General features: G+C 39.1%; 24 protein-coding genes across 39 annotated transcripts; 12 read left to right on the top strand and 12 right to left on the bottom strand.

Annotated features, from left to right (window-relative positions):
* The first annotated feature begins 49,417 nt into the window (after nt 1-49,417).
* On the top strand, nt 49,418-97,310 carry xylt1 (xylosyltransferase I). Its single transcript, XM_079455728.1, has 11 exons — nt 49,418-49,838; nt 71,091-71,607; nt 75,571-75,743; nt 76,892-77,094; nt 82,602-82,682; nt 82,779-82,995; nt 83,467-83,643; nt 86,725-86,990; nt 90,526-90,721; nt 92,983-93,316; nt 95,490-97,310. Exons 1-11 carry the CDS (start codon nt 49,572-49,574, stop codon nt 95,810-95,812), a joined length of 2,754 nt encoding a protein of 917 aa, XP_079311854.1. The 5' UTR covers nt 49,418-49,571; the 3' UTR covers nt 95,813-97,310.
* Nucleotides 97,311-117,641: 20,331 nt separating this feature from the next.
* Nucleotides 117,642-121,412, bottom strand: rps15a (ribosomal protein S15a). Its single transcript, XM_079455564.1, has 5 exons — nt 121,254-121,412; nt 120,502-120,639; nt 120,262-120,341; nt 119,835-119,920; nt 117,642-117,774 (listed from the first exon to the last, which is right to left on the bottom strand). The coding sequence occupies exons 2-5, from the start codon at nt 120,632-120,634 to the stop codon at nt 117,681-117,683; spliced, it is 393 nt and encodes a 130-aa protein (XP_079311690.1). The 5' UTR covers nt 120,635-120,639; nt 121,254-121,412; the 3' UTR covers nt 117,642-117,680.
* Nucleotides 121,413-122,728: 1,316 nt separating this feature from the next.
* cUnh17orf75 (chromosome Un C17orf75 homolog) lies at nt 122,729-126,762 on the top strand. 2 transcript variants are annotated; one of them, XM_079456650.1, is made up of 10 exons: nt 122,748-123,083; nt 123,677-123,751; nt 124,043-124,168; nt 124,276-124,406; nt 124,572-124,627; nt 124,739-124,858; nt 125,045-125,109; nt 125,188-125,327; nt 125,417-125,520; nt 125,650-126,762. In XM_079456650.1, exons 1-10 carry the CDS (start codon nt 122,935-122,937, stop codon nt 125,866-125,868), a joined length of 1,185 nt encoding a protein of 394 aa, XP_079312776.1. In that variant the 5' UTR covers nt 122,748-122,934; the 3' UTR covers nt 125,869-126,762. The 2 variants fall into 2 exon arrangements, with proteins under 2 accessions (XP_079312777.1, XP_079312776.1); XM_079456651.1 differs by lacking the exon at nt 123,677-123,751 and having other exon boundaries at nt 122,729-123,083; nt 124,276-124,404; nt 124,570-124,627.
* LOC306894258 (sterile alpha motif domain-containing protein 9-like) lies at nt 126,633-132,213 on the bottom strand. Its single transcript, XM_079456649.1, has 3 exons — nt 132,096-132,213; nt 131,939-131,993; nt 126,633-131,775 (listed from the first exon to the last, which is right to left on the bottom strand). Exons 2-3 carry the CDS (start codon nt 131,940-131,942, stop codon nt 127,235-127,237), a joined length of 4,545 nt encoding a protein of 1,514 aa, XP_079312775.1. The 5' UTR covers nt 131,943-131,993; nt 132,096-132,213; the 3' UTR covers nt 126,633-127,234.
* Nucleotides 132,214-144,939: 12,726 nt separating this feature from the next.
* Nucleotides 144,940-148,128, bottom strand: LOC306894786 (uncharacterized protein). Its single transcript, XM_079457579.1, has 11 exons — nt 148,042-148,128; nt 147,816-147,869; nt 147,527-147,604; nt 147,100-147,132; nt 146,889-146,975; nt 146,302-146,399; nt 146,118-146,206; nt 145,676-145,774; nt 145,530-145,586; nt 145,354-145,419; nt 144,940-145,155 (listed from the first exon to the last, which is right to left on the bottom strand). The coding sequence occupies exons 1-11, from the start codon at nt 148,105-148,107 to the stop codon at nt 145,049-145,051; spliced, it is 834 nt and encodes a 277-aa protein (XP_079313705.1). The 5' UTR covers nt 148,108-148,128; the 3' UTR covers nt 144,940-145,048.
* On the bottom strand, nt 147,906-160,610 carry rhot1a (ras homolog family member T1a). Of its 3 annotated transcripts, none has more exons than XM_079457576.1 (20): nt 160,136-160,610; nt 159,398-159,456; nt 159,225-159,306; nt 159,069-159,112; nt 158,933-158,986; nt 158,792-158,844; nt 158,493-158,601; nt 157,894-157,995; nt 157,711-157,809; nt 157,503-157,611; nt 157,256-157,376; nt 157,042-157,126; nt 156,335-156,480; nt 156,154-156,254; nt 155,946-156,076; nt 155,683-155,766; nt 155,072-155,194; nt 154,720-154,922; nt 153,645-153,767; nt 148,338-149,349 (listed from the first exon to the last, which is right to left on the bottom strand). In XM_079457576.1, the coding sequence occupies exons 1-20, from the start codon at nt 160,170-160,172 to the stop codon at nt 149,232-149,234; spliced, it is 1,983 nt and encodes a 660-aa protein (XP_079313702.1). In that variant the 5' UTR covers nt 160,173-160,610; the 3' UTR covers nt 148,338-149,231. The 3 variants fall into 3 exon arrangements, with proteins under 3 accessions (XP_079313704.1, XP_079313702.1, XP_079313703.1); XM_079457577.1 differs by lacking the exon at nt 148,338-149,349 and adding an exon at nt 151,176-151,386 and having other exon boundaries at nt 160,136-160,484; XM_079457578.1 differs by lacking the exon at nt 153,645-153,767 and having other exon boundaries at nt 147,906-149,349; nt 160,136-160,523.
* Nucleotides 160,611-160,886: 276 nt separating this feature from the next.
* Nucleotides 160,887-168,125, bottom strand: adap2 (ArfGAP with dual PH domains 2). Of its 2 annotated transcripts, none has more exons than XM_079455548.1 (11): nt 167,695-168,125; nt 166,316-166,446; nt 166,123-166,214; nt 164,880-164,962; nt 164,567-164,676; nt 164,293-164,442; nt 164,101-164,184; nt 163,549-163,611; nt 163,213-163,290; nt 162,899-163,127; nt 160,887-162,800 (listed from the first exon to the last, which is right to left on the bottom strand). In XM_079455548.1, the coding sequence occupies exons 1-11, from the start codon at nt 167,780-167,782 to the stop codon at nt 162,772-162,774; spliced, it is 1,137 nt and encodes a 378-aa protein (XP_079311674.1). In that variant the 5' UTR covers nt 167,783-168,125; the 3' UTR covers nt 160,887-162,771. The 2 variants fall into 2 exon arrangements, with proteins under 2 accessions (XP_079311674.1, XP_079311675.1); XM_079455549.1 differs by having other exon boundaries at nt 161,901-162,800; nt 166,316-166,392; nt 167,695-167,923.
* A 463-nt stretch (nt 168,126-168,588) lies between these two features.
* atad5a (ATPase family AAA domain containing 5a) lies at nt 168,589-178,793 on the bottom strand. Of its 3 annotated transcripts, none has more exons than XM_079455474.1 (24): nt 178,614-178,793; nt 178,411-178,495; nt 178,109-178,177; nt 176,254-178,004; nt 176,097-176,175; nt 175,838-175,993; nt 175,632-175,737; nt 175,415-175,493; nt 175,113-175,306; nt 174,877-175,025; nt 174,610-174,775; nt 174,161-174,484; nt 173,925-174,021; nt 173,769-173,845; nt 173,560-173,690; nt 173,294-173,465; nt 172,888-173,064; nt 172,533-172,760; nt 172,387-172,451; nt 172,140-172,314; nt 171,678-171,811; nt 170,351-171,210; nt 169,772-169,930; nt 168,589-168,913 (listed from the first exon to the last, which is right to left on the bottom strand). In XM_079455474.1, exons 3-24 carry the CDS (start codon nt 178,157-178,159, stop codon nt 168,835-168,837), a joined length of 5,409 nt encoding a protein of 1,802 aa, XP_079311600.1. In that variant the 5' UTR covers nt 178,160-178,177; nt 178,411-178,495; nt 178,614-178,793; the 3' UTR covers nt 168,589-168,834. The 3 variants fall into 3 exon arrangements, with proteins under 3 accessions (XP_079311600.1, XP_079311598.1, XP_079311599.1); XM_079455472.1 differs by having other exon boundaries at nt 168,628-168,913; nt 175,596-175,737; XM_079455473.1 differs by having other exon boundaries at nt 168,628-168,913; nt 175,125-175,306; nt 175,596-175,737; nt 178,411-178,760.
* Nucleotides 178,794-179,229: 436 nt separating this feature from the next.
* On the top strand, nt 179,230-183,620 carry ppp4ca (protein phosphatase 4, catalytic subunit a). Of its 2 annotated transcripts, XM_079456511.1 has the most exons (10): nt 179,504-179,629; nt 180,061-180,103; nt 180,300-180,371; nt 180,510-180,561; nt 180,664-180,714; nt 180,813-180,914; nt 181,050-181,223; nt 181,305-181,431; nt 181,521-181,710; nt 181,839-182,509. In XM_079456511.1, the coding sequence occupies exons 6-10, from the start codon at nt 180,849-180,851 to the stop codon at nt 181,966-181,968; spliced, it is 687 nt and encodes a 228-aa protein (XP_079312637.1). In that variant the 5' UTR covers nt 179,504-179,629; nt 180,061-180,103; nt 180,300-180,371; nt 180,510-180,561; nt 180,664-180,714; nt 180,813-180,848; the 3' UTR covers nt 181,969-182,509. The 2 variants fall into 2 exon arrangements, with proteins under 2 accessions (XP_079312636.1, XP_079312637.1); XM_079456510.1 differs by having other exon boundaries at nt 179,230-179,629; nt 180,061-180,371; nt 181,839-183,620.
* Nucleotides 183,498-186,390, bottom strand: nudt9 (nudix (nucleoside diphosphate linked moiety X)-type motif 9). 2 transcript variants are annotated; one of them, XM_079456507.1, is made up of 9 exons: nt 186,195-186,390; nt 185,785-186,049; nt 185,304-185,537; nt 185,040-185,123; nt 184,859-184,945; nt 184,577-184,688; nt 184,245-184,391; nt 184,072-184,156; nt 183,498-183,980 (listed from the first exon to the last, which is right to left on the bottom strand). In XM_079456507.1, the coding sequence occupies exons 2-9, from the start codon at nt 185,874-185,876 to the stop codon at nt 183,835-183,837; spliced, it is 987 nt and encodes a 328-aa protein (XP_079312633.1). In that variant the 5' UTR covers nt 185,877-186,049; nt 186,195-186,390; the 3' UTR covers nt 183,498-183,834. The 2 variants fall into 2 exon arrangements, with proteins under 2 accessions (XP_079312633.1, XP_079312634.1); XM_079456508.1 differs by lacking the exon at nt 186,195-186,390 and having other exon boundaries at nt 185,304-185,492; nt 185,785-185,860.
* Nucleotides 185,969-194,046, top strand: mapk3 (mitogen-activated protein kinase 3). Its single transcript, XM_079456506.1, has 9 exons — nt 185,969-187,162; nt 188,311-188,493; nt 188,812-189,001; nt 189,311-189,427; nt 189,508-189,622; nt 190,485-190,616; nt 190,979-191,088; nt 191,186-191,314; nt 191,476-194,046. Exons 1-8 carry the CDS (start codon nt 186,951-186,953, stop codon nt 191,303-191,305), a joined length of 1,179 nt encoding a protein of 392 aa, XP_079312632.1. The 5' UTR covers nt 185,969-186,950; the 3' UTR covers nt 191,306-191,314; nt 191,476-194,046.
* A 1,194-nt stretch (nt 194,047-195,240) lies between these two features.
* On the top strand, nt 195,241-200,010 carry gdpd3a (glycerophosphodiester phosphodiesterase domain containing 3a). The gene is made up of 12 exons (XM_079456265.1): nt 195,241-195,334; nt 195,464-195,656; nt 196,032-196,182; nt 196,434-196,476; nt 196,577-196,712; nt 197,119-197,164; nt 197,244-197,362; nt 197,435-197,524; nt 197,632-197,765; nt 199,374-199,433; nt 199,540-199,591; nt 199,709-200,010. The coding sequence occupies exons 2-12, from the start codon at nt 195,651-195,653 to the stop codon at nt 199,835-199,837; spliced, it is 966 nt and encodes a 321-aa protein (XP_079312391.1). The 5' UTR covers nt 195,241-195,334; nt 195,464-195,650; the 3' UTR covers nt 199,838-200,010.
* Nucleotides 200,011-200,450: 440 nt separating this feature from the next.
* ypel3 (yippee-like 3) lies at nt 200,451-203,375 on the top strand. 2 transcript variants are annotated; one of them, XM_079456263.1, is made up of 5 exons: nt 200,451-201,023; nt 201,775-201,893; nt 201,989-202,032; nt 202,126-202,234; nt 202,316-203,375. In XM_079456263.1, the coding sequence occupies exons 2-5, from the start codon at nt 201,777-201,779 to the stop codon at nt 202,403-202,405; spliced, it is 360 nt and encodes a 119-aa protein (XP_079312389.1). In that variant the 5' UTR covers nt 200,451-201,023; nt 201,775-201,776; the 3' UTR covers nt 202,406-203,375. The 2 variants fall into 2 exon arrangements, with proteins under 2 accessions (XP_079312389.1, XP_079312390.1); XM_079456264.1 differs by lacking the exon at nt 200,451-201,023 and adding an exon at nt 201,416-201,597.
* Nucleotides 203,376-203,828: 453 nt separating this feature from the next.
* On the top strand, nt 203,829-208,189 carry LOC306894723 (uncharacterized protein). Of its 3 annotated transcripts, none has more exons than XM_079457456.1 (13): nt 203,829-203,930; nt 204,025-204,158; nt 204,505-204,616; nt 204,768-204,861; nt 204,948-205,002; nt 205,081-205,221; nt 205,579-205,739; nt 205,834-205,932; nt 206,008-206,153; nt 206,356-206,527; nt 206,609-206,721; nt 206,846-206,930; nt 207,011-208,189. In XM_079457456.1, the coding sequence occupies exons 2-13, from the start codon at nt 204,041-204,043 to the stop codon at nt 207,065-207,067; spliced, it is 1,353 nt and encodes a 450-aa protein (XP_079313582.1). In that variant the 5' UTR covers nt 203,829-203,930; nt 204,025-204,040; the 3' UTR covers nt 207,068-208,189. The 3 variants fall into 3 exon arrangements, with proteins under 3 accessions (XP_079313582.1, XP_079313584.1, XP_079313583.1); XM_079457458.1 differs by having other exon boundaries at nt 203,862-203,913; nt 207,011-208,069; XM_079457457.1 differs by having other exon boundaries at nt 203,862-204,158; nt 207,011-208,073.
* Nucleotides 208,190-208,259: 70 nt separating this feature from the next.
* rabep2 (rabaptin, RAB GTPase binding effector protein 2) lies at nt 208,260-213,834 on the top strand. Of its 2 annotated transcripts, none has more exons than XR_013786664.1 (12): nt 208,260-208,785; nt 209,316-209,477; nt 209,677-209,762; nt 209,895-210,263; nt 210,338-210,433; nt 210,562-210,660; nt 210,766-210,876; nt 210,961-211,043; nt 211,442-211,497; nt 211,832-211,930; nt 212,003-212,119; nt 212,200-213,833. XR_013786664.1 is itself a non-coding variant. In XM_079456505.1 (12 exons), the coding sequence occupies exons 1-12, from the start codon at nt 208,740-208,742 to the stop codon at nt 212,302-212,304; spliced, it is 1,425 nt and encodes a 474-aa protein (XP_079312631.1). In that variant the 5' UTR covers nt 208,553-208,739; the 3' UTR covers nt 212,305-213,834. The 2 variants fall into 2 exon arrangements, 1 of the variants encoding a protein (XP_079312631.1); XM_079456505.1 differs by having other exon boundaries at nt 208,553-208,785; nt 210,961-211,039; nt 212,200-213,834.
* On the bottom strand, nt 212,919-223,553 carry atp2a1 (ATPase sarcoplasmic/endoplasmic reticulum Ca2+ transporting 1). Of its 2 annotated transcripts, XM_079456504.1 has the most exons (25): nt 223,425-223,538; nt 223,157-223,296; nt 222,479-222,496; nt 222,201-222,283; nt 221,129-221,233; nt 220,129-220,267; nt 218,944-219,024; nt 218,724-218,809; nt 218,358-218,655; nt 218,082-218,248; nt 217,865-217,953; nt 217,637-217,739; nt 217,396-217,527; nt 217,051-217,176; nt 216,748-216,966; nt 216,499-216,610; nt 215,858-216,081; nt 215,538-215,758; nt 215,226-215,428; nt 215,016-215,101; nt 214,778-214,911; nt 214,577-214,694; nt 214,328-214,445; nt 213,972-214,011; nt 213,031-213,305 (listed from the first exon to the last, which is right to left on the bottom strand). In XM_079456504.1, exons 2-24 carry the CDS (start codon nt 223,272-223,274, stop codon nt 214,007-214,009), a joined length of 2,985 nt encoding a protein of 994 aa, XP_079312630.1. In that variant the 5' UTR covers nt 223,275-223,296; nt 223,425-223,538; the 3' UTR covers nt 213,031-213,305; nt 213,972-214,006. The 2 variants fall into 2 exon arrangements, with proteins under 2 accessions (XP_079312629.1, XP_079312630.1); XM_079456503.1 differs by lacking the exon at nt 213,972-214,011 and having other exon boundaries at nt 212,919-213,305; nt 223,425-223,553.
* An 8,257-nt stretch (nt 223,554-231,810) lies between these two features.
* Nucleotides 231,811-234,736, bottom strand: LOC306894248 (heat shock 70 kDa protein-like). Its single transcript, XM_079456629.1, has 2 exons — nt 234,570-234,736; nt 231,811-234,268 (listed from the first exon to the last, which is right to left on the bottom strand). Exon 2 carries the CDS (start codon nt 234,243-234,245, stop codon nt 232,317-232,319), a length of 1,929 nt encoding a protein of 642 aa, XP_079312755.1. The 5' UTR covers nt 234,246-234,268; nt 234,570-234,736; the 3' UTR covers nt 231,811-232,316.
* Nucleotides 234,737-235,871: 1,135 nt separating this feature from the next.
* Nucleotides 235,872-238,841, top strand: LOC306894665 (heat shock 70 kDa protein-like). Its single transcript, XM_079457381.1, has 2 exons — nt 235,872-236,071; nt 236,480-238,841. The coding sequence occupies exon 2, from the start codon at nt 236,496-236,498 to the stop codon at nt 238,425-238,427; it is 1,932 nt and encodes a 643-aa protein (XP_079313507.1). The 5' UTR covers nt 235,872-236,071; nt 236,480-236,495; the 3' UTR covers nt 238,428-238,841.
* Nucleotides 238,842-243,319: 4,478 nt separating this feature from the next.
* On the bottom strand, nt 243,320-246,366 carry LOC306893928 (heat shock 70 kDa protein-like). The gene is made up of 2 exons (XM_079456099.1): nt 246,129-246,366; nt 243,320-245,720 (listed from the first exon to the last, which is right to left on the bottom strand). Exon 2 carries the CDS (start codon nt 245,702-245,704, stop codon nt 243,773-243,775), a length of 1,932 nt encoding a protein of 643 aa, XP_079312225.1. The 5' UTR covers nt 245,705-245,720; nt 246,129-246,366; the 3' UTR covers nt 243,320-243,772.
* Nucleotides 246,367-247,501: 1,135 nt separating this feature from the next.
* LOC306893599 (heat shock 70 kDa protein) lies at nt 247,502-250,219 on the top strand. Its single transcript, XM_079455533.1, has 2 exons — nt 247,502-247,628; nt 247,939-250,219. The coding sequence occupies exon 2, from the start codon at nt 247,962-247,964 to the stop codon at nt 249,888-249,890; it is 1,929 nt and encodes a 642-aa protein (XP_079311659.1). The 5' UTR covers nt 247,502-247,628; nt 247,939-247,961; the 3' UTR covers nt 249,891-250,219.
* Nucleotides 250,220-251,079: 860 nt separating this feature from the next.
* hsd17b1 (hydroxysteroid (17-beta) dehydrogenase 1) lies at nt 251,080-253,282 on the top strand. The gene is made up of 6 exons (XM_079456267.1): nt 251,080-251,255; nt 251,392-251,553; nt 251,712-251,891; nt 252,058-252,151; nt 252,248-252,428; nt 252,979-253,282. The coding sequence occupies exons 1-6, from the start codon at nt 251,159-251,161 to the stop codon at nt 253,150-253,152; spliced, it is 888 nt and encodes a 295-aa protein (XP_079312393.1). The 5' UTR covers nt 251,080-251,158; the 3' UTR covers nt 253,153-253,282.
* Nucleotides 253,283-254,206: 924 nt separating this feature from the next.
* Nucleotides 254,207-256,879, top strand: LOC306893747 (coenzyme Q-binding protein COQ10 homolog, mitochondrial). The gene is made up of 5 exons (XM_079455770.1): nt 254,207-254,433; nt 255,110-255,262; nt 255,353-255,545; nt 255,678-255,779; nt 256,370-256,879. Exons 1-5 carry the CDS (start codon nt 254,339-254,341, stop codon nt 256,526-256,528), a joined length of 702 nt encoding a protein of 233 aa, XP_079311896.1. The 5' UTR covers nt 254,207-254,338; the 3' UTR covers nt 256,529-256,879.
* Nucleotides 256,880-259,033: 2,154 nt separating this feature from the next.
* Nucleotides 259,034-275,237, bottom strand: aclya (ATP citrate lyase a). Of its 2 annotated transcripts, XM_079456044.1 has the most exons (29): nt 275,056-275,208; nt 271,555-271,734; nt 270,588-270,710; nt 269,762-269,824; nt 269,341-269,531; nt 267,702-267,781; nt 266,309-266,439; nt 265,703-265,821; nt 264,867-265,003; nt 264,723-264,784; nt 264,502-264,619; nt 264,267-264,421; nt 264,080-264,112; nt 263,850-263,943; nt 263,527-263,665; nt 263,247-263,415; nt 263,028-263,132; nt 262,741-262,937; nt 262,488-262,569; nt 262,259-262,369; nt 261,853-261,980; nt 261,666-261,759; nt 261,417-261,571; nt 260,915-261,065; nt 260,679-260,822; nt 260,444-260,557; nt 260,272-260,354; nt 260,091-260,167; nt 259,034-260,012 (listed from the first exon to the last, which is right to left on the bottom strand). In XM_079456044.1, exons 2-29 carry the CDS (start codon nt 271,711-271,713, stop codon nt 259,918-259,920), a joined length of 3,309 nt encoding a protein of 1,102 aa, XP_079312170.1. In that variant the 5' UTR covers nt 271,714-271,734; nt 275,056-275,208; the 3' UTR covers nt 259,034-259,917. The 2 variants fall into 2 exon arrangements, with proteins under 2 accessions (XP_079312170.1, XP_079312171.1); XM_079456045.1 differs by lacking the exon at nt 264,080-264,112 and having other exon boundaries at nt 275,056-275,237.
* A 2,069-nt stretch (nt 275,238-277,306) lies between these two features.
* On the bottom strand, nt 277,307-282,340 carry cnp (2'',3''-cyclic nucleotide 3'' phosphodiesterase). 2 transcript variants are annotated; one of them, XM_079457069.1, is made up of 4 exons: nt 282,032-282,340; nt 279,296-279,976; nt 279,093-279,220; nt 277,307-278,936 (listed from the first exon to the last, which is right to left on the bottom strand). In XM_079457069.1, the coding sequence occupies exons 2-4, from the start codon at nt 279,954-279,956 to the stop codon at nt 278,469-278,471; spliced, it is 1,257 nt and encodes a 418-aa protein (XP_079313195.1). In that variant the 5' UTR covers nt 279,957-279,976; nt 282,032-282,340; the 3' UTR covers nt 277,307-278,468. The 2 variants fall into 2 exon arrangements, with proteins under 2 accessions (XP_079313195.1, XP_079313196.1); XM_079457070.1 differs by having other exon boundaries at nt 279,296-280,008; nt 281,959-282,160.
* Between the last annotated feature and the right edge of the window lie 521 nt (nt 282,341-282,861).

Raw genomic sequence — 282,861 nt, 5'->3', positions numbered from 1 at the left:
GCGTTTACTCGGCTACGGTCAGAGGCTAGGGGGATTATTGGAGACGTTGGTGTCACAGGTCTTTGCTGATCTTCAGTCAATGTAAATAGAAGTCCTTTGAGTATCACCACAATCCCTGTTTTCCGTCGACATCAGCACTTTCTAATGGGCGGGATGAGGGTTAATTGAATCCGGTTTATTTATACCGCGCAGATGGTACCTCGCGAACCCGCGTTGAGAATTTTACGGCTAATTTGTATCCCCCGCGAAACAAATAGAGGTGGTGTGGATGTTCCGTGGGGTTGCTAGCTCATTTAGCAGGCAGATTTGATCTTCTCAGCAGTGGGGATGCAGGAGGGGTTCCTCCAGGGAAGGGGTGAAGAGGAAAAGGAGCCAAAAACGCTTCACTTAATTGAGGCTTAAACTTGGCCGCCTCTGTTGCCCTGCTCATACAGTAAAGGCACCTCTGAGCATTGCTGGCGATTGCGTACACTATTTGTTTGGGGGTATTAGGATTCTTCCAGACCATTAATCTAATTTCTTTTTCAATCCAGATCCCTATTAACGATAACCTTCCTGGCGCAAGGCGGAATCAAATTTGCACATCATTTGCAAAATTTGAAGATTAAATAAAGCAGAAGGCGGCTGACACGCACACACGCTTTTCTTACGCATTTTGGTTGCTGGTCAGCTGCCTGTGTGATATTGGCTGAATTTATGAATTATTCATTGATCTAATTATAAAGATACGCATATCTGAATCTGTCTTTTTTATGCCTTCTGGCATCTGGACAAATATTGTTGATGTATGTAGGCTGTAATATTTAAAGAAGCTCTTTCCTTGCCTGCAGCTACTATCAGGTCTCTCGACAGATTACAGGGTGCTAAAGAAGAGTGGGAGGGTCTGTGGATTTGGGGACTTTTATATATGTGAAGGATGACAGGCCTGTTTGAGCCAGTCAGTCATGTTTTTGGGATACAAAATGATGTCAAGGGAAAATTATTTTGTTATTAACATCCTGTTGTGACAACACATTTCCTACTATTTGTTAGAACTTAAAATCCCGGTCAAAAGTGATGTGCACTTTTGGACACTACTGTATGATTAATATGGATCATGGATTTTGTTTTGCATCTCTTTCACGTTTGGATTTCTCCTAAAAAAGTTTGATACCTTTTTTCTGTCCTCTCGCAGGAAACAACTTCTGCTCTACAGCTAAACCCCTGCTGTGCTCTTTTATTTGTGACTGAACGTGCACGTTGTAATGGATGATAAACTCCATGCTAGCTGCTGCTAATGTGGGTGCCACTCTCATTGTTCACCATTATGTGAACAGCAGTGTAGGAGTTTGCTCGGCACTTCACAAAATGCCACATTGTGCACGCATCAAATTAAGCCTACCTGATCCCCGGCAGCACCGAGCGCTGAACTCGGTTAATATGAGCAGCACAAATTTTGAAATTTGTCAATACTCACATGCTCGATCTGTCTCCATTTCCCATTGGTGGGAAATATTTGCTTCAATGAGTGTAATGTCTGCTGATTTATCCCTATCAGAAGGGTAATGGAATGTTTTCTTTTAGCTAAAAGGAAACTTAAAAATCATCCATTTGAGTTTAAATAAATACACAAATATGTATGAAAATCAAACAGAATTTTTCTCTGTTAACAGTTATTTGAAAAAGCTGAAATGGTGTGACCTTATTTAAGTGCAGGAATCCTTGTCTGTCAGGTTTTGCTTGACCAAATGACCTCAATATATAGTAAGCAGGGGCGGATTAAGGTGGCCAGGGGTGGGTTTCAGGTGCCTTTCATGCTTGAAGAATAGTTCGGAATTGGCAGTGTTTGCATGAAAAATCGCTAATGTAAAAGCTGTCAAGCAAACTCAGGTGCGCACCAGCGTACCGAACCCTGCACATGCGCTTTAGCGGTTTACAATGTATTTACTTAAATAAAACACATGTAAGAGATGATAGTGTTAGTAAATTACCTTGGATTTGAGCAAGAGTGAGCCTGCATTGTTAATGGTAAGATGTTAATATATTTCCAGATTTTACAATAGTGCTGATAAATAGTCTTTTTGCAAGCAGCAGAAAGCACTTTAAGCAAACATACAGTAAGACCAAGTCTTGTTTACTCTGGGCTGCGCATAATAGCATCAAGTGAATAAAAAACACAATATATTGACCTGTGTTCTGTTTACTATCCTGTGTCATGCATGTTCGTGATGACATAAGATGAATGCAAACGCACCAGTCTTCGATAGAATATACAAACCAACACTGCGAGGGGCATCGGGAACAATCCCACTCGGATACACACACGTATAACAGCCTGCCTAGAAGGCATCTCAGCTTGGATGAAAGAGCATCACCTCCAGCTGAACCCGACCAAGACAGAACTACTCGTGTTTCTGGCACACCTCACGGTGCAACACGATCTCACCATCCAACTTGGCAATACCATAATCACTCATTCCAAAACAGCCAGGAACCTCAGAGTCTGATATTTGATGAACAGCTGTCCTTCAATGTACACATTGCGAAGACAACACGGTCATGCCGATATGCCTTATTCAATATTAGAAAGGTTGGACCCTATCTCACTGAGCATGCAGCACAACTCCTTGTCCAGGCCCTGGTAATCTCAAGGTTGCTCAAGGACTACTGCAATGCTCTCCTTGCTGGTCTTTCTGCAAAACCACTTCAGCTGGTTCAAAACGCAGCAGCACACCACGTTTTCTGGTAGCCCAAATGGGCTCATGTGACACTCCTTTTCATCTCACTCCACTGGCTACCGGTTGAAGCCTGTATCACTGATGTCTGCCTACACTGGACTATCACTGGATAGCGAGCGGCGCCTTGTAATCCCTTCGCATAAGGGCACTAAATTGCTTTCCTGCTCATTCTCCTTCACAACTCCTTCCTGGTGGAACATTCTTCCTAACTCGGTCCGTGCAACCACATCCCTTACAACCTTCCAAAAACTTCTTAAAACCCATCTCTTCTGTGAATACTTGACAGACAAATGAAAAAAGAAACTCTAACCCTGTACACTAACCCTCTCTTTTTCTCTCAACAGGTAGTGGTCTAGCTTTTGTTGAAACTAGTAACTTTGTACTAGCACCTATTGTATTATTGCTCCTCTATGACACATCGCTTATTGCTCCCTAAACTCTAAAGTCACTTTGGATAAAAGCGTCGGCTAAATGACTAAATGTAAATGCATAGGGTTAGAAAATATCATTAGCTTAATATTAGCCAGTGGAAAGTCCTTGTAATGTATAAAGTCCTGACAGAAAAGTGATGTGTGTTTGAATCTCTTTACATATGCCTATTTATGTTAATGTTCCTATGTAGGTATTAGTACGTGTTTAATGCGAGCTGTTCTCAGGTCTATGCAGGTGGCACAGCAGGACTTGCTGTCAGGACTATCTGACAGCTGTTCAATACGACCTGATGTGCTGGGCTTCCAGTGCCACATTTATCTTCTGCCCACATCTTATCTGCAGTGTCTCAGCACTGAGAAAGTGTCAGCCATTCATCAGTTTCATCAGTAGTTAATGCTGGCCCCCACACCACACACACTCACGCTGCTCACCTTGGCTTGTGTTCTACCAGCATCTGGCAGAAAGTTTCATTAGCTCCTTGTCAAGGTTTAGTCTAATCTAGGCGTCTGGTCTAAAACTGCAGTGCAGGCTTTACTGTCAATCAAAGCAGTTGTAAAATCTTTGGGTAGAAATGTTTTAGTTTTGGAATTATAAAAAGCACATTTCTTGTGATTGATCATGCAGTCTGATGTGCTGGGTGATGTCCCAGATATACCACGTTTCACTATCAAGGCACTTCAGTTTTAAAAATAAAAAAATGTTATCAATAATGCATTGATGTATCATACCTTTCTCTTTTTTTTCACTCATGCAGTAAATTATTAATTAAATGGAGGACAAACTGGTGTAGTCTCACGAATGTTTTAGAATTTTATTTTCCATTGTTGCTTATAGAGATTTGCAGACAAAAGCATTACAAGGCAGTTTTGGACTAATATTACCGATTCCCCACATTCGGTTACCGTGAGTATGTTTTAATTCCATTCTTAGCTTGATTTTAATCACATATACAATTTTACTGTACCATTTTTATCTCATCTGCTGCATGTTTTTGACAGAGATTGAAAGCTCCAGATCCTTTAAATAGGCTGGAATGCCCCCAGCGCACTACAGATTAATGTTGCCACCTGGCTATGAAAAGTGTTTGCTTGAATAATTCATTCATCTTCCTTCCTTTTTCCCCATCCTTCATTATTCTCTCGTTTTATTTTGGAGCAATTACCGCAGCCCATGTTCTGTTCATCAGTCCAGAGCTTATTATTAAAATCCCCATCTCGCCTCTTCCTTTCTCCTTTTTTTTAATGCAGGTACATAGCAGACCGGAGGTTGCGCCCACTTGCTTGATTTAAGACTCATTCTGTCCCTTCTGAACAATTAATGACCGTGCCACAGCCTGGCAGGCAGGGACAACAGAAGCTGGAGGATGTGTTGAATGTTTTTGCAGCATGTGAAAATGGGCACCGCAGAATAAATTAGCTCGATATTGACTTGGATTATATAGTATTTCCCGTCACATGCTGGATCACATAAAATCTCACCGGCAGCTAAACAGGTACACATATCCAGAGAGGGAAAGCAGCATTTGGTTGTTTTGGCTGATGAATCACTCGTCTGTTAGTTTTTGCATTTACTAACTTACCTCATTTTTTAAGCCTGTCATTTAAATAATTTTGCATAATGTTTGCCGTTTACATTAATGTCCGTTGTCAAATCCTAAACATTGGTCCTAAAGCAAAAAGCCCTTGAGATCCCCTGCACTGTATGTTGATTTATAATCTTTGTGTTTGCTCTCTTGGATATTCCAAGCTCTTCCGCTTTTTTTGAAGTGCTAGGCAAGCGAAGCATTTCCGAGATTTAATCCTCTATGAGTTTAAACCTACATGCTGTTTTATCTTCATAAACGGAGCTTTTCACCTGTGCTCTTGCTACACCTCTTGCCTTTCTGTCTCAATTTTCATACATGAGAGATTTATCTTGAGCTCAGGAACAACAATTGACAAGAATTGTAACTAGTGTTGGCCTTTGTTTGTGGTGATTTTACTCATCAAATAAAGGTTATTTGCTTATTTCTCGGTCCGATCACCTGTATCCATTAGAGCAGTGTACTGTGATACAGAGAATAATATCGGGTGGGTGGTCTGTTTCATTCAAAACTCGCATCACAGTAACAAGATTTGTACATTTTCTGAGTAAAGGTGAGCCGTGTTGCTGCCACGATGCAATGGCTATGAATTCTGAGGTGTTCTGAGTCATTGTAAACTCAATGGTATGCAGTTGCTGAGATGTTATGTATGGTTGCTAGGTGGTTACTATGGGTTTTCAGGGAGTTGCTACACTCTTGAAAATAAAGTTGCTTCAAAGGTTCTTTACAGCGATGCCATAGAAGAACCATTTTAGGTTCCACAAAGAACCATTCAGCTAATCTGAAGAACTTTTTTTGCAAAAAGGTTCTTGGTTCTTGAGATGTTAAAAGTTCTTTATGGAACCAAAATGTTCTTCTATGGCATCAAAGAACCTTTTGAAGCACATTTTTTAAGAGTGGCTTGTGCAATTAGATTTATGTAAAGTATATGGCTTGAATTCCTGTTCTTATTTTAGAAAAGTAATAGCATGTCTGTCAATCACAAGCATTCACTATCATTTATTATTATATGTCATTATAAATAGCTCTTTATTTGAGTAATTTCTGAATATTTGCTGTCTTGTTGTTCCTTGCATTACATAGTCAAACCGAAAATCTTTCAGACACCAGATATAATTGTTTATATTTGTGACTAGTGGGAGCAGGAACCTGTAGCTTATTTTTGTAAGTGAGGATAGCAAAATAAAGCAAACTATGACAGATTATACCGAAAGATTCTTCATACAGTGGACTACCTGTAAAATGTATAAAAAATGCTTTAGTGTTTTTTTCTTTAATAGCTCATTTGACCTTTTTACACCATAGACTTATTGATTGGTAATTGGTTTTCCTAAATGGGTATTCTATAATTGTGTAGTTAAATTAAACAGCTGACAGCTATTCAACCTAATCCATTACTTTCTATCAAAGTTATCAGACATTATCAAGATGAATTGGACACAGTTTAACACTGGGTTCTTGTCATATTTTATTACCACTTTCTAAACGATAGCAAATAAGCTGTGATAATGTGAGAAAGGTTGAAAGTGTCTGAATACATTTAGGTTAGATAGACTGTGAAATTCATTGACATCATACAGTATGCAGTTTCATTAGGGAACATTTTGTGCTTGAACGTGCAGAAATGACTAAATCGATTTGCTAATGATATTTAAAGATGGCAGAATAGAGTGGGAGTTTTGTTTGTCGTGTTATAAATATATTGCTCTGAAATGCAAATAATACTGTAATGAAAAGCACCTCGTGACTTATGATTTGATGTTATGAAACTTTAATATACTCGTTACTGTTTGCATTCTGAATGAAGCATTAAAAAGACGATTTTGTGTCCATCATTGCATTTTCTGTCTGGAAAAAGCTGCAGTGGGTATTAAAGGTAATGTAATGAGTAAGATAATAACTGTTCATAGAAAATAATCCACAAGATCATCTCCATTACAATCCGCCACAGTAATTATCTATTACTTTAAAGTTACTGCCCAAACACTGACTTCAAATAACAGCGTACATAATTTTGCCCCAATTTACTGAGTTATATTTTAAGACATGAAACTCTCTAGATAGAACCGCCTCACCTGCATCACAGCAGTATTTTAGCAGCACTCTCAAAAAACACTCGAACATCGCTTTTTACTGACATCTGACACATTTTTCCACCTTACGGTGTGAGAAAGTGTGTTGGGAACATGTGCCTCCATCTGGCTGCGCTTTCTCTCACTCAGTTTTGTTAAAGAGCAGCAGGCCCTATTATCCTCTTATTTGTCTGACATTGTTGTTCATGTTGGCTTAATGATTGGAAACAGCATGGCTCTTCATTGGCAGCCTTGTCATCGTGTCACAATTGATGAGCTTCTGTAATTAACACTGTGGAATCAGACAAGCTCGGTGGAACAGGCTCCCCAGAGGTTAAAACCGCAACGCTAGGCTCACGAAAATCCCAATCCGTGAGTGGGGTGGGTCTGTCTCAGCTCGCTGACTCCAATACGTGTTATGATTCAGATTGCCAATGTTTTAATGAAATCGCTTTGAATGATTTTCTTGCGCGATGTAGCTGCAGCCCTTGCGGCGCCCATTTATAGTTGCCAATTTTTGCTGTGTGATTAACCATGTTGTCAGAATCAATGAACGTTTTATCTCTGCTTAAATTTAGACCTCTATTATAGCAATTTCAAAGAAGACCGAAGAAATGACTGGGCGTAAACTTGATGGTGTTGAAGCCGAAACCAGGCAAACAAGGACGGGAAATGATGAGGCTCTTATTAGTCAATGAGACGGTGCAGAATCATATTTGGTTTTGACGCTAAAGAAGAATGCAGTCGAGCGGGCCGTTATTGTTTTGTCTGGATGAGGCATGATTTGTTCATTTCCCTTTAGGAATTCTGCCCGTGCCTGGAGAGCCTCCCGCTGGGGATCTCAGACAATCCACAGTAAGGTCATTTCCTCTGGCCTCTGGTCTGGCTGGCGCCGCTCTCTTGTGATAGGCTCGGAGTCCAAAGAGCTCTGCCTGTTAGCAAAACTGTTTATCAATTTGTCATTCGTCACTCGTATAGTCGTCTCATGTTCGTAGCCACAAAACCAAACCTTTTCCCATCCCCCTCTGGTTAAAATTCACAGCGCTCTGTTAATTGGCTATATTAACTGTGTCTGATTGAAGCACATTTGCTGAGGCAGAGAGAGAAAACACACAAATGGCTAACTCGGGGGACTATTATCTCTAAAAGTGAGAGAACATCTCAATTACCAGCGAGAGCTTTTGTCGTTTAAATGCATCAGTATGATGCAGGGCTCTGTGGTGTATTTTTTTATTAGCATTTTATTTAAATTACGCAATGAATTCTGCTATGCGCTCCACTGAGGTCCAGCCGGACACGGCCCCCCTCCCTTCATTAGAAATACAGCGATACTTTTGAACTAAACAAAGCTTCTGACTCTTGTGTTTGACTTTGGCACTTATCATCTGGAACGTAAAAAAAAGTGTATATATAGGTGTATTTCATGTATCATTGGCTGGTTTTGCACTTCAGAATGTGAACGCTTGCTGTGTATGAAGGGTGAATCGTTCTCACTGTTAGATTAAACTTCTCACTTTAAATAAAGGCATGCATTATTTAGATTTAGCAGTTAGCAGTGCATTAATGTTAATGTTGCACATGTACTTCGCGTGTTTATCGTCACACATTGTTTGTGATACGCGAATTATACTTAGAAAAGTAACAGCACAGCTCTTATGATTCAAAGCAATCAGACATTTGATTTGTCACACTGCGAACAATAATACATGCTTAAAAATAGCAAAAGGGGAACCACAATATTTCAGTACCAGAATATCATAGAAACTGGCTTTCCGATGACACAGAAGCACAAATATTTAACAAATATAAGCTTTCTGAGAATATGTTATTCTTCTCATATGCTCCTTTTTCATACGTTATGTGTTTGTGCATGGGATCATCCGTTGGGATCTTAGGGTGTGGTATACATTCAAGATTTCCCAAGTGTTGTCGTTCCCAAGTGTTGTCGTGTGAGTTCTGTTGCGTTTGGGGCTTTTAGCCCCGCTGCTTCAAGCGTGCGGGCGATGACACTTGTCGCTGTTTAATTGCCTGCAACTCTGTGGTGCCAACTCCAGCAAAGTTTTCTTAATTAGGACCACTGTCAGCTTTGATGAGCACACAGGCGCTGGAGACGGAAGACAGGATGAGCAGCGATATTCCGGCAATTAAGAAACAATATAGATGATTTAATTCTATGGGAAAACAACGCTGTTTAAACTGTCTCTAAAAGACTCTGCATTAACCTGGGTTTTCCCTTTGCGTATGTCTATCGAAAAACATAACAGTGCCAAGTGATGTGTGGAGGATCAGCAGACAATGAAAGCAGTCTGGTTATAATGATTAATGAATTTAATTATCTGGTTAATTGGTGAAGAACGGACAAACAAAGGATTAGATATATCATAAATGCTATAATCTGTGTCATCAGCAAAAGTAGCTAAATCAGGTGTGGACGGTAATTATTTCTACATGATGTGATCATCCTATGAGAAAAATTAATGAACACACCCTTAATACTTGCAAGATCTATTTTTTGCAGAATATGAGCACGCTATATCTATTAAACATCTTGCTTATGTTCTGAAATCATTGCTTTGAGAATTGTTCTATCCACGTTTGTATAGATATGCAGTAAAGTGATTTTGTGTTTGCTCGCCATAGCTAACGCATTCTGAGAGAAACCAAGGATACAAGAGTGAGGTTGTCTCATTTAACAGCCTCCAGTAGTGTGAGGAGAGCTGTAAACATAATACAAAGCTGTTGTCATGACAGCGAATTCTGTAAAAAGCACTTGATTTGAGTCGGAATGGGTTTGTGCTTTCCTGCATCGAGTCACTTGCAGGCATTTGTAACATGGGAAAAGAATGAAGGTCAAAGTCACAAAGATGGTTGGAGGCGAACCATCAAGGAACATTTTTTATACATCTGTAAATTTATAAATTTGACCTTTGACTGAATGGTTCTTTGTGGAACCAAAAATGGCTCTTCGATGGGATCGCTGTGAAGAACCTTTCAAGCACCTTTATTTTTAAGAGCGCGTAAGCAACAAATACACAAAAATGATAGACATTATCTACATGTATGATATTTATAAAGAAAATCTTATTTTAAATGAATAGAAAAAATAAGAGACTACATAGGTATGTCAGACCAACTGGTTTAGGCGTGGGTATAGAGAATAATTGTCGTTTTCTTACAGTAGAAACGTTTGAAACCTTTCCAGATCAGGCTCCAGCACCCCGTCGGTGAAAAAAACAGGCCACATGTGTTTGGCATCATTATCATCTTTGATGAGGAAGATGCAATGACTCAAATTATGAATCGCACAGTATGCACAGGAGCAGCCACAATCTCTTACTGTATGTGCTCGCATCTGTCAATCCCACCTCTCAGCACCTCATCAGACCTGCAGTGTTGCTGCTTTCTCACTGGATATGTGTCTGTATGCAGATGGTTGGGGTGAGGTGGAGGAGAGAATCTTATGTTTTTTGGCTAAGTCCCAGAAGGCAAAAGGGTGATTGGGGGGCTGCTAGCAGATGCCCGGCTCTCCGAGAGTGGGTGGGTGTATCGGGTAATTGGATTTGTCAGACATGAGCCGTGCAGTGTGGAAGGAGACAGAATGAAATCTTTGATTAAGCTTGTCTCTTTCTCTTCCCTATAATGCTTAGGGACAGAACAGATAGCTCGAGTGCCATCACACAGAAAGCTAGTCTTCCTGCTCCATTTTCAAAAGGGTCATTTTATACTCCTGTTCTGCCAACATGAAGACACACACATATACTGTAAAGAGGTTGTGTTAGTGAAGTCCTATCATAGTTGTAATGGTTTCATAATTAGTTACGTAAGGGATAATGTACAACCAGATGGTTGCTGTCTCAAAATAAAAAAACCAGAGGGCGTTCCACACCCTAAAAGGGTTTGCTTTCTGATAACAAAAGATGTACAGTACACAAGATGTATGACCATCTGTATGTTACTGTACTTTAAAACTCATTCGTTTAAAATATTAAAGTTCTGCTTAGTTAGTTAAGGGCATGGCCACTTGAGTGACAGGTGTAAAGCCGTATGTTGTACCCTTTAGATGTGCTTTTATTTATAAATATCAGGAAAATTTTCACATTACACCCCTCCAGGATGATAAAGTATCAGCAATGGCCACATAGTATCCCTTATACCCACATTGAGAAAAAGAGCCACATCCTGTTTTAGCAGTTTGTTTAAAGTTTGGCAAAGGAATATCTAAGCTGTGAGAGCTCTATTCCCTTTTAAAATATGCATTATGTGTGCCAATATTCACATTCAAACAAATGCTGAGTAATTAACATCTGCTCGTGGATTGGCAGTGACTGAATGAAGATATGCCGTGGTGTGGACCACAGAGCTAAAGCTAAGCAGGCCAGGTGGGGAACTGTCCCAAACAATTAGACCACATTGCCCCTTTAATGCTTTGCTCTTAAAATCGCCCTTGATCTCACAACCTTTTTTTAAAGTGACGTTATGGACACTGACTGCAAGCCGTGCAGGGTTAATGCAGCCCATCTGTTCGAATCTGCGAAAGGCAGGCGAGTGTAAAGGCAGGGGACGTATACAATTGGCTAATGCCCTGACTTAATTGTCTTCGATAAAGATCTCTGTGCCACACCTTGATGGGAGTATTTCTCTCTCTCTCTCCCTCAAAGTTAAATGCTTTGTGTGTGTGTAGAGGACAGAATCATCCATGAACCCATCTGTAGAGGTAAACTCCAGGATACACGGGACGTGTTTGAAAAACAGCACAGGAGCTTTTCGAAATGCCTGAAGGCATTAGCATAAAGATTGAAATCAATAAGTTCGTGCATTGCTCTGGCTAGACTAGACTACACACAATTAAACATAGCTCTCGCTTGCTTATAAATCAGACCGTTTTTGGCTCTAGTAAATTATAGAATGTACAATAATGAAGTAAAAACCTGAGCCATGTATAGCGTTTATTCAAGTCTAGGAGAGCCAGCAGAGAGATACAATTGCACACAATGGCCTTTTGGGAAGCCGGTGGATGGAGAAGATTTGAAATAGAGGTCATTCGTGGCATGTCCAGGGAAGTCGATGCCAGAAAACCAAACTCGATTAAACTGCTGTGGTGCATGATGGATCTATACATGCAAAGCAAACCAGACTAGCTAAAGCATATTTTTCTAATGTTGTCAAGTTTATGTTATCCAGCTGTTCACTATTCACTATTCACTATTCACTATTCACTATGTATGTTGTATTTTAAAACCAGCATTTCACTGCAAGATGCTTAACTATCATATTAAACTAAAACGATTAGCAAAACCTGCTGACCGCCTCAGTTGCACCAACAGCAACCAGTAAGATATAACCAAAAGTTACACATTTTTGGCTATAGAGCAAGTTATTATTCACACCTCTATCTCTGGCCAGCGTTGAGCTCACCTCAGGATTCTGTCATTGATATTGATGCTTCTCTGTGTGTCTTCCTCCCTGAGCTGTTTGCTTCCACACACGTGATGTCTGCTAGTTTGACAGTCCTGTAGATACATACCACTCAACACAGTGTTTGTCTGGGGTGTACAAATGTCATGTCTGAATGTCCTGCTGCGTAGAAGATAAATTATAAACTGTAGGTTAATCATTTCGTTAAACACTAAGTGTATATGCAGATATTAATGCTGTGAAATGTTGACTGTGAAAATTCACTATTTACCATACCCTTCAGTCATTCTTAATCTTTATGCAGATTTTTTTACTCAGCCTGCGCATTCTGCAAGAAGTCGAACGTGTTCTTACGTCCGTGTGCCTTCTGTTAACATACCGCTGGTTGACAGTACAGTAAATCAATGGAAGAGATTTTGAGTGACAGTCAAACTGGCCAATCAAATCATCTTTCTAAATGGGCGCCTCAATTAATTCTGGATGAATTTGTTATTTTGACTGTGGTCAGTCTTAAATTTAACATATTGTTCATATTTGCTGTTATTCTGTGGCAAGCCAATGGTGTCACAATTTTTGCGCTGATGTCTTGCTATATGATGTTTTGGTTGGACAGAGTTTAGCTTTTTATATAATGAGTGCTCACCCAATCCCTGATGAACTGAGCCAGACCAGATCAATTTACCATATAGGAATTTACAGGATATTATTATGTGCGCAGTTTTATCTCTGCTAACATCAAACATATCATAGCTTGCTTTCTAAAGCAACAACTTTTTATTTGTGGAAATGTAAAGTTACACAATATGGTCAGCAATTATAGCATTCCAATCCCATTGTATGTATCCATGCTTATTACATATAGTGCTCAGTTAATTGCTTACGTGAAATATTTTATTAGCTAATTTCCAATGCCCGACACCATCCCCGCCAACAGCCTTTAAATAATTTATCATATAGTATTACACCTTGACGCACATCACATGCGCACTTATATTTCATTAGCATTACCTACAGGGCATATTCACACCAATTCCTCCATATCACAACATAACAGCCCAAGTCAATGCCAAATCCCTAAATGAGGGACTGTGGTAGCACAATAAGGTGCTATTGCCATTAGAAAATGCATTTATTGGGTCCCCGGTCTGACCACTCGCTTGTTTTGTCTGTCTCGTTTCTGTGTTTAGGTTTTGTCGAGCACATGGCATTGGTTTGACAGCTTGCCATGTACTCGGAGTCTGCATGTGTGTGCCCCGCTCCCTTGTTATCCTCTCGCACCGGTTTCCTCTCTTGCTCATCACCGCACACCGGGTTCCACTCTCGCTATCATCTGTATCTCTACTTAACCCCCTGGGTCTTTCTGTCCTGTATCAGACCGTGAGTTTCTCTTAGTTGTCTTGACTATTTAGTCTTGTTTATTGTAGTCTTGTTTTAATATTTAACTTCTTGTTTTGTGTAGAGCTGTCTTGCCCTCTGCACGGTGTTCTACCCTTTCTGTGCCCTCAGCTGGTGCTCTGACGACCTTGGCTATCTCATAGAGTGTCGCACCATTCATCCTCCCTTGTCGGGTTCCCTGGTCCGGCTGTGGATTTCAAGTCTTCTGGAGTTAAGCTCCGACAGCGGCTCTCCACCCTCTTCGCTGCAACCACTCTGCCAGTTACGAGAGAGTTCTTCCCGTCCCGAGCGGATCCAGTCTCCCTTCACGGTTGGCGCTCTCGCCAGGTGGAATTCTTCCAAGTCAACTTCTAATAATAATAATGACACACAAGTGTGATCCGCTGAATAAGGAAAGGCGAGAGACGAGTCTTTTTATTAAGCTAAAAATAATTTTGCCCAAATCTTTTTAAAATTCACAAAATGATCACATCAACAGTTTCAGTCAAAACATAAATCAGGAAATGAAAGGGAAGGAGTCTGGGGCTTCGTACACAAGGAGCGGGCTTGTAAAATGATACCAATTATACAAAGGAACACCACCCCAAATCAAGGTCACGCAAAGTGCACGGCAAGTAACAGCACAGCAAATGTGACACAACCCCTTCTGACGCACCCTGCACCTATAGCGAAACCTTAACAAACACAAAGAAAGAAAAGTTAGTAAATGAAATGAACAGTAAACACAAACATATAAATATAAATGTCACCGAATCGTACTGATCAGAAATCATATGGATGCAAAATTACTACAGGGACTGCGTAGCAATAATCGCTATAATACGCTCAGAACGATGTTCCTCACGCTCATACAATAACTTCTGTGGCCTTTACACCGGTCACAGCCACTGCTGCGACCCTACCACACTGCAAAGCTGGCCAATTGGGAGCCTTGACTGCACAACGCACTGAGGACAGTAACACTACTTCCAGTAGGCAACGTTTCAACCCACCAGCACACATCGTACTGCGATGAGCCTTACAGGTACCAAACTTTGAGGAACGTTGGTACATTCGTGCTACACATTAATCGGGCCGCATATCCACTAAACCATAAAACAACAACATTTCCTAAAAGAAAGCCACTACAATGACATGGCTAAGTTACATTTCTACAAACGCCTACCTGCATTGCTCGTAGCGACCCAAGGAAGGGGCGGGTTCTCGACCATGTGACTAAAGGCTTCTGGGAAGCCGCGTCCCCAACCTGTTTATACACCCAACCAGGCAGATGCTGATTGGTTACGTTGTCAATACCTGTGATACGTTCCAACGTGCGACCAGCACTGCTACTACTCGTATGGACTTTATCTCATGGACTGTGCTGTAGTGGACGTCTCTCAATCAGCTTGTGGTTTCATCTCTCACTCGTGGTTTTCATTTTCCCCTGCGGCTGCCTTTTGTCGTTCATAACAGCATTAACTGACAATGATCAATTAAGATCTTCAGCATTTATTAATCATTATTAAAATTAGTTTGTCAAAACAGTTATTCATGTTAGTTCAATGTAGGCTACATTACCTCATTACAATTAAATGTTGTCACTGTTAACATTACTTATTGTAAATGCTGAAACGAACATGAATTAATATGCATTTAATAACTGTTAACAAATAGCACCTTATTGTAAAGTATTACCAAGACGGTATGAACGATCCTCAGTTTTGTTTGCCTGCACCTTTACGGACTAGCACATTCAGTATCTTCAGTTAATTAACCGTGTTCGATGTTTCAACAGTAACCTTGTGGTCTGAACCCGATCTGATCTTGTAAGCCCATCAGACATGTAGTTGTCAGCAGCAAAGTGTATGAGCGAAGGTGAAGATATAATTGGATGAAAAGGTTCTCCCGTCGTGCCTCTCCATGGCGAGCCCTCATAAAGGTGAGGTGCATTATGAATTAAGACATTAACCTGAGGGGCCTTGAAATGTCTTGGACTGCATGCATGAGGACACATTTGTTATATAAAACAGTGATGTGTATATGTGTGTGTGTGTGTGTGTGTGTGTGTGTGTGTTTTGGGGGTTGTACAACAATGATATCATATGACAGTGAAGAAAAGACTAAACTTAACACTTATTTTCAGATACACAACCATTTTCTAAAGTTTTGGCTGTTCACCTGCTAGAACTTTGAGGTCACTGTATGACAGTTAGGTTCAGAAAATTTGACCAATTATACAGCACACTCCCATTAGTTTATTTGGTCACTCGCACGTATAGTTTATGTTGGTTTTACCTTCGGTTTTGTTTTACTCCTCAAGACCTTTACATAACCTGAATCAGCAGTAAGACATATGGATAAATTAAATTACACAGGACAGCAACACACCCCTTCAACAGGATCTGACTACTGAAATTAAATTGTATCCATTCATCTAATTATAATAAGATCACTGCCTGCGATTCACTGTCTAATCTTTCAGTGACGGGCTCTTGTGAGTTTGTGAATGCAGTGCACGTTTCATCCAGATCTCTTAAAACTGATGTATGTAGACACAAGTTAACAGTAGAAACCCACAGCGTCCAAAAGCCTCTGAAATTATGTTATGATTCCCCCAATGAGGATCTATAAAATCTTAAAGACATTCCTGCCCAGATTCATTTTACTTCAAGTAGTGAGGTCCCTCCTTGGTGAATTTATTTTCTTTTAAAGACTCTTTATGGTCCAGATGTGATTAAAGAAAGCTAGAAATCCAAAGCAGTCACAGTTCAGAACAAAGCTGCTAGCATTAAAGACTGGGGGGGGGGTGTAAGATAAATTTGACGTGGGGTGGGGAAAGAAAATCTCTCCCACATATTTTTACGTTTCCTGCATGCCTTTTATTTTTAAGGCAATAATACACTATTTATATATACAATATTCATTTGAATTGATTGTTTTATGTTGTAGGTGTATGTCTATTAGTCACAGAATGTTTGATAAAACTATCAATCACAATATCCTAGCTAGCTAACACTAGCTTTTGACAGTATAAAAGTTTTATGAATTCATCTTTTCGTCCTTGACTGAAGCACAGACCTCTTTGTCACATCCAATGATTACCTCTACGTTTTCACTTTCCTCCGAGCAGTGACAAGCATGCAGCGATGCTTTCATCCTGGGCCGGCGATAAACTGTTATATTTTTGCAGACATCATTTCTCTTGCAGGAGGGTATATGCCTGGGAAGAAGAACACAGGCTGCTGAATCTAGAGGAACACAGAGAAAGTGCTTCAAAGCTGCGCAGCCTGTTATTATGCCAGGCTTTTTCTGTAGCGTAGAGTTCTGGAGATGTTAATTGATCTCTAGGATGAAACTGGCAAATTGAAAAGCGGCAAAAGTTGAGAATGTTCACGTCTATTCTCAGACATCTTAACTCTCAACCTTGTACGTTTAAACGCGTACAAGATTGAACTGGGTTTCTTCTCCCCATCCTTTAACATTTAGCCTGTAACGTGAGAACATTTCACCAGCTGTCATGGAAACAGGAGGAGCATTTAATCTGTAACAAACAGTTTTAAATGAGATGTATTCCAATGCTTGCTATATGGTCTCTTAATGCTGCGATCTTTCTTATTGCCTTGTAGCTTTTCAATAACACATACAGTACGTACCATCTCCGTTTAGTCTAAGGATAAACAAAAAGCAAAAACATTCAGAGTATTTAATAGTAATTAGATGCAATGCATAATTACTAAGAAACACTTTAGCTGTCATTTACAGTTTTGCTTGGTTTATTAAAAAAAGTTGTGAAACTCACAATTTAATTCAATTACGATGATAGTGTCATCGATTCGATATCAAGAAAAAAGAATCCTTAATTTTCAGTATTACTGCACAAGTAGGCATGTCTCCCACACACTTTCACGCTCCAGATACACTTGTGAGTAGATCAAGCTCTCAAAGTCTCAAAGATGTATGTGCGTGCGTGCATACGTTTTCAGTCTAAAGCAACGTTTTCAAATAAAATAATAGAAAATATTTATATTTTATTAACTGTAACCATTGTCACATATGATGTAAAGTTGCATTTTAAAATTAAATGTTTTTTTTATGCATCAATGCGGAATCGTTCACATCAGCATTGCGTTCAAATCTGCAAGATTATATAAAACTGCCCTGAAAACTATAGTGGACTATCATCATGGCATACATTTTAAATCAACAATTGCTGAAAATCTTTCTCTAATCTCTCAAGTCAGCCACTAAGAAAGCTATTGCTGCTTAAAAACAGAGCAGCATGATACCCCTACATGATATCACCATTGAATTTCAACCCTGTACCATGGCACCGACAGTTGGGTTGTGCCACTAATCCTGCAGATGACTGCATTTTAATGTTCTCTTTTCCAGTCTGGCACTGACAGCCCTGCACAGAAACAATTTAATTCTGCTCACTGACTTCTCTAATTATGCTTTTTGTTCTCCTTCAGGCCGTTACAGTTTAAAGCACTTTGCGATGCTGTGCCATGAATCCACTCCCGATTCTCACCCATTTTGGTGCCATGTGTATCTTCGGTGCAGCAGGTTCCCACCAACAACACAAATAACATGACCCAAAAATTATCCTAGCATGCAATTACCATAATGGCATCAACCGGTGGAACGAGGCTGAAAGTGCTGTGTTTTTCCTGATTGCAGACTCTTTGAAGAGCGACAGCCTCCCACACAGGTCTTTGTTTTTGCAGCAGCGCAGCAGGTGGAGGGGCTGATGGATGCTGACAGGTCACTAGAGCTCAGGTGATTGTTGAGTCTTGAGGCCTTTTATCGATGGTCGGTAGCGAACAAAACGAGAGCCGTGTGGCTTTGACTGGTATAGAAATTATAAACCTGGCTTATACTCTTTTTGGCAAAAGGAAACAGTCCCACACACCACATGAAGCACATACACTGATCTGTGGATTATTTGACGCAAAAGCCCAAATCTCCTGGCTGCATTTAGTTTTTCAAGCCACATGGAATATAATTTAAAGTGATAGATCACCCAAAAATAAAATGTCTGTCATTTACTCACCCTCTTGTCATTTCAAACCTGGATGACATTCTTCCACAGAACACAAAAGATGATATTTTAAAGAATGTTGTTAAGTGGCCCCCATTGACTTGCATTTTGTGTCCATAAAATTGAAGTGGATGGGGGCCTGTGCTGTTCAGTTATCAAAATATCTTTTGTGTTGTGTTTCAAGAAAGAAACATAGTTTTTGCACAAACAAAAAACTTTTGAACACAAAAAACACGATTTTTGACAATTACTTTTTTTAAACTCTTCATTTTTAGCTTCAATCTTTGTCTAGAATTTGAAAAAGTACTCTTGCCATTTTATCAACCAGCTTAAAGTCTGACTTTTAAAAAGTACTAAAGTTCCCATATGCTGGGCTGTTATTGACTGCTATTTCTTTAATGTTTGGTCCAAGATTTAAAATAACATTTCATTCTTACACCATGAAAACCTTTTAAGGTTTTAGGCCTTTTTGAAAGCGCAATAACCCCAAAAAGGCAAATGACATGCTGCCTCCCTCTGAAACTTTATCTGCTGATATTGGTTTTACTTCCATGAGTGCTTTACACACTATTTGATTTGTTATAGTGTAATATTTCCCATTAAAATTTTCCACTGTGGATTTATTTTCTCATCACACTTTTTTTTTGAGCACTCCTGATATACTCACTTTTTTAAATTGAGCAGTGTCTGATCTTTGCATAACCGAGGCAACAGCCTTCAATCAGCATCTTAGAAATGACACGGCTTGCGCGGTCATAATGAAGGTGGTGGTGATTTCTATGAATAATGTCTAATTCAGACAGCGGTGTGGAGGCTTGTCTTTACCGTGTGGATTTAAATAGCTTCGTGTTAATTAGACCGGATAAGCTTGGTATAGGCAGAGGAGGAATACGTTTTGTTATGCACTGTGATTGCTGGGTGGCTTGATTGTGGATGCTTTTCCAGATTTAGTGCAGCGTTTTATCTTTAAACTGTAACATACAAAATTAGCATAGCCTCCTACACACTTTCACAAATTGAAGCTGAAGTAATCGGTTCCAAGTAGAAGTTTCTATCGGTAGCATTGACAGAATTTAATGTCTTTTAATACATGTTTTAAACAATTGTAAGTGCACTTAAAAAAGGCAATATTGAACTGAACTGTAAACTGTGCTAAAATACCTTGTGTAATAAAAACAACAGGACAGAGGCAATGTATTATAGGTGTCAGATTAACTGCACTAAAATTCTTGCACTCTCGCAATTACACACAAAAAACTAAATCAAATAAATGTAGAAAAAAATTGTGTTGGCTAGAAGAAAAAAGATTGTTTTGTAACAGCAAACCCGTATTACGTGGAAGTCCCCTGCATTGTTTTAAGCAACATGATTCACGCCGATGGATAAAGTAGCCGTGTGTTTTACCATTTGAAAGCGATTGCAATTGACTCAATTAAATTAAGATGTGACAGAAATTCAAGAATTGTGTTGCATTAGCTCACTTTAATTAAGTAAATTGAGCAGGCAGGAAAAAAATCCATTTTTTGAGTGAACGGTCATTTAGCCCACAGTGTTTTCATCCGTTTGCATTCTGCTAGTTCCGAGTCCGATCGTCCCATAGGTCCTCTTCGGAAGTAAGCGACTGGTCTGTTAACATAAAGGTCATTCGTACAGACACCCAGAGGTCACTAAAGACTAGGTTTTCTGGCAGCGATTGAGTCAGTGCTGGGACTCTCTCCAGCTCCCTAACAGCTCGCAGACACTTCAGGCTGCGGGCTCCCCTCATTTATGATGGATGAATGTTTATGGGCTGGTTTGCCTCTGATTTCTTAATGGATGTGCTTCTCCTGGGGTAGCATAGAAATGCTTTCTGTTGGACAAGCGGTGGATTTATCATCTGGAAAGACGGCAGCGTATACTGCACCGTGGTCTGCTCTAACCTACTGTGATGTCATAGATAGAAAGCAAGTACTATACCCTTTCAGAAATAGAGCTGGAGCTGCGGGATCTGCAAATGTCTTTCAGACCTGGCCTGCGTTGCCACCGTCTCGAGAGCCAAAAAAGAACTGATTATGTTGCTATATTACTTGGCAACAATAAAACAGCACATCATGGTCCTTTTTGGGAACACATTAAATAAAATTAGTTTCAGGATCTTTGTGCCATCACAAAGTGCTTTTAATGCAATGGTCTGAACGGATTATTTACATAAATATAATGTTTTATACAACAATTATATTTATGTTTATTATACATATTTAATATATATTATATATGTTACATTAAGCATTTTCAAAGTAGATAAATAAAGGGATAGTTTTTTTAGATATTATAAATGATCACACCATTTACCTCCTGTCATTTATAACCTGTATGACTTTCAAAAGAGAAGACAAAAGAACTGTTGGCCCCCATTGTCTTCCATTGTATAGATGCAAAAACATTTCTCAAAATATCACTTTTGTGTTTCACACAAAAAAAGAGTCATAAACAAGTTTTTAACAAATGACAGAATTAGTATTTTGGGTGAACCATCCATTAATGGGAGCAATATGCATGCCTACAAGTAGTGTTCATTTTAAGTTTAAATGTATGCATCAGCTTTTTGGGTGTTACAGAGTTATTGCAGACATCAAAAATGTGTGCCACTATAACTGTCAAACATGCATTAGTTGTTGCCAAAGCAGTTGCTTTAATCTCCTATATGAACCGTTGAAAGTTCAATAGGTGCTGTGACAGAGATGGTGCGTGTTTAACTTGTTTTTATGGCCGACTCCCTTCAGGAGTACAATTATGCTAGTTGTCACATGCGTTATATGCTTTGTGTCCTCAGTTGCTCGCGTGCAGAGACATCTGTTCCACTGATGCGTCAAGGTGCCTCCGACATTCCCCAAAGGCCTGAAATGGAGAACAAATGAGTTCTTGGATCCATGTTGTCCCCTTTGCCCCCCTGTCGTAACGTGCCCGAGAGAGACAGTAGCGCTCACACAAGACGCAGTTAATGTATGGTATTGATGGTATTTATTGCAAATCAGAATTAACTTACAGCGAGGTGTCATAGTGACATCATTGAAGCACTGGAATTTTGAAGTGTGAATTAAACACCGACTTGAGGTTTGCAAGCGGGGCCGTATGCTTGGTTCTCGACTGTCCGCTGACACTCGTGTAGCTACAATGATTTTTTCTGCACGATATCGATGTGCTGAGATATGGATTTCTCCCAAAATAAAGAGTCTTGTATTTCACACACGGTCTCACTGCATCAATTAAAAATGTCTTGCTCGAGGTGAGACTGGATATGAGCAAGCACTTATTAATACTAGCCGCATAAAGCTTGCACTCGCTGTAATTATGGTTGACCCTGGCTGCCATGTTCCAGCTCTTTTCCTTCACTCAAGAAGTTGCTGTTTTGTGCAAAAGCTCGGTGATGAAAATCTGCTGTAAATGTAGTTGTGAATTTAAGGTGGAAAAGAGAACCCAGAGCTGTTTGCATGCTGAGTGAATGTTATGTGCAAACGGGCCGCTTGTGGGTTTGGGTTAACATGTGAATGATCATTTTGAGGAGAGAACGGTATGGTTTGGTGCTCTGTGTGATTTATTATACAGTATGTTCATGAGCCTCTCAGCAGCTGTTAGTCTGGCATTCGTAATGATGCCATTCATATCAGCAATGCGTTGAGTAAAGCGAATATGGTACTGAAAAGCTCTTTGGCGGTTTTATCTCGAGAGACATTTGAAGTCATTTATTGTACATTTGTCTGATACATATTCACAACAACACACACGAAAGATGACAATTATGCTTGTGACCTTTTTGTATCTTTGTAAGTCTAATTTTAGTTCACATTAAAATATAAATTATTTCTGTCATTTACTCGTGGTCATGTCATTCCACACTGGAATGACTTTCTTTCTTATGCAGAACACAAAAGAAGATATTTTGTGAAATGTGTCAGTGGTTTTGTTTTTGCACAATGGAAGTCTATGGGAGCCAATGTTGTTTAAAATATATTTTGTATTCTGCAGAAGTAACAATACATACAGGTTTGAAATGACAAGAGGGCGAGGAAACGATTAAAGAAGTTTTGTTTTTGTGTGAACAATTCCTTTAATACCTGTGCTTTCTTAACAGTATCCCTCTATATTCCAGACGGACCTTCAGCATGCAAGGTGGGGAAGATGTACAAGAAGAGCAAAATCTTTACTTGGCTCTTGAGGTCCCTGAAGAGTCATCACCTTCACAGCTGCTCTTTCGTGTTAAACCTGTGCTTTTCTCCAACTCAGTTTTCTTCAGTAATAGACAGATGATGATGATGAAGGCCTCGCTTGTTGTGTCTTAAGATCAGCAAAGCTGTAACAGATTGATACCCAAGGCAGAATTCCAAGCGCGGGTGAGTTATTTTACACACACCTACTCAAGCTCACCCAAACACACACTAAGATATCCACACAGAGCAATGATCAACTGCCTTGACATCTGGGTACGTGTATACACGCCCACAGGCTCTAATAGTGACATAACTGTACAGCAAGCATTATTGGCTATTATGTTCTTCTGGTTACGTTATGTGTCGGGCTACATCACTAACAGACTGAGGAAGTTCAGGATAGGTAAATACGTATGCGCGGAATTCATTATTTTTGTGGAAGATGTGTGAACAAGAAAATATGGGGGATGAGAGAGTGCGTAAAGGAATAGTTGACCTTCAAAATTAAAATTCTGTGATTATTTACAAGCCGTCTTGTCATTTCAAACATGTATGACTTAATTTTTTCTCCAGAATGCAAATGAAGATATTTTGTGTTTTGCAGAAGAAAGAAAACTACACAGGTTTAAAATGACGATGGGGTGAGTAAATGATGACAGCATTTTGAAGATGACCTATTCCCTTAACATGATTTTGTTTTGGAGCAACAGTCCTATCAACAAATCAGATTTTTGCAAAAGGGGGAGACCAACTTAACCTCGAATCCTTCATGCTGGTTTGGTGCTGGTCTAAACTTTGATGTGGCATAACATTGTTTTGAAATATGGTGGGGACAAAAACAAATAATACTTTAATAAATTGTTTCTGTATTAACTCGTTGGGAATATTTATTATATATAGTGGGCTGTCCGTCAAGTGCCTACTCTGCTTTTTGACTCCAGCTGTCATTTGTGGAAGGTCACTTGGCCGTTGCGATGCATTACACTTAAAAACAGTTCATTCATATGACTAAAACACGTTTACGTGATTGGACAACAGGAGAAAGCTATAGGCGATAGACCATGTGTAGTATGATGGTGAAAGACAGGGGGAGTTTAAACAGGGGGAACAAATTTGAAAATAGAAAAGTAAAAATAGAGGATCTTTTATACACCCACAACTGTGACTTAAGTCACATTTTAAAAATTTCACCTGCAACCTTCTGTTTGGAGCCACATACACCCTCACATTTCTGTATCCTGAGGGCTCCAATGGCCCGCTAATTAAACCAGCATTGGCTCGAACCTTTTCCCCACGGGCCGTCATGCCAGCTGATAAGGGCATTATGAGGGAGGCGTATTGCGATATGTTGTGGCTGTGTTTCTCCTGGCAGCATCAGACAGTAGAGATCAGACTGTGAGCTTCTGCTACGCCTGTTCCAGGCGCATAAGCTCTGCTGCCCCAGCAGTATCGCGATAATGCCGGTACAGGTGCACCCGAATGTGCCTGACACTGTCGATAATGAACGCACACCCACAAACACACACCAACCGGCTTCCAGCAACAAACAGCTTAGTCTGTCTGCACTATATTGCGAAACAATGATGCTTAAAGGTCCAGTGTGTAATTTTTCAGATGATCTATCGATAGAAAGACAATAATATACATAGCTTTGCCTTTAGAGGTTCATAAAGAGCGTACATATGGAAGCGTTATGTTTTTATTACTTTAGAATTACCTATTTCTATCTACATACAGCGCGTGTCCCCTTGCATAATTCGCCATGTTCTGTCAGCCGTTGTATAGTTTTTCGAAAGGGAGGGATGGAGTGAGTGATTGGTTGCAATTCGTAAACCTTACCGCTAGTTATTACTGACTGGACCTTTAAAAAGGGTGAATTCTGTTTGCATACTGTACTGTTCTGTTTGCATGATTTTTATGTTATTAATCTTGGGGGGACCATAGTAGGAAAAATTACAATGCTAGTCAAAATGACCCCAGAACGGTTTGCTTTCCTATACATTCTTCAAAATATTATCTTCTTTTGTGTTCAACAGAACAAAGAAATTTATAAAGCAATTTTTTCTTCTATGGTAGTCATTGGTGGCAAGGAACTGTTTGGTTACAAGCAGACAGCCAAGATTGTTAAACTATGCTGCTGTGTTAGCTAATGCATTTACTATGTTAACAAATACAACCATGTTCTAAAGTGTTCCTGTGATTTTTACGTGGCCAGGGTTTGCTTGTCATGTTCAGTTTGTACAAAAACTCATTCAGATGCATTTTACACGGAATAGATGTTAGCACGTTACAACATGGCGAAAGAAACAACTCCCATATCCATCTATGCAAACATTTCACACACAGTGAGATCAAAACCACACTGATGTTCTAAAAAAGCAGATTGCGTGCGGTGTAGGCGCACACACACATACACACCCGCGTTCAGTCAGCATCAAACCAGCCAGACAAGGCTAGGAGGAAGCGACTGGTGAGAGAACACCCGCTGTCTTCTGTTCTCGTGTGCGAAAACTGTCAGGTTGCGTTCGTAAGATGTCAATTAAAACAGACTCCATGAATATCAGCCACCGCTGTTGTTGTTCTAGCACTTCGGCCTCCATGGAAAAGGACTAGCCAAATGTTTTCCCACTGCCAATCAATAGATCCCCCTTAAAAGCAGTAAAGGTCACCACGGGATGATGAAATGATAAATCGCTGCTCTCTTATTCTGCTTGTGTTTACCGTTGGCTGTAAGTTTGATGTGCACTGTTAACAAAACATTAACAAATCCCTGACTACACGATGAAAGAGTGCCAGTTAGAACCATGGTTTTTGAACCATTGTGGTTTTTTTGGGGGAACCTAGGAGTAAAAGGACTGTGAACCTTAAATTACAATATACCAGAACAATTTGGGATAATACCAAAATATTCAGAAAGAATGTATTTTTCGAGTTAAAGTAAAACAAATCAGCCACAAAATCAGCAGTCTCCCAGTGAGTAAGCCAGTGGCAAGGACTCAAAACTCCACCATAGATGCATACTGTAGGTGGAAAAGAGTGGAGAAAAACCTTGGGAGAGGCCAGACTCAACCGGGAGAGCCAGTTCTCCTCTGGCATATTAAAATAGCACTGCTGCAACAGAGAGAATATTAACTGTAAACTGTAAGATGTATGATGATGCATTCAGTTTACTGCCATGGTAAAAACTGAACTGAATAATGTTTTCCTTTATTGTCATTGCATAGCTCTGTATACAACGAAATCTGTGGTGACGATCAGATTTTTACCACTCAAATTAATTTTGCATTGTTGTAAAGCAGCTTTACATTACATTCATATAAATACAGACGTGTTTAAAATATCTAGCTTAGAGTGCTACATGCACACACTATAAATTCTAGCTATAAAAATCTTTTTTTGCGATTATTGTACATTGAAGAAACAACTTATTTAACCATACAAATTTGAAATCTTTTTGTAATCTGACTATTATATTCATAGTGCGTGTTCATTTGTCATAGAATATGTATTGGTGAAGTTTATTAGCGAACTGTAAGGACATTTTAGTATGGAAGTTTATCAGACCATTAAAACCATTACACAATTCCATTATGTATCGTGTTTAGGATCTTGTCCCAGTAGAATGTAATGTTGATCTGTTGGTTCCCATCTACCAGATAACATCAAACCAACAGAATTCAACACATCACCACAGTCCTTTTTCGCAAGGGTCTTCTAGAACCGGGGCTGAAAACATTCTTAGAAAATCTATTCTCCTTCCTTCCCCTAATGCATGAAAGATGAGGTGAGAGTTGATCTATTAATTTACTCATAGGCCTACGTGTGTCTGGTAGCAGGCTAGGTGGAGGACATCAGGACGCTGGCTTTTGTTGTTTCTCCCAGATGGGACGCGGTAATTTTACGCCGTGTACCCATTGATGATATGCCACGCGAAAGACAGAAGTCAAATTCAGTAAGATGATACCAAGTTGTCAACATGAGAGTTTGACTGCTGCCTAAGGCAATCTGATCCCTGACTGACCTCCTCCTGTTTACTTTGCAAGGCCAGGGAGTGTGTGTGTGTGTGTGTGTATCCTTTAAAATGTGAGGCTTCACATACAGCCTTTAAACTCAATTCTGACTTGAATTTATAATTTTGAACCTTCAGGTGAAAATGCTAAGATGAGTAGAATTGGCATTCTGGTATTGCACGGCTCATAAACGTATACAGTACATCAACGGCTATCCTTATCCAATATGACTTTTAATGCATCAAGGACTGCCTTGGTCCCTAAATTCATTACACTGATAGCCTGAAGTCATTTGTGCCCTTCAGGAGTTACATGCTTTAGGAACTGTGTGATCTCAAAAAAGCCCAAACATTTCGTAAAGTTCCCCTGTGTGAAAGGCCTCACTCAATAGAGCTAATTCATACATATAAAATCACAGATAAAATGACAAGTAATTTCAGAGTTTTTTTCACTCAATTCCAATCTCATTGAGATGCTCTTGAGCCCACACTGTTCCTCTCTGTGGGGTGGGAGATGTTGAATAGAAGCTGGTGGAGGCAAAAGGCACCACGTCCCACTGCATTGCTACTATATGAGTGTAATAAAAAGACTTCACCCCACTGTAACGTCAAAATGCCTTGCGCTTCTGTGGGAAATGACTTTCAATTCTTTGCTTCTGAATTTGAGGATTTATATTGTCATAGATAATATATAGATGAACCACACATGGTGCTAAGACTTTTGGATTTTGAAATCATTGTGCATTCCTGTTATGTGTTCAAATTTCATTACATTATTTCTTGTTTTATTAAAAATACTTTTTATACAATTAATTTTATATCTGTGCATTTTACCCAAAGCAAATTGAAGAGTTTATTTCTGGAAGTCGTGCTACTTGGCGGCCATGTTTGCAACGCATCTAGCTATTTACGTCATAGCAAAAATAAATGTAAAAAATCTCCTTAAATGGTGGAAGGCAGATGTTTCTAAAATCAGTGGCAAAAATCACAATTAAATAGCATATTTCAGATCAATGATTAAACCTTATATGGACTGTACAATAACTTTGGTTTGCCAAGCTTAAATTACGCTAAAACTCACCTTTTAGAAGTCGCTTCAGTTACTGCACAGGCAGAAAAGCGCCTCGTGAGAGCCCTGCCCCAGAGAATCGTCAGTCTTTATCGATTTTTACTTGTAGGCGGGACTTTCTTTGCTGCAGTGGCCATATTGAGCGATGCATTGCTCCCCATTCAATGTAATGGCAGTGGCGCATCTTTTTGATATATATTATCTTTGATTCCAATTAATTTTTTGATTAAGTAATAATAACTCAAACAAATACAAATTGTAGACCCACAATGTTTGCCCTACAGATGCAACGCTGTGCCAGTTAAGCGACATTTGCTTTGTTTGGTGAATTGACAAAAATGTGTTAAAACCAGTTTGTAGATTAAACTCATAGATAATGGAAGCATCTCAGATTGATGTTGTGATGGTGTTCTCAGTTTTACTTCACAGTTTTTGCCTTGCTATTCCTTACTTCAGGCTGTAACCAAGAGCTCTTGCTAAATCGCTTTTAATCAGATATTTAAAACAACAGCTGATTAAATGAAATTGTAAATCAATTTAAGTTACTGATGAGGCAATAAAATCCATCTGCTTTAATCAAACCGAATTACACCGCAGAAGGGATTGAAACGCTGATAAGCGTCTTAATTCATTCTGGGGTTCTTTATAGCGCTCATGGCTTTGCTAGCATAACCGCTTCACCCACAAATAGTAACTCTAAAAAATCTTTCCACTAAATATCTTTATGTATAGTTCAATGCAAAGCATAATTATGATGTAGGCCTACTGTAAGCATCAACAAATAATTATCTTCAATAAAGCATCGATTGTCTCTCCGATCCCATTTTCGAATGAATCCCTGCTTTTAAAGCCTGCAGCATTACATATAGGGATCTGGGCTGTCAGCTCACTCGGGCTGGTGTGCTCTGTGAGAGATGTGTGTTCAGGTGAAGGTGATGAAGTGAGGCGCTTTCAACCCGCGCAATCACCTCAGATGTGGACGGCTTTCGAAGTGAGGAGTCTTTCCATCCGTCAATTGGACTCCACACCAGCGTTCACGTCGCTCTCCATGATGGTGGATTAGGCTGCTCAGTGGAAAGCGCTAGTTCTTATCTACCAGGTGTGTGTTGAGTTCCCTCCCCGTGCTCGAATCATCACTGGCTGTGTCTCGCCTCCTGACAGGTAGACAGGTGTGATCAGTGAACAGCGAACAGTTGACGAACTGTATGAGTCTTCAGCAGTATATCTGGTTCACGCACATTCTCCTAGAGGTGAGGAATAGGATTTCAGTGTGACTTTAAAGATTTATTTTAGAGAATGTTTACTCAAAAATTAATCTTTTGTCATGGTTTACTCAGCATTATGTCATTTCAGATCTGTGATAGTTTCTTTCACAAAATAAGAAATAGCCACTTGAAATATATTAAAGAAGCTGTGTGTAATATTTAGGAGGATCAATTGACAAAAATGTAATATAATAAACATAACTAAGTGTTCAGAGGTGTATAAAGACCTTACATAATACAGTGTTATTGCTTTTGTTAATTTAGAATGAGCTATTTTTATTAACATACACCGCGGGTCCCCTTGCAAGGAATTCGCCATGTTGTTTCTACAGTAGCCCTAAATGGACAAATTCTACAGAGCGCGTTTCGTAAATATGTTATCTGCTTCGCAAAGAAGCGAAAACGTTACTACATCTTAGTTCTGTGTCAGCTGCCGTAGAGCTTTGAAAGGGAGGGGGGAGGGGTTTGAGTGAGCCATTGGTTGCAATTTGTAACCTCACCACTAGATGCGGCTAAAATCTCCACATTGCTCCTTTAATATATAAATGTAAGTCAGGTCTGATGTCAAGTGTCTGTGAGGGGCCTCCAAAATAAATTTTGCCTAGGGCCTCCAAATATGTAGAACCGGCCCTGATCCCCACCAACACCGATTACACAAACATCGCTTTTTAAACCGCATAAAGATGGGAGTAATTTCACCCCAAAGCTCTTACTCTCATTTTGTTGAGTCAAATTGATCGCTCTCAACTGGCTGAAATCTTTGCATTCTTTGTGTATTTCTCCCTCTTTCTGTGTTTGTACAGGATAAAATGAGATTGCTTTGCTAGGGTGATGAGACGCCAAATGGCTTTCATTTCTGCTGGAATCAGATGAAAGTGGGGGTGTTGCCTGCGGAGGAGCTCAGGGCAGCGATCAGCACTCACAATTTTACTCTTGTCCTCTCTGCCATTATTGTATGGCTCTCTGGAGGGCCTCTCATCTTATCTGTAGCTCCGACCGCAGGGCCGAGCAGGGAGGCAGAGTCTCATCTCCTGTAACTTCTCTTCTGGGATGAGTGATGGAGCTCGGGTTGGTAGGGGGTCAGCACAGATTCTGCAGTTGATCACCACCTAGACCCTTCCAACAACCTGGTCAATACATCAGCATGGTGATGCGTGTGTGTGGGTGATGTGTATAATTTCAAAGACATGTGTTGTGGTATACTGTATGTATGTACTCAGTCACAATTTACGTCTTTTGCGTTCTGAGAATCTAATTTGCCTCCATCTCCATTTTGCTTTTCTAGAAAATCTCATCCCTGCATTCCTGTAATCTCTCCCGCTGTCTCCTATGAAACATACCGTGGTAACCATGGTAACGCTTCACCTGAGCGTGAAATAGTTACTCTGAAACAAACTGAAAGCAAATTCTAGCCGTCTGGTCATATACTGATGATTTTAACTATTTACAACACAGTGTTGCATTCTTTTATTACCAATATTTTATAAGTACTATTTTAAGTCTTTAAATGGATTTATTAGAAAAATGAAAGGGATTCAGCATTTATTCACCTAAAATGTCTATGACACTTTTCTGGAACACAAAAGAAGACGTTTTGAGAAATGTTTCCATGGTTTAATGTCCATAGTGGAAGTCACTGGGGTGTTGTTTGTTTGCCAATAATCTTCCAAATATCTTATTTCAGGCTTGCAATGACATGAGAATGAGTAAATGATGAAAGCGAACTTTGCCTTTAAGATTGGCCGACAAAGCAATTTTCATTACATTATGTGTTGAATATACAGCATCATTTAGCTATTATGTTAGTATTTGGCCATTTACGATTTATGAAACTATCAACCTCATATAAACCTAAACCTACAGTATAGATAGAAATAGGTTGCTTTGGTCTCTACATCAGTTATACACGTCTTTGAATTATCCGTCTGCTCTCTTTGCAATTGTTAGCCGACATTCCATTAAACTGCTTATACTGCATTTAATATCATAAAATGCTTAATCAATTAATGGTCACAGTAATTATAGGAAACCCGCTATGGCAACATCTGATCCCACCCACCTTCATGGCACAGATATCAGGGGCATTATTAGCGGTGTGTGCCAGCCAGGCTGGAGCTTCAGCAGTGGGTAAATGGCTCTGTGGGGACTCGACGGACTCCCGATGCGGCTGCAGATGGCCTGAAGTTTGTTTTTTCTCTGCCGCCTCATGTCGGGGCTGAGTCAGAGCACCGATGGCAGCACACGAATAGTGGAACGGCGCCAGAAGGAAAGTCTGTGACGGGGGAGTTCTCTGCATGCTAAGACACAAATGAATGCCCACACATTCACAAAATGTTTTTTATCTCACATCTCCTCATATTCTGACCTGGAATGTCAAGAGGAGCTTTAAGATCATCCGATGATACTGGAGTCTGTCTGGAGGTTTATGGTGTGTTGATTGCAGGTGTACAGTATGTGGATTATGATAACTATTATGGATATTGGTGCATTATTGCTGTTATAGTGTATAGAAGGTTTTTGCATACTGATATGTTCGAATGTTTTTTAAATAAGTTTTATTTTAGGCATTGAAACTACAGTATTTATGCATTTTGTATTTTTAAATTGTATGTATTAACATATTTAATTGTTTACATATACTGCATTTATGACCACGGAAGGATTCATTACATGAAAAATATAAAGTTAGTTACCCACTGCTTGTAGCTTACACTGTAAAAAACATTTTTTCCAAATGTACATATTGTGGCTTTAATTCACCTCCATGTTCAATGTATTGTCAAAGAATTTTTTTATACAGCATATTAAAAACTAACAGTTGTCAGATGACTTTATCTCAAATGGCATTCAAGCGCACATTTGTATTTCCTCAGACTTAAACTCATGACCTTGATGTTGCTAGAGTATACCATGCTCACCAGTTGATGGGTTTATGAAAATGTACTGCATAACAGGAATGACCTGGGTGGTTTGATTCAGAGAGCCACTGGATCATAATTCTGATCTTAATCAATGCGGTGTACCAGCAGTTAGTCTGTGCATGAAAGTCGCAGCCTTTTAATCACACATCCGAGTCATTTTTATGTGACCCTCTGCCTGCAGCTTTTATTGGCCTGTTTCTCAAATTTACCTCTGTAGAGCTTCATGGGAAGGACATCAGGCGCCACCCAAACCTCCTGCCATAAAACTACACCTGTAAATCACCAAAAGGCTCCACTTTGTGGACCGAATGCTGATACCCACTGGCAAGATAAGGTAAGCTAAAAATCTACATGTATGCTTTTGGCATTTGGATGGTCAGTGAGCTCATACTGTAGATATTTTAAAGTTATTGTGGGGATGGACATGTTATTGTTACATACTGTAATCTTGACTGACAGCCAATATGTCTGTCTTTTCACATTCATGTACATGAGCTTGGCTGCACGTAAAATACTTCCCTAGTGGCATTACCGAGATCACCACCGACTGCACTTGTCTGCCTCAGGGACATTGGTGATGTTTCTATATCTCTATACTCCCCCCGTTCTACCTATTCTTCTGACATTCCTAGCATGACTGGTTGTACAAACAGCCTCGTACCACAGGGAATGTGTTGTCAGAGAGCATTAATATGACCTCTAACCTCAGAGGCCGACGCTGCTGTGCAGCAGACTGCCGCTCTGGTCTATAGCATCTCCACCCATCTCAGTCTCTGCTCTCCTGCACTCTGGGCGATGACTCTATTCGTTTATTTGACTTTCCCCTGCAGTTATTTGTGCCGCGTCAGTGCCCTGGCAGCTGGTGTGCAACGTGCCACCTTCACCTCTTATTAGGCACATATTTCACATCTCTTGCTCGTTCAGTGTGCTCTCTATAGAGTGTTTTGGCCCCTTAAAACGCTGTCTCCTATTCTTTTAGAATGCCAGGGGAGGCAATTCCAATAGTAGTGCCAATGATTTTTGCTATTTCACAGAGTTTAATTTTTGGTAAGGGTAAAGAGGTTAAAAGTCTAGTTCACCTAAAGTAATAAAATGGTGTTATTTACTTGCCTACATGTACATGTTTTGGGGTTAAATTTGGGCTTTAAGTCATTATTTACTCAGAAATCATTATGTGGAATTTGCATCTACCTCGGACTAGCTAGCAACACTTGCGATTATCAATAATGATTTGAGTTTGGATTTAATGTTGTAAACTTTTCATGTAAAGTCATTGTTTATATCAGAGTTTGTTTTTTATAGGAGACCTTACATGACAATGTAAACCCAATAGAAACCATCACAGAAATTCTAAACAATAGAATCCACCACATACCAGTAGACTCCCTTACAGTTTCCATTAAAACCAAAACAATTCCCATCATAACCATTAAATCCATATTTTTTGGGAGGTTTTTTCAACAGGAAATTTTTTTTAATTGTTTTTAAGACAGCTCTCTTATGAAAAAAATATATAGAAATATAGTTGAAAATGTAATGTAATATATTCAATTATGTATACACATTTCGATATGTTTAAACCAAATATTTATATTTTTAATGTAGTGTAACCCCAACATCTCAGAGATGAAGAGGATTAAACATCAAGCACCAATCAGTCAGTCTCTCTGCACATAACATTTATTTAACAATATTCAGGGTTGGAAGTGGAATTGGCAAATAAATTGAATAAACCACAAAAATGAAAAACATAATAGTACATCTACAGACCACAGGGTCCCCCAGTTACATAACACAGCGAATACTCTGCCAATAAGTGCAGACTCACACTGCATCACAAGGAAAAGAACTCAGAATTCACTTCAAATTCCAAACAACAAAACACCAAAATCAAACCAATACACTTCTATCCCCTCACCTTAGCAGAATAATTCATATGGCATATACAAATGAGATCCCCAGTTCGTGGGTCGCAATGGACAAAAAAAACTAACAAAAAGCAAAAAAAAGTCAAACAATAACTTCAATCACATTGCCATACAGACCCAGTTTAACAGTTGGATCATACCAGAATATCCATTAAGCTACTATTGTTTCTAGTAGAAAAGTAAACTGCAATCATGCATTCTCTGGAAAAAAGAACATTTTAAATCGCCATATAAAAGATTACCTATAGTTAAAAGCATTTACAATGAAGTATAAAACAAATCAAAACATAACAAAACTCCATTCAAAGCTTTAATTAGGATTGAAACATGTATTTAAATGGTTAATTCTCTGAAGCACCAAACACGTGTTTCTTCACACGGGCACTAAAACACAAGGTAGATAAATATTAAAAACTAAGCAACCTTGCTATAGCAAAAAGATTTAACTGAAATCACCAACTGTGCTTTTAAATAGGTTCTCTTAAATCTCTGAAGCAACAAACATCATCATCATCTGAAGGGGCACTCACCAATCCTGTTCCATTCATCACTGGTCTTTTCGTTAGCTCTTACACAGCCTTAAGTTCGCACACCACATGGTGCTTTAAAAGGGGAAGCCCCTGAAATTGGACTTCCTTTTATACCAGTCTGACCTGTGGGATTTGTAGTCCATCTCATTTGAAGTCCCTATGTTTTCTACCCCATCACAGTAGGAAAATGTCTTATGTGTAATTCAATATGTTGTAATACTGTAGTGTATTAACATGTCATATATTTCAAATTGTATATACTTATTTTTTGCAAGGGATCATGATTACAGTAGCTGTGGTCATCAGAAATTGTGTACATGATATATTTGTATTATTTCTTGTAGGAAGATATAATAAGCGGTGAAAAAATCTAGTAGGATTGGTGCGGTTGTGTTTATTGCATAGAAAGAAAATTATCCGTGTAGTGTAGTCCATTTACTGAGTCAGTTATAAAACAGATGTTACATATGTTTGGGTTACAATATACAAAAAATAATTGAAGTCGTAAAATCATCTGTAGACAGTAGTAGTTACATTAATGCCACACAGTAGCACTATAAGGATGGCATGTTTTATATGTGCAGTCTGAGCTTCAGTATTGATGAAAGGCTATAAATGCCCGGGGTTAGTTCTGCACATCATAAAAAAGAGAAAGAAAAGCCTATTCCTCACGATAGCACAGCAAAACAGTCTGCTTCTGGTCTAGATATTTTTCAAAGGGATAGAGAAATGTTGTCCTTTGGACTGTTATGATTTATTATTTTCCTGGTCTACATATTAGACAGTGTGTTGGTCACTTTAGTAGAGGCAAATCGAAAGCGCCTTGGATTGCTAGTCTGCAATTTCCACGATAGTCTGTATATCTCCTGTAGCTAGACCTATGTTGTGGTTTGAAACCCAATCTTTTTTAATCTATAGCCTTTTATTGGTCCCAGAAAGGTTTTTGATCACAATGTTTATTTTGCCTTTCATCTTTTTAATGCTCTTCTCTTAGCGCTGGTAAAGGAGGAGGACATCGGGCCTGTTTTCTCTGAAGTCATTATCAGAAGATTCTCTTCTGTGGTTTCTTCTCTCTTGATCTCCCTCCTTTCCTTTCTGTTTGTATGATTTTATAATGCTCTAAAATCTGGCCCCAGAGACCATATTGAAAGAATGGGTTTCAATTCAATCTGGATGAACTAAATTCAGTCTTACCAGGACAGTCAACCTTGACTGTAAACCAGCTAGCGGTGAGTGTAAATTAGAATCTCTAGAACCGATCACAAACAATTATGTGAGACTTTACAGTAGTTTCAACAATTTTCTCCTACAATGACCTGGTAAAACTGAATTGAATTCATCCAGATTGAATTGAAACCAATTTTAACCAAATGACATATATTGCGATGAAAAATTAATTTTATTAGCAAATGCAAAAATGCTAGTATTTCTAGCACCGTACTGTGCTCTACCAACCCCTAACCTCAACCATATCAACAGCAAAAACTGTTTTGCATAGATATGCCATGTAGATGCCACCATGTTAGTCTCGTGGAGTTTTTGCTTAGCTTAGGCCTTTCGTTGAAAGATAACAAGCTCCAGGTGTTTCTGATTATTCTTCCCTGCCGTGTTTGTTAGGATATGGATGCCTAGGGGGATGCTGACACGTGCACAGGGGGACTCAACCTCATATCTGAAGTTCTTAAGTGCTAAAATTCACACAACATGTGCAGTAAACTCAGACGTTCATCCCAGTGAAAGCTATTCTGCCTGATTTACTATATTAATAGAGATCAAAGGGTTCTCATGCAATAAAGGTCAAATATTTAATGAATTAACAAAGGCATGTGTAAATGTCACTGATTTGAGCTTTCTTAGATTATTTTAAAGTTTCTCCCTCCGGTTGCCCATCAAAGCCCAAATTGGTATCGACCCTGTTGATTGATAGGAGGGTTTTTTTGAGAAAGGTCTCAAGGGTTCCTACTTTGAACCACCAGACTAGATTTCTTTCTGGTCGGTAAAGTTAAAGCAGAGGAAGGACCCAAACAGAAATGGTTCTTAAGTTTATTTAAAGATTTTTCTTAGACTTTTTTTATCATATAAACCAAGAGTCAAGAGTGTTAACTTTATTGTAATGATTATAGGGAACAACCGGATGGGAAATGAAGGAAAGAGTAAGAACTCAAAAGTGTCATAGACAGAGAGAGAAAGTTAATTTCACACGAGCGCTGTTCAATTGCTGTGTAGGTTGGTAGACCAATTGTCATTTGAGGTGTTTAATCCAGACTGCTTCCCCAACTCCATCTCACCTTCAAGATAGCCAGTTGGATAAGACTTTGAAGAAGTATCTTATTTTGTCTTTTGTCTTTAATCTGTTTATAACCTTCCAACCCAGGGGGCGTAGGATCTGCAAAGTGGGGGTGGGGTTATACCAAAAACCCTATCAGCATGGCTCTGGAATATGAAATCAATATAATAATGGCCCAGAAGTATCTTATTAGCTTAAAGTGCGGTGTGGTAACCTGCGTGTGAGTGTGTAAATACTCCCACACCCAAACCCAACTTTGCTTTTCTCTGTTTCTCGTTTAAATTTGGCAAAAACAAACAGGAAAAGCAGTGGTCCGTAGACTGCACAAATAGACCTCTGGAAAACAAAGGCGTAGAGAAAAGTTTAGAGTGTGAGGATGGTAACATTGGTTTGTTTTTCTGCTCTAATGCTCTGCCCTGCTTAGGTGCCTCAGTTATTTTGAATCTCTGGGACATAAACACCCCGTCTCATAAATACCATGTGCCTCTTGGCCACCTGCAGGTCTGGGGTCATGTAGGTGAAGGAGGGTCGAGGAATATTTGAAGAATTGTCTATTTCTTTATTTCCCATCTAAAATTTAAACCACTGTTTATTCTGATACCGTATTTTGAGTACAAATTCCCAAGTCTCAGTAGGACAACATGTACTCGCTGTTGTAGCCCAATGTCTTTGTGGGCTCAAGGGAGGCTTCCCTTAAATGTCTGCCTCCAGCTGCCTTAATATCAGACAAGTGCACATAAAACACAGGCACAAATAGTCAGGGGTTTGATTAAACATTCTTGAGGTGTTAGCTGGTAATCTGTCACTGAACTTCTTAGGAGCCATTTAAATTTGGCCTCGGTGTGGCAGCGGGCACAGCAGTGATACATCGTTCTTCACAATCACAATTCGTTCCCGTCTTAATGTGGCTGGAGAATCTACAGCGATATGAAGACCTTTAAGACAGCTTGCCGTGCTTATTAAATCTGTATGAATGCTTCGCTTTTGTTGTCAAAACTCGCAGAAAAAGGATGAGAGCTTTCATTAAGATATTGCCATACAGTATACAGCTCTGGAAAAAAATATTTTGTGAATTCACTATACTTTATAGTTATGTATATAAGTAAAATAGAAGTTTTTGTTTTATTCTGTGCACTACTGACTTTTTCTCTTGAATTCCAATTCAAAACATTTTTTTATGTAAAGCATTTATATGCAAGAAATTAAAACTGGACAAATCGGTCACTCTAATGTTTTTATGTTGTTAGGAAGAGAAAAATGAATATAATGTTTGTCTGTGCGTGGATGTACACCAAAAATATTACCTTTGTTTCTCCTAAAATTATTTTGAAAAAAAGCGAAAGTAGACAGTTGTTGATATAGAAGCATTTAAATAAAAACTATTAAATGAATGCAGTTATAGCATATCATTTGATCTTGGATGAAGGAGACACAGAAGATTGCTAGGGTTATTTCCCCCGGCAAAATTGTAAGATGCAAGAACAATAATTTAGAAAAAAATCAATTATGAAATCGTCGCTGTCCTTGTACTGTATGTCCAAATTTGCTGTTTTTCAGTAAATCGAAAAACACTGTAGTTTTCAAAATGATTGAATTGAGTTGTCAAGCACTTTTAAATAATTTTTATGGGTCAGATATTTGCGAATCCCAGTGACAACAATAAAGGGTGACCAATTATTATGATTTATGGCAAAAATGACAAATTGTGGACATAATAAGGACTGCAACGATACAAAACAATGATAATTTTTTTTAATTACAATGGCTCTTCGTATGGGTGCATTTTGGTCACATTCTTTCACATCACATAAAATCATCTCTCCGTGAGCGTCATGTTAGGTAAAGGTAGCGATATTGGCTGAACAGCATCTCAGGAGGCCATTCTCAATTCAATTAAGCATCTGAAAGGCTGAAGGCCTTCAGTTTGTTCAAATGAATTTGAGGCTTGTGTGCCTCTGTACAGTACTGTCAGCAGTCAGTTGCCATGACAGCCAATCGCAAATCTGCTGTTACGCAGCCACAGGTTAATGAAACCATGACAGACTCGGAGACCATCAGGACCTCAGTTTGCCACACTATGTGTGATCAATGGCTATAATTATTGCCATTGTTTCTCCCGTAATCAGTTTTTTTCTGTGGGTAGGAGAATCGCTTGCAGCTTTCCACAACTCTGTAAAATACAGCAAATTATGTCAATGCCACAGAATTTGGAATAGATTTCAATGTTCTCTGTTTATTGTAACCTTGGCACTATACGTGAATAGTCATAGCATTTTCTCTACCATGGGAGGCATTCGAGGTTTTTTCGTCTGAATGCGTTTGGATGGCTCCCATGGTTGATCATTGTTCCACTTCTCTTCGGTGCAGTATCTATAAAAGGTCCCTGCCTGTGGTCATTTAGACCACAAACTAATGACATTTTGCCACCTGACTAGTCCTGCATTTCCCCGAAATGATTCGAGATGTTCTCCTATACTATAACAACAAGTCTATCCAGCATGAATTGGTTTGAATCTCTTGCCGTTTGTGTAATCAATACTGTTGTTAAAGAATGAATCATGAATGACCAAACAATGACCGTATTATGTGTCTGATTATGTGTGTTTAGTCTAAATGGTCCCCAGTTTTCCTGGACGTCCAGTGGATCGGCTCACATTTGAGGTGATTTAAAGCGAAACCGTCCTCTGAGCCCCTTCGGAAAAGAGCATCGGGACAGCAGGACACGTTCACTGGAGACAGCAGCGAAACTTTCTTTATTAAACATTAATTCCAGAACAATAGTGGCATATTGCTTTGTGAGAGCTCCAGATGATTGTAGCATCTCCATTGTTGTGATCGTGCCTGCTGGGCTGTTGAGTCCTTCAGCTTTATATACTGTAATTCAATGATCTGATCAGCACAATAACAATGATGCTATGTATTATTGCTGCTGCCTCTGCTGGTCTGTGGAGACGCATTCAAAGTCTCTGTTCACTTTCTCATTCACACTGTCTTTCTGTGACTCTCCTCCAGAGAAACATCACAAAAGCATTAACATCTGTTAAGCTGGTTGAGCATGATGATGGAGAAATGGGATGTGTGTGCTTGAATGAGTGAGAAATGCCTGGTTTAGGAAGACATGTTAAGATTTAGAGAACTGATATCCTCAATCTCTATTGTGTGGAAGGAAGAGTTGTGTCAGAATTCTTAATCTTTGCATTATACGCTTCTCCTCACCAACTGTGACTGATTCCCCAAAGAAAACAGCCTCATGTTTTATTAGGACAATGGCATGATACCTCGGATCCAAACAGCGTTTTAGATTGTAGAACCTTCCATAGCAAGAGGCGCCTTACAGTTTGAACTTTTCTGCTGTAAATGGTGAGCAATCATGAACAAGCTGGAGGAAATCTGTACAGATAACAATATTAATCTGTTCAGACAGCTGGGCTGGAGGATATCTAGTGGCATTAGACTGAGGACACGGGGACCTTGGTAGACCTAAATATATATCAGGATCGGAATGAATTTTATCTTAGTTGAGCTCACTGGATCCCTGCCACATACCTTGTGCTCTAATGGTTGTAGTGACAGTCAAATGAGTTCATAAGCTGTGCTGAGGGCAAGAACATCCGACTCTTTGAAAAACAGGATACATAGAAATATTTGATCCAGAAACACATCCGCTTGATGAAAAATCTTGATTGGTGTGCATTGCATTGGACAATATATCTAGAAGTTATTCATTTTTTTAATCATGGAAAAAAACAAGCGAAATGGAAAATACGCTTTTATACCAAGGATCGATTCAAGATAACTAATCCAAAATGGTTGTTATGTCAAACGAATGTTGGGAAAATGGACAACACCAACAGCTTGGTTTTAATTAGACTATGCTGGCTTGTTTCATCCCAAAATTGCAACAACCCAGGATAGGTTATTCAAAACCCCCAATGTTGTTTTTGTGCATACTTTAGATTACTATGTTTATTTTTGTATTTCTTAATAATCGTCTGATCCTTAAAAAAGAAAGCAATTTATTTGTCATGTAAATATTTAGTAAATTAGGCCTTCAAGATTGTTCCAACTTATTAAAATATTTATTTTCTCCATTTATTGAACTTTTAGAAACAAAATTTAAGTAGCACTGAAAATCTCTAGCTTTTGATGTCACATGCAGGCATTTACCTGTGGCCATTTACTATTGTTACATTTTACAAAAGGAACAATCATGTTGATTCAAAGCGAAGGCAGTGCTTTCATGGATGAGTAAAGGAGAGATTTTATGAACCATAGAAATAAGCTTCATAAATGGGAAACAATATTTAGTTAAAGCTGATTTGTGGAAGTATTTTCAGAATAGTCACTTTCACCACACATTTACAAATCATTTCCCTTCCAGTTCTGCTCTCTGATGAACCATAATAAAGAAAATGGCATACTGACCCAATGCATAAATGGCATTAATCTTACATTGACTTCTTCTCCGCCAGCTACGGATTTAAGTATATTAGGAATAGTCGAACATTGATCAGCCTCTTTGCGAATTGAAGCAGTTTGGGACAAAGCTGGACTTTCTCTGATGGCAGATTGTTGTTGTGACTGTTCATTCGATGTAGTTCTCCATAAACTGCATAAAAGTCAAATTAGGCAGTTCTACGGGGCAGAGAAGTGTTTGCCTTTTGCGAATAAGCGCACAAACAGTGTGAATGAAAAATGCGTTGCAACAGACATGCCTCGGCCCCATGGCGCAGATCCCACAGGGCCGTTCTGCATCACACTGACAGAGAGAGAAGAAAAGTGCTTAACCCAGCTAACTGCTGGAATATTTATACATCTGAAGCAAAAAACTCGGTACCAATTTACATGTTTAGATGGGGTTTCTAAATGTGGAGTTCTCAGTGTAAAGCAATGGTGTATTTAAATAGAAAATATATATGCATATAGAAAATGAAGAACTGCAAAAGAGTTGGGAGAAACTTAAGATCCTACATATACCGGTCACACTAAAGGACGTTAAAGGGGAACTCCGGCCAAAAATGAAAATTCTGCCATTAATTACTCACCTTCAAGTAGTTCAACAGCTGTATGACCTCCGGTTTTCCCCAAAACGCAAATTAAGGTAGTTTTGGAAGCTTTCTGACTACTCCTTAGATTGCAACACAACCAAACACCCAAGCCACCTGACAGTGCATCTGGTGTCAGCATCGCTCGATGCATGCACGTTCTGACCACACAGACTCTACATCAGAACGTGCATGCATTGAGCGATGCTGACACCGTATGCACAGTGGTGTAGCTCTCGGGCATGCGCACTGGAAACTAACACTTACATCAGGAAGTTTTTGAATATAGTCGTTCATTTTGTTTGTTTGCGCACAAAAGGTATCCTTGTCGCATTATGTTAATTTTTACTGAATCACCAGAGCTGCATGGACAATTTTACGATGTCTTTACACACTTTCAGCTTTTCCGAAAGCTTGATTTGCGTTTTTGGAAAAAAAAAAGGGATTTTACACTCTGCATCCGTTACTTCCTGTAACTCAGCTCTCTAACTGCCCAGAACTTCTTCTCTTGTTTCACTTCTCAGAAAGAGAGAGTGAGAGAGAGAGAGAGACGTTTACATATTTCAGCCTAACCACATAATGGAACAGGCAATTCCCCACACTCTCCTCTGATGTGTTAGATTTAAAATGGAATAAAAGATTTTGCGTTCTTTGTCTTCTGACGCTTTGAACTGCGGGAGATCTGTGATTCAGCTCTCAATTGTCTGCCTGGCACAGAATTAGAAGAGTTGAACAATTATCTGTTGTTAACCTACTTGGTAACTAACCAAATGTAGTCTGAATTAATACTGCATTTAATAGCCTACATGAGGCAGTGGTACTGTTTTTTGGGATTCATCTAATGTGTTTAGATTATATTTTATTCCTAACCCTAAATCTTACATTTAAAGAATATATAAATAATGTTATTGAATTATAGTCACAATATTTTTAAATGTAAGTCACAAATACTATTCAAATGCTAATATATAGGTTGCCATTCAATGTATAATTATTTATCTATCATTATTTCTTTGATTATCTTAGAAAATGTTCATTCAATATAATTAAGTAAAATGCAAGTATATTTGAATAATACTCTATAAACTAATATCAATGTATTAGTAGTGTATACTTGTTCTATGCTAGGGACAAATTGGCCTACTTTTTAGATCATAACAGTAAACATTAAGTCAATCTTGAGTACACAACTAGTTTACAACTATATTTTCGTTTGCACTTCAAATACATGTAACCTTCCACTGTTTATTAGTTCAAGAGCAGTTTTTTTTAGTTCATGAAAGCACACTTTGAAGTGTACTTGTTTGGTAGTTTTATATTTACTTAACATCATGAACTTATAAATTTACTTTATGTATATTATTTTGTTTATATATTATTAATAATATATGAAATATTTATGTATAATTTTGGACTTTTAGTATACTACAATGTGTTCATATTTAGGTATTACATTTTATTTTTGAAATATGTGATAAACTTACAATATTTTGTGGGAATTCACAAATATTTTATTTAGTTGTTCTGTGAAACAATGTGGTTTCATTGTCATCCAAAATATAATTACCTCTTTCTTTCTTTTGATTAGGGGTGAAAACATCCAAAAAATGTCCATGGAATTTTCTTAACAAGTTTCATGAGATCGTCCTCCCATACAGAAGACACACAAAGGAAACACATACCTGCTTAACACCTAATCTCTTTTTCCTCTTTTAAACAGCAGATGCTCCCCACGTGAAACAGGCGAGCCATCTCCCTTTCACAATCACCTCTGTCAAGCATGTCCTGTAAATCTGGACCCTAAATCCCGCACATACCGCAATTGACTATAGTCTCGAAATGGACCCAACACGCAGTCTCCCCTGGCATTTACCAAGCCCATCGATCTGTGCAGCCCAAAAACTCACGTTTAGACAAGAAAGGTAATGACCTCTGCCTAGGGAGAATTAGACGGCCGAGTGCTTGGAAGACAACAGAGCTATGAAAGCGACAAAAACAACATCTTATCAGTATGTGAAGCATCGTCTGGCTGTCGAAGGTGTAATCTCACAGATGAATGTGAGCAGGGATGTCCAACCATAATTAAACTTTGTGCAACTAGCCATAACATGCCACATAATACACACTCTTCATTTCACAAGCCCTCCTTGGCCGCTTTGCATAACTGGCTCATGTTATAGTTCATGTTTGAGGCTATAGTGAGAGGAACATTTCATTTGCTCAAAGCTTGCTCTCTCATTGCCCAGAGACTAAATGAAAACTGGATCTTTTGTTACCAAGTATGAGCGTCTTAAAGCTGTCTTGGATAATTTAAGAGAAATAAAATCAATGATATATTAATGAGACATATAATAGAGATATAATTTATGCGGATGGCATAATTACTCAAATAATTGGTTTGAGTTGGTTTTCTAAGAATTTGAACTGAAATTGACTACAATACTTTTGAGATATTTTCTTAAACTCTCGAGGGGATAACTGGGGTCTTTTCTCTGGTGAAAAATCTATGAAACCGAAGGCCTAAACAAGTCTCCATTTATTTAATCTCATTGCTGTTTAGGAGAAATATGTGAAATATTAACAAGATCTGATGTGTAATTTTCCTTTCCTTTGGGTTAAGTTTCGTGTGAAACATGTTCCATGTGAATTCATCTTTCTCTCTTTCTCAGTGTGAGGTGTGAATGCTAATCAGAGAAAGCAGCTGACGCTTGTTTAATTGGTCTAACCTGCTTTGCTGAACTGCGTCGTTCCTGTGAGAATATCTTGGCCAGCACTGTAGGTTTTTGTCCCTCTCCAATTCACCATCCCTTCTGTTTCATGCTACTATTTTTATTGCTCTAACAAGGTTTCGGGCAAGGCACGCAACAGCCATGGAGCTGCAGGTGCATCGTGGGAAATGGATGGCTTCATCGTTCGCCCCTGTAGAGATGGAGGGGTGTGGCCCTAAGGAGCTGTGGCAGCTGTGCAAGGTCAAAAAAACACAAGGAGACACAGGTGGCTCCGTGCTTGTGGAAACAGAACGGACGCAGAGTGACAAGCGGACTCCTCTGAAGGACCCGAGTCTGACCTCTACAGTAGCAACTCGGTCCTTCCGAAACCGAGGCATGCAATTTAATACAAAAGGATCTCTCTCAGGTGTTGAGAGCCTCTGCCGCCTCATAACCCACAATGTCAGCGCCAGCACAAACAAAAACAAAATTAACTCAGGCCGAGTCAGTTTAATGTCACTGGAAATGTGAGAAAGAGAGGAAACAATTTGTCAGGGAAAATTAACGATGATAAATTATTCAGTGGATCAATAAATCGGGGTAAAAATAGAGTTTGGAACCGCCCTGCGTATAAGCAGCCGGGACACTGACAGATGTGTGTGGTGACAGATGAGAGCCCTGCGGCGTCCGAGGTCAAGGTCAAATGCAGGGTTGTGATGGGATGTGCTCCGTGACTTCAATCTTCAACTTTCAATGAAAGATGCCATAAATCAAGACTTCAGAGGATGCCTGAGAGAAGAGCCACGGCTGAATTACAACACCATCTTCTACGGGTACTCCAAATAGGAAAGCAAGATGCCGATCAGAGCTGCCGCAGTCCTTCGAACTTAGTTGGATGGCAAACAGGTTGGGATGGGCCTTTTTCCCATGAGACTCTTAATTTCCCCCTCACATCTGTGTCTTTGAATCGCTGCGCAATACAGTAATTTAACTCTGTGCCAGTCTGAGTAAACTGCGTGCCTGGGAACACTTGAGTGTGATTTACTTCCATGTTTCATGGTTGGTTGTGCTGAGTGTGTCACTGTTTGTCTCCTGGGATTGTGCGTTCTTAGGTCAGAGGTTCAACTTGATAATGCTTCATTTCTCTTGCTTCGGCCTGATGTGGCTTGGTGGTGGATCTGATGTATGGAATTACTGTGCATGAGTCTGTCGAGGCTAAACCACAGTGGAAGATTTGAGGACTATTTCAACGGAAAGAGAGAAAGAATGACAGAAATTAAAAAAGATTTTTCTTTTCTAGATTTGTGTTATCTGACCACACTTAATCTCACCACTCGAGTGTCACGAGCTCTCCAATCATTTGCTCTTTTGTCCCGTTTCTGATGATGAAGGTAAAAATTGTTATTGATTTTGCATGCATAACTATCGATGTCCTTTTCAGTAAGACAGTCACTGATCAGCAGATTTATTCACAATGCTTTTCTATCAGCGTGACCAGTTTGAATGCTATTTACAAAGAGAATGGCATAAAGAAGAGGGCTAAGCTTGAAGAATGAAAGAGATGCTTCAATAACCGCTGGTGAAACTGAAGCAGATGTGCTTCACGATCCAGCCAGCCCTGTTGATCAGCCTGTCAATGCGAAGGAGGGCTTGTTTGTCACTATCACCGGAAGGGCGGACAGACAGAAGTAAATAGAGGCACGAGTGTAACAAACATTTTGCAGGGAAGGCACCAAAAACATAGAACACACAGTCAGAGAGCAATGAATGAATGTTTAGGCCTGTAATGGTGTTAATCCACATTAATATGCAAACATTTGGAATTTGTGCACAGGCTATGTTACAGTGTTGTAAAGTAAAAATACTTACATTACTTAAGTATTTTTTGGAAGTATCTGTACTCTATATTTCTGCTGACTTTTACATTTACCCCACCACATTTCCTGAACAAAATACTTTCACTCTGATACATTTCCCCTAAGTATGTTCGTTACTATAAATTAAAAGCATAGAAACTGAAATGAAATAGACAAGTCGGCGATCCGGTCACCATGACAGTGCTGAACCAATCATTGGTTAAAGCTCAATGTACAAGTGCAAAAGGTGCCCTCTGCGGTTCATTTTAACACAAGGTTTTAATGTGCTGCTTCTTGTAAAGATAAACAGCAGATTTTTCAGTTTCAATGAATTATCAAATAGATAAGGCCAATGCAAGGAAAGAAAGAAGTAAGGGCCAGATAGATTTGTTTTCCGATTTTGTTCCAAGTTGTTTTCTTAGAGGTATAATATTGGGGGTGGGAGGAAACAATCCTTTTATAAAGTTAAAATGTATAAAGTAAAGCAATAAAGATGTGGTTTCTGAACTTGTATTTTAAAAGTTTGGCAACATGTTGTTCCAGATAAAGCTTTTTCAAAGTTTTAAATAGTTAGCACCATTTTTTTATCTTTATGCTAAAAGAAACATTTTTATTAACAACGTTTGGTTGAACGTTACTTTAAATACTTAAGAATATTTAATAAAAAAAGTACTTTTGATACTTAAGAATAATATTTATCAGTTTCTTTAAGACTTTTACTCAAGTCATATTCTAAAAGGTTACTTTCACTTCCACCAAAGTAATTTTCTGGCATGATATTTGTATTTTTACTCAAGTATTGCCATCACTGCTAGTATGTCATAATTTAGTCTATGTTGTGTATAGTAAAAACATGACAGCTCATGTATCTCATTTGGTAGCGCATTGGACAAGCTGGTCAGGGATTTAAATAAAATAATAATAATAATTATACCTTTAATGCACCAGAGAGACTATGGAAGAAATCTTCTGCCAAATGCAATATATGTCAATTTCTTTAGGACACAAGGTAAAACTGACATGTAACAGGTAATAATCCCAAAATTGTGTATATCTACAACAGTCTCAGTAAATCTCATTATTTTATATCACATTGATAAGATTTTTACCACTAATGGCATTTATTCTATTTCTTGTTTTAGTTTTTTAGTTCATGTAAAATCATGACAATTAATAAAAGGGAAAGTATAGTGTAAATTCTGGTAGACGACTGCAAATAATCAATAACTGTTGAGTAGTTTTAATTTCATTTAATACAATTATTATACAATGCAATATTAGTATAAATTAATATTAATAGATATTAAACGTAAAATAACTTGTTATATTATAAGCAAAAACAGATTGGATGGAGCCCATTTATAACATTATCAACTCGTCAATTAATCTAGGCCATGTCCCAGGACACTTTAAACTGGCCATCACTAAGCCTCTTCAAGAAACCAAACTTAGACCCCAATGAACAAAGAAACTTAAGACCGATTTCAAGTCTCCCTTACCTGTCAAAAATATTAGAAAAAGTATTGTGCACTCAGTTGTGTTCTTTCTTACTAAATAATGACATGAAAAATTTCAGTCAGGCTTTAGACCCCCATGGTGCGGCGCCCCTATGCGCCGCATATAGCGCATACCCACTTTTTGCGCCACTGATTATTTCCATAATAATCATGCTTGTTCCATAAACACCATGCACTGTGCAGTGTTTGACCTTTTTGGTGTTTTTCAGTTTTTCTTATTTTCTCCTGTAAAGCTGCTTTGGAACAATGCACATTGTGAAACTGATGAAACGGTTTAATTTATTTTATATGTTTAATATAAGCTAATAAAAGTGAAGTAATTGTGTTTTCATGCAGGCTATACGTTTCATTTTAGTTGATTGTTAATTTGGTACGTTTGTGGTTGCTTTTCTTGTACAGCAAGTAGGCTATAAGCATTGATAATTCTCTAGATCTTTATAAACCCTAAAGCAAATCGTTTGGGTAAAACCTGTAAGTTCTCCTGACAGACGAATGTGCAGAAAATCTACCCAAGGGCACATGTCCCATTGTTTTTTTGCTCTCGTCCCCCTCTTCTGCTAGATCTTACGACCCCCATGTGCACATAGGCCAAGCGATGGCGAATGTCGACATGCGAATTCCCGCGTAACTGTACACCTCCTCGTATGTTGCCTGGGGGACTTTCTGTCTGTTCTGCAACATTGTGAGACGCAAGAAGTGTGTGACTGTGCCTCGTCCTTTTCTCTAATTCATCAAAGCATCGTGATCTCGACGCGAGACTCGTGAATTATACAGAAGCAGCATCGGGGTGGCTGATTCAATTTTAATGATGTCAAGAATGCTGTGAACAAACAGCGGTGCTCACCACGCTCTGATGTGCGCGATGGAAATCGCATTGTGTCTCTTTATTTCCCAGTCTTCTTAACTGTTGGAGGAAAGAAAAGAACACGGGGGTATTCCCATGGAAACCACGTCTTCGTGTACTGTCTGCCGCGCTATGCGGGGATGAGAGATGGACTCAGTCTTGATTAAGAAAACGGCATGCTTCACCTGGGTTTATTGTTGAGGGAGTCAAGTTGGCTCTCAGGGTTATCTCCATTTTTTTTAAATCTGACGGGTTAACACTATCAATAAGCAGCCATTGATCGGTTAAACCATGGGTTAAACAATAATAAAGGAAGGATGAAATAGGATGCGGCTATTCACACGCACACGCGCACGCGCACACACACACACACACACACACACACATATATAGGCTTATATATATATATATATATATATAGGCTACAATTTGCGAACTCATTGAAAAAATATATAATTCCCATTTTGCTGATTCCTGGCGTAAGCATTTGCACTTGTTTGTGGTTTGTTTCTTGCATCAATTATTACGTAAAATATACACAAATATGTATTTCTGATCAAACCAGGTTTTTCTGTTCCCTTTAAAAACCGCTCTATGTCATTTCTAAGCGCCTCCACGCGGGGGCGCGTCGTCTCATTTCATCCGCGCTCTCTCCTCCAGCGGAACGTTTGCCAGCCGCCCCCTCTCTCCTTTTCCACGCTGCTTTAGCGACGCGAAGCCACAAAGCTGTCGGCGCTGGGCAGTGGCACCTCGCCGCTTCAGGGTGAAGATGTTCGGCAGTTTGTGCGCTCGTAAGTTGGCTCGCCGTTCACGGTCAGCGTTAATAGCCGCTCTGACAGTGCTGCTGGTCCAAACGCTCATCGTGTGGAACTTCAGCAATCTGGACACGGGTGAAGACAGAAAAGACAACGCCAGAGAGAAGAGGGACCGAATCGGCATCAACAAAGCCTACAGCGACTACCCGAAGAGCGGCATCCAGAGGAGGCATCACCAGCCGCCGCTGGGCAAAGCGTCTATTCGACATAAACAGCAACCGGTAAGGCTGAAATTTTCCATCGCTCTTATGAAAGACCTCAACCTCACAGCGCTCCATTCATTCCGCGGGTCCGCCTTCTGTTGAGTCCGTCATAACGGGCCCGTTCCCATTCGGAAAGGTTGTCTGGTCCCCAGAACTAGTGTTTCGGGGTGTTTTTCCCACAGGCATCGCGAACGGAGGGAGAATGTTTTTTTTTAAGCGGGTTTCTTGTCTAAATGCATAAGCAGACCTGAGAGTGTCACGGCGCGTAAGATGCCGTTTTGTTTGGTACTTTGTAGCATTTATCTGACTGATCGCTGCCCACCACAACTCTGGCATTAAGTTGTTGCTGTAGTAATAGTAGATGCGCGTAACACCTCCGAGTCTTATGAATTGTTTTAATAGCATGATCATGTTGCTCGTGATTTGTCATGGCCTTTATGAAAACTGAAAGGATGTGCGATATAATCCTGTTCTAGGTTAATGAACGTCGTATCCCGTAATGACAGGAATATCCATATTCCTCGGTTTTAGATGAAAACGGTGTAATTATTTGGGTAGATAATGTAGAAACATCATTTAACAAAACTAGTGTTAAATACAGAACTATCCTAAATACTTCAGCGAATTTCATTTCAGCTGTCAGAAGATGTAAATGTTGCCTTATCTGTTTAAAAGCAAAATTTGCGTAATTGAATTTCTAGTTAGTCTTGACTATTTTTGCATACTTTTCTTAACCACGTTAAATAATGTTAAATGTTAAGTGACACAATTTATTGAATGTTTCCATTCCCGTGACTGTGAGGTGTTTACCTAGATAGCAGTTTAGTTGTTGTATTGTATCATTTATGTTGCTTGATTTTGTTATGTCAAGAATGCCATCTGTCTAGGCAGCTGAATGGGTTTTGAGAGACCGCCAAAAAGTATAAAATATTAAACGGTTCCTGTCTTTAATTCACACTGAATACCTTAAAGGCGTCATGTCAGTGATGTGCTGAATGCTCAAAGCATCACAGTTTTTAAATGTAATTGTATCATGTAATATTTCATTAATATAATGCTTATTGGTTTTTCTAAAAACTGTTAGAAACCTTTACATTATCAGTAGCTTTGGCATGTTTTACCCTCGTTCAATCGCCATGTCATCTTGTGTCCATGTTGAGGATGTAAATCTGTATTAATGTAAAATCTGAGGGCTGGAGCAGATTTTCACTGCAGGCTAATGTAATCACCATTTGGTTACCATGTGGTACTTTCCTTTTAATTGCAAAGGCGTTCATTTAGTTTTTTAATCCAGGTGTAATGTAAACTACAGTAAGCCCGCAGCGATGTTCCATCTCATTTAGTCTCTCGCTGATATACCCGACTTGTTGCTCCATCTGTGTCTAATGTGATAACTCTATTCTTCCGTGGTCGAATTTAAGCCTGAAGTCTAAAGTGCGCGCCTTGATCCCTCCAGCACTAACCGTTGGTGCCTTTGCACTCTGAATTCTCTGCAGGACTGGCTTCTCAGTTTTGCCTTCGTTGTCGCAGTTTGGCACCAGCATTAATGTCCGGTAAATGTGAGCATGTCAGCAGAGGGGCTTGCTACCATCATGCTTTGGTGGTGTGAAGTGTGTGTATCTTTGGTCTCGTCTGTTCTGAAATTCTCCCTGTCGAGAAATCACCCTCAGTCCAACTCTGCTGTGGGAAGCTTGCTGTGCCACTCAATGTCTTCAAACAAAGCTGATAATGATATTCGAGTGCGGTGTGACCCAAGCATCAGTGACCCTTTTGTCAGTGCTGGATTGATGAAGTGTTCTTGTGCACACACTCTCCTCTTCTGTATCTTCTGGATTTCTTGCTATGTCTCTTTTCGCATTTGTTTGCAGCTGCGTTGTGCTATTTATTCTTGCAAACAGGATTGGCCGAGGAATAAAGTGGGTGCTCGCAGCCGTGCGATTGTTTTAGCTGGTTATCGCGATCCTCGCTGTGGAGTCGGTAAGGTGGGCGAGCGGAGAGATAGGTGGACAGTACTAGAAACCTGAGAGTGTTTCAGAAGATGCATGAGAAAGCTTTGAGACCACTAGACAGTAAATAGACCCCATGTCGGTCTGTTTTTGTCTGTTGGCTTTATTCTTAATATAAGTTAAATGTTGGAGTTGAATATGACTAATTTGTCAGCTGTGATATGTTTTTAATGCAGTGTACTGATGCTGTTTATTATATTAATGAAAATGGCTTTTGAAAGTAGAGTGTGTTTGCATGTAAAACCGAGCTTTTGTTGTAGTGCTGTTTCACTACTGGCCTCTCTTAACTCAAAAGAGAGCCAAATTAATTTAGGTGTGATTCATTTCTTTTTGTCCTGCAGTTTGTGTAGCTGCTGACTTTAATATCAGTGACACGTTTGCTGGCACAAATTGTCCAGAGTTCAGCCTTTTTGAAATATTATCTCTCGCCTCTCAGGGCCCATGTAGACGCTTTGCTAAACACTGCATTAACCTTGTCGTTTGCATGTTATTTGAATATTTTGTGATTTTTTTGGGTTCTGTGCTGTGTTGGTTTCTTCCAACCTAAAAGTGGAAGTTACATTTTGTGAGGAAATGGAGATGTCAGCAGAAATAATGAGAAGTGGATTAGGCCCCAGATAAATGTGGAATTTTTCTGTAAATCACAAAATGTAATAATTTTTGAGCTTGGAGGATATTTTACTACGTTTTTTGTAAGTTTGGAATTTCCAAAGAAACCGAAAAAGCCATACTTGGGTGTTAGACACTAGAAATTAAACATTAAAGGGGTCATTTTGACACGGCTAAATCAAATATTATAATTTGTTTTAAATGTGATGCAATGTGTTTACACGATTTAAGGTTAAAAAAGCTGTATTACACATACAGTGCATGTTTGATCTTCTTTTTTCCCCGCCTCTTTGAAACACGCTGATTTTTTACGAAGCTCATCGCTCTGAAAAGCGAGGTGTGCTACCATGGCCAGTTAACCAGCGCGTTTTTGTCCAATATTGCAAGTGTGTGATGGAAATGTAACACCTTTACCATATTTATAATATCAGGTTCCAAAGCAATTGTACTGACAGGTATGTCCACCTTACTTGCTTAAACATTTGGGCGGTCTTAGTCAAATCTGATCATAAACTGACGTAGATTTTTGGGGGTGTGGTTACACGAGGCGTTTAAGGCAGGTCTGGGTGAGGATTCACTTTTAGATAGAATCTTTTGTTTCCGACACTTACAATTTAGCAATTTTAGGTGTCGAATACATGTATGGGCAACTTGTAACACACCAAAGACCCTGAAAAACACATATTTGTGCCATATGACCCCTTTAAAGTAAATGTGGAAAATGTGTTGTATGAAATATCACTTGAATGTCTTGCCAAAGCTATATGATGTTTTATTAACAAAGTTCGGGAGGAGCATGTGTGGATAACTAACCCGGCTGGCTTCCCATGACTCACCTCACCCACCAGATAATTAACCCGGCTGGCTTTCCATGACTAACCTAACCAATCAGATCATCAACCCTAATGGCTTTCTATAAACTAACCTCACCAGTCATCCTACCAGCTCGGGAGAAAACCCTTAAAAATAGACAAGATGCCTTACCTGCCTTCTCCCTACATTTTCGCAGCATCCATCCTCCACCAAGACTCCTAACCATCAGCCTGTTTTTACCGCATCTTAACGGGGGGAATGACCACCATACTGTGGGTAATGTCTAAAATGCTTCTACATACAATGAAAGTGGATCCGGACCCACGGATGGAGCTCTAAAAGTCTCAGACTAATAAATCTACAGTAGACTACACATCAATTTAATCGCATGGGATGCAAGTAATTGTTAATCTCTTTTAAATGTTAGTTTAAAAATACTACTATTTATGTAAGCTCTGGTTAATTAAAACTGACAAATACAACTTTGATTTTAAATAGTAGGCCTAAATGTTTTAATACAATTAACATTAGATTAACAATAATAAATAATAAAATAATATTACTCATGGTCTAGTCTTGTTCAAATTCACTTTAGATAAAAATATAGTGCCTTAATGTTATGGCAGTTTTGTCCCTATGGTATCGAAAAACGTATCAAATATCTATATTTTTTTAGCTATCGAATCGAGGGTAGATTTCCTCTACAGCAGACAGATGTGTTGCAGGGTCATTCCATATGTTTTGCTTGTTTGGGGTCGGAGTTAACGTGGCAATAAACGACACTTCCTTTGCTGGTTTAAACACGCTCTCATTAGCCAGATGCCGCTGCGCACCAGGTGATCGGAACGGCACGTTTATCTCGTTACCTCACATTCTGATTCTCTGTAGGTCAGCCGGTCCCACATGATCCAACATCACCTGGCTCCTGTCGCCACAGGACGTTCCTGATGCGAGGGCAGCCTGGTACGATGGTGATCAATCTTGTATGTTGTGCTCAGCGTGTATGTGCACTCAATGTGCTTGTTATCCGCCGACTAGTCGGCCCCTGAATGAGCGGTGGGATCCCAGAAGGGAGGACTCTGGGGACCGTCACATAGGTGACCGCATACACACAGCTTACTCACTTATGGAAACACAGTAGCATGTTGTCCAGGAATGGTCGGTGAGGTGTGGGTACATTGTCTTTTCTTGTTATTGAGTTGTTGAGCTGTTTTGTCCTCGCCGTGCAGTGCTGACTCACACTCTGTCAGAACGCCTGAATGCTTACAGACGATCTCTCTGTCTCTGGTGCTTTCTCTTTCCCTCTCTTCCCTCATCGCTCTGCCTCTCTCTCCACCAATATTTGATCTAGGCTGGTCGTTATTTTGCTGGATCATCAGAAACCGCCCCAGGGTGCTCATATGGTCCAACTTCAGTTGGACAGCTGCCCTGTTAGCATTTCCTCGCCCGCATTAGCGCTTAAACAGGGAGGGAAGTATATCTCAGACCTTGTAAAGATTAATGACGACGAATTGCGAAAGTTAAACCCGGTTGTTTTTATACGGGCTTGGAAGTCCCAAGGCAAAGTCCAATTTTTATAAGGCTGCTTATTTTTCTTTTCCAGAAGACCTGGAAAGATAGAAGAGAGTGGTTTGACTTTTACGTAATGAACCGAGCCAACACCTATTGATTTGTTTCTCTCAGTTAAGCTGATGGTTATCAGAAACAATTCCATGATGTGCTCCCCTAATGAACGGGGCGCGGGCCCATTGCTTCGGCAACGACTTCATCTAGTAAAGAGAAAGAAAGTGCTTGGGTTGGTTTTTCGCACCAGGCCCTGTGATAAATACTTTTTGTCTTGGCGCGGACACAGAGGTGAAAATTGTTTCAAGTGTCTGAATGTCTTTTGTGTTGGGCTTGAATATTTTACTTTAGGTTCTTTGTAAACATGTCCATAAAAAGTGAGGTAATTGTTATGTTGTTGTGTAAGCTTGACAGCACAATGGTGGCTTGTCATAGATATTGGAAAAACAGCAAATTGGTGCACTGTAATGCTACAATTAACATAACTGTGGAAGTTTGCTATTCATGAACGGCTTAGTGTACTGTAACTGGCCCTTAATTCAGTCTCAGTCCTGTCATTGCTGGCTCCTGTTTGTTATCACTCACTGTGTGGACATGGGGGGAGGCGGGGCTTGTGGAAGTTAAGCTAGGGTGGGCGGGTTGATGTGGTGTCATTGTGTTGAAGTCTTTATTGACTGTTTCATTGTATGTTTGCGGTTGTGTTTTTGACTAGAATAAGGATCAAAGCAATCGGCACTTTCACGCAGGGTGATGACATCACAACAAACACAAGCGCAGCTCTTAAAGGAATAGCTCACACCCAAAATTCAAACTTTACATCTTGTGTCACACATTACTTTTGTCTTTAGAGGTTTTTTCTACAGAGTTTCACTGATATTAGATTTTTGGGGAGGTCTGATGGAACTCAACATGTGCATGTAACTGTTAAACATGTTTGTATTCAATGGTTGATTGGAAAAGATTATATAAACGTGTGGTTGAGCAAGAGTCATCACAGCGAACGGGTTGGCGCTGCACATGAAGAGAGGGATTGTACATTTATGTGAATGCGCTCAGTGTGAGGGATGGAAAGCACTGGTCAGTGTGTGTGACGGAGACTGTCAAGGTGTGCTAGTATGACTGTACAGCAGTGTGCTAGTCATATTTGGATCATGAATGAGGCTTATGTTACAGCTCACTCAGTTGATGGCCAAAGAAAAATAAACTCATTCACCGGCTTCCTCGTTTAGCTTCCATTCAGACAGGTAACGCAACCCACCCCTACCCCATCTGTCTGCCCTTCACAATGTCTCTTTCTGTCGGTCTCATTTTCCATAGCTCATCTTCTCTCCTCCTGTCTGTTTCTCTCTCAGTCTGTACCTGTCTCATTTTGTACACCTTCCACGCATTCAACCGTATGACATTCTAATATACATCATGGAATCGCACACACCCGAATGTGCTTTAGCCAAACAGATTGAATGGTGTCCAGTTCATGTAGTTCTGTCTGCTTCTCTCTTCCTGTCTCTCGTTCCGTGTGTCTCTCTCCACTGTGTATATCTGCATTCCTGCGCTGAACAACGGCCAAACCAGCTCATCCATGTGTTCCTCGCCAGCGAGCAACGGACATAATCCCCCCAACATCAGATAATCACACTACTGCACAACAACCTCATTACGCACCGCCTAATATCAGCCACGGCTTTTAGCAGATGCAATAACAAATGCTTTAAATCCCTAATCCCAAGAGTAGTCAAAAATCCCATTGGTAAGCATCTTAAACCAGTTTTTGTTTGTTTGTTTTGTCTTACGCAGATAGCGAAACCCATCCGGGAATCTAGTCTAGTGTTGTTATATGATTGCGTGTGAAATTCAAAGAATTTAAATCACGCGGGTAATTTTCAAGGCTTTTTCTTCTGTTTTCCATGACCTCCAATGTCTCGTTTTTTGGTGTCATGGATGCCTTAAATATAACAATATTCATTTCTGTATTGGAAAGGACAAATGTTTGTGGATATCTGTAAACGTAGACAATACATTTTACACAGTGAAGAGAATCTTAAAATATTCTAAACGCACATAGCTTTGTCTACGAGTCTTTACTTTTTTTTTACCCGCAAATGCCATTTCACCCATTCCATTATACAATGTGCGTCCAGCGACGGAGACCTAATTAAAGTGTGCTCGAAGGGCATAATTCTAGGCAATGCCTGCTGGGGCTTGTGAATCATGTCGGCTACATGTGACCAAGACTCAGGCTCTTTCACAGCCCCGGTCACGTGATGCTCTCGCTCTCGCTCTCTTTTTAGCGATGTGTGAGAGAATGTGAGTGTATCGCACAGTGGTGTGAAGTCCCACCGTGCCTCTGAATGTCCTTTAGTCCGCAAGCGAGGTTATGCTAATACACTCCCTCTGCCTCCTGCTGTAAGTTTCCTCCACCCAGACGGGGTAGAGGGTCCCCCCCACGAGACCTTATAAACAGCTTGCTCATAAGTCTCTGATCACAAACGTTTTAGCAAACATAGAATGCAAACGAAAAGCCTGCAGTTGATTTCTGAGCTCTGATTTCCTTTGTCAAAGAGAAACCTGGGGGTCTTAAAAAAGCATGCAAAAAGACCCCCACACCAGTTATTGAATCATCTGAGCATCCGGGCTGAGACACGGTCTCTAGTAGCGATTAAGTGCAGGCTGGTGTTCAAGGAGGAAACTGTGCAATTTATATGTATTTTCTCAATTTATAAAAAAATCCCTTAATCCAGTTTCTACTCAAATCCGTGGCCTAATCCTCTGCAATCCCAGGGGGTTTGAGAATACTTTGTGTTGCCAGTGTGACTTTTTAAACTCTTTGTTAGCCCAGACTACTGAATCTGGTTGGTAGACCACTTGCTGGTAAAGTGGCCGTGGAGGTATTCGAGGGACAGGTGAATCATCCGCGCATGAATCAGCCTCCCACACGCTCTGCGGTTCTTCATTTTAAACTGTGGAGAAAGAATTGCTTGATGTCAAGGGCTTGCCATGCGGGGACGATAGACCTGTGCCGGGCGGCTGAAGTTCAGCTCTCAGTTTGACTTTATCCACTTTGTTTTGCCCTTTTAGAAACTACTGAAAAGAGAAATGTGGATTCCATTTAAGGCCAAATTCACCACCTGAAAAGGTTGAATAGCCGAATGAAATGAATACTAATGAACACGGAGGGAATTTACTTTTTTTGACTTTCCCTTGCCCTCACTTTCTCCGTAGATGAGAGCAGATTGATGGTGACTGTGAACTAGTAACTTAAAGAGTCATTATTTCATATAAAATATGATTTTTACTATAAACTAGAGTGACAATTGTTCATGTGAAATTCTGCATCATGGTGCTGTGGGTTGCTAAGGCTACTTATATGATCGGTTGATATGGCTTTATTCTATTCTATTCTTGTTTGTATTCTTGTCAATTATTTTTGCATAATTCTCACACCACAGTAGTTTCATGATTTTCCTTTTGAGTTTTAGCACAGATCTCATGTCCCCTTTTGCTCAGATATGCTCAAAAATAGAAATGTCTGACTTCATTGCAGTCTTCTGCAAGATCTGTATGACCAAATTATCTGAGATATGATATCCATATTAACAATGTAGCTCTTTTCTCTTGTATGTTTTATAATTGATTTTTAATATAACAATAATATTTGTGGCTATTTTCATACATTTTAAGTGAAACAATCAAGAACGTAAAGTCTATAGGCCTAGTTGTTTTTTTCCCACAGAAATCCTCAATCAATCACTAAATCAATAAAAAGCATGCAGATGCTTATACACATGTGCAGTGATGATTTTGAGACTCCAAGAGCCTTCCAGATGAACTTGAGCTCGCAATTGAGACACACCGGTGAGTAATGGAGACTGAAAGCCTGCCAGAGCTCTGCCTCTGAGACTTGAGCGTTGCTTCTGTAATCCACCCTTGAGCCAATAGAAGGGGGCAAATAAATGACCGTAATTATCCCGAAAGCTGTTATTTGCATATCTTTGCCTCCTTTTTCTCCGACATTAGTTTTCAGTCGCATTGCCATTTAAGTTTCTATTTAGGTTGATTTAGCGTAAGTGTTGGTTACAGCCTCCATGACATTAAAGCAGCACAGCTCATAAAAGACATGCAGAGTACGAGGCTCATCTCTAATCTTCTTCTCCCCACCACGGCTTGCTGTTATTGCTCTTCGACACAGAGGCAACGTGGAAGGATCATGCCAATCCAACAGCGGGTGAGTGGTCTGGTGCCTTACTGTGTCACAACTGCCCGCGACGCGTTTCAGGGCATTTTTGGCGGTATTAAAACGTTTCCCCTCCAAACCACCATAGTTAGTGTAATTAAAGTCTGGTGTTGCCTCAAAGTTCCCTAATCATTCTTTTCCCCCTGGTGTGCTTTCTCTCTCTCACTCTAATTCTGTCTCTCTCTATATCTCTTGCCCTTTTCTTCTCTCTTTCTAATGGGAGGGATTTAGTTGTCTGATGAATAGCGCCGAGCTTGCTAACTGATCCCACAGGATCTAAAGGGTTGCTGATTCTGGCCAAGAGGAAAGGCCACAGCGGTAGAGATCTTATGGTGATGGAGGTTGTACACTCCTCTGTACTGCCCATCTCTAAATCCATAGTCAACATGCTCCATATTGAAAAAAAAGTGGTACATGTCAATTAGGCCCATGGTGGAAATCCCTCATGCGTGCCAAAAAGTTTATTGAGGGATTGCTTCTGTACTCTCCACGCTCAACGTTCATCCATAAACTGTGGTGTGTTTTTTTTCTTTTCCCTCAACACCACATTGATGTATAATGGAAGCATATCTAGCACACATCCCAGACCACAGTCACATACTGTAAAGGAAATCAATACTTCATAACAGCCCACAGGAAAGAAGGAAGTCCTACATCTGTGTGTACAAGGGTTAGCATTAGCCATAGAGACCACAATCTTGAATCACATCTTCAGGTGCTGTAAGGATCGAGGATGGAAACAATTACATTTAGTCATTTAGCAGACACTTTTATCATTGTCATTGGTGACCAACAGTTTGCGGAAGTGCTGTCAGAGGAGCTCAGGAATGGCCTTATTTGAGGACTAAAGGGTTAGGCTGACCCTCAATCCGAGAATCCATTTTCTGCTCGAATTCTTCAGTCATTCATCACCTCTGTAGTCACAGCTCTCTCTCTCTCCTTCTCCAAAAACCCCAAGTAAATGTGGCTTTTTTTCCATGACCTGGCAGTCCCTCATACTGTGTCATGTTAAGAGTTGCTCTAATCTCTTCTCCTAAATTTTGTGAGGCCTTTCCTTCCTTTTATGAGAGCCTCTTCAAGTTTTAATAGGCGCATGGGCACATTGAGTCTTTGATGTGGGGTTCTCCATTTCATGTCTCATCATTGTTTCAAATTATGGGCTTGAAGATAGCACGTTCCCTGCATCTTAGAATTTTCTCTCAGACTCTCATTTTTCTGCCTTCTTTTTGTACAGTCAAACTAAAGTGCTCTGTGTAAACAGTTCGGAAGAAAAAACAAAACACTTATCTTCATAAGAAGACCTTCATCGAAGAATTTGTATCCTTTATCTAGCTTTTGATCTTGTCGTAAGCGACTTGTCATGTAGCCGTATTTGTGGCAGCTGTGCAAGAGACTTGGTAACTCCATCTTGAAGGCGGTAGCGGAAGTAACGATACACTGCTTCTCGGCAGAACGGAAGATGCGTGACGTCATGTGAAAAGGGCCTATTGGGTTGCTGTGAGTTGTTTTTTCTGTAGGTTAGTTGTGAAGGAATTTTGGTATTCAACTGTCAATTTTTATTTTATTTCATTTATTAAAGTTAAATTCTGTTAACTATAATAATCTAAGGATTTAATTTGACAAATTTTAATAGGCAAATTCTAATTAGCCATTGTATATGCAGATCTGGCAACCCCGGCAAGACTATCTATGAATACTCAACAGCAAGCCCGCATTAGATATGCTAAACTAAAACAATACAACATGATGAAAATGTATGCCATTTTTTCAGGAATTTAAAAGCTCTGGCTCGCAGGATTGTGGCACTTTGGCAACCTGTGAGTGAGGTCAGTGGACTGTTCCTAAATGGTGGACACGTGTTATATGTGGTATCTAAACTACTTGTATCTATATTTAATTATTGGAATAATGTTGTGACAAAAAATCCCAAATTACAAGATGTGTTATATTACCATCTTTTGCTCAGAATTTGCAAAAATGATCTCTGCACATTTTGTCAACCTGCTTGAGGTAAACAGTATTGAAGTTGTTATATTCTCAAAGCATAATTCTGTCTACACATTTCATTTTTAACATTTAGGCGTACACCTAAGGATAAAATAGTTAAGATCTTGAGCAACATTTCAGTCAAATTATTCTACACTTTTGACTGGTAGTCTTTATAGCTAAGAAAATGATGTTGGTTGGACTAGTTAGATGGTAAGTAGTTGGCCTCATGAGGGAATGCTGAGAATTAAACTGTTGAGACCACAAAGAAATGAAGCAAATGTGAATCCAAGCTTGGATTAAATGCAAAACTGAGAAATAAGGTTTGGATAATATTGTTATTTGGATTCCAATCAGAAGGTCGCATTAATGCAGCATATTGTCGAATTGGACATGGGCAAAATGGAATTGTGCCACGCAAGAGCTAGATAGATATTTTTGTGAATAAAAAAAACTAACATACCAAACAACAATGCAGTTATTTAGAAAAGGTGAGAATTTCAGTTTGAGACAAACAGCACTGGTTGAGGAGGTGTTATGTGGTCTGTGTGGAGAAGCGGTGCGTTAATATTCCAACAGCTTGTTTTGTATCGCAGCTGCAGTGGAGCATAGAGAACAACAAATGTACTGAGTCATTAACAGAAGGCAAACGTTTCGACTATTGGCGTAGAATTGAGTTGCGGTGGTCTGCTGCCTGTAAAAGGGGGTCCCACTACCATCACAGCCTTATTTCCTTGTGAACATGGCTGTTGCGTCACTGTTTACAACATTGATTTCTTCTATCGACAAACACCCTGCAACACACATCGATCATAAATGATGTAGTGTGTGTGCTGCCAGTGTGAGTCTAAACTGCTTCCCACCTCACACATCTAGTCTGTAATTGTCATTTAAATGTTTTCAGATTGGGCGTACAGGGACATTTTGCATAAAATAAATATGTTGACCTTTTTTGCGTAAATGTAATTATAATGTGGCTTTTATTGGCCGTTGGCTTTCCTCTTTTAAGTACATCTTAATAGAGGGATAATTAGGAAATTGTTTGTTTGTACTGATCGTACGGAAACAAGCATTTATGTAATCAAATGGCTATTGTTGAGTAATTCGATTTCACAAGGTAGTTTCCCACTCACTGTTTATCTCTAAACATATCAGTAACTATTAAAAGAAAAATGCTGTTCTGCGATTATCGACTGCATATATTTTATTCATTTGCTAACTATGTAAATTAATGCAGTATGACCGCTGTATTCAGAAAGGCACTCTTTCAGTGCGGTTTCTCGTGCGAATGCATCAAGAAAAATCTAATTGAGACCTGCTGAGTAGTGCCGTTGGCCAGAGTCTTTGAAATAGAGATGGCAAAGATGGAATGGTATGCCAATACATGGTCCAGTGCTTCTTGGGTTACCTATTACTATTGATACTGAACTTGTGGGGACATTTTTCTCATAAGGACAACCACTTATAAATTGAACTTGATGTTTATTTGACAATGTGAAAGTGCAGAAAGCTTTGTGTGAGGGTTAGGTTTAGGGGTACATTGAGACATGCATGTATATAAACTCCAGATGGGCTCTACCAGTCCGGTTGGTGGCTTGATTCAATCCTGCTCCACAGAGTCTTTTTGATGTTCTCCATCCTCCACATGGACCACAGACAGCCTTCAGGTTTTAGCTTACTGTACAGTATGTTCTATCTTGGTTGATGCCTCCTCTGCTACTCTCAAATAACAGGCTTGGAAAACCGCCGGGCCTTCTTATTCCTGGACCTTCCTGGTGTCATTATGTCCAAATCGGGCTGTTCCATGCATATACCTTGCTATTAGCAATTAAAGAAGAGATTAGCCCAAAATACATCTACGCCTCAGCGCTGCTGGTGGAGCGTGCGGCTGAGAGAACCGAAGAACCCAGCCAGGGTGGGGTTGTTCGAGTCACAGTTTGCAGAAAGGTATTTCAGAACGTGCTAGGTTTCTGCATGCTTACACAAGCAGAATGAACGCGCGGATGTCCTATACAGATATGCTTTTTACACCCGGTGGTTCACATGCCCACACAAAGTGGCAGTTCTCCTATTTTTCCTGAGTGAAAGGGGCGGTTATGTAAAGGCAGTGGGGCCCTCGTCCAAGACCACTTCGTATGCGAGGGGGCCGACGGAGCCGCAACATGTCAAACAATCCGTTTCACAAGAAGCACCTTGAGCATTTATTTAAAAAAAATCTTTAGCTGAGTGTGGCTGCACCCAATATGGATCTCTAATTGCTGCTCGGCCTCATTTGTATGCCTCTTTAGACACTGCCTACAAGGTTTTACCTCATTAAAGATGCCAGAGAAAGGTGGTTGTTTGTTTATTTTGACATAACCGTTTTAACTGACGAACAACAAGAACCGCCGTAGACACATACAGTCAAACGAAACATGAGAAATTGATTACAGGCTGGGCTGGTAACAGGAAACCTTCTTAAACGGGCCAACTCTCACTAGTTAGTACCTCACAAATCTCCCCAAATCTAGAGTGTTTTGCCAGAAAGCCCTACTATAATGGATTAGTGTTGACCACTTGATACAAAAGCCGAGGTCTTAAACCTTAAAGCAGCAGGATAAGCCAGGCTTAATGTCTGCTCATTCGCACCCGAGAGAGACGTGGGCCCATCGCGTCACGGGGAGGAGGAGGATGCCAATCAGGCCCTGTGCCAACAGGTGCTCGGAGAGCCAAGGGCTGCGTTCAATAGGAAAACAGCACAAAGCGCCTCTAGCAGGGGCTTACGAGAAGCTCTGCGCTCCTCACAGAGAATCCAGAGTTGATGATTGTGAGCTTAGTCCACCGGCTGTGAAAAGCAGCAAATCACAAACTAGATGTGAATCTTTTCGCTTGAGGCACTTGCTGTTAATGCCCCAACAATTAAAGCTTGTGCCCTCCTGTTAGCTAGAATTGTCTGTTAATGGTGAAGGCTGTGAGAACGTACCACAGCCAAACGTGGATGTAAAGCTTTTACATACAATTAAAGGGATTGTTCATCAAAAAATGTATTAACATAGTCAATTAGATCAGTTGATAACAAGCATAGTGGGAAGTAGGTCAGTGTGGACCTCTTTGCTTTATCTAGTATATCATCTGCGTATCTGCAAATGGTCGAGCGTGTTGTGGCAGTCAGTGATCAAAGATTGATGATTGCCTCCATCTGTCTAGGTGTTTTTACCTATGCATGCTTTCATATAGGGAATCATCAGAAACATTGAAGTTGTCATACAGAAAAGACGTTGTTTGAAGTTCGTGTTCGTACTTCGTAGCTACTACTATCAAAAGCGCTCAAGCTGGATACATTCCCCAACCATCAGAAAGATGAAAGTGTGTAAGGTGTTTGGATGGATTGAACTGAGAGTTTTTGGTTATGTTTAGTGCAAAAAAACCTGAATTGACTTCTAATTACTGCCTGTTGAGAAACACTGGAAACTGCAGAGGGATTTAAAATGCAATGCTTTGATTAGCCTTCACATGCTGCCGTGACCCTTAAAGGGACAGTTCACCCCAATAATAAAAATTATTTATTTTCCTCGCCCTCGAGTTGTTGCAAATCGATATAAATTTGTTTTTTCGGGTGAACACAGAGAAAGATATTTGGAAGAATGCCTGTCACCAAACAATCTTTGTTGTGTTGAACGCATTGGAATGAAAAATATAGAATGCAATTAACGCTGCATCTGTTTGATTTGTCATCCTTTGTCTAGCTTACATTATAAAATTACGCTCATATGTAAAGGCATTTAAACCATTTAAGTGCGATTTGAAACTTTTAGTGTAGATAGACAGATTCTAGCTGTGGGACTTTGTGCAACATGACAGCGGTCCAGTCTGGTGTATACAGTCACGGACTAAAGCCTGCGTCATTGAATCTCTGTCAGACAGTGCACCCGTATTAAGCTCTCTTTCGAGCTTGAATGTACAAAAAAGATTATTCCAGAAGCCTGTGTTGTCTAGCATTTTCATAAGCGCAGACTTCAACATATTAAATAAAATGTTAAATGAATGCAAAAGTTTTGAAAATGAGAGAGACGACATATCTGCCTTGAGCGTCAGCTTTTAAAGGGGCCCGCATTCTTAAACCTGATACTGTGACTGCTGTCATTAATGTTTATCAAAGAACAAAAGGAAAGAAGAAATTCAATGTTTTGTGGCTTTAATCAGAATTCTTCTGTATTTAATTCAGAAATTAGCATTAAAGACTGTAAAGTGTTCTAGAACTTCATTTTTCCTTCCATGATAGGTCTCAATCCATGATAGGTCTCAATTATACTATTGAATGGCTATAATTAAGGTTAAAATAAATACAAAATATAATCAATTTAATGGAGACATTAGTTGCAGTACTAATATCAGAATGTTTGCGTTCATTCATAAAATGATGAATGATAAAATAAATCTGTTTATACATTCATTTGGAGATGAAATGTAACATTTATTTAAGGTAAAATTATACAAATATGTGTGATTAATCAGATTATTCTTTTTTAATAGATTGAAAGCACCTACATTGTCTTTGTAAGGGCTTTTTAAGGGACTGATGGTGGGTTCGGTTTGTCATTTTGAAGCAGTTTATGTGCAGGGTTAGAGGATACCCTTCTTAATAGGCATTCACATAGGTTGTCATTTTATTTGTCCACTAGTTGACTGTCCTAACTCAACCAAAGTAGAACATTCTTTCTCATCTCTTTCCACCTCCTTTGTCTTTCCCATTCTCTTGTATTTGTCTCTCTTGTCCTCTTTTTTACCCTCTCTGCTAAAACCATCTTCTCTAATGCATCATTCTTTTTCCAGTGCACCCGCAGCTCCATTGACTCACGCTGCCCGTGTAGAAGGTGTTGTAGCTCTTATAGTCTGCTGAGTTTCTCATGCGTGCCTGTTCTTCCCTGCCCGGGGGGGACAGAGCTGGGCTTATTTGTCACCTCCAGTGGAAGCACTTTTCACAATTTTCCAAGCAGCCCACTCAGAGCCGCAAGGAGAACGGCTTCCAGACCATCCCCTTCATAAGACTGGATCACACGTTAGTGAAACACCGAGTAAATATAGTCAAGTAGCTGTGGATCTTGTTTGATAACAGTGAATTACTTATTTTGTGGTTGTGCTGTTTTAAAAGGCAGCCATGTTATGCGACATGCTCTCTTTTCTGTTCTTTGTCTGTCAGCCTTTAGTATTTGATTTATTGTGAAGAGCAGCTGTTCCATTTTAGAGGTGATCAAAGCCCGGAGGAAATTTTCACTCAATCTGTCTAATATCCAGATCAATTTTAATTCAGTGCAGTTCAGCATGGCCTCCACCTCCAGCAGGAGATTACAAGGTGACAATAGCATATTGAAAAAAATCCCCCTAGGAGTAAGGAGAAAATCCTGGGACACACCATGGCTAAAAGGTTTTTGGGCCAAGTGTACAGTTGCCCTGTGATCCTGAGGATCCACACAGCTTGGGGATGTTTGGAATGGTACTACTACTATTAAACTACTTTAAATATATATTTTAAAAGTAATGCAGTTTTCCCTCAAAATATCCATCAATTTCTCCAGACCCGCTTCTGCCCCTCATAATAAAAGTTTTCAGTATTTGTAAGATTATTATTGTATTTTTACTAGTAGGCGTATACAATTAGCTGCAATCCATTTTAATTATTTTTTTCCTCCAATTATATTGTTCATTTAAATAATAATAATGGATGCATTATTTAAAGTGTATTTACCATTTTGTATTTGTATTTATTTTTTAATCTTAATTATTATTATTATTACCATTTGATTGTGGTAATGTTTTTGTGTATGTTTACGTTGACGGAAACGGTTACTATGGGGAACATTTATAACTTTAATTGCATGAAGTCTATTGTTAATGCTCTTATTTGTTTAAATAAACAAAACAACCATAAACCAAGTACATAAACAATCAGTGTTAACATTAGCCCATTGCATTCGCCAGATTTACAATGGTAAGGTTATTATGATGATTTACAACTTAAGCTGTAAGTTCGGATTTCATGGAAAATGTTATTTTGACGTTAACACGTGTAACACAAGTACCTAACCTGCAATTTTATGTTTCGAACAGAGATGGCCATGGAGAGGCAAAAGATATGAATTGCAGCTTCAAGCAAAAGGTCTAGTACTTTGGGTCTCTGAGAGTTAGATCTCTATTCAACGGTCAACTCTGTGCTTTTATTAAGATTCACACACAGTCTGTGTGAACGTGTTTCGGATGCGGATCACTGGTGTCGGTTCACTTTGATTGAGTAGCCTGTTGAGAGTCCCAGTGATTGATGGCGCTCCTCTCTGTGGTAGGAAAGGTCACAGTTGAGTTTCAGTGCCCATTCTGCATAGCATAATCAGTTACAAGCTCATCTTCTGTGTGTAGTCTGTATGTGACCATCACTCCAACCCCATCCCGTAGAAGATTTACATGAGTCATCCAGCAGTGACCCTGTTCAGCCACCCAGGGAGAGAGGTCAGGCAGAGGGTAGCCTTTAGGAAGGTGACCCCTGCAACCCTGGTGATGCAACCTTATGCTAGGAGAAACAAACAGAAATGATATAAATAGGGCTCTAGACTAACATTTGAGAGAAGTGGCACTGGTGCTACCACGTTATTCAGTTGGTGGCACCAGACCTTAAAGGCAGAGTAGATCATTTGTAAAATTGGTTTGGCCGCTAGCAGTGCAATAACACGATCCTATTTATCAGAAAAATCTAATTATGTTTGGTCAGATGTTTGTGTTTCCATCCCGTCGTCGTGAGTTTAACCACTGAACATACAAGCATTTTCTACATCTATATTCATACGTGCACCTGCCCACACGTACATTTCTCATCTGACCCACACTGTTCCTCCTCTACAAACCTTGTGCTTCTCCAGACCCAATCAAGTAATATTCCCTAATGTCTGTATCTTCAGATCAGCAGCCATGACACATCCAAAGCTGAAGTATTTATGACTTCCCTAATAGTTGACGAACAGTACTCCATTCCCTCCTAGTGTTATTTGGTTCACACACACTCATGTCCTGAGCTCCCGTCTCTACCACTGCATGATACATGTCGGCTTGGATCCAGACATTTTTTGAACATCTTATTATTTCTATGTAGTAGTCAATGTATTCTAGACTGTGCAGACAGAGGAAAAATTAGGGCAGATTAAGGGAGTGTTTTTTGGTTTTATGTTTCATGTGGGCACTCCCCACCCAAACGCTTATTCATTTGAACCATTAAGGTGTACGGTTACATATAACTATAGTTGTCAAACAGTCTCTGATGTGACGCTTCGGGAGAACGAGCAAAGCGGCATTCCAGTGTTGCACTGTTCCTCACTGCTCTTTCACTGAGTCTTCGCTTACATCTCTGCATGTCTGACTGAAACATGTAGAACATGTGATATCCAGAACATGGTTTATGGGGATGGACAAGGAATTTAGTCATATATGTTTTGGTAGCATGAGGTGGAGAATTTGTTTATAAATTCATCCAGCATGACCTCTGCAACCACGCAAATCCAGACTGATGTTTTTGGCTATTGCACCACATTTTGGGTCAGATTTTCTAGACCCAATTCTGTGTTTACATTTAATCATTTAACGGACACTGTTTTTATTGAAAGCGACTTACAAGTAAGGAAAACAATATAAGCATCCAGTGAACAAAAAGAGCGACAATGTTCAAAGGTCCATTTATGAAATTTAGCGGCATCTAGCAGTGCAGTTGCGAATTGCAACCAACAGCTCACTCCACTGCTCTCCCTTTCGAAGCACTAGGGTGGCTGACACAGACCTAAGATGTCATCTTGTTTATTTGCCGAAGGAAAGAATGTTTTTACGAAAACATGCTCTGTAGACCAGTTTGTCCATATAAGGCTACTGTAGATATGGCGAATTCCATGTAAGGGGACCCACGGTGTATGAAGATAGAAATAGCTCATTCTAAAAACATAACGCTTCATTATGGAAGTCTGAAGACATAGTAATTGTATATTATATTGCATTTCTTTCAATAGATCCTCCAAAAAATACACATTGGACATTTAAGTGCTGTGTAACTGGTCCCAGTTTGTTTAACACAGTACCAGTGCTTTTTAATAAAGAAAACTAAATCCACCAGAATAGAATAAGGACCTGAAATAAGTGCAATTTCTTGAAAATGGCTAAAGATTCATCTGCTTTGGTAGAGATAGGCAGGTCACACTGTTCTGCTCAGTCTGTTGTGCTCTTTCTGGCTGTATTTTATTAGCAGCTCATATAAATGAAGAAACGCATCTGATAAGGGCCAGTTGAACCATAACCAGCTAAATTATATTATTATATTAAATAATAAAAACATTATATTTATGTTAAATGTTATTAGTTTGGCAGCCATTCATTTAGGCGACTCACCTTTTATTTGCTTATAAATTATTTACTAAGAAATTAAATTCTTGAATTTTTTTAAGTCCCCCCTGTGGTTGATAATTTGATCCCTTAAAACTAATGTTTTTCTTGTAAGAATTATGTCTTAAAATAGCTTGAATGTAACTCTATACTTCAGATGTGCAGATACACGAATAGGCAAACTAGGCCCGCCTCCATTCAATCGCACTCGGCAGTTCAGACACTGCTAAAATGCAAGTGAAACTGAGAGCTGACACAGCAGTGCACTGCCATCTTTGCATATTTATAATTCAAACTGCTGATCCAAAGGGGTCAAATTAGTTGATGACGGGACTGGTTTATGACGTAATTAACTGGGGCAGATTCAAACCACATTTTTTAAACTGTCTTTGGTGAACTGCAGTTTTATGGAGAAAAAAGTCAGCAATGGTTTAAACTTATAAATGTGCAGATGGTTTGTGTTAAAAGCACAACATAAACATATTAAACAACATTAAAGACATTTTCACCCCAAGGGGGGCTTTAAATAAATTTCCACTTCATGAACAGCAATACACACTGCAATGTAAAATTTTAACAGATATACATGAGCCTAGTATAAAAGCAATGCACAATAAAATAAAAAAAACATCCTGATGTAATTGATATTAAATTGTCTATAAACCAACAGTCTTTATGGTATAGTACTTTATTTTAGTATTCCTTGACTGTATCATTGTGTGTGTGTGGCCCCCGATGTTCTATCCCATCTGAGGGGCGGAAAAAGCAGCAGATAAAAGTGTGCTTGATAAATGAGCGAGTGACTCCCACCCTTCCAGTGATGGATGATGCAAGAGCGAGGGAGCCTCCCCCCCTCGAGATGGAGGAGAGAAGGTCTGTGTCTGCCGGGGTGCTCAGCGGTGCAGAGCAGGACTACTAGCACACCTTGGGAAATGACAGATTTTTGCAAGCGATCGATAGTCTTCTCCCCAGCATCCTAACTTACCTCCTGTGGTCGCCTAGGCTATTAATCCGGGGCCCTGTAATTTCCTCCTGAAAGCTCCTGGAGGAGGCGCAGCAGACTGGAGTGGAGTCAGCTCTAAACGGGTGCCTTCAGAGGTCCAAAGTGCCAGTGACGTGAGAGGGATTTGTCTCCTAAAGTTTTCCCCGGCAAATAATACACTCAGCCGTCTCGCGAGCGAGCTACAATAAATGCGCTGTAGACAAATTGCACCGTAATGGTGAGGAAATGAGAATTGCATCAGTGCCTCTTTTTACTTCCTCGCTGTGATTTTATTTTTTCTCTGTTTGTTTGTGTCTGTTTCCCTCTCTATTACTGTTTTTTTTGCTATTTCGCACTCCCTCTTTCTTCTGCTGTTTTGTGTCCTTTCAAGACTGGTACTGTAATTGGGGAACAGAATGAGATGGGGAAAATAGAAGGTCTTTTGGTGTGGCTGCATTAGATAAGGGCTCACGGCCACGATCTATTGCATGCTGTGGTCAGGAGTGTATTTTTTCAGAATTGACATGTGATAAATGCATAAAGTAATACAAATTTGTATTTGCAATATAAAGACTAGCAGACAAGGCTAGGCAGGATACTCAGAAAAAGATGACCGTTTACACATTTTGTTATCTGAACAGGTGTGACATTGTTTCAGCAGCAGCGTCTAATGTTTTGTCTTCATCTTCTAGGACGGCTATTACTCTCACCGGCCCAAGGAGAAAGTCCGCGTGGACAGCAACAACGAGAATTCCGTTCCTAAAGACTTTGAAAATATAGACAACAGCAACTTTGGGGCTCGTTCCCAGACGCAGAGACATGTGCCCGGCAAGCACAAACAAGGCATGCTTCCGAAAGCCCATGTCCCGCAAAGAAAGCACTCCAATGAGGTCATTCAGTATTCCCAAAACAAGGGTATTTACAATCAGACACGGTCAGATCGTCATCAGAAAGCCAATCCCACCCTCCGGCCGGAACAATCCCAGCAGCACCGACACCACCTGCAACAGACTAAGAGATCAGCCACGCCCACCGTTGACATCAAGTACGACCAGCCACCCAAATGCGAGATCAGCGGCAAGGAGGCAATCTCCGCCCTTTCCCGTGCTAAGACCAAGGAGTGCCGGCAGAAGATAGCTGAGGTTTATTGCCGCCACAAAGAACGGCAACTCATGCCTGAGAAGGTCACCCGTTATTGCCCCTTAGAGGGTGAGTTAGACTCTTTTTACACTGCACGCTTGATGTTAACTCAATGTTATGAAACCTCAACAGTGCAGTTTCTATTAGAATAAATCTGATTGTGGTAGGAGTTAGTGGTATGAGATGTGTCCTTGTATAAATAATGTTATGTCATGTCACTCGAAATGTTATATATTACCTGACACAAGCTGGCGATGTTTATTTTTTTATTGTTTTATTTTGGGCCAGTTTGCCACCTTTTGCTCTTTTGATTGGAGTGTAACTATGCACGATTTGATATAACGCTACACAATACTACAAAATTACTATGATATTTTGAACAAAAAGTAACTAAAATTATATTTATAATTGTTTTATAATTTATAAATATACAAATATTTTTTATAATTATAATTCTATAGATTTGACCACAATTCAAGGTTCAACTGAACCCTTTGTATATAAATGAATGAACAATGGGTCTGTAAGTAGTTCAGTCGCTGAAATTTAACTTTAGCATAAATTTACGATTTTAAAGCATCCAAACAGGTCACATGTTGGAAACTCAGCCAGTAAGATTAAACAGGTGTGATATATTTAATAAAAACTTTTTTTAAATAATAAAATATAGTTTAATATTGAAAGATATAAGTAAGCAAATTATTTGGATAACAAGGATTGCGATAGAAAATGTATTTGCATTTATCTTGCATCAAAAATGAGCACTATAATTCAATGTGTCGTCGCAATTAGTAATTTTCTCACCTAAATAAAAAGAAAATCCAAACAGATTATTGGTAATTCTGGCTTTAGTACAGAAACAGCCTCACAGCCGATTATAGTTCCCAACCTGCTGACATTACGGGGAACGTTAGTTGAGATTTATTGGAATTAAAGATAAATAATGGTGAAAATAATGATGGTTTTCCTGAATTAATTGCCATCCTGTCTTTATAAATTTATGGAAGTAGCATATTAAGAGTCTGGCAACAGACATTCACAGCGCTTGTAATTACAATTGCAGACAGGCTGGAAATGAGATTCTGGATTTCCGCACGAGGTTAGACGGATGTAATTGCTGTACGGTGTTTTATTTCCCTTTCAATCTCACATAGCTGACTAGAGAAAACATATTCACGCAATTATGCAGCGCTCAGTCGCCTGCACACAAATCAGGCCTATGGATGCGCTCAAATAGAACAGTGACAGATCTGCTCAGGGCGCCGAGTCTCAGACCAGAGAAGCTTCCGGAAACCAGAATGGGTTTTGACAGATATGACAGGGACATCACCACAGAGACATGAGTCTGGGATATGCGGAGAGAGTGGGGGGGTGATTGTGGAACAGAGCGGGACGCTTCTATTTCCAGAATGTACAGTAGAGGAGCTCTGCCACATGGATGCTGTTTGTATGTATTTATAAGCTGTAATTGCATGGTACAGTAACAGACGGCGTCTTTGATGGCAAACATGTGAGCGGTTTGCCCCAGTGATGCCAATTAGCATGGTGGCAAAATACATTTGAAGTAAACAGCTGTTTTTTGATGAACATTGTTGGATAAATGAGGTACAAACGTGGCCCAGGCTGTCGGTCATAAGTAGACCCACAAGGAATCTGTTCAGGGCTTTTTCTTCACGTTCCTCAGTTGATTGTGGGAGGGAATGTTTGGAATGTATTTAAATTTGTTAAAATGTGTTAAACAGAGCTGAGAGTACAGTCAAAGTCCCTGTATGGCATGGAATTTCGTTTGGCGGCCATCTTGGTAACACCCTAGCCAGCTGTTTTTTTGGGGGGAAGATAACAGGCAAATACAGCTCAAATTTTATTGAACGGGGAAAAATACATGATTTTGTCAGCATCCCTTGGTTAACCCTTCGTTAACATTTGGATAATATTCTGAATGAATAATATTTCAAGTTTGGAATTCATTTAGACACGGATGAATGGTTTTTAGTTGTGCAAATTAAAGGGATAGTTCACCCAAAAATATATATTCTGTCATGTTATTTAAAAAGTGTATGTGACACTTTCTTCAGGGTAATGAAAGAATGAAATGGTTGTTATTTTTATTAATTTGTATTTTCCCTTTTAAGAAGGGATGCACCGATATAATTTTTTTGGCCAATACAGATTTTAACAAACAACTATCATCCAATTCCCATACTGATATGGGTCAATTGCATAGTTCTTGACAATACTATTAATTATTATTGAAAACATTTTCTGAACATGAATTGGATCCATTTAACATTTTTAGAGAAGGCTCAAGTTAAGATTAAAATTCAATAAGACAACATGACAATGTTCAAATGTGATTTTTGCTATCTAATATTTATGAACAACATTAACTCATATTTGATTTAACATTGAACATTTCTTTAATAATCTTAAATAACGTCTGTGCTGTTGCTATTTAATTCTTTTGTGAATAACGGCTGTTTGAATTCTGAAGAGCCTCCAGAGATTTTTTTGGCTCTCTGTGGGTAGATTCTGCGCAGGCCTAGGCATGAAGGAGTATGTGGTGATAAATATACCAGAGCCAGTATTTTATCAAGAACCCAAGAAATCACAAGAATGGAGTGGTAAATCCCCCTGCTAAACACAGATGACACATGAGGGCTACTGTTCTGTAATTGTATTTATTAAAGGACCCTTGCCCTTCCTCCACCCAACCAGAGTCAGCTGAGGGCCAGGAGCTGTCCTTGTCCAGGCTCTATGAAAAGGTCTTGGAGACCAGTGCAGTTAAGGACCGCTACGACAGACCGGGTTCTCAGATTATAGTCATTACCCCCTCCGTGGCCCATGGCTTCAGTCGGCATGGCCTTGAGCCAAAACATAGTGCCTTCAGTGTAATTTCATACAAGCATTTAAAATTAACCTGCTAGCCTGTAATGAGTAATTCAGCTTGCCCTTCTTTAGAAGTGGCAGGCTATACTATGACATCGAGAGAGAGAGAGGCAGTCCACCACGTATTTATTCTGTGGGCATTTTTAGAAAGCCACAAATGACCGTGGCTCAGCCCTTGTGGTCTCCTCCGAGCTATTTGTGAGCGCTGAATGTATGTCTGAAGGAAAACTGGGACGGTGTCTTATATCAGGCATTGTTGCGATGGTATCAGTGAAACACTTATAGACCAGAAGGTGATCATGTAGTGGATCATTGCGGTGTCGCAGAGGAAGAGAGATACCCTCGGCGCAGTTCAAGTGTTGCTAATGTTTTCTGTTTCATTTGAGACCAATGAAGATACTGTCGGTGTGTTTGTTTCCCTGTAATTTTTAAAGGGATAGTGCACCCAAAATGCATTTGATTATTTTCAAACTTGTGACTTTTTTCTACCGCAGAACACAAAAGAAGATATTTCGAAGAATGGTGGTTACCAATCAACATTGGCCTCCATTGACTTCTATTGAATAGACACAACCACTGAGATATTTCTCAAAATATCTTCGTAGGCATTCCACAGCAGACAGAAAGTCATACACGGTTTGAACGACCTGGTGGTGAATAAATAATGACGATTTATTTTTGGCTCAACGAAACCTTTAACTGGTGGGTTGTGACCCAGTAATGGGTTGCAGGTCTGTTCTAATGGGGTCATGGACAGTAGACAGAAAATGCTTAATGCAAATAATAGTACTCAACAGACCATATGTTCAAGCATTTAGGAGGGCAAAATTAATAAACTTTTTTTTTAAAGGGAGGAAAATAATCATGAATCTTCGGTTGTTGCCTTTGAAGGTTTGTGTGCAATCAAACTGTAAAGTCTGCCAAATTAAACAGAAAACTATATTGCAAAAGTTACCTTCAATGTTCTGAAACAGAAGCAGTTATAATGTACCCTTATGAGATTCAAAAGAGAAGGGGTCGGTGTCTAGTGAGGTACTTAGCGAGAGTGTAACTGACCCCATGCCTAAATATATTTTATGTCTAGACTTGGCTAATTTGGACACAAGTCCATTTTGGCTAATGTTTCTGATATGTGTGTGTGCGCAGGCAAAGTAAATATGAATGTGCAGTGGGAGGAAGACTCTATGGAAACAGTTCCAGCTGTACCGGTGCGGATAGCCTTCATATTAGTGGTGCATGGACGGGCCTCTCGCCAAGTGCAGCGGCTATTCAAGGCCATATACCACACGTCCCATTTCTATTACATCCATGTGGACCAGGTACGTCTTCAACACACACACAATATTCTTCTTTCTTTCCTTCAATAGCATTATTTACATTCAACAAAGTAGCATTCAAGAATTTATTTAATGTCTTTCCATTATAGTTTGTAGGCACAAGAGGATAAATATTTACAGCATTTTAAGTGAACATATAATTCTCATATTTTATTCTCTGCCATCCAGCATTTCTCATGTCGTATCCATAAATTCACATGTAAATGTACAGAAAATGTACACAGGCAGCTGAAAGGGAATTGTGGGGGATGGGAAAGGAAAGAGAGGAGGAGGATGCTGGGTTAATAGTGGGCTCCAAACCCCTACACTCATTCAATAAGCCGTTTCAAAAGCCCAATGGAGGATTATTACAGAGCTATACTTCAGCGTCTTTCACACAGTTTATTCTCATAGCTTGGCAAGAGATAGAGTGTGAACATGAAAGGCTGTTTGTTCACACACACACACACACACACACACACAACGTTGCACCCCCACCCTAATTACACGTATTCAAAAATACACGTAATGAGGCACTTGAATTTATGGCAGGAATGAGTGGGGCGAGTATTCTGTCTTGTAATTTCAAAGAGCAGGATAAAGAGACGCTTTTCAATCAGTCCATCATCATAGAGACGAGCTTTATGACTCCATTAAGTAAAGACCAGAGGAAAAGAGACGAGTTAAAGGTGAGGTAGAGTAACACAGAGAACACAAGAAAAATTAAAGGGCTAGTTGACCCAAAAAAATGTATTCGGGCATCGTTTAACAACATGAGAGACTTTGGTTTTGGGTCAAGTATGCATGACTGTGGTATGCAAAGTGCTTCACGGGCAGGTATAAAACGAAAAAGTAGATAATGATCTGAAGCGACATACAGTTATAAACAATTACTTAATAATACATATCAATATTTTAATATTTCAAATGCATGGAAGACGGATTGACGTTATTTGATGGTGAATGCATCTTGCATCATTTTATTAAACAAATAATGAAACATTCGTTTTATGCTTTTAATTCATTGTAAAATATTTATAAAAGTTACATATTTTAAGTTTCGTGATTTCAGTGTTATAGACAAATGTTTACTAAAATGTAATTTAATTTGATTACTAAAATGTAATTTATGTTTTATTTTCACACCGTAGCGATCCAACTACCTGCACAGGCAGATGGTGGCTCTGGCCGACAAGTACCCCAACGTCCGGGTCACATCATGGCGCATGTCTACGATATGGGGCGGGGCCAGCCTTCTCACCATGTACCTGCAGAGCATGAAGGACCTGTTGGCCATGCGGGACTGGAAGTGGGATTTTTTCATCAACCTCAGCGCTGCCGATTATCCAATCAGGTAAATGATCAACGTGTCCCATTGGTCCGCTCATGATTGATTATACTGCTGATGTCGTTTGTATTGCTCGGTTTGTTTGCTTTCTCTAAGGAACGATTCAGGTTTATTGGTCGGCAGAAAGAACAATTGAGTTAACACCTGACTAGCATCTAGCTGTGGGGTGCTGGGAGATTAGTTCCAAACAATGTCACAATTTAGTTTAGCTGGGGATTATGGGTAATTGAGATCACCATTGGCTGTTTTATTGGGTGTCGACAAGCTTGACGGTTCATCGGCTGTTAAGGGAATACGTTTAAGCATCTTGTGAAGATTGCACTCTTGTTTATACAGAATTAATTCTTTTTAATATTGACGAATCAAAACAAGGACGTGAAGTTATTGAACGTGGCGAGGCTCTGAAATTAGATAGAGGCTTGTTGTTTATATTTATGTCAATTTAAGAGTTACAAATGTTTACGTAATTGATTCGTTTTCACCACAATTAAAAGGTCCAGCATATGAAATTTAGCAGCATCTAGTGGTGGGGTTGCAAATTGCAACCAACAACTCGCTCTTCCCCCTCCCTTTCGAAGAACTAGGGTGGCTGACATAGGACTAAGATGTCACGGTTTTGCATCGTTGCTGAAGGAGTGACGTATTTTCCATTTAGGGTTACTGTAGAAACAACAGTGGATTCCATGTAAGAGGACCCACGGCATATTTAGATAGAAATAGATAAAATGTTTTAACATTTATTAAAATGTATTAAAGAGTATAAATTGTCTAGCATTTTCGTAAGCACAGATTTCAACGTGTTGTTTGGCATCAAAATGGGAAAGGGCATCAACATAGGCCGTCAGATCTGCATAGAGCGGCAGCTCTTAAAGGGGCCGCGTTCTTAAACCTGCTGTTGTGACTCCTGTCACTAATGTTAATCAAAGAACAAAAGAAACTAGGGAATCAATTCACTTTAATTGCCCGTATTAAAATGTTGGCTTTCATTTATAAAATCTCTTGTTTCTACATTAGTTTGGAGATTGAATGTGAAATTATTAGAATGAAAAAGTTTATTTAAAAGCATTAATGTTATTTGCGATTAATCGTGATTAATCACAGTAACCATATTAATTGTTTTAATCGATTGATAGCACAAGTATAAATATTTAGAATATTTACAGAACCACAGTATTACAAAATATTTTCAGAATATACAGAATTAGTATATTATTCTAGCAAAAAATGTATAATTTAAATTGTCAATAACAAGTTGCATAACAGTTAAAAATGTTGACCATACAGATAAAAAAAAGTTATAATATTTGAATACTTTTTACTTTACCTGCTTCTAAACGGCTTAGGTATTATTTCAATACATGAAACTCCTGCGTAGTTTTACTATCCCTAAGCCGAACTGCGTCTGAAGATTTAAATTATAATGATAAATGTCTTTAATGCACATAACTCTTCAATGCATAATGACCGCAGGATGAGAGACTGAGCAGCCCTGCTCACCCTCTCCCCCTCCCCTCGGCTACAATCAATATTACGGCCATGTCATTTTCTGCAGCACTCAGAAATCAGGGTGTTAGCGATCGATACGAGCGTGTGATGAATTCTGGCCTGTCCCACGCTGCCGTTCAAGGTTAATCCTGCCTCTATATCACTCCGTCGCACACCACACCTCCAGACCGGAGAGGGAAGTTAGCTGTACGCTAAAGCCCCTTTAAAGCAGAACATCAAAGAAAAATAAAATGATTCTTTTCATCTCTAGCGTTCAGTTGGGTTCAGGTGCGAGCTGCAAGCAGCCTATCGGTATGTTTATGTGTGTGTGCAAGATAGCGCAGTTATGTAGTTGCTATCGTTTATATTATGCTGTTCGGAAACACAATTTCTCTAAAACAACAAATAGGTCTATTATAGAGTCTGATGTGGCTTTTCTGGTCGGTGTGATGTACAGTTATTTCTCAGTCCACTATCTATTGGGTCGGCAGAGAGGAAGCGTGTTGTGATCTCTGTTGAGATTTATAAATGGTGGGGAAAATTTGTTGAGAAAGTAGGTAAGGAAGTGAATTTTTATATTGTGTTGCCCAAAGCTTGTTTTTCTCTAAATTAGTGGTTTCCAACCAGGGCTACATTCCCAGGAGTTACTTGGATTTAACTCTGAAAAAGAGAAAATACAATGTTAGGGCTGATAACAGATTAAAGTAATAAATCCCAGTATAAAAAAGGTTTACTACGAATTTTATCCAAATGTACTGAATTCAATGTAATACCTATAATTTAAATATATCGGTATTTGTCATAAGCCTAATGAGCCAAAATGGTTACAAACTCTATTCCCACCTCCCTACATTCATATTTTAATTGTGATTCATTAGTCAAAGGACAAACTGAAATTCTTATTCGATATCAGTATGTAAAGACTGGTGCAGGCATTGGTTTTTTTATAGGCCAACCCAAAAGTTAGTGCCGCACTGGCTCCATCGACTGAAAGCCTATGCTTTTTTTCCCACAGACTTTTGGAATATCGCAAAAAATAGGCTCTACGATTAACAAAGGTTAATGAAAGCATTCTTTACAAATAACCACAATATTTGCTGTGTTTGAAGCATCAATACGATCACTAGAAGTAAAAAGCTACCATGAGGCTATAAACAGACTACACTACCGTAGCTAGATATCAACATCACCCCCACCATGCCTCCAACTTTATCAAAAACATTATCCCTGGTAAGTTATCACACTGTGAATGAATCTCTATCCACCTTTTTATAGTTTTTTTACCATGTTGCATTATTTGTGAGAATTTTATGCGTTATGATAGTTAATGTCCCTGCTGATGTAGTCGGTTTTAGCAACTTGTTAGCAACTGCCGTTTTAAGACAGGATTCAATAAAAATCCAAGCTTTGAAAATCAAGAGCGGATTATAACTGGTGTGTTTTATGTCATAAAGTAAAATGTGAGAATATTTAGAGGTTTTGTTTACCACAGACCTTGTTTAAGGAATTTAACCAAAAACCAATTAAAAAAAACCATTGACTTTGGGACGATGGTACTGAAAGTGCTAAAATGCTAACTCACAAGGTTTTGCCTGTGGGACTCTATTGGAATTAATATTGTGGCCATGACTTATTTTGGCCTTTTATAATCATGTAGTGAAAATCAGATATTGCGACAGGGAACAGAAATTCTCTCCACCCTTTCTAGCTTAAGTTTTCTTCATAACATTACAGACACAATTGCCCCTGAACGTTGACAAACAAGCTTAGTTGTCTCATTAAAGGAAGGAAGCTCCTTGATGATGTTTTGTTTTATACTTTTATGTTAAAACCTCAAGATGATATACAGTACAATTACAGTACAGTGAAAGGGTACTTGAGCCATTCTTATGTTTTGGCGCACAACATCTTTTGTGTCATTTCTGACAGTTGAAAAGGGCAGAGCCATATTGAGGCCCATTAGACATCATCTCAGTTTGACCAGAGAGATGAGATGCATTGTCATCCTAACTGTGAATGTTTCACTTTCCCCCGATAGCGTATTTCAGAAAAAAAGTGTGAGATAGGAAGTTAGAGCGAGGCAGGCAGAAACGAATCCTCACACATGATTGACTTCCATTGTAGAGCAGCAGTCTGTACACTGAAGGTTCACTACGGTAACGCTGCAGACTCACTGCTTCCTTTATCGCTTAATTGTGTATGACAGCACATGTTAGAGGTCCTGGGGGAAGTCACAGTTCTTGGCCTTCCTAAAGACCCTTCGCTTAAAAGCATTGTCCACATGTCGTGACTGTGATGCAGAGGAATCTGTGGTACCTGTGGCTGGTGGATGGCTGTATGTCGTGCTTATTTTCCCCTTTAATTCCTTTCTGATGTCCATCCTTCTGCATGGATGAGTTTGAAAGGGCATGACAAAAAGCTTGCTCCTCTATAGGGGAGCCTGGATGCCAGGGGCGGGGGGGCTCTGTTACACATCGGCTTTGTCGGGAGCGGCAGGCTTTTTCATTTGGTTTAACCGTGCCATCTTGCTCTTTTTCTCCGGTGTTGTTTTCAAGTCAGTGCGGCTTTATGGCCTTTTCATGAAGAGAGAAAAGGAGAAAAATAATGAGTGTGGACTCAAGTGCTCTGTGGTGCCCTCTATTGGAAGGGAGCAGCACTGCAGTCTGTGATCTCAATAATGATGTTTCTGACTGTTTGAGATTGTTCATACGTAAACACTGAATTTGTATGAGCAACTTTATGCAATAACACACTGTTTATTTTATGCTGCATTGTCACATGACCTCGGTCTCATTAAATGATTGTGTACATTTGTGTAAAAATTGTATAACAATTTGGCCAGCCTAATACAAAAATACTTTGAAATCATTACAAAGTATCTTCTAGTTGGATTGTCACTGTTGACCTTGAGGATTAAGCTGGCTGAATTGCATTATGGGATACAGTATACCACAAAGCAATGCGTTGTGTGTCTGGTAGTGTATTGTACATACCGTTAAATGTAGCAGGTCATTTAAGGTATTCCATTCCTACAAAAAATGTGCATATCTTGCAAAGTATGCATATTAAAGTGGTACAAGTAGTTTGATGGAATGCTGCTCTGAATATACCCACTCAATTTTTCCGTCCGCTCTCTCTCACTCTGACTGATGCTCATTATTATTGCACAATTCCGACAGCACTGCACCAGTCAGATTTCAAATCTCGCTGGTGTCTCAGTTACAGAATACACCACGGCTAATAGCCCGAGGTCTGAGTTTACCCAGCGCAGGGAGTGACTGGCAGCTGTACGTGCGCTAGAGCAGGGTTTCATTTCAAATGCCACACAGGGTTTCCCATTCTGATCTTTGGCAGAAAATCAAGTTACACTACAGGACAACACTGTAGGATGGACTTCTTATTCATGGGTGTTGATCGTATTCACACAGCAGGTAAACAATGAACGTGGGTGATTATGAAGTCTAATGACAATTTGAGGTGTAGGTAAAATGCATTGGAATGTGGATGTGTGATTGACATGTGCGGCCGATGGTATGGAAACAACATCAAGAAACTGATGATGGCATGACAGAGCGTTTAGTATGCTAAAAATCACATGCGGACACGTTCAACATATTGAATGTCATTTGGAAGGAGGTAGTATTTATTAACTTTTTCTTTGAGGGGCTGTCTTGCTGTTTTCAGTCTTGTAATGATTTTCAAGATGTATTTTTCAGAAGTGGTTTAAAAATTATTCCTTTTTTTAAATCCAGTCATTTTTTATTCAGTGGAACCAAGAACCAAACTGTGGGATTCAAACCCTGACCTTTGCAATTCTTAACCAGGAAAATTTACTACAGATGTTTAGGTAATGCATTGAGATCGGCACCTGGCATTAGGGGGTGAATCTGGCTCTCTGTGTGTGCTTGGACTCTCCCAGAATCCCCTGTGGTCTTCAGTCATTTACGCTGTGGCTAATTAGCAAACTAACTCTCTGTTAGTCTTTCGCCTGTTTTCAGTCTTCTAACGCTCTATCAATCTCTCCTCAGGACCAATGATCAGCTGGTGGCCTTCCTGTCCAAATACAGAGATATGAATTTCATCAAATCTCACGGGAGAGACAACGCTCGGTGAGTGGTGACGTGCGAGTGGCAGTCAAACAGAAGGTTACTTGAATGGTGATAAAAATAACTTTTCTAATTTGCCTTGTCGAATGTTGCCAACAGATTCATCAGAAAACAGGGTTTGGATCGGCTTTTCTTCGAGTGTGACACCCATATGTGGCGGCTTGGAGACAGGAAAATTCCAGAAGGTATTTCCGTGGATGGGGGATCTGATTGGTTTCTGCTCAACCGAATATTTGTGGATTACGTCATCAACTCTCAAGACGATTTGGTGACCAACATGAAGCGTTTCTATGCGTACACGCTCTTACCTGCGGAGGTTAGACAATTTTCTTGAAAACAATTTATTTCTGTTGTGCTTTTTTAATATCTTTCATTTATTTTCACTATTCACTGGATTGGATTTGTATTTCTCACAAATAGTTAACCATGATAAATATTGTAGATGTAGATTTCAGAATTGCTCATTTGAATTGTGTATTATGTGTTTTAATGAAGGGGATTTCCCCCCGCTGTGGTGGGGTGAAATTGGATTCTTCCTCCCGTCTGGATCTAGTTATTCACAGCTGAGATATTGGATATTGTGGCCCGAGAAGGCAATTGGCTCTTTTTGTACTGATGTAGACATTTAACACAGCAGACCTCCTGACAGGGCCATTCTGTTAGACATCCATCTTCATTTTATCAGATGTCATTATTCTGTTTCATCCCCTTAGTCATTTATTTCTCTTCACCTCTTCCCTTCCCCCCCATTCATCATCTTTCTCTCCTTTTCCCTCTATCTCTGCAGTCATTTTTCCACACGGTTCTGGAGAACAGTCCGCATTGCGAGAGCATGGTGGACAACAACCTGCGAATCACAAACTGGAATCGAAAGCTGGGCTGCAAGTGTCAATACAAGCACATCGTGGACTGGTGCGGCTGCTCCCCCAATGACTTCAAGCCCTCCGATCTTCCTCGTTTCCAGGTGAGCATCTCCAGAAGCCTGTATCAGCATGAGCAGTAACAGGAGCAGTTCAATGGACCCAATCATTAGTTAAGTTCCTCAAAAGCTGTTTCACAAACAGTGCTGACCCTCAAGCCTGACTGAGGCCCGTGTTACTTCCTTTTCAGTCTGCTTATGCACAATGGGCTTTTAATTTACCTCAAACAAACACCTAATTGTGTGAGACAAGGTCTCCAGTCAGTAGCGATATCAATCGTGATTCGAAATCCAATGAGACCTAACTAAAGAAAAGCCCTGCTAACTCGTGCTTATACGGGGATCTGTGATTAACTCTGCCCGGCAAAAAGAGAACCATGAGGGATCAATTGCAAGGCTGTCTCATCAAAAAGATCCAAGTTGTGTGTCTAGTACGGCCACGGACTTTGACCGCAGCAGCCAATTTCATTCCCGTTCCTCCACCTCTGGTCTGGAAGTCTCTCATTAGCCCGCAGTATAAAGTCAATCCTAGCGCGGTCATGCCCGACCTCGTGACTCACGCTCTACTGTAAACGGAGCTAAAGGCTTGGATGAAATGAGTTTTAAACGTGTCATTCCCAGCTCAATGATTTTCCTCCCCTTCACATAGCTGGCCGTACCTTATTTTTTCCTTTCCATTGCAAGGAAACGCATTTTTTGCCTTTTCTGGTTTTCATTCTCCCAACTTTTTCCCTTCGTCGTGTTGCTTGCGGTAGGGTTTCACATAAATGATGCAGCAGTCTGTTCGGTAGGTTATTTCCTCATAAACTCCCTACTGTGCGACCCTGTGCCAAACCGTGACATCACATTCATCATTAGATGAATCAGTCAACTTATGCGTCGCTGTTTCATGGCTGAGGAGACCATGATGCATCCTACATGACGTTTCTACATTCTGATATGGTACGAAATAATAAATTTTGGCTCCGGCCCCCAAGTTTAATTTTAAATATCGCTTTCTCTTAACAGGTCTAAGCACAGAGTTAACCCGGCAGAGTTAAATTGCCATATTTAGAGCATCGCTAAATGTTTACAGCCGCAACTCTATATAATGGCCTTCACTAAACAGCGGTTAACTATTTGAGCCTCGAACTGGGGGAAGGGCCTGCAAGTGTTTAGCACATGGAAGGCCCACCAATAGACGTGAGTTTTAAGTAATTATCCGGTGACAATAGCTTCTTTCTCACAGACAGCTCTGAAGAAACGGTACAATGGGAGAGGAAGGGAGGCTTGAAATGTTTCATGACAGTTTAGATTTTATTCACGCTTTTCTCACCCCTCACCCTCCAGAGCCCCAGCTATCCTGAAAGAGCTTTTCTAGACATGATTTTCCAAATCTCTTTAGTCTTGCTTACCCTTTTCGTATTTTTTATTTAGAATTTTGGTTATAGAGTTCACAAAAGAACACACATTGGGTCACCCCTCTTCATCATGTTCTAACCTTGTTTCTCGTGTAGAGGGAGACATTTTAAAGAATGTTGCAATTACACTGAATCGGCACTTTGGTTATCGGGTTAAAAAAAGCATCTTAAAGCCCCAGTGAAATCAAAATGAAAGTTTTTTGCCCTTTTATAAAAAATAAGTTAGCCTTAAGGACATCAATAAGCTGCTGATCCTACGTGCTGACAAAAGAAGATATAACCCTTCGAAACTCCGCTCAAACAAATCTGGAAATTCCATGAAACCCCGCTACACTTCAGCCTCTCGTCACAGTTCTCGTCCAATCTGCTTTAGAGTCCCGCCCCTTCAATATGAGAGCTGCTGAAGCGGCGCCTCATATAAGCCACTTGTTCGCACACTTAATTTTGCGTTAGTGTCACGCAAGTGGTTGCACGTGTGTATCCTCCAGTTCAGAGACATGAAAGCACAGAGCTGATCATATGCGGCAAACATACACGAAAATCCGCCTATCTGACCCGTTTCAAGTCTACACAGACTATTGATTGTTAAGGCTCTATGGAAGAGATCGGACATCGCTGACTTGATGAGTATAGGAGAAGACAAACGCCAGTGTACTCACCTAATGTAAATAACACCCTTCAAATGACACATCACTGGTTACACTGATCTTCCTATTCTTTGCAATAGACCTTTACACCGCTGTGGCTATCATGCTGTTAAATGCAGCTTTGCCAGGCTCACTATGCCATAAACAAAACGTTATTGGTTATTTTAAAAGGGGGCGGGGCCACTCGATATGTCTCACGCTCTCTGCATTTTTCAGTTTAAATGACGTCAACACATCAAATAATGCTGCACATTCCAATGCATCGCAGTGGGCCTTTAAAAGTAGTTATGCACTTTATCCTCCCAGACTCAATGATTCGGTCGCAGCAGTTCACTAAGCTGAAGACTATCAATGAATAATGGCTTAAATTTGAGTCTGTTCTTCACACCAAGCTTATCGTATGACAGAAATATACTGCACGGGTCAAATGGATATAATTTATTATACTTTAATGGTGTTTTGTGTTATTTTTGAAGCTTGAGAGCCTCAGTCCCAGATGGAAACAAAGGACCAAATCTTTCACATTTCTCCTTTCGCATTCCTGGAAAGAATGTCGTGCAGGTTTAAAACAACATGATGGTGACTAAATGATGGATTTTAGTTTTTGGAAGCACTTCCTTTAAAGGTTCCGGCATTTTGATATTTCCATCTTCTCCCGAAAGATGTCTTTTTGGCATCAGCTGTCACTGCAACACTATTTCAAGCAAGAGGCTTTTTTGATACTTTCGCTTCTCCCAGATGTTATCCTCCATCTTAACTGTTTTGTGTTACTTGTGTTAGTCTTCGGGGAGGTGAGGCGGATATGTGAATAAAAAGCCAAGCCACACATTCTGCCAGAGATAGCACCACTTTGATATTTATTTTTACCGCCAATTACCGCTCGAGAATTTCTCTTCACTTTTTTGTCGTAGTTTGTAGCACATCGTACGCAATGGTGTGCCATAATTTTCAATTTTCTCATTCCTCTCCCGTCACTCTCTCTCATTCTCTTCCTGTTTTTCACAGTCTCAGCAGGCTGTCTGTCTATCAGTGTCTCTTTGTCTGCACATTCACACTCTTTATTTCTTTGTCTCCATCAGCAAACCACCAGGCCCACGTTCTTTGCAAGGAAGTTTGAAGCCAGCGTGAATCAGGAGATCGTGAACCAGCTGGATGTCTTCCTGTTTGGGAGTATGCCCCAGGGCACGCCGAGTTTCAAAGCCTACTGGGAAAATGTTTTTGAAGAACCTGATGGTATTCACAGCCTGTCAGATACGCAGCTCACGCACTACCACGCCTTCGCCCGATTGGGCCTAGCACGAACTGCCAGCTCATTACAGGGAGACCCCAGTGACACCAGCTGCAGGTCAGTACCATAGTATCTTCAGTTCTGGAGGGTTTGCGAGAGCTTGGGGAGAATTTTAAGTAAATAAATACATGACATCCTAGTAAACATCTTGACAAGAACAGGTTATTTTTCAGTTTTGACCTTCTTGATTGAAAAGGACATTTGGGCAAGATGTATTGAAGGGCATATACATTTTTTCTTATAAAAGTAGGTTTTAGCTACGTCAGAGTTTGCTAGTTGATTGCAGGTGGTGTTAGTCATGCAGGTGGTGCTGAGTCATTCCAGGTGGCATTTAATGGTAAAAAGACTATGTTGTGCAAGATGAGTCATCATTATTTCTGATCCATTTTCCAAGAACTAGATAAATGGCTGGATGCATGAATGGATATATATATAGATATACACTTAGATGAGTAGATGCATATATGTAGATTAATTGATACATAGATAAATAGATGCATACATAAACGCTTAGATGGGTAGATGCATAGATGGGTAGATGCATAGATGAACAGGTACATAGATAAATAGATGCATATATGGATACATAGACGCTTAGATGGGTAGATGCATAGGTAAATGGGTAAATGCATACATGGATACATAGATGCTTAGATGGATAGATGCTAAGATTGGTAGATCCATCGATGGATAGATACATAGATGCTAAGATGGATAGATGCTAAGATGGATAGATGCTAAGATTGGTAGATCCATCGATGGATAGATACATAGATGCTAAGATGGATAGATGCTAAGATTGGTAGATCCATCGATGGATAGATACATAGATGCTAAGATGGGTAGATACATAGTTGTATAGATACATACAGGAGATGGATAAATGCACGGATGGAAAGATGCATGGATCAATACATATACGCTAGGGTTGCAATGGATCACAAAACTCACGGTTTGGATCATATGACGCATTTTATGTCACAAGTCTGATTATTTTCGGATCAGCTAATGTTAATGCTTATCATAGTTTAATTATTATAATATGAGCAGTTTAGAGAATTTTATAAATAAAGTACCCGAAAGATATCAACAGATTAATTTAACAGAGAATCTTGTGTCTAAACAGTTATAATTTATCTTCCAGGCTTAATCATACAGTATGCATGCAATATTTGAAAAATGACAATATGTAGGCCTATAGCAAATATAAACATGCAATCAGAGCAAACACCTGACAGATGGATCTCTAGAGATCAGATTATAAATGTGACAGGTGTTATGAGGTGGCGATCATGGGCTATCTCGACAGACTTTCTCTCGTCTTCTCAAATGCATTACTGATTTATGAGTGGGCAGCGTGTCAAAATTGATAGTGTCACGCGTTTCAGGTTTTTCTGTGGATCACTTATGGTGCATTAGATCGCGTCATTTGGACTAAACAAAACACTACTTAAACAGCTGTGTACGGCTAGCTGTAAAGTTAAAATATACTCAAGAATACGCCTTTATATTGTACTTGTCAAGATACTGGAGAGAGATCAAGAGCGTGTGTGCGCTAAAACTATCTTTTACACTATGATTAATAAACTGAAAGTTAATCCGCGGGTCACATGTATCCTGAAGCGTAGAGCAAGATCCATACTGATCAGGGATCTACCACGATCCATTTCACTACTAATAGACGCTTAGAAGGGTAGGTGCATAGATGGGTAGGTGCATAGATGGATAGATGCAAAGATGGGTAGATGCATTAATTATAAATGGTTAGATACATAGATGCATAGACCAATAGCTAGACACTTAAATGGATAGATGCATAGATGGAGAGATGGATTCCTATACTATAAAATGGAAAGAAAGTTAAACAGGTTTATGGATGTACAGACAGATAGATCGATAGATAGATGCATACATGGATACATGCATTCTTAACATTTTCAGCTACAGTACAAGAAAAACTCTTTAAGTTTGATCAGTTTGAGTAGATAAAGTTAGATGAGTCTGAAGGTTTGTGCCAAGTTTGATGGACTAAGCTATAAAGCTGTACGTTTTGTATGTGTTTTTTACACTAATCCAAGTTTGTACAACAACTTTACCAAGCCTACATAATTATGTTTTGTTTGTAACAGTATACGTATTTGCATTCAGGATTTTCAGAGAGCTTAAGTAGTTTACACTCATTTGAGATGAACACACAGTATCTGAATGAAAAGCCAACAAAAGACTGTTTGATCTCTTGCTGCAGATCTGAGGCTCCTCAGCTGCCCAAGCATCTGTCCGTAGTGAGATAGTGAGATAGAGAGGAGAGAGAGGATGAGTTTGCCAGTCTGGCGACTGTTTATGTGTTTATCAGTGCAATAATGGTCACTGCCATCTCTGTAGAACGAGAGCACTTGTGCATCCAGACAAGTGAGGCACAGTACTGGGACCCTGCGGGAGGAACGCTTAAGGAGGCACAAGGAGGCGGTTGTTGCTCTTCTGTGGGGGTTGGGTGAGTGAGTGAGGCAGCATTCTGTTTCTCGCAGCTCCCTGTGACATCAACAATGAGAGGCTGAGGTGGGGCCGCTGAATAGGTGCTCTGTTAGTCCTCGCGTGCCGCCAACCTCCCGCGGGGACGGGGCGGGGGGATGCGGCCGCATGGTGTAAATATTTGCTGTTCTGCTTGTCAGGCAAGCAGTGCTGGAATGAAGCACCTTCAGTCAGTGCTGGAATACTGATGAGAGCGGGCGAGCGAGCTCTGCGTGGGGATCACAGCGAGAGCAGCCATCCGCTCCGCACGGCCGCTCGCGTCTCCATCAGCTCCTGCTGCTAGCCCTTCTGTGTGTCTCTCTCCGCGTCTCACTTTTCTCACCTCCACACAACCCCACATCTAGAGAAAATCGAATACTCCGAATTCCAAAGGATGGCTTTGTTGTTCAGAGAAAGTTTGAAGAGTTGTGTTGTAAGGGCTTCTGGTGTTTACAAACTCCAAATAATTCTCTCAAATGTTAGGATTGTGAATAGGGTTTAGAAGTACCAACAACCGATATTAAAAAACAACATTTTTTTCAGAAAAATGAGAAGGACAGAGTACATACTTTATTTAGCTGGTCAAAAAGAAAGTCTTGGCAGGGTTTTATGGTGAACACAGTCATTTTATTTTCAATGATTGTAAACAGATGGGACAAAAAAACTAATATGCATCAAAATATACGACCTATGCATTTGGTCTGTAAATGCAGTATAATATACCTCCTGTTCTTTATTATTTCATTAATTTACCATCTGACAGTTTTGACAAGAGTAAAGGAAACCACTCACAGCTCCTTTACATCGTAGTTTTTACTTACATAAAAATTGCTTTCAAAGCACAATGTTAAAAATTTTTATAGATTACATTTAACATTTTACATAATTGCAAATTAATTTTTTGTAATTATTTTTTTGAAATAAAGTATTTCTTAAAAACTGCTTTTTAAATTGAATGTATACATTTTTATGTTTTTTAATGTCTTGTCTGAAATTGAACTATTTTGTGTTTACTGATTTGGTAAACACCTATTTTTGTGTATTGAGTCTTAAATTAAGATGTCACCATTATTTCTCTGTGTAGGTATTTCGCTATGGGCCATCCTGTGTCTGTCCACCTCTACTTCCTGTCTGATGAGTTCCAGGGATACTTGGTCAGGCATCATGCCACCAACCTAGCAACCAGCAAACTGGAAACCCTGGAGACGTGGGTCATGCCTAAACAGTTCTTCAAGTTCACAAATCCACCCAATACCTTTAACCGACTACAGTTTGCAGAGGTACGATGACATCAAAATGTTTATGATCGTTTCCAAATTTTATGATTAAATCCACGTTACAGATTTCATATTTTATTTTTATTTATGATTAAGGCTATTGCCTGATTTTCATGGCTAAAAATCTTGAAGACGCTGCTTGTTTTGTTCTGTCCCTCTGCAGGCAAAATGTCTTGTCAGTATACAGTAGGTGCAAAATCGCCCCTGCAATACCTTCAGAATGTATGCAATGCTAAGAAAATTGACTTCAGAATATTATTGGCAATCTTACACTGCTGCACATTGTGCTTGACATACTCCGTTAAACAACCAATAATTCAGACGTTCTTCATTGATTTAGCTGTCAGGCAGTGCCATACCTGTCATCTTGCCCTTTGGCGTAATCAGTGATTTGTCTGCCACGAGTATGGGGGATAAAATAATGACTTCACGCTGAACTGCCCTCGGTTTATCTGTTGAGAACCAAGGGTACGTGTTCGGTTAGACATGGGTAAATGACTTTGATCGGGATATATATACGAATCACTGTTTGGTAGACAGTAACGTCAGTTTTGGTTTATTTTTATGAACTGTACCTTGTTTTAAAATAAATTATACAAACATTAGTCTGTGCCAGTGTAAGTGAGGTGGTTCAAATCGGACACAATAGAACAAAAAGTGCCTTCAGAAGTTTTTTGGATGCCATTGGAAGTTTTTTCTTGTGACACCTATGTGAAAAACAGTGACCGGTGCAGTATTTAACGAAGCAATTTTAATCCAGTAAATCCAGCAATCCAATTGTCATAAAGAAAAAGTAATGTTTTTGCAGCAAATGTGACAAAGTATATTTGGGACCCTGTCTGTGCATAATTTCTCAAAAGATTTGGAGCACCATGCATTCGTCCTTGGGGTACACCTGTAGGCAGACACCAGTACTATAAAGTGCTTTATCCAACCCCCAGCTTGGTCTCGGGCATCTTCCGGACAGAACGATCAAATTGATTTGCTGTGTTTTACTGAGGTGCGGGCACAGGACAGGATACGGGACAGGTCAGCCGTAAAGAGACTCCTGTTATTTGTCACATGTCCTCGGCTCAGTTTCTGTGAGTGGCCAGAGGGCGCTAGCATCTGCCACTCCAAGACGTCAAACAAGTCAGATGACCTCACTGTTGGAGTTTGAAACATTACACTGGGCACTGCTCATCACTTGATGCAATTACGCTCACCTCAGCTGGTACTGACAGTCCCTACTGGTTCCACGTGTTTATTTTTCCTTGGGTTGTTGTGCAATTAATTCGGCTGGATTTATTTATTTGTGCCTCTAAGCGGTTTTGGCCATGGTTTTAGGTCTAGGACAAATTTGGGGAAATGTGAAAGATTTATTTTGTGTTTATGCCAACATGAACAGCCTTTTAATAGCATGTGGCATGCTGGGACATTATCTGGAAGTCTGAGTACTGAATTATAAGTGTTCCTACAGTGCCAGCGTAATAAGATCTGATGATATTTGTGTGTATGTGTGACAGACATGTTTTAACATGTTTATTCTAGCTTTTCTAAGTGATATATATAACAAAAAGTTTTGTTACGAAGCATTTTCTTCATGTTACGGTCATACTATCATAACTAGTTAGAAATAGCAGAGATCACAAACATTTCCCAAACAGTACATTGCCAATATCGGTGCAAGGGCTTTGTGGTTGTGTGGTCCCATATCAGCTTTGCATGTCAATGAGGATGACAGAACGTGATGGGATTGATCGGCAAGTCAGCGCTGTCAACCGTGACCGAAGTCTTAAGATGTATATCACAGAGTTTGACATAAAAGACATTTGAAATCATATAGTTTGCATGGGTCTTTATCCAAGGTCATCAGGAAACAAATATTATGCAAATATCAGGCAGTCTGCACCAGCCTTAAAGGAATAGTTTACCCAGAAATAAACATTGTGTCATTATTTATACACTCTCAATTTCAATCAAAACCTTTATATGACTCTTTATTCAGGTCATTCAGATTAAGATCATTTAAGAAATATGTCCTTTGACTTCCATTGTATGGATAGAAAACAACGGAGGCCAAGGTTGTTTATTTACCACGTTCTTCAAAATATCTTCTGTATTTTCTACTAAAGAAAGTCAAATAAGTTTGGAATGATATGAGAGTGAATAAATGATGACAGAATTTTCAGTTTTGGGCGATTTTGTTTTCGTCCACTAAGGAAGCCACTCTTACATCTCACCCCTCTCTATGTCCTTCTTCATTCTCTCTTTTCTCTGTCCAGATCGGAACCGACTGGGATGCCAAAGAAAGGATATTCCGAAACTTTGGGAAACTCATGGGTCCCATGGACGAGCCCGTGGCCATGCAAAAGTGGGGTAAAGGGCCAAATGTCACTGTGACCGTGGTGTGGATTGACCCTACCAACGTCATCGCTGCTACCTACGACATCCTGATCGACTCCACCGCCGAGTACACTCACTACAGGCCTCCACTGAATCTGCCCCTGCGACCGGGCATGTGGACCGTCCGTGTGCTTCACCACTGGAGCCCCGTGGCAGAAACACGTTTCCTGATCACCCCCCTTACTCACCACAAACACTTGCCAATACGCCAAGGTGAGAGTCACACCTTTTCATATCGACAAACAGAACAGGATTTGATTTTACAACATGTTTATCTGTAACAATTTTGGTTTAACTGAATATTTGACTTGACAAGTTTTATGCCCAATAGTAACCTCTCCCACGGCGAACAACTCCCCATTCAACATGTTCAACGCGCACTTTAAATTCACATCACAAATAGAAATCGCTATATAAAATATAATATAAAAAAGGAAAGTCTTCTCCCTACATGTCCTGCGGCTAAAAAAAGGGAAATTTATGCCATTCGAACAGCCCGTCTTAGCTCAGTATATCACTTGAGAAAATAGTTACAGTTCAACACTCCTCATGCTTTGTTTCAGGAGTTCTCTCCAGCTCATACATCTAAAACAGATCGAGAATCTCTTCTTCCTCCAGATACAGTGACTAATGCTCTTGTGTTTGGATGCTCTGTTTGCCGAGCATCGTCTGACACGGTGCTGCATTGTGTATTAAACTGCTTCAACCTTTCAGGTCACCCAACCCCCACCTTCGTGCTTTCAAAGGCACTTTCTCCCTTCACGTTGAGTCCTTTTCCCGGGCCTATATATAGTCCCAGCTTACAGTCACGAATGAGTAATACACCAGGCCAGGTCACCTTTCATTGCTATAAACACACAATGAATATCGTGCGAGACAGACGAAGCAGCGAATGCTATCTCTGGCCTATTACCGAACGTTTTACTTCAAGTGTGGTGCGTCCGTCCTATACACCCTAAAACGTTCCTAATGAGGGAGAGGTTGTGATTGCGTCTCGGTGCATGTGTTTGTGGGCGGTGATAAAAACATTTGATTTACCGGACTGTGTTATGATTAATGTCTACAGCAGGCACAGAGTCCTCTGCTCGCCATGCCTCTGCACCCAGAGCTAATAAAAGTTTATGGAGTGTGTTTATTTGGCCCAGGTCGGGCGACTCACTGTAAGCATGGCGCTCGCCTGTCCATGCATTTTTGGTGGGCTGCCCACGGCGTGATATGGAATTATTGGGAATGAAGGAGAGGGATTGGGCAGAGAAAGGAGAGGTCTCAGAAAAAGATAGAAAAGAAGTATGAGAACTTGAGGAATTCACAGCTTACATCCAGGGCCAACAGGTCCTTGATCACAGCCAGATGAGTTGTGTTTAGTCCACTAGAGTGGTGTGTGTGATCATACTGTACATAACCAGAGGAACATTGTTGTTTAGAGGTTGCTCTTTCATAAACGAGGGCAGACTTTGTAGTTCCCAGTTGTATTTCAACTTTGTCTCGGGTGTCTCAGTAATGTCATTGTTGATATACAATAGGAGTATCAAACCTTTTGAAACCTTCAATTAGCCAATGTTCGTAATAAATACATTAAAATATAATAATTATTTATTATTATTAGGTACAAGAAACAGATAGCCTGTATGGGTATTTGTAGTTAAACCCTGTTTAATATATACAAGAAATGTTTAATACATACAAGAAAATGTTCTTGTTCTTGTATGTGTTTATTAATACAAAATTAATATGCGCAGTACACAGACAGGTATTATGTAAACGCAAGCTTTGAACTTGTTTAACTTATTTAATGTTTGAGGTTGAAAAAGCTAATAATCGCATCATGTTTTTTTCAAATACAGCTTTAACAGACCCACACAGGTACTCAGTGGGTGGACAAGAACATTTGATCTTAAAAAAATTTGATGAAAGAAATGTGTGAGATCATCTTAAAATTTACTTTTGATTGCAGAATTTTGTGTCAGAGCAAATCTGAGCACAGCTGCAGTCTCATATGCACTTTCAAGGACATTTCCATTTGCTTTCTATTTAATTCCCAGTCAAAGATTTGATAAGAAAGAGTAGTATAAGCAAAGTATAACTCTAAATATAAAAAAAAGATTTGATAGTTTTGTGTAACTGATATATTTATATTTTTTCTCTAAACTACTCTCTGGAGACTTTTATATTAAGCTATAAATGTTAAGATACAATATAAACCTTCAGCTGTCCGAAAAGAGCTTGAGTCATCTTTTTTTATCAATAAATGAAATTAGTGGCACTTTTATCTATTTTTGCTAAGGTTTATCTGTGAATACTGTAATAATAAAACTTTGCTTTGCTTGCAGTAAGCCCTTTTGCATCTTTATGAAAAAACAACGTTCTTTTTCTTTTTGTCTCACAGAGGATGCTTTGAGAATGCACAAAGGGCCCACCAAGAACAGCTACATGGAGCAGAGTTTCCACGGCCTCAACCCTATCCTGAACATCCCGGTCCATCTGGGCCAGGTAGAGGCAGCGGAGCTCAACGGTGGTCTTACGGGGTCTGAGTTGGAGCGCTGGATGGACAGTCTAGTGAGCGAGGTGTGGTCGGCTGTGGATGTGTGTGCAATAGGCCCCAGTGGCTGTCCAGTCATGCAGACATGCAGGGAAACGGCATGGAGCTCTCTCAGCCCGGACCCAAAATCTCAGTTTGGCCTTCCCAGAGCCAACGGGCGAATCAGGTAGCAGCGTTCGCTGCCCTGAGGACTGCCCTTTTGTAGGTCATTTTTAATTTATTTTCCAGTGTCGCTCATGTGAACAGGAGCAGAATGCCCGCCTTTTTATGCTCTAAAATGCAAAATACACATGAAAGCGGACGCTGGGAAGATTATTTTAAAGATTTTAAATGCACGCCAGCTGGTTATCTCAAACTATTGAGTGCTCTAGTGATGTGAGTGCCGTCAGTCATCTTTCTACTTTATTTATTTTGATTACTGTGATTGAATCTTTGTTGACTGGATGCTGGAATAGACTATTAAGCACAGAATGGACTTGAACCCTGGTTGTAAGACCAAAATACATGTTTGTATAGCCTCAATATTTAAACACACTTTAATTTATAAGATCAGTGTTTTTCAACTTATACTTTATTAAAATCCTCATGTCTGATTGTAAAATGGCCCAAAAATATAATTTGGGCACTAAAGACACACAAAAAAAATGCATTTGTTTCAACAAAATATCAAAATGAGTGGCATTTATTTTAAAGAAGGCAGAAAACACAGTATTTGAACAGTTTCTGAAATGTAAAGATATACACTCCAGTTTACTCTGCATGGACTTTATGAATTCATACAAAAAAAGATCTTAAAGGACATAACAGTTCACCCAAAAATGAAAATTCTGTCTTCATTTGCTCACCCTCGAGTTGTATACTGTCTGTTTAAATGTCTTTGTTCCAATGAACACAGAGAAAGATATTTGGACGAATGCTTGTAACCAAACCCCACCATTGACTACCATAGTAGGACAAAAGCACAATGGTAGTCAAAAGTGCCCCAGAACTGTTTGCTGTCCTACATTCTTCAAGATATCTTCTTTTGTGTTCAACAGAACAAAGATGTTTATACAGATTTGGAGGGGGAGTAAATGAAGACTTGTGGGTGAACTGTTCCTCTGTTCAACTGTGCAACATACATTTTATGTTGCTTTGAGGGTCAAGCTTCATTTGTTTTACTAATTTGATTTTCAATCCTTTAAATGTGACCTTATTGTACAAAAGTGTCCAAATGTTTTGGGGTCCACTGTATATAACTGTCACCAACGCAACATTGCAGAAATCTGTAGTTTTAAGACAAATCATTCTCGTTCCCGACTCAAGTCTCACTAGACTGGGCAAAAGTCAGATTTTATTTTTAATAAGTTATTGGTTGAAAAACACTTTTGGTTTTGAAGTTATTAAGAGTTCTGGGCCACATTGTCATGGTTATTAAAGTAAGAGAGTGAGTCTAGAGAAGCATGTGTTCCGTGTGAAGTGGCAGACTGCTGACGTTGTCCCATGTGAGCTGTGCTGGAGCTCTGACTTCTGTCTCTATGCTGTTCCCTTCAGGCTGCCCAAACATAAAGTAGAAGGTGCCAGCTGAGCTGGCACACAGAGGAAAAAAGTAATTCCTCCATTTTTTTTATTGTATCGTTTTTTTTTTTTTTTTTTTGCTTAAACAGAGGTACTGGGTAGCTGAGAGGTGTAAGATGGCTATTTATTCATGTGTTTATATAAATGAAATAGATATTTTTTTAGTCAATGACTAATGTCTATATGCTGTTTTTTGCAGCTCATTCAATACCTTTTGTAAACAAGCTGCCTTTATTTACAAAGGCTATTATCCCAATCATATAACTACAAACACGAGATGCGGTACTAGTACAGGCGTATGTAAAAACACCTCTCCATATCATAAACGCTGATCTCACTGGGAAACTAACTGGTTGAATGATCTTAAATCACCTCAAAAACTGAGATTTAAGTCATGCTGCTTGTAATATTTTATTTTGGTCTTTTTTATATGAGCCAATGTTTGTGTTGCTTAAATATCTTAATGAGCGAATAAAGGACATCAGCCAGACCAGTTGGTAGCATCGACACAATACCACTGGAATTGCTTCCAAAAGTTGCCTGGAAGAGGCCTCAACTGCTCTCCATTGCACGTATGCCATTTAAATGTCACATTTTCCAAACTGGGCTGTCAGGATTACTCGCATCCAAAATAATGATATGCTAGTCATTCAGATGTATTTTCAGCGGAGAAGATTGCACGCTTGCTGGACTCTGAAGTTTGCATTGGACCAACATCTTCGTTTTTGCAGACCTTTTATGTTTTTGTACATTGAAACTAGTTTGGCGTGTTGCACTCTATCATTTAAGGAACAGATCTCCTCGGGGACTGTAAGCCTGGCCTTGTCATTACTTTGTTATCTGGTCTTCAGAGAGTGAAATATGGTCGTGTGATCCGAAGGAGACTGTGACCTTTGATTTTCAATCTAATGCTTGTCTACGTGCTGTTACATCTGTACTGTACATGGGTGAAAGTGCAAATGATTTGATATTCTTAAAAAAAAGAAAGAAATTATATATAGTTACTATGTCTTGAGATTTTGGCTTAAATTAAATGTTTGACACCATGAGAACTATTCAACACTTAAAGGTGAAGTGTGTAGTATTCTTGATCATTTTCTCCTTTCTCAGTTTAATATGCAGAGACAGATATAAGTAAGCCATTCTTAGATCGACGTCCCAAAGACGTTTTTGTAGTTCCACTAGTGGTCCAGAAATTACACACTTCACCTTTAAGAAAATCACAGCAGTGGGCGGATCTAACCTCACGATTAAAGGAACATACAGTACCTCCTCCTTTCACAATGTCAAGTGTCCGTTCAACCATTCACATTGAAATGATATTTATTATATCATCGGTCAAACATCTCTTATGTACAATAATTATTTTGGTAGGAATGAAAATGTTTCAAAGTATTGTAAATAATCTTACGTTAAAAAGGTGTCAAAGTGAGTGAAGTCTTGTTGAGTGGCACTGTAGACATTCTTATGTGAAAATGTGGAGGCTCTGTGAAGGGCTGTGCTGGGATGAGTGTGTGGTTTTTGATCTTAATGAACATTTTTGCCTTTCAGAGAAGCCTGTGCCAGATCGCCATTCTCTGTGCTGGAATGTTTTGTTGAACAACCGTTGCACAATTTATTTAAACCCCTTGAGCTCTCCAGTTGAAGGGGACCTCTGTGCCTTAGGTGTTGTCCTGTCTAAAGGATTTCAAACCTTCTGTCTGTAAACATCAAACGTGTCATCTCTGTCTTTGATTTCTCCACCAAACCAAAAAACTGCTGTTGTAAATGCCTTGTGTATCAATGTTATATTTTTGGTTTTGGTTTTCTTCATACCGAACTTTTGAATAAAACAAGAACTCCTTTGTCATCTCATTTCTCTTCATCCAAAAAGGTGCTTGAATATCAGACCACACAAACTGTGGGTAAGGTAGCTACCTCTGAGAACACATCACTAGACAGTAGATAAAGCAGTTTATGTGTGCAGTGCCGTTGCAGACGACCTGATACAATGCTCTGAGGGAATGCTGGTGCTGCCGGCGGATTGTTACTGTATGTGTGGTCCCTCGAGGCTGATCTCAGGACTCCCTGCATCCTTCTATCCAGGATCAAAGAGCCACTTTCAACCCATCGATCTTGTGCTGCATCCACAGACTTACTGAATTGGAAAAAATATGGTCTAATTAGCAGCTACGTGGCACACACCTGTGTCACCTGCAGCATGGTATCACAGCTGGCCCCTTCTCAACAGCATCTGGCACTTACTACTTTGACAATGTGTGCTGATGTAATCATGCAAAACTAAATCGCTACTGATATAGACAGTTAATTGTTGCCACCTACACTAAATGTGAACCGCTTTAATGTTACACTTTAAGAGAGAGTCATTTTTAACAGTCATATTTTCAGTGATCATTTCTATTACTATATCCTGTGTACTATATCATTTTATTCTTTATGTTAGCCTGGTCCACAAAATCTAAGGGGTAGTTGTTCGAAATTAAGATTTATATTTTATATAAGCTGAATAAATACGTTTTCCATTGATGTATAGTTTGTTAGCATAGGACAATATTTGGTTGAGATTCAATTATTTGAAAATCTGGAATCTTTGGGTGCAACAAATCTAAATATTAAGAAAACTGGCTTTAAAGTTGTCCATCAGAGCCACTGTAGCAGGCCATTGCTAAGAAGAATTCGTTTTTTAATGCTCTCTATAGAAGGTATGCACATGACGTCACTTTCCCGCGTGAATTTGGCAAAACACGGTGCCTTAATTAATTGTGTGTTTTTGTCCCAGTTGCTTTTTTTCTCCTAAAGAAAGAAGCCATTTGGCTGCATGTTTTCACTTTTACCACTCAAGAGAAGGTGTCCCGGCATGTTCACATGGGAAATTGACGTCAAAGCGTACCCTCTATAGGCTTACCGCTGTAATGACGTAGTGAATAGTAGATTTTACAAGGATACCACACTTAGGCGGGTCATTCTCAAAGAGATAGTAGCGTTTGTGGGTGTGTTTACAGACATTGTTTTTCAGACTTTTGCTGCTTCCATTCACAAAAATAATGTTCTTATTTATTTACGGTATGGTTTATCTTCATTGAAAATGACCTTAAAAGTAATATAAAGAAAAATTTCAATTTAATTTGGACCCATGCAATGTGTGTTGGCAATTACAAATATAGCCGTCGACTAGTCTTTTAACACTAAGAAACTGCACACTGCCTCTTCTGGGATGAACCACCAACTACCATAAAAAGAACAATAACCTTACACTTTGAATTGTCTTTATTTTACACAATACTGCTGGAAATAACCCCATCATTTGCCATTCCTTAATTTCCGTAATTGAATTACCTAGAACAGATGTTTAGTTAATGAACATAAATGAATTGACTCTAGTTGGGATATTACAACCCAAACAGTTACTCTGAAAATTACTGAAATTAGATAACAGAAACAGACTTGTGTATAGAACAGACTTTTGTATGGATTGACTGGTTATCACCATGAATATATTTCTATGTAAGTGTTGCATTTGTTGTGTTATTGTGAGACCGAAGATGTGTAGATGTCCACATGTGTAGAGAATAAAGATTTTCAAAATATAGCCTGAGACACTGGAATGACATTAAGAATGAATAATACAAACAAACTCCACTCAGGTGTTAATAAGTTCACTGAATTGATTCTCCACAGAAAACCTCTGTACCTCCCAGAATCCTGCATCCACAAGACTCTGTCAAGTCTCTGTCCTTCTGTAAATGCCAGTGGAAGCAGAAAATACATGCTCTTAGCACAACAGATTGCCAGCGTGTCCCTGACGTCCCTCATCCGTAGCATTGATGTACTCAAAACCGGACACGTCTCCAGACGCCCTGTCATAGCCTTTGCCGCTACAATCCCAAACCTCCATTAGGTTAGGTCGGAGCAGCTGTAACACAGCACACTAATGCACCAGCTCTCAGGGGGCTATTCCAACAGAAAGCCCATTGCTTTCAGTCTGCCATGTAAAAACGAGAAACAATGGAGTAGACACCCCTTTACCCCGCACGTATCTCTGCAAGGGCCGCTGCTAAATTTATTTGGCCTGATGCAAGAACCAAAGCAGTTTTTCAGGTGACTTGGGTACACCCAAGTCCAAACACGCTGATGTAGAAAGCCTCTTTCTCAAGATAAGAGGTGTTTGAAAATCGGGTCTTTCAATAAAGACATCATTACATAGACATTGTTTTGCTTTGAAGTACTGACATCTCTGATCACCTAACTGACTTTGAAGTGAAGTTAAGAGGATGAACCACAGCGAGATTCACAATCAAGGCTTACGGGCCGGTTCTAAATGAGAGGCTGTTAAGGAGAACAGGCTTTAGGTTTAATCTCTTTGAAAGCAAGTCTGAGCATGTTTAGGTGGTCGCTGGAAAAGAGCACTCCATTCAGCCGCCAAGAGGAAGTCAGGGCAACCCCATAATCCCAGTCACTTAAAGCAAAGAAAATGAGGCTTTCTCAACCAAAAATCCAAAGACGCAGAGCTTTTATCCAGGCCGATGGAGAACACTCCACCTTCAGTATGGCCACGTTTTGGTCTCATTTCAGGGTCTGGATGAAAGTTGAAAGGCGCAGCTCCAGGATGTGTTTCCATAATCCCTAACAATATCATCAGAGAGGCAGCAGACAGTGGGTCTCGGTTCTGGCTGCGTGCTCTGTGGAAGTGTGCGAATAGAGAGATAAAGGCATCGAGAAGACGAGAAGCTGAGCAAACTCCCAGCAGAGCCTTAAAACAACAGTGTCTTTGTGACAAACAATACAAATAACGTTGACCAGCCATGCACAAACTCAAATCCCCCAACAGAATGCCTGTCGGAGAGAAGCGTTCGCCTGGCACACACAAACCCAGCTCGAGATGAGGGGGCGGGTGGGTGAGCCCTGCTTATTTAACAATTTATCAACAGAGCAAATGTGGCATCACACAGCAGCATCAAATAGAATGATATCAGGGCACAGACTGGCGCTTTGGCATAATAAACAAGGTATTAACCGTGATGCCTTGCTCCACCGGTCCAGCCAAGCAACAATGAGAATGGCTGCTTGTTTATGGCATGGACCGCTATGAACTTAAAAGACATGCATTAGCCAGCAAGCTGCCGGGGAAACAGGGCAGATACATTCCAGAAACAGCAGCTTGTTTTGTGAGGTGTCTCACCTTTAAATCAGACAGCGACACGTTTTTTAATGATGTGCTGTTTTTCTTGGGTGGCAGTGTGCGTTGAACTGCGACTTTCAAACGGAAAGGAAATGTTCATTGCTGTAGCAAAACAGGAAAGCTCTGTTGTTTCTGAGTTGAGCCTGTGCAGCGTCCATGGAGTCACAAAGCTTGCAGCCAAACATCTCTGAAGGTAGTAAAATGTATTTTCCACATATACATTTTCTTGTGTAAATACTTGTTAAGTGCACGGTACCCAGTTTTATGGCATGAGCTCTTCTTACATTACACAATGCACATCTAAAAAGGTACGTCATGATGCCAAAGAAAAAACATTTTGTCTGAATGATTCATAAGGAACATTCAACATTATGGAAGCAAAAAAGAGACATAATGTTTTGAAATTTAATAGCCAATGAATACTTGAGTTTGAATTATTTTACTTTGGAAACCTTGTATCTGAATTTATTTGTTTCGAATTTACCTCTATGAAATTTAAATATGAAAATTCTTGATTTCCATTTTAAAAACTTGAATTTAATGCTCACAAATTCAGATACAAAACAAAATCAACTTACAGAATTTCAGATAAAATACATTCAGGTTGATCAAATTCGATTGCTCTTATTCAGATCTAAAATTTCAAGTTAATATTTTTCAAAGAAAACATATGTCTAATTCGACTGCTCAAATTCAGATCGAAAAATTCAAGTTAAATATTCACATGGTAACATCCGGGCTACCCAGGATAGGAAAAACAGTTGAGCCCAGAGCCCGTCTGCAATTGAACCGAACCATTGAACCGAACCGACGTCGGGCGGCCTATCAGAGCACGTCAACCTGACTGTCTGTCATGATCCAAGAAGAGGCAAAGTCACGTATATTAAACCTGTAAAGAAGATGACTTCTAGGGAAAACGAAGGCGCTCCGGTAGTTTGCTGTTTATGTACAATCAGACTCGACAGAACAAAAGTATGTTGTTGCTGATTATTTTTTGGAACACATAACTGTTAGCTATGGTTTGTTGTGTGACTCGTCTCTCTATGTAGGTAAGTCAGCTAGGCAACACGTTATAGCCAGCAGGAAAACTTCTCCGGTTACTTTCCTAACCTCGGTTCCCTGAGAAGCGAGAACGAGACATCTGTATAGGTGTCTGTGGCCTAGTGGTTAGAGCGTTGGACTTGTGATCAGAAATTTGCCGATTCGGATCTCAGTGCCAGCAGGTCATGATTGAAGTGCCATATATGCAACATTCTTGTCCATCACGTGCTTATTTGTACTTTTTCACGTTTTGGTATATAATTCAAATGTTTTTCACTCATGTCTATTCAAAAAATATATAAAAAATAAATTACAACAAAACGAGCAGTTTGCTGATCTTTGTCTTTATTGAACATTACACATTGTTTGGTCTGCTTTGTAACATGACTGCAATTAAAATATCAGCGCTATGCATACATGACTGCCTCCATATATTATTTAATAATCCCTAAAGTACTTCATTCAGTTCTTTTCTCTCCTTGACAAGTTACAAACGCTGTCTACTGTTGTTAGCCGTTAGCACTAGGTATTAGGAGGGGCTCTGGCATAGATAAGAAACCCTTATTTTAGTTAGATCGAAGGGTCTTTAAGACATCCAACTGGAGAAAGCGTAAAAGCGAACAAAACCCATTGACATCCGTTTAAAAAACTAGCCTGTTGTCTCCTTTGCTGTGTTCCGATGAAGCCAAGGTGATAGCATTAGCCGTTGCGCTTTTGGTTTTGGCGTGGGGGGGGAGCTGAGGAGATTAAGTATCACGTCACACAACAGCAGATTCGACTAGGAGCAGGCACGATTCAGATATCTTAAAATATAATTGAGACTAGTCGAATTAGAGATATCTTTAAATACTTTGCGTATTTGTGACGCGATAATTTTAGATATCTATGAGGTCATTCCAGATATCTAAAATAGAGTTTTGACTAGTCAAAACATATTTACAGATATCTCGAATCATATTTCTTACTAGCGCAATTATAATTGCAGATATCTCTAATTATCAATTTGACTAGTGAAATTACAATTATGACTCGTCGAAATACAATTAAAACTATCTAAAATATATTTTATGGATAGTCAAACCCAAGGTTTTTATGTCAAAACGGCTTGCCATAAGAAGTCATCTTCTTTACAGGTTTAATATACGTGACTTTGCCTCTTATTGGATCATGACAGACAGTCAGGTTGACGTGCTCTGATAGGCCGCCCGACGTCGGTTCATTGGTTCGGTTCAATGGTTCGGTTCAATTGCAGACGGGCTCTGGGCTCAACTGTTTTTCCTATCCTGGGTAGCCCGGATGTTACCATGTGAATATTTAACTTGAATTTTTCGATCTGAATTTGAGCAGTCGAATTAGACATATGTTTTCTTTGAAAAATATTAACTTGAAATTTTAGATCTGAATAAGAGCAATCGAATTTGAGTTTTGTATCTGAATTTGTGAGCATTAAATTCAAGTTTTTAAAATGGAAATCAAGAATTTTCATATTTAAATTTCATAGAGGTAAATTCGAAACAAATAAATTCAGATACAAGGTTTCCAAAGTAAAATAATTCAAACTCAAGTATTCATTGGCTGTTAAATTTCAAAACATTATGTCTCTTATTTGCTTCCATACAACATCTGCAGACACCGATATCAATTCTGAGATTAAATTAATATTTTTTTCTTTCTGAATGTTATTAATTAATATATTGACTATTAATAGAAGATCAAACTTGTAAAATTTCGAAAAAAATCTATATACAGAGCATAAATTTGTTATTCCTGTCCTCTTTTGATTGACAGAATATACAAACCCTGTTCATCCTTTGTTGGTAGATTATTGACTGATCTATTGGTGCATCACTAGTTCTTTAGATTATGAAAAAGAATTGGTTCTTATAAGACCTTTTTACTGACACCCACCTATGGCTTCGCTATGAAGAATTAATGTCAGACATTAATATTATTGTGCTTGTTCACAGCTCTAAATCTCTTTCACACATTGAATGCACGACTTTGTGCAGTTCAACTTTGTCTTATACGTTTCTCAAAAATAGACATATCTCACAACTGTTGAATTGAGGAAAAAGAATACACATAAATGAGTAAAGAAACGATTGGATTCATATTAAAATCTGTCATGTGATGGCAGACTTTATTGACTGACGAATTTCAGCACAACTTAAGACTTTCTGCAAAGAGAGCCAGGAAAGAAATCTGAGAACTCCTCTATATTAAAATATTAAAAATTCAAGAGCTCTCCCATTGTGATTTTGCCGTGCTGTGTGAACTAGAATGTCTAAACACGTGCCATCAAACATTTCAACACATTTCAAAAGTGTGATGCCGTGGTCACACTAGACTTTTCACTCTATTGACTTTCATTCATATGTGTATGTGAATGTGGCTAACCAGACATCCTCATTGTGAGGATGTTTTGCATTTCTGCAAGTGCAGAAGTGATCCAGACAGAAAAGGAACATAATATACATAACTATGTCTTCAGAGGTGTATAAAGATCTTACATAAAGAAGTGTTATGTTTCTATTAGCTTAGAATGAGCTTTTTCTATCTACTGTACATACACCGCAGGAATTTGCCATGTTGTTTCTACAGTAGCCTTAAATGGACATTTCATAAATACATTATATCCTTCGTTAAAGGGGTGGTGCAACGGTGTGCCACGCATTCTGACTTCTTGACAATGTTAAACGTGCTGTCTTCTCATCCTTAACATGGTCAACTTGTCAAAGAACGAGTTGGACGTATTACGCAGTAATTCCGTGTTCCAAACACTCCCCCAGTGTTCGTACAGGTTTCGGAAAGTTTTTTTCGAACACGAAAAATCATTACATAACAACTTTTCTTAGTCCCTTATTTTACAATTCTCCCAGAAAAGCATGCGGCACGCCCACACATCAACCATGGAGAGCGGGAGAAGAAGCATGCGCACAATCACTTTCACATGTGTGCAGGAGAGAGAGAGAGAGGGAGAGAGAGAGAGAGAGAGAGAGAGAGAGAGCACTATGTTCGCGAAGTTCAGCTGTGTTGTTTGTTCGCTGCATTTGGGTGATGAATGTTATATAAACCCTGGACATCCCACAAAACACACCTATCTAACTGTCGCTCCTTCTCTCGCCTGTGGTGTGTTATATCTCTTGGCAGAACCAGTCAGCAGCACAGGCCGTTCCATAACATACACAAGTGGCCGGGAGCCCTGAACCATACCTCATAACCCAAATGTGAGCGGCACCTCAGCTCCCAGTAATCTGTACAGTAATGTTTTTATTGAACCGCTGCAGTGCTCATCTGGTAAGCACAGATCCATCAATTCGGTCAGTGTGAAGCCCTCAGAACTTATGCCCCCTAATTCAGCCGCTGAAGGATTTACTGGACAACACTTGATTCATTGAGCGAAGCTGATGCTAGTTTTAGTTTTAGGTTCGAAAGCGCTATCATAGGCCATGGTGTACAACATTACGAGCTGATTGACAGAAAGTGCCAATGATGTTGTACATGTAGTCCCTTTTATTTCAGAGCAGTCTTTAAATTCATAAAGCGGCTATATAGTCTCTCGCTCTCATTGTCGCAAGTAACAGCATTGAGCTAAGACTCTTTAAATGGCAGGAGATGAATGAGGGCTTGGATTGGTCCCCTGCTCCTACCATTATGTAGCAGGATTTATTAGCTTTTATCTATGTGCTTGTAATTAACCCTCCTTGTAGCAATCTGCGGTCCCAGTCCTATATAACCAGTGCTAGCAAATGTTCTAATTCCTCTCAGTCAACCCTGTGTGCCCAAAGTCATTATTCAGAAGGACTCACGGTATTAGCGTGGAGCCCCTGGGGCTCGTACCAAACCTGGATCCACTCTGTCATCCGCCTCTGAGATAGGGGACGTCATCACTACGTAAAGACATATGCTTGCTCTAAACCTGTGGAAAACAACACAGAGATGCAGGCGAGGACACCCACTAGTGTACCTAAATAGGGGGGTCCAAATACTAGGATATGTCTCAGTGTGTGTTTAGTGAATCTAGATGCTGTAGTCAACAGCAGCTTTAGGATTTCGGCCTTGTATTGATTGTATCTTGTATAAATAGTCATCATTTAATCACTCTCAAGTCATCAAAACCTGTATATGACTCTTTCTTCGGTGAAACACAAAGCTATTTTTGGTTGTGTGTCCATACAATGGAAGTCAATGGGGTTCAATGTTGTTTGGTTACCAGCATTATTCAAAATATCTTCTTTTGTGTTCTGCAGTAGAAAGAAAGTCACACAGGTTAGGAATGACATGAGAGGGTTGAGCTCGAGCTGATTATCGGGTTCGGGTCCCCTTTGCGGACAGCAAGCCAAATTTGTTTTAATCATTAAAGAAAAGGACAAGACACCAATACACAAGGCCCCAGGGACAGATTCTAGGATTTTGCTTTTTAAATCACTGAGTACACCTTTATTCCATAAAGGAAAATATGCACATGGAACAGCGGGCAATCTTGGCGCTCCATCAGAAAATTGAATATGCTGCTCAGAGCAAAGAGAGTCACCTTGACAGTCACTTTTATTCAAAAGTAAACAATAATGAGAAAAAGATAGCTTAGGACACTTGATTCTTACACTCGTCCTTGATGGTTAATAACGTTACAATGCAGACACCTGAATACACAGAGCCTTTCAATTCCTGTGCAATAGTTCAGCTTGGCTAGTTTTCCAACCACACCGTCTGCACTTCACAGATATGTGACACGCCGCTTCTCCAAACCAGACAGCAAGATCAAGCAGTGCATGGTAACCACAGTTCCCATTGACTCAGCAGTATAACACACACACAAAAACACACTGAATCCCTTATTAAGAACAATGGGCGTCTATTCTGCCCAGCAAACTGGGTGCGTTTGGAAGGGAGCGTACTGGGACATGGCTGGTGTGGTTGGAGAGGGATGTCAGCGGGCTAATATCCAGCAGTAATAGCACTATACTGTGACTGGCCTTGGACCGGAGCTCCATCAGCACCTGGCAGAGGGAGAACCATTACAGCCATGATCAATACACAACACCACCAGCAGCAGATGAGTTCATGCCTGGAACCCATGGAGGACTTTGCTTGCCTGTATGCCCACAGTGCCAGACAGCAGGAGCCCTGAGACATTAACGATCAGCTTCCATGTGTCTCTGCTTGTAGACATTGTGTCACAAGACAAACTTGATCCAAGAACAACACTCCTTCCAATGGTATTATTGTGAATATGCTTTAAAGGAATGGTATATGTGACCCAAAAATGGGTTAAAACAACCAAGCATTTTGGGTTGGAACAACCAAGCTGTCAAATTAAAAACCAACGGTTGGGTTCTGCCTTTTTGACCCAATATGAAAATAATCCAGAATATTTTTTTGCGGTTCAGTTTCAATAGCACTAGTAAGAAAGGTATTGTCCAATTATTTTGGAGTTTTGTCTATGAGGAAGACGCTTGTTTAGCACAGCCAGGATGCATTGTGGCACCTGCCCTGCACTATACTAAAAACATCTGATTCGCACATCCATGCATGCGGACACGCAGCGCATCACCGCGGCAATCTGCTACAAGTCACCTGTTATGGCAGCATAATTGCTTGCTGCCGTGCCAAGGCCTAATATGAGGCTCCCCTCAGTGTCGTTTTGAGACAGGTGGCTGAGATAACCATGACTCTTCTGTCACTCTGACTGACTGAATCACAGACCTGCAATAAATGCAGAAATAACCATCCAGGCAAGACGTCACATCAGCATAACACAACAGGAATTAAACTCCTACTGATTGGGATCTCACTGTTGAGGTTGAAGAGATTTTATTGAAGAAAACGGTGTGCCATTTCTTTCTATGATTAAGAGGAAACAGTTAAAGTATTGACCGTGAGGGTAGAATGCTTAATAAATGCTTTTTACTGACCTCAGTATGACCCGTGTGGTGATAAATATCATGGCTGTTGAAGTTATTTTCTTTTGGCTGAACGCTTGAAAGGAACAGTTCTTCTGAAAAGGAGAGTTCTGTCAGCCTTATTCTTTTTGTTTTTCCAAATCTTTCCAAATTTATTTTATGGAATACAAAAATGAACGCTTGGCCACTCTTGTCTAACAGAAGTAAATAAGTGCCGGGGCTTTTAAGCTCTAACATTACATAATAAAAGCATGATAAAGTGTCATGATCCACATTGACATGTGCATTTGTGCAAGATTTCTAAAAATGAACGTTAGCTTTGTGTGTGAATAAGACTGAAAATAACTGAAAAAGTAGTAACAATGTCCTATTCATGAGCGAACTATTCGAGCTGCATCTTTTCAATAAATTGGTTGATCTAGTTTAGTTCAGTCTGGTAAACTAGGATCTAAAAGATGCAGACCAATTTGGTTCACAAGTTCAAATCACTGATTCAATGATCCGATCACAGCAGTTCACAGCTCACTGGAGTGGAAGATTATCTCTGAATCATTTGGTTTCTTACACAAAGCTATCCAGATAACTCAGAATATGCATTCTTACATTTGTTTCACGCTTTTATCCAAAGGGACTAAACTTGTATACTTCTTATCAGTATGTATGTTCCCTATCTTATCATATCTTAAACATCCCCAGCCATATGGATGCCTTCTTGCTACAATGTTATGATAATAGGTCCTCCACAACTCCTTACTGTTTGCGTAGCGCGACGGGCCACATTGTTTGCTTACGCATTGTTTTTGCATTGAGTTAAACGAAATTCAATATTGAAAGTCAAATATGTGAGTATGCTCAGCCAAGCACAAAAACACTTAACATATTTGTTGAGGGAGACCTATATTTCCTATAAACACACACATTTAATGCCACTGGGTACAGCTGCAGACTCGGGCTGTGGAATAGATACAAATGGACCGGAGGGGAGCATGGCCGGCACAGGAGTGTCTTAGTGCAGCGCGTCTGGCAGTGCCTTCAGCAGCTGCTCTTCTACCTCCTCATGTGAAACAGTTCCACGACAATGGCCTCGGTTTCCCAACTCAAGCTAATGATAAACACGCCGGCATCTGGGAGGTTTGATAGCATTTCCCAGCAGTGTCGTCTGCAGAGATGTAGAGATGCCAGTGGCAGCATTGAAGGAAAGAAGGGGTGAGAGATAACAGAACCAGCTGCTAAAACATAGATGCTTCTTGGAGTTCAGCAGGATTATACACAGAGATGTTAATAAATTGGAACACATGCTCAATACACAATACAGCACGAGGTGAAAGAACCAAGATCTCAGCAGTTAAAGCAATGTATTTTCCACATATCATAAAAGTCTAGTTGTTTGTGTACACTATAAAAATCATTGGTGATTGATCATTTGGCCTGATCTTTCATCGTGACCTTGGCTGCGCCTGTAGCTGGATCCATCTCTCTCCTGTTTGCCGACTGCCACAGAGACATGTGAATGATGTAACGAAGTCATCTTCCTCAGCCCAGCAGCCAGCCTGTGTTTTAATTAGTAACTAATCAAGTCAATCTTGTAACAACCAACAGGGAGCAGGTCGGTCTACATGCGCAAACCAGTTACCATCCCAGCGTCCTTCTGTCCCAGCGATAATATTTACAGACCGCTCTCCTTGCGGCATGGGTTTAGATTAGTCTAATTACTTAGGCTTTAGATGGCACTAGTGAAATGCAATCTCCAGTGTATGGGCTGTACAGAACCGCTGGCTTGGAAGTGGAAAACCATAGGATGCAATAAGCTTAGCGTCGCTCTATAATCTAGAACGCAGGGGAACGGATAAAGTAAACACAAATTCACAAACTGCCCCAGGGAGATACTGCTGAGACAAGAAGAACATGCTCTTTAATCATCCAGCTTTTATGAAATTACTTATACTTATGCATGGAAAATGTTATATTATATGTTAAAACCATGGAGTGGAGACGTTTTAGATTTCATCAAACTAGACACAAACCTGTAATGCACTCTAACAACATAAAGAAATAAATCAAAACCTTGCTGGAAAACAAAAGGCAGCTAAAAGCAGCTGTGTACCAGCTTGACTGGAAGCCCAGCTAAGACCTTCCAAACAGCACTGAGTCTTCTAATTTCTAACACACCATTTTATAGCCTAATATGTAGGCTTAATATATAACCAGGGTGACATTTTGTTGACCATTATTTATTTATCCCCCTAAATCTGAGAGCAGCAGACGGTCTGATAACACGAGCATTTGATCAACACAGAGTAAAAGATTCACTTTGGCCCATTCCAACATTACGATGTTAATACCACTATCAACCCGACTAATCTTAATTGGGGTTTTAAGCCTTTAAGGCTAGAGAGCACTGATACATTAAGTATAAGTATGGCGTCTTGTGATATTGCACCAGAAAACCACTACTGCCCCCATGCCTTCAAATGAAGAACTGAATCCTGTTGATGCATGAAAGGAAGTTTATTTTTTGATCTGAAACCAAAGATACACTACATGTAGAACTTATACCAACATTTCAGATACATTATTTATTTGTTTGTTCATTTGGAGTAGATACTGCTCATGATGTTTCTCTGTCATTCACTGCTCTCCTTGTTTGAGTTGATGATGCAAGTATAAGCGCTATGGTTGCATTTAGCATGTAAAAAGAAATCATATATCCTACTCAACATATATTTTCAAAATGTCTTTACGTTATTTCCCAACATAGTTTTTTATTTAAAGCTCATGATACATATTATTTTAACGATACTTCTTTTGTATTAACCCTTCTGAGAAAATAGAAACCATCACAGATAGTTGAATGGTTTCCATTAAAATACCATTATTATCCATTAGCGTTTTTCTATTAAAACCATTACAAAATGTCTTTATATGTCTTTAACATCACAACAATAGAATCCATCAAATACCAGTATATACCATTAAAGTTTTCATTAAAACCAATACAACTCCCATTACAACCAATAAATCCATTAAATTATCTCTCGTGTTTTGAGAAGGGTTCTATTGTTTTTCCAGCAATGAAATGTATCTTTGAAGTCAACCGCACATGAAAAAAATACTGTAGCACCTATTCATTGTAGTAAAAGACCTTACACTCCAAACATTTTAGTTTTTGAACCATGCTGGGTAAATATTGGACAGAACACACAGCTGGGTTAAAAGTAGTATGTTCTTTCCAATATTAACCCAGCATGGGCCAGAAACAACCCAGCACCCAGAGTGTAATGTTTTTATCTTTACCATAAAGTATATTACAGTATTTAATGCAGTTTATTAATTTACTAGTTATCACTACAATACTGTATATAAACAAAGTGAAGAAATTAATATAGTAAAGAAATATAATATAATACATATTATATACTACATACAATTTGTTAAAGTACAAACTAACGTGCACTAGTGTTTTTATCACTCAAAACAAATGCTGGGTTATTATTAACCTAGCGTTGGCTCGGAAAAGGACAACACCAACTACTGGGTTAAATTAACCGAGAATTTTTTTATTTTTGACCCAACAATGGGTTAAAACAACCCAGCATTTTGAGTTTAAACAATGCAGCATGTGTTGTTCTCATAAATATACAAAATTAACAATGTTAGACACAATGATAGCATAGATAACATCCACAAATGTAAATTATTACATCAAAAACAAGCGCCAGGTCTATAGTCTAGTTTTTTCCTTAAGTTAATGTGTGATGTGTTTACTATACTGAGATCATGAGGTGATGCAAGAGCTTGGGAATCTTTCGGCCTATTCATAAAACGGCATCTTCTTGTTACCAGTCCTTTGAAGCCGTCAAAATGTTTTTTCGCAACTACAACCCACAAATGCCTTTTCAAGACAGAAAGCCGTTAAAAACAAACAGAAAGCGCAGTGCTTGCTTCTTCATAGACGAGAGGCTGTTTATTCACACACACGTCTCAGAAAAACAACGCATTGCAACTCGAGGCCCAAGTTTTCTCAAGTCAACAGAGCACACTCTGTTCAGCTCTCACAGGCTGCCCACGTCCCAGACATCACCTTGGATCCAGACGGGCCCTGTGCCTTGGTAAACAGCTCTTTTCCCAGCCAATTCATTTTCACCTCCAACGTGCGAGTGTGCGAGGCTGCGTTAGAAAACAAATCACCTTGCTTCATTCATAAATGATGATGATTAGCTCCTGGTTTGATTTCAGCCTTTCAGAGATGAACAGGAGGGTCGACTACCCTTCCACTACCATTGGGCTAATTGACTCATCAGCGGCGTGCTTGGCCTGGCCAAACTGGCCATTTCAGCTAATGCCGACAATATGGTTCACTGACAGGCGGGAGGGCCGGCCTTCTGTCCGCTGCGTGGTCTCTACGGGGCGTCTGCTCTCTCATCACGCTCGGAGAGAGTCTGGTGGTTGTGCTGTGCTTAAAGAGACTATTGATCTGAGTGATTTATGACCAGCTTTTAACTGCATGTAGGTAAATACGAAGCAACTGCGTATTTCGATATGGGATACTGTATGCCACAAGACTGAGTGGTTTTCCTAAAATTGCCAAGATTTTGGGACATGATCCTGTCAGGTTCTTTAATGGAGGTTTTCAGCAGCCACACATTTTTTCACAAAACCACATCCGTTTTCATGATAGAAAGGTCTGATACGGTTCTCGATAAGTTGTAGCTGAGAAGCAACTATTCAGGAAGTCAGGGTGCGATTGCAGAGCTATAATAATCTATTTATGGTGCACACGCTGCAGGCTGTCCAGCATGTTGCGTCTCGGTCTCTCCTTGTGTTGTTCTAATTACTAGTTGTGTTGTCACTGGCAGAGGTTGCAATATGTCTCTTAGAATATTATCCCTAGTCTAGGCTTACACTGCATTCAACCATACGGGTTTTCTACGGGGCCATATGCTATAAATAGGATTTTTGCAGCACAGGACATACCAACAATGCAGTATGGTATATGGAAGAACATTACTAACGTTACTAATGAATCAGACTACTTTAACAAAGATTCAAAGGAACAAAAACTTCCTACACTTAAAATGACTTATTTCACCATCCATTACAGTCACCCACCCTCCACTTTAATAACATTAAACCAACTATTGTAGGCTGCAAACTTCAGAAGCACAAAATGGGGCACTACTAATAGAATTATAATGATTATGATCATTAAAGTTTTGATTAAACTATTTCTATTATTGTAGCATGACATTGCATAGACTAAAACCTTAATATATGTTAACATTATGAACTTTATGACAATAGATTATTAAGCTCTATCCTTACAAAAGAGCTCTATGAGATGAATAATCAGCCCATGCTATTGGGATTTACATTTTTAAAGAGATAGTTTGCCCAAAAATGAACATTCTTCCATTTACTCATCCTCATGGCCTTCCAAATCTGCAAAAGAAAGTAATACAAGTTTGGAACAGAATGAGGGTGAGTATGAATGACATATTTTTTTTTTGGGTAGAAGCAATATCTTACAGAGAACCATTCTGCACATTGCTATAAGGGATCCTATCAACAATGTGCACAGTATCAGTAAATATTGACTTTTTTACGCAAACATTTGCCTGTGCAGGCCCCACATTCTATAGGTTTCCCAGAACCTGAATAAGCTTTTTATTACATAGCTAATGGACGCACAGAGGATATGAATCGGGGAAATGTCATTTTAATCATACAGCATTAAGTTTGATTAATGGTGTAATTATGAGCGTTAAATGGTGACTGACGTGTTTCGGGGAGGACCGTTCACCTCCACATCAGCAGGGCATTGTGAAAAACCATTAAACCATCACCGTGTAGCCCACTCAAAGGAACAGCTGTAGGCCGGTACTCATTACAGCAGCGGCATCTGCGAGATTCCAAGAAATACCCCATCAGACTACTGAGGTGGTGTCGTCATGCCGAGACGCACGACCAAATGGACCCGAACAACCAACATCTACACTCATCAAATAAGCCCTTAGCCAGCAGGGGCAATGGCCTAGACCTGATTACTTGTCTTCGACAAGGGGCACGTCTGATATAACAGCTTCCATACTCGAAAGAAAAGTTATTATAGATACCCGGGAGGAGGACAGGGTGACTGGATTTCATAAAGAAACTTGTTTTGTTTGTTGCATTACAAATCAGCTTTGGAACATTCCCATTATCATTTGCCACAGTTTTTAGTCATACTGAGCTGAAATGCCTGCTACTAATGCATCCCACCATGAGAACAATGAAGCGAAGCTGAATCATTCCAAATGAACCATTTCCTAAAAGTATTGTGTCCACGCCGATGCAGTGAATACAGATGTTGGCAAACAAAATCAAACCCCAGAAGTGACAAAGTTATCCAACGGCAACGTGAGAGACAACATTAAAAATGAGGTTATACATTTTCTTTTTAATTCAATTCTATATATATAGGGCTTTTCAAAATGTGCATTGTACCAAAGCAGCTTTACAGAAGAAAATAAGAAAAACTGAAAAACACAAGGTAAAACACAGCACAGTACATGGTGTTTACAGAACAAGCTAAATTATTCTAGTAAATAATATCTAATTTCACCAGTCTCCTGGTGGTTTATCTAGCATATTTTGCATTAAGTGAATGCTTGGCTGAAAAGATTTGTCCTTAATCTAGATTTAAATTGGGAGAGTGTGTCTGATCCTCGAATAGTATCAGGAAGGCAAATGCAGAGTTCAGGTGCTACGTATGAGAAAGCTCAACCCCCTTTGGTGGATTTAGTTATTCTACGTGTTATCAAAAGTCCTGAGTTTTGAGATCTTATATATTTTTACTTTTTCTTAATACATGTAAAACGTACATATAGCTTAAAAGTGAATATGAACTTGTTTTCTTTGCAGTATTTGAGGTCTGAAAAAATGCAGAGCATCTTTTCTGTTATTTTGACCTGTTGTTACAGTATTCATTTTCTGTAAAAAGTTACAATATTTTTATTTGAAATTTGAGAGAAATATTGCTAGTAGTTATATAATGAAAAAATTATGATAAATAAATAATAAATATTAAATTCCGACAAACTTAATTTTGAAATTGTCACTTAACTTTAACTCTGCAGTATATTAAAATTATTAGGCTTACATTAAATCTCTGGTTTATACACTCTAGAGGTGTAATGCTTCCTGCTTCAGGCACAACTTTCTGACAGTTCAAAATCTACCAATATGATCAAAATACCAAGTCATAAATTTCAGTGCTTGATGATGGCATCGCTATTGACAAGCATTATTTATATTGACCAATATAGTGTGTATTAACAAAACCATGTCTAAATGGGCTTGCTGCGCAAAGCCTGAACTTTTATGAAGACAGCAGTCTCATCTCACGTAAAAGAAACATAGCTCCCCCTGCTGGAATATATGGTCAACATCGCTCACCTTGACGGTGCATTTTATCAAATGAAGATTGCGATGATAATGCTCAGTAAAAATATGCAGTGGTTTAATCAACAGTACAGTTAATTCATAAGAGTATATCCTTCTGTCCATCTCCACAGAAACCATTTTAACTAAAAAAAACATGATTAGGTTTTCTGGATTTTCCAGACACTTGGGTTCACAAGAAAGGTCTCTAAATCACTCAAAACAATTCCTTGATACCATCTCTGTGTTTCTGTAACTTAATATAGCATACACTTACCAAAAGTAATGACAGTCTTTTTTTGGTTTAAAATAGTTTTTATGGTAAAGCAGTTTTTTATGGTAAGGCTTTTAACTACTTAAAGTAGTTTTGCTCCCTCCTTGAGAAGTTCATAATTGAGCTTTTCCGTCCAAACAACAGTCTAGTTAAAATGAGCCATGAATAGTGCACAGAAGAATGTGCAATTCAACAATCCCTGTTAACACACACTTAGTTCATTCCTCTTGCAGTTCATTCCTCTTACGTCAATACACCTTAAATAAAGTCCCTTTTCTGCTGTCATTTCAGTTTCTCAAACGTACCAGCCTCAGCAAACAGCTATTAATCTCAAACTAAAACAGAGCATCTCCAACCAACAAGAGCTTCAGATAAACTAAAGCTCCAGAATGACAAAGAGGGATGATTGTTGTCCTTGGGTATCTACATTCATTTTACGCTGGTTAATTTGTATTACTATGATTGTGCTGATGACACTGATGAACAAATTGAAACAGCTAAATAAGTAAAGTTACTTAATATCAGGTTTCCTACTTGTTACCTGAAGATAGTTTGTACCTAAATATGGACAGGGTTGTGTATTACGCAAGCGTCACCTTCAAAAACAAAGCAGACAAACACAAACATGTCTTCCACTGTCTTTATTTGTCGGCAGCTTTAAATGTTTAGAAAAAGAACCCAAGGATTTTTCCTCCTGTGTGTTTTCGCCTAGCCTCCTCGTGGTCCATGATTCCAGCTGAGGTTGTCAAAACAATGTATCTGTAGAGAACAAAAAAAAACAGAAAACATGACCAAACTGCCCAAGAAGCTGCTGCTCTCAATGCATTTTACACTAGGCAGTTGTTTTTAAAGACTCTCTGGGCTACATAGCAGACAAAGAAACCATTATTTTTCAGCTAGGGTTCTCATAACACATATTCCTTTAAAGCAAAATTTCAACACAAAGTAGTGAAAAGCTGAAATTTCAATGACAAAACAATACTTCTGCACTGGCAACAAGATGTTAGCCTTTCAAGACAACACTATGGTTAAGGAATTATGCTTCTGGTAATATATGATCCACATCTGAGAACAAAGTTTATATGCAACGTATTACATTTCTCATTTCTGAAATATACGAGATTTCGTGGCACAGGATCTCACGAGATCTAATTGGTCTCCCAAGAACAAGATAGGCTTGGTCAACTTGATGCGGCGCCGCAAGATCAGACAGGTGTATGACATCAAAAATCAGCGAGAGCAATTCGAAAGCAAACTTATGATTTTTTTTAATACCTCTCGCAGTACTTTAATAACTGCATTAAGTATGTGCCTGCTGTGAGCTACAGTGACCAGCCCGGTCATTCATAAAGACAATCTGATTTTCCATCCCGAAGTGCTACTTTCCCTCTGTTCCTCTAAGTGAACACAATATGGACGGAAGTTTTCAACATTTGCGCAGCGCCTCACGCAATAGTGTTTACGTCGGTTCATGCAGCCAGCAGCACTTTGAGAGTGCGTAGTGCACTGCTCAACAGTGTAGCAAATGTGAGTTCACATTGTTATTTTAAATACATTCACGGGCAAACATCTTCAAAAACTGATCATCTGTCTGTTACACATGTGCAAAGTTAGTATAAACATCATGTGTTTGTGATTCTCTGAAGGCTAATGGGTTCAGTCAGCGGAGGATTGACAGTGTGATATGATCCCCACCTCAGCTAACACGAGCACTATGCAAAAGCATATAGAGAAAACAAGCACAGCTCTTTACTAAAAGTTGCACCTGTTAAGAAAACAAAGCATCATTTCTGTGCAATTACTGCCTGTCAGTTGAGTTTGTGACAAAACATTTTACAGTGTTTACATAGCCTATTATATTCGCATAATAAAATTCATTCAAACAGAAGTTTAATTTTAAGGTTGATTTTGTAATGCCTACATTTTTTGCATTTTGTGTTTTTTAAGGTGAATAAGAGATTTTCCCTATACATTTCACAATTGAGGATTTCTTAAATGATCTAAAAATCTCACCTCGTCTGATATGTTTCTCGTCACACCCCTAGCAAATAGTCCTTTACAATTTTTGCATGTCAGACTGTACCAACATGATCCCAACTGTCATTTAAAAATGGACATGTAAAAAGACTCATCCAGAGTTGTGTCATAGAAGCCACTAGGCAGAACTATGTCTTAAAACTTGCAGAACTTAAGCAGAGGAAAATTTGTGATACAATGGTTGATAATCGGCTGCTGGCAAACATGTCAAAGTCAAGATGCATTCAAACACCACAGATTTCGGCCTATAGGATTGTAGGAATATTTATGGATTCTCAAAATGTGTCTTAGACAGCAGAGACGTGGGTAAAATTATACAGCCTGCACTCAGCTTAACGGTTGAACATTAAAGCGCTTTTCCTTTTCCTTTGCAATTTGGATTAATTCACCTATTACAATTAGTGTTGATGATATTGGTATTAAGTGATTTACTAATAAACAGCCATAACTGACATTTGGATCATCATGAGAATTCATCTAGTAGACAACAGGGTGGATTTATCCCTAAATGCCAAGATTACAATGCATGTTTGAGCCATTTTGAGTAAGAAACAGCTTGCATTGACATCTTAAAATATCTCAGAAGGTTTCCCAGAACCCTTCATTTGTAAGGCAGGTTTGTAAAAAATACCAAGTCAATTTAAGATCTTGTCCTAGCTTAATCTGAGTCCTGTCATGGAAAACTGCACAAGTTTTATTTCACGGTTAGGAAACAATGTTAATGTTAAGCAAGCAATGCAACTGAAAAAAGTTCAGGAGTCCAAAATATGGTCGACACTTACCCGAACTGTCTGGATGGGAGAAGGTTGTTCTGCCACTTCTCCAGATCCTTCAACTGCACATCAAAGCGTGGGCTGATGACACCACACTACAGAACAGATTCAGAAAGTGAGCGTTTCACTCGGGCTTTATTAACATTCTCTAATCTTTTAACGTCACTTTAAACATGATCGCAGAGTAAACAGCATTTAAAACTACACCCGAACATAATAATTCTAGATCACTAGATATAATGTAATGCAAGTTTCTTTATAAAATTATGCTCTAGTCCTGAAAGCTGTTTTAATAGTTTTTGTACAAATGTTTGCCGTTTTTAAATCCTGATGTCTTGCAAAGCACTACACTGTCAAGCACGATTTTATTATACATTTAAAAAATGTTGAACAGTCTCCTGCACATGGTAGTGAAAGTGTCACACACAACACTTACCTTGTTAATTCTCCCATTAAGATTGACTACAATTTTGCCGGCTCTATGATCATCAATGATCTCAAATTCTCCAATGTAACCTGCAAAGATCATGAGGGGCATGAGGAATTTGTCTTCAGAGATAATAGCTTCCCATCTCATGCGTGCCTCAAGACCAGATAATTTGTAAATATCGTAAGAGACAACGGCAGAACGTAATGGGCAGAAAGACAAACTCATAAACATGTACTGAAAACTCACCATGCTTCATCATCACAGTAAGAAAGCGCACTATGACTTTGGAGCAGGGCCTGATGAGAACCTGGCGTTTTCCACGTTTCTCAGCATTGTTGATGCTTTTTAGCGCATCCGCGAGAACGTTCATGCGCACCATGATGCCTGTGGACAAAAACATTTATAATTAACCTTCATATCGCAAATATATACGTGAGGCAGCCTTATTAACTGCCCCGCCAAACCAAAATGCTAAGTTACTTCAAAAGTCAGTTTGGTCGAGTCATTGGTAAAGTGTCTGAACCAATGCGCCAAATATATCTGATTTTTAAACCACGTTTCCCCTGGAACGCAGTTAATATTACATTTAATATATAGCCTCCGGCAGCCAGTATGAAATGGTAATGCGTTTGTATTCAATGGACATGCTAGCTAATTCAGCTAACTAATTCAGCTAACTGTGCATTTCTTCAACATTCTACTTATTTAAATGGGAATTTAAAAATTAAGCAGCGGACTGCTTGAGCACATTGGTTTGCCTCGAGTTATTTGTCGCTGTTCGTAAGTAACATGGGCAAGGTCTACTGAATGGAGAGCTTGGGCAGCCGCGAATCTTAGGGATATATAACACTCACACGGTGAAGTTTAACCAAATGATAGAAAAGATTGACGATTTGGTCGTTCATACACACAAATTTCGGTCTAAGTGTAGATGATATACAACGATGTCCAAGATTTTAAACAGATTATTCGGGCATTGGAGGAATCCTGAGACTCACCAGTTCTGCAATATGGCGGAAAGAGGAAGGAAGAGAGACGCGCGGTGCGATTAGGAGAAAATGTATTCTCGCGATATTTCCGACGAGCGCTGTGCGTTGTATCAGCGCGACTGCCCACTAGCGGCCTGGCGATTCACGTAAACCGCATTGAGACTTCATGATTCATTCTTTTGATTCATTTTTTTGTTGGCTTTAGCTCTCTTAATTGTTCATTAGTTGCATTACTATTTCAGCTGATTGACTGGATTGTTTATACAATCTCTCTCTCTCTCTATCTCTACACACACAAACAATCAACAAATAAATATAAAATTAAAACAAACAAAACCTATATGCAATTTTTTTTATTAATGAGAGGTTAGGGTGCCCCTTTAATTAACGTTAATGTGTGATAAATATATTATTTATAATATATGTGCGTATTTAAACAGCAAACCAGACACAGAAGTTCAGAACGTTCAGAGTTGTTTATTCTGTCCATCATTTCAGATCATGGGAGATCATTTCAAAACACTACTAGGAGTAAAGGTTGACAAAAAGCATATAATGCTTTGATGTCAGAAAACAGTTTTAACACAGATGGAGCCATAAGGGGAGCTAACAGATCTAGTCTATGAAGAATGTCCATTTTGCTGGTTCTTAAGCAAGATATCCACGTAGGTACCCTCAATCAGATCTTCTTCCTGTTATTCATTCTGTCCGTCATTTCAGATCATGGGAGTAAAAGAGGGAGTAAAAGACTACTAATGTTAGGGGTAAAGGTTGACAAAGGCATTTAATGCTTTGATGTCTGAAAACAGTCTTAACACAGAGATGGGGCTACAAGCGGAGCTAACGGATCTAGTCTATGAAGCTTGTCCGTTTTGCTGGTTCTTAAGCAAGAGATCCATGTAGGCGCCCTCAATCAGATCTTCTTCCTTTACACCCAGGTCAAGCATCAGCTGATTTGCAATGGCCACTCCTTCCTCTGTGCTTTGATGTTCTTTCATCACCACCTCAAGCTCCATGAAATCTCCCAAGCCTTCCACAGAATCAACATGCACCCTGGTCTGCCCCACCATATACAGCCTCCTCTCCTTCTTCACTTGCCCCACTTGTCCCAAAGCATCCGTCAAAACTTTGACAAGTCCTTGTGGATCGTTGGTAGGGCTTATAGAGTAGTTTGACAGCTTTGGTCCCTCTCTGTCGGGCCTCTCATAGAATATGAGCTGTCCACTTCCATCCTGAAAGTCTCTGAGTTTCAGTCGTCCTGCTGGGATTCTGAAAAACGTGTCCTGCTGGCCAATCAAAGTCCCATCGGATCCGCTCAGCTCCTTTGCACGCTCCGTGAGGTGACATAGATCACGCACGACTGCTTTAATTTCCACGTTTGACGGCATGTCTAACAAAAATACACGTACAGTAGACTACAGTGTGTATCAGGTGCGAATGGCACGCGGGAGTTTGGCGCGCTTGCGTAAAAGACTCGAGAGCGCATGCGCAGTGTCATTTGACCACTGCATGACGCATATCAACAGACACCTACTAGCATTTCGATGGATTCTGTATCTGTAACTAAATAATCACACAGATGCAGTGGGTTAACATATTTCAGTTAACTGACATATAGCATATAGTCATCGTAGCATATAATCCGTCCCAGATATAAGCGTCGACACTCTGCTTTCGGCTTCACAGAGAGATGTTTACATCACAAACATCCTCGTTTCAAGAGTCCATAGACGTGGATGAAAGAGATGGAGACTTCGACAACGAAGAGATCGCCGGATACAGCCAGAAAATACAACATATTAACAGTTACTATGCTATATATTACTACCAGAGCACAAGGTAAAGTGGCTTTCACTTATATGTAGTTTCCTTGCTGGAGATAATGTAAGATAACGTTTTGCTAAGCAAGCTTTCTAGGTGCAGTATTTTGCATTATGGAGGACGAACATGACTTCGGTATGTAACTCAGTAGGCTATAAATGTAGAAATACAGAAATAGTACAAACAAAAGATCATTTATGGGCATGTAGGAATACATTTAAATCAATAATTTAATTCTTCTAAATGTATATACAAAATGCATCTGTTTATACATTTGTTTCTATATTTAAACTTTTATTCATTTGTTTATTTATGCATTTTTAGTTATTTATTTCTTAAGTCGTTTTTCGTCTTCCACCGTGAACAAAGGTCAAACAATAAATATCTTTCGGTTGTATTTTATTATTGTCTTCATGGTGATGTTATTAATACGTCTTTTTAGTGATGTAATATATTCTTCTCTTTTTGATGAATCTATGTACTTGGTTTATGAATACTATGAACATCGTTTTTATAATGTTTATACATCCACCCTTGTGAGAATCCCGGGAGATTATTTATTTTGATACATCAACGTATTAAAGCATTGAGCGCATTATTGAACTACCCAGATCTGATGCTTCTGGAGAAAGTGTGGCGTGGAACCAGAGGAGATCAGACTCAACTACAAGTCAGGATGACTTTAGGTAAAGAGGGTCCTTCATCTGTCAGTCATTTGCTGACTTCAGTCTTGGCTTTGGTCACTCGGGATACCGTGTCTGTCTTTTCATCCTGTTGGCTTGTTCCATTATGATTTAGCTGATGTGTCTATAATCTCAATTCCCTGAACTCTGTTTTTCCGCTAGAGTGAATCTCTGCTGCTGGTTATGTGAACATCATTGCTTCATTAACTGCTTATCTGTCTGCTTGCTCACTTTTGTCCTTCCTTGTTGATATTGTGGCTGGTATGCTTTGTAACATATTTTTCACTTTTACAGTCTTACCCTATTGGACACCAGTTTGGCACCGGAGGCGGAGCCAGAACTGCGGAGCTATATCTCTCGCAGGTTGAGCAAGGGTGCTCTGCTGGGGGGTATGGGCAACATTGCCACTGTGGAACTAAGGTACCGCATATCTAGCTTGCACACTTTATATCAAAGTATTATTGCTCAATTTTGAAGGATTCAAATATTTGTAATTTTTGCATACGTGTTGTTTTTGTATTTTAAAGCATCCCTGAGCAAGCAGTGGGCTGCTACTGCTGTCTGTTGGAACAAGAGAAATCTCCTCAACAGCCTGAGGTGGATGGCAATGGCTGTGTGGTGTGTCTTCTTGGAGGATCCGAGAAGGGCCTGAATGCATATCCTTAAATTTTAAATGACTGATCGTCAAATGCAGAAATTGCCTAAACTGTTTGGTGATGTAAGTTTTAGATCTGAGCTAAATCTAAAAGTTGAAACAATGACGTAATATATAGATTACCTTTGCAATTCTCCCCATACTTTTCTTCCTTAACCCTACAAACATTTAGAATTGAGCTGGACAAGTATGTGCAGGGTCTGCAGGACAGTTTGACTCCAGAGGTGAGAAATTTTTTAAAACAACATACATTGTGACCTGAGTCCAGTACATAGTTGGTCATATACAGCATGTTGAGTAGGTGATATGACACTGTGGGTAACTCCTGGTAACAGATGGAGAATTTGGAGACAGATGTGAGACCTTACCTGAGCTGCTGGTATGAAGAGGCGGTGATGCATATTCACAGAGTGGTTCAACTGTTGCAACCAAATGTCGGCTACCTTCTGCATGCTGTAAGTCACGTCTACACCAAATGAATGATGAAAAGACAGATTTGAAAACAAAATAAACAGTGTGGCCAGGCCCTTGGAGGATAATGTTATTTTACCTGGGTTTGCATGGCTGGCTTGGGTTTTGGTCAGCATGACGAATGAGTGTACCATACTAGTCGATTACTGATAAGGAGTTTTTGTCTACAGGCTTTGAGTCACAAGCTTGTTGAAGTCACAGGGGCCGATGAAAGGACAAAAGCAGATGTAGCAAGGTAAGTGAAAGCTTTATATTTTCAGTGTTTAAACACTTACGTAGTTTGTAATTGTGAATTGTCATTGTTGTATGTTAGATTTATTAAAGCAGCAAGTCTGCAGGGTCTAGTCCAGGAGGACACCAGCACTGCTTCTATGTGTAATGTCATGTCAGAGGAATCCCACACCAATCTGATCATCGACTTCTCCACCACCCCACCTGCACTTACCAATGCAGGTCAGCATCATCCACTTCCCCGTCATTCCACAGTCTTTCTTCATTTATGTGTATGTTAATGTGATACTGTTGTATTGTGACTTCTACAGTCAGTAACCGGTTCTGTGATGACTGGATCCAGGCTTTCCTCAATGCTGCGGAACGCTTTAACCCTTTCCTCCTTCGCCAGATCCTGGAGAACTTCAAACTGAAGGTTTTTGTTTTGCTTGTGTATTACAGTTACTTACTGTTTTAAAACAGGCTTTCATGGTCGTGGGAAATCTTAAATTGTAGGTAATATTAAAATTGGTATTTTCTGCACCCACCATGTGTATTTATGCAGGCCATTCAGGACATGAACAACCTGAAGCGTTTTATTCGCCAGGCTGAAATGAGTCACTACGCGCTGTTTCGCTGCTGTCTCTTCCTTCAAAACTGTGGAAATGGGGATGTGCTGCTTCAGAACGCACGTGCCGAGCACAGCAACTTTCCTGAAGCCTGTGGAATCATTAACGTCCTAGAGGAGTTCCTCGGGGAGCAGGCACAGGGCACACTGCACTGACAACTCTAGGCCTCTGCCTCATCTGCCTGAGAGAATTTTGTAATCAGTCACCCTCTGAATTTCCTAATTCAGCCCCATTATTTCACCTGTGTGGTCATAGATGTGCAATTTCAAATTGAAAACACTAAATATAGTCCTTCTTTAGACATTCACAAGCAAAGGATTTTGCTGTGACATGCTGCTGTATGTTGCTTTGGATGCTTTAGTTTCACTGTGTTGTGAATAATTTGAAATTGATCTTGTAAAATGGACAAAGTCAAAATACTATGTGATCAAACTTTATTTAAAGTTAATTTGGAGTTCATTTTTTCTTTATCAATGTGTTAATATAGTACTACTGTTTAAATGTGATAACGTGTGATTATTTTATCTATGTGTATCAGTCATTGCATAGTGGATTTTTGAGAAAGCTTAGAAATTCAAATTTTCTAAAATGCTTTCAACAGTCCTGTATGTGAATTGCTAGCAAAGATCACATAATCCTGAAACTCTGCATGAGCCAATATCTACATGTAACATTCAATGAAGAAAACGACAAATCACAATGGAAATTACACACATCACATCAGTGTCTCATGTGTTCAATTCCTGAAAATCTATTTCTGATTTTGCTTAACTCTGGATAATTTGTTTCAGCAACATTTCATTCTGTCTGCACTTGTTGATTAAAAACTTGTTTAATGCATTAAGTCCATGTTTATACAGTTAACCTTGATTTATGACGGGCATTCAAGAATTAAACTACACAGACTGCTTTATAATATAATAGAATATCAAGACTTTAGAAATAAAGTCTTTTTTAGAAAAGTATTTTTTATTAATTTTCAACTTTAAATGTATTATTCCAACTGAAAGTCACCATTCAAATAAAGGACAAACATTTTTTTTCATACTAATCTACAGTAAGATCACATATTTTAAAGCTAATTATTGAAGTCAGAAAATCATGGAATCAAAAATAAACGATAATGCAATGTCAATAATAATTTAAATCCCATACACATAAAACATAAAGCTCCACTTCAAATTCCATATAAACATTGTAATAAAGATAAACAACTGGAATAATGTGAAGCGATGTATCTTCTGTAATTTTCCGCAACCATAGAATACAACAAGTGCCTTCCAACAGGTAAGGCTTTCTAAAACTATCCTTACGAAGTTCACTTATCTACATATCTCACAAGGATTATGTAGATAATTACAATGTCACAATGTTCTGTTCCAAAACAGAGGCAGATATATAAAAAACGTACACATTGTTAATAAATAAAAAATACACATTGTTATACATTTTAATCCCACAAATTGGCATATTTGGAACCAAAAATCTCTCTAAACTAATTTCTCCCTTTAAATAACAATTTTACTGTGAAACCTTGATGTCAAAAGCTACCACTCCATGAAAAGAAAACCCCAGGTAGAAAGTCATGTTTTCATTTGAACTTGGCAAAGATGCCGAAAAAAGTGGAATGACTCTGATATTGGTCTTAGATACCCTAATGAACAGATTTCCATTTTCAGTGTATCCATCAACTCTCTTTAGCAGTCTCACAACTTCTGGGTTTGTCCACGCCTCACCGCCCTGCCACTTGAGACGTCTCTCATTGAAGGTACCCTTGATGAATTTCTCAATTGTGGTCTTATGGACAATTTTATTGAGACCTCTTGCTTTTCCGAGAAAGAAGTGAGTTAAAATTCTACCTTTCCTCTGGGCAGTGGGATTAATTTCATAGTACCTGTGGAGTCTGCCTATTGCATTTGTGACAATGTCACTTTTTGTAGTAGAATGCTCTCCGCTTGTTAAATCCTCTGGCCAGAACAAAAGTGAGAGTAGAAAGTTTGCAGTCGCTGGTAATGGTATTCTTCTTTCTCTGCCAAAATGCCTGGTGAGCTCTTGAAGTTTTTCAATGGAAAGAAGTTTCTCAGAGCTAGGTGAGGCACAGCAAAGAGCGATTTGGCAAAACATGACGTTTATGAGCTCTGTCTTGTCAAGACCTTTAAGGTCAGCTGGAAAGAGACTTATTATGTTCTCAAGTCTTTCTCCAGCTCTTTGTCTCTTGCTATCAGAAAGCAGGTAAAGAATTGTTGTAACGTTACCACCTCCAAGTTGAAAAATTTTCATTTGTCTCATTAACGGAGAGACTGTGTCATTACCAACAGCCTCCTCCTTTTGAATGTCAACACTGAAAAACTTGGCATACACAGCACTTTTCCTTAGAAGCCATTTTCTCGGATTATTTATTTTCTCAGGCTCTCCTTCGTCCAACTCTTCCTCTTCCTCCGAACTGTGATTCTGAAAGCGAGCGAGATCCTCACAAATGCATTCGAGGGCAATTCTGATGCTGTTGTTGATTCCTTTCAAAAGGCCATGAAACTTCTGCCAAGGCTTCTGTACTTCCTCTGGTGTATAGTCAGTAAGTAGGTAATCCACCAGTTGTAACTTTCCCATTTTGGTAGCAAAAATGTCAACATATGACAGCAGCTCAAGCAATCGACATCCAATATCAACTTCTCCAAAGTAAGAATTATTTAAGCAGACTTTCTGTGACTGTGGACAGTTTTCTGAGGCTCTGAAAGCATCCATTCCCTTAAGAGCCGTATCAATTATATCAGTGATATCCTCTGGTTCAATGGGATCTTTTTCAAGAATAGCATCATGTTTGTGATAGAACCACTTTTTGTACACTTGTCCCACTGTGTCAAGGATGTATGTGTGTCGCGGTAGACGATACTTTGCACATTCAGCCCAAGTATGAGCTTCCTCAAACCTTTTATTTTCATTAAGAAGTCGTGCAAGTTGTTGTGCAACAAAAGCATCCTCTTTAAAACGCTCGTAAGCTACCTCTAAAAGGCCTATAGCTTTCTCTAGTGACTCTGTCTTCCACACATGCTCTATTAAGGGAGAAAACCAACTGTCATTCGGATCCCCTTTACTTTTCTTAGTTCGCTTGATAAACAGATCTCTGACAAACTTTTTAAATTCCTCCTGATCAAATCTGTGGTCAAACAGCACTTTGTTCTGAAGCAGATCCATAGCTATGGCACTCTGGGGCTGTTGGATTGATAGCTGCTTCAAAATCTCCTTAGCCACCAAATTATGAATGATCCTAAATGAGTCAATGTGTGTTTCACTAGATTTGAGCTGTATGAAAAAAAACCTAGCTTGTTCACTTAAATAATTTTCAAATGCATGGTGTCGAACTTCTTCCATTTGAATCCCTAAACGTAAGAATGCCTCACAGTGGGATAAAGAAAGATAAGAGTTCTGAATATGGCTGTTTAGTAGTGCCACAAATTTGATCAGCTGTGTCTGAGAACATGAATGGTCAATTCCCTTCAACAGGTTCCCAACACAGCCTGTGATATAAGAGGGCTGAAACTCTTTGCTCATGAGTACAAATGTGAGTATAAACTCTGGTTCAAACTTTGGCTTGAGATTTTCGGATTTCTTTGAGAAAAGTTTCTTTTCTTCAGATGACAGCTTGTGTGTAACTGCAACGGTGCGTAAAGGTAACGCTTTACACATATTTTCTGGATCAAGAGACCTTTTACAGCACAGAATAATGAAACGCAGTGTTGAGGAACTTATCTTCAGTGTTGTTACTGCATTGCTTAATTCTCGTCTGAGGTCATCCTGATACTCTGTATTGCAATCCTCCAGCAACAAGAGGACAGGTAAACAGGAATTCTTGTCAACTTCCTTATAATTCTGAAGCAGTACAGCATGTTCACACACAGTTGTTGGCTGATATGATTGCTTAACCATAGCACATCGTATCTTCTTCCTCCAATTCCAGAGAATCTGTCGAGCAACTGTGCTTCCACCACTGCCAGGATGATGATATATGTTGATGTTTTCAATTGACCTTTTCGATGTGCTACTTAAAACAAGATCTTCTAACATTTTGTTAATGTCCTCATATGCATCACGCTTGATAACCTCCCCACACTGATTTTTGTCAGCCAGCCACAAATTCATCCAATCAAGTTTTCCTCCCTGGTAGAAGTATTGTTCAATTTTGTTTATTTGTTCTTGCTCCATTATATCTTCATTTGTTTCATCACACTGGTCCACACTGACTACTTCTAAGGAGAACATGTTATCCTCATCAACATGTTTTAAAAAGCATACTCCTTTATTTGACACAGGTATACTTCTTTTATGTTGACTACATGTGAGCTGAATGCTTTGAATTGTGGCATCTACATGACTTATTGGCATTCCAACTACACTGTTTTGTTCAAGTGCATCCAGCGAACAAGACACTTGGGCAAGACTTGCCCATTTCTTATAATTCTCCATTGACTCTGAGATGATGACTATGTCTTCCTGTCCACTCATTTCTGCATAGAATTCATGAAATGTGTCAACAAGGGGTTGTTCAACTTCAGAAGTGAGAATGAACAGCACCACAAATGATCCTTTAGGGAGAATTTCATTGCAGATAACAGATACTGCTCTTTTCAGTAGTTTCTTCTTGTTTTTGATCCACGTCCTTTCATCACATGGACTCTCATCTCCATTGTAATCACTTCGGCCATTGCAGAAAATCCAGCTTGTTCTTTCATAGAGCTGTAACTTCTTAATAAAGTCAGTTATGCTCTCCCTATGATCATAATCATGGAGGAAGTGAAGGTTAACTGCCTGGTGCTCTTGGAAATTATGACAAAATCCAGATAATTTGGAGTCAGGATCGAAGTCAAAGACAGAAAAGATATTCATGTGGGCAAGGAATTTTATGTTTTGGAGGTGTTCTTGATCAAATCTGTTTGACACAATAATGTAACGCAATGTGTTGTCCATGCATTTCTTTCCACGTGTTAGAAGCACACAGAGTTTTCTTCCCAAGTCTTCTTTAACATGTACCTGTGCCTGGTTCTGGTCATTTTCTTCCCATTCTCTTTTTTGGTCAAGGTCTATGAGTGCTTGAACAAAACTGACAAGTTCATCTTCAGTTATACGTGGCGTGTTAGGTCCTACTCTATGATAAAAAGCTTTTTGCTCATATTCAACTTTTTTGGTTTTCTCATTGAACTTTGGAATACGTGCACTATATAAATTTCCCCTCACAATATTCACCATAGGAACTACATCAACTTCCACGATCCAATTTTGGGTCTGATCATCTTTATCAATTACTGGAACGAATTTTGGAGGCTTGATACACTTTCTGGCATCAGAGTTCTTTGTTGGAAAACAATGTTCAATATAGTCTAATGCATCTTCAAAGTCCTCTCTGTCTTTAATGGGAATTCCAATAATCTCTCCGTGTTTGTGAGATGTTTTTGTCTTGTCCATGACCCCAAAGTGGATTGTGCCATTTGCACGCATATTCATGCATGCACATGCAAATCGAATAACTTCACTGGCAAATTTGACCTTCAGTTTTCTTGATTCCAATTTACTCGCATTTTCCAGAGATTTATACTCATGACATGGAGTGATCAATTTGTTTATCCCTGTCTCCGGTGGAAGTATGGCATTCTTTTTGTAGCAGAAGTATGCATCGTTGTCATCAAATTTTCGATACCCACTTGGTGTCAAAAACACAGGTGTTGCAGAGTCATCACTAACTGACAATGTTTCTTCCAGTTTAGTTACACCATTGCAAGGATCAGCTTTAGGTTCTGCATGCTCTCTGCCTTCAGCAAGATAGGAAGTATTTTGTTGTATTTTTGACTTGTCCTGCTGTAAAAGCTCATCTCTTTTCCGTAGCAACAGATGTATTTGGCCACCTTGCAAACCAATTTCATGCAAATACGATTTTTCAATTGTTAGAAGAACAGGTCCTGTTACTTCTTCTTTCTCAAGTTTCTCTATGTACTCTAGTTTTAGTCCAATTGTCTGTAGCCATGAGCTAACATGGGTTTCATTCCAGTTTAGACATGGTATGGATTGGTATTCTAGGAGGAACATGAGCAATATATTAGCTTTGAAACAACACAAGACAATGTAATTACATTTACATTTGTAATTAAAATTATGTAATTAAAACCAATTGATTTATTTAAAAATTGTGGGTAAAAGGATTGTGACATGTTTTTCTTTGTGAACTATTTTACTCACCCATTCTGAAGAGGTCATGCAATGAATCTTTTATGAAAGTTGTGTGCCATTACCCCTGAAACAAAGTATACAAAACAAAGTATTTTTGTCTTTTTCTGTGTTTACATACTACTAAACACAAGTACTGTGTCACCATTCAATTAAATGCAATGACTACCTTGCTATAAGCTTGTTGTGAACTGTAGGCTTAGGCTATATTCTTTCTTTCAAAATTGTCTTATCAACCTGAAAAAGAAAAGCAAACATTTACTGGTTCTTGTTGAACTCTACGTTTCTTTCTGCACTTGGATCACTCTTCAAGCTGACTATAGTAAAACTATACAGTAGGATGTTGAAGCAAGAATCTGGCGTGCTCCATTCCTTCTGACAAAACAGCAACTGAACACAGCCAGCTCGGAATCATGATAATCATGGAATTATCAAATTTCTGAGAGCAGGCAGCATAAAGTTTTTTTTACTTCTGTGTAGAACCTACGCCGTAGGCAACGCGCCGGTTTTCGTTTATACTGTGCTTGGTTTCCGCATGGACACGCAATGGCCACTAGGTGTAAGTGTCCACAGGCATATTTCTTGTGCAACCAAGGCAAGAGCTGAGGAAGAACGGTTCGTTGTGTACCGTACAGCTGTGTCCCAATTCGGGGGCTGCAACCTTCTAATGTCGCGGACTTAAAAACAAGAACTTTTTCTTCAAAGCACGCAGCCTCAAAAGTCCAAGAACTGTACTGAAATAAGACGTTCTTGCCTCTCAGAGGATTTCCTAATTGCGTCAAGCAGAGAAGTTTCTGACTTTTTAAACAAATGCATAGCCAGAAATATGATATTTTATTTTAGAGAATATGGCACGTTTATGTAGATTTAAACAGCCCAACAGTATATTACATTAACCAACCTTAGAAATGTGAAACACAATAATGCATCCATAATGTTAATTAACAACATCGCTGTTAAACGTATTGCAATCTTATACATTTTATCACGGTATTGACTACCTGAATTGTTTTATTTGGAGGTATACGGTTTTGTACGTGATGACGTTACGTTTTTATGCTACTAAATTGAGAGAGCAGTGAACGTCCCGGGTTACTTGGCTGTAACCCTGTTCCCTGAAAAAGCGGGAACGAGATGCTGCGTTTCAAACGCTATGGGAGAACGTCTTTGTTCGACCGGTTGTGAAGCACGTGTGTCAAACACGCCAAAAATTATTTTGGCTTTAAATAACCTCGGCAGGTAATTTGGTTAATTACACCAACACCTGCAGGTTATAAATACGCGTGGCGCGAACGCGTCTTCAGGTTCCAATTTTGTCTGAAAGGACGTCCGGCATGCCTACAGTGCGGCATTGAGGCGCAGCATCTCGTTCCCGCTTTTTCAGGGAACAGGGTTACAGCCAAGTAACCCGAGACGTTCCCTATCAAAAGCTACTCTCGATGCTGCGTTTCAAATGCTATGGGAACGAGAATACCAACGCCGCCGCACTGGAGGTGTCTGGACCACCCAAGGTTGTGTGGTATGTGTGCACAAGCCAAGAGGCATCAGACGTGACTCTGGGATGTAGACTCCAGGACATGTGAGCCTGGAGTAGCGTGGACATCCAGACTATAAAATCTGACAAATGTGTGCGGAGAGGACCAGCCCGCCGCATCACACACTTGCTGCAAGGGGACACCTCTTGCTAAGGCCATTGAAGATGAAACCCCCCTTGTTGAATGAGCTCTGACACCTAGAGGTGAAGCTTGACCGGGCGCCTCATAGGCCAGAGCAATAGCATCCCTTACCCAATGTGACATTGTTTGCCTGGTGGCAGCCGCCCCTTTGTTGCGGCTCCCATAACATATGAAAAGCTGCTCGGATTTACGCCACTGGCTAGGGCGGTGGATGTAATTCCGAAGAGCACGTACTGGACACAGTAGGTGTAATCGTTCCTGCTCCAACATCATGAACTGCGGAGGACAGAAGGCCTCAAGAACAACCGGATGCACGGTGGAGAACGGAACTTTAGGCAGATAACTCGGATGAGGATGCAGAATAGCTTTGACCATCCCAGGGGCAAAAATTAAACAGGACGGCGAGGTTGAGAGCGCCTGCAAATCTCCAATTCTCTTAAGAGAGGTGATTGCCATTAGAAAAAACATTTTAACAGTCAGAAGCTTGATATGTGCTGACTCCATAGGTTCAAAAGGGGCGCTTATCAGACCCTCGAGCACTATTGCTAAGTCCCATGGTGGAACAGTCCGTCTAGAAGGAGGTATCAGCCGCCTCGCTCCACGAATAAAGCGGGCGACTGAAGGGTGTTTTCCCACGGAAACCCCATCAATCAGGGCGTGGCAAGCCAAAATGGCAGCCACATAAACCCTGAGAGTACCGGGGCTTGTTCCTGAGGACAGTTGCTCTTGCAGAAACTCCAACACTGAAACAATCTGGCAGTGAATAGGGTCTGCATGGTGAACTATGCACCATCTGTCAAATACGCTCCATCTAAGAGCGTAGCTCCTTCTAGTGGAGGGAGATCTAGCACTTAGAATAGTCTCTACTATTTCAGGCGGAAGCCCAGCACCTCTCAGCTGGTCCCCTTCAGGGGCCAGGCATGGAGATTCCAACGCTTTTGACGGGGGTGAAGTATCGTCCCGTGTGCTTGAGACAGGAGATCCCTCCTGACTGTGATCGCTCATGGTGTGTTGTCGAGGAGGGATACCAGGTCCGAAACCCAGATTCTGGTTGGTCAACGGGGAGCTATCATTAAGAGGCGAGACCCCTGTTGACGGACCTTCTCTAGGACTCCCGGGAGCAGAGCTATCGGAGGAATCGCGTCCAGACCCAGGGGAGCTGGATGACTCAGAGAGAAGTAAGGGGGACATTGTGCTGTCTCCTGTGTAGCAAAGAGGTCCACCTCTGCTTCGTAAAATCTTTCCCAGATTTGTCTGATTATCTCGGGGTGGAGTTTCCATTCCCCGTTCTTCACAGCTTGTCTGGACAGCAAGTCTGCTCCCAAATTCATATGCCCCGGGATGTGAATCGCTCTGAGGTACAGGAATCTGCCCTCTGCCCAGGGCAGGATCTGCTGGGCCAATTTGTTGAGGTGGCGCGACCGCAGCCCACCCTGGGGATTTATGTACGAGACTACTTACGTCTTGTCCCCCCGCACTAGGACATGGTAGCCTCGTAACTGCCGGAGAAAGTATTTCAAGGCCAGAAATACAGCCATCATTCTGAGGCAATTAATGAGAGTGGGACCTAAAGTCAAAAACCGAGGTCTGAACCACATAGGAAGGGTGCGAAGCCCCTGGCGTGTCACCCTTGTATGCCTCTGGGGGTTGGCCCTCGGATGAAACCCCCTGGCTTTGAGCCACAACTGAAATGGTCTCATAGGCAGGAGGCCCAGAGTTATTACTGTAGAAGCCACTGCCATGAGACCTAGAACTCTTTGAAAGTGATGATTTGTCACTTTCTGGCCTAGCCTGACGCTCCTCATGGTGCTCTGTATGGATTCGACACGTGCAGGTGACAGTTGTGCATGCATTGCGATCGAGTCCTGTATAATCCCCAAATCCGTTGTATTTTGTGTAGGGGAAAGAACGATCTTTTTGACATTGAGTCTTAACCAGAGAGTCTCAAGATGAACTAGGAAGACATCCTGATGTCGAAGCGCTAGCTCCAGAGACTGAGCTAAACTCAGCCAGTTGTCTATGTAATTCAAAATGCGGATGCCCTGGAATCGCAGAGGAACCAGAGCTACATCCATGCACTTTGTGTATGTGCGGGGTGACAAGGCTAGGCCGAATGGAAGAACCCGATACTGGTAAGCTTCTCCCCCGAAAGCGAACCTCAGGAATTTCCTGTGTTGTGGCAAGATCTCTATGTGAGAGTATGCGTGTTTGAGATCCTTCGTCACGAACCAGTCGTGACACTGAATTTGAGACACAATCATCTTGATTGTCAACATTTTGAACTTGTGTGTCTTTAGGTAGCGGTTCAATCCGCAAAGATCTAGAATTGGACGCAACCCCCCATCCATCTTGGGAACTAGACAATACCGGCTGTAGTAGCCTGACACTCTGTCTGATAGGGGAACACGTTTTATGGCCCCTTTGTACAGCAGAGCTTGTAATTCTAGAGATATCAATGTTGACACCTCGTCTAGTTAGGGGGATGCCAGAAATTTGGCATCCTGAATCGTGGCAGATGACCGAACATTTAACATTTTTGAGACCGCTAATCTCGAAACGGCCCTGTGAGGGTGCCAAAGAGGAGCCTCTAATTTCTCTTGGAATATTAAGCACCCCTCCCTGGGGGGAGACACCTGAGGTGGCCTGAGGGCCATGGTGGGACGCTCCCCTGCCCTTTTGAGAGGGGGAGGCGCGATACGCCACACTCTGTTTGATGACTTCACGCCTCCGGTAGACCGGATCCACCCGAGACTGTGTGTCTGGTCGGGACTGGGGAACTAGTCTAGAGTGGGTGGCCGACACTCCAGACGCTTGGGCACGATGGGGGAGATACCTCACAAAAGCCTCCTTGTGGCGTTTCGCCTCCCGTAACCTGGTGACAACGGTGTTCGAAGGCGAGATCGGGGCATCTAGGAGTAACGCACGGTCGCGGTCCTTGATGCCCGTGAGGTTCAGCCACAGGTTTCTCTCCGTGGTCACTAAAGCAGCCATAGAACGGCCGATTGCACGGGCCGTCTGCTTGGTTGCACGGAGGGACAAATCTGTAGCCCGGCTTAATTCTGTGAACAGCGTTTTGTCAATCACCGCATCAGTGCTCACGTCGTGCAGCAAATCAGCCTGGTATGCCTGCAGAACCGCCATGGTGTGCAGTGCAGCACCAGCCTGACCGGCTGCCTGAAAAGCCTTCCCCACCAGCGCAGATGTAATCTCGTCCACTTGGCCACCCGACAGATACCTGTCATCTAGTTTTGAGTGCTTGTGGGTCTCTTTTTCCTGCGGCCAGTCGAGTTTGAGGCGGTTGACTGCATTCGTCACCGCCCCGAAAAGCTCATCTAACGCCTTTGCATCGCGAGAGGAACCCCCCGAGGCGGCGCTCTCTATGCACGCAGAAACAAGGGATGCCTCGTCCTCTGCCCGATCCGAAGAAGTGCCGGGGCACGCTTCGGAAGCGGACGAGAGGGTGTCGCGGCTCGGCGAGTGCACAGGAGAAACGGCTTCCGTCTCCCGTGCCTCGGCTAAACCAAACCGCGAACCCCAGCTCGGGAGAGAGGTGGCTCGGCCGCTCTTGAGAGAACGCCGAGCAAGGAGAACTCGAATGTCAAACATATCGCAGAGCAGCAGTGGCTCGCCCATAGAGGGCGCTGGGGTGCCGACCTCCCTGACAGTTTTTTATTTGTATTTGTATTTTTTAAAAATAGTTTTTTTTTATAATCTCTCATTTTGAAAAATAATCTGTGTTAATTACATGATATTAATGGTTTTACTTTAGAATGTGTTTAGAACTCTCCAGAATGATATTTGCATGTTGGTGTAGTAGTAGTAGCCAATAGGCTGTCTTCCCTGGGCTCCAGTTCGCTCAGCCCTACAGTGCTGGAATTTAAGCCAATGGTTGTCTAATTTTAAGGTTTAGGGGCTCTGAAAACAGCGCCCGTAGTACCAAGATTAGAGCAGTGCACGACGGGACACTTACCTCAGAGCGGAGTGCGAGTGCAGTATGGCGGCGCCGGCGACGTTGAATAGCATTAATGCAGTCGTGGGAGTTAATCTTGCCCCATATTCAGTTAAATCTCTACACCTGTATCCATTCGAAAGAAGAACATTAGCGGAAAAACTAATTGTAAAAGAACTCGGACCAGACAAGCCAGAAGTGAATATAACCCAACAGGTGCGAGAAAAGGAGAAAACCTAAAAGAGAACCTTTTCCCGAGGTTGGTTCGATCGAAAGGTTTGGCTTACTAGCTGTGGTTACGCCAATGCAATCTTTTGCTTCCCTTGCTTATGGTTTAAAACAAGTGCTTGTGATAACTCGTGGACACAGACAGGGGTGACAGACCTGAAACATATGTCAGAACGCATTAAGAAACATGAACGGGCAAGAGTGCATATGGACAACTCTGTGAAGCTAGCCATGCTAGGCTGAATTAGCATAGCCACACAGCTAGATAAGGGACACCGCATTGCCATAAGAAGGCACAACGAGGAGGTGGACAGGAATCGGCATATTTTGTCAAAGATCATTGATGCCGTGAAATTTTGTGGTGCCTTTGAACTTGCTTTGCGTGGTCACAATGAGAGTGACGCATCAGAAACCCCTGGCATTTTCCTGGGTCTAATTGATCTTATGGCCTCAATCGACCATGAGTTGGAGGTGCACCTGGAGAACGCCACTGTTTTTAAAGGCACTTCACTCAGTTCAATTAATATTGTCTTTTTAGACCATTGGTATTGACTGGTTTGAGTTCTTTTATTGGTATAGACAAGGGACATGGACTAAAATGCACCAGAATGCAGGAAATCACATCTATGAAATTAAAAAAAATCTGGGGGAGGATCCCCCCAGATGCCCACACACACACAAACAGCTCCACCTAAAATATTTTTCACCAGCCGCCACTGTCGCAGAGTTCGCATTCTCCCTCTAGCCCCCAGATAGCATGATCAACCCACAAACACTCAAAACTGAATTTATGTCTGTCCAGCTCATCAAGAAACCTCTGACAAGGAGGCACGCATTTACGCTCTGGACTAGACATTACTCTCTTAGACATTACTCTCTTTATATATATATAATATATTTGTATTAGGCCTACTCCTTTTTGCTATATAGAGCTAAATAGATGTAGTGCTTAGAACCTATATGCAACGAGCCGTACTTTGCGGTACCATATGTCTAAACGCTTTCGCTATATAAAACACACAAAGCGGTCCTTGAAGACAAAAGAACCGGAAGACGAGTTCGCGCCACGCGTATTTATAACCTGCAGGTGTTGGTGTAATTAACCAAATTACCTGCCGAGGTTATTTAAAGCCAAAATAATTTTTTGGCGTGTTTGACACACGTGCTTCACAACCGGTCGAACAAAGACGTTCTCCCATAGCGTTTGAAACGCAGTATCGAGGGTAGCCTTTGATAGGGAACTCATGTTATGATCAAGTGAAGCTTGCGAAATAAAAATGCAGCTGAAAGGATAAACAGCACTGAGCGTTTCGTTACCGCCAGTGAATGTGAATTGCGCCCTCGGATGCTCAGCAATCACATATAATATTGAAACACTGAAATTGACCGTTTTTGTGAATTAGGGGAAAGTGGGGTGAGTTGTGCCTTTGGGGAGAATACGCTGGGGTAAATTGTGCCAGTGATTTCTGAAGTAAAACAGAACATTCTAATGTTGTGAACTGTAGTGCTATATGAAAGCAAGACAAATGAAATACAAAATTGATCATTTAAGGTTTATTTAGATATTGTCACCTTATTAAACTGTTGGAATAAGTCATATTTTGTAGTTTTTGGGAAAACACAAAAAATGTAATACACAATAGGCCTAGCTATCTTGTCTATTCCTTAACATCCCACTTCTCAATGCTGCAGGGGAATATAAACTTCTGCTTCCTTCTGGCTGTACCTGTTTATGGGGTGTGGGTAGTTCCTTGAGCACATCACCTCTAGGGATGACTTCTTCATAATTCTTTTTAAATGTAAAGATGGAGTTTCCATCCACAGACTTCTTACAACTTTGCCTTTTTTTGCTCATGTATCCACCCTCAACCTTCTCCACCAATCCAACGTAGTTATAGGATTTGGTTTACCTGCAATGCTGGAGATGTCACTCTCTACTGTAGACAGTCGCTTTCTTTTTGAGTTTGGTTGGTTTGGACACTTTCAGAGCCCCTCTCTTCTAATTTTCATTCATTTTCGGTTTTTCAGCCCTATTATTTTCGCTGTTGTGTGTGTATGTCAAATAGTTGAAGTGCTAAAATGTAAGAGTACAATGTACAATTACAAATTAATAATATGTTGAAAATAATCATAAGTGGGGGTGAGTTATACCACTGGCACAACTTAACCCAGGCCCTTTGGCACAAATCACCCCACACCCACAAGTTTGAAAACTAGCATGATCCAGCATTGAAAAGCTAACATCATGCTTACTGTATATAAACATTGTGTAGCCTGCTATAGCACTTAAACATGTGTGAAATGTTTTTCCAACTTGTCTATAATTGTTCAGACACTACAATCAAAAAACCTTGATCATAGAAATTTTACTTTAAAAGACAAAATACAGATTTTTGAGCTAAAATGTGCTTACTTCTCATGCCATGTGTCTCTCTTCTTTGGAGGATGAGTAAAATTGATGGCTTTTCAAAATTATGTGGTCACATGACCAATTTCTTCTATGGTTTTCCAAAAACAAGGGGTGGAACTACTTCCCCCCTGGCACAAACCACCCCACTCTCCCCTACATAGCTTACTTTATTTAACTAAAGATTTGAATCATTATTTAATTTTTTAAGCCATTACAATGCGCAATGAATCCCGGGATTCAACGCCGCTGTGAATGATAAATTCGTTATATCCGCGGAAATAAGGTTGCATTTTGGGGCTGCATTTGAAGCAACTGAATCGGGACCGATCACCAGCCTTCAGGTGCGCTGCTGTGACACCGTCGGTTTTAAAATGTAGGTATGATAACAAAATTCCCAAACACCCCTAAACTCAAGAAATGGCAAATGGATCACATTTCTAGACAGAGCTGAAAATTCCCTTTACGACGACACCTGACTTGTGAAAATCAGTTGAGGATTGCGAAAGTTATGATATTTATAATAACGGGGAATATATAAAAAGAGTAAACATTAACTACAATAGAAGTCATGTGATCGAAAATGCTTATTATTAAATACAGAGGATGTTTTTTTAGAACGACGCCTGTAGGCCTACAATCGCTAATCAACGCAGATGTGACTACCCAATTTTTAGTAAAATACTTTCTCCTCTATGGATTTCGATTAAATTTCGTCAGTACCAAGATAAAAGCTTTGTATTTATTTCCACATAGGCTATCTTTCAGCAGTGTCCAAAGCTTAGATGAAGCCCGCCGATCGGTGAAAGCCACGCAAATCTTCCAAAAATTGCGTTGATCTGAAATCACCTTAGAAATGAAATGCCGAAGTTTCCAACGCTGCAGGGGTTTGCACTCGATGTAGTTACCATCGTATTCAGGAAAAACATACTCTCACCAGGCGACCAGAAGTAGATATTAAAAGACGCGCACATTTCAGTACTACGCAGTTTGGAACACATTGTTGACACAGACTGTTCATCGCGAGTGGTTGCCATGCCGTCATACCTCTAAAATGCAGCCCTCAAAGAAAAACGTGGATGGGTATTCATTCACACAGCATCTGATAACAAGCGTCTCAATGGGTAATTTAGTAATCTAGATTAGATATGACCAAAAACGTTTTCATTTATTGTATTTAAGTGATTGTAAAACATGCTTACAACAAACAATGTTCTTTTATACTTTACATTTATATATGTAGCCTACTTCTTACTCCAGAAGATAGGAATATACACAATATTGTTTAAAAAACAAGTTGTATATATATATATATATATATATATATAAAACCCATCAATATTCAGGAAGAGCAAGTAGGCCTACTCACGAGTCCTCATGATAAAAATAGTTGAGGAAAGCATAAGGCTTGCTTTTAAATGGAAAGGCAGATAGGACGCAATTAAAACAATAATCATGTAAAATAATTCTCTGAAAAATTCAAATGACTTTCTAAAAGCAATGTAAAGTTATACGTAATACTTCCTGCATTTCTGAATGTGTAGATTTTCTGATCTCTCTCTCTCTCTCTCTCTCTCTCTCTCTCTCTCTCTCTATCTCTATCTCTATCTCTATCTCTCTGAGTGAGTGTTTGCGTGTGCGTGACAACGCTTCTGTGCTTTGACTAGTAGTAAGTGTGGGTATTTGGACAAAACTTAGTTTTCCCTTTTTCTAAACTTCTAGGTGGTGATGGGAAAAAACGAAACTTTCCAAAGCATTGAATAAATTGAACCAACTCATCTACTGCACTGTAACTGTAATAACTGCATCTATTAACTTTATGAGAAAATGCTTTGTCTTTGAGATTAAAACGCCTTATCAATTTGGTATTTTAATTAGTTAAAAAGTGAAAGTGAAAGTGAAAGTGAAAGTGACCTATTTGTCAGTTATGGAGAACCATACCTGAAATTTGCCCTCTGCATTTAACCCATCCAGAGAGTAGTGAACACACGCACAGCAAGTGGTGAACACACATACACCCGGAGCAGTGGGCAGCTATCACTGCAGCGCCCGGGGAGCAAGTAGGGGTAAGGTGCCTTGCTCAAGGGCACCTCAGTCGTTACCTGCCGGCCCTGAGGATCGAACTGGCAACCTTCTGGTCACGAGTCCGACTCTCTAACCATTAGGCCACGACTTATCAGTTATAATCATCACAGTTAAAATAAATAACCATTTGAAATATATCAGTCTGCGTGTAATGAATTCATATAATTTACAAGTTTCACTTTTTTAATGGAGATAGTGAAATGCATCAACTTTTTGATGATATTCTAATGATATGACCAGCACCTATGGTTTCCGTAAGCCTGCCATCTAGTGGTAGTTCTTATTTTCTGCACGGTTGCGCATGGATCTGCAGTTGCGTGTGTGTGGATTGTCCAATGCAAAACCGCGTAAAGAAAGTCTCAAAATCCAAATGAACCGAACAGGATGTATGAACGCGCGTCACAGGATCCACAAATGCACAACTTCTCATTGGTATGCGCAAAATCAGTATACATGAACACAAAATAAAACACTGCAATCACAAATCTGCCTTTATTTGTACAAATCGCTTCGTGTTTATTCAAATCTAAATTTCACAGAATCAAATCATAAGGCATTTGTTTGTGAATCGTAAAATACAAATGAAACGTGTATCACGTTCACGGATGACTGTGCGTGCATTTGTTAATCATTTTAAGTCGAAATTCATCCCATACAGACAGACCCCTCTCCCCGTGGGGGATGTGGGTTTTTTAACACCCACACTCCTTCCGGTGAGAGTGTTCAACACCCACACTTTTTCTGCAGTTATTCCGCAGTTTTGCACTACAGTCACTCACTCTTCCGTTCTCAGAGAAAGCCAAATCAGGCTGTCGGGGTTGTATTTGCTATAACAAACGCCTCGCTATACATTATACGTTTATTACATGACTTTTCATGGACTGCGCTCCATTCAGCTTAAACATTCCCAAGAAACTCCAGGACACAGAGGATTAAGTTTACTGAGACTATTGTGAAACTGTAATACAATACAAATTAAATATATATTAATATTAAGTACAAATACAAAGTAACAGAAAGAACAACGCGGATCATCTACACAGCGGTAATAAACATAAAGCTAACTTAGCTGTCTCAAGATAGTTACAAGAGATTAAAATAGGCACTGTTAAATATTCCACGATAGGAAATACTCACAGATGTTGCTTTAGCAAAAAAGGATAGGAAAAGCGATCGCCGGAGAAACGGGCAACTGGTAGAGCTCGCACACTGCTGCAACTGACTACCGCACAGCGATCTACTTCCTGAATGATGCACCTGTATTACGTCGCTATAGTAACAAGATAAACAGATCGCGCTAAACTGTTCAAACAAAATACCCGCGACATGACATGACTACTGTAACAATCACCAGCTGGAGTGCCCTTGAAAACCACCAGAGGGCACTCCACATCAAACTTATCATTCACTCACAAACTACATCTCCCATAACACACTTCCCGGACTCATCATCACTGATTACATTCACCTGTATCTCATCACCCTGTTAATCTCACTCTATATATACCATGTGCACTTATTCACACACTGCGAAGTCTTGTTTAGCCTGTCTGACATTTCCGAGCGATTTCCCTGTGTTTGTTCCTGCCGTGTTTGATCTTGGACTGTTTGTTATCTGATTCTCTGCTGCCTGCCCCGACCTCTGCCTGTTACCGTTTCTGATTTTGGATACACCCTGACATACCTGACGCTGTTGTTGATCACTGCCTGTTTGACCATTCTTTGAAATAAAGCTGCATTTGGATCTGACCTGCCTGTCTCGGAGCAGTTTCATGACAACTACCTACCAAATAAATCAATAATTTGACACAAAATGTTGATTTAAAAAGGATTATATTGCCTGAGTGAACAGAACTGTGTCCATAGCAACGCTCTGTTTTTCTGGCAGTGGTGTGTTATACTTCGCAGTTGTCTTAACAGGCCGCAGTAATTTTAAGCCAAAATGAGCGTCAACCTTTAACAAATTGTAACAGAAGCAAACTCAACTGATTTTGTAGCCTCAACATGTCCTGAGTAAGGGAAAAAAGCCCAGAAGAATTATTAAACTATTTGTGATTCTTTAGTCTAATGTTGTGAATTTTCACCACAGAGTTTAGATTTGTTTGGTGTGTTCCGAGTGTGTTTTTATACTTTTCTAGTATCACTCATGTAAATCGGAAGCTTTTTATATCTTGTGTTACATTTTGTACCCCTCTGTCGTTGTATCCATCGTTTTGTTTCTGTTAATAAACAAATCACACCCATCCCCCTCACTTTTGAAAAGCTTGCTATGCCCCTGCATTTGTTTGTCATTAAATATGTTGAAGTTAAATACTAATGGGGTTGCAGGATTCAGAAATGTTTGTGTTGTGGTGTTTAAATCAAGTGCTTTGTGCTGTGGTGGAGAATGCTGTGGTGATGTGAGGTTGGAGGTTTGGTACTTTGTCATTTAATAAATGTATGTGTTTAAACTATAATCTCGATCTCATTTATTCAGCACAACTGTGTAGAAGTAATAATAGTAATAATTTCAATAAACATAATACTGCACTGAACTGCTTAGTCAGAAATAGTATTAGTTTGTCTTTTTTTACATGTTTTCAAATGGCCATGATTAAGTCTTATAAAACTATGAATGAGTGGTTTGAACAGTTTATGTTTGAGTTGTTTCATTTAATTTTTTTTTATTAGTACATTAGTACAAAGAGAACCTTTAAAACAGCACATAATACTGAAATTTACAGACATTGATGTTATCCCCATCTTGCCCAAAGTGGCTCATGAAGTTTACAAATGAATCACAGAGGAGCAGTTTTGACCCAGGCAGCAGATTCACTGCCCAGAGAAGCTATCATGTCATCGAGAAGACCTCCACTGTCAGGCCTTACATTACTGCTGTGACATTCTAAAATGGCAAACAGATTATGTGGTTAGTTTGATTGGTTTTCATTCAGTAGGCTTATCTATTTGCTTGATCTTCCAGGGCATTCTATGGAACAAAATAACACAAAAAAAATATTACAGTTTTGTAGTTAGAGGTATACCATGGGACCGTTGGGAGAACACAAACAACACAGTCTTCCTACGATTTCCAGCAGCTTACCAACTGTTTGTTCTGACTTTTTCCTAATCAATGCGTTCGGAACATCGTATATGATTTCAATTGCCTCTGTAAATGGAGAACAATGACAGCACACAGGGCTGATATATGATAGTTTACAGACTAAGTAATAGTGCACAATACAAAGTGGCATAGTAAAAAGAGAGGTGGAGACTAACCGTGTTCTTCCTTATGCCAGTTACTAGGGTAGGTGTTACAGAGGGTTTTGTCAGAATCTGGAACCGTTCAATAATAAATCATCATCAAAGGCAAATCAAATCAAATGTAGCTGTTAATATTCTCAACGATGAAAAAATATACAGACATTTTTGAGTTGGGAGAATGTCATAGTCTGTCAGTAAAATCTCTTCAGTGCTCATCTCCATTTCATTGTCAGTGTGCAGACTTTGTCTGTCACCAGCATCTGAGAAGAACCCAGAGAGAAATATATCCATAAATGTTTCATTGAGAACATATCAATGGAATTCATAGGTATCTGAAAAATATTTTTTGCTTGACTTCATTTATTATCAACAGAAAATATTGTGAATTTATTTAAACAAATTACATATCACTACTCACAAAAAAAGCTGCATCATGAATCAAAATGCCAAAGAAGAACCATTTTGACTACCAAAATTACCATTATTGTATTAACTTGATTTCCATGACACAAAAAGTTCTTAAGATTATAAAAATGGGGACCAAAATGGTTATTATGGCATCACTGTTCAGAACCTAAACCAAGTGGAACGATGAATACTTACTACTTCTAAAGGAATGGAATGACTCTCGATCAACAGAGAGACATTCGTTGTCTCTTGCATAAATGTCTTCAGACAGGCAAGGTTGCTCCCTGATCTCAATTACACACACAAACACATCATTTAAAACATTATATATCACGTAAAAACCATTATTGAAAATAATTGTTTTGCAGGAAAGCACTACCCGTCAGGTACAGGTCTGGTTCTATCTGGCCCGTTGAGCATCATGGCTTTCCACAACTGGTTCATCCATATCTGTCTAACGTCACCTGTATCTGCAGCCTGTTTAAACATTCACATAGAGTTTTTATATTGATCTCAATCTGTAGAACATGTTGCTAACACCGCCAAGGTCATTTTTCAAGCACTGTGTGTCTCTTTATATAAAAGCATATGTCAAATGTGTACATGTTTATGTGAAAATTGTTAAAAGAACAGATTTTACCAATACAATCAGTGCATGTGATTGTGTTTGGTATTGAGATTGCAGAGCATTTACATTTCTGCAAAGTGACTCATAAAGCATTCAAGGTATACATTTTACCATATGTGCTCCGTGGGAATCTAACAATTGAGTTACAAAAACAAAGCAACCACATTTTTATGTACATAAGGTAAAGGTTTGTCATTAGAGCAATGTGTGTTCCTTATTGTTCTTGTGGTGGCTTTAGTTTCAACAAAATAACCTTCTTTAGAGATAAACAGTGACCACATCCTCAAACACAAATTACAGTCAATCTATTGATGAAAGTGTCAGGCTGGGAAACTCACCAGCATTTTCTTCTTCCCGTTTTTCATTGTCATCTCAAAGAGATAGCGCTTATTCTCTGTCCCGCTTACCTCGCGTACAGACTGCACCTGTTTAACAACATACAAACAACCTATAAACTGCAATGAAACATTCCCAATAATAGACTATTATTGCTTATCTGCCCAGAAAATAACAAAGATGACAGACGAATGAATCACAGATGACATTTACCTCATATATGTAATACTGTCCCCTGAGATCTAACTGTGGGAGGAAAGAAACAATAGCTTAAAGACCAAGGCTGCGTTTCCCAAAAAGCATTGTAAATATAAGTTGATCTTAGAACCATTGTCCCCAATAGAGCTACGATCAATGTAGGCTTAAAATGCTTTAAGGAAACGCAGCCAGGAACTACAAACCATTCTACACATTGAACAGGACAATGGTTCATTGAAGCCTAAATCAAAGCTTTTGAAACAAGATAACTTTTGTTTGAACTAGGAGCTATTTGTATGGGTGTATATTTAGACTCAACACAAAAGTCATTTAGTCTGCCTTGTCATCATTTGAGCTATAATACCTAAATATAATAAAGTCAATACTAGCTGATTCATATCATTAATTAATATGACAGATTATTCAACACTGACATACTTACGGCACTTCCATGTTTCTTTGTGTAGAAAAACAGTGTCGTATTGTAAAGTCTGAACCAGTAAGTCACCCACCGAAGCTTCTTTTTAAAAATAAACAGTCATGTATAGAGATATTAATGCTGATATATTACCTAAGCGTATCCAAATAAACAAGGTTTATGTATGAACTGTAAAATGAAATACTGGAGTAATAACAGCATTGTCATACTATTTACCAAACTACTTTAAATAGATAGTTCACGAAAAGGATAAATGCTTCCATCCTTTACTAACCCTCATGCAATTCCATACCTGTATGACTTTCTGTATGACAGCGTTGTTGGTCACCAAACAACTTTGGGTTGACTTCCATTGAAAGGACATTATACCACAGAGACAATAAATAGGTAAAATATTTTATTTAGTTGTTCCACATAAGTCCATGAGGGTGAATAAATAACACAATTTTATTTGTGGGCAAACTATCCCTCCAAAACATTTTGTTGTACAAGCCTCACATTAAAGAGTCAATATTTACCATTTTGTCCTTGCGTTTCCTTAGAAAGCCCTGGCAGATGGGGGTCGCAACCCCTCCAGTCGACATGCTCAGCTCAGATGTCAAAGTGCTCACACTTCACCATAGACAAATTAACATCACAACTTCCTCTGAAACGGTCATATCCTCACTTGTGACTGATAATGTAATGAAGAAGAATGGTCCTTCATCATATAAATGTCAAATTAAGGGGGATGTGTTTGTATTACAGTTCTCACATTCTATCCTATTCACTACATACACAACGTATATCCAAGAGTCAAGTCACACAAAACAGAGACATTTATTCACACCATTATTTATTGTAAATGTTTGAAAATTCATAAGTGCAACAGTTCCACACTTTCAACGTGGACAATTGCACTGAAAGTTACATATGCATGAGCTGAAACATTGGAGCAAACGGTGTTTTAGTGACCTTGTCTCTACATGATTGTTAGATGGGCAGAAATAATTAGCATATAATGTAGTAAGCAGGTCCTATTGGTCTGATAGCACATCCATTACATAACTTAATATAACAGAACTGAACTCAATTGTGCATGTTTCTCCTGCATGATCTTCATAAAGTGAACAGGAAAACCATAATATCAAAATAAAAACCAAATATCGCATAAAAAGTATCCTTTGTTCACGAAATGGCAAAGAAAACATGACTAATAAATTAGTACAGCTGTAAGAGGAAAATGACCTTTACATGAGACATTGCATTGTTTCAGTGCTTCTCTCTCAAGCATGACTGCATTTCTATGCGCACAATTCAAATATGATTTTTCGTACTAACTACAGGCAATCTTAATATATACATATATAAACATAGTGTTCAACCATCGGTAAACCCTGCCTTTCTGCTGTGTCTTTCCAATATAGGTCACACCCAACTAATACTGACCTGACATCATTGTGCATGAATTAAAAACTATCCAAAGAGCAGAGGACCCAGTTACAGATCTCCTGTCAGACGGTAAATATCTCGTTTTACCACATGACTGATGAGGGGAGTTTCTATAACACTTCATGGAAGGAGACACATGGCTTACGGAAGGCAGTCTTTTAAACTATACAAAATGTAGCGAACTATAACTATTTAGTATTTTCTCAAAATGGAAATTAAGGAGTAATGTCGTTTATCAGGGGAGGACTTGGATGTTGTAGCATGCTGGTTGCGTCATTCATCGCTGCTTGAGTAGAGCTTTGTACATGGCGAAGCCAAGGACAGCAAACACGGTGGCACCAACGCTGGCCCTCAACCAAAATGTTGAATTCTTCAGGTCAGCTTGGGTCATGTGTCTGTAAAACAATGGGGTGTGTTAATATGATAAAACATATGATTAGAGGTGAAAAAAAAAAACAATGACATTCCTCTTTGCCAAGAGTAAAGACAGTCTTTTAAAAATGTGCAGGTTTATAGATCACACAAAGATTTTTTTGTCTTTTAGACATCCCATAATATAATGTGCAATGGTAGGTGAACTGAAATAGGGCAGCAGGGGGCAGCATGGGAATGTGCAGAGAGAGCAACCTAAGAACAAAATGGTGAACATGTTTAAGACGCATTGCTTTGATGAGCAAGTCATGAATAAAAAGAAGATATAAGAACAAGTGGCCTTAAAACGGATTTTGCAACACTACACACCGCTTTCCTGTAGCTCAGTGGTAAGAGCATTGCGTTAAACATTGGTAAAAGGAACAAGGTGATATGGCATTTACAAACCAACAAATAAATCACTTGAGGATATATTGAAGAATTTGTGTCTTAGCTAGGCAACACACACCTATACACAGACGTTTGGATGAGAAAAATAAGAGGCGAATACATTTGTTGTACCATCTTGACCAAAACCCATACAAACAGATTCAATAGACAAGTTATTTTGCATTTGACTTTCCACTTGAGATACCTGGGGAGGGGGGTCTTTACCTGTCACAAACAGACACAAACGGGTCAACAGATGACTCCATGTAGACCGAGTCCTCTACAAAGCTGGACTCCTCGTCAACTAATAGAAACGTGCCCACGTCTTAGATAAAGGGTCTCAACCTTACACACATGCACACAGCACGGCAATTACACCAAACACCCGACTATAGCCCACTGCCCACCACATGCGGTAAACATACACGCTGTCACACACCACCACAACGGCTTCCTGATAAGATAAAACAACTGTGGTTTTAGTGTGAAGTCACTAAAAAGAATACAGAGATAACAAAAAAATTCATTTCATAACATTTTGCATGCATTATGCATTTAAACACAAAATCAGAATAGTGGATTAATCTTGCACCCTGGCTATTCTCTGCGAAATTTTGGTTTTGTTAAAATTTGGTGGCATGACACTGTTTTTAGGATAACCTAAAAAAGCTATTTACAATGTTTTTGAAAAGCGATCAAAATTCCCCAAAGTCTCTGTGAACTGAAGTTGTGATTTTTTTCTTCCGTATACTGGCGCATTTCCAAGTGAAATAAGAATTTTTTTAAATGATGGGGTAGCTTGTTTTTTTAATGTGATTTGATTGGCTGGATTAAAACATTTGTTGCATTTTAATATGGATCTGAGAGGAGACTGACAGTTGAAAGGGTGGGCGTTGATGGATGCTCCGCCCATCACCAACTTGAGGGCGAAAGTGCATTATCAGATTTTAACTGAAGGTTATGAGGGCACATGAATTTTAAAGAGAAGGACTTACACTGACAAGCTATTTACAATAAACACTGCAATATTTCATGAACGAATAGGAATGGTAATATTTAATTTCACTGGGACTTTAAAGACTGACTGGAGCTTCATGTGATCACATTTTTTTCTATACCAAAGTGAATAGTGATTGAGGCTGTCAGTCCATCATATTCTGTTTAACATCTTTTCAACACAATGTAGAATCTTAATCAAGATGAGGGTGACTCAATTAAAATGTATATAAACTATCACTTTAATATAAAACAGTACAGACAATGTCTCTAAACTCAGATATAAAAGAACAAATCATATGAAATGCTATCCATCAAAGCCTCAAACAATAATGTTTTGAAAAGCGTGTGCATTATTAGAAACAATAGGTTGGACACGTTAGCCCTTCAAAGAAATCCATAAGCCCATACAATTAAAGCCCCTTTTATGTAATATCATTGCATATGACTGGTTAGTGCCAGTTAGTCTCTGTTAGTGTGAGGAATATGTCTTATTTAGGTCATATACGTAATTTAACCCGTAGTAAGATAAGATGGTTACAGATAGAGGGACAGACATGCCAGACTGTTAACATGATGTAAAAAGATGCAAAGCAAAGAAAATAAGGGCCAACCAAACAAATGAAAAGGAACACCTATTGAGGGACAGAACAAAACATTAATTCACATGATTAAAATCAAAGACTGAACAGATTTATTACAAAATAAAACTTAATTTAATAAAATATCCATGCACTTTAATATAAAATAGGAAAAAGTGACATGCATTATTGAAAAGTATACAAAATAAATAGCATATTTCAGGATATTTTAGGTTAATGTCACTGGTTGGTTTAATATAAACACCCGTGCATTCTTCTTCTTCTGATGTTTACATTTCATTACATTATGATAAAAAATAGGATTAGAAGTTAAGATTTAAGGGCAAGAATAATATAAACTGTTTATTATGAAAAAAAGATTCAGGGAAAAATGTAACCAGAAAGGAGAAGTCATATAATCCTTACGGCCACATTTGTCCCTGAAGCAGGGATGAGTAAATTAGTGCAGATTTACTGATTGCATATCCACCTCATAACCACAAACCGGCCAATAAAAAAAGAGGGTTAAACATAAAACATTACATTTCAAGTTGTAGGTTTGGGTGCCTTAAAAAAATATAGAAAATTCATAGTGAAAAGTGGATAGTAAATACAGTTAGGAAAGAAAATATTTGAGCCCCTGCTGATTTAGTAAATTTGCCAGCTTACAAAGAAATTAAGGGTCTATCATTTTTATAGTATGTTTATTTTAACTGAACAGAATATTAAAAAACCGGAGAAAATATATAAAGGTTATACATTTATTTGCATTTCAGTCAGTGAAATAGGTATTTCATCCCCTACCAAGCAGCAAGAATTCTGGCTCCACAGATTAGTTATGTGCCTATATGGACCACAGATTAGTCCTGCCACTTTAAGAAAGTACTCCTAAATCAGCTTGTTATGTATATAAATGATGCCAACCAACAAAATCTGTATCTTTCATTTCAACATCTCCTCCACCATGGTCCAAGACCAAATAAGTTTCAAAGGATGTCAGGGACAAGATTGTAGACATGCACAAACCTTAATTAGGCTACAGACAAAAGCTTGGTTAGAAGGAGACAACTGTTGATGAGATTATTTATTATTATTTGGAAATGACCCCAAGAACACCATCCCTACAGAGCAGCACAGTGTTGGAAACATTATGCTTTAGGGATTTTTCTCTGCTTGGGTACAGGATGACTTCACAGCATTGAGGGGCTGAGGGACGTGCCCATGTACTGTTAAATATTGGGCAAGAACCTCCTTCCCTTAACTAGATCACTGAAGATGGGTCGTGGATGTGCCTTTAATATGACAAAGGAGACTTAATGAGAAGCCCCTTTAATGTCCTAACCAGTCTCTAGACCCTAGTCCTATAGAAAATCTGTGATAGAGGCTTAAACTCCAATTTGCTGAGCAACAGCCAAGAAACCATAAAGATTTACAGAGGAGTGGACTCAAATGTATCCCGACACAACCTGGTGACCAACTATCAGAAATGTCTGACCTCTGTGCTTGCCAACAAGGGATTCTCCAGTAAGTACAAAGTTATGTTTTGCTTGGGGATCAAATACTTATTTCACGGATTGAAATTTTACAAAATCAATTTGTAAAATTTTCCACCCTGATTTTTTTAATAAAAAAAACCCTGTCTCTATCAGTTAAAATAAACCTACCATAAAATGATAGACCATTTATTTCTTTGTGAGCAGGCAAACTTACTGAATCAGTAGGGGATCAAATAATTATTCCCCCCACTGTAAGAGAGCTCAGGTGTTAGGAGCAACATGCAGGTATAAAATAAAACATTTTCAAGCATGACTGAATGATTCTGAGATAGCCTACTTTGAAGTAAGTTGGCAGGGTTGAAGTTTGAGCACAAAAGAAGAATTTAGTCAGCGCCAAATGGATTAAAGTACGACTGGTTGGATTGATTTGAGATGGAGTGACTGAGGCACAAGCATTGCGACATTGCAAATGTTAGATTCAAACGCAAGCATTAATGAATATAAGCTGTAATTACGCCAAATGTTTGGGATTTGCGTGGATACAACTTTCAGTCAAATGGTACATTTACCTTTTCAAATATTTTTGTTAATTGACAAATTTGAGATAATATTAAAATCTCTGGTAACATGAAAGAAAAATATGTACACCAAAGGAAATCTGTAATATTTCGATACATCCCCTCTGTGGATATGCAACGTAAAACTGTCATACCAGGACAACGAGTAAAGAGGAAAGAAAGGCATGTTAGGAAGCCAAAGTTACAGAATGCCCTGCAGAGAGGGAGAATGTGGGGTAATAGGGCTATACTTAGAGACCTGGTCAGAACAGCACTGTAGAGTTTGGCCTTTACTGAGCGGACCAGCTCAGAGTTGAGGAGGTTGTGACAGATGCAAAAGGTACACCTGTTGCAGGTGCACATGCAGCGTAACTTGGCGTGGCTGCAGAAACACACAGACAGGAAGAGTCAGTGTCATGTGACGCATTTCCGCAAGAGCTGGATCCCAAAGGTTTTGCCATCCCCTCCTCACAGGTGAGGGTAAGATGGGCTTGGAGATGGAGGGGTGCAGGAAGGTAAGCACAACAAGTAACATTGAAAACGCTTGCATATGTGATTGAAACAGTACTCATAAATGCCTCTTTTGGAAAAACTTTACCGACATACAGAGAAAAGCAGGAAGAGCACATGAAATTGAGAACACGTAAAAGGAAAGATTTAAAGGAAGGATTTCTAAAAACCTGGCACAACACAGGAAGCTTGTATGTCACTAAGTTTGCAGTTCTTTCCTAAGAATTGATTTCCACAAACTGTACGTTTACCACTAATGCCTATTTACCAAAGGAACACACAGAGATGACCATGTGAAATCTTGCTCTAAAGTTTGGCTTCATCTAGGTACCACTGAACCCAATGTTTCTACACACAAACCTAGGAAAGAACCCATCCACTGTTGACATCCTCAATAGCCCGTATACAAAATATAGGTCACTTGAAATTGTTTTGCTCTTACTACAATGAAGACCTTGAAATTATTTGCTTTTTAAAATAACGGAGTGATCGGATTTCTTAACTGCTGCATTGAACACAATAGCAGCAGCAGCTAGACCGAAATGTGGGAAAGAGACAGCCAATCACAATCTAACAGGAGCAGAAGATTGGTTATGCAAAAAAGGGCTTTTCACACAGTGTGTAACCCCGGGTTATCTTCGTTCTAAACCCTGTTTTAATTATTTAAACTGGAGCTGTATTTGTCCAATCCTGACAAGACTACAAACACACACACACTCTTAACCCAGGCTAAATTTAAAACGTGAAATAGGTAACCCAGGGATTAGAATGTCCAGGGTTAGTTATTTTAAGCGTGAAAAGCCCTGAAGTCTGGTTGTACTCACGGATACATGGCCATGGTGGTAAGTTTGGTGTATATGTCTTTGCTGGGCGCATCAGCCGTGTTAGAGGTAAACAGCTGCGGTGGATGAAGTTTGTGTTTCCGGCAGAAATCTAACGGTGTCAGGCCGTAGTACTGACGGGTTTCGTGCAAGTCTGATTTAGCAGCAATAATCACACACGGTGTCTTGCTGTCGATTAAGTGTTTCTGTGAATGAATACAAAAGCAAATAAACCCTAAACAAGCACATCAGAAATATTATTTTACTGTCTACCAATGTGATGTTCATATGCCAATTTCCAAACATGAATGCAAGTCCTATCTTACTAATGAATACGTCAAAAAAAATCTCGTACCTTGTAGACTTTAGCACAGTACTCAAAAGAGCGCGGATTGCTGATGTCATACACCAGGCAAACAACATCACATGCCAGATCAGCCTCTGAGAGGAACTCAAAGTCTGGAAGCACCTCATGAAGCTGAGATTGAGAGGAGAGAGAGAGAGAACAGTTACCATCATTGGCCAGACTATAAAGGAACGGTTCACCCCAAAATGAAAATTTGTTGTTACAAATCTGTATACATTTCTTTATTATGATGAACACAGAGAAACTTATATGGAAAAATGCTTGTAACCAGACAGTTCTTGGCCACTACCATAGTAGGAAAAATTGCTTTCCACATTTATTTGTTCTAGCACAAAAGAAGATATTTCAAGAAATCGCGGAAACCAAACGTTCTGGGGCACTTTTGACTAACATAGTAATCTTACTATGATAGTCAATGGTGGCAAAGAACTGTTTGGTTACAAGCATTCTTCCAAATATCTTTCTCTGTGTTCATCAGAAATAAGAAGTTTGTACAGACTCAAGGGTGAGTAAAGGAAGAAAGAATTAAAATTTTTGGGTGATCCATCCCTTTAATGCATCTTTACATTAGCTAACAACACAAAAGGCCTTTGACTTACGAGCAAATACTTTTCTTGTCCATAAACGTAGGTGGTACTGATGGCATAGTAAGACTTGTGGTCTTCTCTTATCCTATTTTGACGCTGGAACATAAATGAGAGATTTCAATCAACATTTCAAATTTTAAAACAAACACTAGCAGCCTTAAGGCACTGGGAAAGCACGTATGCATGTGTTAGGATGTATAATTTGAATCCACTGCAAGCTTTAGATAATCTGTCAAATGCATACATGTAAAAATATATTCAAGTAATATGCTCACCGCCATGTTCCTGCCCAGGAAGGCCTGCAGAAAACCACTTTTACCGCTGCCTCGGGCTCCCAGCACGTTGCAGCGGAACACACTGCGCTGCGTCTGTTTCTTCTGCAGATCAATGCGCTTATTCCTGGTGACTGCAAGAGGGAATGTTGATAACGTTTAATGTGCATTACAACGGGAACATGATGGAGAAAAGCAAAAACATTCTCACCTGTCATAGCTGATGCTTGTGACTCCTGTTCTTGAATAATAGAGTAGCCAAGGTAACCCAGGTATTCTAAGCAGCGCTGCACATCCAGGTATGTTGTTAAGCTAGAAGGAAAAAACTTTTATCATACAGTTGAACATCACATGGACGATTATTTCCCTTGCTGTTTCTATATAGTACTCACGTCCACTGGGACAGGTAGCCTTGGTAAGTGATCCAGCCCTGCTCATTGGTGCACACTGTGTTGTTGACATCAGGCCCCCAGGGCATGTAGGGAAAGACCTTGAACAGATCCTTCAGCTCATCTGGAGACAGGGCACAGTCTCGATCCTAACACAAACACAATTGTATCAGAGAAGATTTTTGGAAGAATGCTTGACCACCATAGTAGGAAAAATTACATTATAAAGTTCTTTCTTCTTTTGAACACAAAAGGCATTTTGAAGATTGTAGGAATGCAAACAGTTCTGGGGCACTTTTGACTACAATTGTCATTTTTCCTACAATGGTGTCCACGATCTTTCCTAAACATAATATATATTTATCCGGGTCGTCAGAACAAAGACATTTAAACAGATTTGGAATAACTTGAGGGTGAGTAAATGATGACAGAATTTTTTGGGTGAACAGTCCCTTTAACTACTAGTACATTATATTATTCCATTATTATTACAAAATCATACCCGATTTTAATCACAAGAACACACCCTGTATGAACAGACACTAATGTGTTCATCTACAGGGCGGTGTTGTAAAACACACCCCCAGATTACGTAACTAAATAAACACCTGCACAAATGACAGTTCAATTCTCTATTCAAACTACCATGAACTGACTGGAGTTACATAACTATGCAGCGGTCAGCTGTTTGGGCAACCCAAAGAACTCACTTTGTCATGCTTGTCAAAGACGCTCTGGAGAAAGAGGTAGGCGTTGTGGTTCAGTTCTGTGGTGCAGTCCGGAGGTATTTTTAACCTAGGAAAAGAGATTCACCACATTGACCTGGTTAGAATATTGCTTTTTTAGACCATGGACTCATATTTCTTGACAAAAAAATCCAGCACAATAGTGACAAATGTGACACAGTTTGGATTTGGGACTCACATTGGAAACAGATATTCTTGCGTGAGCTCCAGGTCATCATCATAACCGAACCGCCTGAGCACGGTCCACGTTGTCTCGTGCCTTCCTCTCTGAATAAACAGTGTATGAAGAAACAAGAAGCCTGGAAAATAAAGAACACACAAGAAATCAGACATACACAGCCACATGCAAGCCATCCTAATTCACTCATGAAGTTGCAAAGTCACAGCATCGAAGTTACAAAAAATGGCCTTGGTGATGTGCTTACCCTTAAGTGTGAGGCCGTTGTCCTTCACACCATCTGACATGTTTTTCCGCACAACATTCTTCACATCTTCCAGGGCTTGTAGTGCCAGGGGGATGTTAAAACATGTTCTCTAGAAAGAAGAAGAACCCATGATGTTTGAGCATATTTTCTTTATTAACAAATTGCTTTGGAAGCATTTGAAAAAAAAACAACTAGATGCTGCTGCTACCTGGAAGAAATTAAGCTCGTTGTCATTCAGAATACCATCATTGTCCAGATCTGATATTTTGAAAATGCGAGTAAGTGCTTTGACGCAAGATGGCTTCATCTGAAAAGACAAAAAAGAAACTTGTTACAACCATAAAGCATAGCTTTCGAGTTAAACCGAGGTGATGTTAGCTTCATCTCTTACCTCTTTCTCCTCAGGGGAATACAGAGGTCCAGTGGGGTGCAGAACAGCTTTCTGGGCATAGTAGAACAACTCTGAGATGTTCTTCAGGTTTTTGGCTGAACACTAAGAAACAATTAAGTCTTAAAATTAACATCATAAAACATACCTGCTGTTGGTCTAATATATATTTAACAGGTTTCCAGAATACATACTTAACTGAACATCTTTAACACACTCAAATCGTTGTATGATACTTGTTACTTGTATGATAAGGGTTGCATTTAAAAACAAATGTAACTTTTTCACTACAAATGTGACAAAACTAACATTTAGACACTGAACTGGTCATGTTAAACTTCACAGGACTGAAGAAACGCACATTAAGTTAATCTTGTTTGTGAACTCAAGATTGATTTGATTTGCATCCAACTTGAAGTGGAAGATCTCGCTCTCCTTTTAGACTGAAAGCAACGGCACTAGTACAGGAAGAATGGTAGATAGAAACATGACCCACTGAGTAATGACACTTGCCACCATGGTACTATTACCCTTCTGCACATGCTCAGACACTGGAGCACTGAGAGGCATGTACAACACCCATCTGCATCATTGTTCCTCACCTCTACACAGGTCTCAATCTCCGAGTACTGGTTCATGATGGGCAGGATGGTCTCCATGCTGCTGTGCTCCACCAGGTCAGATTTATTCCCAACCAGAATCAAAGGTACTCTGTAACATTATTGTTGGAAAGTTTCAATAACTAATAAATACCCAATACAATAATATAATAAATAGACTAGATTTCATTTTGCACAAACAGATTACACTGTAGTTATAATAAAACATGCATAAGGAAAGTTAAAAAACATTCCAGTCTAAAGACCTAAGGCCTGATTGAGCCTGGCAAGAAGCCACACACCTGCTGTCCTTATCCGTTCGCTCATTGATGAGGGGAATCCAGTGACTTGTCACCTACAGGGATGCCAATATAAGATACATCAGAACACCATTCAAACTCAATCTTTGTGTCTGGTATATAGGACCATCTACAAAGACCTACCTTCTCGATTGACTTCTTGTTGTTAACTGAATAGACTATGCAAATAACATTAGCCTGTATGAACAGAGAAAATAAGGAGATGAATAAAAAGCAATTGATGAAGCTAAACCACCATGGAGACTAAAACCACCCCTACCTTTGAGATTTCTTGGTAAAGCTGCTCATCCGTCTGTTCTGCTTCTGTAGAATCAACATTACACCATTAATGGGAAAGAAGAGAACTTGGTGTAAATCAGCCCAAGTGAGGGTTGCATATTAACCACCTCTCATCTGAGAGAATAAATATAATTACCTGAATAGTCGACGATATGAGTGGGGACTCTCTCAGGCGTAACATCAGCAGGAATGGTTATCTCTTCGGCTCTGAGCGGAACCTTCAATGAAATCACACAGTGCATGGCCATTGGAAAATCAAGCATGAAAGAAAAAACTAAACACGTTGAAATATTAGGTAGGGAAACGTACCTCATCAGGGAATTCCTCACTGACAAGTGACATGATCAGGGAAGTCTTCCCCACTTTGGCTGTGAAGAGAAAGCAATCAACAGTGACCGCTGTGATCTAATCTTATTAATAGAACCAAGCAATTTTCAGAAACAGGACTGGATTAAAGATTTAAGTGGCCACACAAACAGACCAAGACACAAAATATTCGGTAAAGTCGTTTTATGATTTAGTGGTTGGTATTCTTATCTGAGCCTCAACACTTAATATGTTGAAATGGCTGCCATTGAATATGAGTAAAACGATAAACAGACAGTTGCTTGATGGTTAGGAATAAGTTAGCAGTACGTTTCCAGTCACACGTACAGTTTCAGCTGCCCTATCTAATATTTGGCAGCGGTATGGAAGCCTGCGAGTCTCTCTTAAACTGTTATAAATAACCCTGATAAACAGAGGTGAACATTAAGACAAACCTTTAATGTCGGCTTGATTTGCTCGGTTATTTAAAACCGAAACTAATATACTATTTGGTTCAGTTACACCCAAAGCAAAGACTTGAAGATTATAATGATTGACTTTGCGTACAGTGCAGTGAATTTGAGGGTATACATGGATTTCTTTGCATAGAAATGGACGATTTGTTACTTGCATTTAATGTAGAAGAGATTTGTATCAATGAATAAACAAGAAATAAATATTAGACAAATTAGAGGCAGGCATACTGCAGCCAAGTGGAAATCCGTGAATTTATTCACTTACGCTCTCCGACAAGTAATATCCTCACGTCCTTTCTCATCGTTGCAAGTTTAATTTGCTCAGGATAAAAAATGAATCAGTCCTTGGGTCATTGAAATCGTTGCTGATGTATGTAACAGGGCAGGCCTGCGCACTATTGGCGCGCTGTGTAGGGCAAAACGGACGGAGAAACTTCAGTCTGTCTCAATCAGAAAAATCGCGCCAGTTCACCAAGAAATGTGAATTATGCCATTCAAACAAACAGATTCCATATAGATCAAAGTGCCGCTCGGTCTCCTCAGATTCCGTTCATGACATTTCTGAGTTTACATTTCCAGTGCACGCCAGGGGCGGCTGACCTCCAATAACCGGTAACTACGGAGCGCGGCGATGGACAATCTCGAATCTCCTCGCGCTTGACATCTTGTGTTTACCGCATGTGTTAATGGCGCCATACCGCCGCCTGTAGGACTGGAGACAAATGACGCACCCATTACCTTCTGTATCTTGGATTAGATTGTAATTATAAAATTTGGCCTTGTAATATTTCATTTCTTAGTTGAGCCAGTTTTGCTGCTTTTGAAGCGTTTTTTTTATAACTATAAGAATTAAACATGAATCATTTAAGGTTAACACCATTGGCATAATAGGCTGCTACTACAGACTTCTTTCGTAAAAGAATGGCATCTGGAGAAATTAATCACTACCCCGAATTCCAGAAATGTTGAGACGTTTTTTAAATTTGAATCAAATGAAAACTAAAAGACTTTCAAATCACATGAGCCTATATTTTATTCACAATAGAACATAACACATTTTTAAACTGAGAAATAAAAAAATGTTATACACAAAATGAGCATGAGCATTTCAACATTTGTGCCTGCTACAGGTCTCAAGAAAGTTGGGACGGGGCATGTTTATCATTGTGTAGCATCTTCTCTTCTTTTCAAAACATTTTGAAGACGTCTGGGCATCGAGTTTATGAATTTGGATTTGGTCCCATTCTTGCCTGATATAGGTTTCCAGCTGCTGAAGAGTTTGTGGTCGTCTTTGACGTGTTTCATTTAATGATTCACCAAATCTTCTCTTTAGCTGAAAGATCTGGACTGCAGGCAGAATCTGGTTTTGCGTTGTCCTGCTGAAATACACAAGGACCTTAAAAAATATAAGGCCCCCTCTGTGTAGTGCATTGCTTTGTGTCCCCCAAATAAAGATTTATAATCTTAAACTTAGAATTTTGATAAAACCACAAACATATTCATTTATATAATGCTGGAACATACATTATTTGTTTGCTGGTCTTATTTTTAATGTTTTATATTTACTTATATTTACGTTTCTATAATTCATAAAATGCCACAAAATCTGTGGTCCCCTGAAGACATCTTGGGGCCCCCAGTCTGAGAACCACAGCTGTAGATGATGAGATTTGCAAAGCTGTCTCAAAAGACGTTAAGGAACGTTGTTTTTAAAATATTCCACAAACTCTGCCTCCAAGACTTTTAAAATAATGTTACAAACGAGTTGTTAGATGTTTTCCCATCTGAATCTTTTCAAACTGTCTGGCTTTTTCAGCCCTTTACTGCTCCCGTCTCAACATTTTTGATACTTGTAGCAGGCATTAAATTTGAAATGAACTAATTTTGTGCATAACATTGGAAAATGTCTCAGTTTAAACATTTGTTCTCTTTAAGTTCTATTGTGAATAAAATATTGTTTCGTGTGATCTGAAAGTCTTTTCGTTTTCAATTTATTCAAATTTAAAAAACGGCCCAATATTTCTGTAAATCGGGTTGTAACTTGTTTATATACTTTATGTAATTTGAAATTTACAATACAAATATTTTAATCCAGGACAAACCATCTTTTCTTGAATGGCTCTCGTTGCTGTTCAACATATTAAAACACACAAAGAGTCTGTGTCATTTATATTTCTTATCTATTTTGAAGTTTAAAATATTAACAAATAATAAAACATAAAAAATATTTCCACATATATAAACAGAATCTGTACCTTATTAAAACAGAACGCATTATGTATAGATTATTAGTATACAGTTAAATATTTATATGTTATATGAATGAACCATTTATTATGTTCATTTAATAAATCATTAAAATATTTACCTTTTTAATTTAAATAGTCAATCTTTATTGAGCAAAATGACTATAAATTAGACAAAAAAACAGCCAAACTTAGACACATGTGAGTTATAAACCCATGTGTTCATAAGTATAATTTCCAAAACTCTTACACGTTCTTCCTTTCTCCTTTACCAGGAAATGCACAACAATCCTTGTTTATGAACTTTCATTCTGTGTATCGATAAGACACAGTACAGTTCAATCTCAGCGAGTCTTTATCAGTCTTTATCACTCTCTCACAGGTTTAGATGTCATGGGCCCAAGATGTCATAGCTTCTTTCAGGTTCCCTCATTGTATCAAGAGCCAACATCCATCTTCGGACAGAAGTGCACCTCATCAAGCAGAATCAACCACCTGTTCGTCCTCAAATCCCACTGTTATCTTCTCTGATTATCTGTTGCTTTTGATTTGTTATCCAAAAAATAGCAGTCATATTCTGCCCAAGGTTCCCTTTGATTAAATGATGTCTGGGTCCATCCAAGATCAATCAATCGAGTCGCATTCATCTTCAAATTCATCTCCTTCTCCGGATATTGGCTTCAGCTGAAAAGTGGTGTTGTAAAAGAGTGTTAGTTTTTTATTCAACCAAGTTTTACAGTCTTCTGTTGTATTTGATTATTAGATCTGATGCAGAATCTTACTGGTGTAATCCTGTGGCAGCATGGATTTCGAAATGACTTTTTTCAAGGCCTCCACCCACTCCTTTTGTTCGCGCTCTTGCTCACACATAAAGACGAATTGTCGATCTGGCGTCTCCACAATTACCCCATATTTCCATTTGTTGCCTCTCGTCCCTTTAGGCACACACTCTCTCACTGAATACCCATGATGCTCTGAGCCAATGAAAACAACCCCAAGATCAACAGCATCCTTTGGAAAGGAAACAAACCGGTCAAAGATATATATAAACCCAAATGTATTACACAGTTTTAAGGCAGATCTTTTCAATTCATACCAGCTGTGTTTTAAAATAGAGTAGCTTTCTGTCCAGGTAATCCAAGACAAACCATCTTTTCTTGAATGGCTCTCGTTGCTGTTTAACATATTAAAACACACAAAGAGTCAGTGTCATTTATATTTCTTATCTATTTTTAAGTGTAAAATAATACACATAAACAGAAGGAAATTTACAGAACTACACAGGGGTCTCAAAAATATAAATATGTAAATATGTTAGAATTGTAGTATTATTTTTTTATTAGAGCTAAACCAGTAAAGTAAAACATAAAAGAACAGTTTTAGACATAAATGTTTAAGAGAAATGTTGCAATTTGTATTAGAAAACTCATACCAGTGGGCCAGTTTTTTCCATGTAACCCTCTTTTAGATAGTTTCTGGTGATCCATGGTTTTAGCTTAAAACATCAAAACATTGTTAAAGGATCTTGCAGTTAACAAAAGAACAAAGAATTTAATACTCTGACACATTTTGTTTAAGTTGTATATTTGTATAAGTTTTAGTATTTTGAAGTAAAGGTCAGTGGTTGTACACCATGGACAGTACAGTGTAGTCCTAGAACTTTGAACAGAAAGCTGCACATACCTAACCACTAAAACAAATGTTTTCTAGGTTATAGAATTCAGAAAGTCACAAAACATGTTGTGGTGTATCCTTTATGTTTTAAAATGTGAGGGCAGAGAGGCCATAAGCTGTTTATGGTTTTAGGAAGTAAAAGCACTTGGAAAAGGGGAAACTTGTTGAACTTCCTTTTTATATGGCAATGTAGGCACGTTTACAACTGGAGAAGAAGCTTTTTCACAAGATAATCATATTCAACATTTGGATTGTAAGCATTGAGAGGGAGTTATATTAATGAAAAGACAGTAACACAAAATGTACTTGCATCTTCATCACTAGCTGTAGGAAAGGCCGTTTTCAGGTAGGTGTGGCGAATAGCTCTAATTGCATTAAACCAATTGACAATATCCTGAAATGAAAGAATTACAAAAACAAATAACTTTTAGAAAACTGTAACTGAAAAATTAAAAAGTGCCCAATGCTTAGACAACAACCATAATGGACTAAAGGTGTTCACCTGTCCATTTTTATGGTAAACAAAAAGATTTCGGGTATGATCATCCACACAGTAGGTGATTTGAAGGCCATGAGCATGTCCTATCTTCACAGGCTGGAATGTTGCATTGAGGTCCTTCACAGAGATGATGGCCTTTGGCCCTTTAGATTCCTGAAAAGCAGAGATACTAAATGACATTCTAGATACTGTTTAGCTGTGCACCTAAACATTTATTACATTATTTTATTAATTGTTGTATTATTTAAAGATGCTCCAGAAAAGATTTTCTCCTTACATCATCCTTGTAGTACTTCAGGGTAAAATCGTGCACAGAAAGAACAAACTTCCTCTCAAGAAACTGTCTGTTATCCTTCCCTTTCTTCCACAACATGCACTTATATACACCTACAATCAGGCAAAATTATGTTATGGAAAGATTCTTATTGTCATTACAATTTTTCAGAAGAACATTTACAAAGGCCATAAACAAAAGTTAGTTCTGATGGAGTTGATAGAGTTTGTAAGTGGGTTATTTCAGAATTACGCTAGCCGTGCAAAGGTCATGGGTTTGATTGCAGGGCATTTATCGAAAAATAAAACTGGACTACCTGCTGTGTAGGGTCTTTCTTTGTTTTGCTCTGCAAACTCCATTCTTTCGTATTTGGTCCGAATCCATTGTTCTTTTAGTACCCTACATGCACACAGAAAGCAATAAATATTGACTAAAAACAAGGTTCATCACACAGCAAATTCGGCAGAGTTCAAAATATGTGCTTGAGGATTCAGGCCTTTAATGTGCAAGCTTGGAAAATGGATGGAAGGTACATAGTAAAAAAGAAAGTTGACAAAACGTGTTTTCTCAACAAATGTTGTATGAAGTCCACACAACTCAAAATATTTTGTTAATAAATCAAGTTGTTAAAAGTTTACCTAATGAACAACAGAACCAAATATTTTTTGTTTTTGTTTTGACCGAGCATAAATAAGGAACAGATTGTTTATTTAAAAATAAATAAATATATTTGTCTTTTACTTGCACATGTCTTCAGCCTCAAACAGGACAAAACTTTGATTAAGTACCCGTGTGACAGTTTATGTTGTACACCTCAACATTAAACAAACTAACCTCAACCATCGTAACAATCAAAAACCACCATTCACTGATAAAACTCTAAACACAAAAGATAACTAACAGTAAAAATAATATTTAAGCATAAATTAAGCCAGCAAGAACTAAAATACTAATCTTTAAAAGAAAAACAAACAAGAAACACAGAATTGAACATGTTGCAATACATCTTGGGACCTTTCAAACTCTTGCAATATTGTTTGTTCAGAATACTCAGTTTTTTTAAGTTAGGCAAACTTTCTGACACATTCCAAAAATTTGAGAATCCAGTCAACAAAATAATCTTAAAGCTAATTTGGTTCAGTATACGCAAAACAATAATTTGACCACTTTAACAAAAAAATCTATATACAATACTTATTTATCTTTGTAGAGAGAACACTTTGCAAGTTGGATTTTTTACAGTGTACAACGGATAGGTTTAGCAAAACAGTCAACTGATGCACATGCCACACAATAGGACAATGCAGAGAATTAAAGGTCGATGCCTTCAATACCAGAAAGCCCTTTGGTTGAATCAGTAGTTCCTCTTACAGTGACCAACAATGGCACATAGCTATTTTCACTGCCAGTAAGATGTTTGCTGGATCAGCCCTTTTTTTCAAACTTCCCAAAACATAGATCTGCTCCATTATGTTACAAAAGTAGTATTATGTAAGTGTTTCTGTTGTGAAATCATTTGGTTTAAATGTTCAATGTGCAGAAGAGGCTGGACTACTTACTCGCAATCTCCTGTCCGGGGTTGATAATAAAAGACAGGGACAAATTTCTCATAGATGTTTTTGCCAGCACTGTTTCCATTGGCCTTCATGACCTTCTCATGAATTTACACAAGGAGCAAACAAAGAGAGATTAGGAATCATACCCATGAGTTAATCGTTCTAATTAATCATAAATCATTCAATATGCCCATACCTCCACAAGCTCATCATCCCAGAAGTCTAAGCGTATGGACTTGATACGACTCACACTAGGAAGATTGCGATGAGTACCTGAACAATTCAGACACACAAATATTCCCAGTGTATATGAAGCCCAGTCTGGATCTTAAAATGGTAACAGGGACAAAGAAATGTACAATTTACAAATGTAAACTCCATCTGAATCAGATTAGATTAGATTAGATTCAACTTTATTGTCATTACACATATACAAGTACAGTGTAACGAAATGTAGTTTAGGTCTAACCAGAAGTGCAGTTAGCAAGTGCAGGATATACAGTTAGAATAAATACAGAATACAATATGGGAGAATATAATACAGTGGGCATGGACTATAAAAATATTTTGCAGTAGGAATGTTCTATGAAAATTTGACAGTAGTTATATACTATGAACAATATATACAGATGGCTATATACTATGAACATTAATGTACAGGTGGATATGAACAGATAATAATTTAGACTAAAATAGTGCAAGTGACTTAGGTATGCATAAATTATTGACATTGGCTATTAAAGTTGCAGTGCAATAGGTGAGTTAATGCAGTTGTTGAAGTTACAGTGCAGTGGACGAGTTAATGCAGTTATTAAAGTTACGGTGGAGTATACGAGTTAATGGGTTGCAGTCCAGAAAATGAGTTAATGCAGTTTATAGGTTACAGAGCAGTAGATTAGTTAATACAGTTATTGAAGTTACAGTGCAATAGATGAGTAGATGCAGTTAATAGTGTTACCGTACAGTAGATTAGTTAATGCAGTAATGGAATTGGTCCATTAGTGCAAATGAGCATTCAGTTAAATATTCCTGGTGTGCAAGTGAGCAGTATAGATATATAATAACCCTATTTGAGTCTCATAATGAATTAATTGAAATGCAAATTTTACAGTAGGATCTTTTTACATCCCTGTTTACAGATATGCCATAAAATCAATATGTAATTGCTGAAACTTTATATCATGTTTTCTTTCTTATCACTGTACTTGTAGTAATAATCTGGTAGAAATGTTGTAGCATTAACTCTAAATGTATTAAAGGAATAACGAAAAACGAGTATTTTAAGTTACAAGTGTGGTCGAAAGTTCGTCTAAAAAAACTCCCATTGATGGCTGACTTGTTTTACAGTTACTACGACCTCATAACAAATAGCCAGGCTATGTCACAAGTTACATATAATTATATATGAAGTATGATTCTCCCATCAATGTTTAGTAAGATGACAGACTAAAGACCATGGTTTAGTGATCACACAATTCATAGAAGGAGGCTTTCACGTTGCACCATTTCGCAACTAAAGTAAAGAAAAGCGTATTTACAGCGGATGTTGCTGACAACAGAAGTGACTGCACTCACCTGGCGCTCCGCAATCCGCACAGTTGCTGTTCCCTGGAAGCTTTGCCAATTCTAGAAGCGTCTTTTTGTTCTTATCCCGATTTGCCATAAGCGAAATAGTTTTAGAAACATATATCTAGTACCGTTTCCCGTTTTTACACGTAGATCTACTACAGATAAAGTGGTCTCGTTGTATTTGAAGAACAGTCGTTCGTCTGTGTGGTGGTTCTGTCCCATAAGACTCGAAACTCAAATGCGCGTCAGCTCGAGCTCGACGAGTTGCAGAGGATGAAACGACACGATCTTCCGCAAGAATTAAATTATAAACAATTAGTGTTTACTTCCTGGATAAAACAACAAGATCAATACATATATGTTTGAGTACTGTATTAGAGCAAATTAAAGACCTGCTATCTTAAACGGGAGTAATTCAAGTTAGAAAAAGCATGAGTGGGCGTGAAAGGCACGGTGCAAGCTGTCATCTATATTTAAATATGAGGTTTTGCTACATTTCATGACGATATTAGCAACAGGTTAAAATACACTTCATAGAAATAAGTGACAAAGACTTTCCCAGTGAGCTAAGATTGGTTGCACCTTTTTTCAGGAAATATACATTTACTATAAATACCTAATTAGGGCTAACACCTACAGGGCAAGTGCTACCATATATTTGCAACAAGTGTTAAACTTCATTGTTCACACTGTTATCACGTACCAAAAATGCATGTTGTTTTGTTGAAAGGTGCTTTTGACCAAGTTATAAAAAGTTTATATGCAGTATACTATCCAGGACTTCACTTTGTAGGCGAAAAACTGGATTCCTGACTTGTAGTTTCATTTAAACCAATGATCAAAACCAAATGTAAGCTCCATGTCTTTTGAAGCACGTAAAGGCAACCACGTCCATATTTTCATAGGAACATTTAGCTTTTCAGCCTAGCAGACCAAAATGCTTGCGGGCATATAGCAAATTTATTACTTAAAACATTCAGAAAATTACAAAACGATGATCCTTATAATAAGCCACAGCAAATTTATAAAAAAAGTACAAATGTCCACAAGACAACATAAAACTGCACACTTCATCAGAGTATATATTACTGTACAAATGTATATTAACCAGCAGCCCTTAACTGGCCGCTTGAAGAGGTGTGTCATTTAAGGAAACTCTGAGGCCAGAAACTCCACGGTGCTTTTAGGAAGAGTGAAGTGAATACTATCCAAATAGTGCAAGAATCTGAAAGAGAGAAAACATGATGCATTTAATTTTAAGTAAAGAAGTACGTTTGTAAAAGGACTAAACCCTAATCAGTCATTTATGACCTCTTCTATATTTAAGCTTTGCAAACCCACATCCTGTCCCTTCAATGCATTGCATGTAGTGCAGTGCACTTTGACCATATTCCGCTTAAAACCACAAAGTGATATCTTTTTAGTGACTTTTTCAACTTAACCCCAAATGCGATTTCTAATCTGAAATGTGCCCATTGTGCAGAGGGCGTTTTCTCATCACTGTTTAAACCGTGTGGTATCTGAATAACTGGAAGTGATTTCACTTCTACAGGGGTTCTAACAAAGAGCAGAGTGTAGATATATATAGAGCAGGACCTCTGTTCGCAACATGGGTGTGGAGTCAACTATTTAAAAGCAGCTATCAATAGAATGCTGTTTAGGTCTGTGAAACCTGTCTAAGGTAAACAAATGTACATGTATTCCTACAAGTTGTTTATTTTAGACATGAAAATGTTTTGTGTGCGAGAAAACATGCATTTCATTTATTTATTCCAAATAAACTAAATAACAAAAACTGTCATTAAGGTTATCATGCATGATTTGTTTTTCGATTTCAAAACAGAATTCTTCTGGTTCAATCTGCCAGTACATATAGCGCAACGCAGGTCTGAATAACCTTGTTAGTGCCCCACCTAGTGGACATTTCAAGTCAGATTCCTCTCAGAAAACTAATTATGCCTTCATAATAAAGTAGTCGATGAAAATGTGTAGACGAAATACGGAGATACGAGGTTTCAGAAGGACAGCAGCCATCAGCCATATGCATTGCAGATGGTTTGTAAATGTGGTTACGAAATCTCACCTGCGTTTGGTCTTCCCCTGCTCCTTCAGTCTCTCTGACCTACAGATGGCACGTAGAGAGGGCATGTAGTCCAGGGAAACAGCTGTTCGGTTCCCCAGAACTCCAGCTGATCTGCTGGACAGCACTGACCGCATCTCCTCACTTCTCCTCTCCATCACTCTGACCAAACATGATAAACTCATCTTACTAATAATTTTAATGTTGGCATCATCATAATGTTATGAAGTCTATTCTGGTCATTTTAAACTTGTTTGACTTCGTTACGCAAAAGACAAAAGAGGTTAATTTGAAGAAAGCTGGTAACCGAACATCATTGGCACCCATTGACCACAAAACCAATGCAAGTGAATGGGGGCCAGTTTACAACATTCTTCAAAATGTATTTTTTTGTGTTCTGCGGATGGAAAAATAAGTCAAACAGGTTTAAAAAATACAAGACCGTGAGAAAATTACGAGAGAATTTTCATTTTTGGGTGAACAATCACTTTCAAAGACCCCAGGTTAAGTTTAAATAAGCCAATTGGTCTCTACGATGAACCAGGTCTCTAGGAAATAACTACAGGGAAGCTGAATTCTCACCTTGATTCACAGGGTGTGGTTTGAGCAAGGCTGAAACCTTGTCTGTGTGGAGCCACAGGAAGGCTGAGCTCTACCTCTGCCTCTCTTCTGATGTTCTCTTCCAATTGCTGTGCTTTATCCCATGCTTTAGAGACAGCAGCCCTGCACTGTCTAAAGCCCAAATGCCCGAGCACAGCGTGGAATTCCTCTCCACTCACCCCATTCCCCTGACTTTCACACTCTAACCGAACATCATCGGTCATCCCACTTTTGACCTCTGCACCGGTCCAGCAAAAGTCCTGTGGCCTGCAGGACCCCTCCGCCTGCAAGGGCTGGCAATGAAGCGACGAGTCCAGGAAGGACATATGGTCCATGTACTCTGCTAAGCTGCCTAAACACTGCAACACTGACTCGCTCTTCTTTCTCTCAGCTTCAGTTAACACAGCGCGCCTTTGTTTCCCTGGAACACCTTCAGACATGTGTAACAAAGACTGATCTGCTTGTTCCGTCTTATTCTTTTGAGCAGAAGCTCTGCTGGGTTTTGGCAGCGAGAGGAAGTCATCTGAATCCGAATCTGAATGGAAAACATCTTTACTGCCCACGCCAAGCTTCTTTCTCCCCTTCATTCTGGAGGACACTTTTAGAGGACTACAGTCGCCAGAGGGCACTTCCAGAACATCTGGTCTCACAGTCTGAGGTAAGTACTCAGGTTGAGGTTGTGTGTTTGGTGCTGGTTGTGATCTGATGGTGGATGGCAGTAAGGGATGGGTGGGCAGAGGTAGAAGACTCTCCATATTTGAATAAAGAAGATTAACCCCCCTTCTGTGGACCTCTGAGAGAAGATCCCAGCATTTAATGCTTTCAAGTACTGAAGACTCGTTCTGTAAAATAGGAATTGATTGATCAAGATACAATTCTTGAAATTAACATATTTCAATGTTAATAAATTTAAAGGGACAGTTCAACCAAAAATAAAGTTTGTAATCAAACAGTTCTTGGCCACCATTTACTATCATAGTTGGAAAAATGACAATGGTAGTCCAAAGTGCCCCAGAATGGTTTGCTATCTTCATTCTTCATATCTTCTTTTGTGTTCAGCAGAACAAAGAAACTTATAAAGCAATATGGTAGTTGATATGATGGCCTATCTGGGACAACTCGGGTCGAGGGTGAGTGAATGATGACAGAATATTAATTCTTGGGTGAACTGCTCCTTTAAGTGCCCTGGTATCTCAAACAACCTCAATAGATAAGATTTATGATAAAATGCTATACACGTTAACTTACATGTCTATGGAACCCTGGATTTGTTTATTAGAAAGTTTATAATAAAGACAAAAACACCAACCTTAAGCAACAATTCTTCAACATTTTCTGTTTTCAAATTCCGGATACCCAATAAACTTTCTGTGGAAGCACTGTGGCAGGGTGGTAAACCATCCCCACACAGATCCTCACTTTTCACAGACTGCCGAATGTCATCTATGGGGTGAAATGAGACACACTTTCTGTATATTTGTATTGTGTATTTACATAATTAGGATAATTTAAAAGGTGCTACATAGCACTAAAAGTGGTTCTTTGCTCGTTATCATAGGAGAACCACTTTTAGTTCCATGTAGCACCATATCTTGGTTCTTCAGAGGTTCTTTGGGGTGGCCGAGGTGCAATATAGCACTGTTTACGTATAAAGAATATGTTAAGCCCCTGTATGGTTCTACAGGGATTCTATAAAGCAGCAAAGAACCACTGTCAGAGCTTTAATGCACCTTTATTTTTAGAGTTCTCTTTAAGCATTTAAAGTGTTTACCTGAGGTAGGTAGGGGTTTTTGGTTTCCACCACCACTGCAGGCCCAGAACTGCAGGTGCAGGAGGCTTTGACGAATATCACACCTGTTCCAGTTCAGTAGAGAGGATACATCCCTAAAATCTGTTCTCATGTTTTCTGCCAGACACAGCAGCTGCAGGTAACTGGACACATCTGCCTGAAATAGCCCACAGATTAGACCACCACAAACAAAAGACACATATTCTTTGCTAAAGAGAAAATAAATTACCACTGAGGGAGATTTAAAATGGATCTCTTCAAAGTACCCATCAAATGTAGCACCGAAAGTCAGATCTGCAAGAAAAAGCGAAGGTCTCGTGATAACAGATTCATTTTTCACAAACTTATTCTGTCATTTATACCAACTATACTTACCGCTGGTTGTCAAAATGACTGGTCTCTTGGTCGTGGCATTGAAGGTTTTTATTGCAGCCAGGAACCCAGTATCATCATCGAAAATGATGTCCACCTCCTCAAATAAAATCAGGGATGTGGCGGCCCTCTTACCCTGGTCTTCAGCAGAGATCTTAGTGCTCGCCGGTGTTGCACAAGAACCATCTGTGCCTTTTTTGACGTTCTCCTTCTTTGGACATGTTTTTAACCCTTATAAAGTAAACATTGCAGGAACCTCAAAAAGATGAAGCCTTAAAACGTTTTCTTATTACCGGATAAATCTAAAGTACAGGCATGTTGACATCTGACTTGTATATAACTAAATTACAATTGTTACCAGTTTGCAATTTCTTGTCCTGGTGGTTTGCTTCTTTGCCGGCAGGTTTTGCACCTGCTTTGAAGAAACTGGCCAGAGATGTAGGAGCTAATCCTCCTCTCCTCAATGGATTACTTCGAGGAGACTGAGGAGGCTTCCTGGGGGATGATACAACCCTTCTGGGTGAGTTTACCTTTCCTGTGATTCAAAGAGCAATGAGGCAAAAAAATTAAAATCACACCACACATTTTCTACCAAATAAATAAAACATAATATATAAAACATAGAAGTGTTTGGTTAAATATGTAGATAAACAAAGATGTAGATCTTTTTATGCTTCTTTTTTAATTCTCTGGTTCCGATCAGGGTTGTATCTAAAATCTACAGAGGATAAGACGACCCTGTGTTAAAAAGGAGGAGCAATTACTTGGAGAGGCTCCAGGTTTGGTGTTGATGCTTGTGCTGTTATAATTGCTGAAGTAGGATGGTTTTTGGGAGTTGACACCCTGGATGTCCACTTGGTGGGACTGCGTGGCTTCCTTCAGCTGTGACAAGATCTGGCGCCCACTTCTTTGAGAAGAGGAGTTCACCTCGAAAACCTTGAGAGAGAGTGAACAGGCTGCTTGAGTAACATAACACTTTTTGGAAGATTGTAGTCTCAAATGTTGTAACGCTAGACTTGATGTATCAGACCTTGAAGCCCAGCTCTTGAGCACAGGCATAGACCGCAGCAGTCTTGCCCACACCAGTGGGTCCAGTGATAAGCAGTGTGTTACACAGAAGATCTTCCATTTCCTCCAATCCCTCACCCATGAGCCAGGACTCTGGATACACACACACAACTGAACGGTTAGAACTGCCTTATGCTCTACAAATGTGCTTCTACACATTTAACTTTTTACCGTTAGCATCTTGCTGCTTTTCCTGCTGCTTTCTCTTCTCCTCTCGGTCAGCTCTCAGTTTCCACTCTTTCAGCCAGCTGAAAGCAAAACATTAAATTAGCTAATTGGAATTTTGGATTAATGTCAATAACAGTGGTATTCATTTTAAGGCAAGACCTGTGTAGCTTCCGGACAGATTCCATATTTCCAATTACATCGCTGGAATGCTGTGGCTGATATTTCTCTGTCCAAAGCACATCCTCCTTTACTGTATCTACAAAACCAAACATGTATAAGACATTCCTTTAGAAAACAAACAAACTATCAAAGTGTAGATGAGTGTTTTAAGGATGCTAACAGTTCACACTTGACTGAAATGATGACTGTCTTTTCTCTTTAAACTAATTTGTCACCTTCTGTGCCAACAGCTCCTGAGACACTCTGGTTCATCACAGGTGATGTCACCTTTGCAGGCTCGGCTTCTTTATTCTGCTTCTGTCGCTGTAATCGACTTCTTCGACTTCTGCTAGAAGGCAGCGGTTCAGTAACATCCGGTGATGCGCGAGATGCAGAGCTGTCTGGCGAGTCAATGAAGATGACCTCTTCATCTGTGTGACTGGACTTTGTTTTTTTCCCCACTTTGCCTGTTCCCTCTCCTTCATCTACACGCTTCCGTTTCCTTCCTATGCTATCAGATGACTCGGAGGGACAGATGGGTTTAACCTGCCCTACAGGATCTACAAAGAATCACAATGCATTCAGTATACGTGCAGGCGCTCACTCATAAGACAAATCAATAAAATATGCAAGTGATATGCAATATTTTGTTAATATAATGGGCAACAATTAGTTCTTCACTCACCTGGGGCTGAGGCCTGGAGCTTGTAGTCTTCACATCTCTTAACAAACCGCATAAATAACCTTTGGTGTGGAAAAGGGGGATTGGAAAACTTTATCTCCTCCAAAAGTTGCTGTCTGACAGACTCGGGCATCTCTTTCCAACAACAAGAATCCTTAATGTGACACAGCTAAAAAAAACACATACTTAATCGTTTCAATATATTTAAACAAAAGTAAATACACAAAAGACAATTTTAACCTTAAAGAACAACATAAACAGGCTACCAACCTGATGGTCAAATGTTTTCTTAGCAGGAACTGTAGTATAACCCAAGGACCTCTCCACAGACATCAGTGGAATTGAGGGCAAATCATAAGACTCCTTCAAACACATCAGGACCGGATTTGTAGGCCACTGGAGGTTCCAGATAGAATATTCTGATAAGAAATATTTATTAATGTTAAAATATAGAGTAAAACAGTCTCAAACCCACACAAACACACAACTTAATAGAAGAATGAAACCTTGAATATTACTTGCAGCCCTCTGTTGGACATGAACCACTGTTTGAAATGAAGCACAGGCCTGACTATAAGCCTCTCGACTGGCTGTGGTCTTTGCAATCTGTTTTTTGAAAGACTCTGGAAGGCCACTCTTCAAAAACTCTCTCTTTGCTCTGAACTGTTCATCATCCTGTGAGTTCTCAGATGCCTCTTGACTGACAGGGTAAAGTTTGAAGACATTTATGCATTTATTTAAAGAAATGTATACTTCAGATATAATTGCGGACAAAAGGTTTGTCTGCTGTTATGTATTATTATAATACCTGCTGTCGTCAAAGATAGAGATGACAGCTGACAGTCTCTGAGCCTTTTTCTCAACAAACAGAGGGGCCGGTTTACCACCTAAAAAAGCAAAGACACATCTGGCATCTTTCTCCACACATCTTTAATGTACTGTTGACTTGATTATTTTCTTATTTAATTTTTAGCCAAAACCTCATTCACCTGTAGGTGTCTTGCAAGCTTTGCTCTGAGATTTACCTTTTCCCAAAACCTCATTTAAACTACGAAGCTTCTTCTGGCTTTTGCCACTTTCCTGTGTAGTGACTGGTGTGCTTTTACTTTCATCCAAAAATACAACGGAGTCCTGAGAATAAAACAAAAGTGAGCATCACTTTCATGAAAAGAAAGGGAAAACAGCTTTCTAGATTAACAGCAGTGTACACAAGACACATGGGATATCATACCTCATTCTCACAGTAATTTACACTGGACTCTTTGCTTCTTGTAGACCGTCGTATAGTTTCCTTCTCCTTAGTAGTGTACTTTTTGCTTTGCTGGATAGCTTTAGCTTTCTCCACCAGCTTCTTAGCTTGTTTTCTTTTCTTATATGCATTCAGGTCCTAGGAAACATTTTGAGCATGTCATTTTAACCCAGTTTTGTTTGTGGAATACAAAATAAAAAGGAACCAAAAATATATTTCCATCATAAAAAGTGTTACTTACCCGTGATGAGAGAGGGCTTGATATTTCAAAGTCTCCAGCTTTAGTGGCAGATGAGGGAAACACTCTGGTGATTATCATCCTGTAAGCAGATAAAAAGTGAATTACCGAAGACAATAAAACACAAAAGAAACATTTCAGGGAGACTGCTAAATTTTACCTGATGGGGCTTCCTTTCATATCTGGTGGGCACAGCATTTCCGCCCTATAAATCCCCTTTTTGCGCCTGTGAACCTTTGGAGTTGAGACTAGGGAGGGTGTATGAGTCACATCATCCTTCACTTTACTCGTTTGCCTTCCTTTCCAGGACGTTGAATTTGTATTGAGCTCAGCGGCACACTGCTTATGTGAAAGATCTCTGGTTGACCTCCTCAGCTCTCTGACAGTCTGTTTGTTGCTTTCATCATCAGCTGGGCTACTTTCCTTTTCATCCTCCATCTCTTTGATAAGTTCCCTGGGTTTATCAGTCTCAACTAGTGCCTCTTTATCAATCTTACCTGTTCTCTTTTTCCCTGCCTTCCCAACTCGATTCTTTTTTTCACCAGAAAAGTTTTTTTGTTCTTCATTCTGCTCTGAGCTGGTCACAGGTTTGTTCTCCAGAGATCTGTCGTCTTGCTCCTTTTCCATTGCCTCAGGAACTTTCTCTTGAGTCTGGTTCTGCTTGCTTTGGCCTTTGTTGAGTTTGCTATTTACCCCGTCAAGGCTAGGTTGTTTAAAAGCATTCATAAACTGTTTTCTCTCTGCCTCAGTGCTTTTCGGATTGGGGCAAGACTCCAGTACATCAAGTACCAAATCTTCTTCAAGAAGAACAACATTAGATTTCTTTTTGCGATCAGGCAATAAATTTTGTTTAACTTCGGGGTTAAGAATAGCCAACGTCTTTTCGTCCTCTTTTGCTTGACTTTTTCTGTTTCTACTAAAAATAGATGCCACTTTTAAATCTGTGGCAACCTTGACCAACTCATGTTCGGGGGAAATGGAATGCACCTCAGCCTGGACCGTGAGAATTCGAGGAGATACCTGTAGAGGAACAACTTCATCTTGTTGTTCCTCTGTAATCTTATCATTACAGAGGTTAATTAAAGCTGATGCCTCAGGAACAACGCAGTCAGAACTGGAAACAGCGTTTCCCTCATCCTGCTTTTGGCTCTCATTTAACACAAAGTCTTCAAATGATATTGTGACAGTGCTGGTACTCTGAGTGGATGTCTTATCTGCACATCCCTCAGATTTAGCATCGCATATAGGCTGATCAGAATCCTGAACACTACCTGCACAATGCGTTGCCTCTTCACAACCACTCTTTGCCTTTCGGTTTCTTTTCAAGCCAGATTTATTGTTCTTACCCTTCTCCTCCTTAAGAGCTTCAGGAGCAGGATTCCCACAATCTTTCTTCATGTTTTGGTTTAATAGTAACTTTTGTTCAGAGCTTTCTACTGAATCTTTTGTGGCGTTTGGATCAGTCTTTGCCGGAATTTTCCTTATACCTGATTCTTTATCGGAAGATACATCATGTCCAGTTTTATCCTGAAGGGCAGAAGCATCACAACCCTTGGTACTTTCCTTTATAGCAGAGTGTTTAAGGTCATCTATCAATATGACATCATCAGTGGCAGCCACTTTTTCATCCTCATCTTTGTTCTTCCTTATATCCTTGGTCCTTCTGGTTCGCTTCAGACCTTGCGATTGTAAAGGCTTGCCAGGAATTCCCTCTGAAGGTTGCAGGGAATTCTCTTTAGCTACCTGAGAGCAGCGATTTATTTCTTGAGCAGGTGAGGTCCGCTTAAAGTAGTCCATAATGTTGTTGGATCGTGGTGGCGAGAAGGGTTTTTCCACCGGCTTGGGCGCAAAGTAACTGGTAATAGTCTTGACAGGTGGTGCTTCTGCATCTTTCCTTAATTTCTTGCATGGCTGGAGGCAAAGATAAAAAAGTAAAGTGTCACAAATCATTCACATCCTTCAAATGACTTACATACAATGCATTGCTATACGAGCGAACTGACAATTACAAATACCTGACTCTCAAAATCCTCAATGACAGCTGCCATAGCAACAGCCCCAGCCATCGTTTTACCCCTAAAAACCTTGAGGCATAAGATATAAAAACAAGTTTAGTCTATTAATAAGCACAAAAATAGTCACGTAATTAATAGTTATGTTTTCATGTTTACGTTGGACCAGGTATGTTTGCACAATGTAAAACAGAGAAAAAGTAAGTTAGTAACTTAAAATTGAACTATTCATCCATAAAAAAAACAATACGTTTATCTGTCAATGTTGTTTTTATCGTCAAAGTAGAACTCATTGAAGCACTCACCTATTCTTGTTTTTCCTTCGGGGATGCGTAGCAACATAGTCCGCCAACTTCCAAAGTAAAAAGTGGACCGAGAATGAAAACCTATCTAAGAAGAACAATGACGTTTAGCAAATACTATCCAACAACACATCTCCCAAACATCGACACACATGCCAAAACAAGCATAGCGCGTTGTATGGGCAAACCACCAAACCCCGACTTACTTAAAAATTATATTTAGCTAATCAAAGATTCATTGGAAGAGTTTATTCAAAGTAATAATGTACGTTTCTGTTGAGCTGAATTGTTTTCTACAAATGGCGCCAAATCTCATCGGTCTTTCGCCGCGTCGGTTCAACCAATCACAGCTCGTGTCGTCATAGATGCTGAAGCAGGAAAAGCGTGTTTTCGGACAACATTAGATTTCAAAATAGTACCGTTTTTCTGGGATGTTTTAGTTGGTTTCCGTCAACTTGTCTTGTTTGGTTCTGTGATCTAATCAGAGTCAATGAACTTAAAGTCTACAGTAAAACGTGAAATTAAATTATATTCACAGTTTCACAACATTATTTTGAAGTGTAGACATAAAAATAGAAAGCTGTTTAAAGAAAATTATAAAAAAATAAAAAAGATATGCTCCTCTTTTACTTATTTATGCAAAATAATGTTAACAATGTGGTATGTTCCACGGTGTCTTCTGATAAACGTGATATTTTAATGAAAACTCACACTGCCAAAAACGACAATATCTTGAAATTAAACAGACCAGGTTAATGTTTCAATGCAAATTATCAAAGCTCCAGGTTTTTTTATTAGGAGCAGTTAACGGTGTGGCAAGATGCAGACGGGCTCTATGAACCCTTATTTTGAAAGCAAGCAAGAACACTAGTCAGCTGCTCTCTAATGGGATTCTTAAGTAAAAGAGATTTGTTTAATAGAATTTAGGTCCTGTCTTTCCCCTTTTCTTACTTTTCTTTTTTCCTAATTATTTGTGTCATTATTTTGTTTCTCTTAAACTCTCTGTGTAACATCCATCGACGTTCCACACTCCAGCCCAGTAGGTGGCGGGAATGCACCAAATGTTTGTTTGCCAACGCGATAAATGCCAAAAGAAGAAGAAGAGGAAGCTGCCCATCGGCTTGGATGCGTCTGTGTTCACACTTGCATTACGGCGCCTTTTCGATTTATCAACTACAAAAGAAGCAGCCGGGGCCCAAAAGAATTGCGTTTTAAGTGCAAGGTATCTTTTATGCATTTAGAAATATATTTCAACATATGATCCATAATCCTGAAACCAGACGTACTCTAATGAGATGAGATTGGAGAAAACCCAGCGCAGCATGATTAGCAACTGTGCTAACTGCTTTGTTTGTACTCCCTTAAAAAGTCAGCCATTTAAATGCATGAAATATGCTCGTTTTGCAATGAAGTCGTATTGCTTTCATAATTTGCTCAGGTTAACAAAGTTCGTTAAATTGGTGACTTTCTTGCGTCTAAGACTTGGGTAAATTTACCTGATTTAATGTTACGTTAATGTCTTTTTATGTAACGTTACACAACATTCGTAAACCAACCATGTCACATTGATCCTAGATGTATGATGCATTTCATTCTTAGTTTTAACTTTTTATTTTGTGATTATTTTAAGTTTGTTGTTCCCTTCTTTTGCAGTTTTTTATTCGTCTAGACATTTTTGGGAACCAGCTTGGTGTGTGTAAGCATGTGCACGACCTCATAGCCTTTTCATTTCTTGGGAGAGTGAGTGAGTGAATGAATGAATGATTGAGTGTGTGGTCTCTGTGAGACTAGCACAGCCAGTGAGAGGGGTTGTCATCACCCTCCCATTGAGGAGTATTGTTGTGAAGTGTATGCATGTGTGTCATCATGGGGGACGTCATTGACCTGGACAGACAGATCGAGCAACTCAGACGCTGTGAACTTATCAAGGAAAATGAAGTCAAGGCATTATGTGCCAAAGCAAGGTAAAACAGATAATGCTTGGTCATTCAAGATAAGTTATCCCATAATGTTTTTTGGCTTTACATCTTCACAGAACAGCTATGCATAACCCATGGGTATTGTTAATAATGGTTCTTATTGTATATTTGTCTCCATTATAGGGAGATCCTGGTGGAAGAGAGTAATGTTCAGAGGGTAGATTCCCCAGTCACAGTGAGTATTTTTATATTAATCTATCAAATTTTTCCCATGCTGTGTTTTATAAGGTTTTGTTGTTTTAAAACCAATCCACTATTTTGTTTGGTGCTTTTGCAGGTATGTGGTGATATACATGGCCAGTTCTACGATCTAAAAGAGCTTTTCAGGGTAAGTGAAGTCATGTACAGTACATTACAACTTGCATATGACATTTGAAAACATAACATTGAACTGTATTCCCTGATTATCATCATCTGTTTCTGCAGGTGGGGGGTGAAGTTCCAGAGACAAACTACCTCTTCATGGGAGACTTTGTGGACAGAGGCTTCTATAGTGTGGAGACGTTTCTATTGCTGCTAGCTTTAAAGGTGCAGAACTGTTTGTTTTTATCTGGCTACAGGCCTTGCACGAATAGAGAATCAGAGATTTTGTTTACATGTTATAGATGTTTTGTTAGACTACACCCTGTAGTCTTCCCTTATTCTCAATCTAAATACTTTCAGGTGCGATACCCTGACCGGATAACACTAATAAGAGGGAATCACGAGTCAAGGCAGATCACCCAAGTCTATGGCTTTTATGACGAATGTCTTAGAAAATATGGCTCTGTTACAGTATGGAGGTACTGCACAGAGATCTTTGACTACCTGTCTCTCTCTGCCATTGTTGATGGCAAGGTGCGTTCTCTTGTTTTTCAGTACATTTTTACTTCAGAACGTTTCAGCTTTGAAAGTACTTACCTGACTTTTTATTCCTAGGTATTTTGTGTGCATGGTGGCCTTTCGCCATCCATTCAAACTTTGGATCAGATCAGGACCATTGACCGAAAACAAGAAGTGCCTCATGATGGACCTATGTGTGACCTACTATGGTCTGACCCAGAGGGTGAAACTTTTTTTTTGTCATTCTTAATAAACAAATGTATGCATATGATCTCTAGTAATAATCTACTAAGATTGCTTTTTTGTCTCTAGACACCACAGGGTGGGGTGTAAGTCCACGGGGAGCTGGATATTTGTTTGGAAGTGATGTCGTAGCACAGTTTAATGCTGCTAATGATATCGGCATGATCTGCAGAGCTCATCAGCTGGTTATGGAGGGCTACAAGTGGCATTTCAATGAAACAGTGTTGACAGTGTGGTCTGCTCCCAATTACTGTTATAGGTGGGTTTATTTTTAGTCTTTCTTTGGTCACACAACATTCTTTGGTCACACATTCTTTGGTCACACAACATAAGCACATATCATCCTACCCAGGTATTTTCGTCATAACATTCTATTTGTTTTCTTAGGTGTGGTAATGTGGCAGCCATTTTGGAACTTGATGAACATCTCCAGAGGGAGTTTATTATATTTGAAGCTGCTCCTCAGGAAACCAGAGGCATCCCTTCAAAGAAACCAGTGGCAGACTACTTTCTTTGACATTTCGGATTGGAAGCATCTGAAATTGGTTTTAAATTGTTTTAACTAAATTTTATCTGCACAACATTAAGTACTTCTGTGAATGGACCAGTTACGGCATTTACTGCCAGTTTCAAATTTTATTTCACATTATTCTCCGCAAACTTGTTTCTTACATCTTGTAAAATGTAATTATTGAGACTCTCCCTAATTGTGATAGTTTTGTATTTTTGAACTTTGATATTTTTTCCAACTAAACAATAAAATGTTTGGATTTATATATTTGCATATGAATATCTATGCAAAAATGGGCATACTCATAAACACTTTTTGGTGTAGGAAATAAAGTTCTTTAACTATAATCACTTACAGTTGTTTAAATCTAAAGATCACTATTATCATTAAACAGCTTTCCTGTAGCTCAGTGGTTCGAGCCTTGCACAAGCAATGCCAAGGTTGTGTGTTTGATCCCAGGAGTTTTTTTCTCATACTTGGAAACAAGTGTAAAGTAAAATGCAATGTAAGTTGCTTTGAATAAAAGCGTCGACCAAATGCGTAAATGTATATATGTAGCAGCAGAGATCTGAAGTATTACCTATGGCACTGGACAGCTCCACCTTTTATGCTATTGGATGTTTCCTTGGCAAATTACAAACCAGGTGTTCAGAAGCCTTATGAAACATGCCAGGATAATCAGTTGGTTCTGTTACCCAAATTAAATTTGCTGTGTGGGTTCTAATGCCCCAGTGCGTTAATGATGGGGATACTATACTGTCAAAAAGCACCATCCTTCGGATAAGATGTAAACCGAGGTCCTGACTCTCTGTGGTCATTAAAAATCCTAGGATGTTTGAATAAGAGTAGGGATGTAACCCCGGCATTCTGGCCCAATTCGCCTATATACATCATGCTCTCCTCATCTTCCCCATATGTACCAATTGGCTTGGTAACTCTGTCTCCTCTCCACCAATAAGCTGGTGTGTGGTGGGCGTTCTGGCGCAATATGGATGCTGCACATTGGTTGTGGTTGAGGAGATTTCCCCATTAATGTAAAGTGCTATATGAAATATTATCAAGCCTAGTTTGTGCTTATCCAGAGGTCCACTAACAGTAATCACTGGGAATGCAATGGAATTAAAGCTGAATCTCTGGCATGCCATCAAATTGTTTGACAAAAATGTAAGAATATAAACTGATATAATAAATTATAGGCTACAGTGTTAAAAAATTCAGTGTGTTTAGTTAGGTTACGTGAAATTTCTTTAAAAAAAGCATTTAAATGACTTCTCTGGCTTATCTTGTGATCTAAACTTGATTGAAAATTTGTCACATATATTAGGTCACAATTGTTGTTTTAGTTTAATGTGACAACCCGCCTGCTGTATTGGCCTCCTCAGATTTCTCTCAGATTTCATGTGTATACCACGGAGAACCATATACGGCCACACTGTAACAAAGCACCACTAACATTTTTCCTCAAAACTTATAAAGCAAAACAGTTCTAATTATTAAAGTATGGCAAAAGGTAAAACAATACACAGAATTTGTTTAAGAGTGTTTATTATTTTGGTTATTACAAAGAGTTTTACTCCGTAGCGTGCATATACATTTTATTTAACTACTTCAATGTTATTATATGCATTTGTTTAATAAATTTAATAAAGTGCTAAGATAAATGAGGTTTACGTTTGTTCTGTTGGAATGCATGTTTTGGCAGTGTTGTTACATTTCATGTTAACAAACCGTATGCCTGCACAAGGACCTGCATTGAACAAAATCATTTTGTCATGTTTTCCCCAGACTTCATGTATTGTATATTAATGCAGTAATTCTTCATATTATTCTCCTTTATCCCATCGTGAATTTAGACAGAAAGGCACTTTGCTGTTACCAATGGGCATTTCTTTCCTTAGCAACGGTCTCCAAAAATTGCAAATGACTTGCATAAAGTCTCAGCGAGGAGTCGATGTCAATCCAACTCACTTGACCTGCATCATCTCCTGCCTGCAGTGCCAGCTCACTTACACTATTGCCTGGATGAAGATAAATTAAACATCGAAGTTAGAATGGCATATTTTATTAATCCAACACTATACTATGACTATACCATTTTTGATAAATTACCCGATTCATCATGAAAGTTGACTGCAACTGTCTCCATCCAAGAGTTGTCTGTGTTTCTTGGATCGTCTACATAACCTTTATATATCTATAAAAAAAAGATGTGCAATGACATGGCAGAACTGATTTTCTCAATTGTCATTTCTCTGAAAATACCACAATTTACACAGTCTCACTTGACGACCTTCAGAGTTGAACAGCTCTGTAATCCGCTTTTGGATCTTTTCCTTCTCACTTGGAGATGCCTGCAAAGAGTTCAGTGCCTCCTCTGAGAATTCCCGCAGCAATGCTTGAGAAACAAACTCTCCAGGGTCCACCATACCCTGAACACACAGTAACAAAGATAATATTCAATAAAGTAGGCATACATTTGTGTAAATGTGTTAGCGGAGTGTGAATTTAAAGCTTTATAGACATTTTCAGGTTTTAAAAATGTATTTTAAAACTTGGTGTTCTCTGTGTCTCTGAAAATGTTGTAGACAGTGCAAGAAATCTAGCTTACACTCACCCCTGGGATGGCCCATTCCCCACAATCTAGCCGCTGGATGGACACAAACTGGAGCATGGGACGTTGAGTGTCGGTGTGGTTGACATGCTGTCCAACTGAATCTCTCTTCCATCTGGAGGAAGAAATGGGAAATAAGTTTTGTGTCTTTTAAAAAACTGAAAGTGTTTGAATCACATTTTGCAACAAATGCCTTGCATACCCGATTGCATGAAAGATATCGAATCATGTTAAAAGGTGGTGTGAGAGAGATTTTTTCATATATTATGACAAACATTTTAGTACCTGGTAACAATAGGGTCAGCAGCATGGTTAGGACCCCACCTGCCTAATAGTCCTCTGCCTTCTAGGCCAGTTCTTCCATGTGGATTACTGAGGATGATTCATGAGATTTAAGAACAAAATTGCAAGCCTTTCAAATTTTATATGTGTATATGCAATGATCACATTTTAAAATCTGCCTTACAGCGGTTTGCCATTCTTTATACGATATGGCTCCTCGTGGCTTCTTCGGTCTACAGATCCATCCAAAGAATTGAAGAGTAATTCACTTTGGGAAGAGTAAACAGTCTAAATTAAGACGTTAAAGACTTAATTTTAAATTAAAAAAGTCAATCACTATCACAAATGTCTTATGTTCCTCTGGTACGAATGAATGTGAATTCAAGCCACAGAAAATAACATTTAAAAAAGTGAAATGCAGTGCGTTTCCACAGATGTTTTTACTCACCCAATCTCTGGGTCAGCCCAAACAGGTTTTTTCAGCACAGATGGGGCTGTATAGTTAACAGGGCTATACTGAGTCCAGTTTGTCTCCCAGTCTACCTTGTCATCAGGGACTGGAAAGCGTTTTGTGTGAGAACCAGGATATACGGGGCAACGAGCCTTTATGTGCATGGCAGAAGGCATGCATAAAGATCTGTATGCACACATACTAGGAATGTGACTAATTTGGTTTGTCCGGCTGAAAATAATAAAATATTAAAAATGTAACATGACAGTGACGTAATGATTAAAAAAATCTACTTTCAATATAAAGTCAATACTAATTTATATATTATTAAGCTATAGAGAAAATCAAAAAGGTTTTACTAACGTTAAATCTACCAAATTACAAAATACCTGTACTGAGAGTCGGAGATATATTTTAAATACATGTTACGTTGTGATATTTGGAATGCTACATAATAGTAATTTATGTATGTACATACCAGATTCCACCTATGGCGACAGTGTACGGGAACCCGATGATACTAAGCGCTACATGCACTGATGCAACCCAGTTTCGGGAAACTGCTTTCATTACAAATCAATAAATGTTGAAACGGCAGTAACTAGGAAGTGAGCAAAGTCTGCCCTGCCCTTTATAATGACGCAATTCATGCGACTTGCTGTGTGGAGAACTCGGACACTCACCACCCGAATTCAGGAAATAATGTTGAGTTCAAGACACCTCGGATTTAGGATATTTCCAACCTTACGCCAGAAATAATAAATGGAAAAGCGTTTTATTGATGTTAACAGATACACGGTATGTTTTAACGCAGCTAAATCATTAGTAACATTAATGTTTTTAATGTAACTGAACACTTTTAATGTTACTAAATCAAGACTTACTTACTTGATTTACTTTCGGGTTTGTGATGGGACATATCCCACATCCGAGGTGTCTGGACCGGTTCTGTTTTCCAGTGACGCCTCGTAGAGCCCATGCGCGTTCTCGTTTTCATGGATAGATGTCCATGGTTTTAATGAATCAAGTAGTGATTTTGTGTCGTGTGCAAACAAGCATCTTTCGGTCTCTCAGTTTCCCCAAACTGCGAATAATACAACGTATATCATATACCTTCTAATTTTCCCGTTTTGTATAATTTCCATACATTCTATACATTTTCTATACAATGCAATTGCAATGCAAACTTGTGTAAGTCATTATAAAAATTAATTTAAATTATTTTAAGATGCTTTAATGAAGCTCCATCCACAAAAAGGACAGAATCAGCAACATATTTCGCAAGAACATCAAAACTGAAAATCACAGTAGGGCCTGCTAACCGTGATGGTGGGAGGAATTCCGCACACCCACTCGAGCGTTTTTCCACCGCGTCGTGAATGCGCCTGTATGCGCGCGCTACCGCCCCTAAAAGTTGTACAGGAGTAATGCGCGTTCGCGCTCGCTATCCGTTTACATGCACGCTCGTTCCGCACTTGCATCCTACGAAAAGGGGGCCTTGACCGACTCCTATTCGATTTTCAGAAAAGCGCAACGTCTAACAGCAGTTATTGCTATTTGATAAACCTGTAGTTCAACCAAAGGCAAACACAAGCCCCCTCCCCGAACAACTGTGTAGAGGCGACTGATCTGAGGACAGAAACGATGGCGGAATCGGGCAGCAGCGCGGCAGCGGCCGGAGCCGCGAGCTCGAATAGCAGCGCTGCCGGGACTGGAGGAGCCGTCGCGCCCGGGGGAGCGAATGCAGCCGCGGGATCCAAGCCTGGCCTTGAATCGGTGAAGGGACAAAATTTTGACGTTGGCCCCCGTTACACCGATCTTCAGTACATTGGAGAGGGGGCCTACGGGATGGTCTGGTAAGAGGAAACGGATCTTTTTAGCGAGCGCACACTTTGGTGGAGATGCTGTTGAATTAGGGCGAAATTAAGTGAACTGTTTATTATCAGATCTTCGTAGTAAAGCAAAAACGGGCGTTGAGTCACTGTAAGGATTTGTCATTTGGCATTCCTTATTTAAACACCGAAGAGAAAATATGTGTTAAGTTTCAAAAGCAACAGAATGATTTGTAGTGCTCAACAAGTTTCCTTCTCGCACATCCTTGGATCGGTGTTGGCAGCGGATTGCGAGTAATATATTGGATTAAATCCCATTTTCCCAGCACTGGCTGTGTCTCAAAACATAGCGAGCTGCCTGCAAAAAACAGGATATTTTTGCTTTCTACGTACGTTTGATTTACCCAACCATGTTGTTTAGGTAGCAGTTCACATTGGTTTTAAAAGACAGACGCTAAGTTACCTTCAAAATACACCTATCCACACAATGAAAACATTCAGAGATCAGATCGTGATTTGTGCTTATGTTTGTTTTGTTAAATTTGTGGGGTGAAACTGCGTGCTAGCTTTAATGGTAGTAATCCTGACATCTCACTCTGGGCTCGTAAAACAGGCGTGGTTACGTTGCGGCCAAATGTAGATTAGACAGTGGAGTGGCAAAATAATGCTTGCTTTTGTAGGACTCTTGCTTTAATATATATATATAATGCCAACTGCCCAATGACATGGGAAAATGGGCATTTAAATAATGGTAAACGGAGTATGTAATGTGCTTCAGGCTCTGTCCATCCACAATGACTGTCAAGTTTTGTTGGAGGATGTAAACAATTCGCCCGAACAATGTACACCCAGGCCTTCTATGGGTGACGTTGCTTTGAGAAAGCAGACAACTGAACAATAATTTGCATTATTTTTTTTCGTTTTTTTTCGAAATCTGTTGTTTGTCAATTGCTCACATTGGCCTATTTTCATTAAATAGATTATTGTTTTGCGCATGTTTCTTGCACGTTGTAATTTGTATTGAACATTTATAACATTATAAGTGAGGTTATTTTGTGACTGTTTTTTGCATTTTTCAGTATTTCACAGTCTTCAAGAATTTATTTTTTTATAAAATTGTTATACTTTCCTCAATCTTCTTACTGTCTCTCTTTTTGTTTTGCTGCCCGCAGCTCTGCTTTTGATAATGTGAATAAGAGTCGAGTGGCTATTAAGAAGATCAGTCCATTTGAACACCAGACTTACTGTCAGCGCACACTGAGGGAGATCAAAATCCTGCTGCGGTTTCGTCATGAGAACATCATCGGCATCAATGACATCCTGAGAGCACGGCACATGGACTACATGAGGGATGTGTATCCTTACATTTTTGAGAATTTGCTGTGAATCTTTTACTTTTTTAAATGGTCAATATCTAAAATGTATATATAATATAAATAAAAAATTGACAAAACACAGAATGCATTATCACAAGGTATTACTTGTCTTTATCAGCCAAACATAGCCAAAACATTGCTATCAATGTTTCTATTATTATAACTATGGACTATAGACACCCTCCACAGGTGGCCAGTGTGATTCTGTCTTTTCCGATTTTGTTTGTTTATACGAACACATTTCTAACTGAGTTGGTTCTTTCTGTGAGGTGTTGTAGTTCTTTAACTCCCTTTCAGCTATATCGTACAGGACCTGATGGAGACGGACCTTTACAAATTGCTGAAGACACAGCAACTCAGCAATGATCATATCTGTTACTTTTTGTACCAGATTTTACGAGGGCTGAAATACATTCATTCTGCCAATGTGCTGCACAGAGACCTGAAGCCCTCCAACCTTCTCATCAACACCACCTGTGACCTCAAGGTCAGATTCGGAGCTTGATTCTTTTCCCTGGAATGTATCCAAATTGGGACTAAACTCCAAACCTTGTAATGAGAGGTCGAAAGTCTATAACAGATTAAATGTGATTTTGTAAAACCGCACTAAATCAAATCTCACATATTTCAATATTGCAAACCAAGCATCGGTACAGCACTGCACTTAGTTCATATGGTATTCTGACAGATTATAGTATTTTAAGGATAGAAAAGTGAAGCTAATCGGATTTAATAAATATATTAAGGTATTTCTATACTGTGTGACTTTGTAAAATAAATTATTTCTCATTCTTAGATCTGTGATTTTGGGCTGGCACGGATAGCCGACCCAGAGCATGACCACACCGGGTTTCTTACAGAATATGTGGCTACTCGCTGGTACCGTGCCCCTGAGATCATGCTCAACTCCAAGGTATGTTTACAATTGTGTTTCTGCATCTTCAACATCATCTTTGTGTGTATTTTAATGTGTGCTTTGTGTCTTCCTTATAGGGTTACACCAAGTCAATTGATATTTGGTCAGTGGGTTGCATCTTGGCTGAGATGTTGTCAAACAGACCCATCTTCCCTGGCAAGCACTACCTGGACCAGCTTAACCACATATTGGGTAAGAACGTAGCTGGGTCATGTCCCCATGTTCCCAACCTGACATTGTTTTGTTAGACTTGTTTGCCATGCCTTTTTGTTATCTGCTCTGGGATTTGCTGGATAAGTTTACCAAATGTGATATTATGAGTATGTGCTGATAATATCAAGCATGCTGAAGACTCTGATCGTGATATTGTACTACTCATACTCAATAAGAGAGGTCTTTTTTTGGCTGCAACATCATAGCTTAGAGATTGACAGTACTTTACATTTACATTTAGGCATTTGGCAGATGCTTTTATCCAAAGCAACTTGCATATTTTTACATAGGTATCTGCAATCCCCTGGGATTGAACCCACAACCTTACGTTGTTAACGCAATGCTCTTACCACTGAGCTACAGGAAAGGTGCAGCCAAGGTGCAGGTGTAATCCAACCTACAATAATTCCTAGAATGAAATCTAGCATAAAAAGGAACTGAACCATGTAAATAATTTTGCCTTTAGCAAGGAATATCTTGTATTATGACCCAGCAGCACAGTGTAAACTAAGAGGAACAACACTTTGAAAATAACTTTCATCTACAATGCCATTATCAGCTACCAGCCTTGAGTCTAAAGTTCAGAAATTATTTCACATGACATAATATACTTTTAACATGCTTGTCTGAATTTTCAAAATTGCTGGTGGTCAGCATGTACGCTCCCAATATACTCAATGATATACGTATAAAAATAAAACATTCTCCATCCATCCATTCATTTAAATAAATGATGAGAATGAGAACTCTCTCTTTTAAACCAAACAGGGCAGATTTTTTTTGTGCATCTTGACCTTAATGCATAGTCTGAATATTCTGTTACTCTTCCACGATTTGCCAGGTATTTTGGGCTCTCCATCTCAAGAAGATCTGAACTGCATCATCAACATGAAGGCCAGGAACTACCTCCAGTCTTTACCCCAGAAACCGAAGATCCCATGGAACAAGCTGTTCCCCAAAGCAGACAACAAAGGTGAACGCTCACATTAGGATGTTTAGTATTACAGAAGTGAAATGACATGCAGAGGGTGTATGTAAGGTCTGACAGTAGCTGTCTCAAGAGCGCGCACATGCAGGCGTGTGGGTGTATTGTGGGTGTGAGCAAATGGTCTTGCTGCATTGTGCAAGGATGTTTAAATGAAACATGAAGCCAGAACGAAATTAAATTACTACTGTATTTTATCTTATTATTCTCTTTGGCTTATACTCTACTGCTCTGTTTCTGTCTCTATGGATAAGCGTTTTGTATCGTGCACGTTTTTTACGGGTGACATGCCTGTATAGGTGTATTTTCAGCATAGTAGTTTAAAACCTCTGTGTTTGTTGCCTTTTAAGCTCTGGATTTGTTGGACCGCATGTTAACCTTTAACCCGAACAATCGTATAACTGTGGAAGAAGCATTGGCCCACCCTTACCTGGAGCAGTACTATGACCCCTCTGATGAGGTATCTCTCCCTTTTAAACTCCAATCTCATGACTTTATCTGTCTCGCACCCCACCAATCTGTCAGTTTACAGCGTTTCGCATTGTTTGCACATTTAGCCTGTGGCTGAGGAACCCTTCAATTTCAAAATGGAGCTGGATGACCTTCCTAAAGAAAAGCTCAAAGAGCTAATCTTCGAGGAGACCGCACGCTTCCAAGCAAACTACCAGGGCTCCTGAGAGGGACGGGTAAGAATGACGTACAGCAGTCATAAAATACATGAATGTAATGTTAGATGCTGATGGTACAGTTACTTGTCGGGATTCTTGTTGTAAATTTTTATACATATTTTCTAGATAATTCTAGATTTTCTAGTGATGCTATTTTTTTTATAAAACTTGTTTTTCAGCCTTCACAGAGAATGATCAAGCAGAGTGGAGTCTCGGATAAAGACAACTCTAGACAACCTGCGAACACATATACATACATATAAACATAAAAAAAATCAAGATAAAAAGAGGAAAAATGTACATGTAAAACTTTCAGCTTTCTTTCACCTGTACATCTCTCTCGCTGGGAAGCTGTGTGCTATTTCAGGCATATAACCTCTTATCATAATGCCATTAACGGGGCTGTCAGGCTCACTGTTGTTATTACATACTGCACACAGCTCCTACTCTTTCAAACAATTGCATCTTTCACTCTTTCTATCAGTACTCGGCTTCTCCTTAGTTCTTTCTTTCTATCTGTCTCTTTCTTTTCATTTCTCTCTAGAGGGGTGTCTTTTTACTGGTCTGTGTTGTTCTGGGTGTTTTTCATCCGCGAGAGAGAGAGAGAGAGAGAGAGAGAGAGAGAGAGAGAGAATCTTGACGATGGGCACTGGACTGGCGTGTGTATATACGTGATTTAGAATTTCTTTGGAGTATTGTAAGTTGGACATCTGTTTGTACACTGTAATTTGAACGTTACGATTGGTTTCTAAATGTGTTTTGTAATGTTGGGAATTTATATTTGAATATCTTTTGAAACTATACAGTCATTACTCGTTTTTTTTATTCATTCCAAGACAGGTGGTGTTGCATTTAATGAGCTTGGATGTTTCCGTTTATCTTAATTTTTTTATATTGAGAGAAAGAGGTCTTGGTATGATCCTAGGTTATAAGTGTGTTGAGAAATGGCGAGGAGAGGAAAGTGAGCAAGATATGGATTAATATCCCCGGTATCATCTGCTGTAAAATATCATGTTCTACTGTGGAAAATGTAAACTTTCTTGCCAATATTTTTGGAAAATTAAGCCATCAGTATCGTTTTTTGAAGCTGAATTCCTCATTCATCTGTAAAATTTTCTCTCGTACATGTGATGGAGGGTTTTTGGTGTGCAGACCTTCATCTTGTATTATTTTCCCTTTTTGGGGCGGGGTTGATATGGATTTCTTTGTGAATGACATTAGTTGTCATTGGTTACCGTGTTCCAAGGCTACTGTTGCCAGGATTCCTTTTTGATAAGTCACAAATGGTTCCCCTCGATCTGGCTCAGTGCAACGTCCCTTACGCTATGTTGAGACTGTTCTTTCTTCAACCTCTTGTTCTGAATTGTGGAATCATAGCCAACGCTTTCAGAGCCATAGCACATGTTTTCCTCATTCCCTCCCTGTGATGTCAGAACTTTTCAAAGGGCTTTTCCGCAGGGCTTGCTGACCTCATGCCCCTCTTGCTTGTGATTGGCTATCCTTGTTTATTAAGTCTCTGGATTGGCTGACTTTGCATGCATTGCATCACAGGTAAACATCATGGATTTGCTACTTTTACCTCGGTTCCCTCCACACCCTTTATCATCGTCACTTTTCATCCTTAACATTTTTTGGCCAATCGTGGAATAGGGAAGCGTGTTGAAGTGAGAAGACTTAAAATGGCACAGTGTGCCGCTGTTTTATTATTTGCATAAATTAATCCTCCCCACCGTTTAAAACTTAATTAACACAAGACCCAGCTGCAGAGCAGATTCACTTCCATCACGTGACTTTAGCCAATCAGTGCACCTGCACTTTGTGTCCCATGACCAAACATTTTGTTTCCGCTTTCAGTTTGATCTATTCCTGTATCATGTTTCCTCCTTTCTTTTTTCTTACTACACTTTCATCTTGCTTGATCTCAGTTTCCCATGCAACTAAATAGGGTGGAACAGGCAATGATGGTTGGTTTCATGCCATGTCTACGTCTGTTTTCGCCAACCAGAAGCTGCTTCTCTCTGCTCCCTCAAGGAGGGGAGATCATCCAATTCTGTGACCTGAGGGAAACATTTCATTACCTACGAAAGGGTTATTATTTATATTACTGTATTGTCAATGGCAATGATATGCTCATTATGAATGGGACCATTAGGACTGTCAGCAAAAAATACACTCACACACACACAAACATTGAACTGATATGCACTCAACACATTTACGGATGTATTTTTCAGATATATATATATATATATACCTGCACGCATACAGTATATGATTTAAAAAGCCTTCAAAGGAGACCGATATCGTTATGTCCTTTTTAATGGCTGTAATTATGATTTTTTTGTTGGTGTTATATTGGTGAGGTTTTTTATTTTAAAAACTAAAAAGGGATTTTAATCTTTTGTCCTTTTAAACTATATTTTGCATTTCTTTTGTTTTTCGCTTTGGGTGTGAAAAATAATTGGCTGTTCACTCTTTCTGAAGTCTATTTTTCCCTGAATCTTGTAAGGAATTATTTTAAGTGATGATTAAACAATATGAGTAGATTCTCAAGAGAAATGAGCTATGGATGGTTATAGTCTATGTATATGCTTATGGGTATTATAAATTAAACGATTAACAAAAACAGAATTATATACATATATTAAATAAAATTCCTGATACTGTAAGTCTTTAATGTGTGGTCATTCTTTTTTATTGTTGCCTGCTTGTGCTTTTTTTTAGCAAGAATAAAAAAAAAATGTATCTTACTGCAAAGGCTACTGTGCATATGTTAAAAAAAACTTAGCGAAATCTTATTTTAATCTTTAATACAGCACTACATCAAATACAGATCGTCATAAGCTTCCACTTTTTCATTTCATATGTAATCCTATTAACTAGTTGTGAAATTGTTCCAATCTAATGAATAGCTAGAGGGCTCCTTTCCATTTGTGTCTTTTGGTTAACCTGTCACCTTACACTCCAATTAACCCTCAGTTATATTCTCACAAATTAGTTATTGGAAAGCACTCTTATTATTCAAAACCCTACTTCGTTTGGCTTGACAATAGAAAAATAAAGAATTCGTGGCAAGCGTAAACATAGCCTTGGCAAGCTTTCCAGGAAATTGTTCGTATGTTATTTTATGTCTAGTTTTTTTACTTTCCAGACTCAATTACACAACTAACTTTTCCCAAATTTCCAGCACTTGTTCTAAAGGAACTATTACCTTCTCTATCTCCTCTCAAATGAGTTGTCTGTCCAGTTGGACCACTCCCCGATTCCAAAAACAAGTTCCAGCAAGGCTTTAGAAATCTTCTGCGACGCATTCCACTCTTAAAGACATAATGAACTGAGTAGGATTCAAGTGTGCTTAGTTATATTTTATGTGCAAAACTAAAATTCATTGTTAATTGTATCATTAGACATATTAATTCATTTTAGTGAGATTATTTTGGATATTTGCGGTGTGATAAAACTACTTTACCAAGACTATACGAATTAAAGGGAATATGTTACTCTTGCTTTTTTCCTCATTTGACACTGTTCTCTTTGTTTGTCAGATAACACTCTTTCAGCAATTCACAGAACAAGAACAATAGGCCGGAAAATGTCCTGCTGACAGGCAGAACCGACACTGTTGCTGTTGTTTCATGCACATGTGCCACTGTGTGTTTATATGTCTCAAATCACAAATTTTGTGGAACATTAAATGTGTGAGAACATAAATACATGCCAAACATGAACTCGCATTCAACAAAACCATCAGTCCAAATCTCAGTCCTGTTCCGACAGGACATGAACAATTTTTTTCATGTAAACAAAACATCTGTACTGAGTTACAGTATTGTACAAGTTATCTTGAAAAAGGTAACATGCAAAGTATGTTAAGGATCTAGGAATAAATTTTCACACACTCAGAAAGTATTTGCAAACACCCTCACTGACTTCAACAAAAGGGAGGGGACAGTTTGGGTCACAGAGAGAACAGCTACCAATGACTAACTGACTATCCAAAATTTAGTAATATGTACACACCTAGAGAGCAAGAAAGAGGTAATTCCAGTTTTTATGCCTGTATCTTCATTGCATTTGTTTTGAGGTTATATGATTTTGCAACCTGTTTTCTCGTTTGTACTTTTTCTTTTGACTTACATGATCATTGCAACATTTCTTACTATGAAGGTGATATGAGGCTAATGCAAAGAGAAAAGGGAGTGGTAAGGTAAACTACATAGGTGTGAACTACAAGTGAAGAGGAAAAGTTGAAGAAGTATTCAACCGACAGGTGCTTTGGAAGTCAACTTAAATCTGGTTCTGGATCCAAACCTAAATCGCATTCCTCAAGACAGCAGGAAGTTGACGGAACACTATGCTGGTAAGTTTAATCACTTACATTTATTCAGAAATCATACTTTGCATAAACAGAGAAAATGCTAACGGTAAAAAACAAACTGTATATGAAGTTTACAAATAAACCTGTGTGTCCTATGATGTGACAGCAAAAATTTACAAATCAAAGCGATAATAATATATTATTCATATTTGTCATATAATTTAGCATCAAATAGATTTATTATTTATTATTTATTATTTCTCATTTTTGTTGTCACATCATATGACAAATGTATGTTTTTTTTTTGTGTCACCTACCCATATGTTATGATTACTGGATATATGCATACATCATAATACTTTATAAATACATACAACTTATTTTTTTTCTGTTTTGGCTGGCATCTGCTGCACTCAGCCTATGGGAATAATGGCAAGTTGCTTGTACTACCTGCTCCCAGCAATAGGGGGCTACGCTCTCACATCACTCTACTTTCTGAAGAATCCTCATATTCTTCATAAGAGAAAGAAGACGGCTTTCTACTGTACACACATTTCTCATAGAGGAGGTACGGTATCAGGTGTTTGGTTCAATCCACAAATTAAAAAGAAAATTCATAGACAATTTAACACCTTTGAAAGTTTGAAATGATCATTGAGTTCTGTTACTTTATATAATTGATAACAACTGGCTTTAATAATATGTTTAGAAATGTGTTACTTTGTTTGCATGTTGCATGATTGTAGGCCATCAATTCATAAAAATGTCAGTGCATTAACAGTGCAAGGGATTAACTGCACATTTGCTCTGTGTCCTCAGGCTGTGGTGAAAGAATTGAGAACACTTTGGAGGCCTTTACACAGTGAGTGGGAAGCTGTTCTTGAATCAGAGCTTCTGAACAGAACAGATCAATATCATCCTCTGTTATGTTTATCATTTTCTGTATAAAATGTTTCTCTTAGTGCTATTGACATGGGCACCGAGATGCTGGAGCTGGACTGTCACTTGACGAAAGATGGTCATGTGGTGGTGTCACATGATGACGAACTCCTGAGGCAGACTGGGCACGATGTTTCCATCTCGTCCTTAAACCTGGAGGTAAGAGGTCAAGGTGAACATACTCTCCTGCAGCTCTACCTACACTGCAAAAAACATTCCATAAAATTACCAGTACATTTTCCCTTATGTTACGGACATCTTCGTTAATGCTAAAATGTAATCTAATACATTACTGAATGTAAAATACAGGTAAAACAACTGTATAAAATGGATACGGAAAATTCCTTTATATTAATTCAGTATATTGTGGCCTATTTTTACGGATGTTTTTTTAGTTTACTCTCTAAGAAAACGTTTGTAATTTTAATTCTTTAATTACTTTAATTCTGCTTCCTTCCTCCTTTTACCTCCGTTTTACCACATTCATATCTATTCATTTGTATTTCACAGATTTCCCATATAAGCTTTTTGATTTAAGGAATAAATGTTATTATTCTATTTTCAGGACTTGCCACTTTATAAAGAGACACTCGAGGTTACCTTCAGGACAGGTGTGCCAATACAAATGAAACTGCAAAATAATGTTTATTTATTAAAAAATAAAGATGCCATTGTAACCCTCTTGCACAGGTTACTGCAGCACTGGGTCAGACAGAAACATTGCTTTATTAGAGGATGTGTTCCGCAAATTTCCTCACATGCCTGTGAACATTGAAGTGAAAGAGGATAACTGTACACTGATTGGGAAGGTATAGGAGCACACATAATACGCATCATCTTTCTTCTCAGTGTGTTTTTATTAAATTCACTGTGTCTTTCAGGTTTCTGATCTTGTGAAGAAATATAACAGAGAAGGCATCACAGTTTGGGCGTCTGGGGAATCCCCCATCATGGCCCACTGTCGCAAAGCGGTGTGTGAATGTCCCTTTCTTATTTCAGTTACATCAGACATGTATCCTTGTTGTTATCTAACTATTTTCCTTTTCTAATATTTGGCCCTTTCATTGTGCTTTGGTAGAACCCCTCCATGCCCTATGCGTTCACTCAAAATCAAGGTTTACGGCTCCTATTCTTGTATTATACCGGCCTTCTACCATTTGTCCCACTGGGAGAAAGTTTCCTGCAGTTCTACTTGCCACGAATCATGAACAGGTCTGTGTGTTCCACCTTCTGCCATTTTGTGTTATTTGTAGAGTTATGTTCAAAATCAAAGCAGTCCAACATCACTAACCCGAACAGTCACTGGTTTTGGTAGAAATTATAATTCCATATGGCAAATATTTTACTAGTAGGTGTAGTAGAGTAATAGAAAACCAACAGTCATGACATGCATGCTGCTAATTCTGTGTAATTGAATCATTAATTGAAATGGGTGTGTTCAAAATAATAGCAGTGTGGAGTTCAAATAGAGAGGTAAATCATTCTGTGAAAATGAATGTCAAACAAGTGGCCCTTATTTAAGAACAAAGGCAGCAAATGTTGTAATCTTCATATCACCCTGGAAATCTGAGTAAAATGGGTCGTTCCAGACATTGTTCAGAAGAACAGTGTAGTTTGATAAAAAAATTGATTAGAGAGGTAAAAACATATAAAGAAGTGCAGAAAAGGATAGGCTGCTCACCTTAAATGATATCAAATGCTTTAAGATGGAAACCAAACCAGAAAGACTTCTAAAAACTACCTTTCAAATGGATCGAAGAATAGACAAAATGGCAAAGACTCAGCCAATGGTCCGCTCCAGGGTGATTAAAGAAAGTCTGATGTTACCTGTGAGTACTGTAACAATTAGAAGAGGCCTATAAGAAGCCAAGCTATCGGCAAGAAGCCCCTGCAAAGTCCCATTGTGGAAAAGACAACATGTGCTGAAGAGGTTACAATTGACAAAGAACACATTGACTGCCCTTAAGAGAAATGGCGCAATATTTTGTTCATTTTTGTTCATTTTGGGTCTAGGGGTCGCAGACAGTTTGTCAGACGACCTCCAAACACTGAATTCAAGCCCACAGTACACTGTGAAGACAGCGAGGCATGTTTGCGCTATGATGTGGGGATGTTTTTGATACTTTGGTGTTCGGCTATTTATCGGATTCCGGGGATCATGGATCAGTTTGAGTACATTAAAATACTTGAAGAGGTCATGTTGCCTTATGCCAAAGAGGAGATGCCCTTGAAATGAGTGTTTCTACAAGACAACCACCCCAAACACACCCGTAAGCAAGCAGCATCTTGGTTTCAGACCAAAAATATTAACGTTATGAAGTGGCCAGCCCAATCGCCAGACCTTAATTCAATAGAAAACCTGTGGGGTGACTTAACAAATACCTGCTCACAGGTGCCTGAAGTTGGAATCCATGCAAAACAGATGTGAACCAGCTCTCAGAAACCGTGGCTATACAACAAAGTAATTAGTTCAGTGATTCAAAATAATTTTAATTTTATACAAATTTTATTTTATACAGTAAATGTTTGACTTTGTAAAGAAAAATGCAGACACTGCTATTTTTTTGAACAGCCTTACATTCCTTTTTCTTCACTTTCTGTTGAGTAATAAAAAATGTGATACTTTTTTCTTCATGTTTTGATTTAGAATAGAATGTGCAGTTTTCCGAATGCATTTGTGTACGAAATAAGTTATTGTAAGGATTTGGAGCATTACTCACTTTTTTAAACACACTGCTTTTATTTTGAACACAACTGTATATTAACAACACAGATAATTAAAACACTGCTGTCTCACTACCTTGACATCCTTCCATACAGAACATTCACACCAGACATGTGGATTCTGAAAAACAGTTTTGTGGTCTTCCTATTAGACAGGTAATTTAAGCAATTTAAACAATTAATAGTACTATCAAACTAAAACAACAGATTATTTCAGTTTTTAGTACATGTTTGTACATTGTGTTCTTTTTGTTCGTGGCAGACTGACTATGCGAAAAGGGATGTTCAAGCACCTTAGAGAAAGAGGAATTCAGGTTTGTGGCCATATATTAGCCTACAACCTTTCGTTTTTAAGTGTGAAACTACCCTCACGGGCAGAATGTTAAATGAAGTAGCCTATAAACAATCAAATGTGTCTCGTCTCTCTTTAGATTCATCTCTTTGTGTGTAATGAAGAACAGGATATTGAGGCGGCATTTTCTCTGGGGGCAACAGGAGTCATGAGCGACTATCCCTCCCTGTTGTCAAACTACATTAAAATGCGCAAACAAGCAACGTGATAAAAGTACAACAACATACAGAGCATATACTCCACCCTTTTAGTCAAACAGACAAATTCTATCCTTAGCGATAAATCATACAATGCCAACTATCCTTAGCGATAAATCAAACCATGATTGCATTCCTCAAAAAGTATATAAGTGGGAACACATGAACAATAAATAGACAATATAAAAAACAATTGTTGTGAGTTTTTCTTTGGTCCTAGCTTGATGACCCCAGCATTGCATGTTTATTGTGGTTTTCAATAGGTAGGTGTCATTTTAGCTCATCCCTTCTCATGCTTGAAAACAAACACAATCCTTGTTTTCTAAAGCTGTGCAAAGTCCAAATGTGGCCATCAGCTGTACCAAACTAGAATATTCAGGAACAGGAAGTTAGTGACAACTACAGACATTAAAATATATATTATACAATGCTCCTCACAACATGGCGTAACTATCCATGTGTGTCGACTTATGATTTAAAGCGGTACAATATATTTGAATGTAAAACTTCCATGCAGGATGACAACATCTTTGTGATGTTTTCAAATTGGGTAACTAACTAACATGCAAAACGTAAGCCACGCCTTTTTAGTCATGTGGTAAGACTGAGATAAACAATCTCGGCGCCTTTGTTGTTTTCAATCTGAAACGTAAAAGCACCATAAACGTAAAGGTAACGTACAGCGCACGAAAAGCACAATTTCACAGGCTCTCGCGGTCCTCTGATGTCATCCGCCTGTCGGATCTCGCAGAGCTGCATCAAGTCGAACAAGCCTGATGGCTGACCTATTTCCAGAAGTCGCTTTCTATATTCTGATTGGTGGGCCGTGGTTTGTTTTGAACCACGTGACGTATAAGAAACTTCCTCGCAAAATACTGTAAACAAATCTACGAATATTTTTTCGGTTGCGACATTTATTGCACAGTGGTCTGCTTAAATGAGGAAAAACCACGAAGTCTCAGCTCGAGATCGCGCGTCTTTACGGCAGCTGGACGGACAAAAGGACGGAAGTGTTGGAAAAGCACAACGTGCCGCGCGTTTGTTTGTTTGTTTGGTTGAGTGAGTGGTCTGGATAATTTAGTGAATGCTCAGGCGCGTGTAAAAGCAGAATAGTGACACACGGTTAGAGGTTCTCTCATGCCTTTGAGTTGACAATACTGCGGTTGTATTTGTCTCGAAGAAATAATTTGTGTTTAGGTAAGTTCGTTTTCATTCCCTCGGTATTTCTACAAATTGAGCGAACGCGTTAAAAACATCTGATCTCTGCGCGGGTCGCAAAACATAAACAAGTCAGTATTATTTGCGCACAAACTGTTCGTGTAGCGTTGGCTAATGTAAAGCGTTATTTCATGTTACCAGCAGCAGCAGCATGTTTGTTGTTAATTTGTAGCTGATTTGTGGGCCGCAGTTGTATTCCATATGAACTAAACGAATCTTAAGAAAATCTGTGTGTATAATTTACGTTTATCCTAATATTTTACATAAAGCACATTTTTAATGACGGCATGACTTAGTTATCAATTACATCTCACCCTTGTTTACCCTCGTGCCTGTCGTGCCATATATGGGGGGTAACTACAGTGTGGGCAGCCAAGCAAAGTAGGTCATTTGAATGTTTCCTTTTCCTGGTAGATCACAGAAGCAAGAGTCTTAAATGCGACATTATAAAACGCAAGTAGATCTCGCACAACATAAACATCAGCGCATTTAACCTGCCATGAAATTCATGCAACATTATTTGCAGAAGCTGTCAACGCCATTTCTTTACCATGTGAGCGATTTGGCAATCCTGCTGTGTTATTGTTGTCAATGGTGCTCCAACGTTATAGCCTTGTGCTTTCGTGTTTTTCTGGTCAAATTTAAATGGGACTAGGGGAGCTGGGAGGGCAAGGTTCGTTATTCTTGCAGATATGGACTGACACAAATTTTGCTTGTGTCCTTTTCAAAGACATGGTGAAGCAAACTAAGGCCAAAACTTTCCAAGCCTATCTGGATTCCTGTCATCGGCGCTACAGCTGTGTCCACTGCCGTGCACACCTGGCCAACCATGATGACCTTATTTCTAAGGTGAGAGCATCTTGCTTGATACTGATAGATTTAGACACCATGCTTTATTGCGTTAAAGGCTGAAATGTGGTTCTCTCTTGCTCTTTTCCCCCCAGTCCTTTCAGGGGAGTCAGGGACGTGCATACCTCTTCAATTCTGTGTATGTAGCACACCTTTGTATGTGAAATGTATCCCAGAAATCAGATTTCATTTCCTTATATAAAAATGTTTTGCTGTCATTTTATGATTTTAGGGTCAATGTAGGTTGTGGCCCAGCAGAGGAAAGGTTGTTGCTGACTGGACTTCATGCTGTGGCTGATATTTACTGTGAGAATTGTCACACCACGCTGGGCTGGAAATATGTAAGCAACAAAAAATACAACAGGATACATACCAAACTTTATTGGCACTGTTACTATATGTCATCTTTTTTCTCCCTACAGGAGCAGGCATTTGAGCTAAGTCAGAAGTATAAGGAGGGGAAGTTTATTATTGAATTGTCTCACATGATTAAGGATAATGGATGGGACTAAAGCCCTTAGCCTTTGCTTTAATTTACTGCCACCTGCTTGCAGCTTCTTCGAGAACAGCATGATATATGCTTCCTTTTAAATATCCATCAATGATGTACATTACTATTGCGAGCACCTTTTTTTCACACGGATATCCCAATGCACCAGGTTTTCAGAGGGGATGGGGAGCCTGCCCTGGGGTAACTGTGTTAGTCTATTTGTAAGTTTGAGAAAACATCTGCTTTAATCATCCACCACTTTAAATCCTGTTTTAAATAATTCTTTACATTTGTTAGGATTTGGACATAAGCCCTCAAACTCCTGATTAAGTGCAATTCACAAGGTTTGGATCAAATATGATCAAAACGATAAGGTCCAATACCTTTTTATTCAGTTCATTTTTACTTTACAGAACGAGGTCTTTGTGTACAAAGTCGAACGCGAGCCAAATTTAGAGTGAACATATTTTACTGTTGTTTGTAAATGATGATGTATTGTGTTTTACATGTGAGAACTTTGCTTAAAGAGGATTATGTGCAATATACGTGTTAGAGAGCAAGAGTTTGCATAAAAGGATGATTATTCATGCTTCCAAATTCTGTAATTTTGGTTGAGATCATCTTTTAATTTACCAAGCCATTGACAAAATCCCTACAAATCTACTGTGTGCGTGAGAGTTATGGTCCACAGCTAACTTAACATTGACACTTCAAATACAGCTTGAAAACGCATTTAAGATATAATGGGATATTCTTTTTTTTATATGTCTGTCTTGTATGTTGCATTTCGTTCATGATAAATGTTGTAAATATAATCTAACATTGAGCAGCATGTACAGAGACATTTATCTGATAATGTTAGAGCAGACATAAAAATGTGTTTGTGATTATGTAGCAAAATATTTCTTTGAATGCTAAACCATTAAAGTGTATTACATTAACCTGAAATCTTTACATTAAAGTATATGGGGTAAATAAAAGCAGTGACACTGGGCTGTTTAATGTTTAGTTTTTTCTAGATTGGATTATAATTTTGGTATAATAATTGGTCATTTTTATTGTCAACATTAAAGTGATAGTCCCCCCCCCCAAAAAAAAATCTCTCATTTAATCACCCTCTTTTAATTTCAAACCTGTAAGAACAATATAAGTGAATGGGTGCAAGTGCTGTTAGTTTACCAACTTTCTTCAAAACATCTTCTTTTGGGTTCTGGGGAAGAACGAAATCCAAATGTTTGAAAAGAGGGTGAGTAAATGATGGCAGTTTACTTAGAAAATATCTATCGTTACTTGTGGTGAGGATTAGTCTGCAAATTGTGTAGTGATATCCAACCAAACAATCTAAAAAATACTGGAAAGATAAAACAAACATTTTTATGAACAAGCCGGAAATAAGCAACAGCCTTGATTTTAATAATTAAACGCGTCAGCGCTAGATTGTCAGTGCATGAAAAAGACTACAACTCCCACAACACTTTGCGAATTGGGTGACGTGGCCAGCGTTCATCAACAGACCGGGGCGGTTTGAATGTAATGTAACGTTAGATGTGAGCGATTCTCGAAATCCACAGTTTCTGTTTCATTGTTTGAGTTTAAGTTTATACTTCATAGATACTAAAGTAACACGCTCCTTTATTACAGTACGTAATTTTACACGATGTCTGGGAAGATCAAAAACAGGAATGCTGCAAATGCCGACTCAATAGCGGGCAGCGTGTCCTGCGACGAGCGCATTTTACGGGACTGCCATCAAATGTACATTGATACTGACAGCGGTAATTGACAGGAGACTTTTATTTTATGTTAATGATATGCTGTTTATTTAGTTATAATAATAGACCAAGTAAAAAGTATAATTGTTCTGCCACTATCATGTGCTAACTGTAGCCGTAAAGCTAAATTACCGGTTGATCTCCACTGTTTACTTCAGGAGGCCAGAGGCAATATAATATTTTTTCGCTTATAATGTGCCACAGTGTCGATTAACGCCACGTGTGCTATTAAACCTAACGCACAAATAAGTGTAACGTTATGTCAGTTATGTACAAAGATGTGTCTAAAATTAGCTACAATTTCGTCCTGTCAAGTATGTTTAAAAACAATCGTCGCTTTTTTATTTAGGACTCGTAGCAATCGCTCAGTCGGTTGGGGTGACCCTGCTGCCTCCCCGCAAAAAAATCAATGTGATGTTGATGGGCAATCACTCAGCTGGCAAGAGCAGCTTTATCAACTGGTAAGTTAGTGTAATGTTACGTACATTTCCAGCGAGGGAGGGTGTTCAATCACTATTGTTCATTAAAGTCATATAGCTCCATTCATACTGGCTCTGAAGTGTTTTCACAATGCATTCATTTAAACGGTTGAAAGATGTTTTTGCTTTGCAGGTATGTAGAGGAGCATATCCAAAGGACAGGGGTTGCTATAGAGACACAGGGCTTCAGTTTCGTTACAAGTGGGCGAAAGAGAGAATCACTCACGGTAAACCTAGAGGATAATATAAATATTTTTTAATGATTTTTATTTATTTTGCAATAATTACAAAACGAGAAATGTTTTCTGTTTAGGGAAATGCAACGCTCCATCTTTACCCTCACTTCAAACCACTACAGGAATTTAAAGGTTTGTTGTGCCAGTTCTGCAGGTGTGTATGATACACTTTCATGTATTGGTGTGTGAAACGCGTCTCTTCTTTTTCAGGAGTGTCCGAGTATCTTGGCACAGAGATTTGTACTTCGCGACAGAAACGTTTCAACTTGGTGACTTTTGTTGATACTCCTGGACTGGTGGATGGCGATATGAAGTACCCATTTGATGTGGACCAAGCTATCCTGTGGCTTGGTGTGTATGTTATTAAAGGGATACTTCACCCAAAAACACTTGTATCAATTTCCTTGTTTTGCTGAACAAACAGGAAGAAACTTGGAAGAATGTCAGATCTTATCTACCATTTACTGCCATAGTAGGGAAAATAAATACTATAGGAGTCAATGGGGCATGAGATTTGACAATATTCCAAACATCTTCCTGTGTGTTCAGGTCATGGCCATGCACTTTTTAAGCATGTTGCATTTGGTATTTTTGTGTTCACAATACATATTCAGAGCGATCATTAAACATAGGATTTGCTTGGCTATGCATTTCACAGTATTGCAGATGTTCATGTTGCACGAATTTAAGAACCCATCCTTATTCCAGGTGAACTGTGTGACCTGATCCTGGTTTTCTTTGACCCGATGGGACAGGCTTTATGCAAGCGCACACTCAACATTGTAGAGAATCTGAATGAGAAGCAAGGCGACCGTCTTCGTTTTTATCTAAGTAAAGCTGATGAAGCTGGTTCAGAGTCTGATCGACAAGTAAAACTATTTCTGTTCTATTTGTATTGGCTTGACCTTCCGTATGCATTCACATGCCATAATTAACCAATTTCTTTGTTACTGGTTATTTCAGAGAGTTATGATGCAGATTGTACAGGAGCTTTGCAAGCGTCCAGGACTCAACAAGTGTGGTTTTGACATGCCCACCATCTATGTGCCCAACCCAAATAAGGTACGACCACAAACCATTTAGCCTGGAGTGTCCTTGAATTTGTTCAACTTTCTACCATGCTTTCTCTTAAAACAGCCCAGCCGGTGTGTCAATCAGATTGAGGAGGTGTGTCGCACTATAGAGAAGACAATTAACCAGACAGTGCAAAATACACTTAACTCACTGGAAAAGGACTGTAACCTTATTACCGAGGCCATCACAGACACGCTTTATAATGACAGGTAGTGCAAACTAGCAAATTTGTTAGTATTTATAAATAGATAAACCAAGAACTTTTTGGAAATTAAAGGTAATTTATAAGTAAACATTTGTGAAACCTATGTTTCTATTCAACTAGGCACTAATTCATTGATACTTGTGAATGGACTGTATCTATTGTGTGCATATAATATACTGTTTTCCTTTCTTTCTTTCTAACTCTAGGCAATGTGGTATAGAAAACCGCCGGGCACGTTTTAAGGGCTGTTTGTGGGGTATGCTTGGTTTCACTGTGCCCCTGCTACTGCTTCTTGCCCTTGTGCTTGGCACCCTCTCCAGAGAAATGCTGGAGCTCATGCTGGGTGATAACGGCACAGAGGCTCTCTCTTTATATGTGGTCAGTACTCCTCTGCAGAGATGCATGCACATGTGCCATTGTCTGTAGGTACTGATGTAATATGTGGATTTGTATCTTCAGACTCCTGCGGTGAAAGCGTTTGAGTCGCTGTCAGCGCAAGTTCAGTTGTACACCTGTGTTGCACTGGTGCTGTTGTCCTTTATATTCCTTCTCCTTGCCCGCTTCTCTTTCAGGTGAAATTAACAGATTATTATGAATTCATACATGTACACACTTTCAACTTCTATGGATCTCATTTGCTTATGTCATTGGTAAGGTGCCTTTTATCGTTTTATTATTTATGTTTTCTAAATTTAGGACTAAGCCTACACTCTCTGGCAAACAAAAGAGACAGCTTCAAGAAAAACTGGAATATGTTCAGGAAGTAGTCAAGACCAAAAAGGTAGGGTGTGCATTTGGGTTGAGAGACATATTTAAAGATGATTCACTGATGGTCTATGACCTGATTACTTTTTTTTACAGAAAAGTCTCTATGAAGAGTACCTGCGCCAGAGTGTGGGTGATCAGGACATGAACTGAGACAACGGAAGACTTCAGACATGTGGATAGAAGGAACAATGCAAAAGCCCGGGGTACACCAATAAACTGCCTTTAAACATTCCTATACTGTAGAGGACACACCTAAGATATCACATGTGCACTGGGTTACAAGCTACAGCGTGTACCTCTTAGCTCGTGGAAGTCTGCTTACATTTAGCACTTAATTATGGAACTGTGGACCAATAGGGTTTTATTTTTAGTCTTGCCATTGCAATATAATAATGGTGCTGTACAGGTAAATTAAAGGAGCAGATTGACATCTGACCTAATGCTCTGCATTGTCGTCCTCATCGTCCGAGCAGTTTTTAAAGTTATCCAAACATTTTCTACTTGGTACCTGAAATTGTCCATATTCTGTGGTAAATTACCAAAATGACTGAGGACCCTTTTGTATTTCACACTCTGTATTTAAAAGAGACGTTCACCTTTAAAATAAAAATTCTGTTATCAGTTAAACCAAAAGTGTTGGTAACAGCAGCACCCCGTGCATTGTAACCAATGCAACAACATCATTTGTTAACACAATTCTTCAAAATGTCTTTCGTGTTCTGTGGAAGAAAGTCATAAAGGTTTGAAATGACAAAAGGGTGAGTAAATGATGACAGCATTTTCATTTTGAAGGTGAACCACTTTAATGACTTTATAAATATTGTTACCATAGTTTCTTCTGTCAACTGTTAAAATAAAAATATAAATGTATGTTTGCCTCGTGGTTTTACTTGATTCAGAAAGTGTCTTGGATTAAGTTTATTAGGTCATTGTTAACATCTAAATCCTCACTAGTATTCTCTGAAATCAATGTACTGCACTGGAGGAGATGCTTTCACTACAGCTCTATGACAAAATGCTGAATTGTTTTACCGTACTGTGTTCTCCTTTTGAGTTGGGTAGTGTTGTCTTACCCTTTGTTAAGTATTTCCTATATCTTTTACAAAAACTTAAAAGAATGTCGATCCTCTTTTGTGAGGCTATGCGGATTTGCTGCATGTAATTTACCTCCTTAAATCCTCCCCGAAGCTGAGCGCCAACTACACAGTAAATGCGCGCTAAAATATCAGTATATGTTCAATAATGTGTTTGAATAAAGAACAAAGACATGGGATTTCGGACATTACTTTTGGTCACTACTGTGCGCTCATTCGATAAGATGACCGCTGCAGTATGGTGACGAATATCCGGTGCAGTTTTTACTTCATTAATATGGCAATCAATTAAATACACGTGAAGCGTCAAAAATAGCACAGAATAGTAACGTAGAAATAACTATAATAGTAATGGAATTTTGAGTATAATTTTTTTAATCATCTATTTGAGTTACGCAACTGAAATAACCAATTGACGAAATATCTCGTTATCTCTGGCTGTGGATAAATCCTAGCGAGCGGTCTAGTCGGCATTTATACATGCTGTCTATGTAGGTGGCTCGCAAGGTTTCGTGACACAGCCTCTGTGTATGTGGCTCTCGAGATTGTGGTTAGGTAACACCCTCTGGATTAAACCGGTGAAAGTTGTTTCCTGAACTCCTGGTGCAGTTTGTAGGTTTGTTGAAGGCCAACCCTGCTGCGGCTCAGACAGGAAAAGGAAGACGGATGCGGGCGAAGGGAAGAATATCGAAACGAACGGATCTCATCGAGCCAAATGACGTTAAACCATGGAGGTGTCGGAGACGCCATTATCGCGCAGCGAAGACAACAACGGTATGAAAAACGAACAGATGTTACACTGCACATTGTTTTGTATAAATATCGAGGTCTGCTTAGATATAAACACATTAGAGCAGTGAGTCCGACATCGTAAAATAATCGTAGATAATCTGATCTCAGAGTACACATACGATCAAGTTGCTCCTAATACAGCCCACATAAACAGACCGCAGTGAATCGTAGACACAACGACTAACCAAGAATTATGCTTACTTCTGTTGTTAAAAGACAAAAACAAAATGCAACACAAACGATCAACATGTGTCTTTTCTACCTCTAGGGTAAATACTTAATTTTGTGATGTCATGTGTCAGGTTTTGCAGTCTGAACTGACACATGCACACTACAAATACTCCTATTTCTGACCCTTATTCAGACTTTAATGGATACTTTTATAAAGCAGGGAGTTATTCTTGATCTTTTCTTTTGTGCACCTTCTAAATGAACCATTTAAATATAATTTTTTTAAAGAAAGAGAATTAGGAAGCAAACAGGGTTATGGGTGTCCTGTTTCCCCTCTGTAGGATCTGAAGAAGATATCCAGACCCAACTAATCGAGTGCAGAGCTCAGCTGGAACACTGGCAGGGTGTGGCGAGGATCTGCGAGCTCAGCAAACAGGAGGAGCTGCAGGAACTGCAGAAACAATGTGACCAGGAGATTCAGTCATTCCAGGAGGCTCTGAGAGGTAAGACGTAAGAAAGGTCAAAGGAGTATAGTGAACTAATGATGAATTCTTGTTTGGAGGGGCCCGAGCATCATGCAACCTGTTTTACATGCATAATGTGAGAAAGGGATTTGTAACAATGCCAAAAAGTTATCAGTGCCCTGGTAAATTATTCACATTCTGCGGAGTAAAGCCAGGAACATGTTTTTTACCATTTCAGAAACCGCTGCTCAGTATGAAGCCAGAATATCTGCTCTTCAGTCTGAGCGTGCCCAATGGAGAAAAGCTAGGGACCATGACAGCAAGGTTTGTAGTCATTGAGTGTTTTTTCGTGTCATGTATCATTCTTTTCATTTTGAATGTAGTTCATTTGAAAGATAAATGGTTAAGTTCCTCTCTCGCTTTTCCTCTCACATCCTCATTTCTTTGTGCATGTAGGGTGGCTTCAAAAAGGGCAAAGTGGAGGCTTCCTTTCTCCCCAATGAAGCACTACAGGGCGGCTCTTCACCTCCACAGGGCACTGACCCTGAGAGCACGGGCTCAGACTCTGATCCACTGGAGCTGCTGGCAGAGACATCAGATACAGAGACAACAGGATTCATGATGGACTATTTCCCCCCTCACTGTGATTCTGCCTCCCTCTCATCCTTCTCTCTGGACACACCGTCTTTGCCCAGGCATCAGCCCCCTCAGGATGACACCGCCTCTATTGTTTCCACAGGAACGCTGGTGCCTGAAGCGATCTACCTGCTACCACCAGGGCACAGGCTGGTCTCGTATGTGGACTGGGACAAACTGCAAACACAGGTCAGTATGTTTCATACTTCAACTGTTGTGAATATATAGAGGTCATTGATATCAATGCAATGTGGTGTTTTCAGCTTGAAGAGCTCAAAGAGGAGGTGACAGAGCTTAGAAAGCAGAAAGCTGAGCTGGAGAGAGAACTCAGTGTGCAAAGCATAGAGACCCAAAAACAGGTACAGAAACTGAACTGAAATTTCAAGGGTGTTCTCCATTGTGACTTCATGTTCTTCTAAATGCCTGAACATGCAAGAAAAACATTGCTATACTGTTACCCCTTACACGTTTTTGTGTTTGTTTTCAGTTGTCAGTGCTTCAGTCTCAGGTGCAAACATCTGAAGCCCTCCTCCAAGACATACAGAAATCTTTTAACCAGTCGCAAAGTGCCGTTCAGAGCAGATTGGTGAGTAGCAGATAACCAGTCCATCACAGATCAGCATTCGCTAAGAATATAAAACCTGATTATGACCACTAACAATTTGCACATCTGCATGTCTTTTTCACCTAGACAGAGCTGTCTTACTCACAGAAGAGAGTTTGTAATGAGCTCTCCAAGTTGAAAGGTGAAGATTGTGAGATTGATGAAAGTACTGAAGATACCCTGAGTCCAACATTACAGGTACAACCCACTATGAGTGTATGTTTACGAGTGGATTTGACTAAAGTGTGCACGAGTGGACTAAGCTTGCGTTTCTATATGCAGGCGGCTCACTGTGAGGAGAGGCTTCGTATTGAAATCGTGAACCTACAGGAGCAGCTGGAGACACGCACAGAAGAGAGCGGTCTGTCAATCTCTTACTAAATATTATTCTCACTGTATAAAGTGGAATAAATTGTACTTTAACTTCTTGTAGACAATATAGCCTCATTGTTTTGTCTCTGCAATGACCATGTGGTTCTTACGTATTTACCCATTTTTTTTCTCTCTGCATGTTTGTTCCTCCAGAGGTTGTTGAAGGTAAGTCATTTATACTTTTGTTCAGTCATACAATGCATCTAATAATCTGGTTATTAGGTGCATGTAATGTAAGTATTTAGGTATTTTGGAGGTCAGCAATTTTTTGCCATACCTAAAAAAAGCAGTCAGTGTTTACTTTCTTTAGTGTACTAGCTTTTCCAACTAGCATCTAATGAATATTATGCCATAAATGTTAATGTTTAAAATCAGTCTCTCTGTCCCTCAGTCAAGCTTGCAACCCTGAAAGTAGAGGCGGACCGCATTCAAAGCCAAAAAGAAAAAGTATGCATGCTTTTATTTATATTTTTTTACATTTTTAATTGTGGTACTAGCTGGCTTTGTACAAGTCTTTGCGTGTGTTTCTTTTGCTAGTTCTAAGTTCTTGTGTAAGGTGCTCAAAATACAAAGAAATATATACATTTTTGCTTTTTTACCGATAGCTTTTTTTAGCTTTCTTATTGGTGAAATGTATGCAAATAAATCAAATAAAAACAAAAATGTTATGAGATTATAAATGGACAAGAATGTAGCTTGATACAGTTTAAAATGTTTACTGTGTAGTATGGATTAGTTAATATTTTATTTAAAACATGGCCATTGTTGCATCTCTCTGTAGTTGGATGCCAAGCTGCAGGAGTGTCGCGTAGAGGTGGAAGGGCTGCGGGTGGCGCTCTCTCACCTTCAGAAAGAAAATAAAACGCTCATCCGAGAGAAGGTAAATGTGTGTGGTGGGGTAAATTGTTTGTGTAGTCAGTGTTATTTACTGTCATTTCCCTCTTTCTTTCAGACTGTGTTGCAACAGCAGTTTTTAGAGTCGCGCAGTCAGGTGATTAGTCTGCACACTCAGCTAGACACCAGTCAGACTGTGCAAAAGGATTTTGTCCAGCTGTCCCAGTCACTGCAGGTACTGCACTGTAAATTCCTAAATAAAAAAAGAAGCTTTGTAAGTAGCTTTTTTTACTTTTGATCTCTCTGCATTCTCAGGTGAAACTGGAGCAGATTCGACAAGCCGAGTCATTGAACCAGGTCAAGCACATTTTAGGGGAGGCAATTGAAGAAGATACGGATTCAAATAAAGATGCCACATGAAACAATAAAGGAAGACCAAAGTGAAGAGACTCTGGTGGGTAGATAGGAGGTCCTCAGAAAGGACCAAGTTGAGGTGGGCTACCCTCAAAGTGAAATGATGAAGTAAATGGCCAGTCCTGCTCTCATGGTTCAACAAAAGCTTCTAATGAACTCAAACCATACGAGCTAAGCTTATAATCATGTTGAATCTGGTTTTGCTAATACTTGAATAGTGTGAAATGTTAATACACTGACTACTGTCTATACTAGACTTGACGATATTGTAGTGTAATTTTTATCACCATGATATACTGTTGGCTTTCCTAAAGCACACGGACTGATATATTACTTGGTTACTTTCACCAGCAAATGAAGGAAGCAAATACTGTAATGGTAGTTTGGTATGAGCCAGTGAGTAGTGTAAGATAATTTTTCTGTTAATGATCTGAAAAAACTAAGGGGTGGTTTCCCGGACAGAGTTTAAGCCTAGTCCTAGACTAACTTAAATGTAAAAGGTGTCTTGATTAAAAAGAACTTGCTCTGACAGATCTTAAAATATGTCAGTGTGATTGTTTTGTCTCAAGATGCACATATTTTAAGGGTTTGTTTTAAGAAATGAGTCCAAGTCCTGGTTTAAAATAATCCCTGTCCGGGAATTTTAATACATGTAATGAACGATAACAAACCTGAGTGTGTTGTGTTTGATTGAGATAGCGTAAGATGAAATAACATAATGTAAAAGACCACACTCTTAAATACACATCTTTATTTTAAGAATAGCATTATCATTAGAATATACTGTCCATAACAATATTTATTAAATTAAGTCTTAATACATATACATAATACTTAAATAGTTTTTTCCTTTCTTTTGTAAGGTTGCACATTTTTCTTTGTTGTTTTCACTGATTCACATTGATTCACTCCTGGCATAATTTATTTTTCTTTCGGAGTGTTGATGTACTTCCTCATATCTTCAGTTTTTCAGTCCCACTTTTTGGACACTAGATTCTCGTCTTTCACTGTTGAAGTAAGTATGTGAAATGAGATGGGATCTGTTCATATAATTCATAAAATAAAAGTATTAAATAAATAAATAAAATACTTCAGGTATCTTTCAAATGTAACTAAATAGAATATTTACCAGTTTTTTAAAATATTTCTGTGTAAACCAAATCTGGTAAGTCTCTTTAAAATAACAGAATTCGGATGTTTTGTTTTTTGTAAGTCATGGTATCAGATCAGTCAGGTTATCTGATATCAGTCTTGCTGTCAGACAGCATAAGCATCGGGTGCTATTGTACTATTTACACACTCATGCATATTTGTTTGAAACCACTTGCTCATATAAAATTATATTTACTACTTATTTAATAAATACAGTGAATTCATGATCCTATTCTATTTGTGTGATGTTACAGTCACGTAGCATCCCATATCATACAAATACTATTTGAAACTGATCAGGCTATCTAAACTGTATTTCCGCTTTTCCAAACACAGTTTTAATGATCTCAAACCACATATGAATAAAACAACTACTCAAATTAGAATCGTATCCAGAAATATTTATCTTTCTAAACACAGTGTCAATCAGTTTTCTTCGGTGTCTAAGAACAGCACAGTTTTCAGACTGACAGACAATAAAGGGAGACAAGCAAGGACAGACAGTTAGGATTGTGGGATACCTGGTTTTGTTACAGGAATATGGAAGGGTGCAGAATTAGGCTGGAATGAGATAAAGAGGGGTTGAGTAAGGGGTTGAGTAAGGAGTGATGAGAAGGAATATTTAGATTAATATTTCAAACCCAAGAGTAAATATAAAAAGACAGGAGGTCAATAAGTGAGAACAGCAAAGGAAAATTGGAATTAAGAACGTGTTATAAAAAGATAAGTAGTTTTAAATTTGTTACTTGACAAAAATTTGTTACTTTTAATATAGTTAATATAGTTTAATATATTGCTGTAAAAATACAAATTATAAAAAAATGAAAAGAAAATTTAAAATCGTAATTTATTTGTGTGAAGTTAAAGTGTTTCTTACGCTCCAGGTAGTTGCGAGCAACAAACTTGAGCAGCTCGTCAATTAGAATGACAGGGAATGAAAGCTTCAGTACCACCATCCACTGTTCCACGTTGAGATGGGTTAGCTTGAAGATCATCTGTTTGAGAGGAAGACACCAAAAACAGATTAGCAGCGTGTTAAGAACTGACAGGTAAAAAAAAAATTAAAGCAGTTCATAATACCATATAACAAATAAAGCTCTTGTTGCTGGATGGATTTGGTACTTACGGGCAGAGGGTCAACATAGATGATCATGAAGTGCAAAGACATGGAGAGAGTCATGGCTCCCACCAGCCACAGATTGCTCCATGGCGGCATACGCAGCAGAGATTGATTCTCGGACAAGCTGCACACACGTTACCATCAGCATTACCAAACAGCTATTCGCATATTTTAAGATGTTGAATTATATGGAGCACAGGTACCCACCTGTTGAGGGCATTGCACATCTCGATGGTGACCAGCACGGACAGAGCCATGGTCATGGGGGGAGCGGCTTCAAACACCTCACATTCAATGCCGGCAAAGTCTTCATTGTCAGCTGTGCACTGCATGAAGTGGGACTGAGAGACAAAGAATTGTTTATATCATTATTGCCTTATTGTGGCATATATAGAATTTTAGCATTAGCTACACTCCGATGCATTAACAGATGTTAAATTCTAACCAGCTGGTAGAAGGAGACCATTGGGCCTTCATCACAGTACAGGAACCACCAGGCAGCAGCGCCGACAGTTGCAGCTCCAACGTAACCTTAATAACAGAGATGTCTTTGCTGATGTGGACTAAATTTGGATAATCTTATAGCGTTAACTAAACCTATGTATATAAAGTATATGCATTGATACTGCGTTTTATATCAGATGAGTAAGCATACCTCCAATGGCCAGGTATCTGAAGAAGAGCCATCCAGAGATGAGGGGTTCCTTGGGAGAGCGAGGAGCCTTGCCCATGATATCCAGATCGGGTGGGTTGAAGCCCAGAGCAGTGGCAGGGAGACCATCAGTTACCAAGTTTACCCAGAGCAGCTGAACGGGGATCAGAGCCTCGGGCAGGCCAAGAGCAGCAGTCAGGAAGATACTGAAGAAGACGAAGACAGTTTAGCGGTAAAACTAGATTCTCTAAAGGTAGAGCTTCATAAGATTTAATAATTAATGTGTGTGTGTGTGTTAGGAATAGATTGTCTCACCACACAACCTCTCCGACGTTGGAGGAAATGAGGTAGCGGATGAACTGCTTCATGTTGTTGTAAATGGCTCTTCCCTCCTCGACGGCGGCCACAATTGAGGAGAAGTTGTCATCAGCCAGGACCATCTCAGAGGCTGACTTGGCAACAGCAGTGCCAGAGCCCATGGCAATGCCAATCTCTGCCTTCTTCAGAGCAGGAGCATCATTCACACCATCACCAGTCTGATGGAGGTCAAGAAGAAGGGGAGGGATTTTTACATATAAAACGGTAAGCATTAAGGTTACATTTGGTTCTCGTGTCGTATGCTCTTTTTCTCTTACCATGGCAGTGATCTCATCAAATCCCTGCAGGAACTCAACGATCTTGCTCTTGTGTGAGGGCTCGACACGGGCGTAACAACAGGCCTTACGCACGGCTTCTCTCTGCTGGGGCAATGGCAGGTCATCAAACTCACGGCCTGTGAAGGCACGGCCAGTCACATCCTCATCGTCAGTGAAGATGCCAATACGACGGCAGATAGCCACGGCGGTTCCCTTGTTGTCACCTATTGGAAAGCAGTTTTGATTATAATACGTAAGTTTTACAAGCTTTGTGCCAGTCGAATAACTTTGTGTACATGTAGGTACAGCTAACACTACAGTTACAGACCACTTCACAATATGTAGAAACTGGGGACTTTTAACACTGGTTCGTGTAACATTTTGAATTATTTAAAAAGTCTGTTGGTTATATTTTACTCAAGTGTTTGTGTAGTGTTAAAAATTTAAACAGGAAGTTCTTCTGGACCAGTGTTTTTACATCTTCTGAAGTCTATAAAATACAGGGCTTAAAGTATAGTACTGACACTATGTAGTGTGTCCATATACAAACACTGACAATTTATAATGCGATTGTGAGTGTCAAGAATAAGATTAAAAAGAGTATGTGTGATGGTTTGGAGTTGGAGATGAACATGACTTACCAGTGATCATGATCACACGGATACCAGCAGCCCTGCAGAGCTCAATGGAGCCAACAACCTCTTTACGAGGGGGATCCAACATACCAACACAACCCACAAAGGTGAGGTCAGTCTGTGAACAAGGAACAAAAAGTAAATCAATAATGTTTTATCTTAGTGGAGTGCCTCTGTCATTGTTCACCTTAAAATACTATTAACTGCTTATCTTGATGATGTCAAGTTAGTAGGGATCTTTCACATTTTAGATACCTCATAGTCAACAAACTTGGTGGAGTCTTCCAGATTCATCTCCTCTGTTTTCAGAGGGTTGTCACGGGTTGCCAGAGCCAGACAACGCAGGGTATCGCGGCCAGTTCCCCATTCCTTGATGACAGACATGATCTTATCCTTAACTGGTCCAGTCAGGGGGACACGGGTGGTGCCAACACGCACATAGGCACACCTGTCAATCACACCCTCAGGAGCACCCTACAACAGAATAGTGATTTTGTGCTTTAGATTCTATGTAAAGGATCTTATTTTTCTTAGGAAGCCTTTTGGGGTGGTCCTGACCTTGATAAACATCTTGTTTCCAACAGGGGCCTTGGAGGCCTTAGCGGGGGAGCAGTAGACGGACATAGACTTCCTGTCACGGGAGAACTCAAGAGTGAATTCTTTCTTCATCAGCTGCTTGACGACCTAGGAAACCAAAAGAAGATGAATATTAAAAAATGTCCAATATGGAATTATTAAAATGTAACCAAAAGAACAGGGCTATTGCAAACTATCCATCCAAAATATTTCCTTTAAAGAATCTCTTTGTATATTGGAGATTTCTTGTGGCATTGCAATTCATTCCAAGGATTGCAATGAAATTGTACCCACATGAACTTACAGCTGAAACACTGAAATACTTACAGAGCAGCATGTGTTGGCCCTCTCCACCTTGGACAGACCACGGACATCGGTGTTGAACACGTTCATCTTTTCCACCAGGCAGCACAGGGCAGTCTCTGTGGCCTCACCGACCTTCTCATAGATTCCTTTAGACTGAACAAGTCATCATAATGAAAACCAAGAGAGAACATTTAGTTATTTCTGCAAAGAATGAGAAACTAGGACAAAAAGAGCTTGAGAAACAGATGAAAGATTTGTTTACCTCATTGTAGTCCAAAGAAGAGTCATTGCACAAGGCGCAAATGGTTGCCAGTTCAACAAGGCCGTCATACTGGCCGCACTTGACGGGAAGTCCACTCTTAGTACTATAAGGCAAAGAAAAAAGTTTAGGTTTAGTTTACTTTAGTTAAAAACATCATAAAAGTCTGTGGTTGGTGCTTATTTACATACTGCGGAGAGTGTGTTATATGTTTAGTATGGCTTTACTTACACATCTCCCTCAGGGGTGTACTTGGAGCCAGAGATGTCATACTGGTCAAGGGTCACAGATTCACCTTCCACCCTCTCAATGACAAACATCTAGAAATATAGAGAGGGATGCTTAAACCAGTGTAGAATGGTTGTAGTGAAAGACTGTAATACATTTGACTTGAAATGAAATGTGTCTTAAAAATGTGTCCATGTAATTCTGTGACCCTCTCACAAACCTTTGTAACACACATCTGGTTGGTGGTGAGGGTGCCAGTCTTGTCTGAGCAGATGACAGAAGTGCAGCCCAGAGTTTCTACAGAGGGGAGAGAGCGGACAATGGCATTTTTCTTAGCCATACGGCGGGTTCCCAAAGCCAGGCAGGTAGTGATGACAGCAGGCAGACCTGTTCAAAAAGAACGACAGAAACTGAGGTTAGTTTTAAACACGTTAAGAAAACAAAACAAAAGTTTAAGTATCTGCCAAAAGCAGACATGTTATTTTCGTGTTCTCACCCTCAGGGATGGCGGCCACAGCGAGGGCCACAGCGATCTTGAAGTAGTACACAGCACCGCGGATCCAAGAGCCTCCGTGGACGGGGTCGTTGAAGTGTCCGATGTTGATGAGCCAGACAGCCACGCAGATGAGGGAGATGACTTTGGAGAGCTGCTCGCTGAACTCGTCCAGCTTCTGCTGCAGGGGGGTCTTCTCCTGCTCGGTGGCAGCCATCTGATCACGGATCTTACCAATCTCAGTGGAGACGCCGGTGGCGACCGCAACTCCGACGGCTCTGCCAGCAGCGATGTTTGTGCCCTGGAAAAGAAAGAGGTTGGTTAACTCTTTTTCGTGTTTTTGAGAGTAGAGGTAAAAGAAAAACTTACAGAGAAAAGCATGTTCTTCTTGTCCTGGTTGACAGCCCTGAGGTCAGGAACGGCGTCTGTGTGTTTGATCACGCTTACGGACTCACCTGAGATAAACAGAATACAGAGATTGAGAAAAGGAAAGTTATTGAGATATTTTCTAATTTTTTAATTCTTTGTTTTCTTAAAAAAAGATATGTCTGAATCTGTGGTAACTGACAGTATTAGTTCTGAGACTAACCAGTGAGGATAGACTGGTCCACACGCAGGGTTGTGGAGCGGATGGCAGTGATTCTGATATCAGCAGGGACTTTATCACCAACTACACACATAAAAGCAGCATTAAACACAGGCATAAATGTAACGTAAACAAACTATCTCAACCTAACAAAGAGACACTAAGAATTGACAATATTGATACTAAATATTTTTTTTATATTACAAATAATATTTTTGACTGGCTAAAATAAATCAAAAATCTTAAAAGTGCACATTAATCATTCTTAATGTGTTTTTTTTTTAAATAATTTATTTGAAGGGAGAGTTCACCCCCAAATTTTTATTTTGTCATCATTTAATCACCCTTGTCAACCTGTATGACTTTATTTCTGTTCCGTAGAAGACAAAAGAAGATATTTTGAAGAAAATTGGTAACCGAAAAACACCAGCACCCATTGACTTACATTGTATGCCCACAAAACCAATGCACATAAATGAGTGTCAGTTAACAACGTTGTGTGTTCTTTTGTGTTCTGCTTTTTTATGACGGGTGAGTAAATGATGACTGCATTTCCATTTTTGGGTGAACTATGAAATTTTGTTTCTTAGTTTTTATAATGTGATAATTCACCTATCCACTCACTACTGTTTATTAGTCTGTCAATAAAAATATTAAGAGACGGCTCAATAAACAAATGCATGTAAAATAATACACAAAGAGCAAGGACAAGTTGCCCTCCAGCAAGCTGTAAACAAGTGGCTCGGAAAGAAAAAATTAGTGATGAGGAAGGAACAGGTGGAAGAGTAGAGAATAGAAAGAGAGAGGGGGCGAGCAAGTACAAGACAGGTGCTGGGTTGTATTTATATACAAGCTTTTCTTTGCCTGCGCTCTCTCGGGTTCTTTGGGCTTTTCTGATCCTATTACTCCATATTCTTGCTCCGGCTGTAACGCCACCTCATCGTTTCCTTAAAAGGACGCTCACACGTCCTCAAGGTCAGAAGACCCATATAGTCCCATCCTGTCACGCAACACGTGTCTTGTTACTTATTTCGCTTGGACATTGTGTCCACACAGTGTAACAGTTGGCTTGAAGGTTTCGCTTACTCTGCATTTCTGTTCTCTGACCATTGTGCTATTCTGGTGTCCTAGAGCATTGTGGGATTGTTCAGTGCTACAAATGTTCAACTGACACACTATAATCATCACCTGACACTTCCACGATGTCTCCAGGAACGATCTCTCTGGCTTTAATCATCTGTACACTCTTTCTGTCAGTGCGGTAGACTTTTCCCATCTCGGGCTCGTATTCCTTCAGAGCCTCAATGGCACTCTCCGCATTGCGCTCCTGTGGAAACAAATGTCTACATCAGTGCCTGTTCCCCATAGGACTTTACACCTTGTAGACCCTCTCCTTCAAGGGGTCTGCATACTTTCCAAATGACTGCTGTCCCGCAGACCCTCGAAACCTGATCAGCTTCTCGTATTTTTGCTCAATCTTTTGAGGCCCTTAGAGTTAACAACCTTTAACCTCTGATATAGTTTCCACAGCTCTGGTAGGAGTTCTACTATAATTCATTGTTAATTGTTATAGTTGCCTCAAAAAATGTGTTGCTTGGTAAACATTTGAAATTGTATATGGTTTCCACTCACAATCCCATGCAGCAACAGACATAGAAAGACCGTGACATAGAAAACCTTTTAATTTTAAACTGTTAATATTAGGGGGGTGTAAAATTATACCAGTTATGACAATAACCATGATACTATATAACACAATATTGTGTTAATGATATATGATGCTTCAAATGATATATTGTAAATAATCAGATCCTGTTTAAAGTTTTGCCATAAAGGAATAGTTCACTCAATGACTTGACTATAGTACTTTTTATTCCTACTATGGAAAATCAATGGGGACCATTTTTGGGTGAACTGTTCTTTTAAGAGACACTATGAGGCATTGGACATAAAAAAGGGGTAAACACAAAATAAATCAAATTAAATGAATTTCACTGACAATATAATTTATTTATTAAAAAAATATATCTTGGATAACATCACTATCTTTAATTATTTTGGGCATGTGTAGAAGAAATTTTGAAATGTGTTTTTTTTCAGTTTTTTAAATTGTAATAAATATGAGTTTAATATAATATAAAATTCACATAATTAATTTAATGTATAATAATATCATTTTTATATTCACCTGCCACACTCCGACCACAGCGTTGGCGATAAGGATAAGAAGGATGACAAAAGGTTCGACAAAGGCAGTGACGGTTTCCTCGCCTTCCTCAAACCAGGCCAGAACCTGATGGACAGAGAGAGCCAAGTGAGTTGGAGTCATAAAATTCAAAAGTCAATAAAGAATAGGTTTATTAAAAATTCTAAGCCACTGATTATGAAACAGATTGTTTTATAGACAATGAATCAGCGTGTGTGTTTTCTCTTGTCATATTTTAGAATGTGCCTCCCTTCTTCATCTGTACATGAGTTATGGTACAGCTGATCCTCTTCTAGTAATTCTCACATGTGTGCACACATCTCTCGATTTATGGCACGTTAACACCCGCTGTGTGTCTTTCTCTCCTTCACCTTCTCTGTCACTCTACTGAACTGTATTTCATTCCATCCATCTCTGACCTTTGGGTGGATTCGGTTTCTTGGATTGGTTTAAGACCACCTTAAAATAACACTCGTTTCCTCTCTCTGTCTAAATCTCTCCCACTCTCTTGTTCTTTCACTCTTTTTTTCTTGTCCTTGCTCCTCTTCAGAGCTTTTGCCCTGGCCTTCTATGGCCATAATGGCAGGTGTGATGTTACAGGGCTGAACAAAACAGCTGAACTAATGACGTCTGCTTCATTTTTTTCCAAAACAGATTTAAAAAGCAAAGAAAGAAGGAAAGAGCTAAAGAGATTCATGCTTTATGCAAGTGGTGTGGACTCGAGTTTCAAGAACTACATTTCTGTATAATTGTTTGCGAACACTGTTCAAACGTGTTCCATACTTCCCGGCATAGTTATGAGCTGGAGTATACCCCTTATATACCCTAAAGGGTTACTGAAGGGTAAATGTTTAACTTGATTGACAGGGACGGATGGGAATGTGGCAAATGTGTCCCTGTCCTTCACATTCGTTACAACGCACTGTATGCACCCTCAAACGAAACCATGTACCCTTTAAAGAATATCACAGCTATTACGGGTCAACCTTTGACCTGCGGCCTTGTGCCCGTCTTACCCTTCAGATAAAAAATAGTACATTGAGCATCTACTTACAAAAGAGATGCAGGCAGCCAACAGCAGGATCCTGACCAAAAGATCTTCAAACTGCTCAACCACCAGCTCCCAGATGCTTTTACCTGAGAAAGAAAGAGTTTTTAAGATTTCATGGGTACCCTAGTTGTTTAAGTTCATTCATCCCATGTAACCGTTCAGCAAACATGGCCATTCAAGAAAATGAAAGTAACTACGTAAAGATTGTTTTTTCATTATTTGTAAAATAATTCTAGATGTCTTTTTACAATGAGCTATTAAACAGTAGATTGAAGACTTACCCTCCTCGGCGGGCAGCTCTGTGATTGGTCAGTTAGGACCCATTGGCAAGATCATTAGAGAAGATGAGGGAAAACAGAACTGTTAGAATCATCCATCAATACTTTCGTCCCAATCATCATAACGCCAATATACACTTGAGGGAATTTATGAAATAAAACTTTACTAGTAGTCAATAACTGTATAATATTTTACAAACTAAAATTAACTGAATTTATGTATGTGTACTTAAGTGATTAGACAGTAATGCAATCTACAGATTTGCTGTTTGACCTTGTAGGTTTAAAATGGCCCCTGTTTGTCAGCTGTTACATTTTTTTGTACGTTCTCTTCTTCGAATTTTATATCCCTTTCTTTTACCTGCTTAATATGTGCAATATGAACATTATGCTTGGTTTACATGCAAGTATGAAACACATATTAGGAGTGTTTAACACTGTGCTGCTCTTCTCTGTGCACAAATATGCAAATACTTGTCATATGAAAAAATTCAAGGATATTGGAAAATATTTACTCTCCAAACACTTGTTTGACAAAATATGTAACTATATTTGGATGTATTTATGCATGTAATTCATCCACCCTACCAATCATTGTAATAAAATATATCTATTCGCTGTGTCACTCCATCTTTCCCCACTACAGTTCAAGCCTCCAGCCATGCGTCCAGGTTTCCTCACCATTGAATCCGTACTTGGCCTGGTTTTTCTTCACCTGGTCTTGGCTAAGGCCTGTGCTCTCACTCACGCTGAAGTAGGCCAGGCATTCCGCCGGCTCTTTAGAGTGTGCGTTCTCCATTCTGCCTGCTCAACAGGGGAGGCTTTAAGAAAACAACAAAACAAATGTAGGTAAGTCGAATTCCCAGGGAAAATCCTCTTTTAAGGCTTTCAAGTGAAACTGTGAAACCTATGATCCCGTTAACTACAAAGTAGTAAAGGTAGTACCTACCAACACTATTTAAAAGTGTAGGATAGGGACTTAACAGATCGTCCCCTGATTATCTCTCCCCTCTCGCTGCCTCTCTCTCTCCTCTCTCTGGAGTGCAGGGTTGACAGAAAGTGCAAACTTTCACCCATCACCGTAGAGTTTATAAAGACACCGGAGAGACCATCGCCTAGGTCACACCCATGGGAGGCCCCCTATTGGCGGAGAAAAGACGAATATAGTAAGGAAGGGGCGAGCCCTCATGACAGGGGAAGGGGTCTGATTGGAGCAATTGGACAACAACTGCAGTGGGGGTGAACAGCCTTGAAAGCCGGGTCGAAATTGGGGGCTGTTTTTGGAACATAACATGCACCAACAGGAGGACGGAGGTGGTGAATGGGGAATTGGGGTGTTGGTATGGTGGGGGGGAGGAAGGCGCGAGGGGTTGAGTGATAGCTCAAATTGTTTAGGGATGTTGATGTTGCTGATGTGGGATGGCCAAGTGGTAAGGCTTTTAGAGGGATTAAAATGTTTTCAGATTTTTTATAATAATGTGGTGCTGGGAAAAAACATCTATACACTACATTAAAAGGGTCTTTATGATGTGAATGTATACAATATGAGAATATAGACTGTAAGTGTCTCATTCTTCATTGCTCAGAGAGGATTAGCACCCAGGATGAGCACCTATAGCAAACGTGTGTGAGGGTAAAACAGGACTTCAAACACGTGCTGTAAAATAGTCAGAGGATTAATTATCTAGAGACTGTAATGAAGAAGAAGGAGAGAGAGTGAGAGAAAGAAGGCTAAGTTAGGATAGAGATGGTGGGAAATAGAGACAAATGTGATTGCATTCTGATAAAAGTATTAAAATAGTCTGCAGCATCTATTTGTATTTATTTTCTTGATAGAGTTTGAATAAATGGACTGAGATTCATATGTATTGCCCCTCCAAATCATGGAAGAAAACCAGCCTAATGTTTACGAGTTTGCATATGTGAAGAAAAATATAAGCAAATGATACATTAAGAATCATGCTATATGCTGATAATGCCTTTTTTTACACAACGTCAATTTCGTCGCTGTCCTTCCAAAACCTTGAATGTCCAAACACTGGACTTTTTAACTGATTAAATACTGTGTTGTCAAAGTTGACAACCACCTTAATACTTTTTATTGGTTAAATATTGGCAAAACCCAGTGACAAACATAAAGTGTGACTAATAATAATGATTTATGGCAAAAAAGAAAAATCGCAAAATATAGAGGTTTCAGTAGGACAGCAGCGATGTTTTTGTTTTTATAAAACTTTAGTTTTGCTGCTTGTTTTTTGGTCCTTTTTATGTCTAGGATACCACTCAGGATTGCCACTGTTGCCCTCCCAAAAAACAACAAAACAAGTGTGTGATGCCCTTGCAGGTGCTTATTCTTGTTGTACGATGTCGCAAAATATATAGAAATGTACTAAACATAATGTGCAATCAGACCAGAGATAAAGTAAGTAAATACCCAGAAACATTATTTTCCTTTAGCCACTCCTCTTATTCACACCTCATGTTCATTAATTTCTTATATGATGTGCCACCGCCTTTTACTTCTCATTGCCTTGTGTTTTATTTTCAGCTGCTGTTTTGTACTTTGCACTTTGACCTTTGGCCCATCATATATTCAGCTAATCCATCCATTACACACTGCAACAATTTCTCACATTGATACTTTCATGTTTCACACTTTTTTATCATATTAAAATCATTATTTAATTCCATACATATTATTAAGCACTCCACAGTTAAGAATGTCTTTCTACCTATAGTTCACTTGTACTCCATTTTTCAGACCCAAAATATTTTCAAACTGGTGATGTTCTCTGTTTGCTTCTTGAAAACTCTGTGTCTTTTAGCAAAATGTACGCACATTTCCACACTTTCCACGCTTGCGCTATTGTTATCTAGGTGTTACAATAGCACTACTCCCAGTTATAAGTGTCTGGGGGGGCAGTGGTCCTTTTGGGTCTTGTGTAACTGTAGATTGAGCAGCAGTTGTGGGTGTCTTGTATAAATAGATTGGTGTGACGCAGACCAGCAGCGGCTCAACTCGATTGTTGGATTTTTGTGTTTATTTCAGGGATGGTAGACGGGAGGAGACCCTCACAGGATTACTGCACATATTTAGTCATTCCAACACGTTGTAAGTTGAACAGTTACAACTGACACCCAAGCTCCAGAACTCCTGTTTTTGCCTTTGTGTCTCGATTTTTGTGTTTATTTCAGGGATGGTAGACGGGAGGAGACCCTCACAGGAGTTCTGCACATATTTAGTCATTCCAACACGTTGTAAATTGAGCAGTTACAACTGACACCCAAGCTCCAGAACTCCTGTTTTTGCCTTTGTCTCTCAATGTCATTTTTTAGATATTTTCCACTACTGACTCTGAATTGAACTCTGACCTTCTTCCCACTGTTTGACCTGAGATCCTTCAGGTGGCCTTTTGTGTCACAGGCCTGTCACTGAGCAGACTGTCTCCCTATGTTGCTGGCATGTCTGTACTCATGTTGCAGTGCAGTTCACATTGCTGCAGAGCATTGGGGCACAAAAATGCAGTGGATGATTTCTTACCCATCACAGATATTGGTTTGCACTTCTCTGCTTGTTACGCATGACGTTGCAAAATTATTTATATTTAAGGAGTTCCAAGACTGTGATTGGTGGGGTATTGACGTGTGAATAATCGCTTTAAATCTAGAAAAATGTACAATATAAAGTATGTGACAGAATATTGAATTTTGATACTTTATTATTTAAAGGAACAGTTCACCCAAAAAATGTGTTCTGTCATAATTTACTCGCACTCTCATAATTTACTGTATACACTCAAATCTGTATAGATTTATTTGTTCTGATGAACACAGAGAAAGATATTTGGAAGAAAGCTTGAAATCAAACAGTTCCTGGGCACCATTGACTACCATAGTAGGAAAAATTAGAAGTGCCCCAGAACTACTGTATTCTTTAAAGTATCTTCTTTTGTGTTCAACAGAACAAAAACATTTACACAAAAAATCCTACTATAGAAGTCAGTAATGGCCAAGGACTGTTTGGTTACAAAAATGTTTCGCTTTAAAAATAAGGTAAGGCTATTTTTGTCAGTTTTGACAGTCATGAGAACGTGAAAATGTTGGACTATGAGGAGATAGGACACGTGGAACTGACAGCTTAGTGCAGGAAGACTAAAGAAATCCCATTCTTCAGTTTTGTGAAAATATTTATCCTGTAGGTGAAGAGAACAGAGAGAAGAATGAAAGTAGTCAAATAAATATAAGGACTCAAAGCAAGAGTAAAAAAACGAATTTTAGGTAAAACATATAATAGACACCAATTAAGGGGGCAGTTAGGAAGAGGAAACAAGCTTGGCAATATTTGACAGGGGTTCTGAATGCTCAAATTATTACTTGGACCATTCTCTCTGTTTCTCACGTGTGCTTATTCATCCATTTATGGACACGATTTAATCACACGAATGACCCTGTCATAAACACATTTCATACGCATCCTCAAACATAGAGACAAATGTGATTTCCCGCTGCATACGCACATTTACAGTATGTCACTTTTGTGTGTGTGTGCTAAACAAGTGTGACAGGTGTTGAAGGAATGGTGTTAAACTTTCAACACTGTCCCTATTCTTAGGTATTTGAATTTGTGGCACCAAAGTACTGCATGCTCCTGTAATCCAGTGTATAATGTCTTAAATGACACCTCTACGTATACTCACGGCATTTGAATATATACTGCGTTATTTGTTACAATCATAAAAAAGTAAACATCTGCAGTGTTATGCGAGGATATCCTCCCACCCCTTTGTGCCTTGTCTATAATTATTATTGAATGTAAAGTCCAAGTAGTCCATGGCTAGTGAATGAGTCTGGAGCTTCAGTTAGAGTTAGATCTGTTGACAATCGATATTACTAAAGAATAATATTAGCAAATAAACTCATTCATATCAAATACAATTTTATAAACGAATCAACTTAATGTCACTTGACAAGAGTAAAATGAGCAACGATACAGTTCATGTAATATGTAAATGTAATATGGAGTAATCCTTGGTGTAAAGAAAAAATATTTTGAATTATTTTTATTTCATATATTTTCAGATTTCACCAGTTGTCGTAACATATACAAACATTATTTTTTCAGCCTGAAGATGTCAGTTAAGAAAACACTTAACTGCTTTCGCAGTCAAGAAACATTTCTGAGATGACAGCTTCTAGCAGCCACTAATAGCAAGGATTGTCCTTGAGTATTCTTGAAGTAGAGACGGGCAGAGGATACCCCAAAGAAAGCCCCACTGCCGCTAACTGACTGACTCTCTCTCTCTCTCTCTCTCTCTCTCTCTCTCTCTCTCTCTCTTTCAAGTTATTTTTAGCTGAGCTTTTTTGCTCTGCTTCAGGCTTTAGCCTTACAAGGCCCATCCGATAGTACAGTTGCTGAGCAACCCTTCATGTTTTTGTCGAAGTGAAGGGGTTCAGCGAATCAACTCCCATGCTTCCGAAGCAGCTAATCGTGATGATCATCCCATAAGCATCAGTTCGATCATCAGCAGTATTAGTAACACCTTCAATGTTCTCACAGTGTCATATAGATGATGCACCTGTTAGAAGATGTGATGTCACATAGAGACCGTAATGGTTTTTAAAGGAATACTTCTCCCAAAATTTTTAATTGTATCATCATTTACTCACATTTGAGTTATTCCAAATCTGTATAAATTTCTTTGTTCTGGTGAACACAGAGAAAGATATATGAAAGAATGCTTATAACCAAACAGATCTTGCACCCATTGACTCCCATAGTAGGAATTAAAATTACTTTATATATTTTTTTTGTTCTGTTGAACACGAAAGAAGACATTTTGAAGAATGTAGGACAGCAAACAGTTCTGGGTCACTTTTGACTACCATTCATCGCCTTGTAATTATAACGATATATCTGCGGTCTGAGTTTTTAGATATTGAGTTTTAAAGTTTTTGCATTTCATATAGCAAAAATTATATGAAGAACAAATATCTTTTATATATGAAAAAGACACAGACCCTTAACGTATCACAAATGTACAATATCTTCATTTCCTGAAACTTGTAAATGGTTTCTTTGGAACATTTGGCAGATGAAAAATCACTTTCAGTGAAGGTTCTATCTGCAAAACACTAATTTAAGCAATACATTTATAATAATGTCTAAAAAAGGTACATTTATATGGCTTTTATGACACTTATTTCATATTTCAAGTTAAGCATAAAAGGCCGCGCTAATTGTTGTATCGATGTTTTATCCACAGAAGGTGGGACAGATAAAAAAAAACATTTTTAGAGATGAGGCTATGGCTGAAAAAATATTATATTGTTTATTATTGTAATCAAGACTCTTGACATTGTTGATTATTTGGCATTTACCGCATTATGAGAATCTATGTAAACACAGGTATTAGGAAGCAAGCGCTGATGGCTGGTGTTGTGTCTATAAATATAAAAAAGTAATCTCCTCTACAAAACCTAAAACAAAACAAAAAATACTCTCGTTTGAGCTGCTCTTGTTGACAAGAGTATCAATACAACAGTAAACTTTGAGGTTTCTTTTGAATATTGTTTTGTGTTGCAAAGATATTCCACTGTCACTGAGGAGTCCGGTGACATGACAAAGAAAGCTGATCCTGATTGGTCCTGTGCAATCAAAGTACTGATTGGCTCTTCAAATATAACCTAGCACCAAATTATTCGATTTTGTATATAGAACCTCTTAAAAAAGGTCCCAAAATGCACACGTTTAAAAAAAACATGGCATATTGTAAATAAGTTACAGATTAAGAATATGGAATAACTCCAAAATGTCAGATAGAACCTTATAATTCTAAGGCGACACATTGTTTTTTTCCTACTATGGTAGTCAATGGGGGGCAAAATGATGTCCAGTTATAAGCATTCTTCTAAATATCTTTCTCTGTGTTCATCAGAAGAATAGATGTATACAGGTTTTGAACAATTTGAAGGTGAGTAAATGATGACAAAATTGTAATTTCCGGGTGAAGTATCCCTTAATATTGAAATACAGACATCTGTACAATACGGGGTTTAGGGGCAGCTGTCACATGCAGGCTTGTTTAGCAACACTGTTGATTGGATGGTAGTCACGCACTCACACATGCACGCAGCTTTGTCACTAGTTGACACAGTCCATCTAGATTATAAAGGCAATTTTTCTTTAATCCGCACAAACATTTACATATTTTCTCCGTAACTCAGTAACTAACCATTTAGTAGAAGCACTTCTTTTAACTGACTAAACAGTGTATTCAAGGACATAATTTTTATCACTTTGTTCCCTGGGTGTTGAACCCATGACATTGCATTGCTCTGTTAAATCTATTAGCCCCTCAGCTCCAATCACTTAGATTAATGTTTGTGAGAGAGTTTGTAGAAATAAAAGCCATTTGTCGTAGTTGTCAACCATACTTGCAAGAAGAATTGTTTGTTTGTTCTGGTAACCAGCTCAAACTTAATTGCATATACGCAGTACTATGGCTGTACTATGTCTTCTTTTGTGTTCTGCAGAAGAAAGAAATTCATACAGGTTTGAAATGACAAGAGGGTGAGTAAGTGATGAAAGAATTTTACATTTTTGGCTGAACTATATTAGTTGAATGCATGTTGAAAATATTTTTTGTGAGTGTGAGGAATTCAGTTTGCAAGTAGGCGTTCTAACTGTTTGTCAAATAAAAATTTGAAAATGCAGTCTGCCATAGTTACATTGTGTACAGTATATCTGTTTTGTTTTTTCAGGTTTGAACGGATGAACATACAGTATGAATGGATGAAGGTTACTATGCAATAAATGGGCCTGTACAGAATAGGCCTATGTGTTTTCATTATATAGTTTGAGGGGCATGTTTTTGATCGTATACATCGCATACGTATGGATGAAATTCTACATTTCACACATGGCAGTGGATATACATGTGTCTGATATCAACATAACATTGCCTTGATGATGACATCTTACTAATTATATCTCAGCAGCCGCTGTTAGAACAACAGTGATGGGATTAGAGAATATGTTATTAATTAAATGAAAACGATTTCAATTTCTTATTACAATATTAACAACATTCACCAAATGGTTTTCCAAAATCAAAAACGAAATCTAATGAATTTGGAAGCTTCAAAAAGGTCAAAGATTCACACCAGGCTAATTTTAGTGTTGTAGTTCTTTGTCCGTTTATTGTTAATTTATTGCATTGCCACATTGCCATGGTGGGCAGTTTCACCTGTGCCGTCTGTTTTGTCTTAATCTAGGGATGTATTCAAGGTCAAACAAATTTACAACTAGAGAACCATGCAGAATATGTTTTTCCCGTGCCACTCTCTGACACTTGATCAGTGAAATACGATATGAGCAGCAAAGCATCGGCCACCTCCTGCGCTTCTCTTTTAATGTGTGCTGAAATCTCTCAACATTCAATATCCCTTAAGAAGTGCAGATGACGTACTCTGTATGTGTGTGTGTTGTATAATGGTGTGATCCAAATAAAGAAGCCAGATAATTAGTTATGGTGGAGTGTTAGCATGGAATGTCTGTTTATCGAAAGCTGAAGAAGATTATGATGTCATAGTGTCATAGTGCCAGCCCCCCAAAAAACAACGGACAGAAGAACCTGGCACTTGTAGTTGCCTGTTATACACTGTTGTGGTGAACCCTGCTGTTTGTGTCAAGAACTACAGTCCAAATGTGTAAGATTTAAAGCCCAAGCCATTAGTGCCATACAGACTTGTCTCTAAAACCCACTTTGACATGATGGGGCATCTTATGTGTTATGTCCAACCATGTGGATGGTCTGTTTCATGTGCGAGCTAAATTTTATTTTATGTTCAAACTTTCTAACACAGGTTCCGTAACTTTTTCCGTATGTAATGCTATGGTACATTTTATGGTATTACATAAAACTTTTTTAGAAAGTTCTGACTTTCTACTCTTTCCATAAAAAAGCGGAGCTTTGTATGATAGGCTATATGAGACTAGTTTTACTGCACTTATGCTTTTTGTCATCCTTTTGTTGTTACAATTGCTTTCATTGTTTAACTCATTTGTAAGTTGCTTTGGATAATAGCGTCTGCTAAATGTAAATTACAAACTCTCTATGCATTCTACACTCCTGTTCATGGTAAATATATATTAATGTTTTATATAATTATTATATAATTTTAAGGGCCATTTCCATGTGAGAGGGTTCAATATACCTGTTTTCTGTTCACTTTAATTAACAAATTGTCCCATAGTCTCAGGAACAAGTTTAAACCATTTTCATAGATTACAATCGTTCTGAAGACAATAAAATTGAATTCCACAAAAATGTATTCTATTGTACATGTATGCTACATATTTAATAGGTCATCTCTGATTTATTTTTTCTAAAGCTGTTTTAAAGTAACAACAAGTGGCAAATAAATACATTATAAAGAATTGTGCATCAGATCAATATCTGCTTTTCTTACTTTCATGTTAATATATACTATTGATTGTTTATTAGAATAGTTTTGTGCACAATAGTTTTGTTGTAAAATTTTGTTTACATAATGTATATTTACATTTATTTACATCACCTTTGCAAGGACAGTTATCAACATGTAATTGTAACAAAATGTGCAAAACATCAGATTAACAAGATTTAACATCAGAAATAATTAAGGTTAGACTTACATCATTTTAAATCTTAAAAATAATGTAAACTTGAATATTATCTTTAAAATAATACATTTTCATATTAGGTTTGATCTAACATTTTTTGGTGAAAGAAATCTGTTACACAATGAGAACTGAATAAACGTGAAGGAGAATTTAGTCTTTCATTCACTTTGGTTTTTTTTAATCCACCTCTTCAATAGTTGGCCCCTGGGAACCGGCCCCTGAACCACCTTGTGCCTGAGCTCCACTGCCTCCAGCTGGCATTCCTCCCTGGTACAGTTTAGTAATGATTGGGTTGCAGACTTTCTCCAGCTCTTTCAACCGATGTTCATACTCCTCTTTATCAGCCATCTGGTTGTTCTCTAGCCAGGTGATGGTTTCATTGCATTTCTCAATGACTTTTTTCTTGTCATCTTCACTGATTTTGCCTTTGAGGTTTTCATCCTCCACGCTGTTCTTCATGTTGAAGGTGTAAGACTCCAGCGAGTTCTTGCCAGCAATTTTCTCTCTTTGCAGATCATCTTCAGCTTTGTATTCGTCAGCTTCCTGCACCATTCTCTCAATCTCTTCTTTGCTCAGTCGGCCCTTGTCATTGGTGATGGTGATCTTGTTCTCTTTGCCGGTGCTTTTGTCCACAGCTGACACATTCAGGATTCCATTAGCATCAATGTCGAAGGTCACTTCAATCTGAGGGACTCCACGTGGTGCAGGTGGAATTCCTATAAGCTCAAACTTTCCCAGCAGGTTGTTGTCTTTTGTCATGGCTCTTTCTCCCTCATACACCTGGATCAGGACACCGGGCTGGTTATCTGAGTAGGTGGTGAAGGTCTGTGTTTGTTTGGTAGGGATGGTGGTGTTGCGTTTAATAAGGGGAGTCATGACTCCTCCTGCTGTTTCAATACCCAGAGATAGAGGAGCAACATCCAGCAGCAACAGATCTTGAACGTTTCCAGATGTGTCACCCATAAGGATGGCGGCTTGCACTGCTGCACCATATGCCACAGCCTCATCTGGGTTGATGCTTTTGTTCAACTCTCTTCCATTGAAGAAGTCTTGCAGTAGTTTCTGGATCTTAGGAATTCTTGTTGATCCACCAACCAGAACGATGTCATGAATCTTTGCCTTGTCCATCTTGGCATCTCTCAGAGCTTTCTCCACAGGATCCAGAGTTCCCCTGAAGAGGTCTGAGCACAGCTCTTCAAACCTTGCTCTGGTGATGGATGTGTAGAAGTCAATGCCCTCATACAGGGAGTCGATCTCGATGCTGGCCTGAGAGCTGGAGGACAGGGTTCTCTTGGCTCTCTCACAAGCTGTACGGAGCCTCCTCAGGGCTCTTTTGTTCTGACTGATGTCCTTCTTGTGTTTTCTCTTGAATTCTTCTACAAAGTGATTCACCATGCGGTTGTCAAAGTCCTCCCCACCCAGGTGTGTGTCTCCTGCTGTGGCTTTCACCTCGAAGATGCCATCTTCAATGGTCAGGATGGACACATCAAATGTGCCTCCACCCAGGTCGAAGATCAGAACGTTGCACTCTTTACCTTTGCCTTTATCCAGCCCATAAGCAATGGCTGCAGCTGTGGGCTCGTTGATGATTCGGAGAACATTAAGACCAGCGATTACTCCAGCATCTTTAGTTGCCTGCCTCTGGGAGTCATTGAAGTAGGCAGGAACTGTGATAACCGCATTGGTCACCTTCTGTCCCAGGTAAGCCTCTGCAATTTCCTTCATCTTCACCAGGACCATAGAGGAAATTTCTTCAGAATTAAATGTTTTGTTTTCTCCCTTGTATTCAACTTGAACCTTCGGCTTTCCTCCATCGTTGATGACTTGGAAGGACCAATACTTCATGTCAGACTGCACAACTGGATCATCAAACTTTCTGCCGATCAGCCTCTTCGCATCAAACACTGTGTTGTTTGGGTTCATGGCCACCTGGTTTTTAGCTGCATCTCCAATGAGCCTCTCTGTGTCTGTGAAAGCAACATAGCTGGGTGTTGTGCGGTTGCCCTGGTCATTTGCGATGATCTCCACTTTTCCATGCTGAAACACCCCCACACAGGAGTAAGTGGTGCCCAGATCAATTCCAATAGCAACTCCTTTTGCAGACATGTTTGATTGTAATTTATGGTAACCTGATATCAACAAAATAAATATAAAATCACTAAAATGTACAGTATTCTTTCTCATCAAAAAGGGAATCTTTTATTTATTTATTGTCAGAAATTACTTCCTATCCTTTTCATCATAACACGGCACACATTTTATGTGTCAGGCTAAAGCCTTGCCTGTTTTCTGGTTAACTAATTAATTAATTATTAAATAAGTATAATAACATGTAAGAAATATTATTTAAAACAGTACATATACAAAATAAAACATTTAAACATTTAAAAAGAATTATTCAAATGTAATATTTTGTATTATTCAACTTACCTTAAATGAATTCTTTCTTTTCTACTCTGGAAACAGTGTCTCTGTGTCTCTGTGTCTCTGCTTCGCTGTCTCTTCTTCTGCCGGTTTCGAATTATGCCGATATGTGCCGAACTGGAACCTCAGGTGCGCATTATATCGCCCAGGTTGGCGCTCCCTTGAAGCTTCTCGAAAGCTCTGGCGAGTCAAACCAATCATAACGAGGAACAGTCCGGCGGCTCCTCCCATAAGGCAGAGTCAACCCATAGAAGGCAACTTCCAGATATTTCTCGCGTTTTCTGTGATAATGTGAAATCTTGACTTGTAAACCAGTAAACATCTAAAAAGGTTATAAGGTGCTATTAAACATTCAGAAAATATGCCATTCGCCATGTTAAAACTCAAATAAAGTAGGCTTATTGTTTCGCTATTTACTGTTTTGTACATAAAAAGCATCCTATATAATGTAGCCTAAAGAACATTCGGTGAAAATATAAGCTATATATTTCATATTGACTGAGGAAGGCCACGTCAAAGTCTCAATAATAGTGAAATACAGTTGTTTAAATCAAACCTTGATGCTCCCATAATCGCAATAAGATTATTAGACTTTAGCCTGGTTCCACGGTCACAATTTGTTTCAGTATTCGTTTGTGAATCTTTATAAATTGTAATGATTCCCCTTTAAAATCAGCATTAATACAAATATGCTACTTAAACACAAAAAATAGAACAACTCCGAGTTTATAATAATAATAGTAATACAATTATATTTGACAATTAAAAGGAATGATAACAAATCAGGGGAAAGAAACGAAAAAACGTCTCTTACTTTATTTATATTATACTTTATATACGGTGTCATTAAAAATCATGGTTTGCTAGAATATGACGTTTCCTTTTCATAATCAAATTTCTGTTCATCGTATTGGTTCCATTCTGTTATATATGAATATACTTTGTAAATATTTTAAATATGTAGGAAGGGTTTTCCCTTACATTAACAAATAAGTAGACGATTCTGGAACATTGGAGTCGTTTTGAGTCACATATGTCCAAAAGAGGTCGCTGTTACGTACATTATGTTAAAGAGACTATTTGGTGAACACATTGTAGACACTATAACCCAGAACTTCTCTTTTTTCACGAGTTTTGAGCAGCGCTTTTTAAGTTCAGGTTTGATCAGCGCTTTTTAAGTTCAGGTTGGCACATAAATGTTATTTGTTTAATAATGCAGATAAAAATAGAACAGCATTACTCATATTGGTCTCGCAGATGCGTTGGTGACAGGCTGGCTGACGTAAGCGCGTAAACTCCGAGTCTTGTGATTGGTCAGATGCTCAGCACGCTTCTAGAACTTTGGAGAGGTTGAATGGGAGACGCTGCGGTGTCTTTAAAAGCCACTGATGTGTGGCCGATGTTAAACCACTGAATGCGTGCCTGCCTGACAAGAAGAAAGAGCTTATTACTAGTCTGACCCTTTTATCGCAACAAGATACATTTAATTATATTCAAGAATCTATTCGGTAAGTTTTCCGATATTTATTGTCACTCACAATAAGACACAAATGGAATGGCTTAACGATGTATCGATATTACATTTATTTGGATGATTGTATTTATATTTTATTAATTTATTTCAAGCCGGGGATTTATATTTCTTATTTACGTTAATGTATAATAAATAAAACTATTGCTTTGCGTTATTTTTTAATGATAGATTATAGGCCTATATAACATAATAATATTTTATGTCTTTTAAATCTAACATGAGAACACAATGTCTACAGAAACGGTTTGTGTAAAAAAAGTAAGTTTATTTGACTAAGAACAATGTAACAAGTGCAATTTCCTAAGAAGCAGAAACACTTAATTTGTCATTGACAATTCTGCCAAATTGCATAAATGCTAAATCTCACTCTTATTTCATTCAGATAACTGTGATTTAAAATGGCGTCTACAAAAGGAGTTGCTATTGGAATTGATCTGGGCACCACTTACTCCTGTGTGGGGGTGTTTCAGCATGGAAAAGTGGAGATCATCGCAAATGACCAGGGCAACCGCACAACACCCAGCTATGTTGCTTTCACAGACACAGAGAGGCTCATTGGAGATGCAGCTAAAAACCAGGTGGCCATGAACCCAAACAACACAGTGTTTGATGCGAAGAGGCTGATTGGCAGAAAGTTTGATGATCCAGTTGTGCAGTCTGACATGAAGTATTGGTCCTTCCAAGTCATCAACGATGGAGGAAAGCCGAAGGTTCAAGTTGAATACAAGGGAGAAAACAAAACATTTAATTCTGAAGAAATTTCCTCTATGGTCCTGGTGAAGATGAAGGAAATTGCAGAGGCTTACCTGGGACAGAAGGTGACCAATGCGGTTATCACAGTTCCTGCCTACTTCAATGACTCCCAGAGGCAGGCAACTAAAGATGCTGGAGTAATCGCTGGTCTTAATGTTCTCCGAATCATCAACGAGCCCACAGCCGCAGCCATTGCTTATGGGCTGGATAAAGGCAAAAGTTCAGAGCGCAACGTCCTGATCTTCGACCTGGGTGGAGGCACATTTGATGTGTCCATCCTGACCATTGAAGATGGCATCTTCGAGGTGAAAGCCACGGCTGGAGACACACACCTGGGTGGGGAGGACTTTGACAACCGCATGGTGAATCACTTTGTAGAAGAATTCAAGAGAAAACACAAGAAGGACATCAGTCAGAACAAAAGAGCCCTGAGGAGGCTCCGTACAGCTTGTGAGAGAGCCAAGAGAACCCTGTCCTCCAGCTCTCAGGCCAGCATCGAGATCGACTCCCTGTATGAGGGCATTGACTTCTACACATCCATCACCAGAGCAAGGTTTGAAGAGCTGTGCTCAGACCTCTTCAGGGGAACTCTGGATCCCGTGGAAAAAGCTCTGAGAGATGCCAAGATGGACAAGGCAAAGATTCATGACATTGTTCTGGTTGGTGGATCAACAAGAATTCCTAAGATCCAGAAACTACTGCAAGACTACTTCAATGGAAGAGAGTTGAACAAAAGCATCAACCCAGATGAGGCTGTGGCATATGGTGCAGCAGTGCAAGCCGCCATCCTTATGGGTGACACATCTGGAAACGTTCAAGATCTGTTGCTGCTGGATGTTGCTCCTCTATCTCTGGGTATTGAAACAGCAGGAGGAGTCATGACTCCCCTTATTAAACGCAACACCACCATCCCTACCAAACAAACACAGACCTTCACCACCTACTCAGATAACCAGCCCGGTGTCCTGATCCAGGTGTATGAGGGAGAAAGAGCCATGACAAAAGACAACAACCGGCTGGGAAAATTTGAGCTGACAGGAATTCCACCTGCACCACGTGGAGTCCCTCAGATTGAAGTCACATTCGACATTGATGCTAATGGAATCCTGAATGTGTCAGCTGTGGACAAAAGCACCGGCAAAGAGAACAAGATCACCATCACCAATGACAAGGGCCGACTGAGCAAAGAAGAGATTGAGAGAATGGTGCAGGAAGCTGACAAATACAAAGCTGAAGATGATCTGCAAAAAGAGAAAATTGCTGCCAAGAACTCGCTGGAGTCTTACACCTTCAACATTAAGAACAGTGTGGAGGATGAAAACCTCAAAGGCAAAATCAGTGAAGATGACAAGAAGAAAGTCATTGAGAAATGCAATGAAACCATCACCTGGCTAGAGAACAACCAGATGGCTGATAAAGAGGAGTATGAACATCGGTTGAAAGAGCTGGAGAAAGTCTGCAACCCAATCATTACTAAACTTTACCAGGGAGGAATGCCAGCTGGAGGCTGTGGAGCTCAGGCACGGGCCGGTTCAGGAGCCGGTTCCCAGGGGCCAACTATTGAAGAGGTGGATTAAGTGACTTGTTACGTTTGTGAGACCCAACCTTAAAAAAGGTTTTTTTAAAGATCAATGTGGAATGATAAATGTTTTTATAACTTGTATTCACGAAGAACGAAGAACTTTAAAGGTTTCAGTGCTACTTTTAGCTTGGTTTTTCCCTTTCTTTTTACTTATTTACACTTAAATCACTGTAATTTATTCACGAATTATAGATTGTGCATTGTTTTGAATTCAAATATTGTTTGTGCATTTAATGAATGCTGTTAACAAAGTTTTTATTTATTTAAATATGAATGGCACTTGGTCCCATAAGTTTTCAAGAAATGCAGTGACCTCAATGTAAAGCACATGCTACAATATAAACTTGCCAGTCCCTTGTAGTCTGGTACATCTCACTGGTTTATAAATAAACATCTTTATTATAATAATAAACAAATGCCCATTCCTGAATAAAGCAATACTCACCATAAATGTTGGAAAAGTTATACACTGTTAGCGATTTCTGTAAATAACACAGTATTTAACTGTAATATGAACAGTATTTTACTGTAGAACAGTTTTACAGAATGTTACTGTACGCTACTGATGCATTGTGGGAACAATCTTCTTTGAGGCATTGAAGTACAGTAAAATACAGTAAATTAATTTACTGTAAATCAAAATACAGTAAATGTATTTGAGCGCGAAATTTGACCAATCACAGAAAGGCATGGGTGTCCGCCTGAAGAAAGAAGCAAACCAACCAAAAGCAGATGCAAGAATCTGACAGGTTCAAAGGTACCAACAGATGTTCCTGTTTTATGAACATATTTGATATTATGGGTTTAGTTATTTAATTTAAAAAAGTGGGCGTCACTTCATGTCGTGAAATTACCTCATGCTTATAATGTAGATTATTGCGCGCAGATAGGTAGAGAGCTTTGAGGCGAAAACTCGTTTGTGGACTGAAGAAAAGTAAACTCTGCCGTAGAAAATGTAAACCTCGAAGAACAAACATAAACCGGTCTCTGTCTCTTGGGGTTGACCGAGTTGTGAGCAGGTGAGTGTTTGTCTGTCAAACCGAGCTATTGTTTGATAAAGCGAAGTATTGTGGGTTTGGTTTGAAGTTGTGTTCTGTAAATCATATAATTGCTTGCTGTTAAATGATTACTTCATGTAATTGTACAGCTTACATTTACGTAAAACCCGCAATGTTCGTGTGTAAACACTGTGGCATCTCTGAGGAGACATTATACACGTTTAATAATCATGTGAAACGGCACAAAAACATGGCGAACTTCAAGTTCTCGTGTGCAGTTCCTGAATGCCCATGCACGTTTCAAAGCGCCTCTGCACTTCAGTCGCACATGTACCGCAAACATAGAAGGCCCGCAGAAAAACCGAACAGATCTGAATAACATGATGTCAATTATAGATGCAGTGTTGAAGGATGTACATTCGTGTCAGCTAAACTCACAATCCATAGCATCTTTCTGCATTTGCTGCTAAAATACTTTGGTTGTCTGGATAGATAAAAATGAACATGTTCTGATAATGAACCCGTTTTGTTTTATGTAAAGGTTAATTGTGAGGATCAACCCCAACAACAGCAAGTGCTCCTCTAAGTTCCAAGTCAGCAAACGAAGTGAGAAGATGGTGCAAAGGAAGAACACTTATATTGGTTATATTGATCTTATAACAGTTTTTTATCAATTCATAAACATATTCGTAAATGTAATTTTTGAAGATTGATCTTATGACTGAATTTGGTCATGAATTGATTTTAAATCTCTATTGTGTTTGTGTACAAATGCAGTTTTCAGAGCAGGTTTGAAACAACAGTTGCGGTTAAGCAAACTCAGGAGAGTCTTTTTTACTTGTATGTTTTGAAGATTGGTTTTAAGACTAAAATTGTTTATGAATTTATTTAAAATACTCTGTCGACACTGTTATGTATAAATGTTTGAAAACAGAGAAAAAAGTTTGTGGAAAGAACTGTTGCAATTGAGTAATAAAGTTTTAAAAAGTGACTTTCTGTCATTGTTTATTTTTATTTACTGAAACACGTTACAGTAAATACAGTCTTTTAAAATGTGTAGTTTTACCAAAAATGTTTTTTAGGTTTTACAGTAAGAAAATACTCTACAGTAAATACCTTTACAGCAAATTAAATAATACTGTGAATAACTTTACAGCAAGGTAATTATTACTGTAAACATTAATACAGTATTCTTACTGTAAGTATAATTTACAGTAAATTACTGGCAAACTGCTGCCAGTAAGTTACTGTAAATTCTACAGGAAACTTCTAACAGTGTATGTTAATCCAGACAAACTATAAAAGCTTTGAAGTAAAGGAACATCTCTTTGCAAACCTTCTTGACCCACTTCAAAATCACCATTTTAAAAATAGAAAAAGCATTTTCTAGACGTCCAAAACTCCAATTTGTTATCTTTAGCTTTTAGTGCAAACTATAATATTGTGTAGTGTAAGTAACAAGTCCATTATCAAACAAGGGATCAGGGTCATGGATTTTTCTAAATTGTAACCACTTAGTTTAAAGCTACAAAGAAATTGCATAGGCCAATATATAAACTTTTTGTTTAATATGGAGACCTTCCTACCAGACATGGACCTCCAGGACTCCACGTATAGTGTCTATTGAGTGGGTCTCCAAGAGTCCCATCAAACCTACACATGCATTGCAAACTGTTAAATAAAGTGTACTGTTAAATAAATTAAACAGAAATGTTTCAACAAACAGTTGGGTCAGAATGTCTGGGTATATAACATGGGTAACAGTAACATGAGTTTGAATGTCTATTCTAATGTCTGTTCTGATGTTTACATTCTGTATCTTGTTTTACCCAATACGTCGATTCTGTCCTCTGTAACTTTCTTCTTAGCATCAAGGATGGACTGCTGATCTGTCACATCCATCTGTAGTATGACCATAGTGTCTTTATGAAGTCCTCTCACAGTCTCCAACAGACGCAGCTTTTTGTTCAGGTTCCGCATGGTAGCATAGACTAAATTATATAAAAGATCATAGAATAATATAAATACTTAAGTATAGTATATGATTGAACATACTTTCCAAATTCAAAATTTTCAGAAATACATGTAATTCAAATATATGCTAAACCTTTCTGTTGTATCAATTACCTTTGTATTCTTTGGAAGGATTAGATGCGAGGTGCACAGCAAGGCTGAGTCCAATACCTGAGGAGCACCCAGTTATGAGAACTACTTTTTGCTCCATTGGGTCTGTAAAGCAACAGTCCTCAACCCTAAAGAGATTTGTGCTGTGTTTCTGCTTTAGAGTTAAAAGCTATGTAGTCCCAACTTGCTGTGTCTCAGACTTAAATGGATGTTTTAGCCTTTTTCATTATGTACTTGTAATTTCCTTCTTTTACATTCTAATGAAACAGAAATATAACTTATCGGACCAAAGACGCATAAACCGAATATTTCAGATTATAACCTGCAAATTGAAGGATGTACTGTTACCCCAACAAATACAGTAAGAAATCTAGGCGTTATATTAGACAGCAAGCTGTCATTTCGAAATCTGTCAACATCTCAAACATCTAAAATGTCACAAAATCAGACTTTTTCAACCTTAGAAATGTTGCCAAATTATGAAATATTCTATGTGTTGCTGACGCAGAGAAGCTTATTCATGCATTTGTGACCTCAAGACTTGACTACTGTAATGCACTTAGTGGTTGTCCTGCATCATCAATAAACAAACTAGCCTACAGTTAGTTCAGAATGCAGCTGTCAGAGTTCTTACCAGGTCCAGAAAATACAATGACATAACCCCAATGTTATGAACCCTTCACTGGCTACCCATTAAGTATCGTATTGACTTTAAAGTTATTTTAATCACTTATAAAGCCTTAAAGGGTTTAGCCCCTACCTACCTAACAGAGCTTCTATCACACTAAAAGCCATCACGCTCTCTAAGATCTCAAAACTAAAGACGCATCTTTTCAGCCAAGCATTCACTTAATGCAAATATGCTAAATAAACGACCAAAAGACTGCTGACATTAGATATTATTTACTAGAATAATTAAACTTGTTATATTAACACCATGCAATGTGTTTTACCTCTTTTGTGTTGTTCTGTTTTTCTTATTTTCCCCTGTAAAGCTGCTTTGGGACAATGCACATTGTGAAAAGCGCTACATAAATAAAATTTAACTGAATTATCACAAGGACAGCTAGAGGTAAACATTTTGGTTTCACACAGATTTTTACTCTGCAGGTGCGGCTTCAACAAAGTGGAATGCACAAGGTATTTACTTTTCAAGCAAATATTAACCATTATATGAAGGAAATGCTGTGGGGATTCACTTTTTTTATTTATTTGAAATATAATAGAGAAAATCAATTTTAAAAGAAAAATTGTTGAAAGTTGAAGATAAGGCGGCAGACTGTTGCACTGCCGACATAATGTCCCTTACAGTTTAACAGCAAAGAACAACATATTAATGGATACATAAACTGTGACATTACTGTAGTATTGCTTACAGTCAAATAAATTAACATGTTTTTGTGTAATTTAATTTAATTTGCGTAATAAAACATATTAAACAGAAAGTTTATATATTGGCCTATCCAATTTCTTTATAGCCTTAACTAAATTGTTACAATTTAGAAAAATTCATGACCCTCCTCCATTGATTGATAATGGACTTGTTACTTAGACTACACAATATTATAGTTTGCACTAAAAGCTAAAGATAACAAATTAGAGTTTTGGACGTCTAGAAAATGCTAGAAGTGTATTTTTTATTTAACCTGTATTCTGATTTGTGAAATAGTGATTTTGAAGTCAAGAAGGTTTGCAAAGAGATGTTCCTGTACTTCAAAGCTATTTTATAGTTTGTCTGCATTAACATATAACTTTTCCAACATTTATGGTGAGTATTGCTTTATTCAGAAATGGGCATTTGTTTATTATAGTAAAGATTTTTATTTATAAACCAGTGAGTTGTACCAGACTACAAGGGACTGGCAAGTTTATATTGTAGCATGTGCTTTACATTGAGGTCACTGCATTTGTTTTGACAAAAGAGCAAAATGATAACATAGGAAAAAAACCTTTGTTAACAGCATTCATTAAATGTACGAACAATATTTCTATTTAAAACAATGAACAATTTATAAATTATAAATAAATTACAGTGATTTAAGTGTAAATAAGTAACAAGAAAGGGAAAAACAAAGCTAAAAGTAGCACAGAAACATTTAAAGTTCTTCGCATAAATACAGTTGTAGGTTGTGAATACAAGTCATAAAAAATGTATCATTCCATATTGGTCTTAAAAAAACCTTTTTTAAGGTTGGGTCTCACAAATGTAACAAGTGACTTAATCCACCTCTTCAATAGTTGGCCCCTGGGAACCGGCTCCTGAACCGGCCCGTGCCTGAGCTCCACAGCCTCCAGCTGGCATTCCTCCCTGGTAAAGTTTAGTAATGATTGGGTTGCAGACTTTCTCCAGCTCTTTCAACCGATGTTCATACTCCTCTTTATCAGCCATCTGGTTGTTCTCTAGCCAGGTGATGGTTTCATTGCATTTCTCAATGACTTTCTTCTTGTCATCTTCACTGATTTTGCCTTTGAGGTTTTCATCCTCCACACTGTTCTTAATGTTGAAGGTGTAAGACTCCAGCGAGTTCTTGGCAGCAATTTTCTCTTTTTGCTGATCATCTTCAGCTTTGTATTTGTCAGCTTCCTGCACCATTCTCTCAATCTCTTCTTTGCTCAGTCGGCCCTTGTCATTGGTGATGGTGATCTTGTTCTCTTTGCCGGTGCTTTTGTCCACAGCTGACACATTCAGGATTCCATTAGCATCAATGTCGAAGGTCACTTCAATCTGAGGGACTCCACGTGGTGCAGGTGGAATTCCTATAAGCTCAAACTTTCCCAGCAGGTTGTTGTCTTTTGTCATGGCTCTTTCTCCCTCATACACCTGGATCAGGACACCGGGCTGGTTATCTGAGTAGGTGGTGAAGGTCTGTGTTTGTTTGGTAGGGATGGTGGTGTTGCGTTTAATAAGGGGAGTCATGACTCCTCCTGCTGTTTCAATACCCAGAGATAGAGGAGCAACATCCAGCAGCAACAGATCTTGAACGTTTCCAGATGTGTCACCCATAAGGATGGCGGCTTGCACTGCTGCACCATATGCCACAGCCTCATCTGGGTTGATGCTTTTGTTCAACTCTCTTCCATTGAAGAAGTCTTGCAGTAGTTTCTGGATCTTAGGAATTCTTGTTGATCCACCAACCAGAACGATGTCATTTATCTGTGACTTGTCCATCTTGGCATCTCTCAGAGCTTTCTCCACGGGATCCAGAGTTCCCCTGAAGAGGTCTGAGCACAGCTCTTCAAACCTTGCTCTGGTGATGGATGTGTAGAAGTCAATGCCCTCATACAGGGAGTCGATCTCGATGCTGGCCTGAGAGCTGGAGGACAGGGTTCTCTTGGCTCTCTCACAAGCTGTACGGAGCCTCCTCAGGGCTCTTTTGTTCTGACTGATGTCCTTCTTGTGTTTTCTCTTGAATTCTTCTACAAAGTGATTCACCATGCGGTTGTCAAAGTCCTCCCCACCCAGGTGTGTGTCTCCAGCCGTGGCTTTCACCTCAAAGATGCCATCTTCAATGGTCAGGATGGACACATCAAATGTGCCTCCACCCAGGTCGAAGATCAGGACGTTGCGCTCTGAACTTTTGCCTTTATCCAGCCCATAAGCAATGGCTGCGGCTGTGGGCTCGTTGATGATTCGGAGAACATTAAGACCAGCGATTACTCCAGCATCTTTAGTTGCCTGCCTCTGGGAGTCATTGAAGTAGGCAGGAACTGTGATAACCGCATTGGTCACCTTCTGTCCCAGGTAAGCCTCTGCAATTTCCTTCATCTTCACCAGGACCATAGAGGAAATTTCTTCAGAATTAAATGTTTTGTTTTCTCCCTTGTATTCAACTTGAACCTTCGGCTTTCCTCCATCGTTGATGACTTGGAAGGACCAATACTTCATGTCAGACTGCACAACTGGATCATCAAACTTTCTGCCGATCAGCCTCTTCGCATCAAACACTGTGTTGTTTGGGTTCATGGCCACCTGGTTTTTAGCTGCATCTCCAATGAGCCTCTCTGTGTCTGTGAAAGCAACATAGCTGGGTGTTGTGCGGTTGCCCTGGTCATTTGCGATGATCTCCACTTTTCCATGCTGAAACACCCCCACACAGGAGTAAGTGGTGCCCAGATCAATTCCAATAGCAACTCCTTTTGTAGACGCCATTTTAAATCACAGTTATCTGAATGAAATAAGAGTGAGATTTAGCATTTATGCAATTTGGCAGAATTGTCAATGACAAATTAAGTGTTTCTGCTTCTTAGGAAATTGCACTTGTTACATTGTTCTTAGTCAAATAAACTTACTTTTTTTACACATACCGTTTCTGTAGACATTGTGTTCTCATGTTAGATTTAAAAGAAGTAAAATATTATTATGTTATATAGGCCTATAATCTATCATTAAAAAATAACGCGAAGCAATAGTTTTATTTATTATACGTTAACGTAAATAAGAAATATAAATCCCCGGCTTGAAATAAATTAATAAAATATAAATACAATCATCCAAATAAATGTAATATCGATACATCGTTGAGCGATTCCATTTGTGTCTTATTGTGAGTGACAATAAATATCGGAAAACTTACCGAATAGATTCTTGAATATAATTAAATGTATCTTGTTGCGATAAAAGGGTCAGACTAGTAATAAGCTCTTTCTTCTTGTCAGGCAGGCACGCATTCAGTGGTTTAACATCGGCCACACATCAGTGGCTTTTAAAGACACCGCAGCGTCTCCCATTCAACCTCTCCAAAGTTCTAGAAGCGTGCTGAGCATCTGACCAATCACAAGACTCGGAGTTTACGCGCTTACGTCAGCCAGCCTGTCACCAACGCATCTGCGAGACCAATATGAGTAATGCTGTTCTATTTTTATCTGCATTATTAAACAAATAACATTTATGTGCCAACCTGAACTTAAAAAGCGCTGCTCAAACCTGAACTTATAAAGCGCTGCTCAAAACTCGTGAAAAAAGAGAAGTTCTGGGTTATAGTGTCTACAATGTGTTCACCAAATAGTCTCTTTAACATAATGTACGTAACAGCGACCTCTTTTGGACATATGTGACTCAAAACGACTCCAATGTTCCAGAATCGTCTACTTATTTGTTAATGTAAGGGAAAACCCTTCCTACATATTTAAAATATTTACAAAGTATATTCATATATAACAGAATGGAACCAATACGATGAACAGAAATTTGATTATGAAAAGGAAACGTCATATTCTAGCAAACCATGATTTTTAATGACACCGTATATAAAGTATAAATATAAATAAAGTAAGAGACGTTTTTTCGTTTCTTTCCCCTGATTTGTTATCATTCCTTTTAATTGTCAAATATAATTGTATTACTATTATTATTATAAACTCGGAGTTGTTCTATTTTTTGTGTTTAAGTAGCATATTTGTATTAATGCTGATTTTAAAGGGGAATCATTACAATTTATAAAGATTCACAAACGAATACTGAAACAAATTGTGACCGTGGAACCAGGCTAAAGTCTCATAATATTATTGCGATTATGGGAGCATCAAGGTTTGATTTAAACAACTGTATTTCACTATTATTGAGACTTTGACGTGGCCTTCCTCAGTCAATATGAAATATATAGCTTATATTTTCACCGAATGTTCTTTAGGCTACATTATATAGGATGCTTTTTATGTACAAAACAGTAAATAGCAAACGATAAGCCTACTTTATTTGAGTTTTCACATGCCGAATGGCATATTTTCTGAATGTTTAATAGCACCTTATAACCTTTTTAGATGTTTACTGGTTTACAAGTCAAGATTTCACATTATCACAGAAAACGCGAGAAATATCTGGAAGTTGCCTTCTACGGGTTGACTCTGCCTTATGGGAGGAGCCGCCGGACTGTTCCTCGTTATGATTGGTTTGACTCGCCAGAGCTTTCGAGAAGCTTCAAGGGAGCGCCAACCTGGGCGATATAATGCGCACCTGAGGTTCCAGTTCGGCACATATCGGCATAATTCGAAACCGGCAGAAGAAGAGACAGCGAAGCAAAGACACAGACACAGAGACACTGTTTCCAGAGTAGAAAAGAAAGAATTCATTTAAGGTAAGTTGAATAATACAAAATATTAAATTTGAATAATTTAAACTAAACTTTTTATATGTTTAAATGTTTTATTTTGTATATGTACTGTTTTAAATAATATGTCTTACATGTTATTATACTTATTTAATAATTAATTAATTAGTTAACCAGAAAACAGGCAAGGCTTTAGGCTGACACATAAAATTTGTGCCGTGTTATGATGAAAAGGATAGGAAGTAATTTCTGACAATAAATAAATAAAAGATTCCCTTTTTGATGAGAAAGAATACTGTACATTGTAGTGATTTTATATGTATTTTGTTGATTTCAGGTTACCATAAATTACAATCAAACATGTCTGCAAAAGGAGTTGCTATTGGAATTGATCTGGGCACCACTTACTCCTGTGTGGGGGTGTTTCAGCATGGAAAAGTGGAGATCATCGCAAATGACCAGGGCAACCGCACAACACCCAGCTATGTTGCTTTCACAGACACAGAGAGGCTCATTGGAGATGCAGCTAAAAACCAGGTGGCCATGAACCCAAACAACACAGTGTTTGATGCGAAGAGGCTGATCGGCAGAAAGTTTGATGATCCAGTTGTGCAGTCTGACATGAAGTATTGGTCCTTCCAAGTCATCAACGATGGAGGAAAGCCGAAGGTTCAAGTTGAATACAAGGGAGAAAACAAAACATTTAATTCTGAAGAAATTTCCTCTATGGTCCTGGTGAAGATGAAGGAAATTGCAGAGGCTTACCTGGGACAGAAGGTGACCAATGCGGTTATCACAGTTCCTGCCTACTTCAATGACTCCCAGAGGCAGGCCACTAAAGATGCTGGAGTAATCGCTGGCCTTAATGTTCTCCGAATCATCAACGAGCCCACAGCTGCAGCCATTGCTTATGGGCTGGATAAAGGCAAAAGTTCAGAGCGCAACGTCCTGATCTTCGACCTGGGTGGAGGCACATTTGATGTGTCCATCCTGACCATTGAAGATGGCATCTTCGAGGTGAAAGCCACAGCAGGAGACACACACCTGGGTGGGGAGGACTTTGACAACCGCATGGTGAATCACTTTGTAGAAGAATTCAAGAGAAAACACAAGAAGGACATCAGTCAGAACAAAAGAGCCCTGAGGAGGCTCCGTACAGCTTGTGAGAGAGCCAAGAGAACCCTGTCCTCCAGCTCTCAGGCCAGCATCGAGATCGACTCCCTGTATGAGGGCATTGACTTCTACACATCCATCACCAGAGCAAGGTTTGAAGAGCTGTGCTCAGACCTCTTCAGGGGAACTCTGGATCCTGTGGAGAAAGCTCTGAGAGATGCCAAGATGGACAAGTCACAGATTCATGAAATCGTTCTGGTTGGTGGATCAACAAGAATTCCTAAGATCCAGAAACTACTGCAAGACTTCTTCAATGGAAGAGAGTTGAACAAAAGCATCAACCCAGATGAGGCTGTGGCATATGGTGCAGCAGTGCAAGCCGCCATCCTTATGGGTGACACATCTGGAAACGTTCAAGATCTGTTGCTGCTGGATGTTGCTCCTCTATCTCTGGGTATTGAAACAGCAGGAGGAGTCATGACTCCCCTTATTAAACGCAACACCACCATCCCTACCAAACAAACACAGACCTTCACCACCTACTCAGATAACCAGCCCGGTGTCCTGATCCAGGTGTATGAGGGAGAAAGAGCCATGACAAAAGACAACAACCTGCTGGGAAAGTTTGAGCTGACAGGAATTCCACCTGCACCACGTGGAGTCCCTCAGATTGAAGTGACCTTCGACATTGATGCTAATGGAATCCTGAATGTGTCAGCTGTGGACAAAAGCACCGGCAAAGAGAACAAGATCACCATCACCAATGACAAGGGCCGACTGAGCAAAGAAGAGATTGAGAGAATGGTGCAGGAAGCTGACAAATACAAAGCTGAAGATGATCTGCAAAAAGAGAAAATTGCTGCCAAGAACTCGCTGGAGTCTTACACCTTCAACATTAAGAACAGTGTGGAGGATGAAAACCTCAAAGGCAAAATCAGTGAAGATGACAAGAAGAAAGTCATTGAGAAATGCAATGAAACCATCACCTGGCTAGAGAACAACCAGATGGCTGATAAAGAGGAGTATGAACATCGGTTGAAAGAGCTGGAGAAAGTCTGCAACCCAATCATTACTAAACTGTACCAGGGAGGAATGCCAGCTGGAGGCTGTGGAGCTCAGGCACGGGCCGGTTCAGGGGCCGGTTCCCAGGGGCCAACTATTGAAGAAGTGGATTAAGTGACTTGTTACGTTTGTGAGACCCAACCTTAAAAAAAATTTTTTAAAGACCATTGTGGAATGATACTTTTTTATGACTTATTTTCACAACCTACAACTGTATTTATGCGAAGAACTTTAAATGTTTCTGTGCTACTTTTAGCTTTGTTTTTCCCTTTCTTGTTACTTATTTACACTTAAATCACTGTAATTTATTTATGAATTATAAATTGTTCATTGTTTTAAATAAAAATATTGTTCGTGCATTTAATGAATGCTGTTAATAAAGTTTTTTTACATTTAAATATGAATGGCACTTGGTCCCATACATTTTCAATATGGTCTTTTGTAAAACAAATGCAGTGACCTCAATGTAAAGCACACGCTACAATATAAACTTGCCAGTTCCTTGTAGTCTGGTACTCACTAGTTTATAAATAAAAAATCTTTATTATAATAAAAAACAAATGCCCATTCCTGAATAAAGCAATACTCACCATAAATGTTGGAAAAGTTATATGTTAATGCAGACAAACTATAAAATAGCTTTGAAGTACAGGAACATCTCTTTGCAAACCTTCTTGACTTCAAAATCACTATTTCACAAATCAGAATCCAGGTTGAATAAAAATAAACTTGTAATTTTCTAGCATTTTTAGACATCCAAAACTCAATTTGTTATCTTTAGCCAGTAATAAGTCCATTATCAATAATTTTTTCTAAATTATAACAACTTAGTTTAAGGCTATAGTGAAATTGTATAGGCCAATATATAAAGTTTTTGTTTAATACGTTTTATCTAAAAAACTAAATTAAACAAAAACATGTTAATTTATTTGACTGTAAGCACTACTACAGTAATGTCACAGTTTATGTATCCATTAATATGTTGTTCTTTCCTGTTAAACTGTAAGGGACATTATGTCGGCAGTGCAACAGTCTGCCACCTTATCTTCAACTTTCAACAATTTTTCTTTTAAAATTGATTTTCTCTATTATATTTCAAATAAAATAAATTATTCTATCCAGCATTTCTGTCATATAATGGTTAATATTTACTTGAAAAATAAGTACCGTGTGCATTCCACTTTGTTGAAGCCGCACCTGCAGAGTAAAAATCTGTGTGAAACCAAAATGTTTACCTCTAGCTGGCCTTGTGATAATGAAAAAGGCTAAAACATCAATTTAAGTCTGAGACACAGCAAGTTGGGACTACATAGCTTTTAACTCTAAAGCAGAAACACAGCACAAATCTCTTCAGGGTTGAGGACTGTTGCTTTACAGACCCAATGGAGCAAAAAGTAGTTCTCATAACTGGGTGCTCCTCAGGTATTGGACTCAGCCTTGCCGTGCACCTCGCATCTAATCCTTCCAAAGAATACAAAGGTAATTGATACAACAGAAAGGTTTAGCATATATTTGAATTACATGTATTTCTGAAAACTTTGAATTTGGAAAGTATGTTCAATCATATACTATACTTAAGTATTTATATTATTCTATGATCTTTTATATAATTTAGTCTATGCTACCATGCGGAACCTGGACAAAAAGCTGCGTCTGTTGGAGACTGTGAGAGGACTTCATAAAGACACTATGGTCATACTACAGATGGATGTGACAGATCAGCAGTCCATCCTTGATGCTAAGAAGAAAGTTACAGAGGACAGAATCGACGTATTGGGTAAAACAAGATACAGAATGTAAACATCAGAACAGACATTAGAATAGACATTCAAACTCATGTTACTGTAACCCATGTCATACACCCAGACATTCTGACCCAACTATTTGATGAAACATTTCCGTTTAATTTATTTAACAGTACACTTTATTTAACAGTTTGCAATGCAGGTGTAGGTTTGATGGGACCCCTGGAGACCCACTCAATAGACACTATACGTGGAGTCCTGGAGGTCAACCTGCTGGGCACCATTCGCACCATACAAACCTTCTTACCAGACATGAAAAGAAGAAGACATGGGAGAATCCTTGTGACTGGTAGCATGGGAGGACTACATGGTACGTGAGAACAGACACGTTTTTAATGTTTTAGGACATGCAGACACATTTTTTTAAATATATAAGTTTATAAGAAATACTGTGCATTGTTATTGTGTTAGTTTAGTGGTTTGCGCTTTGGGCTTGGAGCTACAGTTATGCTGACCTATATTATCTACATACTCAGGTTTGCCATTCAATGATGTCTACTGTGCTAGTAAATTTGCAGTAGAGGGCGCTTGTGAGAGCCTGGCCATTCTGCTTCAACATTTCAATATTCAGTGAGTGTTTTTATGTGTGCGAGTACACAGCTTGTGGCATTTTGTATTTATTTTTTGCCCTCTTTAAAGTCCTACTAAACATGTCCATTTATGCAGTGTGAGCCTCATTGAATGTGGACCAGTCAACACAGACTTCTACATGAACCTGAAGAGAACAGAGCTCAGTGATGACGGACTTGAGATTGATTCATTCACACGCAGCCTGTACGAGGAGTATCTGAAGCACTGCCAGTCTGTGTTCCAGGATGCTGCTCAGGACACTGATGACATCATACAGGTACACTACAAGTTAACACTGGCATTAGACCATGTCCTATTACCTTGGAGTGTATGATATTAAAAGACTCCAATACCTATATGTCAGAAGATATAGATATATTTATTTAAAACGGTATTTCAGATTAGTAAATCTAAAACGGAACAAGATTATAGATTAAAAAATAGAACTAGATTATAGATTAAAATAAACAAAGTATCAAAGCAAATAAGTGATGTAGTTCTTTTCTGTCTCCTTCAGACTACTTCATATACAGAACATTTTTGCTATATATTGTTGCAACTTTTAAACAATTTTGACAACAGGAATGTTTCCAAATACCTTGAATTTTAAACAATTTTATTTGTTAATTTAATGAACGAAGATTTATACATATGCAAGTCATTTTTGTAATTATAACGAGTTTCCAGTGTTTTGGGGCCACTGTATAAATTAATTTATCATTATTCTTCATTAACCATTTTTCTCTTATTTGCTATTATCTCACATATATTCATTTAAGTACTATAAATATTGTCCATGTATAATAAATACTATGTACTGTTTTTAGGTGTATCTGGAGGCAATCCAAGCACAGACTCCATTGCTCAGATATTACACTAACACAGCCCTGTTACCCATGACCAATCTGAAACTCTCGTCATTGGATGGCTCGCAGTACATCAGGGCAATGAGCAAGCTCATCTTTTCTCCACCTAATCCGAATACTGATCCAAAGATATAAAGTGTCATGGAGAACAATTACATTTGAAAGTAAATGGAAATTTAATCTGAAAGATGTGTACTGGATATCAAACACACTTTTTTGTTAAATAAAAAAGAAATAAAAGCTGTGGTATTTACCTACCATATATAGACAGTATGACTCATTATTGAACTCTGTACAGAATTTAATCTCAAGGACTGTGGACTGAATGTCCCTTCACCCGCCAAAACCATCAGTATTTCACATTTGTTTACTACAACCACAGAACAGTGAGGGCAGAGCACACATGCCAATGCAAGGTCATTTTTCTGAGTGCTTGATGTTGGGAAACTGTGAGAGGCAAATGCAACTAACTGATGTCCCAGGTTTGAAATATATTTGCGTGATACAGTATGTGTATGTCTGGTTTTAGTTAACTACTCAGAAGTGTTCGATGGGATAAACTCTTACAAGACTTTGTAAGGACAATCACACAACCAATTTAAGCCACTTAACACAAGCTCCAACCAACTAGTTAGGCAGGTGTGTCATTGACTGTGACCATAAGGCACTATATGTATTCTCCGTCCTAATTTTACTCTCCCTGCATACTGTGTACCCCACCTCCAACTCATCAGGAATTATGGACTATGATCGAACTGTGAGATATTTTCTCCATTCAGACCATATTGACCATTGAAAGTGTGAAATGGCTGTGAAGTTTTAGATATTACACAACGGAAGCAAATAATTCTCCCTATAACCCATTAAAGCCTTTTGCAATACTGTTCTGTCCTAAACCAGGTAATATAAACACACTGGGGATTCAGTTTTGTATCAGAGCAAAAAGAAAAGCGATGGTGCACTTATAACTTTTGAGATTTGTTGAAGACCTTTAGTCTTACAACAGGCCCTAAATGTTGTTGCTAGATCACTTTCTCTTCTCAGAACATAAATAACATGACTTCCCTGTTCCCAATGAGATATTTTGGAGAAACCTTTGCTCATGACGTCTAACTTTTAATGTAAAGGGTGAGGCACCTGCCCTGGAGCCGGTCTCTAAACCCCGCCCCTCAAGCAGTGCGTCACATCAGGTCCTGCTCTAGAAGGCAATCGCTTACTATCGTTCACAGTAACAGCCGAGCCGCCGGTTACACTCATTGACCTGTGTAAAGATCACTTTTGGGGAAGCTTTGGGAATTTATACAATCTTGGAAGAACACAAATGGCAAAGAAGACGACTTCGCTTTTTCTCCGGGCGCTGGAGATGTCGGAGGGACAGTCGTGTATTATGAGGAGAAACCCTAATGCCACTATCAGGTATGAGCGCATCAGTAGACCCATTCGAAGTAAGTTTGTGTTTTGTAGTTTAGTTTAGCGATGATAATTTAATGGGCCATATTTAGGTGTAATTGGGAGTTACATTTTTCCTTTATCTAAAATTTAAATTAGGCTACTTTTACTTTTGGTTTCTAATTTGATAATTAATTTAAAATAATTCAGACGGTACCATGATGACTGTTGTGTTGTTTTGTGTGTAGTCGTAAACTGTGGTAAATAGTAAACAAAAGAAGAAAAGCTGATGCTGGCGTAAAACATTCACACGGCAGTGAGAAGTCACGAGACGGGGAAGAATGCAGCTGCGCCAACGCCGCACATTTCTTCACTTCTTTCAGAGTATTAAATCTCTCTCTGATGCTGTGACTTCACTAGAACACAAACTTCATCAAGTCATTTTATTTATAGAGTTTTTTCTAAACTATTCGTTTACGAAAGTCCTAAGAAAAATCGCGTTCTAGTCTTCTACGTTTGAAAAAGGCAGTGCCCGCGCGCATGCCCGATTGGCAGTGTGCCATACTACATGATATAATGACAAGACCTATTGATCGATTCTTCACCGTTTACTAGAAGACAAGTGTGTCATAAATGTGGTTATAATGTAAAGTTATTCTACCATTGATAAGTTAATAACAAAACTTTTGTATGTTTTCTTCAGACATTTGAGCTCTTGTGGTATCATGGATACAAGGCGAGCAAGCTTACCTCCTCCCACAGCATCTTCTCGGGTGGTGCCCACCCGGAACTTCATTAATTTATCAGCCCCTCTCATAACACGGAGGATGGAGTACTCGGAGGGCCGTGCCCTTGGGTATGTACACACTTCTGAAAAATACAAGGCTCAACCTCAATTATATTCTCATCTAACAATATCATAAACATATGAATATTGTCCTAGCAGGTACTCACCTGAGCAGATGTACAACGTTGTAGCCAATGTAGACCAGTACCAGCAATTTGTGCCTTGGTGCAAGAAGTCAAAGGTCACGAGGGGAAGAAACGGTGACATGCGAGCTCAGCTTGAAATTGGATTCCCCCCAATAGTGGAACGCTACACCTCTGAGGTCACAGTTATCCCGAACCACCAAGTCAGAGTACGTTTGTAAATCAATCAGAAATAAAAATAAAATTGTGTATTTTGTCATATTTGCTTGTTCTAAGCTTTTACATTAAGCTTCATTTTGATCAAGTCTATGCCCTCTGTTTAAAATGTGTATGTGTTTCAGGCGGTGTGCACAGACGGGACGATCTTCAGTCACCTTGAGACATTATGGAGATTCACTCCTGGTGCTGCAGGCCAAGCTGACTCGTGCAATGTGGAGTTCTTTGTAAGTACTTGAACTGCATACAGCAAAAACCCAAATAGTTTGCAAGTTCTGTCATAAACCAGCAGTTAACCTTTTGTACACTTCACATGTGTAGTTACCCTGAACTTCCTACTCTGTCTCTCTCTTTCTCTCAAAAGGTATTGTTCTAGCTTTTGTTGAAACTAGTAACTTGGTTTTAGCACCTATTGTATTTTAGCGTCTGCTAAATGACTAAATGTAAATGTGGGATTAATACCCTGTTCAAAGGTATTACACCAGATTAGCAGCTATCTTCTGGTCTTTAAATAGCCGGTATTAGAGACAGACATGATAACCTTTTATAGTTCTGAATGGAACTTCACGACCTAAATGTCACAGGATTAGAGATGGAGACCGGCAACTGGGATTTGGGGAGATTAATGGACTCACTAAATTAAAAAAGGATCAAAAAGACTTAATGTTACTGCCAATACAAAACCCTTGTTGAACAAAAAAATTGAATACTTTGTAATTTAGATCTAGATTTTTTTCACAAAATATTAGATTAAAAAAATGTTTTATTGAAACATGCTCACGCTCATGTTACCATAATTCTGTGTTCTCCATTACAGGTGACATTTGAGTTCAAATCACTGCTCCACTCACAGTTAGCAACAGTATTTTTCGATGAGGTGGTCAAACAGATGGTCAATGCTTTTGAGGCACGAGCAGCCAAGCTCTACAGCAGCAGCTCCTATCGACTGCAGACCACATGCAAGAGAGCAACCTGAAAACTGTCTAGATACATCGCATTTCATAGCAACCACTTACATTGATACAATGTTTGAGCTCTGGAGATGAACAAATTCTTTTTTAATCCAGTTTCTTGGATTGTGGACTTTTAGTACCAGCAACTATTGCTGAATTTGCATATTTATGGAAATCATGATATAATTTATGAACATAAATGTATATATATTTTGTATATTTGTGGAATGATAGAAGAGTGTGAGTGAAGTAAATATGTGACAACGTTTGATGATATGATTGGAATGATGAATTTATTATTTTTTGACGAAGGGGAAAACTGTTTTAAATTAAGGATACGTGCTTGTAATAAAGAACATATCATATTTTCTTATCATCTGCCATCGATGTATTTCTTTAGTAAATGTGTATGATAAACTGTGTCATATTGAGGTTTCAGCGGCAAGAAACATAAACAAACGTTATGTGGCCAAAACTCAACTTCGTTAGACCCACAGAATCAATAACTGTTGAGTATTTTAATAAATTTACAATAAAACAGTCATATAAATTCAATATAATATGTTATATTATAACAAAACACAGACTGGAGGTTATCTTCGGGCCAGGCGCATGTGTCTGATAAAACCGTCTATAAGCTAGAATGAAAAAACATTTATGACATGCATCATACAGTCAGTCAGTCCATCATACACTTACCTCATTTTTAAATGAATACAATTTAGCATATTATGATTGTTTTTCTTTTAGCTGCAAAAGAGAGGTAATTTATACTCAGAGTCAGTAACTTACCCTGTGAACTTGAATCGGGAGCAGGTTTTCTTCAGGCTATCTCCTCCCCATTTTTAAAGTGGTCTACCTTTTTATTCATTTAAACAGTCATTCATGGCACACATTTTCATCACACAGAGACGATCTTAGTGATAAAAATGTAATATGTGCTTTAATAGAGGATCCTAGTGAAGAGGCTGCATAAATTCATAGGGATGTACTTCGATTCAGGGAGGCAATTTAGGACCCGAGTGGAATTTTTTCATTTCCCTGAGCATTTGTATTAAAACTTCTCTATACAATTAATTAGATATATCAAAATATATCTCATCCATCCTTACAACAACCAATTTACTCACAAATTGTAGTTTTCTACGGAGGATAAGAAATGACGTATTAACGTGTAAATAATTAAATAAAGACGTAAATGCAGAAATGAAGCGATATGGAATAAATGAACGATTAAGACGCATCCATTCCTACCCAATCTGCTCAGAGCAGAATTCGATCGTGTCGTTTGACACACGAGAGTTTACGTCTTACGCTCACGTAAGAATGTAATTTCTGTTGTTTCATACATTTACTTATTAACTTGATTATTGGTACATTTATCTATTTATTCATTTTAACTTCAGTCATTTTCAGCACATTATATCCAATATACGCAGAGCGGAAAGCGTGCATCGCTCTCTGCAAGAGCTTTCAGCCGCCATGTTGCTTTTTTTGGCGCTATGGTGAATCGTAATATCTGAGGTCTTGTCGTAGTCGTGGAGCAGGAAGTAGTCGCTTTTTGCAACCGCTGTTTTTAAGACACAACAAGGCTTTAAAAAAATCCCAAGCAGGTTATAATCGGTGTGTTTTATATCATAGAATAAAACGTGAAAATATGAAGAGGTGTTGTTTACCACACACCTTATTTCGAAATGCTTACTCGCTTCCGGGTTTGGCACACAAAAGTACGTCATCTCTAAACCTCCCCTGACAACAAAAAGTCAAGTACATCAAATAGTACAACAAGTGCAAAGGTCGATTCGTGTTTTTGTTGTGTCGGAGCTGCCATCTACAGGTCTGTTATCAAATCTACAGTCCAAGAATAAAGGTCTTGTTTTACTTTATTTATTTTCAGAAGTACTAGCTATTAAAAAATAACAGAATCCCAAATTAAGCCTTTGTCACCCCATATAAGAGATATGGGAAATTATATACAATTAGAGTTTCTTTAAGCTTCAGCGTAGCATCGTATTTAGAAATAAATCACAAATTAAAGCAATTCCTTTCTACTGACTGACAAATAACTGCAAAATTATTGTAATAATCAAACATTTGGTAACTGAAAAGACATTTTTACACGGATACAATTATTTTTAGATGTTATCATCCGTTCATGGTCAACTTTAGCGCAGAATGAACAACACACTTGTGTGCGTGAAGCGATGACGCAAGAATGGCGACGATGACGTCACACAACAAAAGCTGTCAACATGAGCTCGCGAACAGTTGTACAATAACTTTTTTTCAATCATAAACGGGTGGATTCATAAACACTGCCAGTGTGCCACAATATATAATACGGAAATCATTCGTTTTTGCAGATCTTGTTTTATAGCCTAAGTCAGTTTTATGGATTATTTTGCACAGTATGACGCATTGAAATACATTGAGGTGCGCTCACGTCTCACCTTTTCACCACGGGTTTTTTTTTTTGCATCCCTGCAAGTTTTTGTTGCATACATCAAGCCAACATTTAAAGAGTTCGCCAATATTGAATCCCTTTATTACCATGGATTACATGAAACAGTACACAACTAATGAATATGACTTATACAATAGGCTTCAGTGTAGTAGTCATCCCAGCTGAGCTTGGGTGAAATAAAAATGTGAAAAAAGAAAATAAATAGAGTAATCAAATTTTGGTTTTAACTAACAAATTAAAAACTGTGCTGCATTGTTAAATGGCAGATGGACTGAAAACATTGCTAAACGTCATGGCACTCTGCACTTTTACAAATACGTTAATGTCCAAAGTTTGTGTCTACTTTGTATACACTAAAAATAGATATATATCTATACTGCATATAAGCTGTTGCTAGCTATTTTGCAAAGCAAGTCATTATTGCAATATTGTAAATGGCACTATACACACAAATATTAGTCAAAATAGCCTGGCTCTTGGGTTACTTTAGTGTTATATGTTTCTGTAAGTCATGAAATTGTGTACATACTTATACTCATAACTTGGTTACATACATGTCTCTGTAAAAGACAAGGCTTTTTTAGGCATTTAATATCTAATTTAGTTTCATTTTAAAGCTTGCAAAGTGGGCACACTAGCATGACAACTCAATTGTGTATGTGTTTTAAATATACATGAGACATTTACTACAGAGATGTGGAATGTATTAGAGCGATTTCACAGTTAAATGACTTTGCAAGAGAAAATCGATGCTAGGTAATTTATGTTATTGGCAAGCTTCAGTTTATAGTAGGACAGTAATTCAGTTTCCCACACTTTCAGACACAACAAACATTCTGACACATTCACAGGACTACATGTAGACATTTACACAAGTAAAATGATTCAAATTCCAGAGTGACTTCATTTTATGACACCAAGTTAGATGAACCGCAAGGCTTTTCATCATTACATGGTCATATGCTCCGGAAGAACATAAGAAATATCGTCCCAAGGATGGCGGTACAAACCCTGTTTCAACCTCTTCTGGTCTAAATAATGACCTGCAGACAAAGAGAAGTGGTTAAATTGTTCATTCATACACCTGTCTGAGAGATAAATTGTAATGAACAAACACAGACCTATGAATCCCATGCTGCGGCCTAGTACAAAGATTCCATTCAGTGCTCCGATCTCCACAAACTCATCCGCCTCATCGCTTTTCAGAAGAGGAAACACGAGAGTTGTTAGCATTGAAAGTTAAGGATTTCTCTTATAATGTTTGTTTTAAGTCCGAAAAGAATGTTTCCCTGTATTACTGACCGAGTGAAGCCACCACAGTTCCTCAACAAATCCACAAAAGCCACTCCGATAAAACCATCCACATTCAGGATGAGATTTGGTTTCTGATTGAGATACAGACGTAGACATTTTACTACAGTAGTAGTGCAGTAGTACCTGATGCACCGATCTACAGACATAGAGGAGACTGTACCTTTGAGGTGGTGATCTTCTCGACCGCCAAAGCATAATCCAGCAGCTGAGTGGCAGGAAAATGCTGCTTCACAAAGTCTTTGAGGATCTGAACTCGCATGTCAGGATTATTGATCTGAAAATCAGATCAGATGGTAAAACTATTAAACCAACATTGCAAAACATGTCAAATTATCGTCTTGAAAGATGTAAGATGAATCCCACCAGCTTTAACGGAGGTGCGATTATCCACTTACAGATTTCACTCGGTGTCCGATGCCCATAATGAGTTTCCCGTCTTTCTTCATTTTGTTGACAAACTCCATCGGTAACATGCCACTGTCAAACGCCTTGCTGAACTGCTTAGCAGCTGCATCCAGGGCACCTCCAAAACGATCACCCTAGAAAAAACCCAAAGCCACAGATACAGTGATTTTCATTGACGCTCTTCTGATGTTAACACTGTTAGTCCATGAGTATGTAGTAATCTTACGATTGTGAGGAGTCCCGAGGTAAGGCTGGAGATCAAGTCTTTACCCGCACGAGCACACACTATTGTGTTATGAGCTCCAGAGACAGCAGGGCCGTGATCGGCAGTCACCATCAGACACATCTCAATGAACTGACATGCATAGCGCGGCAGCCTACAAACACACACATGAACATATATAAAAAGACTCAAGAATAAGAGGTGTAATAAATTGGTAATCTCATATCAAAAGCATGTCTGGGTCTTGTATTTTGCATAAAGATAATGAAGTTTCTGTTGTTTGAAAAAAGATTTCCATTGTTATGTACATGACTACATCATTATTAGAATTATTAAAATATAAATATATTTACATAATACTGGTCAAATATTTAACCCATGAAAAGTATTAATAACAGCTTGTTAATATTACCACAGTGTTTGATTATTTCCTAAAAAAAAATCGATATTATGCTGTCGAGTGGAAGCATTGTTAGGTTGAGTCACCCAATAAATGAACACACACCTCCTCTGGAACCAGAGCAGGCCGAGAGTTCCACCAAGCCCAATCTCAGATTTAAAGACTTCAGTAATGGGCATGCCTGCGTAGATGAGTTCCTGTCCTCTTTCATCACAGATACTGGTCATGAAGGATGCTGGTTTACGGATCAGACCCAGCTCCTGCAGACAAATGATGATGCAGATAATGTTTAGGCACAAGCCAGAATCTTGCAAACCGAAGATGTCTTCCACACTCATGATGTTCTATACTCACACGAGCCCAGGAGTAATCCATCGGCACTGTAGGGGGCGGCAACTCTTTAGCAGGCACGATCACACCCTTGGCCACCAGATTATCATACACGGATCTACAGGATAGACACACATGTGGTTATAAAATCCACATGATGTTGGTTAATTCAGGAACACAAACAAAGCCACAGTCTGTATCATTCACATACTTGATGACATCGCCCAGCTCATCAAAGCTCCTTGGCACAAAAGCTCCTGCCTCTTCTAGTGCTATGTTCTTGGCCACTGCAGTCTCGGACGCCTGGTTAGCACAAGCTCCAGCATGGCCAAATTGAACCTAAAAGCACAAACTCACCTTCACTAACATTTATACAAAAATAACAGCAGTTTACATTTGAAATTAGGAGTCAACAATAAGTGCAGCACACAAAGCTACATATACAAGTAGGAACAGCACTGACGCTAACATCATAAAATGAACTACATTTTAACAAAGCTAAAAACTGGAAAGTTAAGTACATATAAAAAAACAATTTGGTGCCTCGTAGTGATCAGAAGGCTAAACGTATTTACTTGTCTAAACAAATTAAGGTGTTATTAGAAAGTGAGACACACCTCAGATGAGAAAAGGGTGGCACAGGTCCCGATGCACCAGCAGACCACAGGTTTGGTGATCCTGCCCTCTTTAATGCTATTACATATCTTGTACTCCTCGGTTCCTCCAATCTACCATTAAATAGAAGATTAACTGAGAGGCTACATTTATGCATGTGGCAGAAACTTCAGAAAAATCATGCTTGGAAATTTTATCCGGACAGAGAAAAGATTAAGGGACTTTACGCACCTCTCCAAGAACAACTATCATCTTCACTCCAGGTGTGTCCTGATACCTTAATACGTGATCCATGAACACAGAGCCTGGATACCTACACAAAGCACATTTAGATTTAAAATAAGTTTAAAATTTGATTACATGAAAAAGCACTGGATAGACATCATAAAAAATTCCTATATGTTTATAATATTATATATACATTGTGTGTATAAATGTATCACTGAAATGTAATAAATCAACATCTTTGGTTTTTAACACACACCTGTCTCCTCCTATGGCGACTCCTTCATACACTCCATCCGTAGTACGTGATATGATGTTGTTGAGCTCATTGGACATTCCACCAGAGCGAGAGACGTAGGCCACGCTGCCTGGCCTGTACAGCTTAGATGCCAGGATGTTATCCAGCATTCCTCCAGTATTACCAATCTTAAAACAGCCTGGTTTAATACCGCCAACCTACATGAACACAAACATTGAAGTTACAGATGCAGGGCATTTCCCATCACTCATTCGCTATATCATCCTAGTCAATAAACACACACATACCGTGGCAGGACCAATGATGGTGACTCCCTTCTCATCAGCTGTTTTGATGATCTTGCGAGTCAAAGCCTCTGGGATACCCTCAGCTATGATGGCTATGGTGTGGATCTGTATGAAAAAAAACACAATTACATCATCGCAATTGATCAACAGACAACTTTGGGTTCTGAAGATTAATGCATGGTGAAGGTATACAAGCGTCCTCCATGACTGATCTCAGACCTGTGGGAACTGCATGGTCTCCAAGGTGCTGTCATAGGCAGAGCGGAGAGAGGCGAAGTTGATGAGCACGTCCACCTCTGGATGTTTCTTCATGGCGTCAGACATGTTCTTATAGACTGGCACCAAGATCTCCTTATGACCCCAGTAAAACTTCTGCTTGTGGTCTCCTCTGATTGAATAGATACGCATTGTTAATATAGTATACAGTACGTAGTTCATAGTATACTGTACATGTTCATAGTATCCAGTGGCTCCTGATCAAACAACTAAAATGACTCACGTAAAGGGGTAAACCATAGCTGCCACAGATGGCTCCTCTCGTGAGCACACGTAATCGAAGTCCAGCATGCCTTGCACCGCCCGTGTCTGCATCCCCCACACTATGGACTTGGTGTGGTTACTGAACAGAGTGCTTTTGGCTAGATGGTCCAAATGAAAGATAGAAGAACATTAAGGTGATAAAACATTACTAAATATCTTTTTTTTACAGTATAACAAAGTGATTTTGTTTTGATTGTAGCTCCACTGCCATCATTGGCCTGCAGGGGGCCCCCCATAGAACGGAAATCAACTCTTCCAGTAATTTTATAATATGTTGTGTACCTGGTGGAAGTCCTGCTTTGTCTTTTTGAGCTGATGAGCCTTCTGCTCCAGGCTTGGCCTCAGAAAAAGAGGCGGATCTGCTGGATGCGGGAGTCTGAAAGGATGAGATCAAAAGAAATCAAGAGAGAAAGTGAGAAAAGTTAAGACACAAAATAGATCAATCCGAGAGCTGACTTTAGAGATTAACATTATGTTACATTAAATATTATATTAACCAGAATATGTCTTACCTGAGCATTTTGCAGGCAAATATTATTTATGATCTGTCAACAAGATCATAACTTTATGACCTGATCTCTACACACTATGGCAAAGGACTCACCAGACATTCTGGGTCATCTCTTATAATGTAAGCTTAAGGCTATGAGTGGTTTAATGAAAGCGCACTCAGAATATCAAACACACACAATGACTCACAGTGGTGCCAGCACTCGAGTTGAGCAGGAAGTTGGCCGTGTGGGCAGCAGCACGAGGTTGTGTATCGATTGGCCGTTGACCTAGCGCCATTCCAACAATAGCGGTCATGTGGGTCTCAGTGCCAAAGACGTGTATAGGAATACCGGTGGTCTTTCCTGCCCATGAAAAAAAACATACATTAGAGAATTATTTGTCAAGGATTTGATTTCTCATACATGAATGTGCACACACTCACCAACTTCCCCCATGACTCTCAAACCTTCCTGGTAGTTCGGACCACCGCGTCGGACAAATATAGTCACCTCATGCTCTTTCAGTGGATCCTGATAATCTTTGATGGCCCTGACGATACCCTAATAAGAAATAGCATCACAAACACACAACAGAACTGTTACCAAACAAATGCCAATGCAGATATCGAACAAAGATGGACATGTCAAACTGCCTGACTCCAACCTTGAATGTTGCTGCAACATTAGTGAAGTTAGCGATGCTCCCTCCAATGATCAGAACTTTACCTACACAGAAAAAAACAACACATCAGAATCATCATACAGTACATATAGGCATAGAGGTACGGAAAAAAGTTATTCCACGTACCATCAGGGTGTTTCTCACGGGTCATGAGTGACAGGATGGTTTTGGCATAGTCGTAGGTCTGCTGTTCACTAGGAGCACCTGAATACTCGCCGTAGTTGGCCAGTTCATTGACTCCGCCCAGATCACAGATTGTGTCACTATGAAAGAATAATAATCCATGGAATTCAATGTTAAACTGCTGGGCTACTACTATAATTATATTATATTTATACCAACTGTATTTGTAAATATTGCTTTGACTTTAAAATTATACTTGATTTTATTGATTTAAAACGGTTCCAGGAAAAAAAATTACATTTGTAACATTTCTTAAAATCTTAGATTTGTGTGAACCTTCCATCAGCTACATTCCACCAGGAAAGTGTATGACTATAAAATACCAATGAAATTGTATAGAGCAGAGAAAAGCTAATGATTAATTAAATCTAAAATCTGTTTGATTTGTGTTTACAGTATGTGCATCAAAGAGAAAAATGTTGGACTTCTGGATTCCTTTTATTACTCTCTAAGGAATGCACCACATGCACACACATTCTAATTAGCCTCCCAATGTTTTCTCTCGCTCCATCTCCTCCCTCCATCCAGAAGGAGATATAGAGACAGACAGATCGCAGTAGTGGTAGATAACAGTCATCGGGGAGGGATGGGTAACGCCGTCACAGGGACTATGACTTAAACAAGAATCTGCTTCATCTCACAGCCCATAAAGTCAAACAGTTTGCTTTTTAATGGCTTCTTTAAGATTTAGTATATGCTAAGCTCCATAAACCTCTCAGTGTATTGTTTAGTCTTCATTTTAACACTTCATATGCAACCTAGAGAATGCTGATTGGTACCTGTACACGACAGAAGCCCCGCCCCCTGCTACCATGGTCCAGATTCTTCCACGTGGATTGAGGAGAGTGAGTTTGAGGCTGGCACCGCTCTTAGCATCCAAATCCGCTATGTACGCCTCCTAAAAGGTGGTAACAAAATATATTTACTATCATACATTAAGGAAGACAAAAATCCACCATGCTGTTCAAACCACACACGATACACAATGTCAACAATGAATCAAAAAGGAATCAAACTTTTGAAGGGGAAAAGCAAGTAAGCCAACACCGCAGAATCAGACACAGGCTTCCTCTGATGAGTCAGCAAAAAGAAAACAAAAACAGAGGACATATATTCTTTTAAGAAAGAAAATTAGCCTTGGCATGCATTAGTTTAACGGAGGAGAGCTGTGCAGTGTGTTAACCTCTCTCCCCGACCTCAAGAGGTCCTCTAGCAACAGACGCTAGAGGCCATGGTCTTTAGCCTCCTTGTTAAAGCAACTGAATCCCATGCCCGACCGACCCAGTTCGAGTAGAACCCGGTTACATTAGCAAGACTATTTCTGTACTGTAAATGTACAAAACAACGTGAGTCTTTATGTGCGAGATATTGATTGGTCCATTTACCTCCGGATAAGCTTCTCTGCCAAAGGGAGGAGGAAACTCCACTTCACCCCATTTGGCCTTACATAAGTAATCAGCGGTAGCATCGATTTTAGCAGCCATGTCCAGCACATACACACCATCCTTAGTGACCACTAAAGGAAAAAAGATCACATGTTCATACTACAGAATAAAGCAATATGCCACAGAACAACATGGGATCAGGCTATGGTTGAGGAATGTTTTTAAACACAACATGAAAACTTCCTTTAACGCTTTTATAAAATAGTTGATATAATAATATTTATTATCCACGCAATAAGGTATGAAAGACACAGTTTCCATTGGGGATATAGTAAACGGGCCTTATTTTTACAATACAATGCAAATACATTGCAAGGATTCTGAATGTTCACACTGGGATCACCTAGCAAGAGGTTTGTGAACGTGTTTGCAGAAAATAGTTCGAAACACAGTTGACACAGAAGCAGATGCTGTAGAGCACACAGAGACTTTTAATTAGTGTCATGTGAAACACTTCCTGCCACCATCAAAAAGCATGTGAAATCATGTTCATTCATTAGAAATCCGAAAGGAAATAGTAAACAAAAATAGATTATTTCATTATTAACTCATCTTCATGCCATCCCAGATGCAAGATTTGCATTTTTCAGTTTTTAATCAACTGTTTCACTTGTCACTTTATATCCTATTCACTTTTTAGGTCCCAAAATGTTGAAGGTCCAAAAATCACATACGTTCATAATAAACAGCATTATTAAAGTATTTCAAATCTGACATATTTGATATATTATACAGTTACAAAAGATAACATATGAAGTGATCAACGAGCCATCATAATAGAATGTGATACTTGTTATGGTTTCAATTTATGGAAATATCAAAATACCTTTTATACCTGAAAAGGTTTTGCTTTAAAATACAGTTATTAACACACTTGAGTTTTCACTATTGTGAGATATGTACAGAATGAGCTTTCTTGGGACAGATCATTTCTATGCAATAAAGAAAATAGTGTTTAACTGAAGAAATGTAATATACATCTGGGATGGTATGAGGCAAAGTAAATTACGATAGATTTGTTTGGGTAAACTAATACTTTAATAATGCAACACTTATAATATTAATTCCCTCAAAAAAGCATTAGTATATCTAACATCTAGTTGAATTTGAGCCAAGATTTTAATTATACACTATATAATACAGAAAACAAACCCTTGAGCTACTAAATCCTGGAAAATCATTTCATCAAGTCTAATAAGAGAGTAAAACATGTATGGGCTTAACCATTTGTCAAAATTCCCCCGTGCCGTGAAAAGAAGTGAGTCAAAAGTTTTGGTGAATCTAAAACTACCACATAAAAGCTGAGGTGGGATGGGCTGGTTTTGAAACTTACCAAGAGGGTTGATTTCCAAGTACGTAAAATACAAGTCTTCGTACAGGTTAAACAAGCCCACCAGGAAACTAGACAACACCCTGAAGAGAACAAACACTTTGAGCTGCATATTGTCACAATCAATATATGAAGGTTTTTTGTTTAGAAAAACTGTGTGTTTTCTTTGTTATATTATTAGTATAAATGCATTACGAAATACAATGACAATGCATATTTTTATAGTGTGCTATTATAAATTGCTTTACCAAGGCTATAAGTTATTATTAGACTGACAAAACCACATTCCACAATACCAAACAAGCTAAATAATCCTGTCATGCAAGATCGTCACTGTCTGCACACACCCAGAAGGTGATGGTGGGGTGAAATTAAACCAAACAAACTAAATCAATAAAACTGGTATCGACAACTGGACTGCAGGTTAAATAGGCTGTGCGGTAATGACATTGAATTTAGCAGCAGAATCTGTCACGGTTCAAGTTTCAACTCCTGGTGCACTGAGGGAAAACAGAGAGACGGAAAGGAGGAGAGAGTGAGAGCACATCATCTGTCATCCGTGCCATAAAATAAAAAATAAATAGTGATGGCTCACAGTCCAGAGCACACCAATTACCCACAAGAAAATACAAGCAGTCTCCAGTGAATCAGTCTGACAGCTTCGACTTGTGGGAGGACAGTGAATCAGTAAATCTACTCACAAGCAAACATTTATCTTGTGCTGTTTTTCCACACTTTCTGATGATGTGTGTGTGTCTGACTAAGAAAATGAAATACAAAAGACAAGAGGGAAGGTATGAAATGAGAGAGGAGAGAGAAATACTGGCCACAATGTGCTGCCAAACAATCTCCCAGTCAATCTCAATGTCAGCAAAGACAGTGTGTGTGTGTGTGTGTGTGTGTCTCGTCAAAAAGACAGATTTTACATGCGTGATCTGAATGATGTAGTGGGTGGAGAGAGAGAAAGAGAAAAGATTTCATTAGTGTAATGGACCAAAGAGCCTTTAGCTGCATGCTTCCAGCAAAATGCATAACTAAGAGCGTCGATCTTGATTGTCTATCTCTCTCTTGACCTCTGCTATTAACTTTACACGTTGAAAGAAGACTATAACACAAAGACTACTTCTTACAAGCTTAAAAAACACTGCAAATACAACACACCCAAAGAATGATTCTCAAACATATGACTCTTTTAACTGAGTCACAAAGTGATTTACAAGTCATGGCTGCCTCAAAATGAACACAGCTGTTTTATGTATTATGAGTTTAACATGCCAGTGAAAATTGTATGGTCATCTACAGGTTTATATAAACCGAGATAAATTCTGTTACTAATGTGTTAAAGATCTTTATGGAAATAGAATTAAGTGCCATCAGAATATAAAACTGCATAATTAATGTCTTTACGATTCCTATTCTTACATACACCAAGACCAAATTATTTGACAGGCTTTGTCACCTTCATATAATCTGACATACAAACTTTTACATGTACACTCCTTTTCGAATGGTCGGTAAGTTTATGTTACTCTGAGAAGTTGGCAGCATTCATACAGAAACATCAGGTATACAGTATTAGCTCATAATAACACGCAACACTACCACGGTTTCGTCAAATCTCAGTCTGATTCTTCTCACTCACTCTTTCTTGTCTGCGGGAACGTGTTTGAGGAGTTCACTCTTTACTGCATCAGGGCTGATTTTCTCATCGACTCCCACCAGGAGTTTCAGGGCCTTGGAGTCCACATCTCCCACATCCACACCCCCCTCGTGATGGAAAAGCATGTAATCGCCCTCACGTGTGGCATAGATGCACACATAAAACTCCTCTTCCTGCCAAGACATGTGTTCATTCAGAGTTACTTTTCTGTTCAGTAATGAAAACTATACGAAACAAAACGATACACTTTTCTGATTAACAATACCATAATAAAAAGATTAAAATCATCTTAATAATAAGCAATGTATTTCTCCTGAAGAGAGCACTAACATTTAACCTTCTTCTGAGGTTATATGTCTATTGACTGAACAATAGAGTTTGTTTTATACACATTTATACTCACTTGCTTATGGGGAACAAATGGCTCAATCAGGAAATTCTTCAGAATGCCTTTAGCATTCCCCACCTGCGAGAGACAGACAGAGGTTTTAAAAGCTTGTTTGTTGTGTTTGTACTGTATGATGTCCTTAAGAGCAAAACTTTAGAAACTGCCTTCAGTCTAGAAGCTTTTAATGAGAAACACACAATGAAAAGCAGAATTATATAAGAGACATAAGAAAAGGAGGCTAGAGGATGGAAAATGTTCAGCCAGTGAAAAATCTTTGTGTTGCCCCTCGCGCTGCTCAGGAACCCTCTAAGAATATCAAAGATTTTACAAGCGTCGCCACAATCAAATACACACACATATACAGCAATCTCATTTGTGGTAGAGTCACAACAGTGGGCCAAAAGGCCAGATGACAGAAATCAAGTAAAGAGAAGGCGAGGTGACATTTCTGGGCGGAACAGAAAAACAGAGAATAATGACAAGGTGAAGCATTAATGTGGTGGAGGGCCTGCAGGAAAAATATAAATAAATAAAAATAACAACAGAAGAATAATGTGTCACAATAACTAAGCCTTTAATGGAACAATGCAATCTTATTTTGCCAGCTAGGTCTCAGGAGGTCAGAAGTCTGGTTGCATTTTTCTCTCTCAGCAATATCTTGTTAAATGTGTTTATGCCCGGAGGCGACAAATGTGTACAGGAGTATTAGATGAATGGATGAATTGTACACACACAAACACTCGATACACTTACACCAGATAAATGTGTTCACTCATTTCAACAGTGTCAATCATGTCAGCAAAATAGAAAGATATGGCTACAGAAGAGTGTGTGTCTTCACCGTAATCTCCTTCATAAAGTGAGGTTTAAGCCATTCCTTCACACCATTCAGATCCAGATTCACACCGACCAATCCCAGCTTCCCCCTGCGTTTGATCAGCTGATCGGGCTTTACAACCAATTTCTGGATGGAAACATAAACAACACAATTTTATCTTTTATAACAAAGTAGTGTACAAAATTCAAGATACAAATGAACAGTTTTTTTTATTTAGATCATATATATATATATATATATATACATTGGAGATTAGATACAGAAAACAGGATTTAGTTAAGGAGTTGCTCATTTTACTAAATGCCTTCCTCAAATCATACGTTTTCTAAAGTTTGAAGTCACTTATTCATTCATCAGTAGAATCTAAAATTTGCAAAAATACTCCCGGCTATTTATTAACTAGTTCTCTTTTTACTAACTAGGTCTCTTGGGTCTTATTGCAGTTTTTCCTGTAATGATCGTCAAAGTCACCCTTTTCCAAAACATAAAAAAACATAAAAAGAACTAAATAAATTACAAATACAGCGGAGTCTTGAATTACTAGTGAAAAGGTTTCCATTTTGCATCCTTGCCATCAGAAAGATGTTTTTAGGAAATGGGAAAAAAACTGTAGTTTTTAAATAAGCAAATACTGTGTTGTCAAAGTTGACAAGCTTCTTATTTGTTAAGTATTGGCAAAACCCAGTGCATAAAGGCTGACTTATAATAATGATTTATGGCAAAATAATTGTGAGAGAGAGTGAGTGATGACTGATGAGTCATATCCATATCCTCCTCCATAAAGTTGATTAAGAGTGCCTTTAAAGCAGAAGCAGAACTGTCATTGGAGAAATGTGTCTGTCCTCACCTTCGCCCTTTAATTAAACGGCCAGTAATGCATTCTCTGCCCTCAATATCTCTCCATATGATTACCTGTATTCATTTATATATTAATATAACTTAGGGTTGGCTCTAGAACTGTCATTGTTACCTCTGTCAGAAGCCAGGGATGATCCTGAGCCAGACGCTGCCAGTCGGTTTCTGTCGTCACATTGGCATAGCTGAACCGGTTCTGTACAGCGGCCGTCGTGCAAATGTGCTTGTAGAGGAGCTCCTTCCCCGTCTGCTCTGAGATGGCTTTCGCTGACATGGTGCTAGATCATACAAATCACTGCAAAAAAAGAGAGACAGTGACATTCTATTACCGTAGGCCACATGAAACCTCAGATGAAAGAATGCAGGACAACATGATACATTTGTTCAGGCGTGTGCAAAATCTTAAAAATAAATAGGAGTCGTGTTTTATGTTGTCTATTCTTGAAACATTCAGACGGTCTCACAGCTCGAAAGGCCACATAAAAATGTATTGACAACCCGGTGATATATTCTCAAAATGCAAATTGGTGGAATGCGATATATGGGCTATATAAACAATAAAAACTTCAAATGAAAGAACATGTAGTCAAGCTCTACGGTCTTTTTCTTTTTTGTTTAAAGACATTAGTATTAGCACAGACATCAATGAACTACTGCTAACTGGCGAATTAATGTTTACAAATCTCCACAACCAATCATTTTCCCTCTGCTTATATTACATTTGTCCTTTAGTTTACCCCTCGTCTCCTTGCCGTTTCTTGAATCAGGGAAGGCGGCTAAAAATAGGGTCAGTGCTGTGATTTGATTAGCACTAGACTTTGTGCTCTGCAAGAGGCCGATGACTCTTCTAATCTGATTGATAAATGACACACGTGATCAGCAATGGTCACGTCTGAATATAATTATTCAAGCAAACTTATAAAACTTACACAATCCCCCAAACTGTATGAAGGAACAAAAGCATAGCAAGTGTTCATATCCATCAACAAGACCTGCTCCTATACAGCACATGGGTGCTTTTGTGACTGACAGGCTGAGGCCTCACTCTGAACCGTGTCGGGATGTGCAATACAAGTGAAGTACTGGGCTGTCAGAGGGGTCACTGAACAGCCTTATAAACCAGCCTTCAAAGAATAGAGATAAACCTGAACACAAAAGAATATATTTTGAAGAACGTTGTTAACTGGCCAGCATTAACTTGCATTGGTTTTGTGTCCATGCAAAAGAAGTGAATGGGGACCAGTGCTGCCCGGTCACCAACTTTCATCTAAATATATTCCTTTGTGTTCTGCGGAAGAAAGTAAGCCATCCATGTTTGAAATGACAAGACAGTAAACAAATGACAGAATTTATAGATGAACTATTTCTTTAAGTAAGACATTAGCATTATGGGGAGGTTTCCAACAACTACACTGATATATTTTAAGATGTGTCGGTGTAGGATGTTTTTGACAACATTTAAGTTAGTCTAGGGCTAGGCTTAAACTCATTAGTTTCTAAAATGATGCCTTAGTGTTTCCCCCATTTTCCATAAAGTGTATCTGGAATGGTGTGTGGACACGTACAGACTATTCCCTTAGAGAAAACCCTCTTGCCCTGAGCAATTACCTAATGAACAGAGAGGACAGCGCCAACCCCAAACCCTTCCTCCACCCTTGTGAGATGACTCCTTTTGTAAAAAAAGAATCTGTCTTTTTGAGTTTTCTATAAATAGATTTTTGTTTAATCAAGCTACAATAATATGACTGTTACTTAAAGGGCAGCAAAACAAACCACATAATAAGAGGTGGGGTGTTGTCACCAGCATTCTTAGACTTAGGCATATTGCATTGTTTTAATAAAGGCAAGCACCTTTGGAACTTGGGGCATTCAAAACTGTTTGCTGAAAGAAAGAAATACTTGAGCATCCAGTTCAGCAGAACCAGAAAATCATTCAAAAAACACTCCCACACAGAGATCTGTAAATACAAACTAGAGCACAAAAATGTTTTCTACACTTAGCACTGTTTTATTCAAATTAAATGTATAACGTTGAGACTTGCGGTCAAACTCTCATTCTCCGTAACCACACATTCATATATCACTGGTCTTTAGCATCACAGGAAACATTCACACAAAAAAGATGAGTCACTGGTTAGGCTCCAATTCTCTTACATGCCAGTAGGAAGTAAAACTGATGCAACAGATAACTGGACTTGTAATAGACAGATAACTGGACTTGTGAAATCAGCAATACATAAATAGAGATAATAGAACATCATCTACTAAAATAAACAGATATTCAAAGTGCAGAATAAATGCATCATAAAGCATTTAGTTTGTGTGATGGTGATCTTTCAAATGAGATAGTTAAACAGTTCACGATCACACTAATGGCCTGTGTAGACATCTACATTTGCATCCCACTCCTTGCAAAACATAATATGGGTTAAACTAAACGTATCTTGGTTTATCACTTATGTCATAAAAAATAAAACCACAAAAGCTTTAAAAGACTTTAAAAATGAATAATAATTCATTATAATGTTACAGTGGTAACTATATAGCAGCAAAAGACAAATGATTGGGAAGGACAAGGTGGTTTGTGAACACTAACAAGGGATGGTCATTTAATTTCTTCGATCATGGAGAGCACTGCTTAGTGCTTTAGTATTGATCTTACTGCCATACCAATGAGACAACCCTGATCTCAGGACAGTACACACGAGCAGCTGGTACAATGCGAAACAGCTGATTTATGACTGCGTTTCCCTGACTCCCATAACAGTAGCAGTATTTAATCCATCACTTCAGAAGTCATGCTGTGATGGGCGGGGCCAAACTAAGATATCGATCTTATAACACCTAGTGCAAGAAAGCAACACATGTATCTGGCACGTCGACAGCTTCAGTCTTTCCGTTTCCTTTCTATGATGCTACTGAGATGAGATCACCAGCTGTAAATGACAAGATGGTCCCAACAATCGATTAGCCTTATATGCCACTAAAGTTTAGGAAGCGCAGGGTGATGACGTCATACAGGCCGACTTCCATCCTTATCGAGCTGGTTTATTTAGAAACAGCACCAAAGTGCTTTCATGTTAATATCCATGACGTACATCTTTCATTAAACGTGAGTTGAGTCTAGTAGTTCGTCACATTTAAAAACGGAATCTAAAGCGGTTTTATAGTGAAAGATGCGGAATAATAACAAACGCCTTGCCTCAACAAAACAAACAACAGGAAAGCACCAAGAAATGCAAATGTTATAATAAAATATTTAATTTCTGCGTTTTGTTGCCGCGTTTCGTTATTCAAAGCGTAAACATGCACCTTACACTTCCGTATACGTGAAAAGGTCTTAAGTGAACAGAAACAGTCAGTCAATCACATCGTTTGGACGGACCGGTAGAGCCTGTCTCCGTGAAAGAGATGTCACGAGCGATTGATTTCATAATTAAAAGAACAATTCGTGACAACATATTTACAGAAACTACGTCACGGTTCGCAAACATTAATGACACTATACATTAATTACATACAACCAAAGAGCAACGTACTCAAATAGAGACTGTTTTGATTTCACTCTTTACTTAGTAACGTTACTAATAAACCGAACGTCACAAAGGGTGCTTACCAGTGTATGAAGTGATTCAGAAGAAAGAGTATTCTTCTCTCACAAGCCGTTTCAGTGTGTTGACAGCTGAGATCTGGTTGCGAGAGACACTTTTCCTCCACGCAGCGTGCTCATTCACTCCTTCACTATTCTTTCGGTCGTTCCTGTTTTCTCTGCGTCAACATCTGACGATGGCCTTGGCTGATCTCTTGCATCTCTGATTGGCTCTCGCCATCCGATGTTTTTCGTGACCACGCCTACTCCAACGGTGCGCGATTCATCGCATCAGAGTTTGATTGGTTCGTTTCAAGCCGCTCGGCCAATCAGACCGCACCGCGAGACTGTTTCTCGTCCGTTTAGCAGTGCGATTCAATGAACCCACAATAAGGTACAGAGACTGAACTGAATGTGCAACGTGGACCTAGTTTTGAAAGTGTCTAAAAATGAATTGACACAATCTTTTAATGTTGCCAGACAAGTAAACAGTCAGAGATAATAATTACATCACAGTGCACTTACCATAGTTCAATTGTAGTAGGCCTTAACAAATCTAATATTGATTCGGTTTTTATTCAATGACCTAAAAATCACACACAAGAGTAGACAAGCCCAAAACAAATTATAAGCAACATTTCTTTTCATCAAATAAAATGTACGTCTGCAAGTAAAGACAGAAAGATTAATCAGCTACCCAAATTCAAAGTCTTTCTAAAGAAGGTTATTCTCTCCCTCCGGGGACAGATTTCTTTTGCACAAGACATTTACAATTAAATTAGCCCTTTACAATCTAGCCAGATAAAATCAGAGTGATGTAACATGCTTTCTGTCTCTCACTTATGAAATATCAGGTGGATGAAAGTCTTGGCCTTTGAAAAGGGCATTGCAGCTCTGTCTTGCTAATGCACTGTCTGGCTCCTTTATCCACAGCAGCATCGGTTAATGGGTGTAGGGAACTGCAGCCAAGAGACGTGACTCAACCTGAATTTAGAAAAAAGACAGTTTAGGCTTTGAACAGAAGCACTGGCATGGATCCTTGATATCTAAATGAGACCATCAGTTGAAGTGTATGCAATACAGGGGTAGGCAGGGACATTTTTTCAGTTAATGGTAAAAAAGCAAGCACATTTATATATAGTGTAAACACATTGACATTTTTATTTTTCAACACAAGCTTCCATACACTCCCTTAAGCACATGTGAGAGTTTGAGACCTCTTCATCTTGGCTAAATATGATTGCCTGAAAACCTTTAAGCAAGATGACACAAACGCAGTTCACCTTTAACATGAAAATTGTGTCATCATTTACTCACCCTCTTGTCATTTCAAACCTGTATGACTTGTCTTGAGTGATTCACAAAATAATTTATTTCGAAGAATCTTGTTAACCGCGACTCATTCACTTGTGTTCTGTAGAAGAAATAAAGTCATACAGGTTTGAAATGACAAGAGGTTATTTAGGCTAAATAACTCAATAAACATGCCAAAGTCTGCTCTTGTCAAAGACTGATGATAATTTTTTTGGAGAGTAGGCCTATATTTAACTGAGACACAATCTAAATACAAAAGTATTATCTGCTTAGTCATTTAAGACTGTTTGAAAAACGATTTACAGTTGTAAGTGGTGACCGTCGCCACCTTCTGGTCAAGAGGAACAATGATTCAAGCGTCCTTGAGTGCCTGGGAACAGTTCACCCACAAATAAAAATTGTGTCATCATTTAACCAACCTCAAGTTGTTTCAAAACTGCATACATTTTGATGTTCTGTTGAACACAAAAGACGATATTTTAAAGAATGTGGGGAAACTACACAGTTTGGGGACCCATTGGCTACAACAATTGATTGTTTCCTTCTATTGTAATCAATAGTGCCCCAGAGCTGTTTAATACAAACATTCTTCCAAATATCTTTGTGTTCAGCAGGACAACGAAATTAATACAGGTTTAAAACAACTTGAGGGTAAATTACAGATTTCTAATTTAAAAAAAAATCAATTTATACATTCTTTCACAGATATATGCAAATAAATGACTTCTCGAATTAAGAAAATTCCCTTTGTGTAAATATAAAAACAGGAAATAGCTGAGAAATCAATGGTCTGTAGTTAACCTCTCAGAAACAATTGTGAATATTTTCACATTAGGAGTAAGCGTGCAATCACCCATTTGAAACTAATGCGATTACACACTCCCGTACCTGATGAATACATTCAAAAGTGCAAAAGAAAAATCAACTCGACACTCCAAAAAACGAAACATAAAAGACATGGTGATCAGAGCCAAGCACATTCTTTATTAAGTATACAAAAAAAAATGAAAAACATGGCAAGTGCAAAAATATAGTGCCTTGATATCAGAGACCCAAGATAAGCATGGCTTCAGCCATCTACAAAGCTACAGATCAGGAAGGCACCAGATCGATGCTTGTCACAGTATTTAGAGTGGACATTTTTCAGAACTGATATGAAAGAGAGAGTAAATGTACTATCACATGTGAATACAATTGTTTTATGAAGGAGCTGATTGTATCAACTAATCCAATCGGAAATACAGGCTACACTGGTTGTACAACACTGTAAATGGGAAAGAAGCTCAGAGAGAGAACACTCAGACACACAAAACAGCCTAAATAACCATCCCACAGATTTTATGCACCATTATTTAATAAAGAATCCTTGGTGAATTTAATGATTCCAAAAAAAAGAAAGTACCAATGTTGCCATGCACGCACAGACTAATAACAGACAACCAGAACAGACAATATTAGTGATTCGAGATTATAACAACGGTGCAGCGTATTTTTATTTTTCATCGTACCAGCCCTGCAAAAGCAGAAGAGAGTGGGGAACAGTAAAAAACAACACGCTAAACTAACAGAGTCACACTCTAAACCCTAGCAAAGTCCCTTTGATGGACAATCAAAACTACTGATTGTGTTTTTTCCTCAGAGTTAGAAGATCTAAAAGATGTCTAAATCTTCTAATATTACAAAGGAAGTCTCAAACAGAGTCTGAATACAAGAATCGAGTACAAGCAGTTTATTTAAACCAGCAAAGATGTGCTAAATCTAAGTGCTCTATAATAATGTCAAGTGTAGGGAAGACCATTCGTTAATGCACTTGTGTAAAGGGAACACAGGGATGCCACATGAACTAGCACCTAACGCAGAGTGAATCCAGCAAAGTGATCCGTGACCTTAAGGCAGATACAAAGGCCTCTGAGCTTGTGTTGCCAGGCAAAGGAAAAGGCACCAGCAGGCTGCTTTGGAACATCTGGTGACACACCGCTGGCCAAATCATCTCAAGCCATCCCCGTGCATACACTAAAACTGCAAACACACGCGCGTTTCACCTACACACATGCAAAAATTGACATCATTCACAGCTAGGGGCCATCTGAAATGTCTCTTCCTCTTCCCCTCTCTTCGCTTTACGCTCACAGAATGGTACACTTTTTCTTCTTCTTGTCTCCGTCCTTTTTGCCCTGGTCATTGGTAGGTTTGTCTTCGGAGAAGCTAGAGAATTTGGTGTCTGCTGTAATTGCTTCCCTCAGGGCGAGGAACCAACGGCCCTCCCCGAGGTAAGACAATGTACCCAGCTCCATCTCAACTTGGGTGCCCTCCTTGCCCTCTTTCTGCATCGCCAGGATCTCCAGCAGATCGACACCGGTCTGAACGGCTTCCACATCTGCTGAGCAGCCTAACGTGACATGGGCGCGGCTGCCGGCTGGGAGATCCTCAATGCTGGGGAGAAGGGCTTCGGGAATCCCGGTTTTGTCTCCCCCTTCAGGCCACAGCTTTATCTGCGTTTCGGTCAATCCCACACGGGCACCAAATGTGCGAGGGGTCACTATGAGAGCAGTGACAGAAATCTCATCAGATTTATCGAAAGAATCTTTGACCACCTAGAGGAAATAAAACAATTGACAATTTATCAGAACTGGACGATATTAGCGTTTTGCCATCTGTTTAAAATGGCCACCCATCAAAGCCTTTAAAAACAAGTCTGCCAAATGTTACATAAAATAATGTGTATGATTTAAAACGTGAGGAAAACGGACCTGTAGCTCTGCATATTCCTTTGCCCCCTCTGCCTTGCCGTAGTCACAAAACTTTGAAGTGCAATGGAGAGGACCTTGAGTCTGATAGTACTGCTCAAGATCAACCTCTTTCTCTGCCTCGCCAGTAACTAGAAAAAAAGAAACATTGTATTTACAAAAACACAAACATTGTAGACAAGCATGTGTATACACAGTCCACTCACATTCACTGATGTGTTGTTTGAAGGCCTCCAGAGTGTCCAGTGTCTTGAGAAAATCCATGGTGGCACACTTTATCCGCTCCTCTTCCTCTGGAAGCAGACACCAGCCAAAGAACAGAGGTAGCCCTGGCTCTTTCTGCTCTATCTCTGCCTCTTTTGGAACTTCAGCTTCAGCTCCCTCTGATGCTTGTACCTTTTCTTCCTCTTTCTTCGTCTCCCCACCTTCATCAACAGCAGCTGGTTTAGATTCTGCCTCTTTGGAGGGTTCCTTTTTCTTAGCTTCCACCTCTTTCACGGCTTCTTCCTCCTGTTTCTCCGGTTCAGACTTCACTTGTGGTTCCGCATTGGACACATGCTGTTCTGCCTTCGGTGCAGATTTTTCCACCTCAGGTTTCACAGCAGCTAGAGTTTTCTCTGGAGCTACTTCAAGTTTCACTTCAGATTGTGTCACGTTGTCCTTTTCTGGCACATCTGCAGCACCATTCTCTATCGCTGGGGTCTTCTCTGACGCCTCCTGCTCAGGGGCCGTTTTGGATTTCTCTGCCGGTTCTAAAGGTGCCCCAGCAACTTCTTCAGATTTAGGCTCCTCTTTCTCTTGCTCTGTAGCCACTTCCTGTGTCTCGGCAGCAGCCGCTGGAACTTCCTGATTCTGTTCAGCTTCCATTGCTATACAGCAGGTTGTTTCTGAAAAAACAAACAAATTCAAGAGTGAAAGTCTGAATGCACTTTATAGGAGACTTCTGCCAGTTTTAAAACCATACCTTTCATGCAATGTAAATATTACATATATATAATAGGGATCCAAAGTCTATAATCTACATAGTCATCTATTCTAGTTAGTTCCCTTACATGCCATTTCAACTATCAAGATATCAATTACCAACATATTAGATAAAAATGCTAAAAACATTTAAGTAATTTATAAAAAATGTAATTGGTAAATTATATAAACATCAATTTTTTAAAAGACTGATCGAAAAAATACTTAATTGTATAGTAAAATTGGAAAAAAGCAATTTGAAGCTACATTGAAACTGTATAACCATCAACACAATAGTCACTGTTGAACTGCACTATATGGGGGGAAAATTATGGAATGTAAATATATTTTGGGGAAAAAAAGACAGGCCTTGTTTGGACGTTGGGGCAAATTGGAGGAAATATCCTGAACTTTTTCATTTTTTGGTGAAGTAATCTTCTAAATGACAACCTGCTCCAGTCCATCCAAAGTAACTTAAGTTTAACAGAAGCTGAGTTGCATGTCTATTACAGAAGGCAAAGCAAGGAAAACCTTAAGCATATGTCAGTTCGAAAAACATTAGCACTTTGTTGGAAATAAAAAAAGTACCTACAATACTTGCGAAGAATTTTTTTTACAACCCACAGCTGCATATTTCACTTTCACTAATTTAAAAACCATTGCTCCCTTTAAACCAATAGAGGACTAAATTCATGTGAAATAAAATGCCACTGTGCAATCCTAGAGAAATCTGAGAAGCCATTTATCTGCCAACGTAAGAGCGGTTTCTCTCTGGCTTACACATTACTCCCTTATTTTTGGTGGTCAAGCCCCAAAGCGGGCGAGAACCCTTATTGTCTCTGTTAGTAACCCAAAGAAAAGTGGCATAACTCATGTTCCAATGGCTTCTTCTGATATAGTACCTTTCAGATTTCCTAAGGATAAGCAGAAGTAAAGTAGATGTTAGGAGTCATAAGATGTTTCTTGTAAATACGATGTCAAATGCAATGCATTTATTGTGAAACGAGTTAGAAGCTGTCATCTCATCGAAACACCCTTGTTCCTCATTTGGACAGCAATATGCAAATCTTTAGAGCTTCATCAAATAACAAGTCCTATTCACAGTGGCCTGACCAAAATAACGCCAAATAACATAATTCTCTGCTTAGTCGTTTGATTTCACAATAACAAGCACAGTCCCAATTTCAACCTGGATACAGTCCAGACTCTAGCAAAAGTGGAGCTCAGCAGAAAGGTCAATAGCAGTAGTCGTGGGACAGCAGCACCTGCACATGATTTGGGCCGCTTCTTCGAGGCTCTGTCTCAAAACCAAGCCAGCTGCCTACCTAGGGAGCATTTATACATCGTGGGCGAGTGCAGAATCGTAAAAATCGTTTCGAGTCGGGTCAACCCTTCTGTCTAGGAAGGCAGCCCACTAGGTTTCGGGATGTAACCTTGTATGACCAAATTAGATTCGGACACGCCATCTAATCTATGAAGACAAAGGAAACCCAAAACGACCAATGTATTCACTCTGACAGCCATAACAATGAGATCTTTAATAAAGCAGAAGCTGCAACGGGCCGCATTTACACGCGTACTTTATTTAAATACATTATATATACAAATTTAGTCAAATTCTAGTGTGCTAGACTGATAAGGAGACTTGTTACAACGAGATACAAACGCCCGAGCCCGTTGAAAAGCGTCTGATCGTAAACTCCGTTAATTACGGCTAACAATGCAAAGGCAGGGATCCGGGGAGTGGCAGTGCCCAGCCACGCCGCATGCAGACAAAACAAATCAGCGTGGCAATGCCATGCATAGCGGGAAAAGGAAACGCATACCAGAAATACAGCAGTTTATGTTAAAACTCGATCTTTTTTTTCTCGCCAAGTCAGATCAAGAGTATTCGCACAACCAACACTATTGATTCCAAACGTGCTAAACAAGATTAAACGTATTTAGGGAAAAGAGCTCACAAAGTGAATTAAACTTACTTGTTCACAACGTTAGCAGATGTTTGTTAAGCTGTCACCGATCGGCGCTGAGGTTCAAAGGCAAATTCCACGTTTCTCCAGAGCTGCGCACAAACCCCGCCTGACCGAGCACTAGCGATAATCAGGAAACAAAACGGAAACGACTGGCACTTGAACACACTCACTGCGTGCACGAGTGCGCGGGCACTGAAGGGAGAGGCAGACAGAACAGAGGCAAATTTTAAGCGCGCTCCCGTTACGTTGCAAGACTGTCTCTCGTTGTGCACGCCAGACACCGGAATGTGACCACACTATACCGTTAACCGGTGTGGCTGGATGATAATAGTAACAAAAAGTTGCTACACTATGGCAGTAATAAGTTTGTTACTTAAAAATACAGATTTTTTAATCTAATTCTATTTAAGACCTGGTAACAAACAAATTGGCCTAACGAATTGTTTTCAACATGATTGAGATGCATGACAAGAATACGAATGACTCCACTGAAAGAAAAAAAAGAGTTTTGAAAAGACTGGGATGGCAGCTTTTAATAGTTAACACAAATGGACGTCTCTGTCATGTTATATTAAGATTCTTAATGTATGATTAAAGGATACATGAAAATAAACAAATTATTGATTGTTAACGTATACAAAAGAGGATCTGTAGAAACCCCCTTATTTTTCTGAATTGATGTTTACGGGTCTGTTTTATAAGAGCATACCAAGACAGATTTTTAACAGCTGCAGTAAGCAGGTTGTATCTTGTTGGTATCTGACTGTGAGCCACACATGAAGTGTATGCGGGGGTTTTATGCATCCTGCCATTGCGCTGACAAGTTCTACAGGTAT

Source organism: Barbatula barbatula (genome assembly GCF_947034865.1).
Source record: "Barbatula barbatula genome assembly, chromosome: 5".
NCBI classification, from domain to species: domain Eukaryota; kingdom Metazoa; phylum Chordata; class Actinopteri; order Cypriniformes; family Nemacheilidae; genus Barbatula; species Barbatula barbatula.
The sequence above is the reverse complement of the archived record's forward strand: the minus strand, read 5'-3'. Positions and strand labels throughout refer to the sequence as shown.

What these genes read in the sequence shown, in the direction of transcription:
- xylt1 (XM_079455728.1), top strand. Translation starts at nt 49,572, where the DNA reads ATGTTCGGCAGTTTGTGCGCTCGTAAGTTGGCTCGCCGTTCACGGTCA. An exon ending in CCGATCTTCCTCGTTTCCAG is followed by an intron (nt 83,644 to 86,724) that starts GTGAGCATCTCC and finishes TGTCTCCATCAG; the next exon opens with CAAACCACCAGGCCCACGTT. An exon ending in ACACTTGCCAATACGCCAAG is followed by an intron (nt 93,317 to 95,489) that starts GTGAGAGTCACA and finishes TTTGTCTCACAG; the next exon opens with AGGATGCTTTGAGAATGCAC.
- rps15a (XM_079455564.1), bottom strand. Translation starts at nt 120,634, where the DNA reads ATGGTGCGCATGAACGTTCTCGCGGATGCGCTAAAAAGCATCAACAAT. An exon ending in TACTGTGATGATGAAGCATG is followed by an intron (nt 120,342 to 120,501) that starts GTGAGTTTTCAG and finishes TGATCTTTGCAG; the next exon opens with GTTACATTGGAGAATTTGAG. An exon ending in CTCCCATCCAGACAGTTCGG is followed by an intron (nt 117,775 to 119,834) that starts GTAAGTGTCGAC and finishes TGTTCTCTACAG; the next exon opens with ATACATTGTTTTGACAACCT.
- cUnh17orf75 (XM_079456650.1), top strand. Translation starts at nt 122,935, where the DNA reads ATGTTTACATCACAAACATCCTCGTTTCAAGAGTCCATAGACGTGGAT. An exon ending in CGAGAAGGGCCTGAATGCAT is followed by an intron (nt 124,407 to 124,571) that starts ATCCTTAAATTT and finishes CCCTACAAACAT; the next exon opens with TTAGAATTGAGCTGGACAAG. An exon ending in AGGACAGTTTGACTCCAGAG is followed by an intron (nt 124,628 to 124,738) that starts GTGAGAAATTTT and finishes TCCTGGTAACAG; the next exon opens with ATGGAGAATTTGGAGACAGA.
- LOC306894786 (XM_079457579.1), bottom strand. Translation starts at nt 148,107, where the DNA reads ATGTCGACTGGAGGGGTTGCGACCCCCATCTGCCAGGGCTTTCTAAGG. An exon ending in CAAAGAAACATGGAAGTGCC is followed by an intron (nt 147,133 to 147,526) that starts GTAAGTATGTCA and finishes TTCCTCCCACAG; the next exon opens with TTAGATCTCAGGGGACAGTA. An exon ending in ATTCCATTCCTTTAGAAGTA is followed by an intron (nt 145,775 to 146,117) that starts GTAAGTATTCAT and finishes GGTTCTTCTCAG; the next exon opens with ATGCTGGTGACAGACAAAGT.
- rhot1a (XM_079457576.1), bottom strand. Translation starts at nt 160,172, where the DNA reads ATGAGAAAGGACGTGAGGATATTACTTGTCGGAGAGC. An exon ending in AGATTGAGACCTGTGTAGAG is followed by an intron (nt 157,996 to 158,492) that starts GTGAGGAACAAT and finishes ATTGTTTCTTAG; the next exon opens with TGTTCAGCCAAAAACCTGAA. An exon ending in GACAAGAAAAGTATTTGCTC is followed by an intron (nt 155,195 to 155,682) that starts GTAAGTCAAAGG and finishes TCTCAATCTCAG; the next exon opens with CTTCATGAGGTGCTTCCAGA.
- adap2 (XM_079455548.1), bottom strand. Translation starts at nt 167,782, where the DNA reads ATGGCAAATCGGGATAAGAACAAAAAGACGCTTCTAGAATTGGCAAAG. An exon ending in CCCCGGACAGGAGATTGCGA is followed by an intron (nt 164,963 to 166,122) that starts GTAAGTAGTCCA and finishes GTGTGCATGTAG; the next exon opens with GGTACTAAAAGAACAATGGA. An exon ending in TGGAAAAAACTGGCCCACTG is followed by an intron (nt 163,291 to 163,548) that starts GTATGAGTTTTC and finishes TATGTTAAACAG; the next exon opens with CAACGAGAGCCATTCAAGAA.
- atad5a (XM_079455472.1), bottom strand. Translation starts at nt 178,159, where the DNA reads ATGGCTGGGGCTGTTGCTATGGCAGCTGTCATTGAGGATTTTGAGAGT. An exon ending in AAAACCCCTACCTACCTCAG is followed by an intron (nt 171,812 to 172,139) that starts GTAAACACTTTA and finishes TTCACCCCATAG; the next exon opens with ATGACATTCGGCAGTCTGTG. An exon ending in TTGAAGAATTGTTGCTTAAG is followed by an intron (nt 171,211 to 171,677) that starts GTTGGTGTTTTT and finishes CCTATTTTACAG; the next exon opens with AACGAGTCTTCAGTACTTGA.
- ppp4ca (XM_079456510.1), top strand. Translation starts at nt 180,262, where the DNA reads ATGTGTGTCATCATGGGGGACGTCATTGACCTGGACAGACAGATCGAG. An exon ending in GCATTATGTGCCAAAGCAAG is followed by an intron (nt 180,372 to 180,509) that starts GTAAAACAGATA and finishes TCTCCATTATAG; the next exon opens with GGAGATCCTGGTGGAAGAGA. An exon ending in ATCTAAAAGAGCTTTTCAGG is followed by an intron (nt 180,715 to 180,812) that starts GTAAGTGAAGTC and finishes CTGTTTCTGCAG; the next exon opens with GTGGGGGGTGAAGTTCCAGA.
- nudt9 (XM_079456507.1), bottom strand. Translation starts at nt 185,876, where the DNA reads ATGAAAGCAGTTTCCCGAAACTGGGTTGCATCAGTGCATGTAGCGCTT. An exon ending in GGGAATGGGCCATCCCAGGG is followed by an intron (nt 184,392 to 184,576) that starts GTGAGTGTAAGC and finishes CTGTGTGTTCAG; the next exon opens with GGTATGGTGGACCCTGGAGA. An exon ending in CAACTTTCATGATGAATCGG is followed by an intron (nt 183,981 to 184,071) that starts GTAATTTATCAA and finishes ATCTTCATCCAG; the next exon opens with GCAATAGTGTAAGTGAGCTG.
- mapk3 (XM_079456506.1), top strand. Translation starts at nt 186,951, where the DNA reads ATGGCGGAATCGGGCAGCAGCGCGGCAGCGGCCGGAGCCGCGAGCTCG. An exon ending in GGGGCCTACGGGATGGTCTG is followed by an intron (nt 187,163 to 188,310) that starts GTAAGAGGAAAC and finishes TGCTGCCCGCAG; the next exon opens with CTCTGCTTTTGATAATGTGA. An exon ending in ACACCACCTGTGACCTCAAG is followed by an intron (nt 189,002 to 189,310) that starts GTCAGATTCGGA and finishes TCTCATTCTTAG; the next exon opens with ATCTGTGATTTTGGGCTGGC.
- gdpd3a (XM_079456265.1), top strand. An exon ending in CGAGGTTACCTTCAGGACAG is followed by an intron (nt 197,165 to 197,243) that starts GTGTGCCAATAC and finishes CCTCTTGCACAG; the next exon opens with GTTACTGCAGCACTGGGTCA. An exon ending in ACTGTACACTGATTGGGAAG is followed by an intron (nt 197,363 to 197,434) that starts GTATAGGAGCAC and finishes TGTGTCTTTCAG; the next exon opens with GTTTCTGATCTTGTGAAGAA.
- ypel3 (XM_079456263.1), top strand. Translation starts at nt 201,777, where the DNA reads ATGGTGAAGCAAACTAAGGCCAAAACTTTCCAAGCCTATCTGGATTCC. An exon ending in ATGATGACCTTATTTCTAAG is followed by an intron (nt 201,894 to 201,988) that starts GTGAGAGCATCT and finishes TTTTCCCCCCAG; the next exon opens with TCCTTTCAGGGGAGTCAGGG. An exon ending in GCATACCTCTTCAATTCTGT is followed by an intron (nt 202,033 to 202,125) that starts GTATGTAGCACA and finishes TTATGATTTTAG; the next exon opens with GGTCAATGTAGGTTGTGGCC.
- LOC306894723 (XM_079457456.1), top strand. Translation starts at nt 204,041, where the DNA reads ATGTCTGGGAAGATCAAAAACAGGAATGCTGCAAATGCCGACTCAATA. An exon ending in AAGAGCAGCTTTATCAACTG is followed by an intron (nt 204,617 to 204,767) that starts GTAAGTTAGTGT and finishes TTTGCTTTGCAG; the next exon opens with GTATGTAGAGGAGCATATCC. An exon ending in ATGTGCCCAACCCAAATAAG is followed by an intron (nt 205,933 to 206,007) that starts GTACGACCACAA and finishes CTCTTAAAACAG; the next exon opens with CCCAGCCGGTGTGTCAATCA.
- rabep2 (XM_079456505.1), top strand. Translation starts at nt 208,740, where the DNA reads ATGGAGGTGTCGGAGACGCCATTATCGCGCAGCGAAGACAACAACG. An exon ending in GCGCAGCGAAGACAACAACG is followed by an intron (nt 208,786 to 209,315) that starts GTATGAAAAACG and finishes TCCCCTCTGTAG; the next exon opens with GATCTGAAGAAGATATCCAG. An exon ending in CCCTGAGTCCAACATTACAG is followed by an intron (nt 210,877 to 210,960) that starts GTACAACCCACT and finishes TTCTATATGCAG; the next exon opens with GCGGCTCACTGTGAGGAGAG.
- atp2a1 (XM_079456503.1), bottom strand. Translation starts at nt 223,274, where the DNA reads ATGGAGAACGCACACTCTAAAGAGCCGGCGGAATGCCTGGCCTACTTC. An exon ending in AGAAGAACATGCTTTTCTCT is followed by an intron (nt 218,656 to 218,723) that starts GTAAGTTTTTCT and finishes TTTCTTTTCCAG; the next exon opens with GGCACAAACATCGCTGCTGG. An exon ending in TTGATGAGATCACTGCCATG is followed by an intron (nt 215,759 to 215,857) that starts GTAAGAGAAAAA and finishes GACCTCCATCAG; the next exon opens with ACTGGTGATGGTGTGAATGA.
- LOC306894248 (XM_079456629.1), bottom strand. Translation starts at nt 234,245, where the DNA reads ATGTCTGCAAAAGGAGTTGCTATTGGAATTGATCTGGGCACCACTTAC.
- LOC306894665 (XM_079457381.1), top strand. Translation starts at nt 236,496, where the DNA reads ATGGCGTCTACAAAAGGAGTTGCTATTGGAATTGATCTGGGCACCACT.
- LOC306893928 (XM_079456099.1), bottom strand. Translation starts at nt 245,704, where the DNA reads ATGGCGTCTACAAAAGGAGTTGCTATTGGAATTGATCTGGGCACCACT.
- LOC306893599 (XM_079455533.1), top strand. Translation starts at nt 247,962, where the DNA reads ATGTCTGCAAAAGGAGTTGCTATTGGAATTGATCTGGGCACCACTTAC.
- hsd17b1 (XM_079456267.1), top strand. Translation starts at nt 251,159, where the DNA reads ATGGAGCAAAAAGTAGTTCTCATAACTGGGTGCTCCTCAGGTATTGGA. An exon ending in TCCTTCCAAAGAATACAAAG is followed by an intron (nt 251,256 to 251,391) that starts GTAATTGATACA and finishes TATATAATTTAG; the next exon opens with TCTATGCTACCATGCGGAAC. An exon ending in GGACAGAATCGACGTATTGG is followed by an intron (nt 251,554 to 251,711) that starts GTAAAACAAGAT and finishes TTTATTTAACAG; the next exon opens with TTTGCAATGCAGGTGTAGGT.
- LOC306893747 (XM_079455770.1), top strand. Translation starts at nt 254,339, where the DNA reads ATGGCAAAGAAGACGACTTCGCTTTTTCTCCGGGCGCTGGAGATGTCG. An exon ending in AACCCTAATGCCACTATCAG is followed by an intron (nt 254,434 to 255,109) that starts GTATGAGCGCAT and finishes TGTTTTCTTCAG; the next exon opens with ACATTTGAGCTCTTGTGGTA. An exon ending in CGTGCAATGTGGAGTTCTTT is followed by an intron (nt 255,780 to 256,369) that starts GTAAGTACTTGA and finishes TCTCCATTACAG; the next exon opens with GTGACATTTGAGTTCAAATC.
- aclya (XM_079456044.1), bottom strand. Translation starts at nt 271,713, where the DNA reads ATGTCAGCGAAAGCCATCTCAGAGCAGACGGGGAAGGAGCTCCTCTAC. An exon ending in GTCGCCATAGGAGGAGACAG is followed by an intron (nt 262,570 to 262,740) that starts GTGTGTGTTAAA and finishes TGCTTTGTGTAG; the next exon opens with GTATCCAGGCTCTGTGTTCA. An exon ending in GAGCTGGGCGATGTCATCAA is followed by an intron (nt 261,760 to 261,852) that starts GTATGTGAATGA and finishes TCTATCCTGTAG; the next exon opens with ATCCGTGTATGATAATCTGG.
- cnp (XM_079457069.1), bottom strand. Translation starts at nt 279,956, where the DNA reads ATGGAAGCTGAACAGAATCAGGAAGTTCCAGCGGCTGCTGCCGAGACA. An exon ending in CAAACAACACATCAGTGAAT is followed by an intron (nt 279,221 to 279,295) that starts GTGAGTGGACTG and finishes CTTTTTTTCTAG; the next exon opens with TTACTGGCGAGGCAGAGAAA. An exon ending in AGGAATATGCAGAGCTACAG is followed by an intron (nt 278,937 to 279,092) that starts GTCCGTTTTCCT and finishes TATTTCCTCTAG; the next exon opens with GTGGTCAAAGATTCTTTCGA.